Source organism: Pleurodeles waltl, chromosome 6 (assembly GCF_031143425.1).
Source record: "Pleurodeles waltl isolate 20211129_DDA chromosome 6, aPleWal1.hap1.20221129, whole genome shotgun sequence".
NCBI lineage: Eukaryota > Metazoa > Chordata > Amphibia > Caudata > Salamandridae > Pleurodeles > Pleurodeles waltl.
Genome location: NC_090445.1, coordinates 403,635,441 through 403,923,798, shown reverse-complemented (window position 1 = coordinate 403,923,798; position 288,358 = coordinate 403,635,441). Strand labels below are relative to the sequence as shown.

At 46.7% G+C, this 288,358-nt stretch overlaps 1 protein-coding gene across 1 annotated transcript; it reads left to right on the top strand.

Moving 5' to 3' along the window:
* The first annotated feature begins 51,948 nt into the window (after positions 1–51,948).
* On the top strand, positions 51,949–284,808 carry PROK1 (prokineticin 1). Its single transcript, XM_069238331.1, has 3 exons — positions 51,949–52,073; positions 150,135–150,260; positions 279,405–284,808. Exons 1-3 carry the CDS (start codon positions 52,002–52,004, stop codon positions 279,522–279,524), a joined length of 318 nt encoding a protein of 105 aa, XP_069094432.1. The 5' UTR covers positions 51,949–52,001; the 3' UTR covers positions 279,525–284,808.
* The last annotated feature ends 3,550 nt before the right edge of the window (positions 284,809–288,358 follow it).

The following is a 288,358-nucleotide window of genomic DNA, read 5'->3' as shown; positions in this document are numbered from 1 at the left end:
TGCACTTCAGAGTTCCACCCACCCACTGTCATTGCTGCTTTTGGCAAAGGATTTATACACCCTAAATCTGTGACAAACATTACCTGGATCAAGCCATGTCCACTTCATATGTCAGGACAGCTACATGCCAATGCCACACATCTGAAATGCCCACATGTGGATGGTATGGTGAAGAGACCTGAATAATACACAATGCAAGGAGTTTAGGCAGTTAAAATACATACATATGATCATAACCTCATATTAGACTTCAGTAGATCCTTTCACATTTCCATGAGATTGACACAAACAAAGAAGATAATGATCATGTTACCTTTTTTCTGTCTGAATTTGCAATCACACCTTGGCAGTACACTGCATGGCGTGAGCTCCCCTGTTCTTTGTGAAAAACATGCCACAATCAACACATCCTGTCAACTACGGTTTCCCATACAATCACAGGAATCACATATTCTCACACACTTATACTCAAGTAAAGTATTGATTGATGAGCACTGCCTGCAAGTACCTCCTCATCACTGCCATCCTCACTAGTCATTTGAGGATTCTTACCCGGTGGCACTGCCAGCTTCCCCTCATCTGGTATATTTGGAATGTTCCTCATCAGGGCTATGTTGTGGAGAATGCAGCAGGCCACGATGATCATACATATTTTTTAGGTGAGTAGAGGAGGGCGCCACCAGTCTTGTCTACGCTCCTAAATATGGCTTACAGAAGCCCAAAAGCCCAAAATCCCACTCCACGACACACAGTGTTCTTCCATGAGCATCGTTGAAGCAGACTTCCTCTGGCATAGTTGAGTTCCTCACCGGTGTCAACAACCATGGATGGTTTGGGTATGCACAGTCTCCTGCAATGGAATGAGACATATGTGCAACAATTAGTCTCTCTCATTGTTTCTTCTGCAGCATACATTTGATACAAACACACATGACATATGTGACTTACCAACCAGCTACACCCTCTTTGAGTACAGTTGTGACATTAGCTGTGGGATTGTGCTATTCTTCATGATGAAGGTGTCATGGACTGAACCCGGATAATGGATACAGTTCTGTGAAATGTTGAGGTCCTCCAAAGAAACAACTTGGACATTGATGGAATGGAAGTACTAGCTGCTCTGACTGACTTGTTCACTGCCATGCAGTGGAACCAAGGCAACATGTGTACCATCAATGGCTTCCACCACATGTCGGATGTATACCAAACCATAGAAGTCAGCCTTCACATGGACAAAATCCTCACGTTGAGAAAACCGGATATAGCTGTCCAAGTGTTTCAACATTGCTGAGAGTACATCCTTCAACAAAAGACTAAACATTGCCTGGGACATCCCAGCAGATAGGCCACTGTTTTTTGGGAGGACCCTGTGTCCAGGAAGAACAACACTGCCATAATTTTTACAATGGGTGATATGCTATTTGGATGAGAAATGACAGGCAGTAGATCTGGCTCCAACTGATGACCGAGATCTACTATTGTTTGTCTATTCAGACGGTACATCTGGATGATGTGTCTGTCTTCCATGACCTGAAGGTCTGGCAGTGGACGATGGGCAGGAGGATCTCTGATTCTTCCCCTCCCTGGGTTCCTGTGTGGGACAAGAAATTAGTATAGCCATCATCCAATTTATTTCTTGCAACATACATAATGCATGTTAGTGACATACTGTGACATGCATAGTATTGACATAATGTAACATGCCATGATTTGATGACATGATGCTCAGTAGACATTACCACTGTCAATTACACAGAAGTAACATGTTTCCCTATTGCTCTACCACAAATTTGTACACATCATCTATCTGGAGAGCAATAATTTTTCACATGAAACATGCTACTCGGAATGTGACATAAGTTCCCTAATTTAAAATCACTGGGGAGGGGTGTCTGTGGCCAAAATAAAAATGCCATATGTGCCTGGCAACGTACACAAATGCTGTGAAAGTAAAAGAACAAACATGACAGGACAGAACCAGAACTTATCAGTTGTTTAGTACATTTTTTGGAGTTGTGATGCATTTTTTATTAGCCAAATACAACAGAAAATACTTTTTAAATGGGGGGTGCCTAACCTACTCCACTGGACACTAGTAACCACCCACGTCTGCCGGTGGATGTCATCATGGTGGTAGGCGGTTGCAACTTCGGCGGACACAGCCATAGGCTAAGGTTGTTCCCAGTGGCAGTTTTGGGCCAATGGCTGTGTCCGCTGGCGGTGACGGCCACAAACGTAGCAGACGTGACAGCCATGTTCTGAAAAATCCCTCACTTGATTCCTGACACTGCTGCCAGCAAGACCTCCAAGACATGAGCTACTGTGTACCGCCTTTGGGAGTAAAGATGCCATGTCCAACAGGTGATAGGGCCCCTGCCTTCTCCCCAGAGAAGCTGAGGAAGCTGGTTTAGAAGGTCCTACCCCTGTATGAATAGCTCTATTGTGCACCAGAGGAGAAGTTAGATGCCTCATGTTCACTTTTTTCCCTGTACTTCACCATATATTTTCTCCTCACAGGCTAGATTGTGTCCATCTGTACCAAAATCTGTAGTAAAGGCCATGGAGCTGCGGTTGCTGTGGCAAACGGAAGCCACAGAGTTGTGTTGTGTCCCATAGTTTTTAAAACATAATGCCAGGGCATATCCCACAAGATGTCAGTTGACAAACCTAGTTAGTGAAGGGCCTGAGCAGGGTTGTGGTCTGGTCTGCAGATTGGGAAATGTTTGTAGTCTTGACCATGTACTCAATGACTAGCATGTGCCCCACTTGGGAATTTTGGGCAAAACAGATTGTTCATTGCAATGTGTACTGACATGTATGTGACTGGGGACATAATTTCCTGTCTTGTGTTTGTGCATCTATGCAGGTTAGCGCCCATCACACAAAAGGGATTTGGAGAGCCATTGCCTAGAAGGTACTGGCCCTGAGGGTCCACAGCAGGCAGAGTGCCCACTGCAGAAAAAGGTGGGATGATCTGAGATGCTGGGCCTTGAAAATTGCATAGGCCCAGCTGGGCTGTCTCCCCAACATGGCCAGGGTGCCCATCAGACCATGACCCCCTAATGACCTGCATTCTGGTGGTGGCCTACCCAGAACTAGATAGGTGTTTGAGGTCAGCACAGCAGCCACAAGAGTGTGATTACACAGAGAATTCCTGCTTGTCCCATTGCCAGGTGATTGTGTGGGGTACTGACTGCTCCCCCTGACAATCTGCGATAAGCCATGTGTCACACAGTATTTGGGAGATCATTTGTGTTGACACGTCATGTTTATCTTACTGGTGTACCTTGCCTTCTGTACCTGGGACCTAGTACAAACTATGGGGGAATTCACAAACCACTTACTCTGCAGGGTTCAAGAATGGTTGTGTCCACTCCTCATTCACATACTATGTGTTGTTGTAGTGGATGTTATTTGTGAGCCAAAAATCACTTCCCCTTAATGTCACAGACAGAAAGGCAATTGTTTTATGGATCACTGTCCTCTGCCATGTATCTGTGCATATGTCTATCTAGACATCTGACACCCAAAAGCAAGTTATCCTAAGGGGTGGGCAGTGAACTGTGCTCCGCTCGCAGAGTTTGCAGAGATTTTCCCACTCCGAGCTCCGCTTAGAGCACGGAGCTGAGAACAAATCTGCTATTGGAGTGTCTTCCTCATTTGCACTCGGTAACTTTAAGTTGGCGAGCACGAGTGAGGAAAATCACCACCTCCCAGCGATCTTTCTCAACGTGGTGGTCGGGGATTGTCGCTACCGCCCACATTAAGAAATCTTCCATTTGTGTTGAGGAAGTTGGTGCTTGAGTAGAAAATCTGCTTGAGTGGTACAAAAGTAGCAGCGCCGCCTTGCGCTGTGTGTGGTGCCAGTTGCGCTGATTTTTCAGCATGGGACAAACACCCAGCACTACAAATCAACCCAAACGGCGTGACCTAATGCACTCCTCTGCTAGCAGAGTTCTGCATAGTGGAACTTCGCAAACTCTGCCCAGGTCTATTTATCTTCAGTATATGATGGGTACTGGTGCCTCACTGCAGTCTGTGCTGTGTTGGTGCCGATCATATATGTGACATGGCTTACCTGGATAACTGTTTGCAGATGTAGCAAACCACTTTCCCTTTGTAAGTGGGGATGTCCATTGACCTGAATCATGTCCCATGACTGTTGCCAACATTCATTGTGCCGACATGTCAACATGTGTCCTTTTCCCTTTAGGAAACATTAACTATCTGAAATTTCAGGCATGTCCTAGTCATGTTGATGGTATGATGTCTCTATCCCCTCAAATATTTGAAAAATTGGAAAATTGTTAGTTCAATGGTGCATTTACAATGGTGGTTCATTCCATGTTGTGTCACAGACAGGAGTGTGTTGGCATTGTTTATTGTCTGACAAATACCTTCATGCGTCACAGTATGTCATTTGACAGGTAGAACTGTTGTAGCAATGAGGGATACGACAGTTGGCCCAAGACTGTGGGACCGATCTGTGTTTATCTATGCCCTTGATGTGTCATCATGTTGAAGAGTTTACTTGACATGTTTATTGATTCCCTGACTGTTGTCATGCATCATGGAGTGTCTTGCATTGATGTTGAGATCACATGTGTTTGGGTACATGCATTCATCCACAGATAGCTACCATGTTTGGCATGTCCAAGATATGGGTAGTGATGTTGCTTCTCATTGGACAATAGGTTGGAGTCCTTCTATTTGTGATTGTGAATTATGTGTCTCTACAACATTCAAGGGACAGATGTGTACTACTGACACACTCCGATGTTGTAATTGTCATTGGTGTTAGACATTAGTGGTGACTATCATGGAGCTTACTGATTCTTTGTTGTGTGCATCCTTCAGACATTACTCCATGACATATTGAAGCTGATGTCAATGGTGTTCCTTTCATTGACACATGTAAGGCCTCTCTGTGTGACACTGATAGTACCTCCTTGACTCTATTGTGACAGGTGTCACTTGTAGATCTGTACCTTGTTTACCTGTGTCCATTATGACATGGGTATTTCTATTTCCAATACTCTAGGATATTGTACTTTTGCATCAGAGTTAACTGGATGTCATTGACTTCATCCCAAATTGTTGGTACATCAGGAAAGTACAAAATGGATGTGTGCACAAACGTGTGTGTGAAATATGGCTGTGTACTTTACAACAGGATACTTTGGTGGCTATAAGTTAACTGGAGTCTGCTGAATGTGGCACAGCATCAGGGATGGAGAGGTCACCTATTTGTAGTATGGTTGTGGGGTTTGCCAGACTTCATCCATGCAAATGTAGTAGTCTGACATCCTGATGTTCTTGTGGGTGACTTTGGGAAATTCACATGGCATGCAAGCATATGTTATGGCACATGCATGTGCCGCTTAAGTGTAAGTTTTTGCTGATGTCTACTGAACCTGATGGTATTGTTTGTCACTCAGAGTTGTGATTGAAGAGTTATCAGGTACATGTTGTGATCCTATTTCTCTCTCTTTTTGCAGCATCAGCACCGGCAAGTGAAGGAGATGGGGCGCAGTCGAGTGGAGAAGCATCTGGCCCCGGGACCTCGGGTCATGGTACCACAACACAGATGGACCCAGTGGCCTGTAGGGCAAGGGGAGAGCCACAGGGGTGCTGGGATCTACATCCTAGATCCATGTAGGACCATTTCCTCTGCGCATGTTGTTTGAGGGGCCTGTTCAACGTGACATGTGTCCCAGTGCAAGCTCCTTCCATTTATACTCCTGATTCTCCCATCCCAACTGTGCAGGTATTGTTGGTATGGTGCTCTTTGACTATTTTGTCTATTTGTCTCTCTGTCTATTGTGTATGCCACTTTACATCCATTATGGTGTGATGTGATTGATGTGTGTGTCCATTGCAGGGTTGTTTCATAGTGTTGTTGTATGAATTCATTCCACATTGATAGATATGTGTGTTGTAAGTGTGGACAGTCAATGGCAAGTGTTGAATGTGAGTGTGTGATTTGTATTTGCATGTGTGCTGTGGGTGTGTTGTTGTTGCTGTGTATGACAGTGTTGTGTAGCCTTCAGCATCCCTGTGCCTGAGCTGAGTGGCCATGTGTATTTGTGTATTGTTGCAGTGCAGCGTGAGTGTGTTGGCCAAAGTGTGCATATTCTCAGTGTGCAGGTGTCTGTGTTGCTGTATTTCAATGAGTGTGTGTGGTTTGAGACATGTACCTGCTGCCTGTGGAGTACCCCCATGATGGGTTTGCCGGTGCTACAAGCTGTTTTCAAGGGTAATGATACAGGTAGGTATGTGTATTTACAGTTGCTGTTCTCCACGACGGCGTTGATTTTGTTGTCTTTTGGCGAGCATGAGAAGCAGCATGATGTTTGCAAAGGGCTCCATGATGGCTCCGGATGTGTGAAGCTGTTTGCAGGTCAGTGTCTCACTTTATACTGTCTGTTTCTGCCAGCTTCTCCCTGGTGGTTGGACCGCCATGGTCACATTCGCGGTGTGCAACCTCGTTATGAGTCTGGCGGAAACACAGGCTCTGCCATTCTGTTTGTGGTTCCAGTTGACTGTGGCGGCCTGTGCTGGCTGGCTGTGCTGGCAGTGCTGGCGGACCACTGGTGGGCTTCTGTTTCTGTGACCACCCAACTCATACCACTGCATAGTTGGAGGTCGGACCCTCAACATGGCGGTCATGGGACCACCAAATTAGTAAACAGGCCCTTAGTCTTTGAATGTCATTTGCAACTATTCCCTATCAAAAGTTAAAGATTAAAGTTTATAATCTCTACTTTGACATTTTCTTGGATTCTGCTGTAGCCCTAACATTGATAATAATGCTTGGGGTGTAGTCAATGGAGGATTATGCCTATTTTATTTAACACATGTTCCACTTTTACATATTAGGCACACTGCCTCCAGGGCTTCAAGGTGTACTTGTAGGTAACTTGATAATACTTAAAAACAGGTTTCTAGTCTGTCAAAAACGGTTGTTTGGATAGGTCTGTAGAGCAGATTTTAGGCTGCCACAGTCAGGCTACACGGGATAGACCTGAAGCAATGTTTTCTCTGTCACTGTAGTGGATGGCACAATTAGTGCTGCAATTCACAAGTTACATTTAACTTTCCATGCCATGGGTGTATTTCTGCCCCATACACTATGGCCTTATAAGAAAGTTAACTATGTTGATTAGGGCTGAGACAATTTTGACATGTTTGAAGGGGGACCACAGGTACTTTACGTCCCCTGCTCCCTCGCTATTTAGAGAGGTAAAGTCCGCAGAGTAATAAGTCCAGCAAAAATAGGGTCCAGACAAAGGGGAAAGTCTTGCAGGACCATGCAGAAACACCCTTTGAAAATATTAGGATGCCATAGGAGCAGGCTCATTAAGAAGAATGAATGTTTTCTCTTAATCCATATGGACTAAGTACATAGCACAGATTTGCAAGAAATGCAATCTCTCCCTACTTTAGACCTCTTTTTGAAGACCTTAAATTGAGAAATATGTAGTTTTAGGACACCCTTCTATATATAGTTAACATTGTGTAAACATTTAATGAACATGCTCATAAATATACTATGTTCTCTTCTTAGTGCATTATCTATTTCTGGGTCTGAACAGAACATGCTTTTATGTCCAGTAATTTCAAAATCACTGCACAAACGAGATGTGAGTGCTGGGTGCAATGTGCTGAAGAATCAACTTTTAAAATATTTCAGGGTGAGGTAATTTCAGAAAAAGAGAGGGTTCAAATTGTACAACTGAATCACTGTTGGAAGCTGTAGAGGACACATTTAACTGTCACCATCAGAAAAACTTGGAAAGATTAATCCTGATTGAAATGGTAAGTACCTTACTATAAATGATCTCATAGTTGCTCAGCTCTACTCTTGATTACACACACCGCTGAGAAAAGTGTGCTCATAAACATTTTGCTAGTTCATGTAAGAGAAATAAAAGGATAATTGTTCCCTAGTCACTCTGGCTGCCCCTGAAGGCTATTTTTATTGGAGCAAATTGCTCTACTCAGGTACTGCTGTTCATGCTTCAGACCTGCATTTCACTTCTAGTGTGATTTATAGTGTGGGTGCAGCATAAACAAGGCCAATCAACATATGAATGTTACATGGTGATTGACCTTTTTGCAGGTATAGCCGGGGGATAACAATCAGACCAGACTTTGGCGTCACAAGGCAGGTTGGGAGTGAACATAAGACGCAGTTAATTTAAAAAAAAATCTAGTGCACTCAGTAATATTCTGGGATGGATGGGTTTATATAAGTGTTAGTGAAAAATAGTGTGTGTGTGTTTTTGTGTGTGCTTTTGGATTTCAGTGTGGCTTGCAGTCTGCTTGTCAGTGGCCACTGTATCTTGGCCCTTAGTATCTTTGGCCAGCCATCGATAGGATCTCTTTCTTAGGGGGCCTGCTCCTTATATACCGATAGTATTTCATAACATATTCTGAGCATGATGTGGGCCCACTCGTGACAAAATAATAGCCATGGACTGATTAATGCCCATCAATGGAATATTGCAGGCCGTGATGTAATGGTAGCAATCCCTTGAATTGTGAATGTTGTTGACATGACGATGCTCACACGTTACCTATAGATGGTTACATTTCCTTGGCTTGAAAGGAATGGAAGAATTATTTTTAGCCATGAGAGACAGTGCGCATTCTGAGTGTGCTGACAGGGGTGCCCCTGCACTGCTCTTGACATAGTCGTGGGCAGTGAGGGGCCCACCTGTGGCCTGAACTGTGCCTTTCCGCCAGCCTTTTCATGGCAGGGACCCCGCCATGAAAAGGTTGGCGGAAAGGAAAGTAGTGATCAGCACAGTGGTGCCAAACTCTGCACCGCTGTTACTGACCACGACTTTGATCATCGCAAACCTGTCGGGATCAATGATCCTGGCTGTGGAGGCAGTGTGCTGGCAGTCCAACCACCAGCCTCGTAATGGGGAAGTAGGACCGCCAAGGTTGTGGCGGGCTGACCGCCAACCGCGGGTACGGCGGTCCATGGACCACCGTACTTGTAATCAGCCCATTAATCGCATCTAGGGGTAAGTCGGCAGCACTCAGGTTCATATTTTGGAGTTATAGAAAGCAGCTGGACCCAAAGAGGTCCATGTCCAAGTGATGATGAATGAGGTGGAGAATAGCTCTATTCTATACCCCTAAAGGCAGACAGCTGAGCAGCAGCCTACTGCTAAGTTCAAATATATGGACAATGAGTCTGGACAGGGTTGCCCTCCTGATAGAGGGGTCTGGGAAAGTCATCTTCCCACAGTGCTTGCTCTATGTATGCATGTGGCCAGAAAAATTAGCAGAGGAAGAATTGATTATTGTTTGTGAACATTTTCCATCATTCATCTTGCAAACACCATTCTTGCATAAAGATAAATATCGGTGTTTATTGATTTCTAATCCTACCAAGAGGTGCACTGCAGTCTTTGCAAAGCTATTTACCATAAGCACTCATTCTAAGTTTAATGAAGTGTATGGAACTGCAGCTGCATGTAATTTTTGCAAACATTATACCTGCCCATTGTGCCCCCCTCCCAAAAAAGACAAAGCGGCCTAATTAGACCCAAACCTGTGAACTTAATGTACAGAGGGAAGCTAGAAGGCAACCCCATAGTTCACTTGCACCACAAAAACTAAAATTAGTTGCCTCCAGCCTGAGCTAGCATCATGAGACTATAGTGTGCAGCGTGATTTAGTGCTCCCCTCCACACCCCCGGCTTCACTAAAACAGTGGCCCTGAGGAGCACCAGTGTAGAGTTTGAGGGTTCTCCAGGATAAGGGGGTCTCGCAAACAATTGGCAAAACGTGAAAAATACAAAAAAATGAAAAATAAAAAGAGATGGGAACTTTTAGGGACCAAAGAGTAAAATGGTGGTGATAGCACAGCTGCTCACTGTGTTGAGGACTTTAGTCCCTGAAGAAGGGTTCTGGACAACAGAGCTCTAACACTGATGCATGGTGTCAGAGAGAGCACATCTAAGGACTGCGCTGCTCTACTCTATCTCTGCAGGGATCTTGGGAACAAGTGGCGCGGTCTATGGAAGAGTGCATCCGAGTATATTCCATGACAGCACGGATCTTGGAAATGAAGCTCTTCTGATAATGATCTCCTCTGTGCACTCTTCGCAGCTCTGGTACCAAGGCTGAAGATATGGGAGCTAGTATGCTGTGCTTCAGCTGGTGCACAATGCATTCTGCCTGCCCAGGAATGGAAGCACTCTTTCTCAGAGCAAGGATATATGACGCTATCTCAAACTTTCTGCTGTATGCCTGTGAGAAAGGGGGAGGGTAAGAGGTCTAAGATTTGACACAGGACTTTGACAATGTATGGGAAGAAGAAGGCAGTTGTGACAACATTCGAGGGTCCAGAGAGAAAAACATCAAAACTAAATTGGTGTCTTTCTTCTCTAATGTTTTTTACACAGCAATCCTTAGGTCTGGAATGCCTGCAGCCCTTCAACACTTCTGCATTCAGTGTGATGCCAACTATCCTTGGCGTATACATTTCATTTGTATTAATTTATTTCAATAGCAATTTGACAAACTAATGATGTCATCGTGATGCACAGCATGGAAGGCTAACAAGCAGTGGCAAAGCCAATAGGTCTCGTCTATGGAAGAGCTATTGGCTTTGTCAGTGTGTTTTAGCCAAGTTGTTCACCAGCATGGCTGAAGGTTGGTGGCATAGCGGAGAGTGGTGTGGAGTGTCGTAGAGTGGAATCGTGTTTTGGAGTGGCATAGTGTGGAGTTGGGTAGAGTTGTATACGCTGGAGTGGCATAGAGTAGAGTGGACTGGTATAGAGTGCTTTGGCGTAGAGTGTTGCATAGTATAGTGGCATAGAGTGCAGTGACATTGATTGCAGTGTCATGGAATTCAGTGGTGTACAATGCAGCATCATAGAGTTCAGTGGCATAGATTAGAGTTGTGCATAGTAAAGGGCAGTGGTGAAGAGTGGTGTGGTGCAGAGTGGAGTGGTGCAGAGTGGAGTGGTGAAGAGTAGAGTGGCACAGAGTAGAGTGCAGCAGTGTAGAGTGCAGTGATGTAGAGTAAAGTAGCCTAGAGTGGGGCATAGAGTTGAGTAATGAAGAGGGCAGTGGTGCAGAGAAGAGTCGAGTGGCATAGACTGCAGTGATGTACAGTGCAGAGTAGAGTTGAGTGGCATAGAATGTAGTGGCTTAGAGTGGTGCAGATTAGAGAAGCATAGATTGGTGCAGAGCAGAGTATAGTGCCATAGAGTGTAGTGGCATAGAGTAGAGTCGTGCACAGTAGAGTGGTGTAGAGTTAATTAGCAGAGAGTGCATTGCTGCAGAGTAGAGTGTCAGAGTGCAGTGGTGTAGAGTGGATTAGAGTGGCATAGAGCGCAGTGGCATAGAGTACATTGTTTCAGATTAGAGTGAAGTGGCATAGAGTGGAGTGGTGCAGGGTAGAGTCCAGTTGCACAGTATAATGGCATGGAATAATGTGGTGTAGAGTGCAGTGACATAGAGTGCAGCGGTATAGAGTAGATTCAAGTGGTGTACACTAGATTGGCGCAGAGTGCAGGGACATAGAGTTGAGTATTACAGAGTAAAGTTCATTGGCATAGAGTGTATTGTCATAGACTGCAGTGGCATAGAGTGCAGTATTGCAGAGTGGCATAGAGTACAGTGGTGTAGAGTGGAGTTGTACTGAGTAGATTGGTGTGGCCTAGAATGGAGTTGTGTAGAGTGCAGTGGTGTAGAGCAAAGTGGGGAAGAGTGCATTGGCATAGAGTATAGTGGTGCAGGGTAGAGTGGAGAGACATAGCATGAAGTGACGTAGAGTGCAGTGGCATAGAGTGGAGTGATGCAGAGTGCAGTGGCCTGGAGTGGTGTAAAGTGTCGTGGTGCAGACTACAGTGCAGTGGTGTGGTGTGGAGTGGTGCAGAGTAGAGTGGAGTGCCGTAGAGTGGAGAATTTATGGTGTGGTAGCATACTGCCATTTCAGAAAAAACATTTTCAATTGAAATGACTATTTTATTTGCACGTTGTAGTAATAAAACTATACAATGCATAGACAAAAATGTGTGGAAATTGCATCACCTAGTTTAATGATTTGTTTTGATCACATTAAAGTGTTTGCTCCCAACACGCTGCAGAAATAACAAAAAAAATGTGCTCCATTTGTGCGTTCATGAATACCTTCTGAAATACTTACGTTTTATTTAAGTATTGTGTGCAAGAAAACCCCCACTCCCCCACCCCCAATATCCAACAACATTGTCACATAAATCCTCTCACTTTGAAGTCAGAGAAAGAAAAGTAAACAAGTGCCCTTGGAAGACAGCGCCTGACAGTTGACCTCGGTCTTTGAATGAACAGCAAATGTGACGAGATAAGAACAAGATTTAAAGGCCTGTTTACAGAAAACAAGTTTGTGCAAGGATACCTAAAACACGATTTGGGCAATGGGAGGGGCGGACTGAACCTGGAGAGCCTGAATCAAATAAAGCCAGCAAATCAAAAGCCGGAAAGTGTGAGTTACAAACCACAAAGCCAGTGAGAATGAACAAGCGGAGTGCATTCCTGGGTCAACTTTCTGAAGGTCCCTAAGATTTCTTTAGTAAACTAGACAGCTGCGCTTTCTGGTAGACTGTGACCTACAAATGTAACAAGTGACAGAGCATGCATGTCAGCAGTTCCAGTTGTGCTGTCTCTCATCATGCTGTATCTACTGTGTGGGGCTTCAGCAGGCCCCATCACTTGTGATTGGTTCCTTCATGTGCTTTGCCAAATTCCCTTGTTTTCATTGGTAAATAGGTTATACTTGTCCCTCCTTTTGCTGTTTTGGTCAAGCCCTGAAGACTGCCCCTATCTCATGGATTATCGTATGATGGTCCGTATATGTTAGTTTCTGCGAACTACTTTTTTTCTTTTGCCTTGGCTTCTGGTTTAGGATTGTTGTGTTTATTGGTGGCCTTGGCCCTGGGAGCTTACGTGCATGCATTTACGTTTGTTGTGTCTATTAGTGGCCTCGGCCCCAGGAGCCTACGTGCACGTGTTAAGTGTTTCTCTGTGTGGGTTTCCCCACACCTCAGTACATGACATGCGCCCCTTCAGTCTTGGCACCCTGTGTGTAGGTATTTTCTTCTCAAGACAATTCTCAAATTGTGAACAGCACTTCATGCAATTTTTGTTACAAGTTTATTTTTTGCGATCATCATTTTTTTTTTTTTTTATAGAGCTGACCTCAGACTCAAACCCAGTTCCCCAGTCTCAAAGTCGACAGCTGTTTATGTTCTGTTACATCGTTAACTTGTTATTTACAATGAGCACTTCTTAAAAAGTGCTGTTTTTCTGAATTTTAGTTTAATTATGCAAACCTATTAAGTATGTGTTTACTCGTATTTTGAACAAATTGTGAGAAATCTGCAGATTCCAGTTGAGACAAACTGTACATAATTTCTTTACAAATTGCCACTGCTTTGAGCTAGCGGCTGACAGGGAGAGCGTGCAAGAGCGAGAGACTAGGGAGTGGGGTATCAGGCAAGACTATTTACTCTATCAATTCCTAAACTATTAGGCTGGCAAGAGCAACAATCGTGTAGCTGCAGGCAAAAGTAAGCAATTTACCAAAAGCCTTTATGATTTTTTACCCCCATCCATACTCTGCCTTTCGAGTGCCAATGTTTAAGTTGCATTTTATTTGTTAGAAGTTTATTTTTAGGATGGGCATTTTTTTTAATAGAGCCGATCCCAGTCTCGAACCCAGTTCCCCAATCCCAGCAACTCTGTATGTTGCACCACCCCTCATCCTCTCCTGTGTTGCATTTTTTTAGAAATAGCACAAAATTAGTCAGACAACGTTCCAGCACTTATTTTTTTAAATCTATTTATAAGCACAAAGCTTCAAGCACACATACTTAAAAAAATAGGTACTGCAACTATTACTGTTACAAGAAATGTGACGGGTTGTTCTATATACTTTGTGACGTTTGTAAACTCGCAGCTTGCTACATAGCTAAACACTTATAAGGTCCCAAAGGCGAGATCTATTGGCTATGCCAAATGCTTGTTTCATTACACTAACCGATTTATAGCATGCTGAGGAGGGACAACGCGGGATCCTTTGATCCCTTACAGATGTGCCCTTCAGCTGCCAGTATCCTACCATCTTTCCAATTATACCACCTATTTTACTTTTAGGCTAACTCATACAATCCATTCTGAAACATAACACTGAACAACGACACTGCTACTAACCGCACACAACCAAACACCAGTAAAAGAAGAAAAGATTATTGAATGGTCTTCCCAAATCCTGATGAATGAGCTATGATGCAGTAAGAATAAGCGGTTGGTGCTATTTGAATGGGTCTAGAACACACCAGCCTATATTACAAATTAGTCCAATAAGAGCTATGGCAAACTGATTATTTTTTGAGTCGGGAGTAATATGGCCGCTCTCGGTTTTTCAAGGAGTTGTAGCCGTGAGCTTCCACGCCCAGCAGTTGGTCGCGGATATTAATGGCGCTAAGGATTTAAATCCACAGTTCGTCATTCCCCGTCAGTATCTTTCGGGGTGGGAATCGGAAAGGGCGGCGATGGCTGCTATTAATCAGACATGAAGTGCGCTCGTATTTACACAGCAGCTGCCGGTTCAAAGGCATCTCTGGGCTCCAACAGCGGCGACGAGGCTGATATTTTTGGAGGAACAAACAGACTAATTAAGCGACACCGGTGGAGGTTTCCCTTTGCTTTACTAATCCCCCTTACCGCTTCAAAACCACTTGGAGGTGTGAATTATCCAAATCTACGCACCGAGGCCTTCCGTGACAGTTTAGAAATTCCTTGAAATTCACTTATGCGTGGTTGATATGTTTGGAAGAGAAGGCTCTCGGACTCACTTGTAGACTCCAAGTCGATGTATTTTTCAGGAAACTGCAAAATACAGCTGCCTCAGCTTGGTACAAGTACATTACACGAACATATTCCAATTTAGGGCCCCCCTTCAAGCTTCTGAAATTAGGCGTGTTTTTCCTGTTATAAACGTCAACTCAGTTCGGAACTTTGTGAATGCAGTAACCTTTGTGTGTGTGGACGTGATAGTGCAGACGTCTGAGCCAAAATCAATACGTCCAAGCAATATGCGAGGTGCTGATAAGGACAGATTATTGCTAATATGTATATCATTTCTCTCTTCTGCTTTCTCCTTTCTCTAGTTCACTGTATTTTTCACATTTTCTTGCTCTTATTTCTAGGTCTCCACAGCTCTTAAGTGGCTATGGTGTTTGAAGTGCTATCTGTACACTTTTTTGTATGGAAAGATAAACTCCCACTCTAATTTTTCAGTACAAAAAATAAACGGCCCCTCTACTTGGAGGCATTCCACACTTCTCTTGATTTGCATGGGAGACACAGATAGAGTGAGCACAGTCTCTCTCCCAATCTTAATTCAACTGGGGAGTGGGGGCTGCGAGTCCAGGAGGACTGGAGCACCACTTAATTATGGCAGTGCTCCCACTGCAAAACACTGAATGTGATCAAAAGCATTTCTGAGATCTACAGAGCATTGATTTTACCTTAAAAAACAAAAGACGAGGTGTCTGGCAGAGCAGGAAACAGTTTAATCAAACATTATGGCGGGAGAGCAGTGACAGAATCAGGTCTGAGGACTGTCTCTCTAAATTCATCAGTTCAGAACACATTTTATACCATTCTCGGGGACAATAAAGTGGCAACGCCTGCCTGGGAGTCATGAACATCAATTCTAGAGAGCGACTGCAGGTGGGCCCCGATCTAGCGTGGACGCAAATGTGGCCCAGCGAGTTCTTGTCCAGATTTCTGGCCTGAGGGACCCGTGGTCACCTCGTGTGTTGTGTGTGTTGCTTCCTGATTGGTTGGGTGTACCTAAATACATGCAGTTTCTAACTTTATGGTGTTTTGGAATATACGTGTCCCTCTGGCCATATATGCTTTACTGGGGACAATCTTCTGGGTCTGTTGAGGTGTAGCTGCCTATCTGTGGGATCTTAATCTAAGATGTCCTGTGTATGTGTTTGGCTGTTGGCTAAATGTTTTCCCACTTTTGACCAGTTAGTTATTAACCTTCAGGCCTGGGTCGCAGGGTCTGCAGGATCAAATACCTTCGTGCTTGGGTCTATGGAGAGTTCACAATGGGGGAATCTAACAGCGGTGACGTGATTTCGTTTGAATATGAAAATGTATTGTTCATGTACAGAGATACCTTATTATCATGTGCATAAATGAGATCAAATATGGACTACCATTGTACCGTAATTCAAGTATTGATCACAACATTCTTCTAAATTTGGGGGTGACAGACAAAATATGGAGCCATTTCTTTTGATTAAAGTTCTCATACAAGGTGTACACGTCTAACATTTCTGACAAAAATGTATGGGGTAAATTATAATAGCCACATGCTATGAAATTGGAGGTCTTAATATTAGTTCAATGGGATACAAGTTTGATTTGGCCAACCATGGCTTGTCCAATCGAAGGGACTGATTTTCCCCTAACCTCAGTTTTTAATTTACCCAATAAGGAAGACAGGCCACCTGAACTGAAGCCAGAGATGCAATTGTCAAAGTTTCATACACTTATACTCGGTAGACAGAGACATCAGTGTCCAAGTTTCATACTTTTATACTCTACAGCCAGAGATACCAATGTCCAAGTTTCATACACTTATACTATGAAGCCAGATATGCCAGTGTACGAGTTTCTTACTTTTGTACCGGGTAGAGAAAATGACTGTAAATTGCAGGATAGTGAGAATTTGCCACATTGACATGTATTTAGTTTTGCCTGTATCATTCAGTCGTCTCTACAAAGAGAAACAAAGCTTCTACTCTGTAATGTGGTCTTACATGTTATTGAGGGTGGCACATTGATAATTTGATGGTACGTTGGTTTAAATCTTTCCTGCTGTGTCCAAACATCAATGTAAAATAATGTCTTAAATTTAACAATCAGGAATGTCTATCATAATGCCTCAAGTCAATTATTCTGTTTAATCTTCAAATGTGACAAAAGAAGAAAAATTACTTCTATAGAGGATGGCATTTTGATAAAGAATTTGGGTGCGTCCTCACTAGCTCTACAAGGCACATGTAGGAAATTTCTTGAAGGGCGAGACCTTAGCAGCTTTGAGTGGATTCTGACAGAGCCAATGGCTCTGTGACCTCTCATCACTTCAGCCTCTGTGGAGGTGACATATAAATTCAAAAGCTTTAGTCACACTTCCAACTTTCCAAATGACACTGTCTAGCCCAAAATGAATGGCAAAGCAAAAAAGTGGCTCGACGCGACCATCATCATAGGAGGTGCTTATCCATTATCTTATGTACAACATGTGCAAAGAATCAGGTCAATCCAAATCAGATGCATTTATCATGTACAGCTTGCCAAATACCAAATACCTTATGTGCACTATTCTGTATGAAGATAGTCATGCCCGCCATATCACCCCCAAGTTTTAATTTCAAATATCTCTATGAGTCACTTTAAAATGATTGGCAAAGCAAATAAATGACTCCACATGACCATCATCATAGAAGGTGCTTATCCCCTATCTTATCGAAAGTGCCGTTGGCCATCTGCTTGCTGAGCTGCAATCCTTGTGGTCTTATGGAGACTACCTCCTGTTGGAAAATTTCCAAATTTCTCTACAGACCAATACAATTCACCTCTAGTCTTATGCAGTATACTTCAGTGAGAGGTTTCCCAGATATTGTGGCCATAGTAAACAGGCTGTGCTATTTTGGATTATTTCATGAGTGCCCTTCAAAGCAGCATCAAAAGCATTCGACTTTTTGGTCAAATTCTTTAAAGACTGTGCTGTGAAATTTAAAAAATGGGGCTATTTGTAAAAATAATTCACCAGCAGGGAAGTTTCATCCACCCCAAGTACTCCCCAACAGGGTTCACCTTGGTCAGTTAGGGCTATTTAGCATATGGTACAAAGTCAACAGTAATTTATTCTTCCAGCTACTTCCATGACCTACTTCCTTGAGGTAGTTTACACAGAGGCTTATAAATGTTTGGTTACACTCATGCACAGTTTTTTGCTACTAAACTAGGGTTACTGGAGACTTCGGGTGAGTGTCCCTTTACCCTGGGGACCACTGCAAGCTGAAACATCTTGTTGGTGTGAACAGGGTCACTCGGTGTGGGACCATGTGGGGTCGCATTGCTCTTGTGTGAGCCTTGGCTGCATGCTCATTGTGTGCGGCACCCTGTTCATTGGCTGTGACCCTCAGAGGTGAGGGTGCAACTTGAGTTGTGCTGTACTTGGCCTCCTACGGCACGGCTGAACTTGCGTCAAAGACATGGTGTGCTCTCCTGCCCAGACAGGATACACCTTTGTATCCCAGCCCTGCCCTCCACCTACCACCAGCCCCACTGTCAGGACTCTCCAGGGAAGGTGTAAGGCAGCTCAGAGGTGGCCCGCATCAGTACTGCCACCCTGAACGTAGGCACACTAGCACACCTGCAGGCGTCTTCCATAGGCCTATGACATGGTTAATGGGGTCTTTTAGGTGATGGCAAACCCAGTGCACATCCCTCAGAAGCCAGGGCCATACCCTCCCCGGGTATGTGGTATACCTACTTCACAGGGCCCTCCTGGGTACAACACCTCAAACATGTCCCTACCTGCCCCTTCCTACCTTAGGTAGGGCGGGCATGCACACTTTCCCACTGCTAGACAGTTGGGAAGTGCCCAGAGTCCTAAGGGCATGCACAGAGAGTCAGCAAAGACTGGGAGAAAAAAGCTAAATGTTTCAGGAAAATTCCCTCAGCAGAGCCATGTCAATCAATCAATCAATAAACGCAATACTCATCCGTGAGGGTCTCAAAGCGCTGGGAGGGCTGCTACTGCTGGAACAGCCAAATCTTGAGGTGTCTCCTGAAGGTAAGTAGGTCCTGTGTCTGTTGCAGGTGGTTATGAAGAGTGTTCCATGTCTTGGGGGCGAGGTGGGAGAACGATCTGCCACCGGCGGTCGTTCTGTGGATGTGTGGGATGGTGGCGAGGGCAAGGTCAGTGGAGCGAAGCTGTCGGGTCAGGGTGTAGAAGGAGAGCCGTCTGTTGAGGTATTCTGGTCCGGTGTTGTGCAGTGCCTTGTGAGCGTCGATGAGGAGTATGAATGTGATTCTCTTGTTGACGGGGAGCCAGTGCAGGTCTCTCTGGTGGGCTGTGATGTGGCTGTGGCGGGGGATGTCCAGGATGAGGCATGCGGACGCGTTGTGTATGCGTTGCAGTCTTTTCTGGAGATTGGCCATGGTTCCTGCACAGATAGCGTTGCCATAGTCCAGTCTGCTGCATACGAGGGCTTGGGTGACCGTCCTTCTGGTTCCAATGGGGATCCATTTGTAGATCTTGCAAAGCATGTGGAGGGTGTTGAAGCAGGAGGAAGAGACAGCGTTGACTTGCTAGACATTGATAGCGATGAGTTCAGGATGAATCCCAGATTGCGTGCGTGGTCAGTGGGTGTCGGTGCTATTCCCAGTGTGGCAGGCCACCAGGAGTCATCCCAGGCGGAGGGGGTGGAGCCGAGGATGAGGACCTAATACTAAGATGAGCTGGGAATTAAATTTGAAGGATGCACAGAACCTGATCACATCTAAGCATCACAGTGTTCATCTTACTCCTGGATATGGTTGCTATAGGTTTCATTTGACAGCCTCTACCTCTAGATACGTTGGCAGATTCCTTCCCTACATTAACTGAAGGTTTGAGTAGCAAACTGTTTCAGACTATTCATGACACTCTTTTCATTAACTCTTTCCAATAAACACGGGACTAGGTCTGGAGATGCTGCAGTGTAAAGTTTGCTCTATGAAAACCCTTCATGTCATCTGAGCTCAACTGAACTGAACTAAGCTCAACCCCACCCAAACAAATCCAATTCAATTCAGCTCCACTCCTCTCCACTACACTCAATCTCAAATTGTAACTCCAAAACAAAAAAATAAAACACTTTCAAGTATAACTCGAAACATATATCTTTGCAATTTACCATGCTTCCAGACCAGACATGGTTTCCACCACCAAAACCATTGAATCCGTGCCCGCTCTAATGGCTGACCACAGCCTGCTCAGTCCACACCTGGAGACCTTTATTGTCCAACATAACTACTGGGTTCTTTGCTGAACATTTGGCTCTCAGATCTTGGGTAGGTGTGGCCTATGTGATGGCAGTGTGAGAGCAGTTTCTCCAGACTCTGCTCCTGATGGAAGGAAAGGTTGCCTCCTGTCCGCTTGCCGGAGACTCCAGCCAGAGGAAACAAAGAGCCAGGGGCCTAATACTAAGATGAGCTGGGAGTTAAGTTTGAAGGATGCACAGAACAGTGAGGAGACAAGGCTGCTGATACCGGCACACTGTGTTTGCAAAATGGTGGCTGCACCCAACTGAAGGGCAATGTGGTGGGACAGGCAACCTGCCCAGGCCTCTATGAGGCATGAGTTATCCTTTCAGTGGACAACAAGCATACACCATAGGATTCTGGGGACATTGGCACAGGACCCTCTGCTGAAGTGAAAGAGCAAGGCGCACACAAAATGAAGCTTAACAGCCATGGCCAGCTGAAGGTCAGTGCGACAGGACTGTGACTGAAACAAGTCCATTTAGGACTTGGGGGCAGCAGACCAGGGTCAAGTGGATAAAGTGAACTCAGCTATTGGTACAGGATGACTTCCCTATCAGTGGTGACCACACAGGACTGGCCTACAAAGTAGGAGCCTCCCCTAACTAATAACAAGCATCACCTTTTCTGTCAGCAAGAGACTGGCCAAAAATACTGGGGTGAGCCTAAACAGATAACCCTCCATGGGGCTGTAGCTGCGCAGGGTTCATTACCTTCCTGCGGAGGCTCCCTGTTGGCTTAGGAGACAGTGTTCATCTGTTGAGTTGGGACTAGCCTTGGAGGGTTTCAAGAGTGGGCATGGTGGGGATCTCATTGAAGATAGAGCCAAGGTGTCTAGGTGAAAGCTATGGTGATTCATAAAGTGAGACTGCACCTCAGAGATATGAGTCTTCATACTACTGTCTAGTCCACGTAAAAAGAGGGTTTTCACCAGCAGACAGTGAGCAGTACACTGATGGAGCTGGACAGGTGAGGATCACGTTCCCTGACACATTCTCCAGACAAGAACCCACCCTGTGGCACAGCTAAATCTACAATAGTGGTCCTTGGATGGGGTGCCCTTAAGTACAACAATGGTCTCACCATTAAACTCAGACATGGCTTCGAGTAAAAATTAAAAAGACACCACACTCAGAGACATGTTGTCTAAGAATGCCGCAGAGAATGCAGTCACATTGAGAAGGGGGTGAAGTTCAGGCCCTGCAGCAGCCAACACAGAAAGCCTCTGTTAGTTGCTTTTCCATGGAGGGCCTCTTTGAAAAACTCAGATATTATATATCTGTGCTGAGGGAAGAGGTAGCAAAAAAAGATGAAGAAGGTGATGTACTTCTTGACGAAGTTGGGGTAGCAGGTCTCTACAATGGAGGAGGAGGAGATAGAGGCTCTAGAGCAGCAGATTATAATGCTCAAGAAATAGAATGTAAACCTCCAACGACATCTGGAAGATCGTGAAAATAGATCCAAGAGAGCCAACATTAGAATTGACAGAGCTCAAAGAGATGCAGGGAAAGGCTACATTGAAGGATATGTGAAATGATTGTTCAGACAGATCTGTCTGAAAGTGCAAGAATCGGGGATTCACCTGGCTATAACTCATCGGTGTGTGCCTGACTTCTAGAGCCTGTGGGATGGGCCAAACCTAACATTTATGCACTATTACAGGCAGAAGAAGGATATATAGGCAGTGAAATGAAAGAAACTGGTGGTGACTTTAGGGGGCCCATGCCGTGACTCCACCAGGACTTATCTTTGGTCAATCTACAACAACACTGTTTCCCCCATCCAGCGGCTAACTACCTGAGGGAAAGGGGAGTGAAATATAAATCCAGACATCTATTTAAACGTATGTTTATTTCGGAGGGTCTGCCCCAACAAATTTGCTACCTGGAGGAGGAGAAATGAATCCTGGGGCTCAACGAGGTCCACGAGGGAAGAGAACCATCACATTCAGCTTCCAGTTTCAGCCCTCTCCAAAGCCACAAATCAGAATATAGCACTAAAGCAAGTTTGAAGAAAAGAACCCTGAAAGGCAACAGCAGAGGACAATTAGAGAAGAAAGAATTTATGTCATTAGAAAATTGAAAGTGAGTGGAGATAACTGGGAAAGATTAGACATTTATCTACTGCGGATACCTGGGTAGGACTTAGCTTTCAGACAGACATGGATCTAAGGTTCAGAGGGGCACACTCAAGTATTATACTGTTAAGCAGTGTAGCGGAGAGAGTCACATGTTTTTGGACAACAGTTAGAGGGGGAGAATGACTTGGTATGAAAGAAGTGGCCATGACCACTTGCCAGCTTAAGTTATTCCTAGTTGGGGAGTGAGTTGTAGGAAATTATCATAATTCTTTAACGTTTAAGCAAATGGCACCCCACACTTTAGTTTCCTTTATAATGAGGCAGTTATCACCAGTCACACTGTGTGCCTAGTGCCTGCAGTTGCTTATTGCTTCAGGCTCCATCATGACACCTAAGCCAGTCCTAAATTAGAATATGCTTAAAATAGTGAGCTTGAATGTCAAGGGTCCTAATGGCCGATGAAGAGACTAACCATATTTAATATGCTGAAGGCCTCAGAATGTGACATTTGCTTGCTCAAGGATACATACCTCCTGCAACAGGACTAGAGTTGACTCTGTTCAAAGTGGTTCCATAGACAACATCTTTTTTACGCCCCAGTAAGTCTGGAGGAGTGGGGTTGCTATTAAGCAAAGGGGAGTTCTATCGAGAAAAGGGGGAGTGTGGTAACGCTCTAGCGGGACATTGACGGATACATGTTCACAATTGCCACAATATATGCAATATATGCACCCAATTAAAGGCAAGAAAAGTTATTCAGAGATGCACTGGCGGAGGTATTAATTTCTCCAGACAGAGACATCTTTATAGGAGGTGACCTGAATATTGTCATTGATTCAACTGTACACAGATCGGTGCAGAGGCCAGGACAGATAGGGGCATAACATAAGAGAGGTCCACTTGGTTGAGGAATATTGGCATGACAGAAATCTGGCTTTCAAAACACCTGGTGCCCAGAGACTACATGTTTTTCTAAAATGTGCATCAGACGTATGCCAGGTTAGATTAGTTCTTAGACACTTCACCAATCATCACTAAGACTATGTTAGACCTGGCATCCTTGCAAAAGTTTCCCCTGAGTTTTTGCCTTGAGAATTCTTGTTTTGCTGAGCTTGTATTTTCTGGCTTTAGGATTCTTGGTAATTTACCTCTGCTAACCAGTGCTAAAGTGTATGACCTCTCTGCTTAAAACATGGTAACATTGGCTTATCCATTATTGGCATAATTAATTTACTTGTAAGTCCCTAGTGAAGTGCACTACCTGTTCCTAGGGCCTGTAAATGTAATGCTACCGGTGGACTTGCAGCATTGATTGTGCCACCCACATCAGTAGCCCTACAAACATGGCTCAGGACTGTCATTGCAGAGCTTGTGTGTGCAGCTTTAAGAAGGTTAACCGTCTTTCCAGGCCCACACCTTCCTTTTTTATACATATAAGCCACCCAATTCCTAGTAGTGAAAAACTTTTAAATGTGTTTTTCACTACTGCAAGGCCTGAGGCCTGTCTCTCCCAGAATATAACATTGGGATAACCCTATTACATTTTATAAGTGTAATTTCCATTTGTGAAGAAATTGGACCCCCGAGTGTGGTGTCTCCGGAATCACAATTTAAAATCACAGCTTATGGTGAAGGCAGATTTTAAATTGTATTTCTGAAAATGTAACTGGTGCCTTCTTTCTATCTCTGAAAACACATCTGGGGTGGGTGACAGCTGGGATTTGTGCATTCCCTCCAGATAGCCACACAGAAAGGCAGCTTAGGTGTGACAAAGAGCTGCATACCCTCCTGTAGTGATTATAGAGCAAGGCAGTGACTGTGCACTTCAAAGGCCTTTCTTTCAAGTCTCCCTCACTTCAAATGCACATCTGGGTATAAGTACTAAACCTCTGACACCACCAACTCAGTACCCTTCTGGACCCGTGGATATTCTGCCAGGAAGAAACACTGCTGTGCTGCTGAAAGGAATGTCACTCTACTTGATTCTGCTGGACTCCTGCTCTGCTGTGCTGACCTGCCGCCTTCTGCCCTCCTTGCTTCGGAGTTAGAAGGACTGGATCTACATCTCTTTAACCCAGAACCAAAATTACTCTAAAGGCTAGCTGGTTTGCCTTCTGTTCAAAGTCTCAGGGACATCAAAGACGTCCAACCTATCTGCCTACAACACCTGGACTATGCCATCTGAAAGTCTTGCCCTGCAAAGAGGTGCCAATCCAGTCCTGGGCCCTTGGAAGTGAGTATAAAGTGCTGCAACTGCCAAAATCCACTCAACGACATTGCACTGCTTGAAACTGCTGCATCTCCTTCGATGCCGACTGCTGCAAGGATCGATGACCCTGCATTGCCACTGATGTCGACACATTGCCATTCCTGCGAGGATCAAGCACATCTCATTGCTGTCAATGCTGCGCATTGCCTCTATTTCTGTCACATCCCTGAATTTGCGCAGCTCGGAACCGATGCATCACCTACATCCTCAGGGTCAACACTGGCGCATCATCTCCTTTGCTCCTCTCATCTTGTCCTTGACATCGATGTAATGGTGAACCAAAGTACTGTTTCAGCGGGCCAACACTGGTCCCTGTATCTGACCTGTGCTCCATTGTGATCGGCTTGAACTTTTGGAGTTGACCAGGTCTAGCGCGACCAGATAGCACCAGGTGGCGCTTTTCACTTTTAAGCAATACATTTCAGTTTAATCTTTAAAAATTCATAACTCTGGTGGGCACAAAGTTTAACCCTATTCTTGTAACTATGTTTGGTATTTTTTGGGGTGGTGTTTTCACCGTTTTGCCGCTGAAGTGTTGCACAAATACTTTACGCATTGCCTCTCTGGTTAAACCTGACTTCTCTGTGCCAAGCTTCCAGAGGATGAGCGCAGGTTATTTTAGGGTGTGTATCTGAATTTTCCTGACTAGGATTGTGGTTCTTGCTTGGACAGGGTGCATAAGTCTGCCAACCAGAAATCCAAGTTATAATAGACTGATTCGGTGGAAATAGAATCAACTGCCTTCTCGGACCACATGCCATTGTCCCATACATTATGCAAGCCCAGGGCACTGAGATCCACAAAAACTGGGGAGTCGACAATAATATATAACACAGTATCACAAAGCTATTATACTGCATACAAGAGAATGACCACGATGAAACTAACATAGCTTTGTTATAGGACACATTCAAGGGTATGGCATGGGGGGTCATCATAGCCATTGCTGTCAAGGTTACCAAAGAGAGAAAAGAGAAAAGGCTGGAATTGGAATCACAGGTAAAGAAATTAGGGGCACCGCTTAAGCAATCAGGTGCACGCCAAGTATGGCAGCTTACTGCCAGTGGCTGGAGTGCAACTTAAGTCAGGAGATATGGACAAAGCTGAATAGGCACTGCGTCATATGTGTTTGAAGTATCATAAAAGAGGCCCTATAGCTGGAAGGTTGCTAGCCTGTAGACATAAGGCAAAGCTAAACAAGAACAAAGTAACAGAAATCAGGGACTGTAATTGAGATATTATCAGGGGGTTGGGGAATTGCCGAGGCCTTCTGGAATTTTGCATAGACCTCTATACAACGAAGGAATCCCCAGGGTAAGTGCTAGACTTGTATCTATCAGAAGTCACAGTCCCAATGTTTCTGACTCACCATATAGATTTATTACTTAGAGACATAACCATAGAAGGGGTGATCTCTAGCATTGCAATCAACTAGTCAACAAGGTCCCCGGTCCAGGCAGTTTCAAACCCTTACTCTACAAAATATTCTGCCATGATATAGCACCTCTCCTCACCCATCTCTTCAACTATTTCACTGATTCAGAGATGTTAACAGATTCAATGGGTGACGTGGCATTAGCAGTGATTCATAAACCAGGGAAAAGCCCCACCAATTGAGTTTACTAACAGCTGTTTCGTTATTCAATGTAAATGTGTAGATTTTCACTGGACTGCTGGCTAAGAGACTGGGATGGCACATACAGGGACTAATTGAGCTTGATAAAACAAATTTATACCAGAGAGGGGATGTGGAGACAACACAAAACTGGTTTCACAAATCTTGGACAGATTAAACGCACCCAAGGTGCTTCCTTGTTGCTGCCCTGACTCAAAGAAAGCGTTTGACAGAGTGTAGTGGTAATTTCTGCCAGGAGTCTTAGACTTGGGCCCTAGATTTAAGCTTTGATGCTGAGTGGTTACAGTAGGCCTACGGCTAGGGAAAGAGTCAGTGGGAACCTCTAAGCCTTTCGTGGAGGGGAGGGGAACAAGATAGGGTTGTCCTCTATCCCCGTTCTTCTTTGCACTTAGAGATCGTGGCAGAGTATGTAAGGAACAAAGCAGCCATTCATGATTTGAAAACTCAATCCGAGGCCCATAAAATTGTTCTTTACCCTAACAATGCATTGGTAATGCTCACAGACTCCCTGCAATCTATTCCTGTCAGAGTTTAGATCTTTTGGTTCAGCCTTAGGCTATAAAATAAAGAAACAGAAATCACAGATCCTAAATAATTCCACACTGGCTGAGTAAAAAAAAGAGCTGCAGGAAAATAACTCATTGGCATGAACTGAGGACCACATACAATTCCTGAGTGTCAAAATTGCTTCCTCGTTCGATAAGACAGCAGTGATTAACTATATGGATCTATTATCCATGACTCATTTTGATCTACACTCTTTGAAGTGAATAGTGTATCTTTCTGTTTATCTACAATTAAAATTATCCTCCTCCCAAGGATATTATATGTGATGCAGACACTTCCAATGTAAACTCCAAGTGGGTGCAGGGTAAACTGTGGAGTATAATTGAAAACCTCATCTGGGGCAGCAAGAAACCCTGAATCGCAGAGAAATATTCTTGCCTACTGCCAGATGAGGATCTGGGGGATGTTACTAAACTGGTTAACTATTATCTGGTAGCCCAGTTGGGTTTTTATAGTAGAATACACTAAGAAATAGTCTGAAAAGCACTGGTGTTTATTTTACCAGACAATAGTCGGGACGTTTGTTTCGAAATTGGGATGGATACCATGAAAATATCAACGGTGGGGCTTATACTCCTGCCCAATCAACAGGGCCACTTTGGCTCTTGGGATGCATTAGTGATCACGAAGGGGCTCTCTTTCTTTTCCTCTTCATGAACGTCTGTCGTGGGCAACCTAGACTTCTCTCCAGCCACAACAGGAGATGCCTTTGATGCATGGTAGAAATCAGGTTGTAAAAGAATTTGGGATTTCTAAGATCACACAGATCTCTGCTCCTTCAAACAGATTAAGAAGGTCTTTGTGATCCATAAAGGAGAGAGACTGTAGTACCTCCAAGTTACACACTGGGTCACACACCACATCATCACCATGTACCATGAGGCCCCTGTTGACCCTCTAAGGTGGCTACTTAGAAAATGGGACGACAAACAACTGGTCTCAATTTCTCACCCTCATGACACACAGGCAAATCCCCAGAGCAGAAGAGATGGCAGGAGGAACTGGATCACTGACTTACAGACACACATTGGCTTCGTATCCTATATAGCTACAAGTACAAGCCACAAACACCATGGGCAGAGGAGCTATGCTGAAAATCACATTGTATTGGCACTATACTCCAGCAAGGGTACATGACATAAATAGTATGTTTCAAAGCTGGTGGAGTGATGGGTGGGGTGTGGAGAGCTGGTACTCTGTTGCACTTGTAATGGCACTGCACCAAATTAAAAAGATATAGACAGGACATTTTAACTGACATAAACTCTTTGTTTGAGACAGAGAGCTCTAGGTTCCTATCATACATGATATCGGGCCACCTGAATAAGCTAACATACCCACTATGCTCCCCTAAGGGAGAGGCGATGACACTCTCTCTGTGGACTGCTAGTCAGACTGTCATGGCATTGTGGGGCACTGACATAGTGAGAAAAACACCAAACCTGACTTTATAATATATGGGACCTCGTGGAAGTGAAAAAATTCTCTGTAGTACGTGATCAAATAGGGATACAGTTCGAGAAAACCAGGGTGCCCTTCATATCAGCACACAGATCCAAGGAGCTATTGTGTCATAGATATCTAAAAAAATATGTAATACAGGCGAATGGGGCACGATCAAACATTGGAACCCTGACAGTGATTAACACAATGAGCAAAGAGAATCTCCTAGGAGCCTCAATGGGGAGAGAGATAAAGTACAAAGTAGTTCTGATGCAGACTAAGCAAGTATAGCACACCACTGAATAGATGCTTCTGTAAGGCGGGAGGCATTGGGATGGGGGAATTGGAGCAGTGATGAGTGGTGGGTTGATGGTTGTTACAGATTGCTTCCCCACTGGCCTCCTGTTGTAAGTGGGTGTAAAAAATAATTGAACCATAAATATGGAACTGAACAAAACACACACAAAGTGTCTGCAGCTTTTAAATTAGTGCAGACGAAAGCCTCACCTATCCCCAAATCTGTGTTGTTCACAACCACATATCACTTCACTTCCAATACTGTAGGTGTGAGTGCCTGTGTTTTTTCTTTTTTCTTACTTTTATTTAACTTTTTAATGTTATTGATTAACAATGTCATTTCCAATTCACAAATAAGTCACCAGTGATTTTCTTTAACAGTAATTCTTCTTGGTGTGTGTTACAAATTGGGGTCTGTAGTTGGCAGGCTGTGCACCTTGTGCAAGTATGGACCACAATTCTAGTCAGGGTAAGTCAGTTGCACAATCAAAAATACCCTGTGCTCACCCTCTGGCAGCTTGGCACAGAAAGGCAAGCTTATCTTAAAAGACAATGTATAAGGTATTTGTACAATGCTTATTTACTGTAAAACAGTAAAAGACACCACAAAAAGACTCAACACCAGTTTAAAAAAAATAATACTATTTATCTGATAACTTCGGTTCAGTATGACACAAATCCAATATATTAGTAAGCAGTTAGGCCACAAATTAGGTTACATGAGGATTTAGTTATGAGTTTCTATGAAAAGTTACCATGAGTCCCCTTAGGGTGTCAGAGAGGTGCTAACGGTTTTGGGGTGCACAAATTATGAGATTGAGGCACGGACAAAGTGTTTTCTCCCGTATGATCTCCCCGAGATTCTCGAGTGACCGCGGAACCGGTGGTCGTAGGGAAGAAACTGGGGGTGCCCCACTATGAGAACTATGGTGCAAAATGTCAGCAGAAGAAAAAGTATATAGCGCTCCTTGAAGGGAGATTATGGTGCAGCCACGAAGGGTGTTGACCTGGCCCCCTCTGCTGTGACAATGTTGGAGGTGTGTGAGGGGCCGCGGACCCTAGACCTTGAAGTACTGGGTTTTTCAGAACCCAGTGGTGCCAGGGAACACACCCTAAGACTTCGAGTCCTTCCTGTTTCAGACTACAGAAACACAGAATCTTCTTGGTTAAGTCAAAGATCTTGTTTATTGGCTGCAGCCAGTAACAGGTATCCTAGAAGTACAACACAGTGTATATTCTCAGGAGACTGCTCCTCTTGCAAAGCTAACCTTCTCTTTTATACAAAATATTATGCTTTAGGCAAACATTCCTAATTTTACAGTTGACCATTCACATATTTTCACTACAAAGAAATAACAGGTTTATGATGACAAGCCCATATTCCAGTTTGTCCAGCCTCAGTCAATTACCTGGCAAGGCTTAGTACTTTCATCAGATATCGACGGACCCCCAATATAAACGGGCACCTCCTCCTTGTAAAGCAAGTCATAAAGAAAGAAACAGGGACAGGTGTGTGTAAGATTAGGCATGGTTTGTGTGTGATGAAAGGTTTATGATGTGTTGTGCCTTGATACTAATCTCATTCGACCACTGGGAAAGAAACTGGCCGAACAGGTTTGGCTTCAGGCAGTGGAGTCAGCTTGCCCAGGTCACAGAGGAGTCAGCGAAGATGTACGTGTCCTTCAGACTCGTTTTCAGCATTAGACATTGGCCTATGTGAGGGCAATCATAAAATGGATGTCGTTTAAATGGAACACGAGGGTTCAGGACGGAAACTCTGATATTCGGGTGATTTTGTAACCCGAATATGAATACAATGCTTGTGCATACTATTCTAATCATTCCCGGTCTGCTGATACCAAAATCGTTGTGATACGACGACGTTTATAACACGGGTCCAGAATTTTCAGTACCACAGACCATCCTTTTGCCCTTACATAGGCAATAACCTATACTCACGCTAATCTGAGTCCAGGTCTATATTCATAAAGTCGTTGAGATGTTGCTGTAGCATCATCCTATTACTTAGCTCGTCCCTTGATACAGGTTTCCTTACACACGATCTAGCACAGAGGCCACATATTGCAGGAGCACACTGTACACACAGACAGGACAGGAAAAGAATGGCTAAGATCATCCCAATGACTACCAGAGTCTTCCATCCCCAGGCGGATATCAGCTCCCAGAACCACCCCATCAATGACCAATCTCCTTTATCCACGTGAATAGATTCGGAGATCTTATGCAGTTTGGAAATGGCCTGGTAGACTGTCGGAGCGTTATCTGGGATGAAAACACAGCAACTTGATTGGATCACTTTACATACCCCACCTCGGTCTGCAAGTATGACGTCCAATGTGACCCTGTTCTGAAGAGTCATAAGGCGATCCGACTGGAGCTCAGCAGTCAAATTACTAAGGGCACCGGCGGTTTCAACTACCGTGGATTCAACCACCCTTGTCAATTGCCTTATGTTCCTGCTGTTAACCATAGGGCCCCAAAACGGCAGAAAACCCTTTACGAAATCTCCAAATTCTTGTCCTGTAGTGTCTTCTTTACTTATGACACCTCTAACTATCCTTGTCTTATGGTAATCTGCCGCGGCCGTGTAGGTGGGAGGTAACAGGAACGAAACAAAACATGTGCCTGAGAAGTCAGGAGGCAACCATGTATAGGCTCTATTATGGCAGATGAAATAGGTATCCTTGGCTGCTAAGAACGAAGGAGAAGTCTGAGACGCAAAAACATATGTTTCAGTGCAGATACTTTTCCCTAACTGAGCTCTGGCATTCTTGCCATTACCTTGCAGACATAGGTGACCCTGATGGGGTACAATCCAAATCGGGAGGATCTCTTTGCTCGCTGGTTCCCACTCAGAGTAACTCCATATCCTGTTATGTTCCATCCAATATATGCTAGTGTCTCATCTCTCGGGATAGTCTCATAGGAAATATCTTCCCTAATCATATCTACTATACCCTTAGCTAGAGCACTATTCTTAGGATTATCTTTCACAGAACCTAGGGGGTTGGCTTCATACGCGTATATGAACATCGTTCTATATGCCCATACAGAACCATTATGGCTGAAAGGCAGGACCAGATAAGGGATACCTTTATCAGTAGTATGAGGCATAAGACCACACACCCAACAGTTAGTTGTGTTCACTACTAATTGGTGTTGGTGTAGAAGCTGAATGAATGAATTGTTGACAAAATCTAATCTTCTGGCAGACTCGTGTTCAGGCAGGGGGTGAAAAGAATGCGAGGAAACAGTAGAAGGAGGTATGGGCTGTGTAATGGGTGCAAATGTCACTTGAAAAGAGAATAAAACATATCCTATTAAAAACGTCATTACACTAAGCAACATGAAAATATATAATATCAAAAATCATTTCTTTGTCATTATTATACCCATTCTTGCTTTAAAGTCCATCTGTCTGGCAGGTCTCTCATTCTTGAAAAACTCCATCCTCTCTAATTGCTGCTCGTGGTGGTAGGGTGTTCTATGCTAGGGAATGCTTCTGTCAGTCCAGGGCAACTCCCTTAGACTGACCAGAACTGTTGACCTAACGTCTTCAGCTGCACTCCAAAGACTTGGGCAACCACGACCCTACAGCTGAACCCGGATGGCGGTTCAAAAAGAAAAAAAAAAAAAAATAAGAACGTTTCTCAGATGAGAGAGCCGCACTTTCAAAAAATAGCAAAGGAACGGGAAAAAAAATTATTTGTCCTTAGTTCTTGGTCTCAAATTATAACGGCTTTTTTCCATGTACTGTCTGGTTCTGGAACAAGAGTTCAGGCTCTGTAGTGTTCAATCGAATTGACGGTGGCACAGCTTCTTGCAAATTATTGTCACTTTCTTGTTCAGAAATTGTTCCTTTTACACGTGCATCGCTAAATGGCAAAAAACGAGGCACAGTCTCAGTCTCAGAGTCAGCAATCCCCTCCTGGACCCACCGGTCGTACGGTAGAGGAAAAGGGACCTTCTTGCAGTGTACGCCGTGGATCCAGTTCTTTTTCCCTTCCACTCGAACAGCTGATCTTGTTGAGAGAAGGACGAGGTAGGGGCCGGTCCAACGGGGCTGCTCATTCTTTGTCCGCTGGAAGTTCTTGACCAGTACCCATGATCCAGGATCGATAAGATGTCCTGGAGCTTCAGAGACCTGAGGCAGAGTATCGTGAACCTGTTGGTGTAGAACACGCAATTTAGCCGTCAATTCATACAAATAATCAAGCAGTACAGGGTGTTCGATCTCACTGAATTTTGTTGGTCTTGGCACTCCCCATATGTTGGCCGGGCGGCCGAACACAATTTCATTGGGACTAAGTCCCACTCGCGAATGCACAGTCATTCTTGTTGATAGGAGTGCTAGAGGCAGAGCGTCAGGCCGTTTAAGACCAGAGCTCGCTTGTATCTTTGCCAACTTCAGTTTTAGCGTGCCATTATAGCACTCTACTAGTCCAGCTGATTGGGGGTGATTTCCAGCATGGAATTTTTGCTGTATACCTAGCCCTTCACATACTTTTTTCATCACTCGACCCACAAATTCACTCCCATTATTACTCCAGACCATTCTCGGCATTCCAAACCTAGGGAAGAATTCTTTGGCAAGGGCTTTAGCTGTGGATAAGGCAGTGTTGTCTTTTAAGGGATATGCTTCTACCCATCTTGAAAAGGCACAAACAACAACGAGTACGTATTTCAGATTGTTGCACCTTTCCATGTGGATGAAATCTAGCTGCAAAACCTCGAACGGATACGTTGGAGGTGCAAAAGGACCAGCTGGAGTTGGGGTTCCCCTACCAGGATTGTATTTCAGACACACCATGCAATTCTTGACCACATTCTCTGCACATTTAGGAATTCCAGCATTTTGCCATACTGGAGCCAACAACTTACAAATCCCTTTCACACTGATATGGGCCATTCCATGAGCCATTGTCACCACTGCAAGCACATACACACCGGGTAACAACCATCGCGGATGTTCTGACAAGTCAACCCAACAACCATTTTCATCCAATTTACCCGTACTTTCTTTCCACACACTCAACTCTTTCTCTTCAGCTTCAGCTTGAATAGACTTCACACCCTCTATCGTATCTTCACATATTCCAACGTCACCAACCCATCTTGCGGGGACTGCAACATACATTCGATTCATCACATCTTTTGCTGTTTCTTTTGCGATTTCGTCAGCAAATGCATTGCCACGACCGACATCATCAGTAACCTTCTTGTGTGCACTGCATTTCACAATCGCAACTTGTAATGGCAAGGTCAGTGACTCAAGAAGCTCATTCACCAACTGACCATGCTGAATTTTTGTTCCATGCGAAGTCAGGAACCCACGTTCTTTCCACAATCGTCCAAAACTATGGGCCACACCAAACGCATACTGGCTGTCGGTATATATGGTCACTTTCATTCCTTTCGATAACACACACGCTCTCGTAAGTGCAATCAGCTCTGCTGCTTGAGCTGAATTATGTGGTATACGTGCAGCTTCAACAATCGCATGCAAAGTTGTGACAGCATATGCTGCAGTCATATCACCATTCGGAAACTTGAAGCATGAACCATCCACCCATAAGGTACCATCACACTTTACAAGAGGAGTATCTTTAAGATCTACTCTCCCTTTCATTTCTTCTTCTGTCCTAAGAAAACAATCATGTTGTTCAACATCATCTGTTTCTACTGAAATTGGCAATAACGTGGCTGGATTCAACGTATTGCACCTCTTTATGTGCACATGACTCGCTAACAGTGTCAACTCGTAACCTGACAATCGAGCACTAGTTAAATGCTGTGTCTTGGTCCTGTTTAACAACGTGTCCACTGCATGTGGAACCATCACAATCAACATATTATTCATCACTAACCCAGCAGACTGTCGAATAGAAACAGCTGCTGACGCTGTGGGTCTCAAGCAACTCGGCAATGCTTTAGCTACCGGATCCAAAGTTGACGAAAAATATGCGCATGGGCGCTGATTGTCTCCAAAAGACTGTGGGGGTCATTCCAACCCTGGCGGTCGGTGATAAAGCGGCGGCCAATCCGCCAACAGGCAGGCGGTAAAAAAAATGGAATTCTGACCCTGGCGGGAACCGCCAACACAGGCCGCCACTTTAACACTCCGACCGCCACGGCGGGACACACAAAGAGCGCGGCGGTCACCGCCAACAGGCAGGCGGCAGACAATGTACCGCCCACAGTATCACAACTCACCAATCCGCCACCTTTTCCGGGGCGGGAGGCCCGCCGATAAAAACACGGCGGAAACAGAATACGAACGGGGAAACGCTCACCTCTATACACTCCACCAGGACGGAGGACAGCATGGAACCCGAATTAAACATCCTACCAGCTCTTGTCTATCTGCTCATCTACCACGAGTACGAACTCCGGCGCAGAAGACAACGGTGAGTACTGCACCTACGACACAGGGGAGGGGGGAGGACGAAAGGTTATGGGCACACACATACGCCCCCCCCCCCAACTATCAACATACCAATGCAGAGCAACAACTGAGTGACACCCCCCAAACACCCCTGAAAAATGCACAGACATAATAAAAATGTTAATTTAAATTTATGTATAAATTAGGTTCATTGAAGTCATGGAAAATTATCGTCATGAAATATCAAAGCAAAAATAATGAACAGTGCGAAAGCTATATACATAGTCAATAAGTCCTGCTCAGTGTGTCAAATATCCACAGTCCATGGGCCAATGTCTACCAAACACATGGGCACAGCCCACACAGGAGACCTGAGTCCGTTGGAGAGAACACTGCTGGGGCATCAGATGACAAAAATACAGGCACCTCAGGGGGAACGGAAGGGGGAGCACCTCAGCCACAGGAGTCCACGACGCCAGATCCACGAAGGGGCCACCATGCCCACTGTGCCATCCTGGGGAGTGCAAAGCCACAGTCTCTCAAGTCTCTACAGTGGGTGGATTGCCCACTGTGCCATCCTGGGGAGTGCAAAGCCACAGTCTCTCAAGTCTCTACAGTGGGTGGATTGCCCACTGTGCCATCCTGGGGAGTGCAAAGCCACAGTCTCTCAAGTCTCTACAGTGGGTGGGTTGCCCACTGCTTGATCCTGGGGAGTGCAAAGCCACAGTCTCTCAAATCTCTACAGTGGGTGGGTTGCCCACTGCTTGATCCTGGGGAGTGCAAAGCCACAGTCTCTCAAGTCTCTACAGTGGGTGGATTGCCCACTGTTCCATCCTGGGGAGTGCAAAGCCACAGTCCATCAAGTGGCTTACAGACTCCACTGGTCATGGAGGAGGCAGGGTGCCCAGAGTGCAGCGTGAACACTAGCTCGACACAGAACCGGCACTGTCAATGGTCCAGCGGACCTTGACAGGAAGGGCCCAGCGGAGCGGTGCTTGAGACGGCGGGGCCCAGCGGAGCGGTGCTTGACAGGAAGGGCCCAGCAGAGCGGTGCTTGAGACGGCGGGGCCCAGCGGAGCGGTGCTTGACAGGAAGGGCCCAGCGGAGCGGTGCTTGTGATGAGGGCCCAGCGGAGCGGTGCTTGACAGGAGGGCCCAGCGGAGCGGTGCTTGAGACGGCGGGGCCCAGCGGAACGGTGCTTGACAGGAAGGGCCCAGCGGAGCGGTGCTTGAGATGAGGGCCCAGCGGAGCAGTACTTGACAGGAGGGCCCAGCGGAGCGGTGCTTGAGACGGCGGGGCCCAGCCGAGCGGTGCTTGACAGGAAGGGCCCAGCGGAGCGGTGCTTGAGATGAGGGCCCAGCGGAGCGGTGCTTGACAGGAGGGCCCAGCGGAGCGGTGCTTGACAGGAAGGGCCCAGCGGAGCGGTGCTTGAGATGAGGGCCCAGCGGAGCGGTGCTTGACAGGAGAGCCCAGCGGAGCGGTGCTTGACAGGAGGGCCCAGCGGAGCGGTGCTTGAGACGGCGGGGCCCCGCGGAGCGGTGCCGGTCTTGGCGGGGCCCTGTTCAGCGGTGCCTGTCTTGGCGGGGCCCTGTTCAGCGGTGCCTGTCTTGGCGGGGCCCTGTTCAGCGGTGCTTCTCACAGCGGGCCCTGTTCAGCGGTGCCTGTCTTCACGGCGGGGCCCTGTTCAGCAGTGCCTGTCTTGGCGGGGCCCTGTTCAGCGGTGCTTCTCACGGCGGGGCCCTGTTCAGCGGTGCCTGTCTTCACGGCGGGGCCCTGTTCAGCGGTGCCTGTCTTGGCGGGGCCCTGTTCAGCGGTGCTTCTCACGGCGGGGCCCTGTTCAGCGGTGCCTGTCTTCACGGCGGGGCCCTGTTCAGCGGTGCCTGTCTTCACGGCGGGGCCCTGTTCAGCGGTGCCTTTCTTCACGACAGGGCCCTGTTCAGCGTTGCCTGTCTTCACGGCGGGCCCTGTTCAGCGGTGCCTGTCTGGGCGGGGCCCTGTTCAGCGGTGCTTCTCACGGCGGGCCCTGTTCAGCGGTGCCTGTCTTGGCGGGCCCTGTTCAGTGGTGCTTCTCACGGCGGGGCCCTGTTCAGCGGTGCCTGTCTTCTCTATCAAGGGAGCCAGACCTGGCCAGGACTCCCTGCTTAGTCGCCCTCCGACAGTGCAGTTGCTGGACCCTCCTGTGACGGAGTCCTGGGCCCGTGGGTGTCCTCCGTCACACCCGGGATGGGGCTTGTGGGGCCGTCCTGGTCCGCGCCCCTGCTGGCTGACTTCTCCACCATGCTGCCCTTGCCCTCCTTCGATGAGGCTCTCTGGCCCTTGCCTCCCCTTGATATTGTGGCAGGTGACGGGCCACGACTTTGCTCCTTGGGGGCAGCCGTGTCAGCCTTCTCACGGCGGGCCTTGGTCTTACGGGTTCTCTTTCCAGGGGGGAGCTGGCTGTCCCCTTGCTGCTGGCCGATGTATCGGTGCTGGGAAAGGGTGGACTCCAAAACCCGTGCACAATGGTCAGACTTGATGCTGGGCTGGTGGTGGCTGAGGTGCTCTTCGGACTCTTACCAGATGGTGGGGGTGGGTCAGGTGGTGCAAAGACGTCAAGTTTGGAGAGGAAAAGTTTTTTAGGAGCAATGGGAAGGGTAGGTGCAGTGGGTATGGGAGTGGAGGGAGAGGATGTGGTTGTGGGAGAGTCAGGTGTGCTGTCTATGGGTGCAGGTGCTTGTGACGTAGGCTGTCGTGTGGTGGTTGGCTGTTGTGTGGGTGGCTGCCTGCGTTTGTGTGTTTTGGAAGAGGGGATGACAGACACAGTGGGAGAGGACACAGGGGACGTGTAAATGGCAGTGGGGGTGGTGACTGCACGTGTGCGGACTGTACTGGAGGGTGTGCTGGTGATGGAAGTACTGGCTGATGGTGGTGTGCATGCAGGTGTGAGTGGAGACGTCACAGGGAGGGAGGAGGGAGACGAGGAGGAGGGGGACACAGAGGTGGTAGTGACTGTTGCCATGTCTGCATGTGGATGTTGTTTGTGTGAATGCTTGTGGGATCTGTGGTGCTAATGTCTGGATGAGCTGCCCTTGGGTGTTGAGGTGTGTGCAGGCTGGTCTGATGGTGTGGATGGGATAGGCTGAGGAACAGGAGACTGGGAGACGGTGGAGGCAGTTAGAAGAGGGAGGCTGGAAACAGGGACAATGGCTGCCGTCAGTGCTGAGGCCAGAGCATTGAACGATCGTTGATGGGCAGCCTGACCCGAATGAATGCCCTCCAGGTATGCATTGCTCCGATGCACCTCCCTCTCTACCCCCTGGATGGCATTCAAAAGGGTAGACTGCCCAACAATGATGGTCTGTAGGAGGTCAATGACCTCCTCACTGAGGGCAGCAGGGACAACTGGGGCAGGGCCTGAGGTGCCTGGGGCGAAGGAGATGGCCGCCTTCTTGGGCGAGCGGGCACGGAGCGAAGGCTGAAGGGCTGCAGGGAGGGCGGAGCTGGTGCGCTGGGTGGCGGCTGTACCTGTTGTGGCGGGGGGCACGGATGTTGCTGCCACCGCTAGGGAGCTCCCTGCCGAGGACGTGTCAGTGTCGCTGGTGTCACCACGGGTCCCCGTTGTGGAGCTCCCCTCGCCCTCCGTATCACTGGTGACCTCGGTGTCTGTAGCATGGCCCACCGGGGCCTTGTGAGTTGCAGCTCCCTCGTGCTCCGATGCCAATTCTCCTCCGCCTGATGTTGCTAATGCACACATGCACGAGAAGATAAAGAAAAAGGGTGGGGGGAAACATAAAGACAGGGTGAGTGCATGCATTGCCAACAGCGTTGTCGGAGAGGACAGACACAGGAGACTCCTGCACTACGCCGCGCAATCGGGGTACACTACTCAGTACTTGTGACTAGGCCTACAGGTCTATGGACAACAAATGCACACATGGGTGATGCTGGACCATGGTTTGCTGTACTTGCACCCTACAGAGGTGGGGGGCGGGGGCACAGGGCCATGCCTAAAGGAGGGGACTACACTACAGAAAGCGCCCTGGCCTAATGCCACCCACAGCCCTCCTCCCCTACCCAGACACCTCCACTGCGCGTAAAGATAGCAGAATGTGCTGGTACTCACCCCCTTGTGTCTGCTGTGATGTCCTCACGCGCCCATCCAAATCGGGGTAGGCCACCGCCAGGATCCGGGACATCAGGGGGGTCAATGTACGACTGGCACCCCTTTGGGAGGGCCATCCCCAGCAGTGACTCGGCGGTCGTCCTGGTCCCGCGGCAGATGTCCTCCCACCTCATTCGGCAGTGGGTGCCCCGTCTGTTGTGGACCCCCAGGGCCCGGACTTCCTTGGCGATGGCACGCCAAATGTCGACTTTCTGATGGGCGCTGACCTATTTGACATGTACAGGGTTGGAAAGGAAAAATCAACATTTTTCTGCATATTAGATGTGATTGCCCCCCCCTCCCCAACCTTGCCATGTGGCACATGCTCTCATCTGTCGTGCCTTGCACTCCTCATTCGCTCCCCACCCCACCATCTTACATCCCCCATACACAACCCAGGCATAGCACATTCAACGTGCACCCAGTGTACTTACCTGTTGGTCTGGAGGACCGTAGAGTAGCGCATACTGGGGCAGGACCCCATCCACAAGTTTCTCCAACTCTTCTGAAGTGAAGGCAGGGGCCCTTTCCCCAGTCGCAGCAGCCATTGTCTCTTCCAGACCGAGGTCACAGCAGCACTTGCAGTATAGGTCCTCTCCTGTGGATGATCAGGTCTCGAGTGATTAAGCAGATAGAAAATGGCGGTCACGCCCGCGGCGGTGCGTACCGCCGCGGTGCGTGCCGCGACTTCCGGCGCACATCGTCATTGGCTCCTGAGACCCATAGGGTTCAATGTTAACCAATGCGCCTTCGCCCTGCGGTCTTCCACCGCCTACCGCCACGGTGTGCCACGCCAGCGCGTTGACCTCACATCCCACTGTCACACTTCTCAGGTCAGGCAGCCGCCATTACAAGGGCCCACATGGCTTAATTACTACTGCGTCACACAGGCCTAGGCCTTGCATTGCCACTCATACAAGCCTTTCAATGCATAGCGATTCGTGTACTGTGCAAGCTGTGTGAACGTACCTGTGGGTTGCTTGACTCTGTACTCCATGTTGTCCTTCCTAGGCACCGTCCGCTGGGACTTGCGAGGAGAAGGATGAATCCTCCTGTGTACCGACCGCTGGTGGACCTGTCGACAATGGAAGAACAACATATTATTCTTCGATACCGACTTGACCGAGCCACTATACATGAACTGTGTGCCCATCTGGAGCCAGACCTGATGTCCCCCATCCGCCAACCCAAAGGAATTCCCCCTCTGGTGCAGGTTCTGTCAGTACTCCATTTTTTGGCAAGTGGGTCTTTTCAGACAACAGTGGCTATGTCATCAGGTGATGTCTCAGCCTATGTTTTCAAAGGTGTTGTCCAGAGTGTTGTCTGCCCTGATGAAATACATGCGGAGCTACATTGTTTTCCCTGAGGAGGGTGATTTGGCCACTGTGAAGGGTGATTTCTATGCCCTTGGACATATCCCCAACATAATTGGTGCCATTGATGGGACCCATGTGGCTTTAGTACCCCCAAAAGACAATGAGCAGGTGTACAGAAATAGAAAAAATTACCATTCTATGAATGTCCAGGTGGTCTGTTTGGCTGACCAGTACATCTCCCATCTAAATGCCAAGTTCCCTGGGTCAGTGCATGACGCGTATGTCATGTGAAATAGCAGCATCCCTTATTTGATGGAACAGCTACAGAGACACCGTGTGTGGCTAATAGGTGACTCTGGTTACCCTAACCTGCCTTGGCTATTGACCCCAGTGAGGAATCCCAGGACAAGGGCAGAGGAACGGTACAATGATGCCCATGGGCGAACTAGGAGGATTATAGAACGGACCTTCGGGCTCCTGAAGGCCAGGTTTAGGTGCCTGCATATGACAGGTGGATCCCTAATGTACTCACCAAAGAAGGTGTGTCATATCATCGTGGCCTGCTGCATGCTTCACAATCTTGCATTGCGACGCCAGGTGCCTTTCCTGCAGGAGGATGGTCCAGATGGTGGTGTTGTAGCAGCTGTGGAGCCTGTGGAGAGTGAAGAGGAGGAAGACGACGGGGACGACACAGACAACAGGGATACAGTTATACAACAGTATTTTCAGTAGCACACAGGTAAGAATCACCCACGCCATTTTACATTTACTTACAGTCCCTGCCTCTCTACTGTCTGTGTTTCCCCCCAGTTCCTTTTAACTGATTTTTGGCTTTCCCTTCCCTTTTCAGAGCTGTATGACCCACAGCGTGACTTCTGCTTTGTTTGCCCAAGGACTAATGCTTATTGACATTGGTATGTTGTCATCACAATGTAACTGAACATTATTGCACCGTTATGTGTAATACATTTGTTAAGAATACAAGCAGACTCCTGATTTTTGTAGTGCAATTGGTGATTTATTTTAAGTGCTGCATATAGGTCCATGATAGTTAAATGGTTATGGGTGGGGGTGGAGTAATGTCCATGGCAGAGTCCAGTTCTCAGTCTCACAGGTGCATTGTCCAAATGCCTGTGGAAGGATGGAGCAGGGGCTGTTTAAGGTTTGACAGGGTGACAATGTGGGACAGTGGGATGACATCAGGGGGTATCTCATGCTGGCGGTGGTCTTGGCATCCTACTCTGTCTTCTTGTGTGATCTCAGGTTCCGCTTGCGGGGTGGTTGATCTTCAGCAGGAGGTGGGGTTCTGGTGGCCTGTCGTTGTGTGGGGGCCTCCTGTCCACTAGCGCCGGCGGAGGTGGTAGGCTGTTCGTGGTCCGGGCTAGTGACAGGGGCCCTTTGGGGTGCCACATGGTCCCGCAATGTGGTGACTATCTGGTTGAGGGCCAGGACGATGGTCCCCATTGCGGAACCGATGTTCCTGAGTTCGTCTCTGAACCCTATGTACCGTTCCTCCTGCTGTGCCTGGATTTCCTGGAACCTGGCCAGTACCGTCGCCATCGTCTCCTGGGAGTGGTGGTATGCTCCCATGATGGTGGTGAGGGCCTCTTGGAGAGTGGGTTCCCTGGGCCGGTCCCCCCCCTCTCGCACAGCAGCCCTCCCAGTTCCCCTGTTTCCCCGGGCCTCTGTCCCCTGGACGGTGTGCCCACTACCACTGCCCCCAGGTCCCTGTTGTTGTTGGGGTGGTGGGTCAGCCTGGGTGCCCTGTAGTGGCGGACACACCGCTGATTGACGCGTCCTGGAGACAGAGGCATGGGCCCGCTGGGTGGGAGCTGTGCTGGTATTCCCAGAGGGGGTTGGGTCTGCTGTGGCCTGTGTCTGTGTGTAGGGAACCGACTGTCCAGAGGTCCCCGATGGTCCGGGCTGGTCATCAGGTTCTAGGTCGACAGAGCTGCTGTCATCACTGGGGGCCTGTTCTGGGGGTGGGATAGACAAATCTGGATCCCTCCTGGCCGGTGTGTTGGCGTTCGGGCCCTGCAGGGGTAAAAGAGTATGGTTATTGCTTCTGTGTGTGCCATGGCGTGCGATTTGTGGGTGCCCTTGTCCCCCAGTGCTGGCATTCCCTTGTGGGAGGAGTTATGAGGGTGGTTTGTGGGGGGGGATGGGTATGTGCAGTGGTCATGCTTAGGTGATGGGTGTCCATGGTTTGTGTTGGCATTCAGGGATTGGTGTTGTGTTGGGTGGGTTGTGCTGGTGAGACATTGGCAGGGAGGATGTGTGCTGGGGGGTTGAGGGCGGGGGTGTGGGTTGGCATGCTGGTGGGTGGGGGGGGTGAAGTAGTTGAGAATAGACTTACCAGAGTCCATTCCTACTCCAGCGAGGCCCTCAGGATGCAGGATGTTTAAGACCTCTTGCTCCCATGCTGTGAATTCGGGTGGAGTGGGTGGGGGTCCGCCGCCAGTCTTCTGCACAGCGATGTTGTGTCTTGACACCATCGACCGCACCTTCCCCCGTAGGTCGTTCCAGCGCTTTCGGATGTCTTCCCGATTTCTGGGATGCTGTCCCACAGCGTTGACCCTGTCGACGATCCTTTGCCATAGCTCCGCCTTCCTGTCTATTGTGGTGTGCTGCACCTGTGTGCCGAAGAGCTGGGGCTCTACCCTAATTATTTCCTCCACCATGACCCTGAGTTCTTGGTCCGAGAACCTGGGGTGTCTTTGGGGTGCCATGGGGTGGTGTGGATGAGGTGTGGGGTGGTGTTTGTGGTGATGTGAGTGGTGGTGTGTGGTGATGTGTGCGTAGATGTGGTGTGTGTGATGATGTTGGGTTCCTGTGTGTGTTGTGGTTTGCGTTCCCTGTGCTCTCTCTCTCTGTATTGCGCCTTGTCTCTGAATTTCGATTTGGGGGGGTTTGTGGGTAATGTGGGTTTGTGTTTTATAGGGTGATGGGTGTGTGGGAGTGTTGTGTGTATGTGTATCAGGTGTGTGTATTTTGAATTGTCCAATGTGGCTGTGTTTTGTATGGGTGCGTGTATTTTGACCGCAGCGGTGTGTACCGCCAATGGAATAGCGCGGTTGAAAGACCGCCGCGTGGATTCGTGGGTCGTAATGGCATGGGCGTGTTTGTGTTGGCGTGACGGTGGAGGTTTGGTCATCTCCAGTTTATCGCTGACCGCTGATGAGGCGGCCTTCCGTGGATGTCGGGTTTTCGGCGGTTTGGCAGTTGTGGGTCAGAATGACCGTGGCGGTTTACCGCGGCCGCGGCGGTAGAGTGGCGGTCTTCTGACCGGCGGTAAGAGCCTTTTACCGCCAAGGTCAGAATGACCCCCTGTGTCAGCACTGACAATGCACAACCCTCTTTCTCATGGACATACAGTGTAAAGTACTTACTGTAGTCGGGGGTACCCAACACAGGAGCCGAACACAATGCATTACGCAATTCGGAAAAACTTTTCTGACAATCTTCAGACCACGGAACGGGGTTTGGTGTATCTTTATAGGTCAATGCTACCAAAGGTTTGGCCAGCAAAGAAAAATTCGGTATCCATTGTCTGCAGTATGATGTAATACCCAAGAAAGCACGTACTTCTCTCTGTGTCTTTGGCACACTCAATTTTGCAATTGCCTGAATTCTTTCTGAGGTCAGTTTCCTTCCCTCCTTTGATAAGAGATGACCTAAGTAGGTCACTTCTTGTCGACAATATTGCAGTTTTGAAAGGGACACTTTGTGATGTAAATCAAATAAATGACGCAACAACGACAAGGTGGCTTCTTTACAAATCTCTTCAGTATCTGTAGCGACTAGCAAATCATCAATGTACTGAATAAGGGAAGCGCCGTCAGGTAAAACAATTGCATCAAGCTGTGTTTTTAAAGCCTGACTATATATTGATGGACTTTCACAGTAGCCTTGTGGAGCGCGTTTGATGCGGAAACTTCGGCCTCCTAAACTGAAGCCAAAAATATCCCTGCTCTCCTCGGCAATCGGGATGCTGAAGAAAGCATTCTTTAAGTCAATCACCGAGAAGCAGGTGGCGGAAGCTGGAATCATAGTTAATATGGCAGTGATATCAGGAACAACTGGAAACTGTGGCACAACTATTTTATTTACCTCTCTAAGATCAATCACGAGCCTGTAAACAGGTGGCTTAGAGGGGTCAGTACGTTTCAAAACAGGCAAAACAGGACTATTACAAACGTTGCCTCTTGTCTCTTCAATTATATCTTTTTCAATTAAATCATAAATGATCGCTAGCAACGCCTTTTCACCTTCACTAGAGATCTTGTATTGTTGAATGCGTGGTAATTTAACATTGGCTTTCAATGTCACAACATAAGGCGGTATTTCCAACAGACCCACATCATTAGGACCAGTAGCCCAAATGGTATCAGGAAGAAACGACAATTCGGTCGCAAGTTTATCCTTTGACAAATACATTGGAGAGACCATTTTCCTACCCAGTGTAAGTTGTACTCCCGAAGGAGAGCAATATAATGTTGCATACAATCTTTTCAACAAATCCAATCCTAACAAGTTTTCACCACAACCTGTCGTCAGAATAAGGGGTGCTTCCAATTCACAAGGTCCAACAGAAAGGGACATAGGACTAGAAATCGGGTTCCTAACCGGGGCGCCAGAAAAGCCTACTGAAACATTCATCTCGCCAGACAAAGGTGCACCAGGGAGTTTTGAGTGCATAATAGAACTCTTTGTAGCACCAGTATCCAACAGAAAAGGCTCCGACACACCTGAGGTAATCACCTTAACATAAGGTCCATTCTGATCTACTGGAACTAAAAAAACTCCCTCTCTTCGTCTATGGCTGTCCTAGCAATCATTACCTTCCAAGTTCTCATCTTCTCCATAGTAGTCGTCAGCATAGTACTGAGCCGTCCTACCAGACGCGTTATGTTGCTGGTCAAAACTATTCATTGAGTTTTGAGACGGAAAGGAATGCGTGTTCTGGGGGAAACTTCCACGTCCTCTACCTCTAGGAGCTTGTTGAACACCTCGACCTCTTGCGCCAGAAGCACCATTCGTACGCTGTAACAAAATAGGACAACTATACTTGAAATGACCCTCTTCTTTACAATATGAACACTGATTGGGACCTACAGGAACACGTGGTTGAGAAAACTCGAACCTTTGCGAGTTTCTCTGGAACTGTTGAGGTTGCTGATAGTTACTCTGACCACCACGTGGCGGATACGCCTGTTGTAAAAGAACCTTCGTCTTTAATTCTTTAGTTTTCTTGTCTGCTCTATCCTTCTCATCTTTATCCCTATTTTCGTAGTACTGTGCAGTAGCCTATATTTGTGCTGAAGAGGAAACGACCCAAGAACTCTCTGAATCCTTCAATTTCTTACACAGCTCGGCAAGCAAATTGTGCACAAACTTCTCGACGAACAACCGTTGACCACCTTCTGTACTCATATCTTGACCACTGTGGTCGATAAACGTTTCCTCAAACCTGGTGAAGAAATCAGACACTGTTTCATCTTTCTTCTGCTTACACGCAGACAATTTATCCCAATTCAGACGCATCGCAGGCATTAAAGTCTTCATGTAAGTAATGATCCTGGCAGGCAGTTCTGCTACCAAAGGCTCAGGCTTGGCACCACCAACTTGTCTATCATTTGCAGCACTAATATTAGCCCATGAGTCACCTAACTCTTGCGCATGATCTGTATGGCGAATCAATCCCCACAAAGGCTGTGGAACAACATTCCCAAATAACATGTCTATGTCGGCTAAATTCATAATGCATGAGTCTGCAGTCTGTGATAATTCCTTATAATACCCTGCAGGGTTTTTACGGGGATCAGGCAAAGTCTGCTTAAGGGCTAAAACTTCTGAAAATGAGCTGGGACAGCATCAATTTGATTAGCAACATCAGCCGCAACGGCGTCCTTCCATACCGGAGGGACTTCTCTCATTGGGTACTGTCGCACCTTTTTTTTAACAGAGGAGTCATGTTGGAACAATGACTGAGAAGGATCCTTATTCCTAAAGGACAACAACGTCGCAACTGCTGTCTCAACATCAGAACCCACAATCGTGCCCTTTGCAAACTCAAACCGTACACGGCACAAATCAGGCGGATTTGTTTCCAAATCATTATCCTCTAATTCCTCACAAAGGAATGCACACATTTTCTCAAAAACGTATCTTTGTTTCGGTGCTCCCCATTGACGGAAGACATCCATAACAGACTCTACATCATATCTTAAAGGGTAAACAACCCATTTACGCGCCATACGGTCAAACATTTCTCTCTCTTGAGAATTAGGCAGTTGACTACGCGACTGTTTACGCTCCGAATCTGGGGTCACACCAGACGACCCAAAGAGAGGAAATATAAGGCTGGCAACAGTATCTGTCATTCTCTGTCGGACAGAAGGAGAAGTTGATGAAAGAACAGGAGGAAAAACAGAGGGAGGCAAGGCAGATGCAGAAGCAGAGGCAGTATCAGGAAGAACACCAGAAAAGGCAGTCGATGTAGTACATAAAGTCGTAGGAGGTACAGATGGAGCAGGTAGCGAAGTTGGCGGACCTTGAAGGGGCTGCGCCATAGTAGTAGGAGCCAACTGAAGAGGAGCTGGCGACTGTGGAAGAACCTGAGGCACAATAACCGGAGGTTGCACAGCTAAAGGTTGCAGGGGTGCTGTAGCATTCTGCACATAAGGGGGTGGCGAACTCAACAAGTGTGACATTAAAGGATCTTTCTCAAGTTCTTTTGCTGCATCTTGCTGAAGAAGCAGAAAAACTGGATAACATTTATTGTCACCATTTTACGTGGCCTGTGCAACTGCTCATTCATCTGTTCTTCTTCATCATCTTCATGGCAGCTTGCATTATCGAGATACCCTCTTCCCTCTTATTTCTCTTTGCTAAATTAATTTCCTTCTGTTTGGCTTCCTTACGCCATAGGCGGAAAGAGTCAAACATCGCTGGCCGGGCTTTCTTCTTAAAAAGTTTAACCTCCAGATTATCCAGAATCTCTGTGTCAAAACTACCATATTGGGGCCATTTCAAAACTCCATCTTTCCTGGTGTATCGGATCCATACTTCATTGTATATGATGGGGCCTATGCCATGTTTCACATATAGTTCATAGGTTGGAGTTCCAATCGGAGGAACCGGACACGAGTCCTCCAATCGGGAATCCCTATTATAACCAAGACAAAACAAATTTCCATATCTGCTAAGACCAGGCATCTTCGCTCTCTAGTCTAGCTTCAAACTTCAAAGGATTATCGAATACGATAGCCTCATGAATACACGAATCCCTCGGCTTTGGTACTTGCAAGTTCCAAATCAAAGATCCCAAGGGGATACCAAACTAAGAACCAAACTAAGGACTGGGAGACGCTCCACTTATACTTAACTGAGGTATCGATGACGTCACCAGAAGACTCGTTTATCGTTTCGCTCTACCAAATCATCAAGGGTCCAAAACAGGGCGATAGTCAGGGCAGCAGTCCTTCGTAGCCGTCGGAAAGCGGGGAACCTCGCAGCAAAGACTTTCGGACCACGTCGACATACAGGGGTCGATGAAGTGGCGGCCTTCCTCCAGAATTTTCACACGAAGCTCCTCACAAACCTCTGGCTTGGACTGGTACCGCTGAAATCGCCCCACGTTGGGCGCCAACTGAAGTACTGGGTTTTTCAGAACCCAGTGGTGCCAGGGAACACACCCTAAGACTTCGAGTCCTTCCTGTTTCAGACTACAGAAACACAGAGTCTTCTTGGTTAAGTCAAAGATCTTGTATATTGGCTGCAGCCAGTAACAGGTATCCTAGAAGTACAACACGGTGTATATTCTCAGGAGACTGCTCCTCTTGCAAAGCTAACCTTCTCTTTTATACAAAATATTATGCTTTAGGCAAACATTCCTTATTTTACAGTTGACCATTCACATATTTTCACTACAAAGAAATAGCAGGTTTATGATGACAAGCCCATATTCCAGTTTGTCCAGCCCTCAATCAATTACCCGGCAAGGCTTAGTACTTTCATCAGATATCGACGGACCCCCAATATAAATGGGCACCTGCTCCTTGTAAAGCAAGTCATAAAGAAAGAAACAGGGACAGGTGTGTGTAAGATTAGGCATGGTTTGTGTGTGATGAAAGGTTTATGATGTGTTGTGCCTTGATACTAATCTCATTCGGCCACTGGGAAAGAAACTGGCCGAACAGGTTTGGCTTCAGGCAGTGGAGTCAGCTTGCCCAGGTCACAGAGGAGTCAGCAAAGATGTACGTGTCCTTCAGACTCGTTTTCAGCATTAGACATTGGCCTATGTGAGGGCAATCATAAAATGGCTGTTGTTTAAATGGAACACGAGGGTTCAGGACGGAAACTCTGATATTCGGGTGATTTTGTTACCCGAATATGAATACAATGCTTGTGCATACTATTCTAATCATTCCCGGTCTGCTGATACCAAAATCGTTGTGATACAACGACGTTTATAACACGGGTCCAGAATTTTCAGTACCACAACCTGGGGAGGAAGTACCCCGGGGGCACTAACGCCGGATCCCCACTGACCTGGAAGAGGAGGGTGGGGTGAAACATGGCAGGCATTAAAGTGACACTAGTACTTTAGCCTATGGGCCTCCCTGTTCTTTCCTGGACTAGCGCCAAAATGTTTGGTGCTAGTCCAGCAAAGTGCCACAAAAGCATCAAAAATTCTGATGCTATTGTCCTAATGTGCGCCACGTTGCGCTGTATTGTAATATACTATGTTGTCGTTAGGGGGGCACAGGGCGACGCAAGAAAACTGGCGCATCAGAGCTGATGCTCCAGTTCCTTGTAAAAATGCCCCTATGATTTGTGTTTCCAATGCCGTGTGTCCATTCTTGATGAGTGCAGATCCAGCCTATACTGATCACTTAAATAGGCAAACCATTGTTGTCTTCTGCTACCAGGTAATCCTGGAGGGGTTCCCAAATTTCCCTGGGTCTAGATGGGTATAGTAACAGTATTGCATAGGTCTCAGCTCTATTGCTACATGTAGCCATTTCGTCAGCCAATCATCTATTTTTGGAACCTGTGTCACTCATCAATGCATGGTAATTCCATGTTTAGATAATTGAAACACAATTGCTATGAAGCGTCATGACGCACTATGGATTAGTTTAACATAGCCCACTAAAGCACTTAGGGATTCAGCATCTATTAGAGTATCTTTCATTTGGGATATACTTTGGTATATTAGAAGAGATGGACATGCCCAGGCCAAGTGCCATGCCAAGTGCCATGCCCAGGACAAAAGGATAAACTTGGCACGTGTCATGCCACACACAGAATACGCTTTGTTGAAGCCTATTCTGTACTGAATGTCTGGCGTGATGTACGCTCTGTGTAAGGACTTAAAGTGTAGAGGTTTATGTTTATAATTCAAGGAGACTAATTCTATCGGCGGTGTACAACAGAATTTCCATTTCTTTTGGGATAGTTCCTCCCCCAGCTTGATCTCCGTGTCTATCTACTGCTGACACTGTGCTGTATGTAGTTGGGATGAAATGTTATATAGCCAGCATATTGATCTGGTGGAGTCTGACAATCTTATCAATGGAGTTAGGGGTTTTAATTCAGCTGGCTTTTCTGGGAAATCAGGGATTTTTCTCTAATCGTGTGCCTCAATTGTAGATTTGAAACCACATTCAAAAGATGGATTTGCATCTCTGTCTGAACTGTTCTAATGTGATAAATGTTCCCTCAACTTAGTGGTGTCCTAGATCGGACAACTCTACCTTATTAAAGTATGTAGCACTCTAGCTTTGGGGTGATTAGCAGGTGTGGGGTTCTCACCATCAGTAGTACAGAACAGCACAAAGTGGGCAGTCCAGTTTGCAAACCTAATGGCTTCTATGCCCTACAAATGGTAGCAACCATGACCACTTCCCCTCTTGGCCTTGACAGATGTACAGGCAGCATAGACGCCAGGGTATACCATTAGTGTGTTCTCTGTCAAGTACGAGATAAGGTATGCATCTGTCAGGGGTGATATAAAAATCTGACATAGTAGCATTGTGCCACTAGATAGTAATGTTCGAGATCAAGGACATCAAACTCTCCTTTATCAAAGGGTAACGTCATTGTGTCCCAAATTACTTGAGGCATTTTTCCCACCCATATCAGTCCGATGAAGTGTGCTCTGAGCATTCAGAAAAAGGGCTTATTCAGTGGGTGCGGGATATTCAGGAGGCGGTACAAGAATTTGGGAAGTGCCAACATTTTTCTAAGATCCACTTGACCTACAAGTGATAGTGGCAATTTGATCCATTTATTAACTTGGTGGGTGAGGTTGTCTATTGCCAGTTTAATAATATTATTTCTTCAGGTTCCCAATCCATTACTATTCCTAGGTATTTAACAGAATCAGCTACCCATCTGACTGGACATTCCAGTGCAGGCTTCACTGGGGCTTTTGTTTGGGGGAAGCAATTCATGTTTAGCTCAATTAGTAGCAGTGCCACAATTTCCTCTGAGTCTAATAACTTCTCTGATTATTGGGGTGATACTGTCACTTGGCCTATGGACAAATACTAGAAAGTTATCTGGATGCACAAATAGGGGTAACAGACCTGACTTGAAATGTAGCTTTATATGGTCATATCATTTGTAAATGTCTAGCCTGTGGGTCCATAGTCAGGACAATTAGAAGAAACACGAGGGGGCAGTCCTGCCTAGTGCCCCTATTCTACTAGAAAAAGTTTGCATATCAGACCATTTACTCAGGCCCTGGTCACTGGTTTAGAATATAAAAGCACAATTGTCTGTAACATTATCTCACCTATTCCAATTGTCTGAAGCACAGTCATCAGAAAAGGCCACTTGAGAGCAGTGGTTCCCAACCTTTTGACTTCTGTGGACCCCCACTTTATCACTAATGGAACCTGGGGACCCCAAATGAGTCATTATTGAAATCCGGGGACCCCCTACTGAGTCATTACTGAAAGCTGAGGCCCTAATTTGTTAATATTATTTAATTTTCTAAGCAGTCGTGGACCCCCTGAGGAGGCTTCACAGACCCCCAGGGGTCCCCAGACCACAGGTTGGAAACCACTGCTTTAGAGGATTAGAATCTTTCTCGCTCAGTAATACAGATGCCACCTCTAGTTCAAAGTCTAATTTGTGCAGTACCGCAAATAAAGTGCATAGGTTTACCTAATGGATCTGTGTGGCACAAAGCCCAGCCAAAGGGTTGGGTCATATTTTCCATTAAAAGGAATATAAATGTGCTTTGACTTTTGCTAAAATCTTTTTTTATCAAGAATAAGCATTGACAGGGGGCAGTGAGATGCGCAGATCAGAAGGTAAAAAACGAGTTTAATTTTCCATTTTTTGTAAACTGCAGCTTTAGCTTCGATTCTTTTTTGGCAACAGGCACGGTGACGTCAGAACTCAACTGTAATAAGTTATTACTGTTGAGTGGAAACGTCATTTCTTTATTGCAGGTGACTAGGGACGTCACAAGTCGACTGTAATTAGGTTTTTATACAGGGATTGCGAGTTCCCATGTGTAATAACCAGAGGAAGTACTCTGAACGGGGGCGAGGGAGGGATGTAAAGAGAGTCAGGGGTGGGTGACTGATATGCAATGACCTGGCGGCTCTCCAATGCAGGCAAAGCTCATAAGGAGGCTGGCTCCGGCGCCGAAGCTTCACTGGTCCTGAGCTCTGAAAGGAGCATCACCTCCTCGCGAGCCATGAGCAGCCCCCTGCAGGTCTGCACCCTGCTGCTGCTGCTGAGCGCCTCACAATGCGCCGTCATCACCGGGGTGAGTCCGGCTCTCACTGTTATTGTATGTTATTTCACACTTTGTGCTTTGGGTTAGTAGGAACGTGGAATCTCGCTCACTCTGTAAAACGCTTGGCGTAATTCAACTGTTTTTCATTATGTGTATCTGCATTTCATATGTTTTTACATTTTATGAGCCCTTTTAAGCGTCCAGGGGCCCTCAAAAGTTATCCAAGGGAAGTTTGGTGCTGCAAGAAAGACTGTAAACAGTATATAGAAAGAGATAGACGAACACATGCACACTCACACTCGTGTATGTATTTGATATATTAGTTATGTACAGATGTGTACCTGTATCTGTACACACACACAAAGCTATACATAGAAATATATTTGTTAGAAGAAGTGGGTGTGTGAGTATAAAGAGTTGGTCGTGGTTCATGTATCGATCTCAAGGGGAGCCTATTAAATTCCAAACGGTGCGCAAATAATGAAATACTGTCCCTGGGGGTTATATTTCACGTCGCCACGTGAAGACGATACATTCATTTATGCGCAGCCACGTTTTGTGTCAATAGTAGTTAGTGCAAGAAACGTCCCTGTTTGTACACAAAGTCGATTTCTTCACATTTTGTCTTGTTTATGTCCTGGACCTGGCTTAAATGCCCGGTTTCCCTGTGCTTCGCCTCGCACAGGTCTCAGGTGCGATCTTGATCAGGTTTTACATTCTGTGATTGATGTTACTTGCCTTGAGTAGCTGCATCACTCTACTAACAGTCCTCTCGCACCTTCACACTGCCATCAACACTCACACCCATCACGGACTGGCAATTTCACACTACTGACAACACTTGCCTGGCCTTATGGGGTAGCAGTCTTTTACAAGCAGCAACACTTGGACAACCTGCGAACTATCAGGCTCACCATACTTTCAACAGTCACTTACCCTCCCACTATCAACAGCCGCTCACAACTCTCACAGGCTAGCGGATCCACATACTGACAACAGTCATATCCCTGATCTTAACTATCAGCAACATTTGCGCACAGCTCATTGAGTAGCAGTCTCTCATTACCAAGAGCACACTCACACCTTCACAGCAACAACACTCGCACACCCCTCAGAATAAGTGTCACACTACCTCAGGCACTCACACACTTCACAGACATTACCTACACACGCCTCACAAACTGTCAGTCCCTCACTACCGAAAGCACTCTCACACCAGTAAAATCTTCTCAATCCCCTCACATAGTGGCAATCCGACACTGTCAGAAACACCGTCACATACCTCGCAGACTAGCAGCGTAGCCATCAGGTCGGGGAAAAGCTGTTTAAAAAAAAAAAAAAAAACATAATCAGGACAGTTTTCGTAATGTCTCGATATTTTAAAGCGCTGACACAAACTGTGCAGAACGCACATTGGTGCAGTTTATAAAGCAGAAATACTACCCACCAACCAGAATCAAAACTCACTCCCGCCTGACCCGTGGCCCCAGACGTGTGGTTGCTGCGAGGCTTCTTAATGTCTCTTGCACAGCACGGGGGTCTTGTATTATAATCACATGCTGGTTTGAGGTAGCACCATAATGTCCCAGAGCTTCCTGCGCTGCTTCATATTCACTGGCAGACTGTACGTCACTGTAGGCCAGCTCTGTAGAGGGTCCCTGATTCCGGGCGGGGCGCGGAGTAGGAACCGGGCTCACAATGGTCTGTATCTGAGCTGACCTTTGGTAGACAGCGATGACGCGTAGGAGTAAATCTTTTACAATTCTTAGCCTTCTAAGCTTTTTTTCATTTTTATTGTAAGAATGTACTCGTGTAGCGCTCATAGTGCTAGAGCCGTGCTGAAAGACAGCTATCTCATTAGAACTGGCAGTTGTGCGCTATATATATATTTATCATATGTTTATTCACACATTTCTGCAGCAGATGCCTCAGCCTATTGAACAGTCTGAGTGACATATGACATGGTAGTTCGTGGTCTGCAGGATAAACGTAGTTGTCTGCACTAACTGCAGTTCCGCAGTTTTCTGAGTTTTGTTAGAAGCAGTGACCTGAAAGCAACATGGATCTATACTGTTGGTTTATTAACCCACTTTACTATCTCATAAGGATTGGAACCAATAACATATAGATCACGCAAAGGACAGATACATTTTTCTCACGTGCTATTTTAGTAATATTTTAGCCTGCAGCGCACAGCGCTTAGTCATACTTCAAGTCGCTTTCTTTCTCTTTATTACCTTTTGAAACTTTGGTTCCTGTTCACTGCGGTCTCCATGTTCATTTCATTCACCCTTTTTAATTTCCACTGATTTTTACTCCTTTCCTTTTGCTCTCCTGTGTTCTGTCGCACTTGGCTAGATCTGCCCTTGTGCACTGCATTCTCTTTCTCCCCTTTCACTGAGCCTTGTCTGTTTTCTACTGCTTTCTTTCTCTTTGTGTTTTTATCTTAACGTTTCCCCTTTTGTGACCTCATATACCGCCCCTGTTCTTAATATCACTTTGTTTACACTTTTCTGATTTCAGCTGTTGCTTGCTTCTGCCCTTCATTGACACTTTGGCCCATATTTATACTTTTTGACGCAAAACTGCGCTAACGCAGTTTTGCGTCCAAAAAATTAGCGCCGGCTAACGCCATTCTGAAGCACCATGCGGGCGCCGTAGTTATTGAATGACGTTAGCCGGCGTTAGCCGCCGGCGCCGTCTGGTGTGTGTTAAAAAAAACGACGTACACCAGGCAGCGCCGGCGTAGGGGGATATGGGGCTTGGGCGTCAAGAAATGGGGCAAGTCAGGTTGAGGCAATTTTTTCGCCTCAACCCGATTTGCGCCATTTTTTTTCACTCCCAACCCCCATAGAAATGACTCCTGTCTTAGCAAAGACAGGAGTCATGCCCCCTTGCCCAATGGCCATGCCCAGGGGACTTATGTCCCCTGGGCATGGTCATTGGGCATAGTGGCATGTAGGGGGGCACCAATCAGGCCCCCCTATGCCACAAAAAAAAATAAAAAAAAACACTTACCTGAAATTACCTTAATGTCCCTGGGATGGGTCCCTCCAGCCTTGGGTGTCCTCCTGGGGTGGGCAAGGGTGACAGGGGGTGTCCCTGGGGGCATGGGAGGGCACCTCTGGGCTCCTTCAGAGCCCACAGGTCCCTTAACGCCTGCCTTTTGCAGGCGCTAAAAAACGGCGCAAAAGCGGCCGTACGTAATTTTTTTTGACCCGCCCACTCCCGGGCGTGAATTTTGCCCGGGAGTATAAATCCGACGCACATGCCTCGGAGTCGATTTTTTAGACGGGAACGCCTACCTTGCATATAATTAACGCAAAGTAGGTGTCCACGCTAAAAAATGACGCTAACTCCATGGACTTTGGCGCTAGACGCGTCTAACGCCAAAGTATAAATATGGAGTTAGTTTTGCGTCGAAATTGCGTAAAAAAAAACGACGCAATTCCGGCGCAAACGGAGTATAAATATGCCCCTTTATTCCTCAGTCCCTTTAAACCATTATTTGATTGTGTTCCTCTTCCCCTCCATTCTTCTCTTCTGTCCTTGCTTGGATGGATACAGGCGAAGTGCAGCAGAGCCGCAGACGTAGAGCTTGGAAGAGCAAATGCTTACCTTTCACACAAAGGTCTCCCTCCCCAGGTTTCACATCATATTACACGGAAGTGGTCGAACGAAAGGTTAAGCTTTGCCATTTCTTCCTCCTCCTCTGATGCCCCACATGGTCTACCCCCACTCACAGGAAGTAGGGGCTTTCAGGTGTGACAGCACCTGCTGAGTAAAGTTACAGCCTCTGATCTCTCGCGACTGGTCCATTGGACCAAGAAAGATTCAAGGGCGAAGGGTTTAAAAAACAAAATAAAACTGCTTATTGATATGTGTCATCGTAAGGGTGCTTTCTATCTTGGAGCATCAAACACAACCGCAGATAACCCGAGCTTTGCTCTCATTGTCTGTTATCTCTTGAGACTACTTTCTAGAAAACAGCTTTGTGGCTGGAACTTTGACATTTACATTATTTAATTATGTTTTCCTAGTGTTGCTAAAAAGGGTTCATTCGGGCAGATGTGCATTCTAATTAGTAAAGTCAACTCCAACCAGTGCTTTAAAACAAATTAAAAGTATGAGAGAGAAGGGCTATGGAGACACGAGGGACACTTGGAGGGTGGTGGAAAAGGAGGTCGTTGGTGGGAGGGAGAAAGGGGGCGCCCAAAACGATAGTCCCACCGGGCGCCACCAGCACTAAAGCCTGCCGTGCATTCAGTAGATTTGCCACAGGGGAGTAACACAGGTCCCTGCATCAAGAGGCCCCCAATCCAACCCACGTTCAATGAATATGTGTGAGATATGAGAGTCACAGGGGCCGCATTTCACATTCTGCAGGAGACCTTATCATTTTGCATTAACGTCACTGGGTTCTCAGTCAATGATATGAAGATTCAGCACATATTCACACAAATACAATCAAAGACACGTTTGCAAGGATAAATGCATTTCCACTCGGGGAGGAGAGGCGGGTGTGGAAAAGAGGGTTGGTCGTACACCACATAAAGCTGGGAGTGAGAATGAGCAAGGGGTTATTTGCAGCTCAGCGTTCCGAGTGACGTCATAAACAATTCAAGCGTCAGTCTCCTTGTCAATGATTTCACCAGGAACCAATCGAGGGATAACATACTAATTGTGAGATGCATACTTGTAATTTTTTTTTTATTTACCAGCATAAACAAGGGCGTCAGCGAACTCAATATAAAAAATGGACAAATAAAAGATTATTGGTATAATTGCTGCTTATCCGTTGCTTATGAATGCGGCTTGTGAATACTGAGCAGTCACCCAATCACTAGCAGCGGTGTACTTTTCACTCAAGTAGATCTGTATTAGGATGGTGACCCTCCACTTTCTCTCCCGCGTCTCTGAAATCCTTTGGGAATACAAACTTTATGAACTTCTTTTATCATTACTTTATTTCAACCTTTTATCAGTCCAAGTTGCACTTCGACAATGCAATGAATAGGTCATTTTATTTTTATGTTATTTATTTGCACATTCTGTAAAGCCCATTAACACAGAGATGGGATTTGGATTTGACAGATGAACAATGCAGGACATTATATATATTTATCACATTTACGGAGCCCTTTTTTGCTGAAATTGTGTCTCTTTGAAACTTGCTCTGTTGTGTGTAGGGGTTGGGGCAGACTCATGTTTTCCTTTTCATGCCAATGAGATCCCTTCCCTATTAGTCTTTTGGTTACTGGACCAACAGTGACTCTCGACCCTTGCCTTTTGAGCTCCTCCAGCATAGGCGTTGTCTAGGCCAGAATAATTGTTTGCTATTTTCTTGTATACGAACATTGTTTTTGTTAGAAATGGGGTCTTTGGTTGGCAGTCAGGATACCCTCTGTCCAAGCAAGGACCCTCACTCTAGTCAGGGTAAAGAAGAATCACCCTCAGCTAACCCCCGCTCACCCTCTTGGTAGCTTGGCACGAGCAGGCAGGCTTAACTTCAGAGTGCCAGGTGTAAAGTATTTGTACCAACACACCCATTAACTTAATGAAAACACTGCAAAATGACACAACACAGGGTTAGAAAAATATAAAATATTTATCTAAACAAAACAAGACCAAAACGACAAAAATCCAAAATACACAAGTCAAGTTATTAATTAAAAAGCAAAAAGAGTCTTAAATCCTTGAGAAATCACATAAAACAATGTTAGTGTTGAGAAGTACCTAGTAGCGTCAAAATAACACGCACGGGCAACTGTGCGTCAAAAAAGGTAAGCGGTGCGTCGATTTCTCACCCGCAAGCGAAACCGTGCGTCGTTTCTTCTTTTCTGGTTGGGTTGGTGTGTGTTGTTTTTCCTCAATGCAGGGGAGCGATGCTTTGATCCGTGCAGCACTCGGGTCCGGGCAGGCTTTGTATCGTTTTTCCGCACCCAGCAAGGCTTGCGTCGAAAATCCTACCGCACGGTATGAACAAAACCGCACAATGTGGGTTGCAACGTTAACAGCCTCTGTCAGCAGGAGATGCGCATCGTTCTTCTAGCTAACCGCAATGCCAGTGGAGCATCGATTTCTGCAGCGAAGCCAGAGGCGAGTAATTTTTCTTCCGCATCTCGGAAGGTGCTTTGATATTTTCCCTGCATGGCTGTCTGTGCGTGGATTTTCAGTCTTGGTCTGCCAGCTTCACCTTCCAAGGCCCCAGGAACTGGATAGGGCACCACTTGGCAGGACAGGAGTCTCAGCAGAGAGTCCAGGTGCTGGCACAAGAAGTCTTTGATGGCCCTGAGACTTCAACAACAGGAGGCAAGCTCAGGTCAAGCCCTTGGAGATTTCTTCACAAGCAGGAATGTACACAAAGTCCAGTCTTTGTCCTCTTGCAGAAGCAGCAACTGCAGGATAGCTCCACAAAGCACAGTCTCAAGCAGGGGAGCACCTCTCAGCTCTTCAGCTCTTCTCCAGGCAGAGGTACCTCTTGATGTCCAGAAGTGATCTAAAGTCTGTGGTTTTAGGAGCTCTTCTTATCCCCAATTTTGCCTTTGAAGTAGGCTTACTTCAAAGGAAAGTCTCTCTTGTTTGTGAAATCCTGCCTTGCCCAGGCCAGGCCCCAGACACACACCAGGGGGGTTGGAGACTGCATTGTGTGAGGGCACGCACAGCCCTTTCAGGTGTAAGTGACCACTCCTCCCCTCCCTCCTAGCACAGATGGCTCATCAGGATATGCAGGCTACACCCCAGCTCCCTTTGTGTCACTGAATAGAGAGAGGTGCAAACAGCCCAACTGTCAAACTGACCCAGACAGGGAATCCACAAACAGGCAGAGTCACAGAATGGTTTAAGCAAGAAAATGTCCACTTCCTAAAAGTGGCATTTTCAAACACACAATCTTAAAACCAACTTTACTAAAATATGTATTTTTAAATTGTGAGCTCAGAGACCCCAAATTCCACATGTCTATCTGCTCCTGATGGAATCTATGCTTTATTCATTTTTAAAGGTAGCCCCCATGTTAACCTATGAGAGAGATAGGCCTTGCAACAGTGAAAAACAAATTTGCCAGTATTTCATTGTCAGGACATATAAAACACATTAGTATATGTTCTACGTTGAACATACACTGCACCCTGCCAATGGGCTACGGAGGGCCTACCTTAGGGGTTTCTTACATGTAAGAATAGGGAAGGTTTAGGACTGGTGTTGGAAATTGGGTTATTGGAAAGGGCAGGTAAGTACCTACACTTAGCAATAGGCCATTAACCTCCACTTAGGTCCAGTTAGGTCTCAGTAAATTAAACCGAACTCAACCCTTGGTAGCTTGGCAACGAGCGACAAGGCTTAACTTAGGAGACAAAGCATTAAGCATTCAAATATCACAAAACAGTAATTAAATAAAACATAAGAAACAGTTTAAAAATCTAAAATCAATTTATAAAACAAGAAATATTTTTAACTTTAAAATGACACCAAAACAAATAAAATCAGATAAGGGGAACCGAAGATATGAATTTTTAAAGAATTAATGCTTTCTAACGCATAGAAACAAAAAGCGTCAATCTAGTCATCTGGTCGCACCTCAACCGGGGCAAAGTTTAAGGCCGACCGCGCTGGAGCCCGGCTCAGCTACAGCCCGCAGGAGGCCTCATTCAAAAGTTTACCTTAGGACTTAGTTGTTTTTCTGGAGACTTTCTTCAGCGGGACGAACTTGCCAGTCCAATCTGACCTCCTGGAACTCTTCCTCGGATACGCGTCGCGGGAGCCCTCAGGGCAAACCTGAATCTTGATCCAACGTCCTTGGAGCCCTCTTCGGAAACACTGCCTGGGAGGTCCCGGTGAACTTCCTACGTTCGGACTTTGTCACTTTTTTGGAGATTTTCTTCACCTGGACGAACCTGCAAATCAGGCTGGTCGTGGTTGAGGCAAGCCAGCTAGAGTTGCCGCGGCGGGTCAGTCCCTCTATGGAGCTTTTTTCTAAAAGTTCTCCAAAGTTCTCCAAACTTCTGGATCTTCTTCCAGATGTTTTTTTAAGGTTCTTTTGAGGTCCACAGTTCACACCAAGGTTCCAGAAGCTCTGAGATGCTCCTTGGGGGTGCGGACTACAACTCCCAGAATGCACCTGGTGCAAACTCCTTTTTGGCCACTGGACAATGGTCAGCTGGTTGGTTTCTTCAGGAGTTGGTGCAGAGGACTCTGGTTAGCAAACTTTCACCTGTAGCAAACAGGGAGTCCCTCCTCGAACCAGTTGAAGCCAGGCAAAGTCTTTCTTGTGGTGAAGCCCACGTGTGCAGCTGGTGCAGTCCTCCAGAGTGCAGTGTCCAGGTGCAGGCCAGGGGTCCAGCAGGGAAGTCATTCTTCTTCTGTAGTTCTTCCTTGTTGGAATCTGATGGGGATATGAGGTCTGGGTGCAGGTCTGCCAGTTTTATTCTTGCTCCTGGGTGTAAAACACAGGGGTCTTGGTTCTCCAATCAGGGGCAGGGTCCTTCCCCCTGTGATGACCACTTCCTGGGAAGTGTAGCAAAAATCAATCCCAAGGAGCAACATTCCTCAAAAATTCATCATGGCTGAAAATGATTTTTGGAGGTTACATCTGGCTGAGCCCACCCACTGGTTTGGCTAAAAATCCTAAACACACCCCTCTCCTGTCCTCTCCTAATCTAATCAAGGGGGCACCTAATTGTCTGGGTTTGCAATATGTGAGGGTGTTGCTGGGTTGCTCCAAATGTCCTTCCCTGCCTTTGAAGACCGGTTTGGCAGCCCTACCTCCTTCCTGCTACCCCATCTGCTGAGGGGAGATCTCCTCCCCCAGGCACATCCCTTTGTGTTGAGCCAGGTCACTTCACACCTCATCAAGGAAGCCTGGCCAGGCTGCCAGAGGCTGGCCAATCAGAGCAAAGCAGCAAAAACACTGCAGGGCTGAAGTTGGCAACTTTTCAGGTAAAGTTTAAAACTCCTTACCTGAAAAAGTTATATTAATCCAACAACTGGAAGTTGTAGGAATTATTATAACAATAAATCTGATACCAAAATTGTGGTATCTGCTACTTAAGGGAACTTTTAAAACTAAAATAAAGTCTCCCAATTCTAGCCTATGGAGGCCATTCACTTCAATGAGGGAAAAACAAATGTGGCTGTTTTATTTCACCAGGGCTTATAAAACTATTTGATAAGGTCCCTGCTTATGGTTACATGACACCCAGCCCTAGGGACACATTGGGCACACATTAGGGGTGACTTATATGTAAAAATAAGGTAGTTTAAACTTTGGAACTACTTTCAATTCCAAATTTGAATTTGCATGTAACTTTAATTTAAAAGCAGCCAGCAAGGCAGGCCTGCCTTTAAAATGACACTGGGCACCTCAGCAGTGCACCTATGGTGGCACCACCTTTGCTGGGGTCCCTAAACCTCCATGCCCTACCATATATTAGGACTTATAGGTAGTTAATTTTGCCAATTATAATTAGCCTACCTTGCATATCCACTTTACACAGAGCACTGGCCCTGGGACTGGTAAGCAGTACCCACGGCACAGCCAAGAGTCAGTAACCACCAGTACCTGTCCAAAAAGTTTGGGGGTGACCAGGGCAAAAAGGAGGACTCCTCCGCCCCCCCCAGATGAAAGGTGATGGGTACTATCCCACACCTTGGTAGTCCTCATCAGCTAAGTGGAAAAACCTGGAAAGGCCATCTGCATTGGCATGGGCAGCCAAAGGTCCATGCTCCACAGTGAAGTCCATCCCCTGTAGGGAAATGGACCACCTTAACAGTTTTGGGTTCTCCCCCCTCATTTGCATCAACAATCTGAGAGGTCAGTTTGTACACAGAAGTGAGTGCCAAACAGGTATGGCCTCAACTTCTTCAGGGACCAGACCACAGCAAAGGCCTCCCTCTCAATGACACTCCATCTTTTCTCTCTGGGGAGTAGTCGCCTGCTGATGAAGGCACCTGGTTGATCATGGCCCTCTTCATTAACTTGTGCTGAGACTGCCCCATTCCCTTCCTCTGAAGCATCTGTTTGCACTGTAAACTTGCTATAGTCAGGGGCCAGTAACACTGGTGCTGAACACATGGCCTGTTTTAGGGTGTAAAAAGATTTCTGACACTCTGGGGTCCAAATGACCTTCTTGGGCTGTTTCTTGGAGGTAAGCTCAGTCAGAGGGGCCACTATGGTCCCACAATTCTGAACAAACCTCCTGTAGTCCCCAGTCAGGCCAAGAAAGGCCCTGACCTGAGTCCGGGTTTTAGGAGCCTCCCAACCTAGGATAGTCTGGATCTTGGGCTGTGGAGGTTGTACATGGCCTCCACCAACAAGGTGGCCCAGGTACACAACTGAGCTCTGCCCTATCTGGCACTTGCTTGCTTTGATAGTCAGGCCTGCTTGGAGCAGGGCCTGAAGCACTTCCTTCAGGTGGACCAGGTGGTCCTCCCAGGTGGAACTAAATACAGCTATATCATCCAGATACGCTGCACTGAAAGATTCCAACCCAGACAGGACTCTATTCACCAACTGTTGGAAGGTGGCAGGAGCATTTTTCAGGCCAAGGGGCATCACCTTGAACTTAAAGTGGCGCTCTGGTGTGGAAAAGGTTGACCTCTCCTTAGCTCCTGGACTTAAGGCAATCTGCCAGTATCCTAAGGTCAGATCAAATGTGCTCAGGAATTTGGTAGCCCCTAACCTATCAATGAGCTCATCAGCTCTAGGTATGAGGTGAACATCAGTCCTAGTGACTGCATGTAGACCTCTGTAGTCCACACAGAATCTCAATTTCTTCTTCCCACCTTGGGGATTAGGTTTGGGCACCAGTACCACTGGACTGGACCAAGGACTGTCAGAGGGCTCAATTACCTTGAGCTCCAACATCTTAGCCACTTCAGCTTTGATGTTGGCCTTGACCTGTTCAGACAGCCTGTACAGCTTGTTTTTGACAGGTAAGCTGTCACCAGTGTCAATGTCATGGACACACCAATTGGTGAGTACAGGGGTCAGGGGGAACAGACTAGCAAACTGTTCCAAAACTTGTCTGCAGTCTTTTTGTTTGCTGGTCTGTCAACTTGGGAGAGAGTGCCACTCCCTCCACTGACTCATCTTGTTCATTTGAGGACAGGAGGTCTGGCAGAGGTTCACTCTCCTCCTCCTTCCCTTCATCAGTGACCATCAGCATAGTCATGTCTGCCCTGTTCTGGTGGGGTTTCAATGTGTTGACATGGAGGATCCTATGAGGATTCCTGGGGGTGCCAAGATCCACCAGGTAGGCGACCTCCCCTTTATGTCCACAATTAGATAGGGCCCAGTCCATTTGGCCTAAAGGGCCCTAGGAGCCATAGGCTCCAAAACCCACACCAGCTGTCCTGGGTGATACTCAGGCATGGTAGCCTTCTGGTCATGTCAGAGCTTCATGTGCTCTTGGCTGGCCTCCAGGTTCCTGCTTGCCTTCTTCATATACTCTGCCATGCGTGACCGCAGGCCCAGCACATAATCCAGCACATTCTCCTTGGATTCTTTAAGAGGCATCTCCCAAGACTCTCTCACCAAGCACAATGGGCCTCTTACAGGGTGCTCAAACAGTAATTCAAAGGGGCTGAATCCAACCCCTTTCTGTGGCACCTTTCTGTAGGCAAACAGCAGACATAGGGGGCGAACATCCCATCTTCTCCTGAGTTTGTCAGACAAACCCATGATCATGCCCTTCAGGGTCCTATTAAATCTTTCCACCAGACCATTGGTCTGTGGATGATTGGGGGTGGTGAACTTATAAGTAACACCACACTCATCCCACACGGCTTTCAGATAGGCAGACATAAAATTTGTGCCCCTATCTGAGACCACCTCCTTTGGGAATCCCACTCTGGTGAACACACCAAGTATGACCCTAGCCACTGTGGAAGCAGTGACTGTCTGGAGGGGTATTGCCTCGGGGTACCTGGTGGCATGGTCCACAACCACCAAAATATACCTTTTGCCTGAGGCAGTTGGTGGGTCTAGGGGACCAACAATGTCAATCCCCACCCTCTCAAAGGAAGTCCCAACCACTGGCAGTGGTATCAAGGGAGCCTTTGGCTTGCCCCCTGCCTTGCCACTGGCCTGGCAGGTAACACAGGAGCTGCAAAGCTCCCTGACATTTTCTGACAATTGGGGCCAATAAAAATGGTTGACCAGCCTGTTCCAGGTCTTGATCTGTCCCAAATGTCCAGCTAAGGGAATAGCATGGCTTAAAGTGAGGAGGAATTCTCTATACTTCTGGGGGACCACCACTCTCCTGGTTGCCCCTGGTTTGGTGTCCCTTCCCTCGGTGTAGAGAACTCCATCCTCCCAGTAAACCTTGTGGGTTCCACTAGTATCCCCTTGTTCTTGCCTGGCAGCAGTCTGCCTTAGGCCGTCAAGAGTGGGACACTCTCTTTATCCCTGGCACAATTCTTCTCTGGTGGGCCCACCTGCCCCTTGGAGTTCTACCAAGTCAGACAGAGCTTGCAGGGAAAGTGGCCCTCCCTCAGAGGTCAGATTCTCCCCCTCAGGTTTGGATTCCTCCTGACTCTCTGTACTTGTTGGGGTTGGCAAGCCAGACCCAGTGCCCTTTATCTTTTTCTTGGAGGCATGGCCCATTGTTCCAGGATCCAAGTGTCCAGCACTTCCCTGTTGTGCTGCCTGTGACCTGGTCACAGCACACACCCATTCAGGGAGGTCCAGCATCTGTGCATTGACCCTTCTTTCCACCTCTGACCAGTCAGATGCTTCCAGATCATTTCCCAGCAGACACTCTACTGGGAGGGCAGGAACTACAGCTACCTTCTTAGGGTCAGTCACAACTCCCCATTCCAGGCTCACCATGGCCATGGGATGGAGTTTGGTTCTGCTATCTGCATAAGTTACTTGGTGGAAGACACTAGGTAAGACCTGTTCTGGAGAAACCAGCTTCTCTGTGACCATTGTCACACTGGCTCCGTATCTCTCAGAGCTTCCACCTCAGTCCCATTGACTTTAGGTCTCTGCCTATACCTCTCCATGCTGGGAGGTAAGGTGGCCATAGTTGCAATGTCCACCCCACCCACGGATACTAAGGTGACCTCGATGTACCCTGAACCCAGCCCTGGGCCAACGTCTACCCCCATCCCTACACTAGCTTCCTTGGGATCACACCTACTCCCCATCAGGTCAGAGTTTACCCCCTGAACCTGATCATTCAACCCTGAGTCACCATCCTGCGGTTGAACCATTGCCTGGCGCACCAGGACTTCCTGGGGGGCACACCTACCCCCCCACAAGGGAAACACCTTCCCCAAGGGCCACACTAGAGTCTGGCTGTCGCAGGTCCCCTGACCCCTGCCCATCTGGCAGAATCTGAATTCCCCCAGCCCAGAAATTGTCTCACCAAGGTCATTCCTTGGGGGCTCTGACCTCAGAGCTAACCCCTGACCCTCAGGTTCTCCACTGGGGCCCTCAATCCCCTCTCAACCCTCTGCCTGGACTTCTGCACCCCCTCACTAGGAGTGGTACTGCCAGACACCAGAACTGGTGAGACACTGGCTACAGCCGCCCCCCAAGTTCTCATGACACTGTGGAGTCTCCGTCAGCACATGGCCCTATGGTACAGGCTAGGCTCTCCTCCTGGTGTTCCCTCATGGAACTCTCCAGGACCTGGGACTGGATCTCAGGCACCCTGGGCCTCAGCCCATACCCAATGCCTCTCCTCTGAGACTGGACATGGGATCCCTCACCCATCCCACTACACTGAGACCTACCTGGGACACTGCAATCCTTCCCTACCTCACCTGGTTGGGAAGTACCTAGACAACTCCCCTCAGGAACACCCCCAAATGCATCTTCAGACTCTCTGGTACTCACCCAGAGGTCTGCCTCCAGTGTAAGTTCCCTGGGCTAATGGAAAACCTCCCCACCTCCTTTCCAAACTCCTAGATACTTTGTTTAGTTTCCCTTTTTCTCAGCTAGTCAACATTTACAGCATATCATTCTGGTGTCCTCAGTATGTACATACGAGTGGGTATCACTACTTTCTATATATAGATTGTAAATGTTAAAACCGTAATGTCTGTTTACTCATTGTCTTCCTATGTATGATTGGACTCACTGGACTCACGTACATGGGATATGGTTCCCTTCTTTTCATGTTTCATGGGCTTCTTTTGATATATTTTTACAATTGTCATTTGATGTACAAACATTATACAAAACTTTATAGGCATGTCACCTCACATTGTTCTGAAATGCAATCAAAATATAATTGTACAAATTAATGCTCTCTGGTAGCACATAGCCATTTATGCACATTATAGAACTGCAAAAAAAAATACATTTATGTAATTTATTTATCAGATGCTATCTGGAACAAAAGTCACACAATCATTTACTCTGATCTGGTTGCTATGCTTGAGATGTCATTTCCTGTGTTGTCAGAATCTGGCAAAATGTGGTGTGATACAATTTTGATAATGTTGTCCTTATTCTAAATAGTAGTTTTGAATCTTGAAAAATCTGTTTTTGGTCACAGAAAGTTGACATGTATGCCTCATGGAGTCTCAAGTACATCATAATAGAGGGAAGTGCAGCCTTAAACATTTGGCCTGGTTCTCAAAGTTAAATACACAAGTGTGTGTTAGACCTGACAGCCTTAGGGTGGTCATCCCACAACCTTTTTGCCTGCCTCCCTCCACTTTTCTGACACTGTTTTTGCTGGTTTTAGGAATCTACACACTTTACCACTGATAACTAGTGCTAAAGTGCATATGCTCTCTTCCCTAAACATGATAACATTGGTTTATTCCCAATTGGCACATTTGATTTACTCGTAAATTCCTAGTAAAGTGCACTGGAGGCACCCACGGCCTGTAAATTGAATGCTACTAGCCGGCCTGCTGTACTGATTGTGCCACCCACATCAGTAGCCCTTTAACCATGTCTCAGGCCTGCCATTGCAAGGCATGTGTGTGCAATTTCACTGCCACTGCGACTTGGTATTGAAAAGTACTTGCCAAGTTTTGAACTCCCCTTTTTCTACAAATCAGTCACCCCTAAGGTAGGCCCTAGGTAACTCAAAGGGCAGGGTGCTATTTAGATAAAAGGCAGGATATGTACATGTGTGTTTTATATATCCTGATAGTGGAAAACTCCTAAACTCGTTTTCCACTACTGGGAGGTCTGCTCCTTTCATAGGCTATAATTAGGACTACTCTCATATAGTGGAGCAGAGTGGTAAATTCTGATCAGAAAGGGGTAACCAGGTCATATTTAGTATGGCTAGAATGGTAATAGAAAATCCTGCTTATTGGTGAGGTTGGAATTTATATTACTATTTTAGAAATGCCACTTTTAGAAAGTGAGTATTTCTCTGCACTTGAAATCCATCTGTGCCTTACAGCCTGTCTCCAATCAATGTCTGGGCTGGGCTGGTTGACAGCTTCCTTGCGCATTTCATCCAGACAACCACAAACACAGGACACTCAGTCACACTCCACTCATCTGCAAACTGAATGGGTTTTCCTGTGCTGGAAGGGTAGAGGGCCTGACACTTACATTTCAAAGTCTAGCAGCCTGGCATCACACAATGGACTGTCAAACCCCCTACTGGGATCCTGGCAGACAGACTTGTACTGAAAAGGGAACTTCAAAGGCATTTTGGGGTATATAAACTGTGTCTCTGACCCCACCAAATCAGAAAAGTCTGGAACTGAACCTGAACCTGCAAGAGAAACAGCCTGGCTGCCCATCTGGACTGCTTTGCTGCGAAGTACTGCTGCCCTTCTGCCCTCTGACTTTGCTGAGATGTGCTCCCCAAGAGCTTGGATTGAGCATGCCTCCTGTTTTCTGAAGTCTCAGGGTCGAAAAGACTTAGGGGGTCATTCCGACTCAGGGCCGGGGACCACGGAAGCACCGCCAACAGGCTGGCGGTGCTTCCCAGCCCATTCTGACCGCGGTGGTAAAGCCGCGGTCAGAAAAGGGGATCCGGCGGTTTCCCGCCGGATTTTCCCTGCATGGGCTGAATCTCCATGGCGGCGCTGCAAGCAGTGCCGCCATGGAGATTCCGACCCCCTTCTCGCCATCCTGTTTCTGGTGGTTTTTACCGCCAGGAACAGGATGGCGGGAACGGGTGTCGTGGGGCCCCTGGGGGCCCCTGCACTGCCCATGCCACTGGCATGGGCAGTGCAGGGGCCCCCTAACAGGGCCCCATAAAGATTTTCACTGTCTGCTTAGCAGACAGTGAAAATCCCGACGGGTGCAACTGCACCCGTCGCACCCCTGCAACTCCGCCGGCTCCATTCGGAGCCGGCTTCCTTGTTGCAGGGCCTTTCCCGCTGGGCCGGCGGGCGCTCTTTTGGCGGTCGCCCCCCGGCCCAGCGGGAAAGCCAGAATGGCATCCGCGGTCTTCTGACCTCGGAGCGGCCATTTGGCGGTTCCCGCGAGGTGGGCGGCTCCCGCCGCCTGCCAGGGTCAGAATGACCCTCTTAATCTCTTCTGAAAACTCCTTGTGTGCAGAAAAGCGTCGCACAGCCTTTCGGAACTGACATACAGCATTCTTAAAACCGAGAAATCGCTACACAGCCAAACCAGAACAACGCAGCCCGACTTCCTAAGTGAAGATTCAACTCAGCGCCTGCCTTGCAATAGCACAGGCCTACCACATTGACTCACAGTGGAACTGGAATGACGCAGCCAATTCCCGAATTGAAAATCAATGCAGCGTCTGCAATGTAACAGAAAATGCGATGCATCCCCCCACCGGATTGACGCAACAACTGTGACTTCTTCCAGCACGCCCAGGATTTCCCTGCATAGTCACTGGGCATCAAAAAGATCTCACCGCAGTGAAGAACCAAGACTGCGTTCTGAAAAACAATGCAAACCCCTTGCAGTGTGGAAAGAAATGGCGCATTGTCTGTGCCGCATCGGAAAATCTGACGCACACCATATTTTTCCACGCATGTCCTCCTCTGCAGTCTCCATGCGTGTTGTTTTCAATTCAAACCAGGTACTTTGTGTAATCAAGAAACAATTGTTGATTTTTAAGATTTAAGACTCTTTTTAATCTTGTACAAGTGATATCTCAACTTGTGCTTATTGAATCTTTATCGTTATGACCTTATTTTAACCAGATAAATATCCTATATTTTTCTAAACCTGTGTTGTGTGTTTTTGTGGTGTTCTCACTGTGTTACTGTATGATTTATTGCACAAATACTTTACACATTGCCTTTTAAATTAAGCCTGACTGCTCAGTGCCTAGCTACCAGAGGGTGGGCACAGGATAGGTTGGATTGTGTGTGACGTACCCTGACTAGGATTGTGGTCCCTACTAGGACAAGGGTGTATACCTCTGCCAACTAGAGACCCCATTTCTAACAGTGTGTATTTACTCACATATATATTTACTACTACGCCTAGGTGTAACTCTCCTTTTTGTTTGCTATGAACCACTTCCGAGTGGAGATTTACCCTTGGTGTGGACTTATATCTCTTCACCGCCTCCATTGAGGGTGTGGAGTCTACTACAATGGTTTTTATTACCAGAAAGGTAATACAAGTAAGTTTATGACTGTATTTTACATTGCTGCTAATTGGCAGACATTTCCACCACCGGGTCGGAGACCGGCACAGAGATAAATATCTCTCCATCAGAAAGTATAGGGATTTTCTTTTTAAAATGAAAATATTTTAATGTATAGTATACATGTAATCAATGTAAAATATATAAGATTAACCTGGAGATAATAGATACAATTTTACAGCATATTAAGTATGTATTAAAGAGTAAAATACAAAAAAAATTCTATTACATTTATATATATTAATTTTTAATCAATAATTAAAAATAGTTTAGTTAATCTTGTAATTTGTGTATAAAAGTTAGTAAGGTTGCTTAAAATTATACATTTAATTAATTTTAAAACATTTCATTTTTGTAAAAATGTTTAACAGTTTAGTGTATATTTTGAAAAAGTTATATAATACATTTTGAAAATAATTATAATAATTATATATAATTCTATAATAACTAAAAATATATAATTCTAAATGGTGAAGTAATTTAATTAATCTAACATGTGTTCCCTTCAGGTTGAATTCCTTGCCTGTATTAGTTTCTATTGGAGTGTCCGCAGTACTAGTAGTTGAGTTGCATCTCTACTTCTGAGCTACAGCATATTTGCATGTGTTTTGATAACTTTAGTCAGGGGCAGCACCTGCGCAACGGCGAAGAAGCATCACCCCCTGCCTAAGGCAGAGCTGAAAAATAAAATGATATATCATTATTGTTTTATTTTCCAGCTCCTAGCTCAGCCAGGAGCATGTGAAAGGAGAGGCAGCTGGGCCATCAGAGGGGGGGAAGGGGTGGGGGAATTAAGTCTGTGCACTTTTAAGAACAAGCTGCTCAGACCAACCTTGGTGCTGCCCTCATGCTAGGTTTAGCATGATAGCAGCACAAGGATTGCTGGGCAGCCTATGCTGGTGTCCTACATTGGACAAGACGGTTGAGGTCGCTAGACATATGGAAATACATATCAGTATGTCAAATAACTGAACAGCGCAGATTCTGGAAGTAAGGAACAGAATGCAGTGGGTGAAGTGCGATTCACCAAGAAGAATGTGAATAAATTTGAAGAAGGCTTCGGAAAAAAGAAAGAATACTTTAGGTGTGGCAGTAACAAACATTTAGCGGAAGCAAGAAATTGTCCAGCCGTGAATACTAGGTGTTTTAAATGTAGGAAAATTGTGCATTTTGCAAGGGTATGCAGAATGGCGGGTGACACTAAGTTCAAGAAGTCTGTAAATATAGCAAAGGGAAATGGAATGGAGAATAAAACAAAGGATGGTAGTACAAGTGAGGATGAATTGGAAGTTTTGGCTGTGGAAGAAGAAGGCACAGTAGTGTGTACTCAACATGGGGTGAAGAGTCAAGAGTACAACCCACCTAAGTGTGTCATTGAAATAAATGGGAAACAGACACATATGTGGGCATACTTGTGTTCACCATTTACCTTGATAGACGAAAGAGTATGGGCAAGTTTGAGGAATAACAAGCTTAATCCTACGGAAGTAGTGCCAGAGGGATATTGTGGTGGTAAACTTCCAATATTGGGTTATTTTGAAGTGGAACTTGTATTTAAGGGAAGAAGAACACAAGGGAAAGTATATGTAGTGGGACAAGGGCGATCATTGCTCAGATGGAAGGAGCAAAGAGATTGGACGTCGTGTTGAATCCTAATCATCCAGAACAGGTGTTGGCAACAGAAGGAAGTATGGAAGGAAAATGGGTGACAAAATTTCCCAAATTGTTTAGTGAGAAACTGGGTTGCCTTAAAAGCTTCAAACATCAAATTTAAAAAGGAGGCGGTGCCAAAAGTACACAAGGCACGGATGGTGACAATGGCGCTAAGAGAAAAATTGAAGGAGGAGCTTCAGAGGTTATGTGGAGAAGGCGTAATTGAACCAATAGAGTTTTCCGAATGGTTGAGTCCAGTAGTTGTAGCGAAGAAACCTGATGGAAGAATTAGTATGTACATTGATTTAAGGGATTTAAATGACAATATATTCATTGATCGGTACCCGCTGCCAAGGATAAACAAAATGTTAGCCAGTGTTCGGAAGGGAAAGTATTTCACCACACTGGATTTGTCGAATGCTTATCATCAGGTGCGGTTGTCAGAGATGTCCAGACATTTGACATCATCCATCACAACAGAGGGGGCGTTCCGATGTGTTAGGATGCCTTTTGGTTTAGCATCCATTTCTGCAGTGTTCCAGAGGATTATGCAAAAGATTCTGAGCAACGTGAATAACACATTAGTGCTCCAGGATGATGTGTTGGTTTGGGGGGAAAATGAGCAAGCACATGATGAGGTATTGGTAGAAGTATTGGGAAAATTGGAGAAAGCTGGACTTACCATCAGCAGGAACAAATGCAAATTCTGTGTTGGAGAGGTGGAGTACTCGGTGCACACGTTGAATCAAGATGGCGTAAAACCAAAGCTAAAATTAATAGATGCCATATCGAAGGCTCCCTCTCCTCAAAACAAAGATCAACTGAGATCATTCCTTGGCTTGGCTGAGTACTACACAAAACTTGTAGATCGCTTTGCAGATGAGGTGCATGTGCTGAGAGACTTAATGAAAAAAGGATGCCATTTTAAGTGGTCCAAGGAGTGTCAAGATGCATTTGATTTGATCAAGAATTCAATAGTGAAAGCTATCACGTTGAAGCCGTATGATCTGGAGGATGAGACCATAATTGTGGCGGATGCAAGTAATTATGGATTGGGGGCGGCATTGTTGCAAAGACATGAAGGCAGAGAAAGAGTGTTAGCTTTTGCGTCGCGCACGTTGAAGGGTGCTGAACCAACTTACTCAACTATCGAAAAGGAGGCTTTGGCATGCTGGTGGAGTGTGCAACATTTTCGTACATATGTATGGGGCACAGAATTTGAACTACGGACAGACCACAAACTGTTAATACACATTTATAAGGGGCCAGCAAGGCCACACCAAGAATTTCAAAGTGGATGTGTAAACTACAAGAGTACACAATAAAGATGGGAAATGTACCTGGCATAAAGAATATAAATGCTGATTATATGTCTAGATTACCAGTGGACGACAAAGAGAAGTTTGAAGAGGATGAGTGGATGGTGGCAGATATATCTGATACGTGGGGAGTTATAGACAGAGAGGAATGGGAAGCTGCTGTACGAGGAGATGTTGCATTGATTAAGATAATGAAAGAGTTATCGGTGGCAGAAAGGAAACATTTGGGTGCTGATATGGATGAATTCAAGAATGTATGGGAGGAATTGTCAGTTATGGACGGTGTACTGTGAAGAGGGGACAAATTGTTTGTACCGGAGAGCTTAAGAAAAAGAGTGTTGAGACTGATGCATGAAGGGCATGGCAACATGCCCGCCATGAAAAGGAAGGTTCGGGTGGATTTTTGGTGGCCAGGAATGGACAAACAGATTGAAAGGTATGTATTGCTGGAATCAACTATCAAATTGAGGGAATTTCCAGAGAAGGCATGAAAGAAGGTAGCCATTGATATATGTGGTCCCTTTGAGTGCTTGGGATGGTCAGACAGGTTTGCTATAGTCATGATGGACTATTATTCAAAATGACCGGAAGTGGCATTTATGAAAGAAGTGAGAACGGGTAATGTGATAGCATTCTGCAAGGAAATATTCAGAAGGGAAGGATGTCCTGGGGAGATTGTTAGTGACAATGGGCCACAATTTACTTCGGGTGAATTTGAAAGTTTCCTAATGAAATGGGGAATCAAAAATTGCAGAACACCTGTGTATCATCCACGGGGTAATGGCATGGTTGAACGATTTAATCGTGTGTTGGGGGAAAACATTCAGTTGGCTATATGCAACAACTCTTCATGAAAGACTCAGGTCAGGGACGTGCTATGGAGTTACAGAACAACACCACATGGTGTGACTGGTGAAACTCCATTTTTGTTACTAAAGGGGAGAGTACCATGTACAGTGGCTGTACCAGCATGGATGGTGAAAACCAGAAAATGTGCGGCCAATCCTGAGGAAATTGGTCAAAGGGTGAAGAAGTATCAGCAACAGTATGAGTCAAGACACAACAGCAGGGTTAAGAGAAAACAGGAGTTGTATGAAAGGGGTGAGTGGGTGAGAGTGAGTACGGGAAACTTGGCAAGGAAGGGTGAATCTAAATTGTCGGAACCTAGATGTGTGATAGAGGTGAAGGGAAATTGTGTCAAGTTATCGGATGGAATGTGAGGAGGACAGTGAGGTGCATGGATGTGGAAAAAAATGAATGGATGAGGAGGAAGGGAATGAGTGATATACGAAGGGAATGTGATAAAACTATGGCTAAAAGATCCAGAGAGAGGGTGAAGGAAAGGTCAAGGTCATTGAGAGACTATGGCCCTCATTACAATCCTGGTGGTCGGTTTCACAGCGGTGGTAATACCGCCAGCAGGCCGGCTTAAAAAAAAAGGAATCATGACCATGGCAGAACCTGCCAACACAGACAGCCACTTTAAGACTCCGACCTCCACAGTGGTAGAAACAAACACCGCAGCGGTAACCGCCAACAGACGGACGGAAGATAATGTACCACCCATACTATCACAACAGGCCTATCCGCCACCTTTTCTGGGGCGGAACCAATGCTATCAAAAGCACGGCGGAAATAGTACACAGAAGGGAAACCACTCACCTCTCGACACCCAGCGAGGAACCAGGACGCCATGGAGCCCGAATTACAGGTCCTGCTTATGCTGCTCTTCCTCCTGCTCTATCGGGAGCAGGACAGACGCCGTCGACGACCACGGTGAGTACTGCACCTACAACACAGGGGAGGGGGCTAGGGAAAAGAGAGTGACACACACGCAACACGCAATACCCCCACCCCCACCCTCACCCACAACAACATACACACAAACACATGTAGCAACATTAAATATATACCCCTCCCACCCCCTGGAAGAATGAAAGGACAAAATTAAATGATTGTAACGATTGTAATCATGAAAAATCTGATAGTCAAAGTTCAAAATTCAGTATATACAAATATGTACACCAACTACACAAGTCCGGATAGTGTACCAATCATTGTCCATGGACCACTGGTCCCAAAATGCATGGGCAAAGACCACACAAGATACCTGACTGGAAACTGAGAGAACACTGCTGGGGCATCAGATCGAAAATAAACAGGCACCTAAGGGGTAGGGGGAGGGGGCACCTCAGCCAGATGAATGCACAACACCACTGCTGCCCGAGTGGGCTCCATGCCCATTGCTGTATCCTGGGGAGTGCAAAACCACAGTCTCTCAAGTCTCTCCAGTGCTTTATCCTGGGGAGTGCAAAGCCACAGTCTCTCAAGTCTCTCCAGTGGGTGGTTTGCCCACTGCTTTATCCTGGGGAGTACAAAACCACTGTCTCTCAAGTCTCTCCAGTGGGTGGTTTGGCCACTGCTTTATCCTGGGGATTGCAAAGCCACAGTCTCTCAAGTGGATAACAATCTCCACTGGTTCTGGAGGGGGCCTGGTTCCCAGAGTGCTTCATCCTGCCAAGGACTGAGGTAGTGGATGTCATTCTCCACTGAGTCTGGAGGGGGCCTGGTGCCCAGAGTGCTTCATCCTGCCAAGGACTGAGGTAGTGGATATCATTCACTACTGGTTCTGCAGGGGGCCTGGTGCCCAGAGTGCTTCATCCTGCCAAGGACTGAGGTAGTGGATATCATTCTCCACTGGTTCTGGAGGGGTCCTGGTGCCCAGAGTGCTTCATCCTGCCAAGGTCTGAGGTAGTGGATGTCATTCTCCAATGGTTCTGCAGGGGGCATGGTGCCCAGAGTGCTTCATACTGCCAAGGACTGAGGTAGTGGATGTCATTCTCCACTGGTTCTGCAGGGGGCCTGGTGCCCAGAGTGCTTCATCCTGCCAAGGAGTGAGGTAGTGGATATCATTCGCCACTGTTTCTGGAGGGTGCATGGTGCCCAGAGTGCTTCATCCTGCTAGGGACTGAGGTAGTTGATGTCATTCTCCACTGGTTCTGCAGGGGGCCTGGTGCCCAGAGTGCTTCATCCTGCCAAGGAGTGAGTGCTCCACGTGCAGTGTGGCCGGTACATTCCCTCACCTGGGTATGTATGCCACGAGATTGGCGAGGAACAGGTAGCATGATACGCCATGGAGGCAGTGACATACCCCACACTGCTGCGGCTTCGCCTTCCACCTGCAGGCGCAAACAGTGATGGAAGTCATGCCTCATGGAAGCTGGCCAGGGTCCATGAAGTCTCATCCAGCCTCGGACGACTGACCACTGGGGATGGTAGCCATGTCAGCGGTGGTGCCACTGTTGCGTGGGGCTGGTGGCGGTGCATGCGGCGGTGCTTGCAGCAGTGTCTGTGGCGGCGGTGCTGGCAGTGGTGCATGGGTCAGCACCTGCTGAGGGACACAGCAGGATGTCTCCTTCAGCCTCGGACGGCTGCCCACTGGGGAAGGTGCTGGGGACTGTCGCTGAGGCTGCAGACGTGCTGGTGGCTGTGAAGGTGGCTTTGCAGGTGGCTGTGCAGGTGGCGGTGCAGGTGGCAGTGCAGGTGGCGGTGCTGGTGGTGGTGCAGCTTGCGGTGTTCACCGCCGTACAGGTTGGTGTTGTTGTGGACAAAAGGGGTGACACTGGTCCCTCAGTCGGTGCCACCGTACACTGTCCTGACCTGCTCTTCTGCTTTTGTCCCTTCCCCACCTTTGATGGTGCCGCAGGTGTCTTGCCACTATCCCCTTTTGTTTTTGCAGAGCCCTTGGTGGCTGGTAGGTGCAGCTTCTCCCTCTGGGATGTGGGCACCTTCTTCACCTTGGCAGGTGGCGGAATGTCCTTACCCTCGCTCTGTGGCACACTGGCAGCCCTGATGGGTGGCACACTCAATGACCCCGCAGTTGCTGGCACCACTGTGCCTGGGGATTTGGAGGCTGAGGTGCTGGGACCTGGAAAGCCTGGCTCTGGGGGAAGGACGGGGGGAGGTGAAGGGAAGAGGTCAAGGTTTGCCAGGAAAAGTTTTTTAGACATACTGGGACGGGAAGATGCAGTGGGTTTGGGAGTGGAGGAAGATGTAGTGGTCATAGGAGGTGTACGTTTGCTGAATTTGGGTGAAGGTGCATGGGCCAGAGGCTGTTGTCAGGTGGATGGCTGTTGGGTGGGTGTGTGCCTGTGTTTGTGTACTTTGGGAGGAGGGCTCACAGACCCACTGGGAGAGGACACTTGGGATGTGTGCATGGTAGTGGGGGTGGTCAGTGCACGTGAGCGGTGTGTGGTGATGGGCATGTTGGTGATGGAGGCAGTGGATGAAGATGTAGTGCATGCAGGTGTGAGTGGAGACGAGACAGGGAGGGCGGAGGAGGACGTTAAGGAGGGGGACACAGTAGAGGCAGTGGATGTTGCTGTGTCTGCATGGGATAGGTGCTTGTGTGAGTGCTTGTGGGATGTGTGGTGCTTATATTTGCCATGTCCACTCTTGTGTGTTGATGAGTGTGCATGCTGGTCTGATGGTGTGCTTGGGATAGACTGAGGTATAGGGGATTGGGTCTGGATAGTGGAAGTTGGAGGGGTTAGGCTGGACACAGGGACAATGGCTGCAATCAGTGCTTAGTCCAGAGCCAGAAATGCTCTCTGTTGGGCCGTCTGCCCAGAACGGATGCCCTCCAGGTATGCATTTGTTTGTTGCAAAGTCCTCTCATCACCCTGGATGGCATTCAGAATGGTAGATTGCCCAAAAGTAAGGCATCTCAGGAGGTCAATAGCCTCCTCACTGAGGGCAGCAGGGCTGACTGGGGCAGGGCCTGAGGTTCCTGGGGCGAAGGAGATGCCCACCCTTCTGGATGAGTAGGCATGGGAAACATGCTGAGGGGCTGCTGGGAAGGCGATGCTGGTAGGGGGGTGGCAGCTGTACCTGTTGATGCAGTGGGAGTGGACACTGGGGATGTGTGCATTGTAGTGGGGGTGGTGAGTGCACGTGAGCGGTGTGTGGTGATGGGCGTGTTGGTGATGGAGGCAGTGGATGAAGATGTAGTGCATGCAGGTGTGAGTGGAGACGAGACAGGGAGGGAGGAGGAGGACGTGGAGGAGGGGGACACAGTAGAGGCAGTGGATGTTGCTTTGTCTGCATGGGAATGGTGCTTGTGTGAGTGCTTGTGGGATGTGTGGTGCTTATGTTTGCCATGTCCACTCTTGTGTGTTGATGAGTGTGCATGCTGGTCTGATGGTGTGCCTGGGATAGGCTGAGGTATAGGGGATTGGGTCTGGATAGTGGAAGTTGGAGGGGTTAGGCTGGACACAGGGACAATGGCTGCCATCAGTGCTGAGTCCAGAGCCAGAAATGCTCTCTGTTGGGCCGTCCGCCCAGAACGGATGCCCTCCAGGTATGTATTTGTTTGTTGCAAATTCCTCTCATCACCCTGGATGGCATTCAGAATGGTAGATTGCCCAAAAGTAAGGCATCTCAGGAGGTCAATAGCCTCCTCACTGAGGGCAGCAGGGCTGACTGGGCCAGGGCCTGAGGTGCCTGGGGCAAAGGAGATGCCCACCCTCCTGGGTGAGCAGGCATGGGAAACATGCTGAGGGGCTGCTGGGAAGGCGGTGCTGGTAGGGGGGGTGGCGGCTGTACCTGTTGATGCGGTGGGAATGGACACTGGGGATGTGTGCATTGCGGTGGGGGTGGTGAGTGCACGTTAGCGGTGTGTGGTGATGGGCGTGTTGGTGATGGAGGCAGTGGATGAAGATATAGTGCATGCAGGTGTGAGTGGAGACGAGACAGGGAGGCAGGAGGAGGACGTGGAGGAGGGGGACACAGTAGAGGCAGTGGATGTTGCTGTGTCTGCATGGGAATGGTGCTTGTGTGAGTGCTTGTGGGATATGTGGTGCTTATGTTTGCCATGTTCACTCTTGTGCGTTGATGAGTGTGCATGCTGGTCTGATGGTGTGCTTGGGATAGGCTGAGGTATAGGGGATTGGGTATGGATAGTGGAAGTTGGAGGGGTTAGGCTGGACACAGGGACAATGGCTGCCATCAGTGCTGAGGCCAGAGCCAGAAATGCTCTCTGTTGGGCTGTATGCCCAGAATGGATGCCCTTCAGGTATGCATTTGTTTGTTGCAAATGCCTCTCAACACCCTGGGTGGCATTCAAAATGATAGATTGCCCAACAGTAAGGGATCTCAGGAGGTCAATAGCCTCCTCACTGAGGGCAGCAAGGCTGACTGGGGCAGGGCCTGAGGTGCCTGGGGCGAAGGAAATGCCCACCCTCTTGGATGAGCGGGCATGGGGAACATGCTGAGAGGCTGCTGGGAAGGCGGTGCTGGTAGGGGGGGGTGGCAGCTGTACCTGTTGATGCGGTGGGCACAGAGGTGCCCACGACTGCAAGGGAGCTCCCATCAGAGGAGGAGTTGCTGTCACTGGTGTATGCTCCTGTCCCTGTTGTGGAGCGCCACTCCCCCTCCGTCCAACTGGTGGCCTCAGACTCTGTTGCTTCACCCTCCAGTGCCAAATGGCTTGCAGCTCCCTCCTGCTCCGGTGCCACTGCTCCTCCGCCTGATGATGCTATTGCACACAAGAAAAGGGAGACAACAAAATGGGGGGAAAGACAGAAGAAAAACATGTTCAGTGCATGCAACACCACTTCCGTGGGCGGACACAACACACAGGGAGCAGCCCTCAGCACTACGCTATGCACTAACAGTTCCTGGAAAATTCACATGCCCATGGGGTACGAGGCCTAAGCCCCATTGCTGCACACCTGGAAGTCACAGGAGCCTTGGTATGCCACAGAGCCTGCCTCACAAGGGACCTTGCCTATCAAGTTCGCCCTGGCCTAGGGGAACCCACTGCCCACCTCCCCCACCCAGACACCTCGTAATGCACGCAGAGTCAGCTGAATGAGAGTGTACTCACCCCCTTGTGGCTGCTGTGATGCCCTCAAGCGCCCATCCAACTCCGGATAGGCCACTGCCAGGATCCGGTACATCAGGGGGCTCATGGTGCGACGGGCACCCCTTCCACGTTGGGATGCCATCCCCAGCTGGGCCTCCACCGTCTTCTTGCTCCAGCGGCGCAGGTCCTTCCATCTTTTACGGCAGTGGGTGCTCCAACTGTGGTAGACCCCCAGGGCCGGATGTCCTTGGTGATGGCACGCCAAATACCCTACTTCTGGTGGGCGCCAACCTAGAGGAATGGTACAGGAGGAAAGGAAACTACTCACCTGTCTGGACCGTCATAGTCATTGCCCACCAGTTACCACCCATGCCCTGACGCACATACACTCAACTTCCGCACATGCAGGCCTCAGCCCCCCCCATGTATCTTCCATCCACACCACTCAAAACAGGTATTGCCCAAGCAGCATGCTCACAGTGTACTCACCTGTTTGTCCGGAGGACCGTACAGTTGCGTGTACTGGGGGAGGACCCCATCCACTAGTTTCTCCAACTCCTCCTATGTGAAGGCAGGGGCCCTTTCCCCAGACACTGTAGCCATCGTCGCTTGCAGACAAAGGTCACAGCAGCACTTGCAGTGTAGGTCCTGTCCTGTTGAAGGTCAGGTATCAAGTGAGTGAACAGACAGAAAATGGTGGTCACGTCCGCGGCGGTGCGTACCATCACCGCTGGCGTACATTGTCATTGGCTCCTGGGACCCATAGGGCCCAACGTTAACCAATGCAGAATTGCGCCGCAGTCTTCGACCGCCCACTGCGACTGTGTACAATGGCAGCACAGTTACCTCATTTCCCCTTGTCCCACCTTACAGGTCAGGAAGCCGCCATTTCAGGGGGCCACATGGGATGGACAAAAACTGTGTCACACCTATCTAGGCCGGGAATACAGACAGATACCGGCACATTGCGAATTACAAACGTTTCTGCAAATAACACATTGTGAATGCTCAGTGTTGGATCACTCTCTGCTCGCTGTTCTCCTCCATAGGGCAAGTCTGCTGGGGCAGGTGATGAGATGGTGGCATCCTCCGGTGTACAGACCCCTGGTGGGCCTGTCAACAATGGAAGAGAGACACATCATAATCACATACAGACTTGATCGTGCAACAATCCTGGAACTGTGTGCCCGGTTGGAGCCAGACCTGATGTCAGCTATCCGCCATCCCACCGGAATCCCCCCTCTAGTGCAGGTCCTGTCTGTACTCCATTTCCTGGCCAGTGGGTCTTTTCAAACAACAGTGGCCATGGCATCAGGGATTACCCAGCCAATGTTCTCTAACGTGTTGTCCAGAGTGTTGTCTGCTCTGCTGAAACACATATGCAGCTACATCGTTTTCCCTCAGGTGAAGGATTTGCCCACAGTGAAAGGTGACTTCTATGCCCTGGGACAGATCCCTAACATCATTGGTGCCATTGATGGAACACATGTGGCATTTGTACCTCCCGCAGGAATGAACTGGTTTACAAAAACAGCAAAAGCTACCATTCAATGATTGTGCAGATGGTGTGTTTAGCAGACCAGTACCTCTCCCATGTCAATGCCAAGTATCCTGGCTCAGTGCATGACGCTTACATTTTGAGGAATAGCAGCATCCCTTATGTGATGGGCAACTCCAGCGGCACCGGGTGTGGCTAATAGGTGAGGCCAAGGTCCCAATACAGTTGACATAGGTGTCTGGGTATGGGGTTGTCCCTAAGGGTTGGTGTGTGTCTAACAGTTGTCCCTCGAGATTTGCAGGTGACTCTGGTTACCCCAACCTGTCATGGCTACTGACCCCAGTGAGGAATCCCAGGACAAGGGCAGAGGAACGCTACAATGAGGCACATGGGCGAACTAGGAGGATTATAGAACGCACCTTCGGCCTCCTGAAGGCCAGATTCCGGTGCCTTCATCTGACAGGTGGATCCTTATACTACTCACCGAAGAAGGTGTGCCAGATAATCGTGGCCTGCTGTATGCTGCACAACCTGGCTTTGAGATGGGTGACAGGTGCCTTTTCTGCAGGAGGATGGGCCAGATGGTGGTCTTGTGGCAGCTGTGGAGCCTGTGGACAGTGAAGAAGAGGAGGCAGAAGAAGAGGATGTCGACAACTGAAACAACATCATCATGCAATACTTCCAGTGAGACACAGGTAAGAAGATGTAACTGCTTCCCACATCTCATACTATTGTTGGAGCTAGCATAAGTCTGTCATTTTCACTCAGTGTATGGACACTGACTTGTCACTTTGACTTTCCATTTCACAGATCTGGGTCTCACTTTGTGCCCTCTGCTATGCTTACTGCTGGCCTACAGCTGTGTTACATTGGTATGTGAACAAGTACATTGACATTGCTATCTTCCATAGACATTGCAATTACACATTTGTGAAAGCACAGACTGACTCCAGATTGTTTTGTGATTGAAGTGTGTTTATTTCTGTGCAAATAAGTGGAGGGGGTTGTAAAATGGGCAGGGGGGATTGTGGAGGAATGTCCATTGCAGAGTCCAGTCTATTTGTTTCACAGGTGCATTGTCCAAAGGGGCATAGGAAGTGGAGCAATTGCAGTTTAAGGTGGACATGGTGACTAAGTGGGACAGAAGGGTGACATTCAGGGGGGTCTTATTTCCTGGCGGGGGTCTTGGCAATGTTCTCTGTCTTTTTCCTGAATCTCAGGGACCGTTTGCGGGGGGTTCTCCTTCTGCAGGGGGTGGGGTGCTGGTGTCATGTTGGTCCTGTGGTGGTGCCTCCTGTCCACTAGCACCGGCGGAGGTGGAGGGCTGTTCATTGTCCAGGCTAGTGTAAGGGGCCCGTTGGTGGGCCACTTTGTCCCTCCTGGTGTTGAGAAGGTCTTCCAGTACCCCTGCAATGTGACCTGGGAGGTGTTGATGGACTTCAAGTCCTCCCTGATCCCCAGTTAGTGTTCCTCCTGCAGCCGCTGAGTCTCCTGAAACTTGGCCACTACCATGCCCATGGTCTCCTGGGAATGGTGGCAAGCTCCCATGATGTTTGAGAGTGCCTCGTGGAGTGTCTGTTCCCAGGGCCTGTCCTCCCCCTGTCGCACAGCTTCCCTGTTGTCCTGTGCCTCTGTCCCCTGAACTGTGTGCCCACTGCCACTGCCCGCAGGTCCCTGATCGTCATGTGTTAGTGAGGTTGCCTGGGTTCCCTGTAGTGGTGGACACACTGCTGATTGATGTTTCCTGGGGACAGAGGGATGGGCCCGCTGGATGGGTGCTGTGGTGGTGTTTCCTGAGGTGGGAGGTTCAGTGGCAGTTTGTGACTGTGTCAGGGGAACCGACTGTCCCGAGGTCCCTGATGGGCCAGGCTGGTCATCTTGATCCTGGCGTGCAGAGCTGCTGTCCTCACTGTGGGCCTCTTCTGTGGAGGGACTGGATATGTCTGGCACCTCCTGTCTGGTGACGTTGGGTAGGGGTCCTGTTTGGGTGTAAATGCATAGTTATTGTATCTGTGTGTGCCATCTTGTGCAGTGGGTGAGTGACCCTCTACTCCTGTGCTTGCATTATTGCCGTGGCGCTTGTGTGATTGGTGATTTTGGGGCATGAGTGAGTCTCTCTACTGGACATGCTTTGGTGATGGGTGCCCATGCATTGTTGTTACATGCAGGGCTTGGTTTTGGGATGTGTGGGTTGTGTTAGTGGGGTATCTGTGGGTTGTTGGGGTGATGGGTGTGAGGGTAAGGGTGGCAGTATGTGTTTGGCATGCAGGTGGGTCGGGGGATAAAGTAGTTAATATATGACTTACCAGAGTCCACTCCTCCTGCTATTCCTGCAAGGCCCTCAGGATGCATGATAGCCAAGACTTGCTCCTCCCATGTTGTTAGTTGTGGGGGAGGAGGTGGGAGTCCACTGCCAGTCCTCTGTACAGCAATCTGGTGTCTGGATACCACGGGACGTATCTTCCCCCGTAGGTCATTCCACCTCTTCCTGATGTCATCCCGTGTTCTTGGATGCTGTCCCACTGTGTTTACCCTGTCGACAATTCTGTGCCATAGCTCCATCCTCCTTGCAATGTGTTACACCTGTGATATGAATAGCTGTGGCTTTACCCGGATGATTTCCTCCACCATGACCCTGAGCTCCTCCTCAGAGAACCTGAGGTGTCTTTGAGGTACCATGATGTGGTGTGGGTGATGTGTGAGGTGGTGTCAGTTGTGATGTGTGAGGGGATGTGTTGGTGTGTGTTGTTTGAGGTGCGTGGATGTTGTGTAAGTGATGGTGTTGTGTGTCTGTAGATGTTGGTGTTGGTTTAGGTATCTCTCTCTCTGGCCTCCTTTCAAATTTTTGGTTGTAAGGGTTTGTGGGTGATGTGGGTGTGTGATTTATATTGGATTGGGTGTGTGGGTGTGGTGTGTGTATGTGTATCAGGTGTGTGTATTTCGAATTGTCCAATGTGGTTGTGTTTTGTAAATGTGTGTGTATTTTGAGCGCGGTGGTGTGTACCGCCAATGGATTACCGCGGTTGAATGACCGCCGTGTTGATTTGTGGGTAGTGATAGTGTGGGTGTATTCCTGTTGGCATGACGGTGTAGGTTTTGGTATCGCCAGTTTATCACTGACCTTTGGTGTGGCAGACTTGTGGGTGTCTGTATTGTGACGGATTCCGAGATGTGGGTCGTAATACCTGTAGCGGAATTCCGCGGCCGCAGCAGTATGTTAGCAGTCTTCTGCACCGCGGAAAGAGGGATTTACCGCCAGGGTTGTAATGAGGGCCTATGTATGCTATTAGAGTCATATACGTATAGGTATGCGTAAAGAAAAAATTTTGTTTGAGTTTCAGGGTACGTTATATATATTTTGAATCATTATGTATATTACCAAGTTTGTTTTGAAAATGTGACATATTATTGATTGTTATGAATATTATTAATATTGTTGTTTTAATTATTTTAGGATAGGAGATGTGTTGTATTGTAGTGTTATTATAAGATGTTTCTTTAAGGTTTGGTGGAACCTGGCTGTCTCCCAGCAACAAGAGGAATTCTGAAATGGAAGGAACAGGAGGAGAGGAGGAGCGGTTGGTGTGGATGACAGCCGGGTCAGGGGTTGTGAATATAAATAAACCTACTTAGAAAAAGTGGAAAGATTCTCACCTTGTATTTTATTGGTGTACATTCAGATGGACTTATCAATGACCAGGACCAACCTGCCAAGCTGATCCACTGATTGTGCATCACTGGTGGGCCTGAATTTGCAGTAGCTACCTACATGTTCTCTTCTCGACATTGGAATTGATGCGAGGGTCGGTTTGACTCTATTAAGCAACTTTCTCAACACACTATCAACAAAAACTCAATTGATGCTGAAGTGTAGAAATCTGGATGTTACTGCTTTTGTGAATAGCTGCATCACAACTCCTTTCTCCTGCAACCTGTGAAGCTCGGCTTCGGCCTCTGTCTCCTGCCTTCAACACCGACAAGCCTGGTGACGACCCATTGATGCACAGATCTGTTTTGTTACTTCTAAATCATATATACACTTTCTTAAGTTAGGCCTGTCTGCTCTGTGCCATAGCTACCAGGGGTTGAGCTCATGTCTGAGTTACTAATACTTCTCCTGGACCTAACAAGCATAGCGCTTTCCCACACCCCGCATATGGTAGTAAGTTCCCCACCCTCCCCCCATTTTCCATCCAGTCCCACTTGCCCTCCCCACACTTTCTATCAAGAATATGACTACTTTTGCAAAGGTAGGCAAGGCTCCAGTATATGGTCATAGGTTTGTGAATTGCATTTTGTAGTATGTGAATAGTTCTACTGTTCCTACTTTATGTACTGCAAAATGCAGTTTGTGAATTGGGCCCTGTCTCCTATGTGTTGGCCTTGAGACTGGTGTCACCAATGTTCATGGCTTTTAGAACTGTCTGAAATGCTAGCAAATATCCTCTAGAGCTCAGATAGGAAGTGAGACAATATTCAAATAACAAGGCATTTATGTTTCTGCCTCCACAGTGTTTTTTGTTTGTCTCAAGTTTGCTATTGGATTGGTAAGCAGTCTTTCTAGCCCAGGCTTTGCTGAGGAGAACTCCCTTGTAAGACAGATCAGCAGTTTTTACATTGTGCACAAAGCATGAGAAGTGTGTAGGCACTTCTGTTCAATGAATAATCGGTTCTGTTGATGCCCTGCTAAAATATATCAGTCAGGGACTTGATGCCTAATATGTGTCATGTTGCTGTGCAATATGCATTTTTCCAACCTTAGGGAGTCCTTCTCACCAATATGCATGGTGAGTGGAAAGGATAGGACATGGGCTTGCATAGTGCTGTCTGTGAGTGTAAAAACAATTTTAGTTTTTTGAGAACATTAATTGACCCAGAATCCAGACTCATATATATTATATATAAGTTGCAAAGCTGCTTGGAGTTGAAGACACCCTGCTACACATGCTTTAAGTTGCATTTGAAAAAAATAAAACCAGAATCAATGCACTGTGCTTCTTCAACACCGGCGCACACTTAAAATCAAGGTGATCAATTCGAGGCCCTCATTTTAAGTTGCATCTTAATTCCGAGTTGGTAACAGCAGTTATTGAGTTTTGTTGTGCTCATTAAACACTGAAGCTGTACTGACAAATGTTGCAACATTTCCAGCCCACAGCAGCACATGATTTTAATGTATCAGTGACAGCCTACCAATCATGGCCTCTCAGACCCAGCTCCAGTGCCTTGAGGCTTCTGCCTCACTCCTCTATCTCTCACTCCCCCTCTGCTCAGGTTTGTTGAGGCTTTGTTTCATTTTCCTTGCTGTGGTCACTCAATTTGTTCCAGTTTCTCACTGTTTTTGACCTGTTTTGTTGTGTCTCTCCCCCTCTGTTTTTGGCCGGTTATGTTGTACCTGCCTCTCTCTGTTTAGATCTATTTGGTAGTGTCTTTCTCCTTTGTTTTGATCTGTTTTGTTGTAGCTTTCTCCGCCGTTTTTGATCAGTTTTGTTGTACCTATATTTTCTTCCACATCGCCTGCTACTTCTCCTGCACTCCTATGCCACACCTATGCCACCAACACCTATCATGACTGCCCCACGAGAACCCTGCACACCTCTTGCACAGGCACACCCACACCAACCTCCCTCACACCCCCACTTCACTCTCATGCATGCTTACTGTCTGAAATTGAGTCACTAGTTGGCAGATGTACACACCCTTGTGCAAGTGGGGACCACAATCCTAGTTAGGGTAAGTCACTACACAACCTAAATTATCCTGTGCTCACCCTCTGGTAGCTTGGCACAGAGCAGGTAGGCTTAACTTAGAAATGTTAGACCTGGCATCCGCGACGTAGTCTCTCCTGTCTTTTTTGCCTCTGCTTCCCATGTTTGGACTGTGTGCTGGACTCTGCTTTAACTGTTTTTGGTACTCTGGGCACTTTACCATTGCTGATCAGTGTTAAAGTGCAAGTGCTCTCTGTGTAAATTCCATGATTGACTTACTTGGTTCACTAGTAAGTCCCTAGCAAAGTGCATTAGAGGTGCCTAGAGCCTGTAAATCAAATGCCACTAGTGGGCCTGCAGCACTGGATGTGCCACCCAGATGAGCAGACCTATAAATATGGCTCAGACCTGCCACTACAGTGTCTGTGTGTGCAGTTTTAAACTGCCAATTCGACCTGGCAAGTGTACCCACTTGTCAGGCCCAAACCCTCCCTTTTTTACATGGAAGGCACCCCTAAGGTATGCCCTAGGTAGCCCCTTGGGCAGGGTGCAGTGCATGTTAAAGGTGGGACATGTACTGATGTGTTTTACATGTCCAACAGTGAAATACTGCCAAATTTGGTTTTCATTGTTGCAAGGCCTGTCTCTCTCATAGGTTAACTTGGGGGCTGACTCTAAAATATCCTTAAAGTACAGTTTCCCTTTGGGAGCCGATAGAGATGTGAAGTTTGAAGTCTCTGAACTCACACTTTAAAAATACATCTGTTGGTAAAGTTGGTTTTTAAATTGTCTGTTTGAAAATGCCACTTTTAGAAAGTGGGCATTTTCTTGCTTAAACCATTCTGTGACTCTGCCTGCTTGTGTATTCCCTGTCTGGGTCAGACTGACAGTTGGGCTGTTTGTGAATCTCCACTAGACAGTTACACATGGGGAGCTGGGATGTAGCCTGCATATTCTGACGAGCCATCTGGGCCAGATTGGAGGGAGGAGTGGGCACTTACACCTGAAGGGTCTGCGCCTGCCCTCACACAATGCAGTCTCCAACCCCCTGGTGTGTATCTGGGGCTAGGCTTCGGCAAGGCAGGCTCTTGTGAACAACAGATACTTTCCTTTGAGGTTTGCCTACTTCAAAGTCAGAAAGGGGTATAGGTAGTGGACCCAATACCCCAGATGTTCAGATTTGCTTCTGAAACCAAGAGCAACCTCTGCCAAGGAGAAAATCTGAGAAGCTAACGAGAAGTGCTACCCTGCTCTGTGCTCTGTGTGGGCTATCCTGGAGTTGCCGCTTCTGCCTGAGGAAGGGGACAAAGACTGGACTTTGTGGTAATGCTTGTGAAGGATCTCCAAGGGCTTAGAATGAGCTTGCCCCCTGTTTTGAAGTGTCAAAGCCATCAATGACTTCCTCTGCCAGCACTTGGACTCTCTGTTGAGACTTCTGTCCTGCCCTGCCAAGTGGTGTCCTATCTAGTCCCTTGGCCCTTGAAAGGTGAAGCTGGTAGAACAAGGAGAACATGGACGGAAATCTATGCACAGGGAGCCATGTGGGGAACATCTTGATGCACCACCTGTAACACAGCTGTAAAAACTCCACGCCACCCGCATCTTGGCTGATTTCAACACATCACCTGCATCACGGCTGGAGAAATGATGCAACACCTGCTTGCGGCTGCTGGAAACGATGCAGATCCCATGCAGCTCAGTTTTACATCACCTTGCGACCGGATTTCTCACGCATTGTCACAGCGCGTCAAAACCATCGTGAACCTGGGCGGATCCGAGGTGCCCTGTCTGTAAATTGATGCATCGGTCTCTTGTGGGAGGGGAAACGACGCAACGCTTACTCGACCGGAGAAGAAACAACGCACCGCCTCACTTGTGGGTAAGGAATCGATGCATCACTGACTTTTCTGATGCACGCTCGCCCATGTGGCTTTATTTTTTTTGCAAACCAGGTACTTTGTGTAAAAGCAACATTTCCATTGTTTTCTATGGAGTAAGACTCTTTTTACTGGGAAAATTCATAACTTGACTTGTGTATGTTGGATTTTTGTAATTTTAGTCTTGTTTGACTTAGATAAATATTGCCTATTGTTCTAAACTGGTGTGGTGTCCATTTTATAGTGTTTTCACTGGATTACTGTGTGCGTTGGTAGAAATACTTTACACATTGCCTTTGAGATAAGCCTGACTGCTTGCGCCAAGCTACAAAAGGGGTGAGCCCGGGTTATCTAAGTGTGTATCTCCATTGTCCTTACTAAAGTGAGGGTCAATGCTGGACAGAGTACAAACTGACTGCCAACCAGAGACCCCATTTCAAACAAGAAGGCAAAGTGTAAAGTAGTTGTGCAATAACTCATTCAGTTACACACTGATAACACCACAGAAAGATAATATTTATCTGAATAAAAGAAGGCAAAAATGGCAAGAATCCAAGGTACACAAGTAAAGTAATCAATGTTTCAAGATTAAATCCTATTATAGCGCTTATATACACACTAGCTCCAACTCGGGCTATTACGATGTTGTGATTGAGTTGTTCCCAACAGACCAACACCACTTGCAGGGGCCCGTCATGGAGTTGCACGGATCCCAGACACAGTACCTTTGGAATATGATTAACATTGGCGTTGTGCGGAGTCGGGGAGAAGCAGCGTCGCTGGAGCCGGTGTGGCATTGGTTCCTTACTGCAGCCGGGGAAGTGAGTTATCGAGTCCTTACTGCCAGGTGGGGGGTGATGCATCTGTTCTGTCTGGTTGGAGGGGAGGTGCTGCAGCATCGGTGGTGAGGCGTCAGTTCCTTACAACCCAGCGGGGTCGATGAGTCCAGCAGGACAAGACTCAATGTGTAAAATTTGCAGTGTCATGATCACATCATGGGACTTCAGTGACATTGCTGCAATGTCTGGCTTACGTTGCAGGCCGTGGTCATTGCGTTCAGCAAGGACCATGGAGCCATAGCAGACAGCGGTGCGGCATCGGACAGTGATGTTGGTTTTGCAGTTGCTGAAGTCAGTGGACTAGCTAGGAACTAGTAGATGAAGTCTTCATTGGCCCTAAGACTTCAGAACAGGAAGCAAGCTCAATTCAACCACTTGTGGAGGAAGGTAGAGTTCTTCCATCAGAGTCAGGGAGCAGCAGGGCAACAACCGAGAGAGCAGTTCTTCCAGAAAAGCTGTCCAGATGAGTCCTTTGGGCAACTCAGCAGTCCTTCTGACAGAGTCAAGTTGTAGATCAAGAAGTGGCTGATTTGGTGGGGTCACAGACCCAGTATATGAACCCAAAAGAACCTTTATAGTGGAGGAAACTTCAAAGAGTGATTTTGAAGTGCACAAATTCCCCTTTCAACCCAGCCCTGTCTGCCAGGAGCTCTGTTTGGGGTTATCAGTGCTCTGTGTGAGAGAGAGACCCACCACCTTTCCTGCCCAGAGAAACACATCTGTATGCTGATGAAAGCAGATGCAGCTGAGTGTCCTGTGTGTATGGCAGTCTGGGTGGAATGCACAAGGGGAGCTGTCAGAACAGACAAGAAGTGGATTGGAGACAGGCTGTAATACACAGATGGCAGTAAGTACAGAGAAAGGCCTACTTTCTGAAAGTAGCATTTCTGAAATAGTAATGTAAAATCCAATTTCATCAGTAAGTAAGATTTCTTCCTACCATTCCAACCATACTAAATTTGACAAGTCTATTCCTCTCAGATCAGAAATTACCACTGAAAAGCATATAAGGGGATCTCTAATGCTGGCCTATGAGAAGGACAGGCTTCACAGTAATAAAAAAGAACTTAGGAAGTTTTTCACTATCAGGACATGTAAAACTTTTAAGTACAATGTCCTGCCTTTTACTTAAATAGCACCCTGCCCTATGGGTCACATAGGGCCTACCTTATGAGTGACTTATATGGAAGAAAAATGGACTTTAAGGTTTGCCAAGTAGTTTCAAATGCCAAGTCGAAGTGGCAGTGAAACCTCACACATAGGCCTAGTAATGGCAGACCTGAGACATGGTTAAGGGGCTACTTATGTGGGTGGCACAATCAGTGCTGCAGGTCCACTAGTAGCAATTAATTTACAGGTCCAGGGCATATCTGGTACACTTTACTAGGGAATTATAGTTAAATTAACTATTCCATTTGGGTAGGAGCCAATGTTACCCTGGTTAGGGGAGAGAGAACAAACACTGGTCAGCAGTGACAAAGTGTGCAGTGTCCTAAAACCAGCAAAAATGAGGTTAGAAAAATGGAGGGAGGCAGGCAAAAAGTTGGGTGAAGACCACCCTACGGCAGTCAGGTCTTGCAGTTCTGAACACCAACACACTTAACAAATACACCACAGTGATCTGGGACCTGCTGGATGACAGTTTTCTGGATCACCTTTACCTCAAGAGAACATGACTTACCCAGATTTGGCAATAGACATCGTCACTTCCATCCCCGCCAGATATACGATCATCAGACAAGATTGCCAACACAGACCTGGAGGAGGAATCCCCATACACTGTAACCACACCATCAGAAACACGACCTCCCCCAACATTGAAACTAGCTACGTGGAGCATCACTTTTTCAAACTGTGAATCACAGTCAACTTCACTATGTGCTGCACTCTGAACTACAGACCTCCAAGACCCCGAATCAATTTTACCAACAATATCACAGACTTTGACCTGTCACTAGTCATCAACCCCCACACTTTCTTCCTTCTAGGAGACCTCAACTCTTATTTAGAGGACTTCAGCAACAGCAACTCAGTCACCCTCCTTAAAAGCCTTGGAAACCTCAGACTATCCCAACACATATTCTACCCTACCTACCCCGCCGAACACATTCTGGAGCCAGTCTTCATCACATTCAACATCATGAAAAACAAACCAGCACATACCACTTGGATTGACCAAACCTTCATCAGCGTGAACATCAATATCCCGCACTCCAGAAGACCATCTACTATAGGCCAGGCCTGGAGCTGCTGGAAGAAAGTAGCAGAGAAGGATTGGGCTTCTTCTTGCTCCAAAAGCCACCTCAAGCATACTGGCAACTTAGTAATAGATATCAAGAACTTCAAAGACTGGCTTACTATCTGCACCAACACCATGACCCCTCACAAACACAGCCAAATAATGAGTATACCAGCTCAGGGCAAATGGTGCAAGAAAGAACTCAGTATGACCAAGTGGCACTGCAAACAATTGGAACTCATGTGGAGAATGAGTCATGGAGCACAAGACAAAAATGTCTTCACATCTGCCTTAATACGCTACATCAAACAACTTTGGAACAAAAAGCGGATGGCCCTAGCAGCCTTTTTCAACAACAAAATCACACCAGTCTATGATAAATGTGACCCTCAATCTGACCCCAAAAACCTTGCAACCGGTCTACCAATCCCAAACAAAGAACACACCTTGTCCACATGGAACACCATCACCACAGATGAAACTGCCACAATCAGGAAGTCCTCATCTCAGCTTCATTTGACATGATATCTCACCCCATCTTAAACAGAACACTCCATGGGGCCAGCATTCGGAGACCTGCCCTCCAATAGATGTGCTCATTCTTAAGTGCAATTGTTAGACTTTTCATCCTTGGCGTAGTCTCCCTTAAACTTTTTGCCTCTGTTCCCCAGGTTGTTGATGTGTGCTGTACTCTAATTTTGCTATTTTTGTTACTCTGGGCACTTTACCACTGCTAACCAGTGCTAAAGTGCAAGTGTTCCTTTACAAAATGTGTATGTGATTGGTTTATCCATGATTGGCATATTTGATTTACTAGTAAGTGCCTAGTAAAGTGCACTAGAGGTGCCAGGGCCTGTAAATCAACTGCTACTAGTGGGTCTGCAACACTGGTTGTGCCACCCACATAAGTAGCTCTGTAATCATGACTCAGACCTGCCATTGTAGTGTCTGTGTGTGCAGTTTTACCTGTAAATTCGACTTGGCAAGTGTACCCCCTTGCCAGGCCTAAACCTTCCCTTTTCTTACATGTCAGACACCCCTAAGGTAGGCCCTAGGTAGCCCCAAGGGCAGGGGGCAGTGTATGGTTAAGGTAGGACATGTAGTAATGTGTTTTATATGTCCTGACAGTGAAATATTGCTAAATTCGTTTTTCGCTGTTGCAAGGCATGTCCCTCTCAAAGGTTAACATGGGGGCTACCTTTAAATCTGATTAAAGTGTAGATTCCCTTTGGGAGCGGATGGATATGTGGAGTTTGGGGTCTCTGAGCTCACAATTTAAAAATACATCTTTTAGTAAAGTTGATTTTAAGATTGTGCATTTGAAAATGCCACTTTTAGAAAGTGAGCATTTTCTTGCTTATACCATTTCTGTCACTCTGCCTGTTTGTGGATTCCCTGTCTGGGTCAGTTTGATAGTTGGGCTGGTTGCACCTCACACTAGACAGTGACACAAAGGGAGCTGGGGTGTAGCCTCCATATCCTGATGAGCCATCTGTGCTAGGAGGGAGGGGAGCAGTGGTCACTCGCGCCTGACATGGGTGTGGCTGTCCTCACACAATGCAGTCTCTGACCCCCTGGTGTGTGTCTGGGGCCTGGCCTGGGCAAGGCAGGATTTCACATTCCAAAGAGACTTTACTTTGAAGTAGGCCTACTTCAAAGGAGAAACTGGGTATAAGAAGGGCACCCAAAACCACAGACTTTAGAACACTTCTGGAAACAAGAAGGAACCTCTGCCTGGAGAAGAGCTGAGGAGAAGTGTTGCCCTGCCTGTGACTGTGCTTTGTGGAGCTATCCTGCAGTTGCTGCTTCTGCCAGAGTAAGAGGGCAAAGACTGGACTTTGTGTGCCGTCCATCTTGTGAAGAACTATCCAAGGGCTTGATTTAGAGATTGCCTCCTGTTGTTTGAAGTCTCAGGGACAACAAAGACTTCTCTCTGCCAGCACCTGGAGTCTCTGGAGAGACTCCTGCTCTGACAAGTGGTGCCCTATCCAGTCCCTGGGCCCTTGAAAGGAAAGCTGGTGGAAATCCAAGGAAATCGACTTCGGACGACTTCGGACCGACGCGCTGCTGAATCCGGTGACGCCGCCTGCACCCAACGCCGTGACCTTCGCTGGAACGCGACGCTCTTCGCAGGCCCGACGCCGCTGCAGCCCCGCTGAAGTCCCCGACTCCGTGGAAGTCGCCACACCACGTCGCGACCGACGCAGCTCGAAGTGCGCGGATTCAACGTTTCGCACAGACGCCGCGATCCCCGACTTCGCGCATCAGCTTGTTTTCACTCTTCACCAAAGGTACTGTACTTGGGGGTCTACACAACTCCGTGTCCGGCACCGCTGGTGTCGGCTTGTTGGGAACGACTCCGTCACAACGCCGTGTTAACATCTCATCAAAGCATTTTTGTTTCTAAGCGCTATTTTTGAGTTTAATCTTTAAAAATTCATAACTTGACTTGTGTATGTCAGATTTTTGTCGTTTTGGTCTTGTTTTGTTTAGATAAATATTTCCTATTTTTCTAAACTGGTGTTGTGTCATTTTGTAGTGTTTTACATTAAGTTACTGTGTGTGTTGTTACAAATACTTTACACCAAGCACTCTGAAGTTAAGCCTACTGCTCTGCCAAGCTACCAAGGGGGTAAGCCGTGGTTAGCTGAGGGTGATTCTCTTTTACCCTGACTAGAGTGAGGGTCCTTGCTTGAACAGGGGGTAACCTGACTGTCAACCAAAGAACCCATTTCTAACATTGGTGATCAGCGGTTGGGATTTGGACTTGTATTTGTACTTGACATACAGTGATTAAGTGTACACTACTGTTTGAGTTCAGACCACTACGTGACCACACAACTTCATTTGGGAACTTTTTTTTCTGCCTTTGGAACTTTGCACTTGTTTTTGAATCTTCATCATGTCCAATGCTGGAGATCCATCAGTTGGAGCTGACTTTGACCTTGAGAAATTGGAGAGTTATACCAAAGCTCAGTTGAAGCAGTTCTGTAAAAGTTTTGACTGTCCCATTAAGAGCTCATCCAGGAAGGAGGAGCTGCAAAAGGCACTGAGGGCCTGGGTGACAGTCAAGAGCACTGAAGGGCACACATAGGATGAGGGAGATGAGGAGGATGAGGAAGAGTGTTCAATTCACAATGGTATTGCAGGTGGGCCTGTCATGTCCAGGGAGAAGGTCTCCAGGGCAGGTAGCAGTGCCTCATCCAAGGGTCTGACACCTGAGGAGTTACAGGACAGACAGGCAGAAAGGGAGTACCAATTGGAGCAGAGGAGGCTAGCCCTTGAGGAGAGGAAGTTAGCGATGGCTCATGAGCTTAGCTTGAAAGAGATGGATCATAGAAGCCAGTCAAGTAGAGATGTTGGCAGCAACCCTACAGTGCAGCCTGAGAGGAGGGTGCACATTCCTAAAGACCTTGTGAAAGATTACAAGAAGGAGGATGACATATACTTGTGGTTCAAGGGGTATGAGTCTGCTCTCCACATGAATCTGGTCCCTGAAGCTCATTGGGGGGCAGGTCTGTGGAAGCCCCTTGCGGTAGAGGGGAGGGATACACTGACAGCCTTAGGGGATGCTCAGAATCTCACCTACTCTAACACGAAGGATGCCTTGCTTACAAGGTATGGTCTTACCCCTGAGCAGTACAAGGATAAGTTTAGGTCCTACAAGAAGAAGGAATCCCAAACATGGTTGGAATGTGTTGATTCTTATTGCAGGTCACTGGATGGTTGGGTGAAGGGCGCTAAGGTAACTACGTATGAGGGGCTTTACAATCTGATTGCTTGGGAGCACTTGTACAGTTTATGTTTTCCAGAGCTGCGCCAACACCTGATTGACAGCAAGCTGACTGACCCCAGGAAGCTTGCGCAGGAAGCGGACCGCTGGGAGAGCACCAGGGTCCAAAAGAGGTATGGGGGAGACCACACCAAGGGTGGGCAGGGTCCCTCTCAGAAGAAAGGGGGGTGTAGGGGCAAACAGGGGGAGTTCTCTAAAGGGCTCCAAACTGATTCCCAGGGTAAGGATTCCCAACCCCCCCAGTGAAAAGAAGCCATGGTTCTCCAAAGGGAAGCCAGTGGCAGGTGGTTCCCCACGTAAGTGCTATGCATGTGACCAGGTGGGTCATGTAAGGGGGGACCCCAAATGCCCCAAAAGTACACCGGCACCCACTTGTGCGACGTCCCAGGGTTTGGCCAGTGTAGCGCTTGGGGAGGAGTTGGTTTCAGGTGGGTGGGAACCAGCTGAGATGACCCTTGTCTCACTAGGGGACAGTGAGATGGTCCAGAGAACCCTAGTGCCTGAAAACACTAAGAAGTACAGGCAGTGGGTGACAATTAATGGACAGAGGGTGGAGGCTCTGAGAGACACAGGAGCCAGTGTGACTACAGTGATGAGTCACCTGGTGTCTGAAGAGCAGATTGATCCCCGGGTAATTCACCAAGTAGTTGCAGTGGACAACTCAGAGCGCCTGTACAGAGTGGCGCTGGTTCCCTTTGAATGGGGGGGGGGTCTCAGGTTCCTTGAAGGTAGCTGTGAGTCCAACCATGTCTGTTGATTGTTTGCTAGGCAATGACCTGGAGGATTCCCCTTGGAAGGAGGTGGAACACAGGTCTCACTTGGAGATGTTGGGTCTGCCTGGGTGGGTATGCCTATCCACCCGGTCAATGGTAGCCCGTCAGGGTAATCAAGAGCCCCTGGAGCCTGAAACAGTGGCCCAGGGAACCGCCAAGAAGAGGAAGGGCAGAGGGTGCGGGAAACCGACCCCAGACATTCCCACGGTCCAGGAGGAGGCGGAGGCTGAGGGTGACGCCCCGGAGCCTACAGGGGAACAGGTGGCTGAACTGGGGGAGGTCCCTGAACTGTCGCAGTGGCAGCAGGAAGGGGGGCTCACCAGGGAAGCATTCTGTGCAGCACAGAAGACATGCCCTACTTTGGATGGTTTGCGGCAGCAGGCTGCAGACCAGGCGGCTGGCAAGGAGCCAGGATCACACCTGATTTATTGGGAGGATGACCTCTTGTATAGCGAGCCTAAGGTTCCTGAGCCTGGGTCAGCCCGTGTGCTGGTGGTACCCCAGTGCTTCAGGGCCTTCCTATTGGGGTTGGCTCATGATGTGCCTTTAGCTGGAGATTTGGGGCAGGACAAGACCTTTGAGAGGCTTGTCACCCACTTTTACTGGCCCCTAATGTGCAGGCACTCAGATGCACATTGCAGGTCTTGTCAGACTTGTCAGGCAAGTGGCAAGAGTGGGAGGAAATGTAAAGCTCCCCTCCAGCCTTTGCCTGTTGTCAGTACTCCCTTTGAGAGGGTAGGCATTAACATTGTGGGGCCTCTGGATCCCAAGACAGCCATGGGCAACAGGTTTATCCTGGTCTTGGTGGACCACGCCACCCGTACCCAGAAGCCATTCCTTTGAGATCAATCACTTCCCCTGTGGTGGGTCGTGCATTGATGGGGGTTTTTACCCGCATGGGGTTCCCCAAGGAAGTGGTATCTGATAGGGATACCAACTTCATATCCACGTATATGAAGTCTCTGTGGAAGGAGTGTGGGGTAACCTACAAGTTCACCACCCCTTACCACCCCCAAAGTAATGGTCTGGTTGAGAGATTCAACCGCACCTTAAAAGGCATGATCATGGGCCTTTCAGAGCTCTTGAGGCAGAAGTGGGACGTCCTCTTACCATGCCTTCTGTTCGCCTACAGGGAGGTGCCTCAAAAGGGACTTGGATTTAGCCCCTTTGAGCTGATGTATGGCCACCCTGTGAGGGGACCTTTGAGTCTGGTTAAGGAAGCTTTGGAGAAAGCTCCTAGTAAACCCCCACAGGATGTATTCAGTTACATGCTGGCTTTGAGAAACCAGACTGCCCGTTTCAGGAGTCTCACTCAGAAGAACCTGGAAGCAAGCCAGGAGGATATGAAACGGTGGTATGACCAGAATGCCACTCTGGTCGAGTTTCAACCTGGTCAAAAAGTTTGGGTGATGGCACCAGTGGAGCCTAGGGCACTCCAGGATAAGTGGACTGGGCCATTTGAGGTGGTGGAGCGCAAGAGTGAAGTCACCTATCTGGTGGACTTGCGATCTCCAAGGAACCCTTTAAGGGTCCTGCATGTCAACCTCCTCAAACCTCACTTTGAGCGGACTGAACTGTCCATGCTCCTTGCGACAGATGATGGGGTAGAGGAGGAGAGTGAGCCTCTTCCTGACCACCTGTCTGCAGGAGAAAAAGATGGGTCAGTGGAGGGAGTGATCCTCTCCCCCTCCCTGACTGAGGAGCAGCAAGGTGACTGTCGCCACGTGTTGGGACAGTTTTCCTCACTGTTCTCCCTGATCCCAGGAGTCACACATTTGTGCACACATGATGTGGACACTGGGGACAGTGCACCTATTAAACAGAAGGTTTACAGGGTGACTGACAGGGTCAGGGAATGCATTAAGGATGAGGTATCCAAAATGCTTACCCTAGGGGTTATTGAGCACTCCAGCAGTCCTTGGGCCAGCCCAGTGGTATTGGTCCCAAAGGCTGCTGCACCTGGTGCCACCCCAGAACTCAGGTTCTGTGTGGACTACCGGGGACTCAATGCGGTCAGCAAGACTGACGCACACCCCATCCCCCGAGCTGATGAGCTCATTGACCGGTTGGGAGCTGCCAAGTACCTCAGTACGTTTGATTTAACATCTGGGTACTGGCAGATTGTCTTAACTGAGGGTGCCAAGGAGAGGTCAGCATTCTCTACACCAGATGGACACTTTCATTTTAAAGTGATGCCATTTGGGATGAAGAATGCCCCTGCCACCTTTCAGAGGTTGGTCAACCAGGTGTTGGCAGGACTGGATGAGTTCAGTGCCGCCTACCTGGATGACATCGCTGTGTTTAGTTCCACATGGGAGGAACACCTGCAGCACCTCTGGAGAGTGTTAAAGGCCCTGCAGAAGGCAGGCCTCACTATTAAGGCGAGCAAGTGCCAAATAGGGCAGGGTTCTGTGGTGTACTTAGGACACCAGGTGGAGAGTGGCCAGATGGCACCCCTACAGCCTAAGATTAACACAATTCTGGCTTGGGAGCCTCCCAAGACCCAGAGTGAAGTGAGGGCCTTTTTAGGTCTCACAGGATATTACAGGAGGTTTGTTAAGGGATATGGTACCATTGTTACCCCCTTAACTGAGTTGACTTCTAAGAAGCAACCCAGGAAAGTGATCTGGACAGAGGCTTGCCAGAACGCTTTTGATGCCCTGAAGGCTGCCATGTGCACAGCACCTGTGCTGAAGGCACCTGACTACTCCAAGGAGTTTGTTGTGCAAACAGACGCCTCAGAGTATGGTATTGGAGCAGTACTCTCACAGCTTAATGAAGAGGGCCTAGATCAACCCGCAGCCTTCATTAGCAGGAGGTTACTACCCAGGGAACATAGGTGGAGTGCCATAGAATGTGAAGCATTTGCTGTGGTCTGGGCACTGAAGAAGCTAAGACCCTACTTGTTTGGGACTCACTTCCGAGTTCAGACCGACCACAGGCCCCTCAGATGGTTAATGCAGATGAGGGGTGAGAATCCAAAACTGTTGAGGTGGTCCATTTCCCTACAGGGGATGGACTTTATGGTGGAACACCGTCCTGGTACAGAGCACGCCAATGCTGATGGTCTGTCCAGGTTCTTCCGCCTTCGTGATGAGAACTCCCATGAGGTTGGGTAGTTGCTCCCCACTTTCAGCTGGGGGTGACACGTGTTAGACTTTTCATCCTTGGCGTGGTCTCCCTTAAACTTTTTGCCTCTGTTTCCCAGGTTGTTGATGTGTGCTGTACTCTGATTTTGCTGTTTTTGTTACTAATAATTCACAGTCAGCCTATTGCCTCACTCCTCTGAAGATCAAGCATTGAACTGATGAGTACCTCAAAGATCCTCATTCATTCCCTACCTCTTCAACAAATACTTGACCTCACTGGTTAATGTCATCCAAGCCCACAACATCAACATCCTCTCCCATGCTCACATCACACCACTTATTCTGCCCCGCAAAGGCAAAGTTCCCCAACACAAGAAACCAATTCACCACCTGCTAGATCAAAGTGTCCACCTGGATGAAGTCTAAATGCCTTAAGCTGAACACAGGCAGTAAAGAATTGGTAATTTTCAGAAAGGATGCATCACTCCACCTGGTGGCCTATAGAGCTCAGACCAATCTTCATCCTACATGCAAGAAACATCAGGATTATCATCGATAACAAGCTAGATATGCCCACCAAGGTCAATGCCAAACAACACCAGAAACATTATCGTGCATGCCTTCATCACCCGGAAGCTGAATCATGGGAACTCTCTCTATGCAGGGATCACCAACTGTCTCACGAAGAGGCAACAGATCATCCACAATGCAGGAGGCAGACTCTCCTCAATCTCCCACGCTGATCTCACATCAACCACACCTGAGAGAACTCCACTGGCTCCTGATACACAAGCGTGCACAGTTCAAACTCTTCACCCACATATACAAAGCACTACACAACACAACCTCAGCCTAACTGAACAATCGCATTCAGTTCCATCAACCTTCCAGGTACCTCTTCTCAGCCAGACTCTTATCAACACATATCCCTTGGATTTACAAAAGCAGAACCGGAGGTCAAGCATTCTTTTAGACTGCGTCTAAAGCATGAAAAAACAAAGATTCAAGAATTGCCTATTTTCCCTCTAATCTTTGAAGTGTATTCTTTGTCTCAATAACAAAAGGCTTCAGGTTGTGCGTTTCTTCTATCAATTCTTCAAGAGTGGCTGACCAAATCAAAGCCAGCTCTAACCACAACAAAGAACTTTTCACCATCATCAGATAGTTCTCCATTCACTCAGCCACTGAAAACAAAATCATCCCTTCTCAGGAACTCTGCGAACCCCTGGCAGACTTCTTCCATGACAAAATCTCCATCATTTACAAAAACCTTGAACCTCAACCCATGCCCTCAGACACCTTCAGCCTCGTCACTCCCATTGTTGCAAACTCTAATCCTATCTCCAATCACCATCGGTGACCAGCTCACCATACAAATGACTGCAGCCATCATGAACTTTGCCACTCAGGAGCACCCATGACCCCTGTCCCCCCCACCTCCTGAAGAGACTAAGACCATACAGAATTCATCATCCAGGCTCATTCTTGACCTCCCTGAATGGACACACACCACCCTCACCTTAAGAAGTTCCACCGGCTCTGGAGAGAAGTTAATTTAGGAAGCTGATTCACACTTATAAAGCCCTTCACATTCAAAGACCATCATACATCAACCATCGCGTGAACTTCCTTCAAAGCTCCAGACATCTGTGCTCTGCTTCCCTCTCCCTTGCAACACACCCTGCATCCACCAAAGCGACAGTGGAGGACAGTCCTTCTCCTACCGCATGGCAAAATCGTGAAACGACCTGCCCTTCACCTACGGACCTCATCCTCTCTTCTGTAATTCAGGAAAGGACTCATGACCTGGCTGTTCAACTGAACCCCTTAACAGCTATGTTCACAGTGACTGGATACCTTAGTTGGCGAATAGCCATGTCTATAAATCCTGTTTGATTGATCGAGAGTCAAAGGGTAATGGTGATTTAAAAGGTAAAACAGAATGGTTCTCTAACCATTTGTTTCCACCACTTCAGGCTTCTTTACATGGTGTAGGCAAACTAGACTATGTGCCCTGTTTGGAGTCATCAAACTTTGCCCCTCATCTTAAATACTGAACATACAAAGCACCTTTCTACAGCAGGTTTCAAACTTTGGGTACACATTTTACTGACCCCAAAGAGTTTTTATTCTAATGCTTTAATGAATTCAGCCTTCTCATTAAAATGCAAAAAGCAGCTCATGACGTATCATGAAGTACGCTCATATCTCAATTTCAGCAAAGAAAAGGCCATGCATCATGGGAGACAGAAGACTTCCAAAATTAATGAAGACAGAACTGCATAAAGTGAGAAAAATCCAAGGAGATATGCAGCAGACTTGAAAGTAATTCCCAATTCATAAAAAGCCTTTTCCTGAACATAGATATTACAAGCAGGGAGCACCACTTCATCAAAAATGAAGTGTACATTCTGTAAAATAAAATAGGGGCAGAAGCACTGCAGAGCCATCATGACGAAGCTCTGTTTGTTCAAAAAAGAGAAAAAATATGCAACATTCTTAAAGGTATTGTACATCTATTAAAGAAACCTTACTTGAAAAAGCATAGTTCAAGCAGGGAGCACCATCATCTTCTGAAATAAAATGTGTGTCAGTGAATGAAAATAGTGGCCACAGACCGCTAAAAAATGAGCCAAGTCGGAATCTCATTATTATTACATGAAGATTGTCTCAAAGCACACCATTTAAGTCAAGAGTAGTATTGCTACCTTCTGCAATCTAAAATTATGGCTACATTTGGTGTGTGCAGCATGAGGTAGTTATTTGTTCAAGATGATAACAAGAGGAGTTGGTCACTGGAACAAGAACCTGTGATCTCTGCACCAGAGGTTCAACTGACTAAGTCGATTTAAAGCAATTCAAGTCTATACTTTGTTTGAACAAACAAAACCTGATGGGAAGAATGCTTGCAATGTGTCTAATGTCTGGCAATCACTAGAGATAGCATTCCATCCCATCATCATTTGCTCACCATGGTACCTCAGTTTGGACCCAACCAGCCCAGTAAATCAGTCTTGCTCTGGATCCAACAGGAACAGTCTAGCCCAAACTGCCAGGCCAAGTCCTCCATTAACAAAATCACATACAGCCAAGGGGCTCATCAGTTAGGTGTATCTTGGTTCAAGTGACATTGTGAGCAAAGGACCCACTTCTGTTTATACCCTTGGCCACTTAGGGTGTTATATCAAACATGTATCGAAGATTTATTGCAAGCATCCTCCTATCACCTTTTGTGTGTTCGATATACCATTGTTTCGACTAGCATATATAAAAGAGTGCAGAGGCCAAGGCCAGGACACTTTCAACAGGGTGCTGCTGCCGGAGCCAGCCCTTCTTTATGAGTCTGCCCGCTCCTCAGGGCAGATGCGTAATGCTGTGGCAGCTGTTGGGGCCGCCTGGGGGAGTGCAGTGGCACTCCCCCACCTCCTCTGGTGCCCTGGGATGGGGTCAGAGGCCTCTCCTCATCACTCCAGGGTGTACAACAGCACTCCTCGCCGTCAGCCTCTGGAATGGGGTCTGGGGCCCCTTTGGCGATTATTTCACAGGGATCACAACAGCGCTCCCGGCTTGATCTTTGGCAACCGGCACTCCCTCAGCAGCCATCTTTGCAGAGGTCGTGACGGTATCCCATGACTATTCTTCTTGCTGGGGCCCCGGGATGGGGTCCAGGGCCTGCTTCTGCCTTCCTTCACTGTCAGGCCCTGGGATGGGGTCCATGGCCCTCCTACCTCCTCTTCACGGGGTCGCGATGGAGGCCCCCGGTTACACTTTGCTTTGGGGCCATCCCCCAGGCCCTCACCCACCCTGTGGGCCTCAACCGGAGCAGCGGCAGAGCCTCACATGCTTTTCCGCTTGCTTGGGCATAGGTCAAAGGTCACAGATCTTCTCCTTGGGATATCTCGGGCCCACAAGGGCCGATTTTGATTACTCATGTGTCTTTTCGCTCCTGGTGGTGAGCCCATGCCACCAGGAGCACTCTTCGTAGGCCTCCTGGCCTACAAGGGTCCCCAATTATAAGGAGCCAATCCCACTAACTCCCTGAATCCACCTTCCTTCTGGGGGTCCTCATTTCCTTCTGGGCAACGCGCTCCCCTTGCGCTTGCCCAGCCTTTCCCCCAACTAGTCCTCAGAGGGAGTAAGGGGGGCAGCTAACCGGGCCATGGCCTGCACCTCGCTGGGCCTGACGTCCTTCAGGGGCAGAGTCCCTGCCCCAGGGGGCAGTCAGGGGGTTCTTCTTTCCAGTTGTCTATGATGCCCATCTGTAGTCTCAGTGTCCGGCAGTGAAGCACAGCCAAGAGAGAGAGCTCTCCCCTGTGCGGACCTTTTAAGTGAGGGCAGAAGTGCCCGTCCAGCAGGCCCGCACCTCTGGCCAATCCAGATGTGCCACATCACTTCCTTGCCCCTGTCCCCTCCTTCCTGCACAGTCTTCTGGGATAGCTCAAAATGGCATCGTCCAGAAGCTAGGGCAACATGTGCTCTGAAACTCAGCCCCTCCTTCCTATAATTCCTTTGAGGGCTTCTCCGCCCATTTTCTTGCAGGGGCTGACAGGTAACTGATTGATGCAAGGCCCTGCTCAGGCCGCTGGATAGAGCAGTAATTGACCTCAATCCTGAGCTGAGTCTGCGATGTATGACATTCCTGGATGACCCATAAGTTGTACAGCTATTCTTTTGTAACCTACTGCATCATTCTTTTCATACAGATTATGGTGTACATTGGGCCCTAGGTGACCTGAGTTATGCCCTAGGCCACCCTTTCCCATTGACATTGAATGGAGTGTCCTTACAGGTAAAAGACAGAAAGTACACTGATGTTGACAAGTACTGGAGTGTCCCTAAAGTAAAAAGACAGTAAGCACACTGACTATCCCTCCTCTGTGCACCCCCATCTCATGAGGCCTACTCCATGTCACCACCCATTCTGCATAGTTTCTTCTTGCCCAGGCTCCTTAAGTGCAGTTCTTGGGCTGTGCATGCCAGGAACCCTCCCAGCGCAGCCCATACATGGGTGCACAGATGTGTGCACATGTGTACACATGATCACATTTAACCAGCCCGGGGTCTCCCACTCTTGCTGCGCCATAGCAGCCTTTCCATAGCAAGGCGGCACCGGTAGTCACACGTGCAGTCCATTTTACCATGAGTTTACTGTTGAGGAGGCCCTGACTAGGAGGAAGCAGAGTAGTGCATTATTTGCACATGAAAGTGCTGTCAAAGGTGCATTATTTCTAAACAGGCCTTACATATTACTATATGTGCATTCTGAACTCTTTCAGACGTGAAGGGGTTCTTTGCTCGCTGTAACCCAGAGCTGAGAAATTAACAAGGTTTTAATATATAAGAAATTGGATTGTTGATTGGCTGGGGTGTGAGCCCTGGTCAAGCAACAGTCACAATCCCTGGCAGGGTGAACCACAAAAAGTCACTAAATTAACCTGTGCTTAGCCCTTGGTAGCTCGGCACAATTTGTAAACTATTTATGCAGCACATAAAAAATAATAAAGTGAAAACACAACACAAGAACAATCCCACACCAATTTAGAAATAGAGTAAATGTTATTACATTTTTTACACCAAAGCAACAAAAATTCAATCAGTATAACTGGAGTTAATAATTTCTAAAGTCACACGAGACTAGGTCAAAGTAAAAAAATATGGCCGACCATAATGGAATGAGGACATAGATTGAGTCCAATCAGTACTTACCTTTGGATTTAGAGGAAATTATGGAGAAACGGTTCTGAGAATGTAAAGTTCAGCAGGGCAAGGCTGCACACAGTGTCTGAGAAGGGAATGTTGTCATCAGGGAGATGCTGGATGAAGTCACAGTGATGATTTCTACCTTTGGACTTAGTTACCTTTTACGGTTTTAGAAGTTGAAAATCTCCAGCTGGAAAAGGCAGGACAAGAGTTCTAGGAGGCTGGATACCCCTTTGCTGAAGGACCGCTGAACAGGAATTTTTTCTGTGGTAAAGAAATTATCAGGACCTGCCACAGAATCAGGCCGACCGGCAATGCCTCTTAGGCGGATGGATGAGCAGGTTGGGTCTTCTCTCAGTTCTCAGGGCAGTTTAGCCAAACATGTTTTAAGCCCCAAGTTTTGGATTTTGGCATTGGAGGGGCACCACTTGGGAGGGTTAGGACTCACTCAGGCTGGATCCTGGTGCAAGGTACCGATGGTGGCAGCCTGTTATGTTCCTGTGTTTCTGAACAGGAGGCCAGAAAACTGGTAGACCTATGTTCAAGTGAAGAAGCAGGACTCAAGCAGCAGGGCAGGCCTCAGAGGGTTCAAGGCAGGCTCTAGCAGCACAAAGGTTCTTCCAGTTGCAGCAAAGCAGTCTTGTGGAGTACAGAGCAAGCCATAGCATCAGGCAGTCCTGTTGGAGTCCTTACACAGGTCCAGAAGTGAACTGAAGAGTTGGTCTGAGAGTCCCCCTTTTATACATGGTGCCTCCTTTGATGTAGAAGGCATTTTAGAGGTTTCTCTTTGAAGTGCTTAGAATTTCCTGACTCCCCTGCCCTCACTCTAAGCTGGCTCTAGGAACAATGGAGTGATGACAAGCCCTTTGTGTGAAGGTAGAGGACAGCCTATTAATTTGCAAGTGGGGCAGTGCCCAGCTCCACTGCCCCATCCTGCCAGCAGATGGCCCCTTCAGGCACACCTAATCCCTCTATTATGTGACTGTCTGGGAGGAATTCACAAAGTCTTAACTGCCAACTACACTCAGTCATGTGACCTAGGACAGGCTGCAGGCACCAAATGGCAGAGGGCAGAAAAATGTCAGCTTTCTAAAAGTGGCATTGTCAAAAGTGTGATTTGAAATCTGACTTTACCATTAAGGAATTTTTAATTACAATTTCTCAGACACCACACATGAAATGCTTACCTGTTCCCACTCAAAGGTTGGCACTTATAAAAATTTAATAAGGCAACTCACTACTACACAGCCTACCTCTCTTGTGAGAGAGGTAGCCTGCATTGTAGTGAAAAATAAATGTAGGAGGTTTTCGCTACCAGGCCATGTAAAACATGAAAGGACATGTCCAACCTTTTAATTACAATGCATTATGCCCCAAGGGCTTCCTTAGGTTTAGCTTAGGGGTAAATTACATGGAATAAAAGGGGGGGTTTAACGTTTGGAAAGGGGTTTTATTGCCAAGCCAAATTGGCAGTTTAAAACTGCACTCAGGCTGCAGTGGCAGGCCTGGGACATGTTTTAAGGGGCTTCTTAGGTGGGCGTCACAGTAAGTGCTGCAGGCCCACTTGTAGCATTTAGTTGACAGGCCCTGGCTCTTTGGTATATCACTCTACCAGGGACATGTAAATAACGTCATTGTGCCTTTTAGGTGCAAGCCAATTTTAGCATGTTTAGGGGAGCAGTATAAGCACTTTAGTACTGGTAAAATGCAAAGAAAAAAATCAGCAAAAATAGGAGGAGTCAGACAATAAGGTTGGGAAGACCCTGCAGAGAGGGCCAGATCCAACATAATGCATTTATCTCAACTTCTTTTTAGGGTCGAGTCTGAGCCATGTGCTAGTGCATGGGCTCTTGCTTGCGAGAAACTACTGTTTACAAAAAAGGTTTGGAAACTGCGCACTGCTTACAGCTCAGTGGCTTCAGTGTCACTTTTTCTTTGCTGCCTTCTTTGGACAGTGCAGCTCCTGCATCACTTCTGGTTTCTTCTCGGGGGCTTGGACCAAGCACAGATTAATGGAGGGTTCTGGGGGGAGCTAAGGCACAGCCTAATCTTTCCCACAATGTTTTGTGGGGGATCGGAAAGGCAGACAGGATGGAAAGGTTGTGGGGCAGGGTGGGATATTCATCTGAGTCAGGAGAGGATGTTACCTTCTTTTCCTGACTCTTCCACACCACCAGGGGGATCATTTGTTGCAGTGCAGCGTGACAGCAGGTGGCATAGGCCTTACTGCTTGAAGGATCATGCATGGAAGGCAAAGGGGAGGCGGATGTCATTCAAGAGGCTGTGCACACTCTTGGAGCGGCAGAGCATGCTGACCTGCTCAGGTCTGGCATTCTAGACAGTCCTGGGTCGAGATGAGCAGGCCACCATGGGCCGAGTCAGGAAATGTTGCGGCTATGATTAGGGTGTCTGAATTGCTAGGGGTAGGCTCTGAGGTGGGTGTGAGGCATGACGAAGAGCGTTTGGAACAAGGTTGTGTTGTCATTTGGCTGTGAAAATCCAAGTTGGACCAGGTTGGAAGGGGAAAGTGGATATGGCTGCAGGATGTCAGTAGCGACAAAGAGTGTCAGGTGCGTGAATGGCGCAGGTTTCAGTGATGGTCATGCCGCAGACAAGAAGCAAAGTTCTGTCATGAGGGAGGAAACAGGGTCACATCTTTTTAGCTCTTGGCAGTGTTGCACAGGACCATGAAGAAACTGGGTCTTAATCCTTCCAGTTTTGGGGCTCACTCTTTCTGGATTAGAGTAGCGACAGAGGCTGCGCATTTGAGATGGAGTTTCGCTTAGATTCACAGAATTGGTAGATGGAAGTCGAGATGTTGTGAGTGGTGTGTTTGAAAGTGAACACGGAGCACTGGTGTGGGAGATAAAATGTTTTTTGTTTGTTTGTAAGGAAGGACTCTAATTTCCTTTTTTTGGGTAGGGTATGTGAGTGGCCCAGGGAGACATAAGGAGGTGACGTGGAAGGTGGGCCATTTGTTTATTCACTAGGCAGCTAAATATGTGGAACAACAAATATATAGATGGAACCTGAGATTTCCTAGCAACAAGCATGAGGTGCTCTGGTGGGGGAAGAGTGATATGAGATGGGGTAATTTGTTGCTGTCTTTTGCTACCATGGTGCCAAAATGAGGTTGTTTGGACATGGTGGTTATACGCTTGGGTGAAAATGATCTGGTCTAATTATTTGGGTTGACACTACTTCAACTCATGCAAAGGGATTTGGATTTAATAAAACAGGGTTAGTGGGGACCTGCCTTGTATGGACAGAATTTGTGCCTCATAGGAAATGGAGAGGAGCGTTCAAGCATGCGGCCATTGTCAAGGCCAGGAGAAAGCTCAACCGGGTGATGAGTGTTTTTTGTCTTGCGAAGGACATAATGGTCGTGGCCCATGGGGGCATCAAAGAAGATGAAGTGGAGCTTTTTCGGTCAGATGGGGTGCATTTGACTAACCTAGGCAATGCCTATTGTATGCTGGAATTGAGGGATTTGCTTGGACAACTGTTAAATGAATGGGTTTGGTGCAGAAGGGGTGAATGCTGAGTTGAAATGTTGAGGGTGGGGCAGTAGAACACCCTCCTGACTTTTCCTGGGTGGCAGTAGTTGTGGGGTGTCTAGAGTCAGATGTGGGCGGATCCAGCCCTTGGGGTCGGAGGGGGTGAAAGAGCACAGGTGAAGGAAGATGTTCTTTGTGTGGGATGTCTGCGGCAGGAGAAGGTGGATGCATTGGAGGATATGAAGGGAGGAAGACTTTGGAAATGGAAGGTTATTGTAAGAAAGGTGGAAGGACCGAGAGACGTAATATGGCGTGAGAGTGGTTGGGTGGAGAAGGGGATCATGCTTAATATGTTTTGATGTTGCTGTAAGTGTTGAATTGGGTTTTATATGTTTTTGCAATCCTGTGCTAATAAATGGCATTTTACACGGCCATTGGAGTACGGAGTCTGATTGTTTCACAATGACTCTTTGTGTCTGTCGGCTGCCAACACTGTTGCGCTGTGGTTGGGGTATTTTTGCTACTTTTAGCCCTCCCCCCCTTGCAATGTGACTTAAAAAACGCTGTGATGCGGTCTATGCTGACCACATCATAGCGCTTTTTTTGTCTGTGTGAAATGAGAAAACTTACATTTACGGAGATCTTTTCCATTTTAATATTCATTTTTCATGGGACGCATTTTAGTTTCGCCTCATGATTAGCTGTTCCTAAAGTGCCACCCTGTGGTAGTTGGGAGTTTGTTTCAATTGCATGCCTCATTGTACTGACTGTAAGTCAATTGAATAAAATTGGCTGTTCTCTATAATAAGAAATTTAGGAAATCGCAGACTCCTCAAACTTTTTTTCTTCAAGACTGCTGTCTCTTTTGCCTGTGTCTTCGTTTGTCGGTGGTGATCAACACCCATTATTATATCTGCAGAGGTTGCTTGTAGCTCACACAAATTAACATGGTTGCTCTTCATTTACATGTGTGCAGGATTCACACATAGCCACTATCAAAATTTGAATTGAAACGTCCTAAACAGAGAAGATGAACATTGAAGTTGCATGTAGCCTCTAAACTGCCTTCTGTTACCCATCACAACCGATCGTAATCACAGCCAGCAGTGCCTTACTGCCGACGGAACCCGTTTAGAGGCAGTGGTGCCGGAACAATTTTCAGAGTGCGGTACTGCCATAAATGTTACGTTATAGAGGTCATAGGGTCTGTGAATAATCCAAGCATCACATAGAGAACAATTTATATCAAATGAGCCACTGCCATTCAGCTGATGACATCCTGGTTCTTGTCTAGCGCATTGGACCAAGCACAGATTGATATTTCTTATCTAATGTCTCTCCACTGCTCGCGCTGTGATCGAAGTACTTTTTTACGTTTTTGCCCTGACCACAGTCACCCCCTTAGAGTCGTTTGTGACTTAAAAAAACAAGCATTTACAATGCAACGGGTCTCGCGTTTGCTCATGTTAGAGCTGATCGCGTTGTAAACTCCTAACCCTACTTTTCACCTATCGGGCAAAAGTGCATTTATGTACATAACCCGAAAAAGTGAAATGAACTATGTAAAGCGCTCGACTTCTGCCAAGCGAGATCGCGCTCGTAAATTAGAGAAAAAGAAGTCCACGAGCCCGATGTAAAACAGCGAGCCTCGCATGTTTTCTGTACTTGGTCGCTGCGCTCGAAGAGGGCTAGCCACCGGAAAAGGCATGACGTATGTGTGCCTTCAACTAATGAAAGCAAGCAGATTTTATTAGGCAAGCCCACAAACCAATAAAAAACACTGACTTGAAGTTGACAGGGCTCCGAGCCCTTTTCTAATGAAAGCAAGCAGATTTTATTAGGCAAGCCCACGAACCAATAAAAAACACTGACTTGAAGTTGACAGGGCTCCGAGCCCTTTTCTAAATACAAAAGCGTCTCACTGCGATACGCATGCGCGAGCGCATGCAACGCAGGCTCGACCCTAAAAAAAAGTATAACCCAGTCAATGCTGAATGCATCACAGCACTTTTTATTTTACAGTAAGCCATGTTGAACAGCTGCGGTACCAGCTGGCAGCATATCTTAAAACACTGACAAAGCCAACAGATAGCGATACCTATTGGTTTTGCTAATACTGCTTTCTACTTATGCTACCAAGTTCTGTATGTAGTGTGTGTGTCTGTATGTTCTGGGCAGGCAACTGCGTACTTTAAAAACTCAGGATGAAATAGATGTCAGTGGTGCATGACATAAACACTCTCAGGTTACAGCCAGTTTAAAGAGGACAGGCGCACAGACAATGGAATGCCTTCCTCCAAGGAACGGCCCTCCACCAAATCATTTTGTCAATTCCTAGAATGGGTGCACATTTGCTGAGGGCAATGATAAGAGCTTTGTTAGACCCAAACAGAACACAGTTTTTAAAAACTTTTTAACAGAAAGCTGGAATGTAAGACCAGTTTGCAGACTTTCATCCACTTTTTTGGCCGATGAACATTTCGCTGGCTACACCTCTGGTTTTGGAGGTGGTGAAATGCCTAAGGACAAGGGTTGAGAGGGGAGCAGGAGTATGTTGGGGGCACCCAGTGAAAAAATTCAAATGGCAGCTGGACAAACACTGGTGTCAGGAGTGCATCGGTGTTTGCCCCATGGTGAAATGTCTGCAGACTGCAATGATGCCTAGTCATAAGTTACAAACAAAATATTTTCAGGAAGCAGAGTTAGAAATGTCTTAGAAAGTTGGGAGTGAGTTACAATTAGATTAAAAAAAAGACACTATATCAATAGCAAAATATGTTCTTTTTGATTTCACCATGAAAGAACCCTCCTTGGGCAACAGGGACCCCATCCCCCAGTGTCTATTGTATAAATAAACACGAGGGGATTTGAGGGCCCCCTCACTAAGCCTCCTTGGGCCCCAGGGACTTCGCCCCCTGAGACCTATCTTATAAATAGAAGGGAGGGTGCACATATCCCCGGACCCTCCTTGGTCCCCATGACCCATTTCCTGGGGCCCATCTTATAAATAAAGAAGAGGGGTGTGCAGCCATGCTGAGCCTTTATTGCCTACGACACCCCCGTGCCCCAAAACCAAAGGTGGGTTCCCTAGTGCCCACCGAGGGCTCCCACAAAGCAGTAGTTGGGGCTGTGGGGGAACCCCATGGTCCCCGCAATTGGTGTACTAGGCCAAGTACACCTTCTGAACTTGATTCTCACTTGTAGCTGTGATCAAGCAGTCAAGACTCCTGCGATAGGGATGTAGATATAGGTCAGAGAACACAACTCATAACTCAAAAGTCACACAGTATGTACAATAAATCAATGTCCAGCCAAGCACTTGGCTTTATATAAACAAAAAAAGTATTATGTTTCTAACTCTACACATGCAAAGGATACAACATTCAGAAGCAACAGAACAATCTCCCATGAGGTTGGATTCTTGTTCCACCTACCATTGTGTAAGGTGTTTGGGGTTATATCCCATTCACTGGTGGCTACTTCCAGGGAATGCCCGATACTATGCCATACTGAAAAGTTCCCTTTGACTCTTCAGTATTTTAGTCAAAAGTGTTTATGGTGCCGGAGCACAGTTAGCGGTGAGTCCCCTGGGGCCCAACTGGCCTAGTTCACATCTTACCTGCTCTCGCAGGACGGAGGAGCTTGGGAGAGCAGCGGGTACCCTTGGAGGGAGCACTTGTGAGTCCTGCTCAATTCAGAGAAGTCAGGCTGCTCATGGACCATGAGGCAACACCCAGCGATGCAGGCTTTCTTTCCTGAGTTGCACTGCCAGAATCCTCAGCCTTCAGAGCAGCTCCCAGCTCATGAAGACACAATAATCTGGCTTTAACCAGTGGGGGGGGAGGAGAAGAAATCCTTTCCTTGCTCCAGCTGGAGCCCGGTGAGGGTCCAACATTGTCCACGGTGTCTTCAGGAGCCCTCTGATCAGTCAGGTGCAGTTCCAAGTCGTGGCTTTCGATAACAAGAAGGGGTGGGGCGGCGCACCCACAAGGGGGGGGAGAGGGGGTGTAAATAAAAATTAAATTTAGAAAAATAAAAACACTTACCTTCTCTGCCGCGCACCGTTCCTCTGTCTGTCATCACTCAAGAACAGGCAGGCAGGCAGGCACAGGCCAATCCTGACGCCGCTCAAAGCCCACCACTTTAAAAGAAAAGGATAATAAATGAAATAAGGATACGTTTATTATCCTTTTCTTTCAAAGGCTTGCTGGCGGGAGGCGACGCTTCACCGCCCTAGTGGAGGAGCCATCCCTGGCAGTTCCTTTGCAGTGCAGGTCCAAGCCATGGAACACAGCTTCAGTCTCTCCTTCCTTTAATGACCTGAATCCTTTGCACATTGTTACCCATAGCCCCTCCTGGCAAACAAGGTTGCTGTGGTGCTTGGAAAACACAGGTTCCAACTTTCTTTGTGGGGGCGCACACAACCAGACAGTCCCAGGTCCCAGCGATTAAGCAGTAATAACATTACTGGTGGTCCCCTCATGCATGCAGGTTAACTGCAGTGATACAACACAAGTTCCTTGAGGCGTTGTTGGCACTTGAATCTCGGCTCAGTCTCCAGAGATTCTCTGATTACATATGGGAGTCAAAGAACTGACTCGGCACAAGAGCGGAGAACATCATGCAGAGGGATACTCTCACAGGCTCCCCACTGGGTCTCGCTTCTTCCCAAGCTCTCTTTTTCCTCACAGGGTACACTGGTCTTGGCAAGCAGGCAGGTGCCTGTGCTTCAGGCTCCATGACAGGTGATCTTGGTGGCCTGTGTAATGTGCCATCACCCAGCAGGAAGACTAGCAAGCCATTGCCCATAGATGAAAGTCTTGCCTTACTTTCCTTTCTCATACAGCCCATCTGGCTGCTAAGCAAATGACAAAGTTTAGGATCTCTACCTCTTCTTCTTATAGTTCAGTTTCCAGATGCCAAAATGTAATTTTGCGTCTGAGTCTTTGAAGATTTATGTTTTGAATTGGACACTTTTCTTTTTCTTCTTCCCTAATGAAAGTCCGTCTGTCTCAGGCAAAATTCCAAAGCTGATTGTTCCACCACAATTCATGAGAGCAGACAGAGTTCATACCTGGATGACAGTCACAGTTATATGTGCATCTAAGAGTTAATCTCAGACCCCCCCACCCTACTGTTTATGATTCCCTTATCAGCCTCATCTCTTTTCCTGAGATGTGTCCAAGCCCCTTCCTTGTAATCTATCACTGAATCAAAGAGCAGTCTTTTGAAATGTAAAGATAATCTCTTCCTTTTCCCTCCAGTGCGTGTCCCACCCAGCTCACAGGGATGTCTGGGGGGATTCCTCTCCTCCTCATGTCTTCACCAGGCAGGCCAGGGGTTCTCAAAATGGAACCCAGAGTCCTCCATGTAATATACCATTGCAGGACACTTACACAGAGAACGTTCACAGCATACTTTCTGTCCAGTGCTGTTACCTCCTTGCACTGTACTCTTACATGTATCCCTGCATTCAGCACAAACACTCAGGACCTCATTACAAGATTGGCAATCGTTTGACAAGACCTCTGCGGTTGCAGGTGCCAAAAGACTGCCAGTGTTAGTGGTATTCCGCCCACCGTATTAAGAGTCCACAATGAAGTCTGCCAAACTACAACCACAAATCCAACACCGCCCGGATACCCTACGGTGGGATAGAGGTGGTCCCACTGACAGCACTGCCACGGCGAACACAATCAGCTCTCCAGATTGCAACCCACAAATCAGCACAGCGGTCATTGCATGTCAGAAAACCATTGGCGGTGGGAACCATTGCGGTCAAAAACATACCTCCACCAGAACACAGCACCACATTGGACAAATCGAATACGCCACACCTGACACACATCAGACGCACCAACACACACCACTATAAAACACACACCCACACAACCCTTTGCAACCAAAACGACATACACTGACAGTGAGGAGCACACAAACTAAAGACACTGCACTCCTACACCATACGCACTATCACACACAAAACTCAGCATACACCACACAACTGCACCATTGACACAATACAGGCATTGTTAAAGCTCACAAACACCACAAACAACCAGCACACACAATCAAGCACCCCCACTCCACCAAGCACCCTGCACTGCGCCTTTGTACACTACACCCCCACCACTCACAACACATTCGCCATGTCCCATCAAAAACACCCACGCTTCACAGATGATGAGTTGAGGGTCATGGGCAATGAAATCAGCAGGGTAGAGCCACATCTGTTTGGAGCACATGTCCAGCAAACATCCAGAGCCAGGAAAATTGAGTTATGTCAGAGAATCGTCTGTAGGGTTAACTCAGTGGGCAACCATCCACGCACAAGGGAGGACATATGGAACAGATGGAACAACCTATGGGGGAAGGTGCATTCCATGGCATCCAGGCACCAAATTGCCACGATGAAGACTGGCAGTGGGCTCCCACCTCCTTCCCCAGAGTTTGCATCATAGAAGGAGAAGGTCCTGGAAATTCTGCATCCTTAGGGCTTGACTGTAATACCCGGAGGACAGGACTCTGGTAAGTCACTATCACTCACCTAGGACTAATTTGTCCGGTCCAGCATGCTACCCCACCACCCTATCACTCCCCAAGTCACCCTATCTTCCACTACACCTCCCCACAATCACCTAAAGCCCCTCCCCTGCATGCCACATAACCACCCAGCCACAATGCCCAGACAGTCCCTGCCCAGTGCATGGAAAGCACTTCCAATAACCATCACTACAACTCCCACAATAGACCTGCACATCCACATGAAAAGTTGATACTTCCACGTCACAGTGCAACACCTACATTGTACAACTATTGTACCTGCAACACCAACAGGATACTATGACTGAGGAACTATACAAGGCAATGACAGCAATGCAATCCTCATTCATCAATTCTCAAGGGAACATGGTACCCATTTCACTGTCCATCACCCACAAACAATGTCTGCAGTGCTGCATCAGTTATTGCGATAACTGGGAATCAAGTTAAGCAACTGTATGCATCAGACATAGAGATCAAATTCACACCTCTACCATGTGATACTCTCCCACTTTATTCACAGGTTCCCCTGCCACTGCCACCATGGAGCGGATGCCAGAGACAGCCTGCCCTCCCCAGGATGAAGGCCCCTGTTAGGACAATGCCTTAGGATGTCTGGACATTGACGACTTAACTGGCCCACCTGGGACACCTGGTCAGTCCACCACTCCAGCCACACCCTGCCCACATCCAACCCTCCAACCTGTGGCATCAACATCACAGCCAAACCCTTGTACCCAAACCTGTGTCGAAAGGACTGGTCAATCTGTAGTGTGCTCCACAGTACATGGACCTTAGTCAACCCCTCACACCTAAGACAATGAAGGTCCTGGGGTAACTGGGAGTGGGCACACCAAGCCAGGGACACAGGCACAGGGGGTCAGGGGCCATGGGAGGGCACCTGTGGGCCAGGGGTTGGGGCCCCCAAGGGACTCGACTGACCAGGAAACCATCTCCCAAGTCCTGGGAGCATACCAGCAAACCCAGGGCAAGATGGGCCAAATACTCACCATTCTGGGGGAAAACCAGAGGCTGCAGAGGGAATACCACCAGGAGGCCATGCAGCAGAGGCAGGCACAAAATGCCACCATGTCCTCCATTGCAGTGGTGCTCAAGGAGCTCACCACCGTCCTGCATGCTTCCTCCACCTACTAGCAGGCCCCTTCCATTAGTCAGATACCAACTGAGCCATCAACATCAACCTCAGCTAGTGGAATGGAGGGCCTGCCAGAGGAACCACAGGCCACTGGCACCCAACCCTTTGTAGCTGAGGAACCCCCCGCAAAGTGGTCATTCATCCAGACATCCTGCAGGAGCAGATGCCAAGACTAAACCAACTGCCAGGAAGTGACCCTCTTCTGAACATTTTCCCTTGTGTGCCACTGAGACACCCTGTTGGCAGTTCAATTTCATGTCTCCATTTCCACATGGCCCTTGTTTACTGGGCTTGTACTACCTACAGCTAGGTCACCTACTCTGATGATCACTCCAACCATGACCCCACTCATCAACTGTTTGTCACATTGAACACAATAAACAGCATAGAACACAGGAACTGCCTTTGTGTCTTTATTGTAAAATGTACAAATGTAAATCCTACCAAAATGTAATGTGTGTTTATTCCCTTTCAACAAAAGTCTGTTACATGGAAAGCAGAGGGAGGCTTTTCCTGCAGGTGACACAGTACATCAGACATGTTCCAAAATCCAGTTGCAAGGGAGTCACTAGTCCAGCCAGTACTGATGTACCTGACCAGGAGGAGCACTGTCAGAAGGCAATTTGGAAATAAGACACCTGACAAAACACACATAACATTCCTCTATGTTACTGGAAGTAATGATTGATCAGCTGAGTCCTAGAATCAGCTGCACCTTCCTCATCAGCCTCTTCAGCACGTTCCATGTCACCATCATCAGCCACTGGTTTAGCTGCCTCCTCCTAATCAGCCAGTAATGGAATCTGACTTCTCAGGGCCAGATTGTGTAGCATGCACCAGGCAACTATGATCTAGCATACCTTTATTGAAGTGTAGAGGAGGGCACCTCCAGAAACATGAAGGCAGCTGAATCTGGCCTTCAGGAGGCCAAACGTTCTTTCAATAACATGCCTCGTTGTGCCGTGGACCTCATTGAAATGGTGTTCCCCATCCATGGAAGGGTACCTCACTGGTGCCAGTCACCTGTGTGCACAAAGGTAGGAGCAGTCACAGTACCGGTAGAGGCACAGGGCAGAATGGGATGATAGTTGACATTACAGTGACACACATCCTACTGCATCCATACCAATGAGCCAAGCTCTCTCTGTAGTTGTGCCATCATGTGTGGGACATTGCTGTTCCTCAGAATGAAGGAGTCATGCACAGATCCTGGATACTTTGCCATCGCTTGGGAGATGTACTGGTCCATGAGACACACCACCTGTGAATTGATGGAGTATTAGTTTTTCCTGTTCCTATAGACTTGTTCATTGGCCCTGGGAGGGACCAAAGCAATGTGGGTACCATCTATGGTTCCTATCACATGAGGAATGCATCCAATATGATAGAAGTCAGCCTTAACAGTAGGCAAATGCACACTTTGAGGGAAACGATGTAGCTGTCAAGGTGTTTCAGTAAAGCAGACAGGACATATGTCAACACAACACTGAACATGGGCTGTGACATCCCTGCTGGCAAACCCACTGTAATCTTGAATGAGCCAGAAGCAAGAAAGTGTAGCACAGACAAAACCTATACTGTGGGAGGGATGGCATAGGGATTACGTATGGCAGGCAATAGATATGGCTCCAAATGGATACATAGATCCATTATGGTCAGACAATTCTAACGATAGGTCTACATGATGTGCCTCTCCTCCAGGGTAGCAAGGTCTACTAGGAGGCTGTACACTTGTGCATGTCTCATTCTCCCTAATACAGTGTATCTAGGATAGAGAGGAGAGAATGTTCAGTTTGGTGAAAATTCTATACATCCTAGCTGATAAGATCCTTGTTGCACACAACAAACACTGTAGACATGCCCCAATGGTTGCCACATACAATATTGGCCTTTTAGACGGGTCATGTAAACCAACCTAGCTGCCGATTCCAGGCCCTGACCAACAGCATGTCACACACACAACATGTGTTATGTTCCATGTAAAAGCTGCATATTGCCCCAGCACGGTCCACGTATGCACTAATGCCAGTGCCTCATATGGTTACACTGCCTATGAGGCACCGAGCCACTGGACATGCACTGGAATTGACATCCGCTCATCGTACACCACTGTGGCATGAATATCACATGTATGGGCCCAGCCATGATGGCAGAACATAGGCCTACACAGTATTTTAAATATATGTCTAGCATGACACACTTATTTTTCCTTTAAAAAAATGTGCCTAAAATGACAGATGGGAGCGACCTAATTCCACCAGCGTATGTCGTCATGGCAATCACAACTGCTGTGCAACTCCTCAGTGGATACCATTGCTGCCTATGGGATACTGGGGCCAATGATGATCACTGCTGGCAGTGACGGTCATGTACGCGGCCACCGTAACTGCCATTTTCTGGCACCAAGCACACTTGAGTTCTGAAACTCCTGCAAGCAAGACCTTCATGATGTGAGCTGCTGTGTACTGTCTCTGGAAGCCCCATGCCATGTCCTGCAGGTGATAGGGCCTCAGCCTTCGCCCAGGAGGAGCTGGAGAAGCTTGTGGACGGGGTCCTACCCCTATATGAACAACTGTATGGGGCACCAGAGAAGTAGATCACCCCAGTGCCATTATCCTGTGTGATAGGGGTGTGTATGAGGGTGAAAGGCATTGCCACGCCGGACAGGGAGTGGATGCCTGCAGGGTGCATGGAGTATATGCATCTGTACCTTGACAATAGTTTTTTTTGCGCATGTGGTGTGTTTGATGTGTGTAGTCCACTGCTGTTGCTGTGGTGTCACTCTATATCTACTTCTCCTTCTGTCTGTGTCACCCGTGCAGGTCAGCACCCATCAGAAGAAGGGGATTTGGCATGCCATCGGCAAGCAAATGTTGACCCTGGGGGTCCATGCCCGGTGGAGCATCCACTGCAAAAAGCGGTGGGAGGACCTGAGATTCTGGTCCCGGAAAACCGCAGAGGCCCAGCTGGGGAAATCCTCCCAATGAGGGACGGGTATCCGTCGGACCCAGGCCCCCCTAATGCCCTGCATTTTGGTGGTGGCCTACCCTGACATGGATGGGCGCTTGAGGGCAGCACAACAGCCACAAGGGGGTAAGTACTGAGTATTACTTCGCACATGACAGGCCTTGGTTGGGATTGGGTGGCTTACTAGTGGCAAGATGTGCATGTGGTCAATGGTACAGCCAAATCGACAATGGGTATCAGTCACCCTGGCAGGCTCACTATCGTTGATGTGTGACAATACTATGCTGTCAGTGGATGTGCCATTCAGGTTTCCTATGGTTGGGTGGGTAAGGACGTCCTAAGCATTGTGTGTGACCAGCTCCATCCATCTGCATCAGTGTATCAGAGGTGTTAGTGCAATCCCATCTGTAGTTGTCTTCTGCAATAACTGAGACAATCTGGATATTGTACTATGGCTGCCATTGACTGATTGTGGGGCTGGTTTCACAGTTCCACCACATGAGGGGCCTCAATGGGACAGGAGTATTACCATGATAGCTGACTATGCAGTCATCTGTTAACTTCAGAGTATAGGAAATGTGCAGGGAAACAACAACGGGATACTGCTATAGGTGATTCAATGAGAGCAGATTGCCTAGCAAAATCGGTTTTGGAACCAATCATTTTCTGGACTTGCCATTTCAACAATGGGATGGTATTAGCTGTGGTAATTTCCCTGGGGTGTCCCTGATGTTTCACCATTGTTTTTACATGTCATGTATGACATGGCCCTGGCAATTAGAATGCTGCTATGCAGAGTCACACCCTTCATCATGTCACTATGTAAACTTGTGTGCACATCTGTTGTTCAGTTACCATTACAGTTTGCTTTGGCCAATAGGTAGTAACAGACTTGGAGTGCAACTGGAATGTCATGCCCTGCCATGATATGTTATGTTAGAGATGTACATGTCGATATGAGTCTATGAGAGGTTTGTATTGAGCCCTATCCACCCTATCTTTCTCTCTCTCCCTCCCTCTCTTTGTCTCTCTTTGTGTGCCTCAGCATTATCAGGTGGAGGAGTAGGTGCACAGGCGAGTGGGAAAGCAGCAGCCCATGGGACCCAGGGGGCTGATACCAGTGAGGCTGAGGGACCCAGTGGGACGGAGGGTGAGGGAAGTGCCACAGGAGAGACCGGATCGACCACATCATCTTCAGATTCCTCCTCCGACGGACACTCCCTGGTGGTGGCAGACCCATTTGGGACCATCCCAGTAACATCATTGTCCTCCATCCCCCTTACTTTCACCACCCTCCCTGTAACTTCCCACCCAGTTGCCCGTGCCCACTCACCCAAGCAGGTGGGCGTCTTCTTCTCTGCAGGCACCTCTGCCCCTACCCCAGTCAGGCTATTGGCCTCCTTAGGTCCATCTCTGTGGGTCAGTCCAGCATTGTGAATACCTTCCAGGGACTAGCAGCTCAAGTCCAACAGAGCAATGCATTCCTGGAAGGCATTCACAGTGCCCTGGCTGACCTGAAAAGATCCTTTCAGGTTCTGGCTACCTCACTGATGGCAGCCAGTATCCCTTTGCCTCCCATCCTCCCTCCACCCACCCCTTCTCAACCCAAGACCCCAGACCCCTTCCCCCCACACCCATCCAGAGCACACATTCACACAGGCATTCATCCACCTCAACAGACACGGTTCGCAGTGACAAACCCAGCCACCACAAGACCCACCACCGGCATGCACACAGACAACACCCACCTGCACACACAACAACATCCACTCCCTACACTGACGCCCCCACCACCCCCTCCTTCACAGACACTACACCACTCACACCTGCTGGCACAACACCAACACTCCCTGTTCCAGCCACTTGTACCATCATACCCACAGTCAGCACAATAAAAGACCCGCATACATCCGCCCCATTCATGTGCACTCACACAACCACCAACACACCCACAAGCAGCACATTGTCCATACCTTCAGCTGCCACCCAACAGAGTCGCCCATCCAGCATGGCATCTCCCAGCACCCCCTCCCTCCTCCTCCCAAGACATCTACACACCTGCATTCACCCACCCAACAGACACCCAGCACACACATTCAATCCATGCACACACCTGCACCCAAAATACCAACAAGAACATATCTTACAAGCAACCCCACTCCCTTCACTCCCAAGCGCTTTTCCCATGACTGCCTTTGGGTCCCTAAGAAATGTTTCCTTTATGAGTTTTTCCTTCTCCCTAACCCTCCCCATCCCATGGGTCCCCAAAGTGCACTGTGTTCCTCCCCTAGTCCAGTACGTCCACCTCCCAGTTCTCCCCTGTCATTCCTTGGGTTTCCCTGGTGTTGACCATGCCCCTCCCCTTAAAAAGAAGCACACACCCCCACCCAAGATGCCCCCTCCCAGGGCAAAAACTAAGGTGGCTCCTACCCAAGCCCAACTCCCCCCACCACTACCCCTCCAAACATCCCTGAGGTGCCTGCCTGCCCCCTTGATGCCCATACACTGTGGAGGTCACTTTGCAGTCAGGAGTCAAGTTGGGACACTGTGTTGTGCCATATGTGCCATGGGCACAATTGACAATGGACTGGCCAATGGCCTTATTTTGTATATAGTTTTGTGCCACAATTGTGTTTATTTATTACATCTGGACCAACCTGCAGTTGGTATTGATGGTGACATACTTGTGTGAGTTGGTTGTGCTAGCTGTTGTGCCTGGGCTGCATGTGTGTCTGTGTGAGCCTGCCATTGATCCTGCTGCTACTGGTGTGGTTTGTATCTGTGATATGATTGTGTAGCTCCATGCATGTGTGTTGCTGAGTTTTGCATTGTACGTAGTGTGATGTGTTGCGGTGGTGTTGTGTGCCATTGTGTGGTTGTTGTGTGTGTGTCCGTGTGTGTAGTGATGGCTTTGTAATTTGCCTTGTATGTTGTGTGGGCGTGGTGTGACAATTTGTATGTTGTATGGGTGTGTGTTGTTGATTGGTTGTGAGTAGTCTTTGCGTGTTGTTGTCAGTACGTGTTTAATGTGTTGGTCAATGGGTTGGCAACATGTTTGTGTAGTTGTGATTATGATGTTGTGTGAGTCAGTGGTGCTGTGTACATGTGTTTTAACCTGTGGCGGTGATGTGTGTGCGGGGTGGGGTGTGTATGTCATGTGGGTGTTGGCCCTTGTGTGTGTGTGTTTTGTGTGTGCGTGTGTGTGTGTAGGTGTGTGTGCCTTGGCACCTCTAAACTTGTAATGAGGGCCTCAGTCTGCAAGCACTGTTTAGCACTGAAGCTCTTCTATATTTAATCATGGTGTGGTATTTACAAACACACACATTGCCATCACACACACTCACCTTGCGCATGCTGCACAACACTTCACCCTTCATATATTGTACTTCACACAAGCACACATACAGCTACCACATGCTTTCATTGCAAAAATACTGCACGGCCCTACATCTTTCATGGAATGTATTCTTCACAGGCATACATACACCCAGTACATGCACTAACCACACATTCACTGCATTGTAACTGCTCTATCCCTGTACTGTACCCTTCCCAGACACACATGCGACCATTACAGAGTCATGACTCTCGAGCTGCGCAGCACTCCACATCTACCTTGTAAAAGTCAGTGTGAGTAAAGCACACAGCAGCAAAATGTTTAAAAAAGCAAGAGAACCTGTGGGCCTCACACCAGTGAGAGGGTGAAAAGGACCTGCTAACTACTACTGATCATTGCACAGTATTCTGCCACCACTGCGCTCATGCTGCTTAATTCTTGGAGAAGGTGGTAGTGTTCCACCACTATAAGGAAAGAGCTTTGGATGCCCCTCCAAGTCCAGCAAGATGGCAATCCGTGAGACTGTCCTATGTCATGACACACACACATTATCTGTGTTTGCCTATGACAAAAAATCAGCATTAGGGATCCAGACAACATTAGAGTTGGACACTCAGGGCAGGGGTATACATCTCACCTTCCATACAGAGACCTTTTCCATCCTGATATAATTGTCACAAAAGCACACACTGTCATTGTAGCTTCTAATCATAAAAGGTACTACTTGGCGTGCAGATGTGCTCCTTTGGGAAAGGGCAGAATGCCGTTCTTTACAGTGAAGTTAACCAATGACTGAGGCAGGCTCACCAATTGGCTCCTGGTGTAGGGAGAGAACGAAAAATATGAATGACACAACAACAGACTGATGGATGAAGAGGGCTTTTTGGTAGCTAGTAAAGCAATCAGGATGTGATACAAAAACTTTGAACTCATTGTACCGGAGTTTGTTTTGTGAGAGGGTTGTTTATGGATGTAATTGTTACCCAGCTGTGCAGTAAAAATATAGTGGGGCCAAAGTAGACTGGAAAAAGTTGCATCAAAATGTCTACTGAAAAAAGCAGAATGAAAACAGTTGCTGCCACAGGAAGAATTAAAATAGTAATGTGTCAAAGGGCATAGAAAAATGTATTCAGAATTAGGGTAAGAGGGTATCCACCTGCTAAAGCAGAGAGGTGCATTTACAGTTAGGTGGGGAAGGGGGTGGGGATTAGTAGGGGATTCTGAGGATTTAGGGAATGGCAGTGATTAGGGACACTAAGAGGCTTTTAGAGTTCAGGGAAGAGTTCAGGGAAGAGTAGGATTAAGGGGAAATTTGGGGTTTTTACGATTTATGGATGAGTAGCATAAGTGAGTGGTAGGAGGTTTTAGGGTTCAGAGTAGAGTAGCATTAAAGCTTGGTTAGGGAGTTTTAGAATAGGGAAGGATAGCATTAAGGTAGTAAGGAGTGATAGGAATCAATCAAGGGTACATCGTAGTCTCTAGATTCACTATCCTCTACTGTATCCGACCAGACCATTAAAGGAGTCAAAAGGCATGAGGTGGGCGAATCTCCTCTATGCTAGGCAACGTGTAAGAGTTCTTACAGCACAGTCTTACCAGTCATCACAGTTACTATGAACTGATTGAATGTACTAAATGCGACCATGGTTGACCTAGAACTAACTGTAAAACATGAGAGTTTTGTGCAAATCTCAAATCTGGAAGGGGCATTTTCACATTAAGAATGGGCACAGAGTGAATCCTCCCTTAAATATTTGACTGAAACAGGCACGAAAGAGCTGTGAGATGCTGCCCATTCTCATAAGGGCTCCAAAGGGTTAGAATTTCATTTGCTTTATCTGACCTATAACAAGATTTTAAAATAAAAAAGTTAAAATTAGTGAACTTAGACCATCCAGTGGATTCTTCCAGTGTCTGAATAAATTATCTTAATTGGTTGTTTTATATTTTCTGTTTTCACCTTGCTTCTTTCTGGCCGAAACCCTTTAGGGTATATCCTCTCCACCTTCCAGCACAGTCTTACCAGTCATCACAGTTATTATGAACTGATTGAATGTACTAAATGCGACCATGGTTGACCTAGAACTAACAGTAAAACATGAGAGTTTTGTGCAAATCTCAAATCTGGAAGGGGCATTTTCACATTAAGAATGGGCACAGAGTGAATCCTCCCTTAAATATTTGACTGAAACAGGCACGAAAGAGCTGTGAGATGCTGCCCATTCTCATAAGGGCTCAAAAGGGTTAGAATTTAATTTGCTTTATCTGACCTATAACAAGATTTTAAAATAAAAAAGTTAAAATTAGTGAACTTAGACCATCCAGTGGATTCTTCCAGTGTCTGAATAAATTATCTTAATTGGTTGTTTTATATTTTCTGTTTTCACCTTGCTTCTTTCTGGCCCAAACCCTTTAGGGTATATCCTCTCCTCCTTCCATAGATGTGTGATTTGTGTTTGAATTCTATTTGCAGATGAAGCGCAACTCTAGGCTACCAACTCCCTACCTGCAAATGTGATTGGTCCATATAAATATGTAAAATGAATCTGAGGACTCAATCTGATTTTGTGTTCTTGTGCGTTGCTTATATGGGATATTCAGGAAATAATTTCTTGTACCTCAAAGGACCAACTGTGGTGGCCGGAAATCTCAAGGAGGGGGGATGACTGGGACAAAGGAAAGAAGGAAGCAAAATAAAAAATAAAACACTTACCTTCCCGTTCACCCCACCTTCGCCTTCTGCTGCCTTGCATGTTGCTCCTCTTCTGGTGTTCCAGCATTCACAGGCTCTGCAGCAATCCTGGCACTGCTTTCATGCTAAAAAAGCTAGCATTAAAGCAGCACCAGGATTGGTCTGAGCAGCTTGGACTGCTGCTCAGACACAGCCATGGGGCCTGTACAGTTTTTCCAGCCTGTCTGTTAAAAACAGCCAGGCTGGAGAAACCTAAGTGTGCATGTGTGTTTGGCCGGCCTGAGATGGCTGGCCAAACACACATGCGCACTCCAGCTAAACACACATGCGCACTTAGTGCACTCTCCTCTTACCCCCTCCCAACTCCTGTGGCACAGCCCTACCCCTCACTATACTGCTGGCTTAGCCACCTGATGAAAAATAAAATGATGGTGAAACTATCATTTCATTTTGCATCTCCTGGCTCTTAGCCAGGGGGATGATGCTCCTCTGCCATTGTGGAAGAGCTGCCCCTGCAAAGGACAATCTAGGGATTGGTGAAACTGATAGATTAGTCCCATCTCCATCTGTCTATCTCTTTTTCTCTCTCTCTCATCTCTCTAGCTCTGTTTAGTTCTGTCAGATCCTTTAAGTTCTCTATGGTCAAAGCCTAGAAGATGTGCCAAAAAAACGCAAGAAAGAAACACCACTTGCTAGTGCCTCAATGATTGTGGAAAAATAATTGCAGAATTCTCTTAATAGAAATGCAATAGTTCTCAGTCCACACTATCCTGGTTTGTGCATATACAAATCTCTCAAATCTGGAAAACAATGGAACATATGATGACTTTAACAAATCATTAAATACTTTTCAATTTTAACAATGTCCTAGCTCCATTACTACTTTGTAGTTAGAATAATAGTTATATTTCCGTTAGAAATGTATAAGGCCTCCTTTGCAAAGATTGGTGCATGAGCAGGTGTGACTTACTCTTGCAGTACTTTTGGTATAATCATGAAAGTCAACATTACTACAAAAGTAAGTCAAAGCAGAATCTTTATGATTGTGGCCCTTTTTGTCCAGTTTATGTACTTTTAGATGTACACAGCAGATATTCTGTCAGGAGAAATGGTAGACAGCAAGAATATTTTGCTATAGTAATGTAAAGAATACATACGCGCTGATTGGCCAGGAGTCCGGGGGAAGTGACGAGAGGCAGGGCAGGAGCCCTTTAAATTGGAAGAGCGCTCCCGCCGTCGCGGGACGCGCTGATTGGCCAGGAGTCCGGGGGAAGTGACGAGAGGCAGGGCAGGAGCCCTTTAAATTGGAAGAGCGCTCCCGCCGTCGCGGGACGCGCTGATTGGCCAGGAGTCCGGGGGAAGTGACGAGAGGCAGGGCAGGAGCCCTTTAAATTGGAAGAGCGCTCCCGCCGTCGCGGGACGCGCTGATTGGCCAGGAGTCCGGGGGAAGTGACGAGAGGCAGGGCAGGAGCCCTTTAAATTGGAAGAGCGCTCCCGCCGTCGCGGGACGCGCTGATTGGCCAGGAAGGAGCCTTGTCAACCCACATCGTGTGGCCAAAGGAGGTCGGCCTGAATTATATCATTCTTATCCCGACTCCCAAGGCCCCTGGGCAGTGGTTGATAACTATCTACCCACCCGGACACCTTCTCAAACATAGGGCCCGTCTACGCCTGTCTTTGATCGTCTGAGGCCGGGCTGGGCTCCGTCTCTCTATTCTGTTACTCAGATTCTGGGACCTGATTTGACACAAACCACAACATACCTGCTAGAAGGATCGTTTTGCTGCCAAGAGTCCGGTAACAACCTCAGCTCTAATTATTTGTATCTGCTGTTTTTATTTAGAATTATGGGGAAAAGGAAGGCTGTTGGCCCGCCGGCTCCACTGGAAGGTATAAAAAAGCAGAAAAAACGACCTAGGAAAACAACTATTAAACCTGCCCAAGGGGAATCGAAATCACTCGATGAGATTGATCAACTTTTCGAGGAGGTAGAGGCTATACTTAACAGCGAACTAGGCACTCATGGCCTTTTGCCCTTGAAGAAGCCTCCACTCCAACCTAAAACGATTCAGGAGTTTTTTATCAAGAATAGGGAAGCTCGACCAGTAAATACTGGGGGTTCAACAGATTGTGCAGGGAATTCATCCGCTGTTAATGCCACTGCTCCCTCTTTCCTGCAGGGTATCGTGACTGGTAGCAGTATCTCCAATCACTTTCAAACCCAGGAGATTTTGCACATGGAGGAAATGGAACGCACACCCCTACCATTGAGTCCGGAGATAAGGCTGGTCCCTAATATTCCATGCAAAAATCGTTTCGAGCTTCTGTCTGAGGGAAGCGCTGTGATTGAGGTCCACGACCCTCTTACAGCTGCTAGGGCTATTGAAGCTGCCTCTTCCCTGCCTATTACTACTGACATGTGTTCTGATGTATCTGACAATGCAGCTAAATTGCCCTTAATTCTCCAGAGAGTAGACGAAATTAAGAATCTAGTCTTGCAGCTAACTAAACTGCTACAAGGGAATATGGCCAAACTATCGGGATGCATTTGCCAGAAGACAGAGGCAGAAGGGGCAGGTGGGACTTTGGCAGCTGATTCTGCTACATTTAATACTAAAGCACGTGAGGGGCTAATTAATCACGCCCAGAGAGCTGGATCCCATAGGAGGGTCGCTGAAGGTAGTATACCTTCCTATATTATGAACCCTAGAAATATACTCACTGGGTGCAATAGTATCCCCCTCGGCGGAGACAAGACAAGGAACGGGGAAGATCCTATTGGAAGCCTCTTTGCCCCATTGAATCGTCAGTCTGCTTCAAGGCAAAATCCTACTTCCAATTTACCGATAAATAGGGATAGCCCTCTGTCAACCAATAGGAAGTTATTTGACAACCATCAAATTAAGGATCCAGCTTGCATTTTTCCTTCTCGAAGAACAAATAGTGCTTTAGGCGGGACTCCTAATAGTATTGGTCCCAGACACAGAGCCAACACTCTTTTCCTAAGCAATGTCCCAAAGTTGCCACCCAGGTCTGTTGAGGACCAAGAGTCTAGACTTAATAAGGTTATTTACTGGATACGCAATCGACAGGGTTGCCTTTCAATTATACGTTCGGACATTCAAAAAACAGAAAGATGGAGTCCCCCTGGGTCAAACCTCGATGTAATCATGATTGTGTTCCACGATAAATTCTTGGCAGACCAACTTATTGACTCTGTTGAACGCAAGGGACAACACAAAGAGCTAAAAGGAGGAGGCATCAGGCTGGCCGCTAATTTAATTGACCCAAAACAGACTCCTGTGTTTGTCCCAATTGCTAATACCAATGAGAGAGGCTCTAGGGAAGAAGGCGTCTTTCTGCATCCGGGGCATGTATGACTGTCTGCCCAGGAAGCCGCCTATCAGGATAATCTAGTGGCACCTTCAATAGACAAATTAGAGAAGTACCTTGCTATCGAGTCGAACTATAAGGATGTTCCATCCCCTAAACATGGGGCTGCATTGGGAACTAATGGGTTATCCATTATGACTTGGAATCTTGCGGGCCTTGCTAGGAAATTGGATGATGTGGACTGGGTTGCCTATATAAAGTCACAAGATGTGTGTCTCTTTCAAGAAACTTGGGCCGAGGGCCAACCAAGCATGGATGGGTTTCTTTCATTTAATATCCCTGCACTGCCTTCAGAGAAAGCAACTGGTCGCGCAAAAGGGGGTCTTTTAATCCTTTTAAATTCAAAGCTCCAATGCGACTATAAGGTTTTAGAATTTGATTGTCCCGACTTGATGGGTTTACAAATTTCTTTTAATCAAAATTTTAACATAATCTTAATTAATGTTTACGCCCGTTCTGTTGCACGTGGTACAGAATCACACATTTTAACTTTACTCTTTGACTTTTTAGACACGCTACAAACTAATTCCTATTTAATTATTGCAGGGGATGTAAATTGCACTTTCGAACCCTCAGCGTTTCTTAGTGATTTAACTGCGGATGAGGACGAATTATGGGGTATTGCACAATTGGATGGTGATAGTTATCCTCCACGCTCTCGTGTAGCAACTCAGCTTGCTACACTATGCTTAAAGTTTGGCCTAAGGGCCTGTAATGGTCGAACTCCTTCTGATTTAAACTTGGCACCGACATTCCTACGAGGTTCTGTGGCCAGCGTAATTGATTATTTTCTGGTGGATGTGCGTCTTTGGCCATTGCTGCTAGATATGAGGGTAGATTCAAGATGCGAGAGTGATCACTTTCCATTGTTGCTCACCCTTGCTGGGAATATCTTTGGTAGAACCTTGAATATGCAAACATCAATGGCCCCTCCCCCTATTTTAAACAATGCTTATACAAAGGTGAGGTGGCCAAAAGTCATGTCAAACCCCTATTTGCTATGTAAGATCTACCAAGTGTTCTTAGATAATCTGTCAGCCTATGAAGACTTCGAACCAGAAGCCATTCCACTTCTTGATATTCACGAAGATATGATGGTTAAACTTCAAAGTGTCTTTTATAAAAAGGTAGCCACGGCAAACCGGCAATATGGGGGTTCACCTAACAGCAGTTGGTTTAATGATGCATGCATGAGGGCTAAGACTGAGTTAAGGAAGGCTATACTGGCCGGGTATACGGGGGCAATTAAACAAGCAAGATTCACGTATAAAAAGATAATCCTACAATCAAAGAAAGCTTGGGAAGATGCTATTTGGCAGGACTTGCTAGATGCTACTAAAACAAACAACAATACGCTTTTTTGGGAACTGCTGACTAAGCACGAGAGAGGGGGTAGGTTTATACAAAGGAACCATATTCAACCTGGTACCTGGGTGGATCATTTCTCTCTCTTGTACGAAGGAACTGCCTCCACTGGGACTGTCGATTGTGAGAAAGTGGGATTATACCCCCCAATTTCACCCAATGCTAACTTTGCCACTTCTCCGTCCAGTGGGAATCTATTTAACTCTGAAAGCTATATTTGCTTTTCTCTAGAAGAAACTGCAGACGCCATTAAATCTCTAAAGACAGGTAAAGCCCCAGGCCCTGATAAAATTCCAGGTGACCTTTATAAATCAGAGTTACCCATCTGGACCTGGTATATTAATATGCTGTCAAACAAAATCGCAAAAGGAGGACAGATCCCTGAGACGTGGAAGGGTGCAGAAATTATTCCAATATATAAAAAGGGCAACGTAAATCTTCCAATTAACTACAGACCGGTCAGTTTAATTGACAACCTACAAAATATTTTTGCAAAACAATTGTTAGTTAGACTGACGAGTTGGGTGACGGAGCAGCAGATCCTATCACCACTTCAGGCAGGGTTACGCTCTAGAGTTAGCACGGTTGACCAGGTATTTAGGTTGACCGTGCTACACTGGAAATATGTAGTCTTGGCAAAGCAAACACTATATGTCACTTTTGTAGACCTGCGCTCTGCCTTTGACCTGGTCCCTAGAGACAAGCTTTGGGGAGTGCTACACAAAAGAGGGGCACCATCTGATATCATTCATTTATTAACACGTATGCATGAAGGCACATACGCTCAAGTAAGATGGGGTAACCAAGGCGAACTGACTAACAAGTTTCCCATTAAAAGAGGTGTTCGTCAGGGATGTGTCCTAGCGCCACTTTTGTTTTCTTTATTCATTAACGAGGTGGTCCAAGAACTCATGACATGCCAGAATGATGCTCCCAGCTTAGGCAATCAGAAAATCCCAATTCTTCTTTTTGCGGATGACTCTCTATTGATCTCAAAGACCCCTATGGGGCTGCAAATTCTTGTGGATAGATTTAAATCATTCTGCTGGAATTTTGGTTTAGAGCTGAACTCGAAGAAAACAAAATTGATGGTGCTTCGCTCTGGCTCTCGTAAGAAGTGTACGATCAGGTTAGATGGAGCTATTTTGGACCAGGTTAGCTCTATCGACTACTTGGGTGTGAGGCTTACAGACTCACTCCTCTGGGACGAACAAGTCGGTAAGAGTGGTGGGCTTTTGCAACATCGGGCAGCATCCATATTACGCCTTTACAGGAATACGATCGCTAAAGTTGTGTCTCCAGCAGTAAAGATCTATGTGGCCAAGGCACAGGGTGCTGCTGTTTATGGTGCAGAGATTTGGGGCATGACAGATAGCAGTAGGATAACTAAAATTGAGAATAGCTTTGCTCGGGCTCTATGTGCTTGTCCCACTAGCACCCCATTAACCCCCCTTTTTTTAGATCTAGGGCTTAAACGTATAGCCGATTTGATTATCTTACGGCCCCTACTATATTGGGTGAGGCTTTGGGTAGTTCCTGAACTGGCTATATATAAGTCTTCCCTATTAGAATTGTTAAAAACCTCTAACTCCATGTCCATACCATGGATCAAACACGTATCTAGTTGGTTTTGCATGCTAGGACTGAGGAACTTCTGGGAGAATCCCCAGCAACTTGTGAAGCCCCATGTAAAAGTATTGAAGAGAGCTTACTGGTCCCACATATGTAATAATTACATTTCTCAGAAATCGAATGGTCATTTAACTAACTCGTTTATTGATTTTAAATGGTACCCTGAGTTTGAACCATACTTAGATACAATACCTGATTTGTTAGGCAAAAGTTTGTATGCCAGATTTCGATTTGGAACATTACCCCTGAAGGCCTTAACGAGCAGATGGGGACCTAAGTCAAGCTCTGATACCTGACCTGTATGTGGCATTCCTTCCGAAACAGTAGAACATTTTATGTTTTTTTGTCCCGCCTATTCAATCCCAAGGTTTAAATGGATATATAAAATCTGTAGGGAATTGAATTTAAGGAAATGTTTTTTAGCTTTGCGGATCTTAAAAAGCCACAATTCAAATGTGACAATTTACGCAGTAAGTAAGTTTTTAGCAACAGCATGGCGCATACGCACTTTTTATTTACAATGAGTTGAAATTGTTTTAAGACGGGCAAACATGGATCATTCTTTTTTTAAATTTTTCTATGACATTATGGTTTATATTATTATATTATATTGTATTGTATTGTATTGCTTTGATGGTCTGTTGGCCGAATAAAGCTTATGTGAAACACACAAAGAATACATAAGAAAGCCCATTGCACCAGGCAAATGTTGCCATCAGAGGTACTTCCTGTTCAGTAAAAAGTATCTAAAGTATGTACTAATCTGCAAATGAACAGTAAACTGTGCAATGAATTTATCCTTTTTGGAATATTGGATATTGGACCAAGGCTACGCATATTTATTTTATGTGTATCTGTAAAGCACACTTTCACCCGTGACCATATCCTTGTGTGTAAGTGTTCATGCATAACCCTGCCTAAAATAGGTTGGTTGTTTGAAAAGCCAGGTCTTGAGATTTTGGTGGAATTTAAGAAGAGAGGATGAGACTCTGATAAGGTGCCGGATGCCATTCCAGGCTTTAGGATTGATGCAAGAGAATTCATCTCTGCTTGATCTGGTTCTATGTATGTGTGGGATGTGTGCGAGTAAGAGACTGTGGAGTAGAGGCGTCTGAGTGGATGATGGAAGGAGATGAAGCTGTTCAGGTATGTGCGGGCTAAGTTATGTAGTGCCTTAAATGTGTGTGAGGAGTTTGAAATGAGCACGTTTGTGTATCAGGAGCCAGTAGAACTTCGTGAGCTGGGGTGTGGTGTGAGTACTTTATGTGATGTTAAGGATAAGTATGGCTTCCGATTTCTGGATGGTTTGTAGTCTTCTAGTGAGCTACTTGGTGATCTTGGCATAGAGGGTGTTCCTGTAGTCCATTGCTGGTGACTAGGGTGTGAGTGACAGTTATTATAGTGTTGTGCAGACAGGCAGAGTTCCTTGTCGTGCCCGTTTGCATTGCGTTTTACATCAAACACAATGCTAAGTACGTACTCACGTTCAAAATCGAGCACAAGTGACACAAAGCGGTTCCCTTGGCACAGCCATCTTGTTTTTCACTCTGTTTATGCTGCCAGGCCAGGTTTTTCATCTCTTGATAATCTTTTCAGTCCTCCATCCTCCTAATTGATCTCCCTCTCATTTTTATTTATTGTATTAATGTGTCTTTTTGTGTCTGTGTATTTTTACATTAGTTAATTTTTTTTGTGCTTTTGTGAGTTATTGTATTTTACTTCCTTAGTTATTTCTTCCTTCCTTCCTTTTCCTCCAGTTTGTTTTGCTCACCTCACCACCCAGCACCAGAGCAGGGCAGAGCCAGCGAACATGGGAGCGGTAGCGCCAGGCCCCCCCCAGACAGCCAACAGCAGCCAACAGCAGCCACCTACCTTGTGGGCAGCGGCACGGCCAAGGGGTGCAGCTCTGGCCAACCTTTTGTGAGGAGGAGGTGGCAGCACTGTTTTTTGATGTGCAGTGCCACCTCCCCTCCATGCTGGCAGCAGGGGGCGGGCCTGGGAGGAGTTACCCCCCCGCAGGAGCATTGGTTGCATTGGGCTAGGTTGTGCAGGTATGTCCGGGGCACCACCCCGGTCCAGCGCACCACTCAGCAGTTGACTCACTACTGGGCAGATATCATTGACTGCGAGCAGAATCTCCTTGACCTACTAGGCATGGAGATTCCTGTGCTTGGTGAGTATTAACTATATTATTGTGTTTGTGTTCTACAATGCTAACTTTTTTTCCAAAAAGCATGCTGCGCACACTCAGAGGTAAGTAATGTTTACTTTACATTAAGAATATTATTTATTATGTGATCCAGTTAGAGCTAGACAGGTGCTCAGTGCTACATCATTGTACTGGTGGGCATTCACTTTGGCTGATTATTTAAGTAGCCATTGCAATGCAGACTCCTCTGTCCTCCTGACACCATAGTGAATTAATGATGGAGATTAACTGTACCACTAATCAATTATTTTAGCTTCCTTATTTCTTAGATCAGCACCCAAGGGCAAGAAGAGGGATAACACAGAGATGGGTCATCAGGAGCTGGGGAGGTGCTGACCGCCAGCACTAATGCTGATGGCTCTGCTCATACCAGTAAGACCTATTATTTAATATTAGTATTATTTCCCTAACTTTTATCTTCCTACTATTATGCTACTTTAAAATTGGCATTGTTACTGTCTCCTTTTTTCCAACTCCTATCCAAGTTTTGTTTAATTCCTGTTGTACTTGCATTATCTTTTTTTCTGTCTTTCTTTGACCATTTATATTCCTCCCCTCCATTGCCCTTCAATGGTTCAGAGTCATCATCATCTTAGGCTATAGCTCTGCCCCTCCATTTCCATTGTTTTTGGTTGACCTGACTAGCTGGCTTTTCTAACATTGAGACCCAACAAAATGCCTTGAGTGAAATATTTGATACTGCAGTTCTAACAGAACTGTAACAATGTATTGGGGTTCAATTTCTTTTATTAAAAAAATGAGGGGAGGTGTTCCTGGCATCTAAAAACTGTATAATATTTTTTCTAGCCACATCGACTACTAGTGGAGCCAGTTCAAGTTCTGCTGCAGGGGAAGATGGAGCAGGGGGAGAAGCGGCAGCATGGATGGCTGGTGGTAAGTCACATTGCTTGCTTAATGACAATTACTATTACTCACTACCTGCAAGGGCATCGTGGGGATCATGACGGAACCCCCACGTTACAGCTGCAGCGGTGGTTGGATTACCTATGGCCTCTTCTATCTGCAACTCAGCAAAAACACACATGTAGACTAAAAATAAATTATGGCTTTATGAAACAGGAAAGAATGGAAGGTTAAAAGAAAGAATGGGTGAAATAAGTGAAAGGAAAGGATGCATGGGTGGGTGAAAGGAGGCATGGGTGAGTATTTGGTAAATGGATGGATGGGTGAAAGGATGATTGAAAGAAGGGATGGATAGTAGATGTTGAATGGATAGGTAATGGATTGTGAATTTTGGTGAAAGACTGGATGAGAGAAAATAAAGCTTAAATCGTGGTGGCTATGGGTCAAAAAAGTAAGAAGAATGAAAGGATGGCTGAGTAACTGTTTGGATGAATAAAGTTTCCTTTCCTTACTGCTCAGCAAATTAATTTGTTGAATAGAATTTGCGAGGTCAGTGAGTAAAGTGTAACTAGTAAGTGCCTGATTTGCTTTCAAGTTTGGTGTAAAGAGTACTCTGTGAGGAACGTGCCAATTATAATCTATATAGCCTGTTCCTTTCCCTATAGTGCAGTGCATCATTTTCCCCACCGTCTATTTGTGGCAGACAGGATAAATAAATCCGCATTTTATACATGACATGTGACGTTTCCTATTTATTCATCTGCCTCTTTGGAGTCAGGTTAGGAACTAAGTGACAAGGAAAAGCAGGGCCATTGGAATTAAACATAGATAATTGTTAACTACAGCTGCCCCAGCTGCAGACAGTAGCAAGGTACTTGGAGCCAGATTTACTCAAAATTGGCAGCAACGCACTGTGCCACTTTAGAAATGCAGGGATGCACCATATTCATTAAAAACGGCGCACCCCTGTGTTTCCCTCTGGGCTGGTGCTAAACTGAGATGCCTAGCGCCAACCCAGGCATCCTTGCACCATTGTGTAAGGATGTCTGCATTGAGGGGTTTGATTGTTTATGTGTGAGAAGGTGTTCATTCCTGCACATAAACAATCACTAATGGCAATTTGGCACTTCTGCGTGTGCTGCAAAATGCAGCACACACAGAAGTGCTAAAGCTTCAATTTGAAATGATTGTTTATGCTTTACTCGTAACTGAGAAGTAATTCATTTTTATTTTTCCATGAAAAGTGTCTGTTTAGTTGCTAGGAAAGGTTTTAAAAGAATAAAAATAAAATCACCGTTTTTTTAATCTGGTGTTATTCTGCCTTAATTATTTTCTAGCAGTCAGTGCTTTTTATGTGAAGCCTGTGTGGGTAAACAAATAAAATTGGCCCTGTGACTCTCCTAATCAAAATCACATTAAATTCCAATGTCCCTAGGGGGCCAGTAATGTAGTGCTACTGTGCCACCCACTACTTACTTTTGAATATTTGTTTGTACAGAGCATTGTTTACAGTTTGTCTCTTTTTTGTTTTTCTTGATATAGGTACTCCTGCTGGATGCAACCAACCAGACAGGAGATAGCAGCCCGTCTAAGGCAGCAGAAGTTGGAGAACATCCAGGCCAAATATTAGCGGGTGGTTCTCCTGAAGGAGAAAGAGGCTGAAATAAGTGCCTCTGACTCAGGACCCAGCTCAGCAACATGCCAGCCCCAGCCTCCAGCCCTCCGGCCACTACATTGCTGGTGCCACCAGCTGTTAGGGTCCCTGACTGCACCTGCTGCCGCCCCTCCCTCTCTGAAAGGGCATTGGTCCACTGTATCTTGCAGTGGATGGACCTGATGGAGCCGCCTCTCTAGGATCGAGCAGAGACTGGACCAGCTCCAGACCCATATAGACAGTGCCCTCTGCTGAGCCCTTTTTAAAAAAAAATGTTTTGGTGGGAGGGACTTATTGTGGATGGAGAGGGCGTGGAGGGAGTTGGGACAGTGTTTTCAAAAAATTTGTACATTGGACTTTTCTTTGGACTTTTTGGGAATGGGGTTATTTGTTTGGGGGAGAGGGTTGGGCCTGTTGGTGGAAAGGGTGGGTTTGTATTTGTTAAAAATAAAAAGGGGATCAATTATTTTACTTGATTTATGCCTCCATTTTTTTGGTGTTTTAGTTTGACTGCTGTCTTTTAGTGTAGCCTGTTTTTTAAATGTGCAAAAAAAAGTGTATGTCAATTACTTATACCCTTGCTCAACTGCCCTCTGAAACTATATTGACCACTAGGGGATATTGCCATTGCCAATTTTGCCTACAAACACCTAGATACAGACAGACAACATCTTCTTCAGTAGGAGTTAACTTCAATCCACAGTTCTTCTCTGACCTAAATAGATCAAGCAAGGGAGTCTTCATACTGCAGGGTTTTTCCTTAGGTGGCATCTTAAGGGGGTGGTAGGTAGCAGTAGTACCAGGCTAGCGCCCTTACAGGGAGGAAAAAAGGTGCCACTCCCACCCAGGCAAACGACAAATGCAGGATTAATCAAAAGGTTATCCATAACTGTCATCTAGATTGAAAGAAAACAGAGAGCTAGCTTTATAGTCATATTGTATCATAGCTTAGGAAATTAAATCATGGCGTTAGGAGAAGTTGGTTCAGAGTCAAGAGTGATTGGACAAGGTTAAACACAACAGGCCTTAATGATGATGTTGATGGGGCCGGTATGGAATATTGCTCAGGTAACAGAAGGCCATGCAGTGAGTTGATGTCGCTTTCACCACATCCGCCCCAGAAAGTGTGTGATTCATTTTTAGCGTAAAATTAAGTCACACCTCAATAAATCACACAGACCCAGGGGCTTGATGAATTGACAAACACTGCACAAAAGAAATCACAACATTATTCATTGGGGCGCTGAGCAGCACACCTTCAACAATATGTTGTGAAAGGAAACAAAGGGATAAGTATGACACCGTTCATTTAAATGCATTGCAAACAGTCCTTCTGCCCCAGAGGGACCCAAGATAGTATGTCTAAATGTCTTCTCTTTTTGAAAATAAAACTATGTATGTTTGAAGTTAACCCATCTAGTACTAAAAATTGTGATTGTTAAAAGGAAAATTATTCTGTATTGCCAAATTGGGTGGTGCATCTCCAGTTATCTTGGAATGTCCGGCTCTCTTGGGAGCCTGGCTGAACCTGTCCGGTTGATAAGCCGGAGTCTTGAGCTTTCACCAAGTTTTGTTCATGTAGGAGAGGACTAAGAGAAGGCCTGTGTATTGAAAAAACAGTAACTGTATTGTAGAGTAAAGAAGAAGGACAAAAGGAAACATGTTAAGCTTCATGAGGAGTCAGGAGTGTACCAGGATGACTGAGACAGAGCAAGAACATAAAGAGGAGTTTCATGTGTGAGCCAGCAGTGCAGCAAACACATACTCAGCAGCATTTCCCAAATCAACGCACCTCTCTCCAGTCCACAGAAGTACTAGGCCTCAGAGCCTTTGCCATCATCATTGTTTCTCTTTGAAGTCAATAACTTTCTCCTTCTAGCTGTTGAGGTAGTCCTTCCATCTTCTTCCACCTGATTCTGAGATACGCCGCCCCAGTCCCAAACCAAGCAAGGTACAAGTGCCATGCTGTTGAAGAACACATAGAGAAATAGAACTGAGTATTTTGTGTATATTTGTATTTGGTCTAAAGTGACTGGTCTGGTGTGAGAAATCAGAAAAAAGGAGTGGACCCTGCAGGTAAATTTCACTGAGTTTAAAAGACCAATCACTTTCAGAAACAAATATCACCCATCAGCCCCCAAACATTTCAAATCATCAGAATCAAGTTTACAATTTTGTTAAACTCATTCCCTCACTGTCAGCCACCACATACATCATCAATAATCCCTCACAATCACTCAATATATCACCACTCATCAGTTCAATAGTTAATAGTTACTAGTTACCTCTTCCAATCCAAGCATGTGGTTGAACAAAATATTATATCCTCCATTGGTAGCAAGCAGCAACACATTGGAACTTGGCATTGGCACTAACAGTCTTTTAATCAAGGATCTTCCTGCACAGCCATCCTAGGTGGATAGGCATTGGCATGTGAGAGAGGCAGGCATTGTCTCCAAAGTCCTGAAGGGAATGTGGGGGCTTCTTCGATGCACACAGGTCCAACTCCAATCCGGTCATATAATAATATGTGACAAAAACATGATAGGGTAACATAAATCTGACAGTATTGCTCTGTGTGGAATGAAAGAAAGAAAGAAAGAAAGAAAGAAAGAAAGAAAGAAAGAAAGAAAGAAAGAAAGAAAGAAAGAAAGAGAACAGTTCAACAAGAAATAATTAAAATTTTCTATGGTGGCACTGGTATACTCAGTCAAGGAAGTACAGATCATCCTCAAACTCAGGTGGTTCACCCAGAAGTTGGTCAGCAGCACACTTGATTTTGGCCAATCATCTTCCTCCTCCTCCTGTGGTGTTTCGGGAACAGTGTAATCAGGTAGCGTAAAATGCTGGTTCGTTTACATCATGGTTTATCTCTCCACACTTTGAGGTGAGAGACTGATCCTTCTCACTGTAACAACTGCACCAGCTGTAATAAATACATGTTCAGCAGATACACTGGCTACAGGACAAGTCAGATACTTTATTGACAGCCTGCTGAGCTAGGGCCATTGGCTGATCTTCCTATACCAATACACCAATGGGTTTTGATCAACATACACCTCTTTTGTGCCATCCAGATACTCCTGGAACACCCTCTGAAGTGTTTTTGGTGCTGCCACTTGCTCGTCCTCTTTTGCCTTCACCTCTGCACTGGACTTAAGACCTGCCACTGGAAACCAAGCCAATACAGAGGTTGGGTATGATTCTTCCGATGCTGCTGTTGCCGATGTTCTTGTTGCTGGTTTTGGCTGCTCTGAGACAAGACTGCCCTCTCTGGAAGTTGAAGGTGGCACCCCAGAACTACGGAGTGGGACTCTAAGTTCCAGCCTTTCTTCTTCCAGTTCTCCACCTCTTATATTTTGAAACATTCCCTTAAAAAAAAGGAATGAAAGAGGAAAGAATTATTTTGTAGTGCGGATCAAGTAGGGTGGTACCGATGTACTCTTTGGACGAGATAATGTCATCTTGCAGTCTGGCATTGCAAGTCAAGTGATAGCTTAAGCTTTCAACCAAGGCATGTGCTTCTGGGTTTTTGTTCACACCTCCGAGTGCAAACCTTTCAGACACCTTCTTTAGCTGGTCCTGTAGCAGATGCAACAACGGGATAGCTTGGCCCCTCGTACCGTCCTCATTGCTAACTTCCCAGATGAAACCTCAAAAGGGAGCAACATCCTTGCCAGTCTTTTGACTAGGCCCCATTTTTCCTCATCCATGGTCATACCTTTCCTAATTGCATCCCCTCCTCTTAGAACGACATTGTCATAGATCTGTCTGTACTGCTCAAACAGACGCTGCGACATATAATAGGTTGTCTTCCAAAGTGTTGGCACCTCTTGTATCAGAGCTTTAACTGGTACCCTGTTACCACATTGAATAATCTGCAACTTTAAACAGGCTTTAAAAGAATGGCTGAAATGAATGCAGATTTGCCTGCAGGTGGTCAATATGTTGCTGACTATGTCTTGTTTTTTTAAGAAAGTCTTGCACAACCAGGTTGACGCAGTGCGCCAAGCACAGGACCCTGAAATAGCCACCATCTGCCATGGCCTTGACTATGTTAGTGCCATTGTCTGTGGCAACAAATCCAAATTGGAGATCTCTGTGTCACAGCCATTCAGACACCTTGCTATTACATTTTTTCAAGATGTTTGTAGCTGTGTGTGATTCCTCCATGATGAACATGGCTACTGTTGCATGCGGCTGAACACTCTTAAAACTTTCTGCAGGGCCAAGACCTGTAGATAGCTTTTGCTTTAACCCCACAAGAGAGATCCAGTGTGCAGTGATGCACATGTAATCCATTGCGTCGTCAGGTGGATAGTGTGGACAACTCTTTGCTGCAGAGCTTGTCCAACCAGTTGCAGCACATCGTGATGCAGAGCTGGAACAGCAACTGTAACAAAATAGGTCTGACTTGGAATCTTCCATTTCGGGCAGATGGCTGGCACAAACTCTAAGAATCCCACTCCTTCCACAAAAGAATAAGGGTTGATGTTCAGCACTAACATACTTGCCAGCTCCGCAATGTACAAACGTGCCATTGGGAGGTTGCAGTCATAGGGCTGCTCCTGCCTAAACATGCCTGTAATTGTAGCCTGGAGTTTCTTCATTGGTAGGGCCACTGAGGAGGTTACTTTTAAGATGTAGGTGGCGACAGACTCAATGTGCGCCATGGTGCAGTCACCAGATGCTGTGGGGTCTCCATCTGATTCTGAGTCTTCCTGTGTTATTGTGAGGTCACTGAGGCAGGTGATTCTGGTGCACTGCTGGGGACAGGGCTGTTTTGTGTGAGGATGTCACCCTCTCATTCTTCCTCACCTTCCACCGTGACTTGACCAGTTGTAGCTGATGTTTCCTGTCTCTCCTCATCTTCACCACCGCGACCACGTTCAGCAATTTTGTTAAGGTGCTCCTCCCACTGGATTGTGTGATGTTTTTTCCAAACGGGTCATCTGACCTCCAGTACCATAATGTGAAGCAGGCTTACCCCAACAAACACTTGCATGGCAAATGGAACATATTGCAATGTTCTCCTCCTGTTTGCTAATTGTAAAAAAATCCCAAACTGGGGAGAAATAGTATCTTATTGGGCCACTACTAATGGCTGAAGAAGAACTGGAGGTAGGTGGTTGTGTTGAATGCCTCTCTCCAGTGCATACTTCTACTGAGTGTAGGTCCCTAGGGGCTGGTGTAGGTCCCTGCTGGGGCATTACAAATATGGGAGCTGGCGGTGCTGTCTGTACCACATCCCTTGGAGCAGGTAGGATAGTGATGTCGGACTCCTCTGTGCTAGCTTCCACAATGACTGGCTCGATGTCATCATGCTCTTCATCATCATCAGCTTCCATGATTCTAAGGCTTTCTGGAATTTTTCTTTTCTCTTGCCTCTCCTGGTGTCTCCCAGTGTTTTCCAGCGTCCAGTCCATATCACTATCATCATCATCAGAAGTGGTGCTTGGAAAAGATGGTTGAGTAGTACCCTTCCTTTTTCTTGCTGGCGATCTGGAAGCCATTGATTCTAAAAGAGGAGAGTATTGTTCTGCAGGAATCTTGACCTCCTTTTCTGCTCCAGCTTCAGGAAGATCAACTATTGCTGGATGCCGCTGCTCTCCACTTTGCTCTTTTTCCTGAAACAATTGGGTTCTAATATGCAAAAGGGACAAATCCAATTCAAAACCACTGCTCATCGGCATTGTTATGATTGCAGTGGCTGCCTCACTGACAGACCTGGTCTTGGGCTTTGGATGGGTGGTGCATTTGATGCAGGAGCGCTGCTCCCAGGTTCCTCCCCAGAGGCCATTGTGGCAAGCACACGTCTCCCGAAAAAGGTTCTGATTGGCATCCCACTGGTGAAAAGCTGCGTCTTCTCACTGCCCACTTTTTTGGAGCAACCTTCTCTGGGGCCATCTTAAGCTCTAAATTGGCAATGGCACTAAGATGCACAAGTGGACGGGTTTGGAGGGCCAAAATAACTGTCAGGCCTTCTCTTTGGCAGTACTGAAGGTGAAGTGAGTGCACCTAAAAGCAACAAAGCAAGAAAAACGTGTAGTCAGTGAAACATGGCGTTGTTGCAGGTTGAAATAGTATAAACAAATACAGTCTGAGTGTGATTGGTTACTTATGTAATAAATACCAATTTAATCAAACATTGTAAAGTCAAACCACACCACCACATCATAAAATGTATTTTCAAATCAGTCAGCACAACATGCAGATATAACTTCTTGCTTTATCTCCATTTTTAAGGAGACACCTAGGGTACTCAGAGAGACGTACATGGGAAAATGGCACAGGGGAAATGCAATAATCATTAAAAAAAAAGATGAATTATGCGGCTGATTTGTCTGCAGTTCTCTGCAGCCAGTGTGTCCAGGAGGAAATTGAATTATTATACACCTAAAGAAACAGTAGTGCTGTAGTACGGCTGTGCGTCTTTGGTGGGTGGATGGAGGAATGGATATGGATAGATGAATCAAGGCAAAATGCAGAATTAAATACAATTAAAATTTAAAAATATTTAAAAAACTAAAAACTTTAAAAAAATGAAAACAGGAAAAACAAGAAATTAAACAATAAAATAAAAATAAAATATGGTAAAAATTGAGCTAAAAATTTAAAATTAAAATTAAAATTTAAATATCAACTTAAAATAATCAAACAATGAATAATTAACTATGTTTGTGTGTAAGCCGATGGCAAAGACACACTAGCTGGATGCACAAAATGGGTGCCAGCCACATGGTAAAGCAACACAACAACAAGGAGCAAGGAGGCATGCAAACAAGGATCACAAGCAAGCCCATGACAAAGAGACACTGGTTGGATGAGCAAAATGGCCACCAGCCACATGGTCAAACAACAACAACAAGGAGCAATGAGGCATGGGAAACAAAGAAAGAACACACGCAAGCCTATGACAAAAGAACACTGACTGCATACACAAAATAGCTGCCAGCCACATGGTCAAACAACAACAAAAAAGAGCAAGAAGGCATGTGGAACATAGAAAGAAAAATGCAAGCCTATCACAAAGGAAAACTGGCTGCAAACACAAAATGGCTGTCAGCCACATGGTCAAACAACAACAAGAAGCAAGGAGGCATGGCAAACAAAAAACACATGCAAACCTATGGCAAAGGGGCACTGGCTGGATTGACAAAATGGTTGCCAACCACATGGTCAAACAACAATAAGGAAGGAGGCATGGGGAACAAAGAAAGAACACATGCATGCATATTGCAAAGAAACACTGGCTGTATGCACAAAATGGCTTCCAGCCACATGACCAAACAACGACAACAAGGAGCAAAGAAAACAAAGAAGAACACATGCAAGCCTATGGCAAAGGGCACAGACTCACCAGCTGGAATCAGAAAATGGCTGCATGGAGAACAAAGAACACATGCAAGCCTATGTAAATACATTCCCCAAGTGGCCCCTGGCCACATAGAATGGAGAAAAAGGCAAATGGTGAATGATGACTAGCAAACACACACACACACACACTGGCCATAAGGAGCCATGGTGGTAATATTGAAGAAAACACTAACATTAATTCAGCAATAGAAAACATGAAAATTAACTGAGCTAATCAAATTTTCACAACAACAGTACACACATCCTCCTATGCCATAAGATATTACCACACAACATATACATTGTTTGCAAAGAAAATGAAATACAGAAAATAGCATACATTTCTAATTTAATCTAAAGCCATCTCTGCCCTAAATGAAGCTTTAAATACATATACAATTGAAATAAGTATTTCATGCACTGATGACTACTAGTACTGGGCGTACTGGCTAGATGACCCTTTGGGAATCTAGACCACATAGTAAAATAATTTTGTAAATGTTACAAACACGTAGAAAATTGCAGGTATTGAGCTGCGCAACAATTTTTCTTTACAAAAGATGAAAAATCAATTAATGCAAAACAAATCATAAATAGGCCCATACTTAAGCTACAGCCTATCACCACTATGATACTTTGAAAATAAAGTGAAAGTACAAAGAAATACTGGTGCATGCCCAAGCAAACAAACAACACCCTTATTTGATCGTTTTTTTAACTTAATTGTGTGATTTCACAAAACAAAGTCCTTAAAACCAAAGGAATTTCTAGGAGATAAGGAGAGTGGTCCTTTCACCTCAAAATCCAAGTAAAAAGTGACCAGGAGATGGATAAAGCAATAGGAGGAACCTGCTGGTCAGGAACAGGACGTTGGAGTGTCTGGGGCACTTCCTTCCTGTTTGGAGAAAAAGAAAATGCTTCTTAATCTAAAATACAACTTGAAGGGTCAATTGAAGAAGAAAATCCACTCAAAAACACTTTTTGACTGGAGTTAGATGTATCTGGAGTAGAGAATCGACTCCAGGAGCATTTGCGCTAATCAACGGGACTCATTTGGCTGCTGTTGTGGCCGAAAGCAGCACAAGTAAGTGCAAAGTCTCATGCGTGAGGCCAGAAAGAGCAAGATTGAATGCAAAGTCTTGTGAGAGAGCACCAACACCCAACGTTGTGCATGCAAATGAACTCCGGTCAATGCTGGATTGCAGAATTTGGATTCTTTGCTTTACTCCATGTAGTGCAAAGTGCCAGAATTCTGCAAACTCTGCTGGCAGAGGAGATTTCTACACCTGGGCCTAGAAGCAGGATGCATTGACAGTATTGACTTGTGCGATCACGTCCAGTTTACTGTTGTGTGGGTCCTGGGTTTGGGTCCCAAATCGGCCGGCCACCATTTGGAGTCCCATGGTGAGGTGTTCTTGGTGAAGTGCACATTTGCGGTCTTGGTAGTTGTTGGACCTGGCCCTTGCTGCAGTGTCATCTCCAAACATTTTTCCTTCCTCCTCCTCTTTTTGCCGAATACGGTTTTGTTGGCTTTAGGGCTCTGGGCACCTTACCACTGGTAACCAGTGCTAAACTGCATGTGATCACTGCTAAAAACATGGTAACATTGGCTTATCCACAATTAGCATATTTAATTCATTTATAAATCCCTAGTAAAGTAAACTACATGTGTCCAGGGCCTGTAAATTAAATGCTACTGGTGGGCCTGTGGCACTGAGTGTGCCTCCCACGTTGGTAGCCCTTCAAACATGGCTACGGCCTGCCATTGTGGAGCCTGTGTGTACAGTTTTAAATGGCCATGTTGACATGGTGATTTTACTCTTTTGCCGGGCCCAAAACCTTCCTTTTTACTACATATAGGTCACCCCTAAGGTAGGCCATGGACAGCCCCAAGAGCAGGATGAAGTGTATTTGAAAAGCTGGGCATGTGCTTTTAAGTTTTACATGTCCAAGTAGAGAAAAACCCTTACATTCATTTTTTAATACTGCAAAGCCTATATCGTCCATAGGTAAACACTGGGATTTCCTTATTGCTTTTTATAAATGTAATTTCCAATTGGGACCAGATAGGTATTTTGAGTTAGGTGTCTCTGAACTCACAAATGGGTTATTGTGCATTCCCTCTAGACAGTCACACAAAAACATAGCTGAGGTGTGCCATTCACATCCTGATGCCCTATCATCAGGCTAATGGGTCTTCCTCGGCTGGGCTGGAGAGGAGCTGACACTTGCACCTGTGCCTGTCCCCACACAAAGAGCTGCATAACCTCCTATGAAATGTCTGGAGCCATGCACAGGGACACTTCAAATGCCTCTCTTTGAACTTTGCCCCACTTCAAAGGCACAACTGGGTATAAGTACTGGACCCCAAGCCCAACCAAATCAGTACACTTCTGGACCTGAAGACATTCTACCAGAAAGAGGGACTGTTGATCTGCTGAAAGGACTGCCACTCTACTGGACCCTGCTGGACTTTGCTTGAATCCTGCTTTTGTTGTGCATGCCCTACTGCCTGCTGCCTATGTGCCTGGGAGTGAGAAGGACTGGACCAGCATCTCTACATCCCCAGAACCAAAGTGACTCCGAGCACTTGCTGGCTTGCCTCCTGTTCTGCAGTCTCAGGGACATCAAAGACTGTTTGCATCTCTCCTACAGCTTCTGGACTCTGCCAACTGTGAGTTCTACCCAGAACAGTGGTGCCAATCCAGTCCTGGGCCCCTGGACGTGGGTTCTACAGCTGTGTTCGGGGAAAACTCACACATCGCAGTCACTGTGTCCATTGGAACTGCCACATCTCTCATTCATGCCAACGTATCGCCAGTGCCACAGAGGATGAGGACTTCACATCGCTGATTGATTGGCTCAGGATTGATGCGTCACCATCAGCCCCATTGCATCGCCTTCGCATTGCCAGTTGCATTGCTCAACTATGATGCATCACCTTCAGCACAAATGGTTCCATGCTGCCCTTCGAGGACACCGCATCAATGACTGCTTGGCGCAACAACAAAGCATCCCTGACAGCGCAGGTCAGAAGTGACACACCACCTTCATATCCTCTTCTCGGCTCCTCAAATCAGATCTTCAATGTCGACACAAGCCTCCATCCAAGATACTGTTTTAGCAGGACAAAGTTGATCCCTGTAGCCGGCCCGCGCTTCATGGCGGTCAGCCTGAACTTTGGATTTACCACAGTCAAGTGCAACCAGATAGCACCGGTTGGTGGTTTAGGCTTCTAATCTCTACAATTGAAGATATTCTTTCAAAATTCATATCTTGACTTCTGCTTGTTGGATTTCTGTTGCTTTGATATTCTTTTGTTCTTTAAAGAGATTTATTTTTCTAACTTTGTGTGGATTATTTTCACACTGTTTTACTGTTTTAAGTGTTGTACAGATACTTTACACATTCCCTCTTTAAGCCTGACTTCTCTGTGCCAAGCTACCAGAGGGTGAGCACAGGTTAATTTAGGCTGTGTATCTGACTTACCTTGACTAGGATTGTGGCCCCTACTTGGACAGAGTGCTTACCTCTGTCAACTAGAGACCCAATTTCTAACATCAGTGTTCAGTTTGAGGCAGTTGGCTTTCATCCAGTTAGGGATTACAGTCATAGAGTTGGTAAAATTGTTTCTTGTTTTGGGGGGTCTTGTCTGAGAGGGAGAGTATGAGTTGTGTATCGTCGACATGGGAGAGGTTGTTGATGTCATTGACCAGAGGGATCATGTATGATTTGAGCAGGGTTGGTCTGAGCGATGAAGCTTGAGGCACTTTGAAGATCGGTTTGCGGGCTTCTGAAGAGTAAGGTGCCAGGCTGGCAACTTGTATTCTATCTGTAAAAAAGGAGCAGATCCAATGGAGACCAGGCCCTTGGATGCCAATCTTACGCCTGTGTTAGTCTGACTGGCTGTATTTTTAGAAACATCCCACAGAGTGCACTGTGTTGTTAAATTAATGTATGGAACTGCAAACATGATGATTTGTCAACATGAAATGCTGTGGCACTCTATTTCTAAAGCTTCCAAATATGAGGCGATCTGTAGCAGGGCAGGACCCTTGCAGCACAGCACCAGTGATGATCAGGACAATCATTAAATTGCCCCCACTACTGATAAACCATAGATGCCACCCACAAATGTCAGTGTAAGGATAAATATCATGGTCCAGACCACTGTACTGCTAAAGGAAGTTACATTTAACCTCCTTCTTACCAACTTACTGATAATTTTTGGTAATAAAAATGGGGCCTGAGTCATGATAACACATTGATCACATAGTATTAAACATGTTTACCTTAACTGTTTCCACAATGATTTGGAGGTGATAATGTCAGTAATGTACTGTACATACTTGTTATCTCTAAAAAACACAAAATGTTTGGGTTTGCAATTAAGTTCAATTCAAAACTTAAATAAGACATGTTTAATATAGATTATTTTATACTGCAGCAATTACAATCTGGTGCTTATTACAAAAAATACATGTAACCATTTTTTGTTTGTTTTAACCCTGCTAAATTGTTTGTTAACATAAAGCTTCAGTGATCAATGTTTAGCAAACTGAAGATTTAGAAACACTTGCTAAGTTTTATTTGTAAACCAAAGGAATGTTTGTATAAACGTGTGCATATAAAATTCATGTTGTTCGGAAACGTTTTCCTTTCACCAGTCATAGTGTCAATAGGCTCGATTTACAAAATGCCTTCACTTCGCAGTCAGAGCAATTAAAAGAAAACAGAGATCACTGTTGTGTCCTCCCCAGCCAAGCAGCATGAACAAGAACAAGCCACACATGGAGTTTGCAGCTAATGTCTTTATTCATCACAGTACAAAGTTCCAACTAAATTCTCATCATCTCATACCCTTTAATAACCACACTTTAACACCTCGTAAATGATTACATAATTTTTCATTGAGTCCTCTCAGCCTTACTGGTGAGTCTGGGCAGGCTTTTCCAATGGCACTCCTCTGCTAGCCCTTCAACTTCTCCACAAGGCTTCTTAGGGGCTGGAGTGAAGCTTGCACTCCACATAAGCCAACTGCATGCTTATTTGCATGTGGCACACACAAGCAGTTTGCTATATCCGTGCAAACTCTCAGGGAGACCAGTTTTGTTTCTTCTGGGCACATGTCCCCTACTTGTCACCAGCTGTTGCGTCCTCCCCAATCCGGGAGCCTGCACAAGTACATGCTTCACATGGAGTGCCTGGTTAACGTCTTTATTCATCAGCGTACAACATTCATACTAACTCCTTATTCGCTCTTAACCGTTAATAACCATACTTCACCACTTCTTAAATGATTGCTTAATTCCTTCATTCAGTCTGCCCTAGTGCTTACAGTTCAAAGACACGTCAATCACCTTTTTAAGATAATCATCAGCTGTTTCAACAGACATTGCCCTAAAAAACATCAAAAACTAGCAGAAAAACTCCACATAGGGACCATTACACAGGGCCACTTTGTATCTAATTGTCACCTAAAAATCTTCACATTTTGTAGGGGTTTTGCTGTACCTCTAGTTTCTCCACCATTGGTGGGGAGGTTGGGGAGCAGGTTGGATGAAGGAGGGAAGGGGCTATGTTCTTCCTTCACCAAAGTTTAACTAGCAGCGAATATCTACTCCATCTGTGCTCTTACGTTTTTCAGGTTGAAAACGTCTCTGGTTCACAGACAGCAAGACAATATAAAATATTTGTATGACTTTCCCTCAGAGTCCTCTGTAGCTTGGACAAAAGATGCCCTTTGTTTTAAAAGCCTCTGCCTAAGAATAGATTTATGCTTCCAATCAATGTATGCAATCTTGCCGAGGCAGGCTTATTTATTGGCACTTGCTGAAACAATTTTCACCAGCCTTTGATTTAAGGTGTGTGTTCTGTTTGCAAACAGGATTTTAAAATTCTAATTTTAACTGGTATTTCTCCTCTCTGGCTCCGTACGCCCTCACAGCGTTCCGCTCTGTGTGTCTTCATGAAGTCCCTGGATGTGTGCCTGTTAAGTCCCACTAATGGGTCAATAGTACTTCCGAATGTGACTGCCGAATGTGAATAGATGCAGTGTATTCTCATGGATCTTAGAATATAGTTACGAGCTAAATTGGAATTAAGTGGCTACTCTTAACGAGAGCTCTTTTGAGCTAATTTCGTTTTCTTTCATGTTTCTTCCAAGTGAAGTACGAGAAACTCCACAGTTTAATTATTTTTGCAACTGATATACCTTGGCTACTTGTATAAGCGTGACCAATTAATCTGTTTGACTTTTCATCCCTGCATGACTTGACTAATATTTTACTGTTTTCAGCCATTTAAGTACTATGACACGTTTTAAATTAGAGATGTCTATTACTCCTCTGATGCTATTGTAATAATTGCAGTTTGTTTGCTGAGTTTTCCTATTTCATAATTATAATTGTACCAATTATGCATTGTACTTGCTATATAAAACTACAAAATAAATATAAATGAATATAAATCTTCCCATGACGATAACTATGATGTCCTATTCAACTTTGTCCTAGGCTTGTGAGAGAGATTTGCAGTGTGGGGCTGGAACTTGCTGTGCCATCAGCCTGTGGCTGCGAGGACTCCGGATGTGTACCCCGTTAGGGCAGGAAGGAGAAGACTGTCACCCGTTTAGTCACAAGGTATTGGAATATGTTTTCCTGCTGTTACTTTGAATAGGACCAGGTACTACATGAAACCTTAGGGAACGTTCGTAAGTTCAACAATGAAGTCAAGTGCCTTGAATTCAACCCATTATGCACGTCTGCACAGGCACCGACAATTTTAGTGAAATTGAGCTGTCTAAAAATATACATATACACAAACGGTGCAATTTTATAAGTTTATTGTGTGACCTGCAGAATGCACATCTCTGTATGCAGTGTCTACCCTTGTTCACAGAAGTATGTGCCCAATAAATCCTGATTTGTCTAGAAACCGGATTAACCGGCCAAATAAGGATTAATATACAGATCCTTAGCACACATTGAAAAACAACTATACAAATGCCATACACTTCCGCTCTTGCTAAAAAACATAGATAGAAAATCATAAAAACTAATTTACATTAACTAGTGAACAACATAACCAAGAAAAAAGATGAAATTATGGACATTTCCCAAATTACCTTTGAGCAAAACCACAGGGTTAAGATTTCATATTCTCCCATCATCAAGTTTGGCAACATTACAAAACAACTTTAATACTTTTCAAGGATTAAAACATTTGGGTACTCACCGTGTAAATACTGCTAACCTAGTAATATCAACATCACCAACTTTAATATTTTGTCTTGAAACAGGTTTACGAAGATCACAATTCTTATTTTGATCCATTCACTGTTTTTGTCCTTGATCTTCCCATTGTTAATCTCCAATGGAATACCACTCTGCTTCCCCAACTCCTCTAATCTGTAGAGACTTCTGTGTTCCCCTTTCTTCCTCTGAACAACTCAGAAAGGCTTTTTCTTTGTTTTGATATGTGCCGTAAATCTGTAAGAATAAAGACTTTTCATTAATTCATCCTTTCAATGCCTACCTGTACTTCTCTCCATTTGTATACATTACTTTGCAACTCTGTTAAATCTCTCTACAGTACCTTCTCCCAATAGATGATATAAAGTACACGTTCTATGCCTTATTCTTCCGGAGTCTCAAAATTCCGCCATTTCTCTAAAAGTAAGCTGAGAAACGCTATCACTCAGAATACAGCAAACCTTACTTAGAACATCTGTGACTCTTTTCGTCTCAGTGCTATACACAAATGCTAATTCCCCCCAATGGGAAAACTGATCAACCAACACAAGAAGATAGGTATATTGTCTTTTGCCTTGAAGTGGGCTGACAATACCCAATAAAATATCTTCCAGTGGTTTATTAGGTAACTTTTTAATCTACTTTAGTAATGTCCTAACTTTGTAGATCTTCTCAGTGGTGGCTCCTCCGCTATGGCCAAGGAGCATCACCCCCACCAGCTGCAGCAGTTGCAAAACTTGAAAAATAAGATGATAATGAGCCATGCAGCATATTTAAGAGCCCCTAGCCCCACCGGAGCGTCACTTTTCTTGATGCTCCAGTGGCACAATGCCCTGCGCCGTACTTATAAGGTAGCGTGAAGCCACGTTTTGTGGCTTAACACCACCTTGTAAATACGGCCTATTTACATGCAGCTCTTTGCATGGAAGGGGCGTGCACTGGGTGTTGCTGTGGGTGTGCCACAGAAACACCCATTTTTATTTTGATGCTGCCTCAGATTTGAGAGTTTTCACAAACCTGAGGCAGTGCCAAAATATAACGCCAGACCAGGGGGTGGCGTTAGCAAGGCGCAACGAGAAGGAATACTTTATTCCTTCTTGTTTTTTGATTTTTCTATGTTTACTGCATTCTGCAGCATGCATAGAAAGAGCAAAATGCCAGAAATTATTGTTTATGTGCAGGAAGGTGTCTCTTCCTACACATAAACAATCATTTCAAAATGACACTTTGGCACTTCGGTGTGTGCTGAATTCACAGAAGTGCCAAATCGCCATTAGTGATTTCTTATGTCCAGGAAGGGACACCTTCCCGCACGTAAGCAATCAAACCCCTCAACGCAGACATCCTGGCACGACAGTGCAATGATGCCTGCATTGGTGCTAGGGAGCTCAAATTAGTGCCAACGCAGGGGGAAGCACAGGGGTGCACCGTATTCTAGTAAATACGACACATCCCTGCATTTCTAAAGTGACGCAGTGCGACCCTGACAATTTTGCCACACTCTTTAGTAAACCTGGCCCTATGTTTTTTATTGTTTTGTTTTTCAAGGGGGTGGGGTCATGGGGGTGACAGGCAGGGAGGGGGAGTGTTGTGCACTCCCCTCAATGTGCATGTGGGTTTGGCCGGTCGTCTGAGGACAGCCAAATCCACGTGTGCACTGAGCCTTCTCCAAACCGAGCTGTGTTGTTGGGTTGGAGACAGCAGAAGCAGGTTCCCTGTCTGCCTGGAAGCACAAAGCCAAGGTGCTTAGGCCAATCCTGATGCTGCTTCTATGCTGCCAGCAGCATGAGAGCAGCATTAGGAAGGGCCGCTGGGCAGGCTGGGAGCCTGTGCCTGCATTGAGTGGAGCCAGAAGAGCAGTGTTAGACCTTGCATCCATGGCGTGGTCTCCCCTAACATTTTGCCTCTACTTCACAGATTGTTGCTGTGTGCTGGACTCTGTTTTTACTGTTTTTGTTACTCTGGGCACTTTACCACTGCTGATCAGTGCCAAAGTGCATGTGTTCCCTAAGTGAAATTGTACGTGTAATTGACTTTTCCATAATTGGCATATTTTATTTACTACTAACCTCCTAGTAAAGTGCATTAGGGGTGCCCCAGACCTGTAAATCAAATGCTACTAGTGGGCCTGCAGCACTGATTGTGCCACCCACATAAGTAGCCCTGTGAACATGGCTCTAACCTTCCACTGCAGAGTCTCTGTGTGCAGTTTTTAAACTGCCAAATCGACTTGGCAAGTGTACTCACTTGCCAAGCCTAAACCTTCTCTTTTCTACATTTAAGGCACCCCTTCAGGAAGGCCTAGGTACCCCCATGGGCAGGGTGCAGTGTATGTTAAAGGGAGGACATGTACTTGTATGATATTACATGTCCTAAACAGTGAAATACTGCCAAATTCGGTTTTCACTGTTGCAAGGCCTATCTCTCTCATGGGGGCTGCCTTTAAATATCCTTAAAGTGCAGTTTCCATTTGAAAGCAGATGGAAATGGGGATTTTGGGGTCTCTGAACTCAGAATTGAAAAATACATCTTTTAGTGAAGGTGGGTTTTCGATTGTTAGTTTGAAAATGCCACTTTTAGAAAGTGGGCATATTCTTGCTTAAACCATTCTGTGACTCTGCCTGTTTGTGTATTCCTTGTCTGGGTCAGACTGACTGCTGGGCTGTTTGTGCATCTCCACTAGAAAGTGACACAGTGGGAGCTGGGGTGTAGCCTGCATATCTTGATGGACCATTTGGGCTAGAGTGGAGGGAGGAGTGGTCACTTACGCCTGAAAGGGCTGTGCCTGCCCTCACACAATGCAGTCTCCAACCCCCTGGTGTGCATCTGGAGCAAAGCCTGGGCAATGCTGGATCCTGTAAACAACAGAGATTTTTCTTTGAAGTTGGGGAACTTCAGAGGCAGAAAGGGATATGAGTATTAGACCCAAAACCTCAGACTTTAGATCATTTTAAGGATTCAAGAGGAACCTCTGTTAGGAGAAGAGCTGAAGAGCTGAAGAGCTGAAGAGCTGAAGGAGAAGTGCTGCCCCTCCCTGTGACTGTGCTTTGTTGGGCTATCCTGCAGTTGCTGCTTTTGCCTGAGAAAGGGGACAAAGACTTTGTGGTATATTCCTGCTTGATAGGTATCTCCAAGTCTTGGACTGAGCTTGCCCCTTGTTCTGAAGTCTCAGACCATCAAATACTTCCTCTACCAGCACCTGGACTCTCTGCTGAGACTCCTGCCCTGCCAAGTGGTGCCCTATCAAGTCCCTGGGCCCTTGAAAAGAGAAACTGGTGAACAATGAAGAAGAACCAAGAGCACCGACTTCTGACGACCCTGGGCTGACGCCGCTGGCGGATTCTGCGACACTGAAGCCGTGGTCCTTGCTGGAGTGCAAAGACCCCACAGGCTGATGTCACAGAAACCTCACTGAAGTCTGCGACTCCGTGAGTCCCGAAGTGTTGTGTCACTGATGTCCATGACACCCGACTTTGCTGCACCATGCCATGACTGCCGGATATTGACTCCACCGGAAGTGCTCGGATCTAACGCTTCTCACTAATGGCCCCTCACCTCTACTGCTCAGCAGCAGGGACCAGACAGCTCTTTGCTGCCCCTCCTCTCCTTCACCCCACAGCACCGGAACCAATGGCGTACCGGATCCTGTGACAACTGGATCCCGACTCCGTGCACCAGCTTGTTTCCTAATTTTCACAAGGTACGGGTCGGTGTGACTCAGTGACCGGCCCATTAGCATCGGATTGTTGGGAATGACTCCGTCACGACGCCGTGATATCATCAGCTCAAAGCTTTTGTGTTTCTAAGCGCTATAGTGAAGTTTAATCGTTTAAAAATTCATACCTTTGCTAATGTATATTGGATTTTTGTCATTTCAGTCTTGTTTTGTTCAGATAAATATTGGCTATTTTTCTAACCTGGTGTTGAGACATCTTGTAGTGTTTTCACTGTATTACTGTGTGTGTTGGTACAAATACTTTACACATTGTCTCTGGGTTCAGCCTTTCTGCTCGTGCCAAGCTACCAAGCGGGTGAGAGGGGTTTAACCGGGTGTGTTTCTCTTTTGCCCTGACTAGAGTAAGGGTCTTGCTTGAACAGGGGGTAACCTGACTGCCAACCAAAGACCCCATTTCTAACAAGTGGCAATGCTGCAGGCATAAGGTAAGTTTTTTATTTTATTTCAATTTTTCTTGTCTTTTTGTTTTGTGCCCACGCCCGCCACTTTGCTTCGACAGCAGCCACCCCTGGATCTTGTCACTATTCATGTAATCACAACAATCTTGGATTAGTTTCTCTACTTGGATATCCCTGTCAGACCACCAGTAACTTAACCTGATTCTTTCTTTGGTCTTCCTCATACCTTGATGACCTACATGCCACATTGCCTTCCTGTTGGAAGGTGGATTATTAGTAAGGGTAAGTAGGCACCTACCACTAGCAATATGTCCTCCAATGCAATATAAGGTCCAGTCAAGGTGTCAGTACATTAGCCCCTGGTTCAACCCTTGGTTACTGGCTGGAAGCAGACAGGCTTAACTCAGGAGACAGGTATGTGAAGCATTTAATAATACCAATAGAGTAAATAAGTAGACACAAGACACAATAAAAATCCCACACCAATTTACAAAATTAGGAAATGTTTTTATCTTTAATATGACACCACAATGACCAAAATGCACTATAGGGAACCAGGGATATGAGCACTTTATAGTGCTTAAAAACCTAGAGCGCCAACTTGGGACATCCTGTCATGCTTGACCGGGACAAAGTCAAAGTTTGAGGCTGACGGCGATGGAGTCCTGGTCGGATACAATAAGTGGGATACCCCGGTCAAAATGTTACCTTCGGACTCAGAAGCTTTTCTGGAGGATTTTCTTTGAACGATGTGCAGTCCCCTCAAGCAGGCCACTTTCAGTGCAACGTTGTTGCATTGCTTCTCCACGTAGCCCCGGTCAAATCCTGGAAGTCTGGAGCTCCGGAGCTCTCAGTGGGATGAACCTGAAATCCAGGCCGGGTTGCAGTTGCAGGTAGTTGTCTTGACTCTTGACATCTGGTCAGTCCACTTATGGAGCTTTTTCCAAACGTTGCTCCACACTTCTGTATCTTCATCCTGAATTCCTCTTGAGGGTTCAAAGTGTCCAAAACAGAAATATAAGTGTCTAGAGCAGTGGTCTTTAAACCTTTTAATTCTGTGCACTCCTGTGGGAAAAAATAATAATCAGGGCTCTCATCAAATTTTTTTCACAAGTATTCTATTAAGTTGGAAATGTTTAAATAATTCTAGAACATATTTAAACATTGCAGTTAAGTTGTTACTGTTTTAAAAATGCAATCAAATTCATGATTTATATACAAATTATTCTGGACGGGAAGGCCTTACTAACATGTAAAGGTATCCACAGTGTGTTTATTACAAATAGGGGTGGGGTTTTGAAGACTATTTAGAACCTTTTCCTTTTTGACACCTTCTCCCAGCCAGGATCTAAATATATAAATGGCAAAATATTTGAGTAATCGCCCAATACGGAGTGGCTCACTGCTGCTAATTTGTTTCTGCCTAAAACAAAGCACTGCTATCAGTATAATGCTTCTTTTGGCCAGAGCCTGGCATTCCCACACCCACTCTCCCCCCTCCCCTCCCCCCGGGAGCACTTAGGGCTCCCAGAGGGAGGCCTGCCCCCCAGTTTAAAGCCTCCTGGTCTAGAGGCTCTGAGATGGTCCTTGGAAGCTTGAAACTACAGTTCCCACAATTCACCTGGCCAAATCCTTAAAAGTCTACTGGATGCTTTGCAGGCTGCAGACTACTTAAGGGAGATGGTGCAGGGAAGCTGTTCTTCTGGAAGCAAGGCAAAGTCCTCGGGGATGCAGTTCCCAGTGTGCAGCAGGAGCAGTCCTTATGAATGCAATCATTTGAGGTGCTAACTAGGGTTCCAGCAGGGCAGTCCTTCTTCTCCTTGTAGTTTTAGGCATCAGATCTGTGTTGCTATGCAGCTCTCACATATTTATTCAATGATCTTGGGTGACGTGCAGGGGAGCACCCCTGTCCAGTACAGGGTGCCATCCAAACGTATAACAGCTTCCTTCAAAGTGTAATATATTAATGTCCCACAAAGCACTGCACTTTAAAATTCAAGATGGTGGATTCCTCTCCAAGAGAGAAAGACCTGGCTAAACCAACCTACTGGTGTGGCTCATTGCCATTAACACTCCTCCTCTAGACGTTCTGCAAATTTAATTACTGGGCTTGCCACCTGGCTGAGGGGAGGGGGTACAGGAAGAAGGGGTAGGCCTGGCTGGCATTCCTTAGTGCCCTGCTCTTTTTGAAGCCCAGTTTGATTGACCTTTCTAGTGTGTTCTCTGCAGCTGCAGAGCTCACTCCACAAGATAACCTCTGCTTTATGCAGGCCGCTTATCACCTCATCAAAGCAGCTTGGCTTAGCCTGTTAAGGCTGCCCAATCAGGAGAGGCTGCTAGAAGGATGGATTTTGGCTGACAGAAAATAAAGTCTTATAACTTATTTTTTGTATTATTTATGATAAATTCAACAGTGGCAAATTGTTGGCTCTATCATTACCAATCTTTTAAGTCATTGAATGACTAGCAATATTTATATCCTTCAACCTTAGCTCTTGCCTGAATTTATCCAGTATGCATTTAAGTATAAATTGGTCTCTTAGGTGTCCTCCCAAAGTACACCCATATGTCCAAGACAATGACAATTTTCTCAATGTGGTAACTGACTCCCCTACATTCTCACTATATCTCTGTTACCTCATACAAAAAATGTGTCTTTCCAGTGCAGTATTTATTAGATATAAATAATGTAGATCTAATGTTTAGGCAAATTTCAAATTACCGCAAATCCTTCACCTCTTCATCTTGCAAGTCTGGTAACCTTTCAAATCTGTCTTGGCCTTTGACTCCTAAAAAGTGCATTAGCAATTGAGAATTCTTTTAATCTGTTAGCTTAGTGCCACAGTGTCCATGTTTGCTTCAATTTTGACCACGTCATAAGCGATTCTCCTCAAGACATAAGAAAAAGTGGTTGTGCCCCAACATTTTGTATGGGCCCCATAAAAGTAAAAGAGTATTATTTTATTTAATACTGCTTTCCAATTGAAACACTGAGATTCTTTCCTTACTGCCTTCTACGTTTTTTCTCCTTTATTTCCTTTGTACCTCCAAAATGATGTACATTATATTTTCTTTCATGCAGCACAGAGATTAAAAAACATCGGTAAAAGCAATACAGATACTCACTGTACATCAAAGTTAGCGCTTTAGATAGTTTCCCTCAGGATACAACAGAATAAAGCACACAACGTACAACTCACTAGTGCCTTTCCTCAAACAGCCTCAAAGTGGTTGCTAGTGGTGTATTTCTGAGGTTGTAAGTGCACCAGTGCTCGTGGAGGCATGGTTACATGGCAGAATATTCTGTCAAGGTGCACCTCCAAAATTCATCTGGAGCGTGCACACTTCTCTGCACACGCTACCTGTTACACCTGGCATCCTTGGTGTGGTTTCCCCTGTCTTTTTGCCTCTGCTTCATGTATTTTTGACTGTATGCTGGATTTAGTTTTTGCTTGTTTTGGTACTCTGGACACTTTACCACTGCTGACCACTGCTAAATTGCAAGTGCTCTCTATCTAAATTGTGATTATGATTTGTTATCCCTGATTGGCATATTTGATTTACTAGTAAGTCCCTACTAAAGAGCACCAGAGGTCACCAGGGTCTATAAATCAAATGCTACTGGATGGGCTGCAGCACTGATTGTGTCACCCACATAAGCTGCCCTGTAAACATGTCCCAGCCCTGCCACTGCAGTGTGTGAGTGGACAGTTTGGAACTGCCAATTTGACCTGGCAAGTGCACCCACTTGCCAGGCCTAAACCTTCCCTTTTACTATAAATACGTTACCCGTAAGGTAGGCCCAAGGCAGCCCTACGGGCAGGGTGCAGTGTATTTAAAAGGTAGGACACGTACTGGTGTGTTTTACATGTCCTGATAATGAAATAGTGCCAAATTTATTTTTTTACTATTGCAAGGCCCATCTCTCCCAATTGTTAACATGGGGATTGCCTTGAAGTATCTTTTAAGTACAGTTTCCCACGGGGAGCAGATTGAGATGAGGAGTTTGGGGTCTCTGAACTCACAATTTAAAAATATAGCTTTTGGTGAAGTTGGATTTTAGATTGTAAGTTTGAAAATGCCACTTTTAGAAAGTGGGCATTTTCTTGCTTGGCTGCTAAATTGACATCTGGGTCAGGTTGTTTGTGAATTAACTCTAGACAGTAACATAAAGAGAGCTGAGGTGTGTCCTCCATTTCCTGATGGGTCTTCCTGGGCTAAAGTTGGAGGGAGGAGCTGACACCTGCACTTGAATGGGCTGTACCTGACCTCACACAATACAGTCTCCAACCCCCTGGAGTGTGGCTGTGGCTGTCACTGGGGCAGGGCAAGGAAGAGACAGGGTACTGTGCACTACAAAGACTTTCAATTGAAGTTTGCCTACTTCAAAGGCAGAAATGTGTATAAGTATTGGACTGCTGACCCCACAATTTTAGAACACTTCTGGATCAAGAGGAACTTCTGCCAAAGAGAAGAGCTGAAGAGCTGTGAGGAGAAGTACTGCCCCTTTGCTGTGTGTGTTTGCTGGGTTGGCCTGCTGCTTCTGCCTTGGAGAGGACAAAGAATGGAATTTGTTGTGTATCCTGCTTGTGAAGTTTCTCCAAAGACTTAGACTGAGCTTGCCTTCTATTAAGAAGTGTCAGGGCCATCAAAGACTTCACCTGCCAGCACCTGGGCTCTGTCGCTAAGACCCCAGGCTTGCCAAGTGGTGCTACATCTAGTCCCTAGGCCCTGGCAAGAAGAATCTGGTAAACCTGAGTGAAAATCCACGCACTGGAGCCAAGTGGCAGAATAATCGATGCAGCTCCCACCTTGTGGCTGTAAACTCAATGCAGCACCTGCCTCGCGGCTACAGAAATCAACGTATCATCAGCTCACCGCGTCTTCATCGTTATCGTGCATCTGGATTTTCCACTCATCGTCCTTGGGCACCAAAACTTCAACATCACTGCACAGACTCAAGGCTGCCTGTCCGGAAATAGACACATCCATTCCCTGAGAAGAAAGAATCCACGCATCGTTTACCTGGTGGGGAAAATAATTGATGCACGACCTCAATTACAAGTAAGGAATCAATGCATTGCTTGCTTTTTTGATGCAGCCTCGCCCCTGCGGCTTTATTTTCTAAACATATCTGGTACTTTGTGCTAAAAGAACGTATCCATTGATTTTTATGGATTAAGACTCTTTAAGCTTTAAAACGTGATATCTCTACTTGTGTAGGTTGGAATTTTGGCGTTTTGGTCTTGTTTGACTTGGATAAATATTGGCGAATTCTCTAAACTGTTGTTGAGTCCTTTTGTGGTGTTTTAACTGTGTTACTGTATGTATTTGTGCAAATACTTTACACATTGCCTCTCAGATAAGCCTAACTGCTTTTGCAAGGCTACCAAAGGGGGGAGTAGGGGTTATCTTAGGCATGTGACTCACTTACCCCGACTAGAGTGAGAGTCCCTACTTAGATAGGGTGTAAACTGACTACCAGCTAGAGACCCCATTTCTAACACTACCTCTGTCCAATACTAAAATACGCATTCATACCTAATGATTTATTGTGCCAGCATAGTGTGAGCTAATATTTTTAAAAGTTTTAAATGTCACTTGCTTGAATTCAGGTTTTTACACTGATAGTGAATATATAATTTTAAATAATACCCTTTTAAAATTGATTTTTCAATGTCTCACAGTTTAAATGGATTACCACAGTCATAAACGTCTACATGGACTGTACTCATTGCTTTAATGGCTAACATAATCTTGAATATAGTGTTGAGGTTGCTGGTTGCCTCCTTGTCATCACTGTGGAAGTAACACTAGAGTGGTGCAGATGTACAGAGTTGGAAGTCTTTATTCACAGCACCTTGGCCATAGCCTGACAGGTATGCTCATCCATTGACAAATGACTCAGATGGAATGTAGAGGCAGGTGGGAAGAGAAGAGAATACAGTGGAGAGAAGGTTCCATTAAAAAACAGATCCTTAATAGAACCTGAAGAACAACTATACAAATACCACAGAAGAAAAACTTACACCTTCAAGTTTTTTTTTTAATAGAAATGGCCAGTATAATTAAACTTAAGCCAAAATTATCTGAGGAAAAGTGTCCAGACTGAAGTAAAAACATGTAGAAAACTCAAAGTGTTTCCTTGATTAGTATAAGAAATCCATGCACCTGTCTTGCTAGTTTTTCAAAATCACTCTAAATCTTAAATTGGTACTTGCATTGCTTGCTTTATGTGATATGGCCCCAAATGTACAAAAACTTTAGACAGTTGGATAGCTACTTTCAGAGCCCCCAGTGAAGTCAGATAGATCTATCTTAGGAAGAAATTAATTACCACTCATATTAAAGTAAGCATTGAGATTGACATATATCAGGGAGAAGAACAATCATGTAAGTCAGGTTCACAAAATTTCTGCTGGGGCCCAGACCAAATGATCCAATTTCGAACATATCTTATGGAGAACTGCACTTAACCACTTGTGAAATATATGTAATTTTAACTTTTTATGATGGGACAATGCCTTTAATTTTATTTCATTATCTCTGCTCCTCCCGCACACCCTCTGAGTCCCCTGCCTGTACTGTTCACAAAATAACCCCTCTGCTCCCTGCTCTCTCTGACCACTCATTGTCCTCTCTGCTCCCCGCCCCTTCTGCTCACACATTACAGATTCTGCTTGCCTTGAACACAGAATGCCCAAACCATTCTGTGCTCTGTCTGTTCAGACACTGCTCTTTGTACTCGCTGTCACTTCTGCTCCTTTACTGATCCTCTGCTCCCTGCACCTCTTATTACTCATTGCCTTCTCTGCCACTTATCACACAACACCCCCTCGGGATCATGCCTCATCTAATCCCTCATTGCTCGCTCTGCTCCCTGTACCTTCTGCTCACACACTGCTCATCTGCCCCCTTCAGTTGCAGCTGCCACCAGTAATGCTTGATGGGACAATGCGCAGAGGGGAGAAGGGGAGGAAGGGGGCGGTTTAATAATTAAAAAATAAACACTTACCTGCTGCCTCAGTGTACCTCTGCTCCTGCCGCTCCCCCCGCCTCAGTGCTTCTGTGCTTGCTTATCTTCCCACTCAATCCAGATGCTTCTCTCATGCTGTTTTCCAGCAGGAGAGAAGCACCAGGATTGCTCTGAGTGTGCTGTAATGCCGCTCAGTTTGGGACCCGGAGTCTACACTGGTTCTCCACCTGGCTGTGCAACAAAGCCCGAGTGGAGAGTTCTAAGTGCCCATGTCAGTTTGGCCGGCCTAAGACGGCTGGCCAAATCGACATGCGCACATAGAGTGCACTGATTACTCCTCATCCCTCTGCCAATGCAGAAGATGGCTTCACCCTACACTTAGCACAAAGACTGACAGAGGAAGCGAAACATTAAATAATAATAAAATCGTTTTATTATCAATTCATTTTTTTGCTTTCAGCAGTGGGGCGACGCTCCTCCACCATAGCAGAGGGGCTACCCCTTGCCCCCTCTGAACATTCATTCTCTTATCTACTTTTTTCGCTCTCTGCTTTCTTTTCTCTGGCTACACCTTGAAAATGAAGCTGCACTAGAAAGTGGCGCTCGGATATGCAAAAAGAGTAATTTTGGAGCAGTATACCTGATCATATGTCAAAGAACCAGGACTTGTCGAATGTTCTGATGGTGAAGGTCACATAGTTGGAAATTCAGCCAGGATGAGAGATTTTCCAGCACTTTAAATTTATCTTGTAGAAAAGACTTGGGCAATTTTAGCATGGGCTACATAGCATAAGTCGATCACTCATCACAAATACACACTTGTGGATATCCACATATGTATTTCTGGTAGCCTTCCACCCAAGAAATGCTGACAGTTTTACTCCACTGATAGGTAGGGGTAGGTGACTTTCTAGGGTGATAATTAAACACTCTCATATATATATATATATATATATATATCTATATATATATATATATATATATATATATCATTTAATTAATAGATGCATATGGGAAAAAATGGAGAAATATGAATTGTCAGATTGACAATTTTACATCACGTACTCGATATGGATTTTTCACTAAATGGAAAGTCTGCATGAATTACTTTTGCAAGTTGGAGTACTGAAGGAAATCTAGCATATATTTTAAAGAGTGCAACTGAGATTCTATTTTTAGGCTGACAAACAATTTGACAAACTGCTAAATGTGTAGAAGCTTCTCATTGTTCCGTTCCCCTTGCAGAGCTAAACTGGGATAAGCCCCAATTTTCTTTTACAATATATGTTAGCCTAATAGAGGCACGACGGTGTTGCAATAGTAATTATTCTGGTGGGTATTCTGTATCCAAAGATCAGTTTGGTGAAATAACAATCTGTGATACTGCTTATACGAAGTTTGTCCTTTCAGAATCTTTTAGTCTTTAATGAATTCCACAGCTTTTTTTTAAATTTGGCTTCATTAGTTGTGCTCATCGGGGTCAATAATTGCTCAAGGGATATTATGGTAGCAGTATAGTTGTCCCATTCGTTAACCTTTAGATTTGCTTCTCATAGAACCTAAACTATGGTATTAATTGCTTTGTCTGAAAATAGAAGTGAAATCAAATTTTGCAAAATAGTGCCCAATGATTCGGTTGATGCAATTAACTAATCTAAATCAACTTTTTACGATTGATCTGATGTTGCAACTATGGGGTGTCTTCTTGGTATGTGTGGGGCACTGGAATGCCTCCTTCTCTCCGCGAAGGAGTTCTTAAATCAAAAGTAAAGTTTAGTCAATGGGTATGTTTTGAGGAAGAACATTCAGCTGTAGATAATTAATCCATGGCCTTAGGTCAGTTCTATCACTTACCTAAACAAAATAAACGGGCATTTCATCTTGGTATGTTACTAGTTGAAAGAGCTCTTTAACTGGGTTATTTTTCAAATACTTTCTAGATGGTTTGTTGCCAAACAAAGCATATATACACATATTCTCACGAGGAATCAGTTTGCCTGGCTGAAGATCGTTTTACAGTTTTACATTAGAATTCTAATATACCCCGACCTTCCGCTTGGTATGGGCAGTGCGGGGGCCCCCATGGACAGCCCCGTTGTGCTTTTCACTGCCTGAATTACAAGTAGTGAAAAGCGTGATGGGTGCTCTTGCACCCGACGCACTGCAACATTGCCGCTGGCTCAATTACAAGCCGGCTTCAATGTTGTTTTCTGTTTCCTGCTGGCCCAGCAGGAAACTCGTAATAGGGCCAGTGGGTGGAATACCGAAGTGGCGGTTTTCCGACCCAAAGAGGTTGGTGGGCAGATTCCACAGTGCCCTCAGTGTCTGTTCCATATCACTTGGCTTAAATACATAAATATTTTTGTAATCCCTTAAGTCAGACCAGCTCATTTTCTTTTGAATGTTATGGACACATTCAATCTGAACAGGCACTGGCAAAGCCAACAGGTTTGGGTTCAAGGTGCTTACAATGTATTCTAAAACAGCCAATATCATTAGGTAAGGAGGGATTCTCCTCTGGACTGAGCTAAGACATGATTGAAAAAGTCTCAAGCCTGAAAAAGGCTGGTCGTAAAAAGTCGGTTTTTGAAAAGGGTGAACCAAAATGCCACTCTTTGTATATTGTTACCAGCAGGTGTGTGTGAAAGCTATGCTGTCAAAACGTTGACATAAAACACTAGTAGTGGAATGGTTTGAGCAGTCCTGCACAAGGAGATGCCAAAAAGAGGGTGGTGCTGCAATATTCGAATAGGAAAGGAGAGGACCAAATTATAACAAGGTTAACAAAAGTCCTTTGCTTAAAGACACACAAATAACAAATAGAATGTGAGGCTGGTCAAGATGTCAGTTCTGGGTCAGGCACTCATACCGGAAGAGAAAAGAAATTAGAAGTAAAGAAGTTACATTCCTTCTACAGTTTAACTGAGAAGTTTAATAATGTTGTGAAGGCTCTGACAGGTTCCCTTTTGAACTGTTTGCTTGATGTCCTCTGTGAGAAAGTGGATTATTAGTTAGGGTTGATGGTAGTACACCACAGGTAACAATGGCACTGTTCTTGTTAGGCCCAGTCAAGGTTTTCGTAATTTAAAACTGAGCTTAACCCATCCTAGCTATGGGACAGAGTAGACAGCCTTAACCTAGGAAAATAGGTGAAACATTTTGAAGTACCAAAACAGTCAAAGTTGAAAAAATAACACAAAACAAACTCCTCCTCCAATTTAAATAGAGAATATCTTAATGAACAAGATGACACCGAAATGACAAATATCCAATAAGGAGAACAGGAGACATGAACATTTAAAGTTTTAAATAAAATATCACCAAAAAGTGTTATGCACTAGAAACGGTCATCTGATTGGTACCTAGGTGTGGTTTAAAGCTGATCATGATGGATACACAGACCAAGTTTGTCCTGATCAAAGTTTTACCTCCTCTGAAATGGAAGTCAAAATTCCTAAGAGGCCGAGATGTGTTCTGTTAGACCTATCAGCCTCAGGGTTGTCTTCCCCTCAACCTTTTCCTCCACTTTTTCTGACCTCGTTTTTTTGGTATTAGGACTCTGCATAATTTACTCATGAGTCCATAGTAAAGTGACACTACATGACGCAGGGCTTATAAGTTAAATGCTACCAGTGAGCCTGCATCATTAGTTGTGCCACCCAATTGAGTAGGCCTTTAAACATGTCTCAGGCCGGCCATGGTAGAGCCTGTGTGTTCAGTTTAAACTGCCATTTTGACCCGGCAAAGTAAACCTTTTGCCAAGCCCAAACTTTCCCTTTTGATACATATGCGTCACCCATAGGGTAGGCCGTGGATAGCCCAGAAGGCAAAGTTCAATGTATTTAAAAAGTATGACAGGCCGTTTTAAGTTTTACATGTCCTGGTAATGAAACAAAACTCGTAAATATGTTTTTCACTGCTGCAAGGCCAATCTCACACATATGATAACTTTGGAGTTGCTGCATTACATTTTATAAGCATAATTTCTAAATGGGAAGTGATCACTCTTTCAGGTTTGGTGCCTCTGGGATCACAGTTTAAAATCCTAACTTATGGTAAAGTCAGATTTTAAATTCCAATTCTGAAAATGCCACTTTTAGAAAGTTGGTATTTTCTTGCCTTGCCATTGGTGTCTGTAGCCTGTTTCTGGTGATAAGACTAGGTGTAGTTGGCAGTTCGGCTTTGTCTACCCCTCCTAGACAGAAACACACAATGGGAGCTTTGGCGTGATTTGATGGGCCATTACTGGCTGGATGGGAGGGAGAAAGTGGACTCAGCCTTACTTACACCTGAATAGGCTGTGTCTCGCCCACATACAAAGGGGCATAACAACCCTGCATTGTCACTCCAGTCAGCTTTGAGCCAGGGAAGAGAAGGCAGGGAATTCCTTGCACTTCAAAGATACTGTCTAGAAGCTTCTCCCACCTTCCAGAACCAGGGCACCAGGGTATAAAAGATGGATCTCAAGCATCACTACTTCTGTGCACTTCTGGACCTGTGGATGCTCTGCCAGGAAGAAGGGCTGCTGTGCTGCTGAAAACTGCCACTCTTCTGGACCACCCTCTGCTGGACTCCTGCCTTGCTCTGCTGGCCTATTGCTTGCTGCCTTCTTGCCTTGGTGACAAGGACTGGACCTGCATCTCTTGATCCTATAGTGACTCAAAGAACTAGTTGGCTGGCCTTCTGATCTGAAGTTTTCAGCGCATAACAGGCTTTTAACAATCTTGCACTTACACTTGGACTCTGCTATCTGTGAGTCTGCCCTGCCATGTGGTGCCATTCCAGTCCTGGATGCTTGGAAGTGGGCCTAAGGTGCTCTGCAGGTCTGTGGATCGAGTAGAACCGATGCATCTCCTCCACTGCATGGCACCAACCTGGGCAGAACTATTTCTTCACCGACACTGAGTGAATTGGATCAGTCGAAAAGACTTGTATCACCGCCGGAATCCGCATTGCCCTTGGAACTGCCACTGTGCAACACACCATCAGCACAAGCCCTTGCATTTTTTGTCGATGACAGCCTCGATGGCGATGCTGCATTCCACATCCCAGCCCTGCAGCTCTTTAGAACCGACGCATCACTGCGTCTGTGCATCACATCCCCGAAACGGACTACACATCGCAGCTCCGTCGACGGGATCCTCGATGATGCAACCAGGTCTCATACTGCAGCCTCTCCACATTGTGGAACCCAAGCATTGCCTTGGCTTTGAGACATGTCTTTGATGCCGATCCACACAACTATCTATATGCCAGGATTGAAGGTACTCTTGTTCAGCTGGCCTAAATGGTTCTCTGTAGCTGGCCCTCATGCAATCACAGTCAGCCTGAACTAGACTTTGTCCAAGTCTGGTGCAACCAGGTAGCCACAGTTGCCGCTTTACATCTTTTGGCACTATTTTTACCTAAAACTTAAAAATTCAATATCTCTTGTTCTATTAATTGGATTTTTGTTTCTCTGGTCTTGTTTTATTTATCAAATTGTACTCTAGTTCCCTAACTCAGTTGTGGGCTCTGCCTACTCTTTGCCACGCTACCAGGGGGTTGAGCACAGGTTGATTTGAGGTTGTTTTGCCTTACCCTGAAATGGATTGTGGTTGCTGCTTGACCAGGGCTCACAATTTCTTACAATGGTGTTCAGCAGGGGGTTTGGACTTTTTTTTTTTCAGTGACATACAGGAATTTAGTGTTGCTCAATGAGTTCTGTAAAGAGAGGGGACCTCCAGCCAAGAGCACCACAGGGAAGGTAGAATTTCAAAAGGTGCTGAGGGCCTGGGTGGAAGTTCACCAGTCACTTGCTACAGTAACTGAAGGACATGGACAGCCAAAGACAGAATTTGGAATGAAATTCAGTTCTGAGAGCTAACATCCTCCAGAAGTGATGACTTGACCCCTAATTTGGACCTTCCTGCCAGGGCAGGGAGCAGTGTCCCCCCTCATTTCTTGTCCTCAGAGGAGCTTGTTGGAGAGGAGGGAAGAGAGATAGTTCAAGCTGGAAATGGCCAGGCCCAGGATAGAAAATAAGAAACTACCATAGATGTGGGACAAAAGAAGGATGAGGCTGAGAGGGCCTTGGAGGTGAAAAAGTACTATTGGCTTGAGAAAGGAAGAGAGAGGGATCAAGCTGGAAATGGCTTGGGCTTCATACTTCTTACTTTAGAGGTTGGGGACCAAACCAGCTACTCCCATGAAGGCCATATTGATAGCTCACTTTGGGCTTTCCCCTGAAAAGTACTGCCAAAAGTTCAGAAACAGCCAGAAGATCCCCAAACTATCCTGAGTAGAATATGTCAATTGCTTCAGTAAGGCACTGAATAGTTGGGTGCAGGACAGCAAAGTTAATGTTTACAATGGGCTGCACAATCTAATCTTGAGAGAGCACATGCTCAGTATTTGTTTTCGAGAGATGCACCACCACCTAGTTGACAGCAAGCTGATTGACCGCGGAAGCCTGCTGAAGAGGCAGACCTCTGGACCCAGAGTGTCCAAAAAGGTTTGTGGGGGAACTCCCACAAGGGTGGTCAGGGGTCCTACCAGAAGAAAGAGGGGGAGAAAAACTTTAAAATAAGGAGTTCTCTATAGGCCTCTAAAATAATTCCCAAAGGAATAGTGGTATTTAGTTCAAGACTGAGCCTGAAAAGAAGGGATTCTTTGACAAACAGATAGGGATGCTTGTACCCCAATGCACTGAGTTCTATAGGTATGGACACTCCAATGGCAACTCCAAATGTACCACGAGGGTGCAGTCCTCCAATGGTGGGAAGACGCCTGGGTTGGCGAGTGTAACACTCACAGAGGAGGTAATTGCAGTTAGCTTTGGGGAGCAGACCGAGGTAATCCTAGTTTTCCTGGGGGATAAGGAGATTGTGCCAAAATCCCATATGCCTGTCAATACTCTAAGCACAAGCAGAAGGCCACCATAAAAGGGGAACAGGTCGAGGCCCTGGAAGACACAGAAGCCATCATAACTACTGTGAAGTGTCAGCTGATGGCCTCAGAGCAGGTCCTCCCAAACACATTCAACCAAGTCATAGTCACTGACAATCGTGAGAGCCATCTACTGGTGACGTTGGTTCACTTTGAGTGGGAGGAGGATCTCAGGTTCTCTGAAAATAGCTGTGAGACCTGCTATGCCTGTAGATTGTCTGTTGGGCAAAGACATTGCGCACACTATCTGGAGGGAGGTAGAGCTCTGGTCACACTTGGAGATGTCGGAACAACCTGGATGGGTCTGTATGACTACAAGGTCCAAGGCTGCCCGAGAAGGGAGTCAAGGGGGTCTGGTGCCTGGTACAATGGCCCAAACAAGTGCAAAGAAGGGGTGGGGTCAGTGGTGTGAGACACCAGCCCTTGAAGTTCCCACAGTGGAGGTTGACGAGGTCCTGGAGGAGGATGCCCTGAGCCAATTGGGGAGGACATTGCCACCCTGGGTGACCTGCCTGACCTTGCTAGGTGGCAAGTTGAGGGTGGGCCCACCAAGGGGGAATTCTCCCAAAATGGGAAGAGTGCCTCACTCTAGACATTTTGAGGTGGCAAGTTGATTAATTCAGTGATTAATTCACGGAGCACGCAGATGTGAACACCCATTTACTATGTGAGTAATTGGAGCTTATTTAGTTCAGTATAGACAAATCTATTACATGGTATCACATTCTTACTTTCTTTTCTATTTACACACATTCAGTTCTCTGTACAATCAGGGACTTTGATATTCATTGAGCTGCACACCTTAAGATTATTCCATTGCTTAGGCGTGTTCTTTTCCACGCTTCAACATCCATATTACTTTTTGGATGTATTCTTCTATAACACATCTCTCCATTTACACCCTCTTATCAAGACACACAGATTAAGCCTGCATGTATTGGTGACACTGTTCCTGGTTAGACTATAGGAACTTATATTTCTTTAAATGCTGTTTCGGGATTCAGTCTGTTTTGAACTTTGTTTATTTTCTTGCAGCATGATATGAGCAGTCCCTGAAGTTTTTCCATGAGACAGTGATTGCTACATCTTCTTATGTGGATCTCTTCGCCCCAAATTCTATTCTTGACATGCAAACTTGTGTTCTTTCAGTACAACCATGCTTGAGGTTATGGTACAATGTACTTGACACAGAAACTGACACATGACTATTTTAGGTGTCTCCTGTTTTGTTCTGATGATGACCCTGTTCTAAATAATAGTGTAAAGGAGTTGAAGCATCCACATTAACATATGTGGACTGGTCAAAAGATTTGACTGTGGCTCTCAATGCTCATATTATGAGTTCAGTTTATAACAGCATATTGTCCCAATCAGTCTCATGTATATATTTCTGTATATAGCACAAGTGTACTTTTGTTCACTTTATGTCACTTCCACAGTACTGTCACTCGTTAGGAGCACCTTGTCCTTGAAGAAATATGATGGTGCATCATTTTGTTGTTAATAAATGCATTTATAGCATAACGTTAACTAACTCATAGAGTAGTTTTTTCATGACACTATACTCTGTGGAAGTCCAAGTCTACACTTTTCCCATTGGGAACACTTTTTTGATAATTTTTTAGGCCCAGGCAGAAGGTGACATCTCTGGGGATCACCTGATGTATTGGGAGAATGTCCTCCTATACAGTGAGCCTAAGGCTCCTCGATCTGGGGAAGCCCCTGTGCTGGTGGTCCTCCAGTGCTTCAAGACCTTCCTACTGGGTTTGACACATGACGCACCCCAGGCAGTATATCTGGGACAAGACAAGGCCTCCTTTGTGAGGCTAGTTTCCCACTTCTATTGGTCCCAGATTAAGACAGTCTCAGATGCATTCTGCAGGTCCTGTTCTACCTGCCAGGCCAGTGTGAAGTCAGGGAAAAAGCTCAATGCTTCAAAGACCCAATTGCCTGTCGTTGGCACTCATTTTGAGAGGGTAGGCATCAACATTATTGGACACAACAACTTTAGGCAACAAGTTCATCCTAGTCTTGGTGGATCACACCAGTCGCTACCTAGAGGCCATTCTTCTGAGTTCAGTGACTGCACCTTCAGTGGCGAGGGCACTGATGTTTTTTTTTACTTGTGCGGGGTTCCCCAATGAGTTAGTGTCTGACAGAGGAACTAACTTCATATCAACATACATGAAATTGATGAGGGATGAGTGTGAGGTAACTTATTAGTTCTCCATACCCTCTCACCCTTAAATAAATCGTCTTGTGGAGAGGTTCAACAATACCTTGAAAAGCATGGTAACGGGCCTACCAGAGCCCATGAGGCGTAAATCGGAAGTCCTTCTTCCATGTCTTCTCTTTGCCTACAAATCGGAGCCACAGAATGAAGGAACATTTAGCCCCTTCAAACTCATCTATGGCTACCCTGTAAGGGGACCTATTTGCCTTGCAAAAGAGGAGTGGGAGCAAGCTCCTAGGAAACCACCTACATGCTGGCTCTCCGCAACCAGATACACTGCTTCTGGAAAAAGGCAAAAAGTAATCTTGAGGCCAATCAAGAGGTTATGAAGCTCTGGTATGACCAGACAGGCCAATCTGGTAGAGCTTCAACCTGGACAGAACGTGTTGGCTATGAGGCCTCTGGAGTCCAAAGTTCTCCAGGATCACTGGGCAAACCCATACGAGGTGAAGGAGTGTGAGGGGGAAACCACCTCCCTGGTGTGGATCTCCAGAATCCCACAAAATCCCTTAAGGATGCTCCATGTGAACCTCCTCAAACCATACTTTGAAAGGTCTGAAGTAAACATACTTTTGGTGATAGATGAGGGAGTGGAAGAGGAGAGCGAGCCTCTCCATGACCTCCTGTCTGCCCAGGCACACCATGGGCCAGAGAAAGATGTCAACCACTCCCCTACTCTTCCCCAGAACAGCAGAGTGACTGTCGCCAGTTACTGCAGCAGTTCCTTTCTCATTCTCCCTCACCCCTGGAGTTACACACCTGTGTATCAATGACCTTGATGCTGAAGACCTGTAAAAAAAATATAATTCACAGGTAATCAGACAAGGTGAGAGCCAGTATCAAGGAAAAGGTCTTCAAGATGCTGGTGTTAGGGGTGATTGAGCCCCCCAACAATCCTTGGTCCAGCACTGTGGTGCTATTACCCAAGTCTCCACATCGGGCACCAGTCCAGGACTTAGGTTCTTCATGAACTACCGGGGTCTCAATTCGGCCACAAAGACTGATGCACACCACATCCTTGAGATGATGAGCTCTTTGACAGGCATGGCAATTTAACATTTTTCAGTACTTCTGATTTAACATCAAGGTACTGGCAGATCACCCTAACACAGGAGGCAAAAGAAAGGTCTACATTCTCAACCCCAAACAGCCACTTCCAGTTTAGGATGATGCCCTTTTGTTTGAAGAATGCCCCTCCCACTTTTCAGAGGTTGGCCAACAGGGTCCTGACTGGGAAGGAGGCATTCTGTGCCACCTATCTGGAGAATATAACTATCTACAGCTAGGAGGAACACCTGTACCACTTTCAGGAGGTGCTTTAGGCTCTGCAGCAGATGGACAGATGGGCCTGACTATCAAGGCCAGTAAGTGCTAGATATTGCAGGGTTGTGTACTGGTTCACATGATGGTTGGGGGCAAGGTGCAGCCCCTCCAGGCCAAGATTGAGACTATCCTGGCCTGACACTCCCATAAAACACATTCAGAGGTAAGGGCCTTCCTGGGCCTCACAGGGTCCTATAGGAGGTAATATGGTGCCATTGTTGTCCCCCCTAACTGAGCTGACTTCTGAGAACCAGTCCAGGCAGATGATCTGTACAGCAGCCTGCCAGATATCCTTTGATACCCTCAAGGCAGCCATGTGTACAGTACCCATACTCAAGGATTCGGAGGTCTCTAAGGAGTTCATAGTGTAGACAGATGCGTCAGAGCATGGCATAGGGGCAGTCTTAGCACAGTTGAATGAGGAGGGCATAGACCAACCAGTGGCCTTTATTAGCAGTGGGTTACTACCACAGGAACAAAGGTGAAGTGCCATTGAAAGGGTGTCCTTTCCTGTGGCCTGGACACTGAAGAAGCTGAGACAAAACCTGTTTAGGACTCACTTCTGGGTTCAGACAGACCACCAACCGGTCAAATAGCTCATGCAAATGAGGGATGAAAATCCCAAATTGTTAAAGTGGTCCATCTCACTACAGGGAATGGACTTTCTGGTGGAACACCATCCTGGGTCAGACCACACCAATGCTGATGGTCTATCCAGGTTCTTCTATCTTAGTGAAGACAACTCCCAAGGGGTTAGGTAGTTCTCCCCACTTTGAGCTAGAAGGGATACATGTTTGACTAGTCAGCGGTAGGGTGATCTTCCCCACCAAGTTTTTGCCTTTCTCCTCCACTTTTCCTGACCTTGTTTTTGCTGGTACTAGGACTCTGTGCACTTTACCACTGTTAACCAGTGCTTGTGCTCTCTCTCCACTAAACATGACAATATTGGCTTATCATCAATTGGCATATTTAGTTTACTTATAAGTCCCTAGTAAAGTTGCACTACATGTGCCCAAGGCCTGTAAGTTAAATGCTACTAGTGGGCCTGCAGCACCGGTTATGCCGCCCACGCAAGAATCCCTTTAAATTAAATATGTCTCAAGCCTACTATTGCAGAGCCTATGTGTACAGTTTAAACTCCCATTTTGACCCGGCAAATTAAAACTTTTGCCTGGCCCAAACTTTCATTTTAATACATATGATTCACCCCTAGGGTAGGCCCTGGCGAGCCTAGAGGGCAGGGTGCAATGAATTTAAAAAGAAGGACTTGTATTTTCAAGTTTTCCCTGTCCAGGTAGTGAAAAACTCTTAATTTTTTGTCCCTGCTGCAAGGCCTATTCCTCCCATTTCCAAATCGGAAGAGATAACTCTTCAAGTTTGGTGTCTCTGGAGTCACAATTTAAACTCCTAATTTGTGGTGAAGTCACATTTTAAATTGTAATTCTGAAAATGTCACTTTTAGAAACTTGGCATTTTCTTGCCTTAGCCATTTGGTGCCTACAGCCTGTCTTGTCGACGGAACCTAGACAATAACACAAAACTCCACAGTGCAGTTCCACAGGTCTTCGGAACTGAAGCATCTCCTCAACTGCGAATCACATCCCCAACACCAGACTTCTCGTCGTATGCTCTGTTGACAGGATCCTTAATGTCAACACAACAGGACTTCACACTTCAGCCTTGCTGCATCTCGGAACCGATGCATCACCTTGGCTTCGCAATGCGTCTTCCACGCAGAACCACACAATTCATCGCAAACCAGGATTGAAGATACTCTCATTCATCTGGCCTAACTGGGTCCACATAGCTCGCCCGTGCTCCATTGTGGTTGACCTGAAAGTATGACTTTGTCTTAGTCTGAAGCAACCAGATATCTACAGGTGCTATATGGTATCCTTTGGTGCTATTTTTATCTAAAACGTTAAAATTCAAGATATCTATTACTTAGATTTTTGTTCTTCTAGTCTTGTTTAACTTATTAAATTCTACTCTAATTTCCTGACTGAGTTGTGGTCTTCTTTTGTGGTGTGTCTTCACGGTGTTACTGTTTGAAGTGTTGCACAAATACTTAACACATTGCTCCTACGTTGAGCCTGACTGCTGTGTGCCAAGCTACCAGGGAGTTGAGCACAGCTTAATTTGGGGTTGCTTGTGTCCTTCACTGACAAGCATTCTGGATGCTGCTTAACCAGGGCTCACACCCCAGTCAACCAACAACCCACTTTCTTATAGTTTCCACAAAGCTGCATAGTTCTGGGACAAACTTCCGCTAAAGATGTTAACTGAGGGTAGAAATTCAACATTTGCACCCAAGGAAGGTCCCTCGCATGTCAGAAAATTTGATACATTCGTCCCATGAAAATTTCTACCTTTGGACTTTTTGGAACTCTCAGTCCTCTAGCGGAGTGAGGCTGAAAGCCAGACCTAAAGAGGACTCAACAAGTCTTGATAACTTCTCTGTGGCATGATGCTGCATTATAATTGAACTTGCAGCACAATATCGGTTTAAATATGTCTTTTCACTTTACAATTTTACTACCATATTTTAAAAGAGAATTCAATGATTCTTGATCCAGTGTTTATACTCACAAGATTAATGAAAAATAACGTACAAAGAATGACATATTTATTAACAAATAAAATATTTGAGAATTTCTGATAAGGTACTGTTTTAGTCACCCTAGAGGATTTGACTTTTGGTTTAACTATTCATCTTAGTAGTGATTGTCTGTACATAATAGCGATTAGGTCTTTCTTTTGCAGTTAGATGTTCATTTTGTGGGTTCTTATTTGGGTCCTATTACTCACACCAGGGTGTTTATCCGCACTTTTAGGCACTAGGTATTTTCATTTACTGTCAGGTGATTTTATAGTGGTCCTATCCAGTGGTGGCTGGTGACATTTGAAAGTGGTGGGGCGTAAAAGTTGGGTATGACTTTTATGTAGCGAGCAAAGCAAGCAAGCTTATTAGACAAACGTGGGGTCCAGGTTAGGTCCTCCTCCCAAGAAAAATTGAAAGAAGATTGTCAGTAGCTGTTTAGCTGCTGCTTTTAGGCAGTAGTGAAAGCTCGACTTAGCTAATGACCACCATGCTCCACCTCCCTAAAGTGTAGCTTAGGCAGTATTAGTGCCCTACACTGGGGTAGTAAGTGCTATATAAATGTCACAGTACAGTACTTCTACAACAGCACTGTTTGCCTATGGCTGCTTGTATGGGCTCCAAATAGAAATGTATGATAATAACCCACATACACTCTTTCTTTCTCTCTCTCTTTCATAAAAGGTTCCCAGTCACTCCCTCAGGTATCTTTTTGTCCACTCACGCAGTAACTTATCAATCCAGTCACTCATCTACTTAGCCACTCACTGATAACTCACTCACTTTCCACCATACTCACCCTTTCACTGACTCATTCACTCGATTGAAGATTAATTTGCACGATCACTCTTTTATTTCCTCACTCATAACTGAAGTAGTCAATCTCCTGCCTAAGGATTAACTCTGTTGATCACTCATACTTGTCACCCATCTAATCACTCTTTGAAGGGTGGATGCCAACAACAAGCAATAGTTCTGTCAGATGTGAAACTGACGTTTCTATGTGTGCATCAATACACATTGTTTGAGGTTTTTTTTAATTCCGAATCCATATACAGAATAAAATTATTTGAAAATAGCATGTTACAGGTCGCTTGGTTTAGAAATACAAAGGTGACCAGATCTTTTACCCTAGGGTAGGTCGCTTCCCCCGCCGCTGCAGCTCCACCTGCCCAGGCTTCTGCCACCTCCTAGCAAACCGTAAGTACTCCCTGCGTTCCCCCCTGTCCAGCCCCTCGTTACTCACCTCTGTCTTCGGAGCTCTCTGTCTTCCTAATTTCCTTCGTACCTCTGCTGTCCTCTCTCGTCCATTTCCCTTCGTTTTCTGCCCTTCCTCTGGTGTCCATTTTCCTTCGTTTTCTGCTCCTCCTCTGTAGTCCATTTCCTTCGTGCTCTGCTCATCTTCTGTAGTCCATTTTCCTTCGTATTTTGCTCTTCTTCTGTAGCCCATTTTCCTTCGTGTTTTTGCTCTTCTTCTGTAGTCCATTTCCTTCGTGTTCTGATCTTCTTCTGTAGTCCATTTTCCTTCGTTTTCTGCTCCTCCTCTGTAGTCCATTTCCTTTGTGTTCTGCTCTTCTTCTGTAGTCCATTTTCCTTCGTTTTCTGCTCCTCCTCTGTAGTCCATTTCCTTCGTGTTCTGCTCTTCTTCTGTAGTCCATTTTCCTTCGTGTTTTTTCTCTTCTTCTGTAGTCCATTTCCTTTGTGTTCTGCTCTTCTTCTGTAGTCCATTTTCCTTTGTTTTCTGCTCCTCCTCTGTCGTCCATTTCCTTCGTGTTTTGCTCTTCTTCTGTAGTCCATTTTCCTTCATGTTTTGCTCTTCTTCTGTAGTCCATTTTCCTTTGTTTTCTGCTCCTCCTCTGTAGTCCATTTCCTTCGTGTTTTGCTCTTCTTCTGTAGTCCATTTCCTTCGTGTTCTGCTCTTCCTCTGTTGTCCATTTTTCCTCTTCCATCTCCGCTCTCTCCCTCGTCTATTTTTCCTCTTCCATCTCCGCTCTCTCCCTCGTCCATTTTTCCTCTTCCTTCTCCGCTCTCTCCCTCGTCCATTTTTCCTCTTCCTTCTCCGCTCTCTCCCTCGTCCATTCTTCTTCGCTTCTCCTCTGCTCTCCTCCTGCCCTTGCTCCTTGTCTTTCGCCTCCTTCTCCTGTGGTTTTTCCTCTTTTTTCACACTTTCGCTTTTTTCTCTTCTTTCCCTTCTATCTGACCCCCCCACTCCTGTCCTATGCTTTCCCGCCGCCACCACCCGTGCGGCCCCGCCCCCCCTGCTCCCATTCGTCGCCCCCCCTCCCACCCCCAGCTGACCCCTCCTCCCCCCCTCCTCCCTCGTATGGCGGCCGCGTGCAGCAGACGCGCCGCTGGCGCGCCAAAGGCAAGCCCGTCTGCGCCCGTCCGCACCTGGACAACGTCCAGCACCACGACCCCTGGACCCCAGCACTCCCAAACCCCGCAGAGCTGTTTCCTCTTCCTTCTCCGCTCTCTCCCTCGTCCATTTTTCCTCTTCCTTCTCCGCTCTCTCCCTCGTCCATTCTTCTTCGCTTCTTCTCTGCTCTCTGCTCTCCTCCTGCCCTTGCTCCTCGTTTTTCGCCTCCTTCTCCTGTGGTTTTTCCTCTTTTTTCACACTTTCGCTTCTTTCTCTTCTTTCCCTTCTATCTGACCCCCCCGCCCCTGCCCTATGCTTTCCCGCCACCACCACCCGTGCGGCCCCGCCCCCCCTGCTCCCATTCGTCGCCCCCCCTCCCGCCCCCAGTTGACCCCTCCTCCCCTCCCTTCCTCTTATGGCGGCCGCGTGCAGCGGCCGCGCCGCTAGCATGCTGCTGGCACGCCAAAGGCAAGCCCGTCTGTGCCCGTCCGCACCTGGACCGTGCCCAGCGCCACGACCCCTGGCCCCCAGCACTCCCAAACCCCGCAGAGCCGCTACGACCCCGCCTCCCTCCACGCACTCAACCTAGGACGTTCTGCAACCTGCTTCCAAGCCAACCCAAAACTCATTCATTGACCCTTCGCATGTCTTACCTGCAAGCATACCTTCCACCGCGACTGCACCCCGCCCGCCAGCCCACGCGCCAATAACCATCTCAAATGCATCCTCATCAACGCACGCTCCGTCCACAAGCACGCCATTGAACTATGGGATCTCCTGGACTCTACCGCACCGGACGTCGCCTTCATCACTGAGACCTGGATGAACGCCTCCTCGGCCCCCGACATCGCCAAAGCCATCCCCGATGGCTACAAGATCGCCAGGAGAGACCGCACCAACCAAGTCGGAGGAGGAATCGCCATCATATTCAAGAACTCCATCAACGTCACCACCTCCACCGAAGACACCCCCCTCGCCGCCGAACACATTCACTTCCAGATCCACACCGACCCCAGGACCACCCTCAGAGGAACTCTCATCTACAGACCCCCTGGACCATGCAAATCCATCACAGACTTCATCTCCCCGCACGCCCTAGCCTCGCCGGACTACATCCTCCTCGGAGACCTCAACTTCCACCTGGAGCAGAACAACGACACCCACACCACCCACCCCCACCCACATCGCCGGACACACGCTCAACCCCATCTTCTCCGCCAGCAACCACGTATCCTTCAGCCACTCCTCCATAATACACTGGACTGACCACAGATGTGTCCACTTCACCTTCAGACGTAAGACTCTCCACCTTCGCAAACAACCAATCACTCGCAGACATTGCAACAAAATCTCCACTGAACAGCTACTCTCCACTCTCAGCCACAACCAACCTACCATCACCACCGACGCCAACAACGCAGCCCTCAGCCTCACACAATGGATCACCAACTGCGCTGACAACCTCGCACCCCTCAGACGCCTCCCAAGACAGACCAACACCAGGAAACCTCAATGGTTCACAGACGCCCTCAAGGAATCTAAAAAAAACTGCCGTACCCTCGAGAAAACCTGGCGCAAAGACCACACCGTAGAAAACATGTCTGCCCTCAAAATCGCCACCCGCGAACACCATCAGCTGATCCGCGCCACCAAAAGAACATCCTTCAAAGACAGACTGGACAAGAACACTCACAACAGCAAAGACCTCTTCAACATCGTCAAAGAGCTCTCCCATCCCAACGCCAGCTCCAACTCCATCACGCCCTCACAAGAACTCTGCAACTCCCTCGCTACCTTCTTCCATCGAAATATCACCGACCTACACGACAGCTTTGGTCCACAGACCCAGCCAACCACCACAGAACCCACAGCCCCAGCCATCACCCTCAACTCCTGGACACACATCAGCGCGGAAGAGACCAAAACTACCATGAACACCATCCACTCCGGTGCCCCCTCGGACCCTTACCCCCATTTCATCTTCAACAAAGCCGCCAACATCATCGCCCCCCACCTCCAGACCACCATCAACAGCTCGTTTGCTTCTGCCACCTTCCCCGAGAGCTGGAAACACGCAGAAGTCAACGCTCTCCTGAAGAAACCTACGGAGGACCCCAGCGACCTGAAGAACTTCCGCCCAATCTCGCTCCTCCCCTTCCCGGCCAAAGTCATTGAGAAGACCGTCAACAAGCAACTGACCAAATTCCTCGAAGACAACAACCTGCTCGACCCCTCCCAGTCCGGATTCCGAGCCAACCACAGCACGGAAACCGCCCTCATCGCAGTCACTGATGACATCAGAACTCTGCTGGACAACGGAGAAACAGCCGCCCTCATCCTCCTCGACCTCTCGGCTGCCTTCGACACTGTCTGCCACCGCACCCTAATATCCCGTCTGTGCTCCACCGGCATCCAAGGACAGGCCCTGGACTGGATCGCCTCTTTTCTCTCTAACCGCTCCCAAAGAGTCTACCTCCCACCGTTCCGCTCAGATCCCACCGAGATCATCTGCGGCGTCCCACAGGGCTCCTCGCTCAGCCCGACTCTCTTCAATGTCTACATGAGCCCCCTCGCCGACATCGCATGCAAACACAACATCAACATCATCTCCTACGCCGATGACACCCAACTGATACTTTCCCTCACCAAGGACCCTACCACCGCCAAGACCAACCTGCAGGACGGAATGAAAGACGTCGCAGAATGGATGAAACTCAGCCGCCTGAAGCTGAACTCAGACAAAACGGAAGTCCTCATCTTCAGAAACACCCCGTCCGCCTGGGACAATTCTTGGTGTCCCACGGCCCTGGGCACCGCACCAACTCCCTCAGACCACGCACGCAACCTCGGATTCATCCTGGACCCGCTTCTCACCATGACCAAACAAGTCAACGCCGTCTCGTCTTCCTGCTTCCTCACTCTCCGCATGCTCAAAGATCTTCTGCTGGATCCCCGCCGACACCAGAAAAACTGTGACCCACGCCCTCGTCACAAGCCGCCTGGACTACGGAAACACCCTATACGCAGGAACCACCGCAAAACTCCAGAAACGTCTTCAGCGAATACAAAACGCCTCCGCACGCCTCATCCTCGACATACCCCGCCACAGCCACATCTCCACCCACCTGAGACACCTGCACTGGCTACCCGTCAACAAAAGGATCACCTTCAGGCTCCTCACCCACGCACACAAAGCCCTCCACAACAAGGGACCAGAATACCTCAACCTTCGCCTCAGTTTCTACACGCCCACCCTCAAATTCGCTCCACCAGCCTCGCACTCGCTGCCGTCGCTCCCATCCGCCGCACCACGGCAGGTGGGAAATCCTTCTCCTACCTGGCGGCCAAGACATGGAACTCCTTCCCCGCCACCCTCAGGACCACCTCGCCTTCTGGAGGCATCTCAAGACCTGGCTCTTCGAGCAGCAGTAACCCCCACCCCCTAGCGCCTTGAGACCCTCACGGGTGAGTAGGGCGCTTTATAAATATTATTGATTGATTGATTGATTTTATGAGAGCTGATGTCATTAAACATAATCTGGCATTAACAAGAGAAATATTAGCATAACATCAGCTGCATATTTGCCTCTATAATTAGCTGACTGTTATTAAATGCTCATAAGTGGCTAGAAATATCACATGCACATTCCCTTTTATAGCCGTGATGTTTTCAGCTCTGCGCCCACACATCAGTCGGATGCAATGCGGAATCTCAGCCCACAGCGCCTCTGATTAATGGCCCTGGGCCGGCTGCGCGTAATTTGCTGTTGATTCCTCCAGTGAGAATGAGCTGTGTGGTCGTTATTGATGCTCCGGCACTGCAGTAGGCATGGACGCATTTCACTTGTTTGAAGCTTGCCAACATTGAGGTAAAGTCTTGAGTACATTAAGCAAATAAGAAAACAAGTACAGTAAATGGTGCCGCTGGGCTGAGAAGGCTGAGAAGGCAAAGCACTTTGTAGAATAATTATGACTGATGTCTTTGTGAAATAGACACATTAAATACCAGGGAATCAAATTTACTATTTATAAATACCCATAAAACGGATCATTGCTTTGTCATCTATGGCCAATGTAAGTTTTAATATTCGTGCTGTTCTCTCTTGCGATTTCCAATAATATGTATATCGGTGTGCCCACTTTCCATTCCACTTGCATTCAGGTATTGTTAATGACAAGGTACTGCTCACAGGGAAGCAACTACTTACATTGTAGCAACTTGTTTTTTCAAGCTGGTGGCTATTGCCAACTCTGTGCTGTACAGTCAAGGATCTGCCATCGGGTGCTTTCCAGTGCTTAATTTGTGCTTGTTGTTTCCGGTGCTGAGCACCGTCACTTATTTTTGAGGGCCGGCGTTTATTCTTCCGCCTCAAGCATTTGCTGCGAGCAAAAGCTAAGTTTGGGAAAGACGGATGAAGAGAAAAACGAAAAAGCGGCACAATGAGGGAAAGCAGAAAGCTGCAGGTGTGAGCTGAAGGGGCACGGAGTGGCTTTAAATGGATTGAAGAGGTCCGAGATGGCTTCAGGTTTACCTGCCTCAGTATTCCCTGTTCGCACATTTAATTGCAGCAGCCGCATGTTTAAGAGGAGGCCTTTCGGCACCGGCACCGTTTTATTTACAAATTAAGAACTGGTGCTTTCTGGTACAAAGATCGCTGTGCAAAACATGTTGCCAACAATGCCAAGGAGGAAAATGCAAGATGGTGACAGGAGTACTTGATAACATGCTTCATAAAGCATGTTATAAACACCTTCTTTTTAGAGTAGTGCTATATATCAAACTTCTTTCTATTCTAGGTGCTGTAAACTGCAGATAATATCACTTCCAAATTTTTATGACTCAGTGTAACAATATACGGAAACCTGAATCTGCCTCACCGGGGTTTGAACTCTTGACTGGAGATAAATAATATTGTGATAGACTCAATGGATCAGCTCGTGAGCTATATTGCTAGCTTTGGGTTAAAGCAAAGTGGCTCCCAGGATGCAGAGTGGTGAACATTCATAAAAGTACCTGCCTTGGTGCAGTATTTGCTGCTGTGTTGTTGGTTGCACCCCAGACTATGGGGTCAGTACAGTGTGAGTTATCACTCTATGTTGCATGACTGATAGCAGATCAGGTCTGAGGTTACATAGCGTCAGTCACTGCAGCAGTGCAGAGGACACAGTGACACTGTTAGTCTCTCACCAACCCTCGCTGTTACTTCATGTTGCCACCTATAACTGTGCAGGGCAGGATAGCAGAGCGAGGTATGCACAGGCCTCGCTGCTTGTTCAAGAGATTTTCGTGAGATTAACATACTTTTAAGGTTTGGACTTTGAATGTTGTAAACCCGCAGTTCCCGTGTCACACTGGGTAACCGTGCAGCAAGCACCATAACAACAGTGGAACCTCTGTCCCTTGCACCCTGTGGGCAGAGTACTTCTTGTAATGTTAAGGCGCCACGGCTAGGCCTTGGCACTGCCCTGGGAGAGATCTCCCATGGCTTGGGGACAGCAGCAGTGACTGGAACTGAGCCCTGTCCTTCTATGGCTTACTGGAGTTGTTCCATGTCATTTTATATCACCCGTGCCACAACACTTTATTGTGTGCGATATGCATTTATATACCTTGATGAAAGCTGTGCACGCCGTGCCATATCACTGTTTTCTGTGTGTGATATACTGCACTTTACTCACCCAGCACTTGCCGTAGCTGGTCCACGCATTCAAGACACGTGGTGCGAATTTACAACTATTGCGGTATTTAACAATAACTGAGGAGGATTAATGCTGATCGCGGGAAGGGTGGCTCTGTGCCATGAATGCTCTATGCTCACAAAAATAGTGAACACATATCACGAGCTCGGATCGTGCAAAGGCTGACTCTACTTTCAATCCTTTCGAGGTCGGTAAATTGAGTACCCTACATTGATGTAGAGTTAATGGTGCCATTTACTTACACCGCATGGAACTGATGCAAGTAGTGCATGATAACCACTTACAATGGTGATGGATTGGTAAATGAGCCGTCTTGCTTCCTGAGTGCGCCTTCTTAGGGGGACATCTGTTGATAACCTTGCTGCTTGCTAAGACTTATTGAGAGTGATAGCAGAACATGACCGCTGAGACCATTGAGTCTGTATGTTCCCCTAATGGATATGCACCTGCATTACCTCCCGTCCCTCCCTCGCCTTACTTTAAACCAATGAGGCTTCCTGCCTCCCTCTAGACCCTCCCTTCCCCTTTTAAACCCCCCCTACCACCTCCTGTTTTTTCTGTCTAGCCCACGCTAGACTTACCTTTTCTCCTTTCCTCCATGGAGGGGCCTGGGGGGCATTGATTCCTGCACTCCTCGGGGCTCCTCGAGGTGTGCTCTGGCCGGTCGCGTCTTCGACGAGCAGGCGGGGCTGCTTGTGGGACGCGTCCTGGGAGTCGGCTGATGAGGTCAGTCGGCTCATTGCGGCTGGGGCGTCTATTTCTGGTTCCTTGGCCCGTGGAGCCGCGCGTAGGTGCCGGTTGGCGTTTTTGGACTTCTGGAACTGGTAGGACGGGCGTTCTGCCCGCATTTTTAACTGTTTGGGTTCATTTTTGATTGGTTACAGGATTTTTTATCGGAGGTCCTGTATCCTATATATTTGGTGGTCGAGCTCAGTGAGATGGTAGTTATATTTGGGTTTACCATGGTGAAGATTCCTGCTAAACGACACAGGATTGTTTCTTCCTCCTCCTCAGGGGAGGAGGGTACTGCTACCATGTCGACCCCTGGGGGTCACCAGGTTCTGAGGGGTGCTGCGTCACTCATGTCCAGGGAGGAGGTGCAGGACTTGATAGAGGTGGCTGTTTCTAGGGCTCTCCAGGCAGGGATGGCCAGGCCTACTCGGTCTAAAGCATCACATCCTCCTACTACGGCGGAAAGGTCCTCTTCGGATGATGAGGAGGGGGATGCTCCATCTACTTCCTCTGGGGGGAAATATGTCTCCAGGGAAGAGATGTGGGAGGTGATGGCACATGTACGGGACAATTTAGGTTTTCCAGTGTTTTAGCCTACGAGCTCTGACTCCCACTTGTTCCCGCAGTATCAGACGCCTTCTAAGTTTGCCATGCCTTTTCAGGGACCTGTGAAGGATATGGTGTTTCGGGAGTGGAAGGATGTGGATAAAGCTCAAGTTCCACGATTCCTTCAGAAACTTTATTTGCAAGAGGGGGAGGATGTATTGCCTTCCTCTGTTCGCCTGGATTCAATTTTGGCTACCCTGATTGGCAAGACGGCGGTCAATCTGGAGGATTGTGTGCCTACTGATGCCACGGACCGTAAGGTGGATTCTGGGCTCAAGAGGGCTTTTGCGGCTGAGAATCTTGCCCTGCGAGCAGGTATATATTCTGCTTATGCGGCCCAGTCGTTGGTACAGGACTTTGATAAACTGGCGGTTGCTGTTCAGGAAGGTGCGGAGTGCTCTGAACTTCTGGCTGGTATGGAGCAACAAGGCCAGGTTTCTGGCGGACGTATCATTGGATGTGGTCCGTACTTCGGCTCTGGCATCTGGGGCTTTGATTGGGGCCCGTAGATCCCTCTGGTTGCGGTCATGGAAGGCGGATCCTGGGGAGAAGTCTGCTCTCCTGAGACTGCCCTTTGAGGGTCATAGCTTGTTTGGAGATCAATTGCCTTCAATGCTTTCCAAGGCGTTTAAGGAAAGGAAGCATGCCTTACCCTATAAAGGGGGATCTGCTTCTGGCAAAGGGTGGAAGAAGCATTCTCGTTCTTCTCCCAAGATGGATGCAAAATCTTTTTCTTTCAGGAAACGTCATTTTCAGCCCCGTTTTTCCCCTAAGAAAGCTGCTCCTTCGAACCGGGGTGGGTTCAAGAAGGGGTCCTGACAATCACTGTGGGCCTGGCATAGGGCAGGTTGGGGGAAGGCTGAGACACTTTCTTTCCGCTTGGCAGGAGAGTGTCAGCGATCATTGGGTGCTGGACATTGTGACCAATGGTTACGTCATAGATTTCGATGTGGTGCCTCCAGATTCGGGGTTGCGTCCCACTCCTCTGCCTGTGGTCGGGGCACGGAGAGAGGCATTGTTGGACGGAGTCCGGGACTTACTTTTGAAAGGGGCCATTTCCCTCGTTCCTCTAGAAGAAAGGGGTCTGGGCACTTATTCTGTCTTGTTTCTGGTTCAGAAGGTGTCAGGGGGATTTCGGCCTGTGCTCAATCTGAAAGGAGTGAATGCTTGGATCAAGACGGTGCATTTCCGCATGCTGTCAATTCAGACTATTTTTCCGATGGTCAGTCAGGGGGATTTTCTGGTGTCCTACAATTGCCTGTGGCAAAGACTTCTCAGCGGTTCCTACGGTTTGCTGTGGGTCTGGAACATTATCAGTTTTGTGTACTGCCTTTCGGCCTCGAATCTTCTCCCCGGATTTTTACAAAGGTGCTGGCCCCCCTGGTGGCTTTGCTGCATTCAGAGGGGGTGTTTATTCATCCGTATCTGGACGACATCCTAATACATGCACCCTCGCAGGGCCTGTTGCGGAGGCAGGTGGCTCGGGTTCTGGTGGTCCTGCAAAACCACAGGTTTTTGATCAACTGGGGGAAGTCAGATTTGGTCCCGTCCCAAGATCTGGTTTTTCTAGGGGCTCGGTTTCGGACACTTCTCGGTTTGTTGACGGTGTCAGAAAAGAGGTTAGGTGTACTCCAGTCCATGGTGAGGGAGGTCGTGTTGCAGTCTGCCCCCCGGGCACTTCTATGGTTACGTCTGCAAGGTCATTTGGCGTCTGTAATATTTCTGGTTCCTTGGGCGCAATTCCATCTTCTTTGCTTGATGAACTGGTTCCTGAGAAGGTGGGCGCCAGGGTCTGGTTCTCTGATGACCTGGATTTCGGGGTCAGAGTTGATTCGCAGGGAGTTGAGATGGTGGTTGGGGTCCAATTATCTTCGGGTAGGGGTGTCGTTGTCTCCTCTGAGCCCAGTGGTGGTAACAACGGATGCCAGCCTCTCAGGATGGGGTGCTTGGATGGGGTCGGCACAGATTCAGGGATTTTGGTCCCAGCTGGAGGCCAATCGATCGTCGAATTGGTGCGAGTTGAAGGCAGTGTTGTTGGCTCTGATTCATTTCCAGGGGTCCCTGAAGGGTGTTGCGGTTCTTATTCGGACAGACAACTTAGTAGCCAAGGCTTATGTCAACCGACAGGGGGGGACCAGGCCGAGGGCTTTGTTCATTCAGGCCAGGAAGATTTTTGTGTGGGCTCAGGAATGGGTTCCTTCTCTCCGGGCTAGCTACATTAGGGGGGTAGTCAATGTTCGGGCGGATCTGCTCAGCAGGGTGATTCCTTCCTCACAACTTTTCTCCCTCCGGAGGTCGCTGTTTCTTCATCTTCTTCATCTCTGGGGTCTTCCGGTGTTGGATGTGTTTGCATCCCCAGAGAATGCGAAACTCAGTTGCTTCTGCTCCCGGTTTCGGTGTCCTCAGGCTTGGGAGGTGGACGGGATGTCGTGTCCTTGGCCTCGGGGCCTTTTGTACACTTTCCCGCCGTTTCAGCTGATCCGGTCCTTTCTGTTGAGAGTGAGGCATCTGGGAACCAGGGTTATCTTGGTTGCGCCCCATTGGCTGAGGGCGAATTGGTTTCCATTGTTGCCGCTGATGGCATCCGGTCGGATGTGGCCTCTTCCTCTTTGTCCGTCTCCCCTGGAGTATCCTTGCCTCTCGATGGGGTCGCTGAGGAGGTTACACTTGACGGCCTGGAAGTTGAACGGCGGGGTTTGACGGGTCTGGGGGTAGCAGTGGCTTTGAGTTCTACTTTTGCTGGCTTCAAGGCGGCGTTCCACTTTGATTTCGTATGGTAGACAGTGGAAAAAAAAATCTTCTTGGTGTGTCCGGCATAAATTGGATCCTACCTTCACTTCTATATTTGATGTGATGCAATTTGTACAGGATGGTGCACACTTGGGGTTGTCGGTGGCTTCTCTGCGGGTGCAGTGGGAGGCTATACAGGCGTTTAGGGGTCCTTGGCGTAATCTGTCGGATGAGGGTCATTTGATGCCTAGATTTTTTCAGGGGCTTCTTAATTTGTTTCCTCGCCCTGTACGCTGTTTTCCTTCTTGGGATCTTTCTTTAGTTTTGGATGCGTTGACTGCTGCCCCTTTTGAACCTCTGGGGGACTGTGACTTGCGCCATCTTTCTTTGAAGACGTTCTTTTTGGTGGCCATTACTTCGGCCCACCTTTTAGGGGAATTGGGGTCCTTGGCCTGTTCTTTTCCTTTTTGTAAAGTTTTTCCGGATTGTGTGGTGCTTGTTCCGGTTCCTTCTTTTGTTCCGAAAGTTAATTCTTCTTTCCATGCTCGCCAGGAGGTCATCCTTCCTTAGTTTTGTACGAATCCCTCCTCGGATGAGGAGGTGCGGTTACATTCTTTGGATGTGCGCAGGGCATTGTTGGAGTATCTGCGTGTGGTGGCTCCTTTCCGTAAAGGTGATTAGCTTTTTGTGAATTTTGGTCCGGCCCGGCAGGGTGAGAAGCCTTCCACGACTTTGTTGAGTCGGTGGGTGCGATCTCTGATTCTGTTGGCGCATTCATTAAAAGGGGTGGTTCCTCCCCAGGGGATTCAGGGCCGTTCTACCAGGGGTATGGTGGCTACAGTGGCTGAGCTTCAGGGGGCTTCAGTGGTGGATATTTGCAGGGCCGCCACTTGGGCCTCTCCCTCAACATTTGTTCGGCATTATAGGCTGACGGACTTGGGTAGTTTGGAGTCGGTGTTAGGTCACCGGGTCTTATCCTCTATGCGGTAATGGGGGTTGGGTCTCTGTGGTCTGTGTGCATTATAATAAACTTCTTGCAACTCAGTGCCCGTCTCCTGTGTTTTTCTTGCTATGTATCATTGGTTTAAAGGAAGGCGAGGGAGGGACGGGAGGTAATGCGTCCATTTCTTACGATAATGGCATTACTCCAAGTCCTACTCCCTCGCCTTCCTTTCCGTTCCCTCCCGCCCCCCCAGTACGGACTGTCTGAGTTGCTGCTTGGGCTTGGTTTTTGTACAGGAGGTGGTAGGGGTGGGGGGAGGTTAAAAGGGGAAGGGAGGGTCTAGAGGGAGGCAGGAAGCCTCATTGGTTTAAAGGAAGGCGAGGGAGTATGACTAGGAGTAATGCCATTATCGTAAGAAATGGACGCATCATGCAAACATCACATGCATTTGGTGACTTAATGGTTTGTTCTTGTTTACTAGATATGGGTGGTGTTAAGGGACATTAACCTGGGTACGTCCATCATAGCACGATAAGGCAGAATTAAGAAAGCTATTTTCTGGTGCGTTACACAGTAAGCCACTTTAAAAATACACAAGAACAACAAATCCGCTTTTTAAAGATCAAAGACCAGGGACTAAAGTTTAAATACAATCACCTTCAGGTCCCAGCGCTTTCAGCACCGAACACGCTGCACCTCAGGATCCATCCCAGCCGTGACTCGTGTGCGCTGGTAGTTAGTAGTTATCAATGTGACCTGTCAACTCACTTCCCTCAGGCCTGGGCTGGTCCCACCCTAGGGACTCCAGCAGCACCAGTATTGGCTGTGTCAGGGGCTGCCAACGCTCACTTGGAGCCTTCGGGCTTGTAGTAACAATCCCCCAGGCTTCTACATTGCAGAGCCTGGCGAGCGATACAGTGCGCATGTCTGGCTGGTTGGAGCAAAACATCCATCCCTACAGATATGTGCACTTCACCCCAAGGAGGCCTGGCACCTGCCAATCAATAAGCAGGCTCTGTCCTCGGCTCCGAGCGAGCGTAGGCTCTGCCTCCCCCACTAATGTAACTTCTTTGCCCGGGCAAGCCACGCACTGCAGAAAATAAATAAATAAAAACAAGTTGAATGTATCAACAGTTTTATGAAACTTTTTAATGTGGCAAACAAAGAGGGGGGCGATGACCCCGTGCCCTCGTAAAGAAATCGCCGCTGGTCCTATCTTTTCTTTTCCTTGTGGATCTCTGACATCTATTTTGTTGTAAGAAATACAGATTATCATGAATAACTCACCCTCTTGAGTGTATTAAATATATGTAAATGTATTCAGAATATGGCTTATTAATGTGGTATTTGTCATTTGTTCAATTTTTGTGACTTCTTTTTATTTTCTGTAATTCTTGTCCTCCAAATTGATTTGCTCTGGTTATGGCATTGTCGGCCTACCACTTTTGTTAGTATAGGGCCTGATGAAGCAACAAACTTGTTTGAATTTTGGTCATGAAACATTTGCTTGATTGTGTTAGTTCTGCTCAAAAGAATTTGGAACCAGCAGAGCAAGAAAATACATATTAAAATAATTAAGTAATAAACTTTGCACAGTTTGAATGAATTATGCCATTTTTGAAAGAATTTTAGACCTTGTAGGAACCTATCTCTTAAATGTCTCTGTGACGTCCCACTGAAACAGATTTGCTGCTGTGGAAAAACTCAGAGCAGAAGCGATCTAATGATTTGGCTCAGTGGCGAAGCAGTCTTGGCAGGTTTGTCCCAGTCTTTTTTTTTCAGTTCTTCAGGCAGAAAGCCTTCAAAGAGTTTCTAAGTCCCCGGTATTAGCATCAGGCAGGTAGCGTACACCCTGACAAAAGCCAAGGGTTCAGGAACCTTAGGAACAGCACTTGGGGGCCAGGACTCATGCCAACAGAAGCCATCAGCAGAGCAGGTCCAGTAGAAACTAGTCAGGGGTACATTATGCCTGGCATTAGCCTGTGGATGGGTGTGTCTTCTGACCCTTTCCTGACCAATAGGAAAAAGATTTCCAGAGATAACCCTACCCATGTTTGCTGCTGTGCCTGTGTGCCGTACTGCAAACAAACCCACAGTGCCCCTCTCTACCTAATCCAGCATGGCAGAACTTTTCTTTCCTGTACAGGCTCCTGTGACGCCCTAGCTGTGTTGCAAGGAAAATGAGCAACCTCTCCCCTGTGGCCACACATACACGGTTTGGGGAGCAGCTCCTCTCACATTGGAATTGGTGTCTTGCTTGCTAATAGGACTTAAAGAGGGCAGGCTAGGTGTTAGCTACTTCTGCCAGAGGCAGGCCTGGCATCCTTTGAAGTTTATTATGTTTCAGGGAACCACCCAGATGCTCATTCTGACAGAGGAACAACACACCTACCCACACCCAATGCCCTTGACTCTGATCTGAGAACCACTTCATATCTCATCAAGGAGCTATTCAGCTCCTGAGTGACAGTTGGAAGTTCAGGCAAATGGGTTTCTTGAAGCTTTATACAGACTAAACGTACATTTTTTGACAGAATCTTATGTTAAATAATTGTAAGAAATCCAACTTTATCAATTAATTTTTTTTAGTAAATATTCTAAAAAACGTTATTAACTTTAACAATGATTCCCAATGCTTTGCTATGGAAATGCTAAACCTTTTGGGCAGTGCCACTACAAGTACATATTTAAGATTACTTTTACATTTCCTTCTTTTAAGTATTATACCCAGCCTTATTGACACTTAAGGCATACTTAGGGGTTACTTACTAATATTTAAGAGGAGGGTATAGACCTGTCGAAAGGGGTTATTTTGACAAGTCAGATTTGTAGTTTTAAACCCACACCGGTAGGTTACAGGTGGCAGGCCTGAAGTCATGTTTTGCATTGTCACTTTAGTGGTGGTACTAGTGACATTTAACTTCAGGCCCTCTGCACACTTTGTACCATATATAGGGGAGTTATAAATAGATAAGCTAATGAACAGAAAAACTAATTTCAACATGTTTTAGTGATCAGAGCACATGCACTTGACCCTGTCACAGTGTGCATAGTCAAAAAATAGCAATAAAATCTAGCAAAAAGTGGGGTGGGGATGACCACAGAAAAAGGGCATTTTCCTACAAACACTCTTTTGGGTAACCCACATCCCATAAAGTGACCTTTCCTCCCATCTTGGATGGGTATTTGTTTGTTGCCATTCATTCATCCACCATATGTACTGTAATAGTGTACTGTAAATATTGTTTTACACACAACTCAAGTTTAATGGCTTTTCAAAGCACTTTGTGGTGACTGCAAGTCCCGATTTATCCTCAGGTGTCAGAGTCACCAGATCCTCGGGGTCTGTGCATGTTCCCAACACGTCCACCACTGAACAGCTCCAAGACTCTGATAGATAAATCACAGAGACTAAGAGAGTTCAAGAGGGGAAGAGGGGATTAGGAAGGGAACAGCTGGGAAGGAGACCTGTAGTAAGAAAAAAGTTAGAACACACAATATGAAAATTATATCTCCTGAAATCAATACTAGACTATGATTCTAAGCCTAGTCACTCTGAAAACATGAACAATCTAAGAGTTAAGTTTAAAATGATTAAGTTTCAAGATGGCCAGATACCTGTAGGGGAATCAAGATGAATTAAATGAAAACTTTCTTATTCAAGTACTTTCCTTTACATGAGAATCAGAAAAACATTCTGACTAAATTTTAAACCAGTCATATAAATCCTGTTTTGAGAATGTATACTAGGACCATACAATATTGCATCTAGAAACTCTGGCCTTCTGTGTACTCTTAAAATGTTTCAACACAAATTGCGCATATTGCAGATATATATGTATATATAGTAAACACCATAAAAGGATTGTGCACCATGAATAACACAATATGGATTCAGGAAACAAATCACATAACTTGTCAACTCGAATATTACATAATAAATATCTTAGAATAGTGGCATACAATAAACAACATGAAATAAACTCGAGGAGAGAATCGAGCGTCTTGCCGATTCGAGTGTCACCATGCAAAATACCAAGAAATGGTAAAACGCAATGAATATCAAGGTCAAATCATCATTAATCGAATCGAGCATCTTGCCGATTCGTAAAACACGATGTAAATGTCAAGAAATAACAGCTCAAATAAATAACAAGATCAAAGTACAATGAAACGAATCGCGCTTCTTGTGCCGATTCTTAAGCTGCCATGTAAATGTCAAGAAATGGTAGCGCGCAATGAACAACAAAGTTAAGTCCTCATGAAACGAGTTGCGCGTCTTGTCAATTCGTAAAACATCATGTAAATGTCAAGAAATAGTAGCGCGCAATGGACAACAATGTTTAAACACCATAAAACGAATCGCGCGTCTTGCCGATTCTTAAGCCACCATGCCAATGTCAAGAAATGGTAGCACGCAATGAATAACAAAGTCAAACCTTTATGAAACCAATCGCACATCTTGCCCTGTTTGTAAACTACCATATAAATGTCAAGAAATGGTAGCGCGCAAATAATCTGTTACTCATTTAAGAATTAAACCAAGAATATGAAAATTCTCAATAACGGTGTCAGGATAGTCCAACCACCGTCTTACCGCCTGGAACAATGATCACCAATGAAGGATGAAGGGCAGAAGACTGGAAAATCCAAATAGGCTGCCGGAACAGGAGCTCAGGAAGAAGCTGCTGCTCTGCACCGGGACCTCTGAATAGTGAGCACTGGGAGTTGGGCTGACTCTCTTTTATAGAGTCTTGGCCCAGCCCAGAACCACGCCCAGGCATGTTGCAGGGAAAGTCTCTGGAAGGCCCTGGAAAGGGGCCACACCCTAACACACTCTGAAAACCTGCAGCAATACATTGCAAAGGAACAGTATTTGTAAGCATATTAAAAATACGTTTTCAGTATTGAACTCTGCAATACAAAAGGTTAAACCACAACATATCAGCACAATGCATAAATTACTTTGTTTTGAGAGTGCTGGGTTTTTGCATTTATGTCACCAACAGAGCGCATACTGCTCTGGTGTTGACATTAGGTACTTTTCACTGAGAATTCACTCTCAGGCTGACCCTACAACCCTAGTGCAGTATCAATGTGGCCCTCAGCCCTTCATGTGAACCAAGTGAGAATCTAGTGGGCCTAATCTAAGTGGCTTCTCACTATATCTGTCTGTCTCTTTCTGTTTCTCTCCCCCCATGCTCTTTGTCTGTCCCTTACACATGCACAAACACACACACACACACAGAGTACTGACTGTCATAGTGTCTGTGTGTAGGGTATGTTTGAGTGATGCCAAGACGTTCTGTTGATCTGTCTCACGCTGGGGCTTTGGTGTAAGGTTGTGCTCTAATATTTCACATAATTTTTATAAATGGTTTAGCACAAACTTTGGTCTATGGCCTATAGCAATGATTCTTTACAACAAAACGTGGGAAAGATGTAGTTTAACACTGCTACATTTTGGACTGCTGTCTGTCAAGGGCCACTAAACAGCACAGTTAGTGCGCATTTACCAGGGCCACTCATTTATGTGTGCCTTAAAGGTGTATTCCTTCAATCTGGTTTGAGAGACATTATTACAGTTGGATTCCTATCTGCAGCAACTACAAACATCAGTACAACCACCCATGTCACCATATGTATAGCAATGACAGCGCATGACTGTCAAATAAATCCCTCTGCTTCACGCAGAGGCATTCACATAGGACCTTCGGGAGGAATTGCCAAGATACTTTTCGACCCACTATTGGCATCATAATATAGTCGTCCAACATAATATGACCTACTGTGTGGTTACTACCAGATTCTGGCATGCAAAGTAGGAATAGTAACACTACTGCAGACAGGCCCTGCATTAGTTTAAGAGCTTCTTGAAACTCTTGATGTAGTATTGCTTCATGTAGCATCTGTGTTCAGTGCCATTGTTCTGTACAAGTCCTGAGTGTAGTACAGATCCATAGAGCCACAGTACCTTGTCCATTCATGAAATGGGCATGGATCACTCGATGCAGCTGAGGGTGCAGTGCCACAGGTCCTGAGTATAAGTACCATTTCTCCATGCAGCTTCTCACTGTAGTACAGGAGCTGCTGGATGTCGATACCATAGCTAAGTGCAGCTCCTTGATGAGGTACAGACGCCCCTGAATTAATTTACAATTGTTCCATGCAGGTCTTGTGTGTAGTACTGCAGCTCTGAGTGCAAATACCATTACTTCAAGCAGCTCCTGTCTGTTGTACTGTAGGTCCACAAAGTACTTGATTGTTTGTAGCATTGCTAGTTGCAGCTTCTGTGTGAAGTATCACAGCTCCTGACTGGAAGTAACCTTTCTCCACATACCCTTTGTGTACACTACAGTTGCTCCATGTGGTTGTCGAGTACATGTGCCATCGCTCCTTGCGACTCCTATTTGTATCATGCCGTTGCTGAGTACATGTACATTGGAACTATGCAGCTCCGGGCTGTATTACCACAGATACTGATTGTAAGTACAATTGCACCATGTAGCTCTTATTTGTAGTTCCATCACCCCAGACTATGGTTCTATAATTTAAATTGTAGAGTGAGCCATTACCAACTTTCTTGTAGCATCTGTGATCAGACCAGTAACCACTAATCGTCTTCATTGACAGCACCAGTAACACACGTTGCACCTGTTCAAGGTGCAGAGCTGTTTCATACGCTTCTCATAAACCATTCCAACCTCTTGGCCGAGGCTGGGAATGAGGGGCTGCTTTAATTGTTCTCAGAAGTAAGATCTGTTACAATGACCTTTCATTTTTAGAGTAGTGGTAATGCATTAGCAGTGGGATGCTTCCATCTGCATTTGAATGGCCATCTCCTTCCCTCTCCTTATTGGGCTGTTTATCACTTGATTGACTATAAAACAAAAGTGCAGAAAATAGCATAATGAATTCTATTTTGAACTCACAATTTTGCCAAGTGGATCTACGAAATAGAAAACTATTAACCACTCCTTGCTCTTCAGCCAACAGCTTATTGCAGCTTGAGGCTTGTACCTTGTTTTTCAAATATTATGTTTTCAGAAAGCCCAGCATCAAAGTGTTGCTAGTTAGAACTAGGCCTGGGAGAAATTTTAATTACGCCGGAGTAATCAGAGTAATATAAGTAATTACGCCTTGCTCTTGCAATGTGAAATGACCGAAATTACATAATTACATAAGCTTGAGTAAGTAAATGTAACTGGGGCAAAAATACTACTACTGGAGCACATAGCACAAAATGCATCCCGGTGTTCCATTTTGGATGTGCTCTGGCCCATTTTGAAAGAGAGAGTGCAAGAAAATAGCACTAAATGTTGAATTACGGTTCTCAGGTAATTATGAGTAATTGTGTGGTAATTATGAGTAATTTCATTAGAGAGAATTAAGACAGTTGTGACCATCCATATTAAAAATCATAAATTGGCAAAATTTGTTCTACTGGATATAGTACGATTTGCGTCTATGTTTTAATTGTACAAATTGTGTAACCACATCAAAAAAGTATGCTTTTTTATATATGTACTTGAAATATCGACTTTTTAAAGTTTATTATATAAAGTGTTTAAGTGACATCACAAAATGGTAGCATACCCTCCTGCAATTGTATTACTTGGTTAAGTGATGATGTTTCTGGATGGCACAACTAAAAGACTTGTTAAAAAACCATCACTAGTAAAGCAGCTGACTCAATGGGGGTTTTCTTTTAAGTTTAAACTTTTTATTACAAACATATAGTGGCTATGTTTAAGTGGCGGCTTATTTTCCTCCTTTATATTTTTATTTTTATTGCAAGTAGTTGAAATGGAAACAAAATAACAATGGCACAGTCTGCCATGGTCAGACCTATTAGATGTGCCAGGGCTTGTTAATCTTGTATCTCTGATTACTTTCCGCATTTTCCGCCATATTTCCACAAACTCTGATATTATCGAGAAACCCCCTGCTGTTCTAAAATAATCTTCTTGAACCCTGCGATGTTAATTAATTCTGGTTCTGCTTACGTTTTTTTCCATCTGCTTATAGCTTTCGGTGTTTTCAGTCTGTGTGTTCCCATACCAAAGCTTCACATTCTGCACAAAGCCAAAGAAAGCAATATGAGATTATCTCACAGAGGTCAATTTGAGCAGGGACCACTTTGACTTCATGGGTTCCTGTGAATGGGATTTAATCTCTGGTGCTCTATCACACAGACATAAGTTAATGCTCATTCTTATCGACAGTTCGTGCTCCAACTCCAAACTTGATACGTTTCAGGGAAATTGATCTGATACCCTTCAACACTGTTTCTTTTTAAAAGGGAAAAATAACTTATCAACATCTTCAACACGTTCACATATCTTGCCGTTACTCCGTTTGGACCAACAATTAATAAGACGAATAACTATTTGTGACATTGTTAATCTCTGCACGTAACATATGTTACACATCATGAATTGACCATTGACATTGTTCCTTCGCAGTGGGTACTCATAAATCTTCAATGTCTTTTGAAGTTTGCTTCTGAGTCATTGCCTTTGCCATGTTTTTGTGAGTGCCACTGCCAACACTCACTGGGCACACTGTGTGTTACTGATCATAGGATTATAGTGGGTTATGTTCACTGCAGAGTGACCAAAATGAACTCCTCTGTGGAAGTTTCAGCAAGGCTGTTGACTAAACTCACTGGCAGAAAGTGATCGGCTCATTACACTTCTCTGAGTGCCATCAAATTAAGCTCACCGTGTGCTATAGGTTTTAGAAGTCACACAACACCAGGCTATACTCATTGGCAGATGATCATATTTGCCCACTCTCTGTGGGTGAAGTCAATCACAATTGGTGGTACCAAATCCCTTTCCGATTCTTCTTCATGAGTGCAGTGACATAGAAGGGTGCGGTAAGTTGGGGGCCAAAACGGACGCAAAGTAATGAGATCTCTGGTGTCCTCTTGCCCACCGGTATTCCTGCACATGGTTGGGATCCCCCCTCGGGCTGTGAGGGCTGGGTTCACTCTCCAGGATCCCTGCTGCAGAACAGCCCCAAATAACCTGCCACTGAGGAAGAACACAGAGGGACGCACTGCAGCCACAGACATGAGGGTGTGCTTGGGAGATCCAGTGGCCCCCAGTGGCCTTGGAAAGTGTGGACAGCACCTGTGGCCTCTTCCCGCTTGGGGGGGGGGGGGGATCTGGACCCATAGAGCGGTAACGAGAAACCTCCTGCCCCCAAGGGTGAAGTGCTAGCACTGTCAGAGAGTGGGCCCTGGAATTCGGCCCGATGGGTGGGATCTCATTCCAGAGCTCCTGTGACTAACAACAGTAGGCAACCCTTAGAGGAGGTGAATAGAGGGCTCTGCCAGGCCTACACACCTAGCCACAATACACGTTTACCATGCATTTCAGTGGCGGGGCATGAACATACACTGCTTGAATTGACTGCAGATGGCTGGATTCCTCTGATTTGGTGACTGAGGTCTTAGCGCCATTGACTGCCCCAGCATCCAGGCTATGGGGCAGAAGAAAAAACACCCACCCACCGAGGGGTTATTCAAGTGCCTCACCCACTCCCTAAGACTCCTTGGACAAGGCTTACTGGTTCTGACAAGGGGGGGATGGGCTGGGAGAATTTCCAGAGCGCTTCCTCTCCGGCTGCGTTTCCCCAGCCAAGCTATCCCTGACTATGGGTGAATAGCACAATAAACAAGCATTTATAATGCAACGGGTCTCGCGTTTGCTCATGTTAGAGCTGATCGCGTTGTAAACTCCTAACCCGACTTTTCACCTATCGGGCAAAAGTGCATTTATGTACATAACCCAAAAAAATGAAATTAACTATGTAAAGCGCTCGACTTCTGCCAAGCGAGATCGCGCTCGTAAATTAGAGAAAAAGAAGTCCACGAGCCCGATGGAAAACAGCGAGCCTCGCCTGTTTTCTGTACTTGGTCGATGCGCTCGAGGAGGGCTAGCCACCGGAAAAGGCATGACGTCTGCGTGCCTTCGACTAATGAAAGCAAGCAGATTTTATCAGGCAAGCCCACGAACCAATAAAAAACACTGACGTGAAGTTGACAGGGCTCCGAGCCCTTTTCTAAATACTAAAGTTTCTTGCTGCGATACGCATGCGCGAGCGCATGCAATGCAGGCTCGACTCTAAAAAGGGGGCACTGACACTAGATCTGACCCTCATTTGCCGCCTCCGATTGAAACTACTGGACGCTGGGGCATGAAGGGCTCCCTATAGAGGTTGCATAATTAAGAATGCCAAAACGTCCTTGGTGCCCACAATTGATGCATTTACAAGAGAGCTGAGATATCTGAGGGTGGGCCAGGTGTGTGTGAGAGAGAGAGAGAGAGAGAGAGAGAGAGAGAGAGAGAGAGAGAGAGAGAGAGAGAGAGAGAGAGAGAGAGAGAGAGAGAGAGAGAGAGAGAGAGAGAGAGAGAGAGAGAGAGAATTCTACTGAATAGTCCACTGTGAACCCCACAGAGAGCGAAATGCAGGGGCACAAGTGTGAGCTCTTCAGGAAGAGGGAAGGGCAGAATATGTGGTCCATTTTTTCATCTTCCCTGCAGTGCCTATGATGATCTACCAAAGTCAAGGAGGACCTGAGGATCGATATGTTGATAATGAAGACAGACTGGATGGCTCATTCCAAGATTTACAAGTCATTATAAACTTAGGAATGTGTCAAAATCCTATGCTTCCCCAGGAGAGTTGCAACAATGAGAAATATCTTTCTTTCTCCTCGTTTTTTCCTTTTTCTCTGCATGCTGCAGCACACATAGAAAGATGAAAATGCCTCCATGGATTCTTTTTGTGTAGGAAGGTGTCCCTTTCTGCACAGAAACAATCCTGTCTGTGATGCAGGCATCCTTGCACCATGGTACAAGGGTGCCTGCGTCTGTGCTAGGCAGCCTATTGTGCACCTGCCTCTGTCCCCAGCTCTGCCCACAGCACCACCGTGCTCCCCCACTGTTACCCTACTGGTACCAGGTCCCCAGCACCTTGCCTCCTGCTCCCCTCCGCCCCCCATTCCTGCCAGTGTGGCCGATCCAGGCACACCTACGTTCTCTATTGTGTGTGGCTTTCTTGGAGGAAAACACAACATGCAACTGTCAGCTACACAGAGTCATGTGACTGAGAGACAGGCTACAGGCACTAAATGGCTAAGACAGGACAATTCCATCTTTCTAAAATTGGCATTTTCAAAATTGTAATTTAAAATCTGACTTTACCATAAGAGAAGATTTTTTCATTACAATTCCAAAGAAACCAAACATGAACCGACTACCTGCTCCCATTTGAAAATTACAGCTTATGAAATCTAAAAAGGTATCTCCAATGTTATTCTATGTCAGGGGTAGGCCTTGAGGTAGTGAAAAACAAATATAAGAGTGTTTCACTACCAGGACTTGTATATGTCCTACTTTTTAAATACATTTCACTCTGTACTGTGGGTTACGTGTTCAGGGCCTACCCTAAGGGTAACATACTTATTTAGAAAGAAAGGTTGGGCCTGGCAAAGGTCTATTTTGTCAGATTTAAATGGCAGTTTTGAACTGCATACACACAAGCTGCAACAGCAGGCCTGAAACATGTTTAAAGGGCTACTTAAGTGAGTGGCACAATGAGTGCTGAAGGCCCACTAGTAGCCTTTAATTTACAGGTCTGGGTACATGTAGAAACATGTTGGCAGGGGCTTACAAGTAAGCTAAATATACCAATTGGGGTTAAGCCAAAGTTACCTTGTTTTAAAGATGGAGCACAAGCACTGGCCAGCAGTGAGTGACAAAAAAAACACCAATGGTTGAATAGAGTTGGCTGAAATTCTCTTTAAGTAAGCATTTTTTATAAATAATCTTAGTAAAATAAAAAGGTCTTGGCCAACACAAGACCTATCAATGGATATGCTGGAGTGGATCTCCTCTGTTCGTTATACTCTAGTATCCTCGGAACGAAGGGGCAGTCATGTTAGTTTTAACATACGTTTGCAGGATCACTAGTTTTTGTAAGGTATTGCAGCCTGTTAGGACTACGATTTGAGAGTGGCTCAAAGAGAACATCATGGCACTGGATGTAGATGTGGCAGGTGCTGCATTCTCGCCAGGTGACCTGGAGAGATGTTAGCAGGAGAAAGTAATAAAGATGCCCTGCAGACTGTTTTCTCTTGCAACCTTTGGTATATTAGTTCAAAGGTGGACATAGGTTAGGCATCTTGTTTTTTTTTACATTTTATTAATTTCATTACACAGAGTTTACGAAAAAGAAAGTCTTCATTTGCATTTATGTTTATGAAGAAAAGAACAGTTTTAAGCACTTACACATCCAAACAATCGCGGGTAGACTTAGTACACGTAATATGATCTGTGTTGTTGGCCGTTCTGTCCGTTAATAGGACATGCCACTATACAGTATTTTGCAGTATATGTACTAATTTTAAGGAATATTCCACTCAACGTTAATAAGTAACACAGAACGTTTCCCCTAATCTGGCTACTATCAGAAGCCTTCCTCCTCCCACATGCCACCCACACCATGTAAAACATCTCGTGGGTGTCCCAGCTCCCCCTGCCAATAGTTTACAGTATATGCATGTTATATTTGCTTGGAGTCGACATCTGATGCAACAAATGGTCATATTTTGGGTGGTACAAGGTGTACATGTGTTAGATGAAACAAGTATTCGATCTTCGGAGCTCACATTTAATCACATTTCTTGTTTGTTCTATGAAGCGTATGCATTAGGGTTTCAGTTACAATAATTTGCCACAGATTCTGCATTCATAAGACCTCTGTCGGGCTCTCTTTTTTTTTCTTCAAAAAAGCATAAATAGGAGTTTAGCAGCACTCATTAGGTAGTTTCTCAGTATCATGCTGGTTGCCCTTTTCCATTGTATGTGTTCATCTCCCATGTTGAGTACATTTTTTGTTGGGTACCTTGGTAACACCACACGCAAGATTGCATCTATGTGATGAACCTCCTTCCTGAAGCTCTTAATCTCCTCACAATCCCACCATATGGCCGTCAAGGCACCTCTACCAGTACCACATCTCAAATAAATATCCTCTAACGTGGGATATGTTCATTTTAATTTGCTAGCTTTCAAATATCACTCAATCAGCAGTTTATACACCTTCACTGTTTGAATGCTTCTGAAGTCTGTCTGTCTGTTGCCTCACACCTGTCCCCATTCTTCTTTCAAAGCCTTTCCCAACTTCAATTCCCATTGTGCCTGATGGCTCCTTTTTTTTTACCAGCAGTCCGTCAAGAATGAAGTTACATAATTTCATGATCAGACTCTTTGTATTATCATATCACGCAAAACATTTCTCAAATGGAGGTAAAATTATAGTAGCCACTTGTTTAATTTGTGGTTGCATAACCTAGTTTCCACCTGTGCATACTGCATTGTGTTTCTTTAAGATGTGTGAAAATCTCCCCTCAAATTAAGAAAAACCTCCACTATTCTGTATCAAACATATCCCTGGTCATCAGGCATTACTCTCTTCTCTTCCATCTGTCAAATCTCTAGCTATGCAACCTTGGGGGGAAATTTGGGTTAGAGTGAATTAGAGTGTATGGTACTATTGCGGCTGTCAGCCTCGCTCCATATTACTGTCTCATAACCCATATCACGAGGAGCGTTCTGGTCACCTCTGAGATGTATAACTGTGGTCTTGCTTCGTTTGTTTGTTAGCCATGGGATGTCCACAGTGAACATCCTTCCATAGCCCATTCCATAAATAGCCAACACTTCTCCGACTCCCACTCAGATGCCACTCCACCAATACTCTAATCTGTGCTGCATTATAGTACTGGAGTATGTTAGGGCAAGCCAGGCCTCCCTTTTGTATTGGGCCAACTCAATTGTTCTGTTTATCCGTGATCCAACCATAAATCTGAATATTTTATTTTGCATGGCTTGTAGTTCTAATGGTGGAGTTAGGGTGGGCAGATCTCGGAATAAATAGGTCATCCTGGGGAGAAAAATAATTTTGAATACATTAATTCACACGAGCCAAGAAATATATGGGCATTTCTATTTGGAAAGATCTTCCATGATCTGGGATTACAGACGAGGTCAGTTCATTTTAGTCTATGTCTCCACTGTCCCAGGAATGTATATCACAAAGTATTTTATAGAAGACTTCACCCCGTTAATGAGTTAAGTGATTTTACAAGATACTGCTTGTTTTTTTCACATCTATGTTTAGATGTGTTTAGGTACAAAATGACATGGTTTCATATAATTACATTTAGTGTTATAGAGGAATCCAAGGTATGGTGAAAATAAAACAGCATGAATGTAAAAAGTACATGGCAACACTTTTGTAAACACTTCAGGATGAAAACTAATTTAGTAGCACGTTTCCAAACATTTGGAATATTTTTGATTGTATTAACATTGGCAGAATAAACAAGGCACCTTTTCTTACTTTATGTGATGCACACCAGACTGATACCACTCATTCCTTTTCAGTCTTATTTTTTAGTTATGTACCTTTCAGCAGCCCCAGAAATCCATGTATTTAATGGCAATATATGCAAGCCCGAGTAATATAGGCAAGTACCACGTGCATCTGTGGCGTTCATCGTCTTGAAATGTATTTTGGCCTGCATTGTAGAGACCTGAACCCACTAATCTAAAATGCTTCTGATTGTCAGGCACGGTTTATGAGAAGTCTGTTCCTGGTGCTCTCATAAAGCACATTTTGGTACTACCAAAACAGGTTTCTTTATGTTGTTTCGACTGCCCAAATCAGTGTGTCAGATATTTAGGGCCTGGACTGACAATTACTTTTAGTATGAATGTCATGAGAAATAAATGTCATACGCTGAGAGAAATTCCCTTGTCAAACTGTACATCAGGTGCGTTTTCCAACATGTGTTAGGGAAGATGTCCTTGTACATATGAGGAATACGTACAACGTCATAATGGTGTAAGTATAAACTAATATATTAATTATCTTACACACACTAATCTGGACTTCTAAACATACACCTTCATTATCCAGGGGAATGTGATGCTGTAAGTATGGGAATACAAATTCTACATTTCACAGAAGATATTGGGGAAGGAACACCTTTTCATGGAAAACCATGTCCTCATATGAAAAAGGGAACTAAAACAATGTTTTCGTGAATTCCTCACCCCTTGCTTCAAATTTAGTATATGTGAAAATGTATCTCTTTTTCCCCCTCTCATAAAGTGATGTTCTTTGACACCTTCTAATTCCCAAATGCCACTATATACCCTGTTCACAATGGAGAATGGTATTACTCTTTCCCACAGTGACTACACCAACTACACACGTATCAGTCAGGAGCTAAGGGCCATATGTATGAACACTTTTTCCCATAGACACAGAATGGGTAAAAACCTTTGCTACATCTGGCCCTAAGTTCAGTGAAGGGAAACGTTAACATAAATACATTGTTATCATGTGAAGAAATAAAAATGAAACAAAATATTTCAAACATACTCCAATGCTTCAAATGTAGCATTTGCACAATGCCGACAAGCCACATTGACAGGGCAAGTGACAAAGGCATAGTCAAGAAAAAATTGTAAAATCATAATTATAAATGAAGTGCCTTTGAAGCTTTAGTGAAATAGCCTTGGGGTAATTCTTAGCATTAGAAGGCAGTAGCCTACTCATGCTTACTGAGATCTCTTACCGAGCCCCTCAGTCCTAAGAAATTCATCATATTTTTATAAAGTACAAAAAATGAAAGAGTTAAGAATGTCAATTCTAACATTTGGTTGCAGAATGTATTGAAAGTTTTATTGGGTGTTTGCATCAGACACATGCACCACTGAGTTGAAGTACCATTAATTGACTAACAGTTGCTGGTTTCGAGTCATTGCTCCTGTGACAGACGTCCAAGGGACATTTTCTTTTTTAAGGTACTAAACGAGTTTAATTTGCCAGGAGCGAGGCATTTGTACTAGCATTATTTTAAGTAGCACACTGGTGTTTATTGTGTTCTAAACTGTAGTGCACTATGCCAGTTAGCCAACATTTCTCCTGGCATTTCATTTGTGAAGATAATTATTTACATTCTGCCTCGATGTTTCAATACGCCTGCTACAAAATCATATTTATATTGAGCATTCGTAGTTCAAACTGTGTACAGACTGGATACAACATGTAGGTGATGGTATATCAGCTCTATTGAAGCTGACGAGTGCAACTACATCTGGCCACTTTTGAAAATTGCAAAATACTAGATGCATTCACGTTGTCATAATCAGAGCATCTTGAGTTAAGATCAGTTAGGTTTGACATCGAACCGGGCATACAACGATTATTTCTTTCGATTTATCAGCATCCAAGTGTAATTTCCATTGGGAATGTGATCACTATGTATTACCAGGGAGAGGCATACCACGTTACTTATATATGAAGGATTACGCTTGCTGAGTTCCACCTCTTGAGTCATTTTTTTTTTTTACATACATAACTGTGGGAGATAAATGTACTACCCAGCTGGAAGACGATGGAGAATTGTCTTCTTGAATGCACAGGATTGTTCTGTAACGCTGGAAGTTTTGAAATCATTTTGATTTTCGTGGGCTGACACCATTTGCCAGCATCCCCCACCTCTGAAAATTGTTCTAACACCACTAATAGTACCTTTTTGTGGTACTGCACTTTGGTGAAAGCATTTAAAAGAACTTGTACCTGACTCAAATTCAACTTTAAATACTTAACATTAGCGTGAAAATCTTCACGTATTAAGGCCCATATTTATACTTTTTTGGCGCCGCCTTTGCACCGCTTTTTGACGCAAAAGCGGCACAAAGGCGGCACTAAAAAAGTATAAATATGGGCCTAAATTCTGCATAGATGACTGGCTAACATTGCTATTGCGAGCTTCCATTTGCTTCAAGCAGATACAGGACTGCCCGATATACAGATTAGAGACACTTATTAAGCACTGTTATTGGCCAACACAATAAATATTAAGGTACTTTCTCCTGCTTTGTCCAGAACATTCAGGAGGTGTACTGAAAGCTGCAGTAATGATTATCACCATCATACCCCAGCATTGCAAATTTATGAAGCCAGTACAGCAGCAAATTTACATCTAGATGTTGAGCTGGACTGGGACATGAGAGCTTTTCTGGACTTTATGACCTGCTTCGGCTGGAACCAAGGGGTTAACGCTGCAACGTATATAGTTGGCCATAGATTAAACAGGATTTTCTCTAGAAAGGGGGAGCTGATCTTTACCTGTTGTCAGCAGCTAGGCTGGACTGATCATAGTATGGTTTCCTTTGTGGTACTTGAGGGGGGAATGGCAGAACAAAGGTGTAGGGGGCTGGCCTGGATTATAGTGGGTACCTAAGGTACTTACGTCTTCTACCAGGTCCTGTTATCCCTTATTAGTGAAATGTAGTCAGTGTCTAGAAGCCAGGCTGTCTAGGGGTAGCTGTAGCTGAGCAGCCAAGGCGTATCTAGGAGACATGCAAAGCTCCTGCAATTCCACTGTAGTCACACAGTACTCACACACATGAAAGAAAATACTCAGTGTTACAAAAATAAAGGTATTTTATTTTGGTGACACAAATGCCAAAAATACCATAGAAGCTATACTCCCTTAGGAGGTAAGTAATACTCAAAATATATACACTAGTATGCAGGATAAGCTGAAAAAACTGTATGCAAACATTGCAAATAGTGCAAATTACAATAGTTAGAAATGGGCCTAGGGGGAACACAAACCATATACTAAGAAAGTGGAAAGCGAAAGTTGTTTTCCCACCTAGGCAAGTGTAGTGTGTGGAGGGGCACTGTGAGTATTTGGATTCTGCCAAAAAGCCTTGGCATACACAACGATTGCGGTTAGTGGAAAATGGCGGTGCCCAGGACCAGGAGGGACCCGGTGGCCTCTATCCAGCAGAGGGGACAGAGCAGCCTCTCAGCAACTCAGTGAGCCCTCAGAAGACCAGGCAGCGCACACAGGAGGCCCACATCACAGGGACAAGGAAGGTGCAAAAGGAGGTCTATGCAGCACTAGAACAAAGGGTCCCACGCCACCGGAGAACAATGCAGGAAGCTGTACATTGCAGGAAGGAGTGCTGGGGGCTGGAGCTGCACCGTGCACAAAGAACTTCGTGGAAGGTTTCCAACAAGCCTTGGCAACTTCAAAACACAGGGTGTACGGGGGCACTGTCTTGCGTGGGGAGGCAAGCTCTTACCTCCACCAAAGTTGGACAGTTAGACGTCAGGACCATCAGGACTCCACCACACATGATGCGGGATCCAAGCAGCTCATCAGGAAAGGGGGTCCCACACAATCGGTCATTGTTGCAGAGAGGTGCCTGATGAAGCAGGGGAGTGACTCCTTCACTCCAAGGGAGATTCCTTTGTTTATCTTGTGCAGGCTGAAGACAGGCTGTCCTCTGAGGATGCACAACTGGGAAACAGTTGCAGTTGCTGGCAGGAGCTGAAGATACTATGTTGCAGAATTCATCTTTGCTTCTTTGTTGCAGTTTATAGAGTTCCTGGAGGGTCCGGATACAGTTTCTTCAATGAGAAGGTAAAGTAAAGGATGCAGAGGATTCCTGCTGGAGTCTTGCAATCTGAATCTGAAGACACACCCAAGAGAGAGAGACCCTAAATAGCCCCGAAAGGGCGATTGGTGAGCTAAACAGGCAAGCTCCTATCAGGGGAGGGCTCTGATGTCACCCGCTGGCCACTCAGATGTTCCCAGAGTGCCCTGCCAACTTAGAATCCAAGATGACAAAGCCCATGGATCCTCTAGAGGAGCTCTGAGCACCACCCAGGGGGTGGTGATGGACAGGGGAGTGGTCTCTCCCCCTTCCTTTGTCCAGTTTCGCGCCAGAGCAGTGACTGGGGTCCCTGAACTGGTGTAGACTGGATTATGCAAGGAGGGCACCATCTGTGCCCTTTAAATTATACCCAGAGGCCTGGGGAGGCTACCCCTCCCAAGCCTGCACCACCTATTTCCAAAGGGAGAGGGTGTAGCACCCCTCTCCCAAAGAAAATCCTTTGCTCTGCCTTTTGCACTCAGGAAGTCGAGGATAATGGTCCTGGAGGTCATGGGAGCACCTCTGCCTGTGCAGGGGTGCCCTCACACACAGGTACTCTGCACCCTGCATTCAGGGCTGGATGGCCTGTTATAGGGGTGGCTTATAAGTGACCTGGTGCAGTGTAAATGGCAGTGAAAGGGTGCATGCACCTTTTCACGCAGGCTGCAATGGCAGTCCTGCAGAAGCCTTTGCATGGGCTCCCTATGGTTGGCACAAGAAATGCTGCAGGCCATAGGAATCCTCAGGAACCCCAATGCCCTGGGTACCTAAGTATGATATACTAGGGGCTTATAAGGTGGCACCAGTATGCCAATTGTGGGTGAAATACTGGATTACTAGTATGCAAAAACCATAATTTAAGGGAGAGAGCATAACTACTGGGGTCCTGATTAACAGGATCTTAGTAGACACAGTCAAACACACTGACAAACAGGCCAAAAGTGGGGGTAAACATGCTAGAAAGAGGCCACTTTCCTACAATAGGCAGAATGCCTTTAAGAGCAGAAGAAATTGGGGCAAAATTGAAGGGAGGGAGTTTGCATATGCTCTTGACAAATATATGAAGATGGGCTTAAGGGGCCAAGGCTCACAAGTGGAGAATTTTAACGATTGGATCAGGGCAGCTGTAGAAGAAGTGGCTCCACTGAGGAGTGAAAGGTCGAAAACCAGGGAGAAACCATCTGCCCCATGGTTTACTGAGGAGCTCAAGGAGCTTCAAAGGAAGTGTAGGTGGCAGGAATGGAAATGGAAACTGGATGAGGAACTTGGTGAGAAAACAAAGCTCAGAGAATTATTGTTGCAATATAAGAAAGCAAACAAGGGAGCTAACGTAGGATTCTTCTCACAGAGGATTTGGTCGGCCATTAATGTTTATAAAGAACTTTTGAAGACTGTACGTACTCTGGCTTCACCCCCCGACTCAGACAGTCGAGAACTCACACAGTTTTTGCAATAAGGTAGATGAGTTCTTTAAAGAAAAAATCCTGAAGATTTTTACAGATTGTTCCTTCCTTACTGGTGAGTCTGCCAACTGTGACATTCAGTCAGGTGAAAGGGAAGATAGTGGACTGGCTTTTACCAGGTTCTCCCCCTTGCTTGCAGTCAAGCTCACGACCCTCCTAGTGGGGATCATTTCGGGTCCCTCTGATGACCCCTGTTGCTGAGGGTGTTGCTGCTGGTCCGGGACATCAAGGCCAGAGCTTTAGAGAAGATCTTTGCAGAGGTCCTGGAGTCTGGGACATTCTCTAAGGGCTGGAAAGAGGCAATTGTCATTCCTCTGAAAAAGAAATCGGAGGGGGAATCCAACAATTTGGAAAACGTATGTCCTATCTCCTTCCTGCCTGCTCCTGTGAAGATTCTTGAGAAGCACATAAATCAGGAATTAGCCAGCTACCTCCTTGCCTATGATCTCCTGGACCCTTTGCAGAATGGGTTCAGGAAGAATCACAGCACCAAATCTGTGCTCATAGCCACTTCAGATTTCATCCACAGGCAGGTGGATCGGGGGTGGCTATATTGGTCTTGCTTGACTTATCACCATATCTCCGCACTTGATGTTGCAAAGGCTGTGTCAGGCGGGGCTGCGGAATGTTACTCTGAGGCTTCTGGAGTTCTTTCTGTGTGATACATCAATCACAGTTAGCTGTGGAGATTTCGGAGCAGCCCCTTCGAGCTACCTTGTGGAGTTTCCCAGGAGTCATTCCACAATCCAACCCTTTTTAACCTTTATGTCGCCCCCTGGCTCACCCTTTTGGGTTACAGGTTTCATCTTATGCAGATGACAGCCAGATCATTGTTTCCTTCCCAGTTGATTGGGAAGAGGTGGTAGACAGGTTCCAATGTTGCATGAGGGAAGTCAGCAACTGGATGAGTAAGAACTGGCTGAAAATTAAACGGGAATAAAACTGAGATCATGGTATTTGGTACAGACAGGCCCATTTGGACAGATCACTGGTGGGCAGAGACTTGTGGCATTTCACCTACTGCAATAGCTGCAGCCAAATACCTGGTTTTGGTGTTTGAAAATGTACTGACCTTTGACACCCAGGTTAAAAGAATGGCTAGTGCTTGCTTCTGGATGGTCAGGATTTTGAAAAAAATCCTACCGTTTGTCCCTAAAGAGCTTAGGGTACAGGTGGTCCTAGCCCTCATTATTTCGAGACTTGATTACCGTAATGCAAATATTTAAACATCAATCTTCCTTGAATACGCTCCAGCCCATCCAGAACACAGCTGCATGCCTAGTTCTATGATAACCAAAGCACTCCTCGGTCAGGGAGAGTCTGAAACAACTTCATTGGTTACTGATAAGGAAACAAGTATTTTTTAAAGACCTCTGCCTGACGTATAAAGCCCTGCATTCTCAGGGATCTGGGTATCTACAGTCTGCCATGAATTGGTATACCCTGAGCCGACCCTTAAGATCTGCAGGTCACTTCAAAGTAGTTGTGCCTCACTGTAAGAAAGCCAGGTGGGGTGACCGGGCTTTCACAGTTGCTGCTGCTAGGTTGTGGAATTCCCTCTCGGACCTCATTAGGAGTCTGAACTCGTGTTTACGGCTCTGCAAGCAACTGAAAATCTGTCTCTTTGCACCTAAGTCGTTTGGTGGCTCTTTGCCTGGCTCTTCCTGGTCTCGAGCACTTTGATTACCTTTTTAACGTGCTTAAGAAATGCCAAAAATTAAATGAAATTAAAAAAAAATACTGGACTAGAAAAATTTGAACCTGCAAATGCATGTGTGAAAACCCCACCCTTTAAATGACCTGTTGTGATCAAAAGCACATGCAGGTTACTGGTTATATTTTACTATTATTCCATTTCTCTTTCAACTAAAATATCCACTTCCCCTGCAAGCTTTGCCTGACATGGCAGAACTGCAAGAGGAAGGTGGGCGCACCAGAGAAGAATTGTGCCACGGACAAAGAGAGTGTCTCACTCTTGAGGGCCTAAGGCAGACTGCTGCCAGGCAAGAACAAGGGGATACCAGTGGAACCCACAAGGTTTAATGGAAGGATGGAGTTCTCTACACTGAGGAAATGGACCCCAAACCAGGGACAACCAGGAGAGTGGTGGTCCCCCAGAGGTATAGAGAATTCCTCTTCACTTTAAGCCATGATATTCCCTTAGCTGGACATTTGGGGCGGATCAAGATCTGGGACAGGCTGGTCAACCATTTGTATTAGCCCCAAATGTCAGCTCCTGTGTCATCTGCCAGGCCAGTGGCTAGGCAGGGGGCAAGCCAAAGGCTCCCTTGATACCACTGCTAGTGGTTGGGACTCCTTTTGAGAGGGTGGGGATTGACATTGTCAGTCCCCTAGACCCACCAACTGCCTCAGGCAATAGGTACATTTTGGTGGTTGTGGACCAAGCCACAAGGTACCCTGAGCCAATACCCCTCAGGACAGTAACTGCTCCCACAGTGGCTAGGTCCCTACTTGGTGTGCTTGCCAGAGTGGGATTCCCAAAGGAGGTGGTCTCAGGTAGGGGCACACATTTTATGTCTGACTATCGGAAAGCAATGTGGGATGAGTGTGGTGTTACTTATAAGTCCACCACCCCTTATCATCGACAGACCAATGGTCTGGTGGAAAGATTTAATAAGACCCTGAAGGGCATGATCATGGGTTTGTCTGACAAACTCAGGAGGAGATGGGATGTTCTCATCCCATGCCTGCTGCTTGCCTATAGAGAGGTGCCACAGAAAGGGGTGGGATTTAGCTCCTTTGAGTTACTGTTTGGGCACCCTGTAGAAGGCCCATTATGCCCGGTTAGAGAGTCTTGGGAGATGCCTCTCAAAGAAGCCAAGGAGAATGTGCTGGATTTTGTGCTGGTCCTGCAGTCACGCATGGCTGATTATATGAAGAAGGCAAGCAGCAACCTGGAGGCCAGCCAAAAGCTCATGAAGCTCTGGCATGACACAAAGGCTACCAGGCCTAAGTATCACCCAGGTCAGCGGTGTGGGTTTTGCAGCCTAAAGCTCCTAGGGCACTTCAGGCCAAATGGACTGGGCCCCATCCAATTGTGGAGAAAAAGGTGAGGTCACCTACCTGGTGGACCTTGGCACTCCCAGGAATCCTCATAAGATCCTGTATGTCAACAGATTGAAACCCCACCAGGACAGGGCAGACATGACCATGCTGATGGCCACTGATGAAGGGAAGGAGGAGGAGAGTGAACCTCTGCCAGACCTCCTGTCCTCAAATGCACACGATGGGTCAGTGGAAGAAGTGGTACTCACTCCCAAGTTGACAGACCAGCAGCAAAAAGACTGCAGAAAAGTTTTGGAGCAGTTTGCTAGTCTGTTTTCCTTGACCCCTGTACTCACCAATTGGTGTGTCCATGACATTGACACTGGTGACAGCTTACCTGCCAAAAACAAACTGTACAGGCTGTCTGACAAGCTCAAGGCTAACATCAAAGCTGAAGTGGCTAAGATGTTGGAGCTCAAGGTAATTGAGCTCTCTGACAGTCTTTGGTTCTGTCCAGTGGTACTGCTACCCAAACCTAATCCCAAGGTGGGAAGAAGGAATTGAGATTCTGTGTGGACTACAGAGGTCTATATGCAGTCACCAGGACTGATGCTCACCCCATACCTAGAGCAGATGAGCTCATTGATAGGTTAGGGGTTGCCACATTCCTGAGCACATTTGATCTGACCTCAGGGTACTGGCAGATTGCCTTACGTCCAGGAGCTAAGGAGAGGTCAGCATTTTCCACACCAGAGGCCCACTTTCAGTTCAAATTGATGCCCTTTGGCATGGAAATGCTCCTGACACCTTCCAAAAGTTGGTGAATAGAGTCCTGTCTGGGCTGGAATCTTTCAGTGCAGCTTATCTGGACAATATAGCTGTATTCAGTTCCACCTGGAAGGACCACTGGGTCCACCTGAAGGAAATGCTTCAGGCCCTGCTTCAAGCATGCCTGACTATCAAGACAAGCAAGTTCCAGATAGGGAAAAGTTCAGTTGTGTACCTGGGCCACCTTGTTGGTGGAGGCCATGTACAACCTCTCCAGCCCAAGATCCAGACTATCCTGGATTGGGAGTCTCCTAAAACCCAGACTCAGGTCAGGGCCTTTCTTGGCCTGACAAGGTGCTACAGGAGGTTTGTCAGCCTAAGAAGTTCATTTGGACCCCAGAGTGTCAGAAAGCTTTTGCCACTCTGAAGCAGGCTATGTGTTCAGCACCAATGTTACTAGCCCTTAACTATAGCAAGGAGATTATAGTGCAAACAGATGCTTCAGGGGAAGGGATTGGGGCAGTGTTAGCACAAGTTAATGAAGAGGGCCAAGATTAGCCAGTTCCCTTCATCAGCAGGCGACTACTCCCCAGAGAGAAAAGATGGAGTGCCATTGAGAGGGAAGCCTTTGCTGTGGTCTGGTCCCTGAAGAAGTTGAGGCCATACCTGTTTGCCACTCACGTCTGTGTACAAGCTGACCACAGACCTCTCAGATGGTTGATGCAAATGAGGAGAGAGAACCCAAAACTGTTAAGATGGTCCATTTCCCTACAGGGAATGGACTTCACAGTGGAGCACAGACCAACGCAGATGGCCTTTTCAGGTTTTTCCACTTAGCTGATGAGGATTACCAGGGTGTAGGTTAGTAACCATCACCTTTCATCTGGGGGGAGGGGGCAGTGTAGGAAAGTCCTACTTTTTGCCATAGGCACTGCCAACCCTTTTGGACAGATACTGGTGGTTACTGACTCTTGGCTGTGCCCTGGGTACTGCTTACCAGTCCCAGGGCCAGTGCTCTGTTTAAAGTGGATCTGCAAATTAGGCTAATTATAATTGGCAACATTAACCTACCTATAAGTCCCTAGTATATGGTAGGGCATGTAGGTTTAGGGACCCCAGCATAGGTAGTGCACCCATAGGTGCACTGCTGAGGTGCCCAGTGTCATTCTAAAGGCAGGCCTGCCTGGCTGGATGCTTTTAAAGTTACATGCAAATTAGACTTTGGAATTAAAAGTACTTTCAAAGTCTTTAACTACCTTATTTTTACATAAAAGTCACCCCTAAGGTGTGCCCTATGTGCCTCTAGGGTTGGGTGCCATGTAACTATAAGAAATGACCTTATAAAATAGTTTTATAGGCCCTGGTGAGATAAAAAAGCCAAATTTGTTTTTCCCTCATTGTAGTGAATGGCCTCCGTAGGCTAGACTGGGGGGACTTTATTTTAGTTTCTAAAGTCCCCTTAAGTGACAGATACTTCAAGTTTGGTATCAAATTAATTATAATAAATCCCACAACTTACAATTGTTGGATTTAATATAACTTGTTCAGGTAAAGAGTTTTAAACTTTACCTAGAAAGTTGCCAACTTCAGCCCTGTAGTGTTTTGCTGCTTTGATCTGATTTGCCAGCCTCTGGCAGCCTGGCCAGGCTGCCTTGATGAGGTGTGACATAGCCTGGGCTCAACACATAGAGATGTGCCTGGGGGAGGAGATCTTCCCTTCAGCAGATGGAGAAGCAGGAAGGGCGGCCAAATTGGTCTTCAAAGGCCGAGAAGGACATTTGGACCAACCCAGCACCTCCTTCACATCCTGTGGAGAGGGCAGGAGAGGGGGGTGTTTAGGATTTGTAGCCACACCAGTGGGTGTGCTCAGCCAGATGTAACCTCCAAAAATCATTTTCAGCCATGATGGATTTTTGAGGAATTTTGCTCCCTGGGACTGATTTTTGCCACGCTTCCCAGGAAGTGGTCATCACAGGGGAAAGGACCCTGCACCTGATTGGAGAACCAGAAACCCCCTGTTTTTCACCCAGGAGGAAGGATAAAACAGGCAGACCCACACCTCATATTCCTACCAGATCCCTACAAGGAAGAACTACAGGAGAAGAAGGGCTGCCCTGCTGGACTCCTGACCTGCACCTTGACACTGCACTATGAAGGACTGCACCAGCTGCACACTTGGGCTTCACCACAAGAAGGACTTTGCTTAGCTTCAACTGGTTCAAAGAGGGACTCCCTGTTTGCTACAGGTGAAAGATTGCTAACCAGAGTTCCCTTCTCCAACTCCTGAAGAAACTGACCAGCTGACCACTGTTAAGTGGCCAAATTGGAGCTTGCTCCAGGTGTGTTCTAGGAGTTGTAGTTCACACCCTCAAGGAGCATCTCAGAGCTTCTGGAACCTTGGGGTGAGCTGTGGACCACAAAAGACTCTTAAAAGAACATCTAGAAGATCCTGAAGTTTGGAGAACTTTTTGAAAAAGCTCCATAAAGGGACCGACCCGCCGCAGCACTCTAGCCGGCTTGCCTCAACCACGACCCGACCTGACTTGCAGGTTAATCTCAGTGAAGAAAATCTCAGAAAAAGAGACTAAGGGGGTTATTACAACTTTGGAGGAGGTGTTAATCCGTCCCAAAAGTGACGGTAAAGTGACGGATATACCACGAGCCGTATTACGAGTTCCATAGGATATAATGGACTCGTAATACGGCTGGTGGTATAGACGGATTAACACCCCCTCCAAAGTTGTAATAACCCCCTAAATCCGAATGTAGAAAGTTGACCAAGACCTCCCAGGCAGTGTATCCGAAGAGAGCTCCAAGGACATCCGATCAATATTCAGGTTTGCCCCAGTCAAGGGATTTTCATCTAAAAAAATCATCCAAGTCCGAAGGTAAAAATCTCCACAGAGGGCTCCTGCGAAGTGTCTCCAAGGAAGAGTTCCAGGAGGTCGGATTGGACTGACAACTTGGTCCCACTGCAGAAAATCTCCAGAAAGACGATGAAATCCTAAATTAAACTTTTGACCGAGGCCTCCCGCGGGCTGTAGCGGAGCAGGGCTCCATCGCGGTCGGCCTTAAACTTTGACTTTGCCACGGTGTGACCAGATGACCAGATTGGCGCTAAAAAGCATTAAGGGGGTCATTCTGACCTCGGCGGTAAAAGGCGCTTACCGCCGGTCAGAAGACTGCCATAACACCGCCGCGGCCGCGGTAAACCGCCACGGTCATTCTGACCCGCAACTGGCAAACCGCCAAAAACCCGACATCCACAAAAGTCCGCCACACCAAAGGTCAGCGAAAAAATGGCGATGAACAAACCTCCACCGTCACGCCAACAGAAATACGCCCATACCATTCCGACCCACAAATCCACGCGGCGGTCTTTCAAACGCGGTATTCCATTGGCGGTACACACCGCCGCGGTCAAAATACACACACACATAGAAAACTCAGCCACATTGGTCAGTTTGAAACACGCACACCTGATACACATACTAACACCACTCCCACACACCCAACACAATATAAAACACACACCCACATCACCCACAAGCCCCTACGACCCAAAATTATTGACGAAGGCTAGAGAGAGAGCACAGAATAGACAATCCCACAACACAGAGGCACACAACACCATCACCCACACAGAATCCACGCACCAAACACCACACACCACCACATGCACCACACTCATCACCACAAACGCCACCCCACACCTCATCCACACCACCCCATGGCACCCCAAAGACACCCCAGGTTCAGTGACGCCGAACTCAGGGTCATGGTGGAGGAAATAGTCCGTGTAGAGCCCCAGCTCTTCGGGGCACAGGTGCAGCACACCACAATTGCCAGGAAGATGGAGCTATGGCAAAGGATAGTGGACAGGGTCAACGCGGTGGGACAGCATCCACGCAATCGGGATGACATAAGGAAGAGATGGAACGACCTACGGGGGAAGGTGCGTTCCATGGTATCAAGGCACAACATTGCGGTGCAGAAGACTGGCGGCGGACCCCCACCTACTCCCCCAGAATTTACCGCATGGGAGGAGGAAGTCTTGCACATCCTGCATCCTGAGGGCCTCGCAGGAGTAGGCGGAGGAATGGACTCTGGTAAGTCAAATCTTCACTACTGCTTCCCACCCCCACCCCACCTGCATGCCAAATCATACCCCCACCCTCACCCCCACCCCCATCACACCAACACCTATTAAAAGGCTCACCATCACAACCCACCCATCCCAACACCAAGCCCTGCATGCGACCACAAAGCATGGACACCCATCACCAAAGCATGCCCACTGCACACACACATCACCCCCACAAGCCACCCTCACAAAAGCCCCCACAAGGGAATGCCTGCACTTGGGTACACGGACACCCACCCATCACACGAAATGCCACACACAGAAGCAATAACCATACCTTTATACCCCTGCAGGACCCGAACGCCACCACAGCGCCACGGAGGGTCCAGAGATGTCCATCCCACCCCCAGAAGAGGCCCCCAGCGATGACAGCAGCTCTGTCTCCCTGGACCCAGATGACCAGCCCGGCCCATCGGGGACCTCTGGACAGTCGGTTCCCCACAGACAGCCACAGGCTACACCAGACCCAACCCCCTCTGGGAACACCAGCACAGCACCCACCCAGCGGGCCCATGCCTCTGTCTCCAGGACACGTAAATCAGCGGTGTGTCCACCACTACAGGGCACCCAGGTTGACCCACCACCCCAACAACAACAGGGACCTGGGGGCAGTGGTAGTGGGCACACCGTTCAGGGGACAGAGGCCCAGGAACACAGGGGAACTGGGAGGGCTGCTGTGCGACAGGGGGGGGAACAGGCCCAGGGAACTGACTCTCCAAGAGGCCCTCTCCTCCATCATGGGAGCATACCACCGCTCCCAGGAGACGATGGCGACGGTACTGGCCCGGTTCCAGGAGATCCAGGAACTGCAGGAGGAACGGTACATGGGGTTCAGGGAGGAACTGAGGAACATCGGTTCCGCAATGGGGACCATCGTCGTGGCCCTTACCCAGATCGTCACCACATTGTGGTACCATGTGGCACCCCAAAGGGCCCCTGTCACTAGCCCAGGCCAGGAACAGCCTACCACCTCCGCCGGCGCTAGTGGACAGGAGGCCCCCACACAATGACAGGCCACCAGAACCCCACCTCCTGCAGAAGAAGAACCACCGCGCAAGCGGAACCTGAGATCTCACAAGAAGACAGAGTAGGATTGCAAGACCCCCGCCAACCTAAGATACCCCCTGATGTCATCCCACTGTCCCACATTGTCACCCTGTCCAACCTTGAACTGCCCCTGCTCCATCCTTCCCCAGGCATATGGACAATGCAACTGTGCGACTGAGAACTGGACTCTGCCATGGACATTACTCCACCCCCACCCATCATCGTTTTCCAATCATGTACCTATATGTAGCACTTAAAATAAATCACTTATTGCACTTAAAATAACAGGAGTCTGCTTGTATTCTTAACAAATGTATTACACATAACGGTGCAATAATGTCCAGTTACTTTGTGATGACAACATACCAATTTCAATAAGCTTTAGTCCATGGGCGAACAAAGCTGAAGTCAGGCAGTGGGTCATACAGCTCTGAAAAGGGAAGGGAAAGTCACAAATCAGTTTACAGGAACTGGGGGGAAACACAGACAGTGGAGACGCATGAGGCCTTAAGTAAATGTTAAATGGCGTTGGTGATTCTTACCTGTGTGCTACTGAAAATATTGTTGTATGACTGAATCCCTGTTGTCCGTGTCGTCTCCGTCGTCTTCCTCCTCTTCACTCTCCACAGGCTCCACAGCTGCTACAACACCACCATCTGGACCATCCTCCTGCAGAAAAGGCACCTGGCGTCGCAAAGCAAGATTGTGAAGCATACAGCAGGCCACGATGATATGGCACACCTTCTTTGGTGAGTACATTAGGGATCCCCCTGTCATATGCAGGCACCTAAACCTGGCCTTCAGGACCCCGAAGGTCCTTTCTATGATCCTCCTAGTTCGCCCATGGGCCTCATTGTACCGTTCCTCTGCCCTGGTCCGGGGATTCCTCACTGGGGTCAGTAGCCACGACAGTTTGGGGTAACCAGAGTCACCAATTAGCCACACACGGTGTCTCTGTAGCTGTTCCATCACATAAGGATGCTGCTATTTCGCATGACATACGCGTCATGCACTGACCCAGGGAACATGGCATTTACATGGGAGATGTACTGGTCAGCCAAACAGACCACCTGGACATTCATTGAATGATAACTTTTTCTCTTTCTGTACATCTGCTCACTTTCTTTGGGGGGAACCAAAGCCACATGGGTCCCATCAATGGCACCAATGATGTTGGGGATATGTCCAAGGGCATAGAAATCACCCTTCACTGTAGCCAATTCGGCCACCTCAGAGAAAATAATGTAGCTCCGCATGTATTTCATCAGGGCAGACAACACTCTGGACAAAACCTTAGAAAACATAGGCTGAGACATCCCAGATGATATGGCCACTGTTGTCTGAAAAGACACACTTGCCAAAAAATGGAGTACTGACAGAACCTGCACCAGAGGGGGAATCCCTGTGGGTTGGCGGATGGGGGACATCAGGTATGGCTCCAGCCGGGCACATAGTTCATGTATAGTTGCTCTGTCAAGCCTGTATGTAAGTATGATATGTCGTTCTTCCATTGTCGACAGGTCCACCAGCGGTCGGTACACAGGAGGATTCATCCTTCTCCTCGCAAGTCCCAGCGGACGGTGCCTAGGAAGGACAACATGGAGCACAGAGTCAAGCAACCCACAGGTTCGTTCACACAGCTTGCACAGTACACGAATCGCTATGCATTGAAAGGCTTGTATGAGTGGCAATGCAAGGCCTAGGCCTGTGTGACGCAGTAGAAATTATGCCATGTGGGCCCTTGAAATGGCGGCTGCCTGACCTGTGAAGTGTGACAGTGGGATGTGAGGTCACTGTGCTGGCGTGGCACACCGTGGCGGTAGGCGGTCGAAGACCGCGGCGCAAAGTAGCATTGGTTAACATTGAACCCTATGGGTCTCAGGAGCCAATGACGATGTGCGCCGGCAGTCGTGGTACGCACCGCCGCGGTACGCACCGCTGCAGGCGTGACCGCCATTTTCTATCTGATTAATCACTCGAGACCTGATCATCCACAGGAGAGGACCTATACTGCAAGTGCTGCTGTGACCTCGGTCTGGGAGATACAATGGCTGCTGCGACTGGGGAAAGGGCCCCTGCCTTCACTTCCGAAGAATTGGAGAAACTTGTTGATGGGGTCCTCCCCCAGTATGCGCTACTCTACGGTCCTCCAGACCAACAGGTTAGTACACAGGGTGCACGTTGAATGGGCTATCCCTGTGTTGAGTGGGGTGTATGTAAGATGGTGGGGAGGGGAGCGAATGAGGAGTGCAACGCACAAAAGATGAGAGCATGTGCCACATGGCAAGGTTGGGGAGGGGGGGGCCACTCACATTGACCAGGCAGAAAACTGATTTGATTTCCTTTACCACCCTGTACATGTCACATAGGTCAGCGCCCATCAGAAGATTGATATTTGGCGTGCCATCGCCAAGGACGTCCGGGCCCTGGGGGTCCACAACGGACGGGGCACCCACTGCCGAAAGAGGTGGGAGGACATCCGCTGCTGGACCAGAAAGACCGCCGAGTCTCTGCTGGGGATGGCCTCCCAACGTAGGAGGGGTGCCAGCCGCCAATTGACCCCCCTGATGTCCCGGATCCTGTCGGTGGCCTACCCCGATTTGGATGGGCGCGTGAGGACATCACAGCAGACACAAGGGGGTGAGTATCAGCACATTCTGCTATCTTTGCGCGCAGTGAAGGTGTCTGGGTGGGGGAGGAGGGCTGTGGCTATCTCCAGGCCAGGGCGCATTCTGTAGGCTAGGCCCCTCCGTTAGACACGGCCCTGTGCCCCCGCCCCCCACCTCTGTAGGGTGCCAAGTACAGCTATCCATGGTCCGGCCTCACCCATGTGTGCATTTGTCATCCATAGACCCGTAGGCCTAGTCACAATAACTGAGTAGTGTACCCCGATTGCGCGGCCTAGTGCAGGGGGCTTCTGTGTCTGTCCTCTCCGACAACGGTGTTGCCAATGCATGCACTCAACCTGTCTTCATTTCTCCCCCCCCCCATTTTCTTTGTCTTCCTGTTCATGTGTGCATTAGCATCATCAGGCGGAGGAGAAGTGGCATCGGCGCACGAAGGAGCTGCATCTCACATGGCCCCGGAGGGCCATACAACAGACTCCGAGTACACCAGTGAGACGGAGGGCGAGTGGAGCTCCACAACGGGGTCCCGTGGAGACGTCAGCGACACCGACACGTCCTCGGAAGGGAGCTCCCTAGCGGTAGCGGCAACATCCGTGCCCACCGCCACAACAGGTACAGCCGCCACCCAGCGCACCAGCCCCACCCTCCCACCAGCCCCTCAGCCTTCGCTCCGTCCCCGCTCGCCCAGGAAGGCGGGCATCTCCTTCGCCCCAGGCACCTCAGGCCCTGCCCCAGTTACCCCTGCTGCCCTCAGTGAGGAGGTCATTGACCTCCTCAGGACACTCATTGTTGGGCAGTCTACCCTTTTGAATGCCATCCAGGGTGTAGAAAGGGAGGTGCATCGGAGCAATGCATACCTGGAGGGCATTCATTCGGGTCAGGCTGCCCATCAGCGATCGTTCAACGCTCTGGCCTCAGCACTGACGGCAGCCATTGTCCCTGTCTCCAGCCTCCTTCTTCTGACTCCCTCCACCCAGTCCCAGTCTCCTGTTCCTCTGCCTATCCCATCCACACCATCAGACCAGCCTGCACACACCTCTACACCCAAGATCAGCTCATCCAGACATAAGCACCACAGATCCCACAAGCATTCACCCAAGCAACATCCAGATGCAGACATGCCAACAGTCACTACCACCTCTGTGTCCCCCACCTCCTCATCTCTCTCCTCCCTCCCTGTGACGTCTCCACTCACACCTGCATGCACACCACCATCAGCCAGTACTTCCATCACCAGCACACCCTCCATTACAGTCTGCACACGTGCAGTCACCACCCCCACTGCCATTTACACGTCCCCTGTGTCCTCTCCCAGTGTGTCTGTCGCCCCCTCTTCCAAAGCACACAAACGCAGGCAGCCACCCACCCAACAGCCATCCACCTCACGACAGCCTCCGTCACAAGCACCTGCACCCAAAGACAGCACACTTGACTCTCCTACAACCACATCCTCTTCCTCCACTCCCATACCCACTACACCTACCCATCCCTGTCCTTCCCAAGTCGTTTTCCTTTCCAACCTTGAGCTCGTTCCAATCACTGACCCACCCACTCCATCTGGTAACAGTAAAAAAAGCACCTCAGCCACCACCAGCCCTGCATCTACTGTGACCATAGTGCAGGGCTATTGGAGTCCACCAGCTCCTAGGGCAGGAACATCGGCCAGCAGCAAGGGGACAGCCAGCCCACCCCCTGGGAAGAGGAAAAAAAAAAAAATGGCCCGGCGCGACAAGACTGAGACGGCTGCCACCAAGGACAGTAGCCTTGCCCCGTCACCTGCCACATCATCCAAGGGAGGCAAGGGCCACAGAGCTTCAGCGAAGGAGGGCAAGGGCAGCAGGGCGGAGAAGTCAGGCAGCAGGCGAGCTGCCCAGGAGGGCCCCACCAGCCCCATTCCGGTTGTGACGGACGACACCCACGGGCCCAGGACTCCATCACAGGAGGGCCCCGCGACCGCAAGGTCGGATGGCGACTGAGCGGGAAGTCTTGCCCAGGTCTGGCTCCCTAGACACACAGGACAAGCACCGCTGAACAGGGCCCCGCCGGGAGGAGCACCGCTGAACAGGGCCCCGCCGGGAGGAGCACCGCTGAACAGGGCCCCGCCGGGAGAAGCACCGCTGAACAGGGCCCCGCCGGGAGGAGCACCGCTGAACAGGGCCCCGCCGGGAGGAGCACCGCTGAACAGGGGCCCGCCGGGACAAGAACCGCTGAACAGGGCCCCGCCGGGAGGAGCACCGCTGAACAGGGGCCCGCCGGGACAAGAACCGCTGAACAGGGGCCCGCCGGGACAAGAACCGCTGAACAGGGCCCCGCCGGGAGGAGCACCGCTGAACAGGGGCCCGCCGGGACAAGAACCACTGAACAGGGGCCCGCCGGGACAAGAACCGCTCCGCTGGGCCCTTCCTGTCAAGCACCGCTCCGCTGGGCCCTTCATCTCAAGCACCGCTCCGCTGGGCCCTTCCTGTCAAGCACCGCTCTGCTGGGCCCTTCATCTCAAGCACCGCTCCGCTAGGCCCTTCATCTCAAGCACCGCTCCGCTGGGCCCTTCCTGTCAAGCACCGCTCAGCAGGGCCCTTCATCTCAAGCACCGCTCCGCTGGGCCCTTCCTGTAAAGCACCGCTCCGCTGGGCCCTTCATCTCAATCACCGCTCCGCTGGGCCCTTCATCTCAAGCACCGCTCAGCTGGGCCCTTCCTGTCAAGCACCGCTCCGCTGGGCCCTTCATCTCAAGCACCGCTCCGCTGGGCCCTTCATCTCAAGCACCGCTCCGCTGGGCCCTTCATCTCAAGCACCGCTCCGCTGGGCCCTTCCTGTCATGCACCGCTCCGCTGGGCCCTTCATCTCAAGCACTGCTCCGCTGGGCCCTTCATCTCAAGCACCGCTCCGCTGGGCCCTTCCTGTCAAGCACCGCTCCGCTGGGCCCTTCATCTCAAGCACCGCTCCGCTGGGCCCTTCCTGTCATGCACCGCTCCGCTGGGCCCTTCCTGTCATGCACCGCTCCGCTGGGCCCTTCATCTCAAGCACCGCTCCGCTGGGCCCTCCATCTCAATCACCGCTCCGCTGGGCCCTTCCTGTCTAGCACTGCTGCGCTGGGCCCTTCATCTCAAGCACCGCTCCGCTGGGCCCTTCATCTCAAGCACCGCTCCGCTGGGCCCTTCCTGTCAAGCACCGCTGGGCCCTTCATCTCAAGCACCGCTCCGCTGGGCCCTTCCTGTCATGCACCGCTCCGCTGAGCCCTTCATCTCAAGCACCGCTCCGCTGGGCCCTTCCTGTCAAGCACCGCTCCACTGGGCCCCACCGTCTCAAGCACCGCTCCGCTGGGCCCTTCCTGTCATGCACCGCTCCGCTGGGCCCCGCCGTCTCAAGCACCGCTCCGCTGGGCCCTTCCTGTCATGCACCGCTCCGCTGGGCCCCGCCGTCTCAAGCACTGCTCCGCTGGGCCCGTCCTGTCAAGCACCGCTCCGCTGGGCCCCGCTGTCTCAGGCACCGCTCCGCTGGGCCCTTCCTGTCAAGCACCGCTCCGCTGGGCCCTTCATCTCAAGCACCGCTCCGCTGGGCCCTTCCTGTCAAGCACCGCTCCACTGGGCCCCGCCGTCTCTGCACCGCTCCGCTGGGCCCTTCATCTCAAGCACCGCTGGCCCATTGACAGTGCCGGTTCTGTGTCGAGCAGGGCTTCACAAAGCACTCTGGGCACCATGCCTCCTCCATTAACAGTGGAGTCGGTAATCCATCTGATGGACTGTGGCTTGGCACTTCCCAGGATGGAACAGTGGGCAAGCCACCCACTGTAGAGACTTGAGAGACTGTGGCTTTGCACTCCCCAGGATGGCACAGTGGGCAAGCCACCCACTGTAGAGACTTGTGAGACTGTGGCTTTGCACTCCCCAGGATGGGACAGTGGGCATGGAGGCCCCTCGTGGATCTGGCGTCGTGGACTCATGTGGCTGAGGTGCCCCCCCTTCCCTTCCCCCTGAGGTGCCTGTAGTTTTATCATCTCATGCCCCAGCAGTGTTCTCTCCAATGGTATCTGGTCTCCTGTGTGGGCTTTGCCCATGTGTTTGTGCACATTGGCCCACGGACTATGGAACTTTGACGGAATGTGCAGGACTTATTGCCTATGTATATATTTTTGACTATGTTCATTCCTTATTTTGTATCTTTCATATAGCATATTTCCCATACCTTCAATGGAGCTATTTATACATATATTTTATAGATCATTTTAATTGTGTCTTTGCATTACTCCGGTGGGTTTGGGGGGTGTCACTCTGACTTGTTGCTCGGCATTGGGGTGTAGGTATTTGTGGTGGGGGGGTGGGTGTATGGCGCATGTGTGTGCCCGTAAGCTTTCCTCCTCCCCCTCCCCTGTGTCGTAGGTGCAGTACTCACCGTTGTCGTCTGCGCCAGCGTTCGTAATCCTGGTAGATGAGCAGGTAGACAATAGCTGGTAGGATGTTTAATTCGGGTTCCATGCTGTCCTCCTTCCTCGTGGAGTGTGTATAGGTGAGCGTTTTCCCGTTCGTAGTCTGTTTCCGCCGTGTTTTTATCGGCGGGGCTCCCGCCCCGGAAAAGGGGGCGGATTGGTGAGTTGTGATAGGGTGGGCGGTACATTGTCTGCCGCCTGCCTGTTGGCGGTGACCGCCGCGCTGTTTGTCTGTCCCGCCGTGGCGGTCGGAGTGTTAAAGTGGCGGGCTGTGTTGGCGGTTTCCGCCAGGGTCAGAATTCCTTTTTTTGGACCGCCTGCCTGTTGGCGGGTTGGCCGCCGCTTTATCACTGACCGCCAGGGTTGGAATGACCCCCTAAATCTTTAAAAACTCATATCTCTGGTTCCCTCTATCAGATTTTATTTGTTTTGGTGTCATTTTAAAGCTAACATTATTTCCTATTGTTATAAATTGGTTTAGGAGTTTTAAATTCTTTCCTGTGTTTTATTTAACTACTGTTTTGTGATATTTGAATGCTTTATGCTTTGTCTCCTAAGTTAAGCCTTGTTGCTCGTTGCCAAGGTACCAAGGGTTGAGCTAGGTTTAATTAACTGACACCTAACAGGACCCAAGTGGAGGTTAGTGGCCTATTGCTAAGTGTAGGTACTTACCAATAACCCATTTTCCAACAACTAGGGTGTGTCAAAGTCATTAATAGTTAAAAATAGATAAATACCATAAACCAAAGTGCATAAGACATTTTATGACATAGGTAATATAATATGGTGTGCCAATGAGCCTAGTTAAAGTACATTATGCTGGAAATTGCAGGTTAATTAAAGTGCATTTTTAACTTCAAAAATAGCACAGTTAAAAGTGATTTCGCAACAGTGAGCTATTAACAATTAGGCACAACTAGAATTCAGGCATTCTGCTGACTAGCACAAGGCTGCATGACTGACCATGCTGCTTAAATGTAAGAAGCCTCTGGGTTAATATCAGTTCTTTAACATAAATCCTGGGCAAAGGAAAGGAACATAGGCCCTCATTCTGACCCTGGCGGTTTGTAACCGCCAGGGCAGAGGGCAGAGGAAGCACCGCCAACAGGCTGGCGGTGCTTCTGGGGCAATTCTGACCGCGGCGGTAAAGCCGCGGTCAGAAAAGGAGAACCAGCGATTTCCCGCCGGTTTTCCCCTGCCCCAGGGAATCCTCCATGGCGGCGCTGCCATGGGGATTCCGACCCCCTTCCCGCCAGCCTGTTCCTGACGGTTTACATCGCCAGGAAGAGGCTGGCGGGAACGGGTGTCGTGGGGCCCCTGGGGGCCCCTGCAGTGCCCATGCCACTGGCATGGGCACTGCAGGGGCCCCCTAACAGGGCCCCATTAAGATTTTCAGTGTCTGCAAAGCAGACACTGAAAATCGCGACGGGTGCCACTGCACCCGTCGCACCCCAGCAAATCCGCCGGCTTCATCTTTGCTGGGGCTTTCCCGCTGGGCTGGCGGGCGATCTGCTTGAGATCGCCCGCCGGCCCAGCGGGAAAGTTGTGATCACCGCCGTGGTCATTTGACCGCGGTGCGGTGTTTGGGCGGTTTCCGCCCGGCGGGAGGTGCCCGCCGCCCGCCGGGGTCGGAATGACCCCATAGTAGCATAAAATTCCACAGATGGAATCACCAATAGAGCTGGACCAGCTGTGTGGGGAGGACTTTACAGGAAGACACACTAGCCTTCATTTTATAAACAATGCTCTGTTTATTGATGGAAATAACTTGTCGATGTTATTCCCAAAACTAAATACGGGTTTAATTTTCCATAAAGTGAGCAGCAATTTACCATGGAGCCGGCCAGAGTACCACAAACAATAATTTCTTTTTAGTCTTTCTAGACTTGAGAGACCTATAGCTTCCTGGTTGGTCCACTATTCATAGCCACTAATGCTAGTGAAAGTGCTTGCAAAGGGCTTGAGCCATGGTAGCTTATAAGAGTTGCTGCTCTCTCAATGTTCATGAATTGGCTTGAGGCAAGCTGATAAGTTTGATTTGGTCCAAATTCGATTTCAGAACAAAAGTGTCTTTAATGCTGCTTTGATGTGATTAAAGCCCAACTCGTGTCTAAGTGCTGCCATTGGGGTCCCTGTTCTGAGTTGTAAAAAGTGATATAAAAATAGTTTTTAGATTTTCTGGAGACCTGATGCCTTGCTGATGCCCCAGATCTCAGCGCCATACATGCTGGCATTTTGCTCTTCTGCTCTTTGCCCAAGTTTGAGTGGGCCTCAAATCTTATCCTTGGAAAATCGTAGGAGTCAATCTAATCTAATGGCTGATTGTATATTCTAAATTAGTTTTTCAAACTGTGCCATGAATTGACTATCATATTTTTTGTTTTGGATATATCTATTTTAAGGTCCTTATTGGAACAATAAGATTCAAAACATTTAAGAAGTTTATGCATGGAAAGTTCAGTGCAGGCCAATTGTATTGTATTGTATAACATTTATAAAGTGCAACTGTAAACTGGTATCCTGGCGCTGTGACAATTGTTTGAAACAGAGAGGAGCTGGAAAAATCCAGGAATAGGACAGAAATTTCCTACATTTCAGCAGCTCAGTGGGCGCTTGAGTCAAAGGAACCTAGGGGAATTCAGAATGGGGTGACTTGCGGGGCTCTCACCAGGTTTTGTTACCCAGAATCCTTTGCAACCTCAAAAAAACACTTTCTCCTCACATTTCGGTGATGGAAAGTTCTCGAAACTGAGAGGAGCCACAAATTTCCTTCCACCCAGCATTCCCCCACGTCTCCCAATAAAAATGGTTCCTCACTTGTGTGGGTAAGCCTACTGCCCCGACAGGAAACGCCCCAAAACGCAACATGGACACATCAGATTTTTACATTGAAAACTGATGTGTTTTTTGGAAACTGCCTAGCTGTGGATTTTGGTCTTTAGCTCAGCCGGTACCTAGGGAAACCTACCAAACCTGTGCATTTTAAAAAAAATAGACACATAGGGGAACCCAGGATGGGGTAACTTGTGGCGCTATAACCAGGTTCTGTTATCCAGAATCCTTTGCAAACCTCTATATTTGGCAAATAAAGCATTTTCCTCACATTGCGGTGCTAGAAAGTTCTGGAATCTGAGAGGAGTCACACATTTTCTTCCACCCAGCACTCCCCCAAGTCTCCTGACAAAAATGGTACCTCACTTGTGTGGGTAGGCCTAGTGCCTGCGACAGGAATAGATCACACAACGGTCAATGTTAGTTCTTACATGAGGGCAACTGTTGACCCTGACCCCTGGGTGAACCATTCCTGACTCAGGCACTAGGTACAGGCACTCAAGTGGAGTAGCTTTTTTATCAGGACAGGTGGGGGAACACTGGGCGGTAGGAATTTTGTGGATCCCAGCATATTCCTGTAGTTTGTGTGACAGAAATACAAGAAAAAATGTTTTTTTTTATTCAACATTTCACCTTTGCAGGATATTCTGGGTAAGAAAACTTTGGAGAATCCACACAAGTCACACCTCTGTGGACTCCCCCGGATGTCTAGTTTCCAGAAATGTCTGGGTTTGGTAGGTTTCCCTGTATGTCCGCCAAGACCAGGACCAAAAAACGCAGGTGCCTGCCTTACAAAACCAGGTTGTTTTGTGATAGATAATGTTGATGTCTCCACAATATGATTTGGGCAGTGGAATTTGGGGATGAACTATATTGGGGAGCTCCCAAGAGAGCACTCTCTCTGTGCTTGTCTCTGCATGCACCTGCTCTCTGGTTTGGCTAACCTGCTATTGGCCCGCTGCACAGACTGTGCTTGCAAAGGGACAGAAGGACTGTCCTCATCACCTCCCTCATAATCAATGCAAGAGGAGTTATCGAATGGGATTCCTCTGACTGAAAAATCACTCCCAGAGTCTGCGCCATTGTCCTATCCCTCAGATGCTGTCTCAGTATCTGCTGTCTCAGTCTCTGATCCTACGTCAGAGCTACCCTCTATAACCCGAGTGAGGGCTTGAGTAGCAGTCATCCAACGAGATGCCATCTCTGCTGCTGGCTAAACTGTTGCTCTTAAACACTAGCCTACGTAGACAGCAACAAGATTGCTGGTGTGTGTGTTTGATACGTGCAACAGTAGAGGTCACCTTACCTACGCTTCTTCCCTCAATCAGCACATTCTTTCAAGACACTCCAAAAAGGCACACTATTACTTCTCCTTTTTCACATGCCAATCGTCGCAGTCTTAAGCGCTTCTAGCGCCCAGTTCAACAATCATTATTGGTTCCCCCACTCCCATGACCTCCTCCTCGCTATCACCCAGCAAACATGCCCTTCATCTCTCCATATCCACCCTCACATACATTGCATTTGTATTATAGCGCAGGTAATGGCTGACTTTACTTATTTACATAAAATACAGATTTGATCTTTGCAGTAGGCATATAAACCTTCTGCGTTACTTTATGGCATCAAAGCTGCCACTAGACAAAATCTGATCCTTTTGTAGCAGAAATATAATCACTAGACTTACTTGACTTTTTTATTGCTGCCTAAAAGCTACAGTTGAAATGCGTCAGTTGAAGTATGTGCTTTGTTTTGAAGATGCAAGCTGCAACTGCAAGACAACTTGTGGCGAATATATATCTATCTATATATCTATCTATATAGATATATATATATATATATATCTATATAGATATATATATAGATATATCACTTTTATGTGTGGGTGTGGTTTTCCTGGGGGCTGATCGCAGGTCTTGTTGACAAAAGTTATCGATATATATATATAAATATATAGACATCTGATGCCAGATCAGGATGCGCACCACCGCATCTAAATTATTCACATGCCTCCAAGAACTTCAAGAAGGGGATCGGCACTTCGAGAGCACTGTCAAATGGATTTTATTGACGAACTACGAAGTTCTTGGAGGCATGTGAATATATATATATATATCTATATATATTTTATTTTTTTATTTTTTTAATAGCTGTATGATTTCCTTGGGGGCCATAGGGGCCCCCAGGGAATCCTTACAACTATTTAAAAAAATTATTGCCCTCACAGGGAGTCGCCCTGCTCACGAGTGACCCCTGTCAATTAATTTTTGTATTTGTTTAAAAAAAAAAAATTAAACTCCTGGGGGGTGCGAATATGCATGATCACGCCCCCCAGGTGTAAACCTACCTTTTGAAAAAGAAATATGCCCCCAGTTGCCGTTTGCCAAGGGGGATGACCCCCCCAAGTGAAATTCCTCGTGTCTAGTGGGGGTTTCCTGGCCCTCGATCGCGGGTCAGGAAACCAGTTCAGGAAGGCCTTGTTTGAAAGGGGAGAGTCTCCACTTTCAAACGAGGCATTCCCGAACGTGGGGAAGGCCGTTTGGGGCTGTTTTTTCCACTGGAGCAAAGAGATAGTGGCGTCATAAAGGGGCTGGTGGAGGTTCAGGGGGAGACACGGAAGATCTTCTGTGTCTCCCGGCGTATTTTTAAATAAAAAGAAATCCTCAGGTATGTCCCACCCGAGGATTTTTTAACCACCTCACTGGTTTCAGCCACTGGTCGTGACCCGCACCAGGGAGGTAGTGTGGCGGTTGCCCAGTGGCCGACACCCTCACTGTAGGGGTTAAAAATATGTTGTTAAGGGGAGTGCTAGGGACCTTTGCTGATTGAAGGAGATGTCTGGGTCTTGCTTTGTAATTCCTAGGCTGGTTTGGGGGATTTGTGCTATAAGATGTTTCAAATATCGAGGGGTACGGTTCTGGAGCCCCTTTCCCTCCCAGAATGCCCCAGCATTCCGGCATGGCACTGTATGACAGTACCTCCTCTGCAAAGATGTACTAGACCACCAAGTTATCTTTGTCTTGCCTGTCAACTGCCTCAAGCCTGGGGACAAAGCCAACCCTATAGATGTAATAGAAGTTTATTTCTCAGAAGCATGGGAGTGAGTTAATGAGTTTTATTGTATTTCCTCTTTTCAGGATATCTTGTCGGTCCCTAGGTAAGTAGGAGTGAATAAAATAACTTTTCTGTGTGATAAGGGAATCACCTATTTTTCGTGCAAGGGAGGAATTTGACTATCATGCCATGGTAGGTTAATCTCATCGACGCCATGACAGTTACTAGATTGTTACGTGTTTTGGTCTATACCCTCCTGCCTTCCTGAACTATAGGCCTGAGGTTGCCAATAACAGCCCAGACCCGGGCCCCTAAAAGGCCTTATGGGCAGGCGAGGTGGTGATGTCTGGAAGTTCCTAGCTACTGTGCCAAATAAGACTGGTTCAGGTTGAAGACCAAAGGTTTGCGTGAGATTGGTAATTCTTGGGCTGTATGGACACCCATTAAATGCAGTCATATCAACTCCCTGAGTTGGATTAAGGAGGGCTGCTGATGGAGTAGCATTCACAGTTGGAGTCAATAGGACGTTGATACATACATAAGCTACAGAATTAAATGCCCAATTAGAACTGTAATTCTCAAATGTTGGAGATTAACTATAATATGCCTAGTTGGACTCAGATGTGCACGCATGCCCATTTATTGTCATATGCCAGTATACAGCCATCATACTTTGGCCTGCATTATACAGCATTGAGACATCCACTGAGCTCTTATAATGCACAGATATTTTAACCTTTCTTACCACTGAGACATCAAGAGAGTTCCTGACATACAAGACACAGTAGTTCACCAGTGCCAAGACATCAGCTCAACTGTTGAAATGCACCCGTTAAGGTTTGTACTGTGCCCAGGATTCCAAATATTCACAACTAACATCTATACATCCACATGTATATCACAGTATGTATCTGTAGTAAACTACTTAGATCGTATTAGAGCTCTCAAAGTATAGCTGCAATGGAATTGCAGTATCAAAACATGCAGACAGACCTTTGAAAACATCTCAATCATGATTTGCATCATACACAGATATGTCAGTACAGAAAGTTCCACAGAGCTCGTATGACACAAATCTGTACTGACTTGCAGTACACCCCGGTATTCTAATACTGAAAAATCCACAGAGCCTTCATAAAGCACTTCAAGCTCAACTTTCAAGTTGCCCAATATGCCCATACTAACATATTCATAGAGATGTCCCACAGAACTTAGCTTCATGTGCAGCACAGAGGCTATAATAACTGTGAGACTGCTTCAAGAGTTAATTCATTTGTGGCTCACAATTATTTGTGTGTATGCTTGCATGCTCAGGACACACACATCTCAGCTGTAGGCATTACATTATGGGCTGTTTTTCTTTTTTATTGCAGATTCTGACATGGAGGTTTCACATAGATTGTTTTTTTCAGAAACTCACTCCCCTGAAATACTGTATTGGGATTTAATTTTTCTGACCATTTTGCTATTACTGAATTATTTAAAGCTCTCACTACTGACATGTCAATGCTTGGTCCAGATCAATATAGAGATTGTTGAAAACGGCCCTCTCTGCATGGTTACCCCTAATTTATTTGTCTTCCTCTCCCTCCTCTTTTTCTGACCTCGTTTTTGTGGGCCTCCGGACACTTTACTACTGCTAACCAGCGCCAAAGTGCGTGTGCTAACTCCCCTATAACAGAGTAACATTGGTGTATCCACAATTGGCATATTTAATTTACTTATAGGTGTACATGTTCAGGGCCTGTAAATTAAATGCTACTAGTGGGCCTGCAGCACTGATTGTGCCACCCACTTAGGTAGCCCTTCAAGCATGTCTCAGGCCTATCACTGCAGAGCCTGTATGCACAGTTTCTCTGCCATGTCGACTTAACATTTAAAACTTCTTACCAAACCTAACACCCCTTTTATTACACATATGACACCCCTACGGCAGGCTCTCAAAAGCCCATAGGGCATGGTGCAGTGTACATAAAAGGCAGGACATATGCATCTTAGTTTTACATGTCCTGATAGTAAAAAAACTCCCAAAGTCGTTTTTCACTACTGTGAGGCCCAACCCTCTCATAAGGCCTACCCCTTTCATACAATAGCTTTGAGGATTTCTTATTACCTTTATTAAGTGTAATTCCTTATTGAGAAGGAGTAGGCCAGAAATGTTCGGTATCCATACACTCATATTAATACCTTCTCTTTAATGGTAAAGCTGGATTTATGATTACTACTCTAGTAATGCCACTTTTAGAAAGTTGACATTTTTCTGCTCTTAAGCCATGTGTGCCTGCTGCCTGCCTCCAATACACATCTGGGTTGGGTGTCTGCTGGGCTTTGTGCATTCCCTTTAGATGGTCACTGTTAGAAATGGGGTTTCTGGTTGGCTAGGGTATGCACCTCAGCCAGGCAGAACTTACCCACTCTAGTCAGGGCAAGGGAGTTACACGTCCAAGATAACCCCTGCTCACCCCCTTGGTAGCTTGGCACGAGCAGTCAGGCTTAACCCGGAGGCAATGCGTAAAGCGTTTGCACAACACACACATACATGTGACGCAATATCCCCAACACAAAGGAAACACAACACCAGATTATATGAAAATACACTGTATTGTACACAACGTAATTATTAGACCAACATCACATAACAGTACTATCCTGCTACCTTAGCAGTTGTCAGAACGTTACACATTAGTTACTCTGCAAACTAGCAGTAGTCACACATAACACACAGGTTACTCAATATTCTGCAACATAAGCAGTAGTCAGGAAACACGTTATCACATTAGCACACTTGTCATAAGAATATCATAAAACGCCCTTAGTAGGAACATTAGAAAACCTATGGCAAGTTAAGCAAACATATTAGCAAGTCATGCCCATAAAAGGAACATGTGCACACATATGTAAAACAAAACATCATAGGACAGGCAGGCAATATAACATAATTACAAAGTCTGTAAAAAGAACTTTAAATCAACGTTACATTAGTCCGTTTTAAAGTACCTGAAAAATGATGCAAAGGCACCTCCAGTGCCTAAAACGAATAATGGGGCGGCACTTCCAGTGCCTAAACAACCAATGGGGCCCCCGGCGCTCCTCTGCGCAAAACGGGGGCCTCCTGTGCATATTTGGGCCAAAGAGGGGCGGCACACACCCTCTCAGCGTTCCTGACGGGCCCCTCCTGGGACCCGTAATCACTGGGGGCCCCCCGGGCCTCCACCGGCCCTCCTGTGGGGGGCCAAGGTCAGGGAAATCCTGAGGATCTGGAGGGGGGCGCCACGCACCCCCTCCACTCTGCGAACGGGCCCCTCTGGGGGCCCGCAAACTCCTGGGGTCTCCCGGGGCCTCCGCTGGCCCTTTCAGAGGGGAGACCCCTTCACAATTGCCCTGGGCCCACGAGGGGGCCCACCAGAAAGCCGGCGGCACGGGCGAGCCTCCGATGAGGCTGCTGCCCCGCCCGCACGCGCCGAGAGAGCCCTCCGGGGCTGGAGCAGGTGAGGGAGAGGCGTCCTCCTCTCCCTCCTGCTCGCACACAACGCCGGCACCCGGTCGGGCCGGCCGGTGCCCCGGGGGCGCTCCTCGGAGCGATCCCTACCCCGGGGGCACCGCTAGGAGCAGGCTTGCTCCTTGTCACGTCCCAGGTGGATTTCTTGTGCCCCGGGGGCACGGAACGGAGCGCGATCCTCGCGCTTTACAGAATTAAGTTCCCCGGGCTGCGGCGGTGATTTCCTCTCAGCAGAAACGCGCTCCAGGAAGCGCAAGGGCACAATTTAAAAGCCCGGGCTGCGGCGGTGATTTCTTTTTAGGAAAAGAAAAGCGCTTTCCAAGCGCTATAGTGCATCAGCAGCCCAGCACTTAAACGAATGCCTGTTTCTCCTCCAGCATCCTGTCAAAGATGTAGAAGATCGTTGCAGGGGTCAGGGGCCACAGCACCCTGCCCCTGGGAACAACTTAACAAGAGGGAGCACAGGGCTGGTGGGCTCAGCTACAGGCCAGCACAAAGGGTGCAGATGGTGGCAGTTCCTCCTAGTGACCAGGCAGGTCACAGGTCAGCACAGCAGCAGCAGTCCATGGCGGTTTCCTGGTGAGTCCATTCATCAGCGTTCTGTGTCCAGTTCCAAGTTCCAAGAATGTTCAAATTGTGGGGAAAATTCCCCTGTACTTATAGTCAGTTCTTACAGTGTTTTACAGTGGTAGGGAGAGGAGGTTCCAGCCAGTTACAACTGGTTCTGGGAGTGCCCCCTCTCTCCTTTCAGCACAGGCTCCAAACATCAGTGGGGGGTTAACGACCCTATTGTGTGAGGCCAGGGCACAGCCTTTACAAATGTAGGTGTGCCCCGCCTCTCCCTTCTCTCAGCCCAGGAAGACTATTCAGTATGTAGATGCACCTCAGTGACACCTCCACCCTCCCTGTGTACAGGCTGTCTGAAAAGTAAGCACAAAGCCCCAACTGTCACTCTGCCCAGACGTGGATTGGAGTCAAGCTGCAAAACACCAGAATCATAAGCACAGATAAATGCGCACTTTCTAGAAGTGGCATTTCGGTGATAGTAATAAAAAATACACCCACACCAGTAAGCAGTATTTATTATCACCATCACAACCATACCAAACACGCCTACGCTAGCCCTCATAAATCAGACAATACCCCTACACATAAGGCAGGGCATTTCTAATGCAATCCTATGAGAAGGCAGCACTCACAGCAGTGAGACACCAAGTTAGGCTGTTTGTCACTACCAGGACAGGCCATGCAATATGGCACATGTCCTGCCTTTCTACATACATGGCACCCTGCCCACAGGGCGTACTTTAGGGGTGACTTACATGTAGTAAAAGGGGAGTCCTGGGCCTGGCAAGTAAATTTAGATGCTAGGTCCCTGTGGCAGAAAACTGCGCACACAGGCCCTGCGCTAGCAGGCCTGAGACAGGTTTGAAAGTCTACTTCAGTGGGTGGCGCAAGCAGCGCTGCAGGCCCACTAGTAGTATTTAATTTACAGGCCCTGGGTATAGAGATACCACTGTACAAGGGACTTATAGGTAAATTAAATATGCCAATCAGGTATAAGCCAATCATACCAACTTTAGATGGGAGAGCACCTGCACTTTAACACTGGTCAGCAGTGATAAAGTGCTCAGAGTCCTAGAGCCAACAGCGAAAGGTCAGAAAAACCAGGAGGAAGGAGGCAAAAAGACTAGGGATGACCATGCGTATGGCCAAAAGTCCAACAGTCACACATAAAGGGAGCTGAGGTGTGTCATTTACATCCTGATGCCCATCACCAGGCTGATGGGCCTTTCTGAACTAGATGGGAAGGAGGAGCTGACACTTGCACTTGAGGAGAATTGTGGCTCTCCCCACACAAAGAGATGCCTAACCCCGGTAGTGTGTCTTTAGCCAGGGCAGGGCTGGGAGGACTTGTGTGCACTTCAAAGCTCCTCTTTGAAGTCACCCCCACTTCAAAGGCACCACTGGGTATAAGAACTGAAGTTCTGACCCTACCAAATCAGAACACTTCTGGACCTCAGGATACCCTGCCAGGACAAAGGGTTGCTGTGCTACTGAAAGGACTGCCAGTCTGCTGGTACTCTTCTGGAACTTTGCCTTAATCCTGCTTTGCTGTGTCTGCCTTGCTGCCCTCCTTCCCTGGGAATGAAAAGGACTAGATATGCATCTCCACTCCCAGAACCAAGTGACTCCAAAAGCTTCCAGCTTGCCTCCTCTTCTGGAAGTCTCAGGGCCATCAAAGACTTCCCTCAACTCTGCTTAAGCTGCTGGACACTGCCCACTGTGCGACATGCTCAGCCAAGAGGTGTCAATCTAGTCCTGGGCCTTGAGAGTGGACTCTGCAGCTGTTTGTCTTAAAAACTCAAAGCATTGAGGAGGTTGCATCGGTCGGAACTGATGCAGTGCCCTTTGATTCCAACACAGTGCAGATTCAACTACGATGCAGTGTCGATCCAAGGATATCACTGCGCGGCTTGACAATGACGCATCACTGAATTAAAAGGGATTCGATGCTGATGCGGAACCCGACTGTGAGGCTCGAAGATGATGAATCTACCCGAGTGTTTGAATAGGAACTGATGCTTGATCCATCCAAGATAGTTTTTCAGCAGACTCTGGGTGGGTCATGCTGCCCGTTGCCCCATCATGGTCGGCCTGAACTTTGGATTTATACCAGTCTAGCATGACCTGAAGTGACCTTTTAGCGCTATTGACTTTTAAGCACTGCATTGCAGTTTATTCTTTAAAAATTCATATCTCGAGTTCTACTTATTGTTTTTTGTCATTTTGGTCTTGTTCTACTCAGATAAATAGTCTCTATTTTTCTAAGCTGGTGTGGAGTTTTTTGTGGTGTTTTTGACTGTGTTACTATAATTTAAGTGTAGCACAAACCGTGTACACATTGACTCTTGTGTTAAGCCTGACTGCACAATGCCAAGATACCAGAGGGTGAGTACAGGTTAATTTAGAGAGTGTAACTGACTTACCTGGCTAGTGTTGTAGTTCCTACTTAGGCAGGGTGCCCACCTCTGCCAACCAGAGACCCACATTCTAACAGAAATGCTTTGCAAGAGTTTTGTAACCATTTAAAAACTGGGATATTAATATAGGGTTCAAGGAAAGCCTTGCGAATGGTTTCGTACAGAAACACAGGTGCAATACCACAGTCTAAATAATGATATCACACCCACTCTCTCGATTTCTTCTCCTTCTCTTTGGCTGTCACCTTAATATCTCCTTGTTTGACTCAGCGCTACATTTCAGTTTTCTTCAACATTCGTAAGCTTCTGTTTCCTCTATCACTTAACTTCCTTTTTAATCACATGCATCTCTGCCTTTCCCTTTAGCATCTGACTTTCTCCATTCACCATGTTATGTATCTGTCTCCCGTAACTGCCTCCCTTACACACCTAACTCTGAATACCTCTCCCTCCACCTTTGTCTGCTCTCTCTTGTTTGCTCCTCTTGGATTCTTTCTACAATTCCTCTTTCTCTTACATATTGTCTAGTTACTTCTATTCTCTTTCCATTTCCTTTGCTCCTTCTGTTACTTTCTTTCTATTTATGTATTTCTCTGTCCTATCCTTTTTTATTTCTTTTCTTTTCATGTCTTTAATTTCTTTACTCTCTTTTTGACCACCTTTTTACAGTTTTTACTCTTTTACACATTTCTCTCCTGTATGAGATTCACCCTGATTTTATTTCTAATTTGCTTTACATCACCGTGTTCTTTCTCCTGCTATTTCTGTTTGTTTCTTATGCTCGTTCTTCTACTCCCTTTCATTCTTTCAAATGCTCACTTTCATTCTTTCACTCTACCCTTCTTTTTTCGTTCACTTCTGTTTTTCCTTTGTCTCATTCTTTTCCACCGCCTTTAATTTTGTCCACATGTTTTTGTTCCTTATCCTGTCCTCTTTTTCTCCCTTTGCCAGTCTTTCTTTCTCTCATGTCTATTATTTGTCATTCACTTCCATTTTGGTGAGGACTTTGCTGGCCTTCATTCCCTGGTCCCTCAGCCTTGCCACTGAAGTCCGTCTCCAAGGTTGATTATGACCCTCAAACCGGGAGAAGATGTACCTGCAAAAGGGCCTTAAAAACTCACTTGTCCACTTGCAAAACAACACAAAAGTGAAGTTAATAACAGCAGGCTTCCCTTTTTTGAGAATAAATATGGTACAGGCAATAGCAGCCCAGGCATCACTCTTGCGCACAACAGTCACGTTTCATATTTCATTCTGTTCAGGATTACCTCAAAAAGACAGCAGATCATCCATATACATCAGTAGTGCAAACTTCTCCTATAGGCACAGTACAGGTCCAGCACAGGCTGTGACAATGTAAGAGTTCCCCACACACAGCAGGTGCAGGTGCAGGAGCATACGTGCAGATTTCCATCACAAGCTGGCTTCGCAAGCTTTGAAGATACAAGAAGGCCAGGTACAGGCTGCTCCTGTGCATGTTTCCTCCACAAACAGAAACGCCATGGGACAGGATTCACCAGTACCCTTGTTTCTGATGTAGGAAAGATACTGCTGGTCTTAAAAATGTGAAAGACTTTTTCCATAAAACTGGTGCGATGCGTCTTTCTAAAAAAACAGGTATAACGTGGACAACGGAAGTAAAAGCCTCCCTCACATACTATAGGCACATCTCTCTTTAGTAAAGCATATCTGTTTTGTAAAGCACTTGTCTCCAGTAAGCACCTCTCTCCTGTATTGCATTTCGGTCCTGAAAAGTACACCTGCTGGAAAGCATGCACCCTGTGAAGCACTTTCCTTTAAACAATTCCTCTTGTGAAGGGCAGCCTCTCTTGTAAAGCTCCACTGTTTTGGTAAAAAGCAGCTCTATTTTGTAAAGCAATCTTATCCTGTGAAGCACACTCTAGAAGACTCCAATCCTGTAGTGGGCTTTTACACAGCAGAACACATTTTCTGAAAGTCAACTCTCCCCAGTAAAGGGCATTAACACTTCTTTCTTGTTGAGAGCCTATTCTCTAAAGTGCCTGCACCCTCTACTGCAAAGCACATCTCCTGTAATGCACCTCTCTCCTTTAATGTGTCTCCCACTGTAAAGTACCTCTAATTAGGGGCATAGGTTCAAGGGGTAGTGTTGTTTGGTGTGTGACAACCCCAAAATAAATTCGTTCTCTTCTTGTTAGTTGAGTCTTGATACCCTGAGTTGGGTTTGCCTTCTCTAGGTTGGTTTCTCCCGTCCGGGGCCAAGATTGAACGGCAAAACAGTGACCTTTGAACTTGGATGTACATGTTGACGAGAGAGACCCATCTGGTACCGCAGTTTCATGTGAAACCAGATAAACTATAATCAATACCAGATTTCGCTGCTTGTCCAAACTGTGTGATCCTAGGCAAATATTTTATTTCACAGCCCTTCCTTTTTCTTTATTATCAAACAAGCGTACTTGTAAATATTTGCATTCATGATGTGTGCTGTACAAGCAGTGCTTATGTTTCATTTAATAGACTATAATGTTGCTTCATCTATAATAAGAGTCTAGGCCCGTTTAATGTTCATATGACAGCTGAATTGACTATTATTTCACCAAGGGAATAGTTATTGGAGGGGGCATGCAATGAAGGTTCCTAAAAATTATCACTTTTAATAAATGTCGGTCTACGCAGTGATATATTCTGAGTTACATAATTAAATATGTCTTCATGTTAAAGATATACACTTTTTGAACTTTTAACACATTGTATTGTATTTCTACATTATGTTTATTGCACAATATTGATGCCAATCATTTTCATTGCTCTGCTTGTGCATGGACTCCTAGAGACAGGCCAAACCCATGGCTCTGCTCTTGCTTTGCTCACCCTTTTAATTTGCCTGTACACTCTCCTCAGTTTGTAACTCAAGTTTACTACACAGAGCATTCAGCCACTTGATAAAATAATTTGCAAAAAGGAAGGACTAGTAACATGGAGTCCAGCCCACATGGACCAATATGACAAGTCTACCTGTGACCTAGGCTTCTTATAGCAGAGATGAAGAAGAGTGCATGCAGTGAAAACACATTTAAATAAATGATCCCAGGGCAGAGACTCCAGGTCGTTGCGCTGTACATGACCATAATCAAGAGTTCCCAGGGAAACTAAAAAGCCCAGGTCGGACAGAAGGGCCTTAGCTTCAGCAGATGTGTTAGAAGTGTGACACCACTTGTATGCATGCTGGTTTGGTAGGTGGGACTCGTGGACCTGAGTTGGATCTGCTATGTCTGTGTTTTCTCCTCATTCTCCTTTAACTAAGTGCTTTTATTTTTGTGATCTGGACCTTAAACATATATAGTGACCAGTTTATCAAAAAAGTAGTAAATCTACACTCGTAGAAGTACTACTTGAATGGGTGCAGATTTACTACATTTTAAAAATAACAAAGTTTGGCAATGGTAGACTTAGAAAGCCTTGCCAGTCTCAAGTTTCCAGGCATGCTACTGTCAATCAAACGCCCAAAAGATGATGGGATGAATGCTTGAAAAGTGATAAACGCTCGGAGTAGCATTACAACTGATTGTTTTTTGCCCACTGTGCCACTCCAGACAGAGGCCCACCTAAAGAAAATCAGTACTGACTCTGTTCCTCGTGGAAATAGATCATCCCAAACTTTGTTCATCTCACCTCTCCATCCCGCAGCTCACTGCTTGAAATTTGAGGTCCCCTCCTCCACCTCCCCAAATCTCATGGACTCAGCTATTCCATGATGTCCTCTCTCCTGTATTTTTTTTCTGTGTTTCTTGCAGGCTCAAAAGGATGGGACTGAATTTATTAGAACAACAAAAACACCAATCATGCTCCCTCCTGTGGTTAAAATTCGTCATTGAGCTTTAGAAGCTCAAGAAAGAAATTATAGGACTGTGGTTGTGAACAGAAAAAAAATACTGTTCGTAAATGTGATTGCATTTCTGTGATTGTTAGTTCGACAGTGACAATAAAAGGAGCTTAAAGAAATTTAAAAATGAAGACACTTGCTTTCTCTGACCTGGGTCTAGTACATACATGTAATCGAGGTCATACAAGATAAAACTACGAAGGTTCTAAGCCAAACACTGTTATCAAAATCCAGTGTTTTGTTGACCTGAGAGTGCCCCTTCCAACATGTCCCTTGACACCAGCTCTGGTCAAAGATGATGATCACTCTCCCACTGTGCATAATAAAATAAAATATATGCCTAGGATCCCACAATTTGGACAGCAGTCGGTACACTGATGTGGCATTGGTCAGGCTGGAGGACACTGCTTTCCTATTGTCCGTCTCTTGTGTGACAGTCTCTGACTAGGATACACAGAGGTCTGGGTGGGTATTCCTTCAATATGCAAAGTTACACATTCACTGTCAGACAGCATCAGGTGGCCACTGATAGAGCTGTTTCAGGATGTTGCAGTTGTGTAACAAATGCACCAGTGCCACGTGGTGAACTGAAGTAGCAGCATTCTTGCAAAGGAGACTGCAAACAATATCCTCTTCCTTTCAGCTTTCTGTACATGGCTTTGCAAAGTTTATTTACTGTGTCAGAATTAGGATGTTATTTTAATTTAAGCAGTGATCTTAAATGTAGGTAAAATAAAAAAGCTGAATTACTTTAGTTCCCCACCTTCTATTTCACTGATAGTTGTCCTGCTGAATTTTATTTTGTGCTGCGACACAGAACATTTACTGGAGGAATCGCTTGATGAGCATTATAAGAGCTGTGCTTATGTGAAACGCATTTTAGAGCAGACCACCCCATGTCCCAATGGGATTCCTCACCCCTTCTAAGAAGAAAGAGACAGTTGGTGCTCTGCCATTTACTTAAGCAGCAAAGGTGAGTGATATGTGTTTCATGGGACTCCCAGCAGCAGAGGCCAGTCAGTTCAATTTTGGTGCCAACCGAGGTCCCCAATTGAGACTTTACACAGGTGTTTAGATGGCGCTGGCAACATTCTTGTTGTAAATGTTTGCCACAAACTTTACCACATAAAGACCCCTCCTAAGTGCCTAAGTAAGACTCTCTCATGACCAGTACTACACCTGATAATTTGGTTGTTTCATCTAAGCGTACTGATTACAACTGTAAGATCTTTTTGGTTGATTTGGCATTGGTATTAGAACTAACATTGGCAAACACAAGAGGAGTTTCACCCCCATTTTAAATAGGATAAAGTGATCTTACTACAAGCAGACATGTTGGAAGCTGATTTGGATCTGTCCCCAGGATTAAGTTCCTCAGAAGTGGGTGGGAGCAGAATGTTACTTAATTCTCCAAAAAGGAATTAGTGGTGGCAGCAATTGATGATGAATTCACTGCTGAAGTCCTGGGTGCAGATGGAGATGCAGGGCTAACCCCTGAAGGCTCAAAGCAGGCTCCAGGCATAAAAGCAGTCCTTTGAGATACAGCAGCAGTATGGCAGAGCGCACAGCAGATCACAGCAGCAGGCGGTCCTCTGAGAGTCCTTCCACAGGTCCAGAAGGGAACTGAGGAGTTGGTCTGAGAACCCTATTTTTACTCAACTGTCAGTTCCACCCAGTCATGTGACCTAAGGCAGGCTGCAGGAAAATGGCAACTTTTCCAAAGTGGCATTTTCAAAATGTAATAATAAATTTGACTTTACCATTAAGGAGGGTTTATCATTACAAGTTCATAGATATCAAACAAGAAATATCTACCACTTCTGGTTTAGGAATTACAGCTTTTTAATTATAATAAGGAATTCCTGATATTATAGTAGGTGTGGGGTAGGCCTCATAGTGGTGAAAATATGAATTTGGGAATTTGTCACTACTAGGACATGTAAAACTAAAAGGTATATATCCTACCTTTTAATTACAACACGCCATGCCCTATGGGCTAGCTAGAGCCTATCTTAGAGGTGACGTATATGTAATAAAAGGGGAGTTTAAGGCTGGGCGAGGGATTTTGAAGGCCATGTCGACATGGCAGTGGGACCCTGCCTTTAGATTGCAATGGCAAGCCTGAGAGATGTTTTAAGGGACTACTTAAGTTGGTGGCACAATAGGTGCTGCAGGCCCACTGATAGCATTTATTTACAGGCTCTGGTTATATGGCATACCACTCTACAAGGGACTTACATACAAATTAAATATGCCAAACAGGTAAATGCCAGTCAAAACATGTTATAGAGAGAGAGCAAAAGCACTTTAGCAGTGAAAAAGTATACAGAATTCTAAGGCCAACAAGCAAAAATCCAGCAAAAAGTAGGAGGAGGAAGGCAATAAGTCTAGTAGTGACCCTGTAGAGAGGGATATTTCCAACAGACCTTGATTTAGGGACTTCCTTATTATGACCATCATTTGCATTGATCAAGTCAGCATGATGTAGCTGGACTAATGCCTTCTGCAAACAGGTAAAATTGCTTGTTGATGCATGCCCCGGTGGCTGACAATGATCCGCAAACTGTGTCAAAGCTGAGTGTTGGTTTTAGCAGGAGGTGCTAGCTTGCCTTTTGGCAAGTGGTCATCATTGCCTTCCTCAAAGGCCTAATGATAACTGGAATATTGACTGAATAGTTGCTGAATCGATAGTAGCATGTCCACCCACAGATTGAGCACACTCTAGAACTAATAATGGGGCAATCTTCCCTGGGGATAGCAGTGAGTCCTTGCTTACCCTTGCTGCAACCACAGACACACCTCCTGACTTCATAGTTAAAAAAACAGCCAATGTAGGTAGGGGCTCGAACTCACACTGCTGCAGATCCCAGGGGCATGAGCACACCTAGACCCAAACTCTCCTGTTGTTGGAAACTTTGGTAACATTCTGTTTTATGTTGTTGTAAGCTACTTATCAGCTGCAAGGCAATTTGCAGATGTGGATGGTGTAACAGAAACCTCAACAGGAACTGCCCCTTCACACAAGAGCAGGCTAAAAATGGATTATAGGAATGTACCTTAACATTTATAAGCTTACTGGTCTTAGATGATACTTTTTTATTGGCCTTGAATCTGCGTTAGACAGGTTGCTCTGGAAGACAGTAGTAAGCTGACCACTGAGAGCAGATGGGGGTGAGGATGCAGTCATAACACGAATAGAACCACACAATAGCGCTGTTAAGGGAGCTGAAGAATTACTATGGCACTGCTGTGCATTGATGAAGGTAGTGGTTGGAGATTGAAAATAGGAGCAGGGTTAGAAACAAAACAGAGGAAGGGTAAGACAATGGAGGCAGAGCAGCTGCAGGCTACACTGGTAGCTATGCTGGACACTTCTGCATCCTGACTCAGCACTCATCCATGACCCAGGACATAGCACTGGTTAATGTCTGCCCACCTGCGCACTTCTGCCCCCCTGGTTTTAAATTTTGGCTCTCTGTTCATCCCCACTGTTCACGCTGCTCTCTCCCTCCACACTACCAGCTGCCTCAGTCTCCATATGCCCCGACCTCCATGCACCGCCCTGGGGGCCGTAAGGCTGTGGCAGTATGGGCAGTATGAGTGTGATGTTAATGGAAGCTAGTGGTAGTAGCTGGAGGTAGCAGTGGGTAGAGGTGAGTAGTGGCGTGGGGCAGCAAGGAGCAGACGCAGTATAACAATGGCATCAGAGGACCGCGACTTCTGCTGCACTGCAATGCTTTGGCTCTGTGGCCCCTCGTCCTTCCTCCTCCTTTCCAGCAGTCAGTAAATGGCAACTGCAGGCAAGTGCTAGGCTGCCAGAAACATTCCAACCTTGTTAGTAATGTTAATATTATTATTGCTGTTAATGACATGCATTAGTGCTGTTCTAGTTATATTCTTTGTGGTTATAACTCATGTAATAAGCAACACGATGAGGCCTTTGAAATTAACACTTTTAAATATATAGGGGGTGATTCTAAGTCTGGCGGGCGGCGGAGGCCGCCCGCCAGACTTCCCCCCTCCAGAATACCGCACCGCGGTCGGAAGACCGCTGCGGCTATTCTGTGTTTTACACTGGGCTGGCGGGCGACCGCCAAAAGGCCGCCCGCCAGCCCAGTGTAAAACTACCTTCCCACGAGGATGCCGGCTCAGAATTGAGCCGGCGGAGTGGGAAGGTGCGACAGGTGCAGTTGCACCCGTCGCGAATTTCAGTGTCTGCAAAGCAGACACTGAAATTCTTTTTGGGGCCCTCTTACGGGGGCCCCTGCAGTGCCCATGCCATTAGCATGGGCACTGCAGGGGCCCCCAGGGGCCCCGCAACACCCCATACCGCCATCCTGTTCCTGGCGGGAGAACCGCCAGGAACAGGATGGCGGTATGGGGTGTCAGAATCCTCCATGGCAGCGCAGCTTGCTGCGCCGCCATGGAGGATTCATTTGGGCAGCGGAAAACCGGCGGGAGACCGCCGGTTTTCCACTTCTGACCGCGGCCGAACCGACGAGGTCAGAATGCCCAGCGGGGCACCGCCAGCCTGTTGGCGGTGTCCCCGTCATTTTAGCCCTGGCGGTCTTGGACCGCCAGGGTTAGAATGACCCCCATAGTGTTTTTTCTTAGTGCAGTACTTGTGTGCGCTATTCTGAAGAACAAAATTTGGTTTTATTTACCATTGCATCTCTGACCCCTTTACAGGACTGTTAGTAACCCTGAAAGCATGTTATGTCAAGTGGGGTTGTGTAGGGCTACAATGACCATAACTTTCATGTTCAAGTGGGAGAGCCAAACCTTGTAGAACTAGGCCAAAGTCCTAGTTTACACAAAAGACCCCTTGTGGTACGACCTTCTAGCATTGTTTCTGGCCCTTGCAGAGTGGTAACATTTCAAAGTATGTTTTGGTCATCCATTACATGAGAGTAGCCACCCTTTTGCTGGGCATCGCATAACAATTGTTGGACCTGGCTCTCTTTGCAGGGTCATTCCCAAACTTTTTGCCTCCTTCTTCCTATTTCTTCTAACCTGTTTTTATTTGCTTTGGGACTCTAGGCACGTTACTACTGCTAACAGTGCTAAAGTGCATATGCTCTCTGTCTAAATTGTATTTGTGTTTGGTGTATCCATGATTGGCATATTTGATTTACTTGTAAGTCCCTAGTAAAGTGCATTAGAGGTCCTCAGGGCCTGTAAGTCAAATGCTACCAGTGGGCCTGCAGCACTGATTAAGCCACCCACATGAATAGCCCTGTAAACATCTCAGACCTGCCACTGCATTGTCTGTGTATGCCGTTTAAAACTGCCAGTTTGACCCGGCAAGTGAACCCACTTGCCAGGCCCAAACCTTCCCTTTTTCTACATGTATGTCACCCCTAAAGTAGGCCCAAGGCAGCCCCATGGGCAGGGTACAGTGTATTTAAAAGTTAGAACATGTACTGATTTGTTTTACATGTCCTAATAGTGAAATAGTGCTAAATTCGTTTTTCACTATTGTCAATCTCTCCCAAATGATAACATGGGATTGCCTTGAAATATCTTTTAAGAGAAGTTTCCCATTGGGAGCAGATGGATTTGTGGAGCTTGGGGTCTCTGAACTCTCAATTTAAAAATACATATTTTGGTAAAGTTGGTTTTTAGACTGCAAGTTTGAAAATGCCACTTTTAGAAAGTGAACATGTTCTTGCTTAACTAGTCTGTGCCTCTCCCTGGCAGTGAAATAGACATTATGGTCAGACTGACAGTTGGGCTGTTTGTGGATTCACTCTAGAGGGTCACACAAAGGGAGCTGAGATGTGTATCCTGGTGAGTCTCCCTTGGCTAGAGTGGAGGGAGTAGCTAACACATGTACCTGAACAGGGCTGTGCCTGTCCTTACACAAAGCGGTCTCCAACCCCGTAGAGTGTGTCTTGGGCCAGAACAGGGAGAGGCAGTGTCTTGTGCACTACAAAGACTTTCCTTTGAAGGTTGCCTACTTCAAACACAGAAATGAGTATAAGTATTGGACTGCTGACCTCACAATATTAGATTACTTCTGAATCAAGAGGCACCTCTGGGAAGGAGAAGAGCTTCATGCTTGAGAAGGACCTGCACTCTGCCTGTTGCTTTGCTGTGCTGACTTGCCCCCTATTCTGAAGTCTCATGGTCATCAAAGACTTCATCTGCAAGTACCTGGGCTCTCTTGCTTATACCCCTACCCTGCCAAGTTGTGCCACATCCAGTCCCTGGGCCTCTGAAAGGAGAAGCTGGTGTCCCAAGGTGAAAATCCACGCAATTAAGCTGAGAGGCAGAAAAATCCATGCAGTGCCTGCGCCGTAGATGAAACATCTACGCAAAGCTACAGAAATCAGTGCATCACCAGTTCAGCGCGGATTTATCGCTGGCATGCGTCCAGATTTTCCATGCATCGTCAGTGGGTATCAAATCTTCAACATCACTGCACGGACCAAGGCTGCTTGTCTGGAAATTGACACATATCTTACCCGGTGGAGAAAGAATCAACGCACGGCCTCACTTGCGAGTGAGGAATCAATGCATTGCTTGTTTTTCCGACACACTCCCGCCCCTGCGGCTTTATTTTTGGGGCATACCAGGTACTTTGTGCTAAAACAATGCATCCATTGATTCTTATAGATTAAGACCCTTTTTACTTTAAAACTTGATATCCTTGTTTATGCATGTTGATTTTTTGTTGTTTTCGTCTTGTTTGATTTAGATAAATATTGGCTATTTTTAACTGGTGTGGAGTCCTTTTGTGGTGTTTTCACTATGATACTATTTGTGTTTGTGCAAATACTATACACATTGCCTCTGAAATAAGCCTGACTGCTTGTGCCAAGCTACAAAGGGGGTAAGTAGGGGTTATCTTAGATGTGTGACTCCCTTACCCTGACAAGAGTGAGGGCCCCTACTTGGACAGGGTGTAAACTGACCTCCAACTAGAGACCCCATTTCTAACATTGGTGAGCAGCGGTGAGGATAGGACTTGTATTTGAACTTGAGATACAGTGATTGGTGTACACTACTTCCAGTACAGACTTTTACGTGACCACATGCTGTTTTTTTCCTGTTATGTTCTCTGGTGTCCTCCTGGAAGTATTGTTGATATTTAGGACTCTGGTTTGTAGTTGCACCTGTGAAGCCTTTGCAGAATTGAAATCAATTTCTGGCACCTGGAAATCTATTCAATGAGGAAGCTAAAGGTTTTCTGCAGGGAAAGGGGGCTGGCTGTGAAGAGAAGGCGCCAAAGGTGGGTTCTTGAGGCAGCCCTGTTGCAGTATGAGATGAAACGCTGGGAAGCAACCGTATCAGATGATTCTGAGGAAGAGGACTACTCTGAAAGCAAGGACGGTGGCCCTGCGAGAGAAACAGAGAGAGAGGGATGGCTTCTAGATTGTGAGCAGAGACTGAGAGGGCTGGATGAAGAGCTTGAGAGAACTGTAACTGCGAGAGGAAAAATAAATGTTTGTAGCTCATGACTTGCGCTTCAGAGAGCTTGGGGCCACATGTACGAAGATCCGGTTTTGTGACTCGCAAACTGCGAGTCTTAGCGACTCGCAATTTGTAAGTCACAAAACTGGATGTACAACAGTGTCAATGGCACTGTCTGCGATTCACAAATGACATACCTTATGAATATTCATGAGGTAGGTTTGCAATTTGCGACCCCATTGGGAATGGCGGCACTCACAGGGATGGTGGCCTGCTGTTGTCAGCAGACCACCATGTCTGTGACTGTTTTTAAATACAGCAGTATTTGTTTTAAATGTAGCCCCTTTTCTTTAAAGGAAAAAAGGTTTTCTTTTCATTTTTTCAGAGCAGGCAGTGGTCCTAGGGACCACTACCTGCTCTGAAAAAGTGTTTTCGCATGCGTTTACAAAAGGGAAGGGGTCGGGACCCCTTCCCTTTTGTGAATGGGTTAGCACCAATTTGAAATTGGTGCAAACTGCGATTGTTTTGCAACCGCATTAGCAGTCACAAAACAACCATACATAACATTTAGATTGGTATTAGGAAGGGATGCCCTTGACATGCCCTTTCCTAATACCGAATCACAAAATCCGAACTGTGATTCGCTAACAAGTTACCGAATCGCAGTTTGGGCTTTGTACATCCCAAAACGCATGCGAATCGTCCCCTTTTCAACTAGAAAAATGCTTTGTACATCTGGCCCTTGGTTCCCAACTTGAAGGAAATGGATGACATACACCAGGAGATTCAGGTTTATGAGGCAGCTCCAGTGGGGCACAGGGTCCTTGAGGTGGATTGGGGAAATTGCACGGGAGCCATATTCCTAGTGGTGGAAGGGATGTTCTACTGACTCTGGGTGAGAGTGACAGGGAGAGGAGTTCACCCTGGTGGAAATCCTGGTAGTGATGTATAGAGACACCCAAGAAGAGAGTGGGTTGTGTGTCAGGGACAGTCAGATACTGTCTCACCGGTCTCAAGATGGTGATTTGGGGTAGGCAAGGCAGTGGATGGTGAGGAGGTGGGTAACTTGGTTAACACATGTGAAGGGCTGTGTGATGTGATTGCTGGAGAGCATATGTTCAGTCTCTGTTTTCCAGAGCTATGCCAACACCAGGTGGAGTGTGAGTTCTCTGATCCCAGGGAACTTGCACTGTAGACAGACCTCTGGGTGAGCACCAGAGAGTCTGTAGAGGCATTTGGAGATGCTCCTGGATGGAATGGCCTAGGTATTCCCCAACCAGGTGCGGTGGGAGAGGCTTGCAGTGTCCCAGGTAGATCCCAGTGTAGTGGGATGAGTGAGGGATCCCATGTCCGGTAGAGTTGGGGTGGGCTGAGTCCCAGGATGCCCGAGACCCAGCCCCAGTGCCTGGAGGGTTCCATGAGGGAACACCAGGGAGGTAGCTTAGCCTGTACTATAAAGCCGTCTGCTGAGAGGGACCCCATAGTGTCAGGAGAACCTGGGGGATGGGGCAGCTGTCACAAGCATTCTACCAGGTATGGTGCCTGGCAGTATCACTTCTGGTAGGTGGGTGCAGAAGTCCAGATGGAGGGGAGAGAGGGGGAGACAGTTCCCAGTGGAGAACCTGGAAGGTCAGCTCTAAGGTCAGAGCTCCCCACGAATGACCCTGGTGATACTACTTCTGTTCTCAAGGGACTTTGTGCTCTAGCAGATGGGCAGAGGTCAGAAGACCAGCAGCAGACAGACTCTTGCCCTACACTTGAGGTAGGTGTTTCCATTGGGGGGATGAGAATACTCCCCTGGAGGTCTTGGCTTGCCAGGCACAGGTCCAGTCTAAGGGTACAGACCCCAGGCTGGATGGTAAGGTGCAAGGGGAATTCTCTGGCCTGGGTGGGGTGGTTTCTCCAATCATCGCTCTCGGTGTAACTTCTGGGGTACTCTCTTTTGTAGGGGAGTGCAGAACTCTGGAAGGAGGGGCAGTGGAGGGAGAGACTCACCTCTGACCCTGGGTCAATCCGAGGGTACAGCCTTGGGGTTGGGAGACCAGCTACACAGTAAGGGCCCTGTACTGGTGGGAGAACTGTGCAGGTCAGCTAACACCAATGCTGTGACAGTTCTGGAGTCTGGGGGTACCGCTCCCAAAAAGAGGGTACAGAGCCCTTGGTAGGTGGGCAGGGGAAGGAAGGGCTCACCCCTGGCCTCTGTCCAGTCCAAAGGTACAGACCCTGGGCTGGTGCGCCAGTCTCAGGATACCACCCCTGAACTGATGGGAGGGAGAGTGGACAAAGGGTGCCAGTCACCTGGGGCTACTGCCTCCCACTCTGAGAAACCAAAGAGGATAGATAGCCCTGGAAGGGTTGATGCCTGGCTCTCATCACTGACAGCTGTCAGAGGCCGCTGTGGGGTGCTGACTGCCAACTAGCAAACCCATTTGTAACAATAATGGTAGAGTTTGATATAGTATGGATATTGATGGCACCCTTTTGTAACAATAATGGTAGAGTTTGATATAGTTTGGATATCGATGGCAGGACGGTAGATAATCCTGCCTAATGGATAATGCTGACAATAAATGCACGGTTAGCTGAATGGGCGAGTTAGTGCATGGATTAATGATTGTATAAATGGGGCATTTTCAAAATGTTTATGAAGCTTGAGGTGTTCCATGTATAAAGTATGATGATAAAAGTGTCCTCTCTTCCTCAGATTATCAAATATTATCAACCATCATCCATAACTTTAAATACACAAAACTGTTCTGGATGCTGGCAACATGGCACATCCGCATGTCAGAAATGGACATCATCCTGACAGGCATGGACACCACCATCCCAAGTATGCATACATTATGCCAATGAAAAAAACATTGTTGCAAAATTCATGCACCTATCACTCATCCATCCCTGCCTTCTGTCGTTCATGACTTAATCCATGGATTAACACATTTTCAGATTTACTCACTCAACCATCAGAGACCCACATACAAAAACTCACACATCAGTGGGAAAGCACTTTCATTTATAAATAAAATTAATTGATTGGCTGTGCCAATGCTTGTTTCTGTCTTGCTGGTAAGTGTCAAGATCATTTAACTAAATTAAAATGATAAAATAAATTGTCATAACCATCAACTTGTAAGTTTATTGCAGTAACAAAAACAAAAAACGCCTGCTACGTTTTCTTTACTATAAATGTTTGGCTGCAGACTTCATCTGTCTGCTGCCATTAAAACCATTCGTTAGCTAGAAAGGACACCGACATCATGGATTACAAGTTTACACCCTGTGCCATTTCCATAATATTGAGCCTTTCACGTGGCCTAAAGTGTCTACAATTTAATACGTGGTCTAATAGGGCCACCGTGTGGTTACATATATGTATTACAGGCATATGTTGGAAATGCGTTACATTAGGTAATACGTGTTTATCTTGCGAAAAAACTTTTGATTTGCTTGATAGTAGAAATAGGAAGGTAAGAAAACATTTTGCAAGCTTTCGTCATGTCTGCTAGGCACCATGCGTTTTGTCCTTAGCTTTCATTAAAACAATGGTATATTACTGCGCTTAGTCTTTGTTTTTTTAACTTTGTTTTTAAAAAATGTGTTCGCATTTGGATTTTGCCAACTATTGTCCGTTATGGAAGTCACATGTACAGTTGCTTGATGATTGGTTGAGTTCACGTATTCAAGGTTCAGAGATCAGATCAGCAGAGACGGCTCCTCCGGTATGGCCGAGAAGCGTTGCCCCCCTGGCTTTTGGGCGGTGCGAGCGGTGCGACTGCACCGGGAGCCGACCTCAGGGGTACCCGGTGTTTATCAATAACTTCCGAAACTTGCGATTTAAAAGCACCTGCTAAAAAGTTCCTTGTGCGTTTAGCCTTCAACAAACAATTAAAATGTCAAGATATATCTTGTGATTAATGTTCCTGCTTGAGGGAGAGATGGGAGTTTTGTCTTTTGGCAGCTTTGGCTCAATATAAAGTAGCACAGATGGGTTAATATGCCTGCTGCAAAAAACAGAACTATGGGGCATATTTTAAAAAAGTGGTGCTGCGCACAGTGCAGCGCCGCTTTTCTTGTGCCCTTTAGCACCCCTCCTAAACGCCACCATGTGTGCGTCATATTTAAAATACGGTGCACCATGGTGGTAAATTCCTGCTGTGAGCAGGCATTAAAAGTGCTAAAAAAAAATGAAGCAAAGAAATCTGTCAGATTTCTTTGGGCCATTTTTTTGCCCCCCTCCCCTCCCAACGGTGGGATGCCCCCTTTGCATACATTATGCCTGGCACAGGCATAATGTAGCAGAAAAGTTTACAAAGCGGCACAATGCATGCATTGCACCACTTTGTAAATATGGCGCAGCATTTTTGGCCATCTAAGGCCACTTTAGCTTAAAAAAAAGTCCACTAATGTGGCTTTGGAATGGCACCAGGGGTTCTTAAAAATGCCCCTATGGGGCATATTTGAAAAAAGTGCATACAGAGCTGCACCACTTTTCTTGCACCCCTTAGCGCTCCCCTAATGCCACCATGTGTGCGCTGTATTTAAAATATGGCGCAACATGGGCATAGTTAGGGGACTAGTGTCAGGAGTAGCGTAGAAAATGTTGATGCTAATCCTGCAAAGCACCCAAAGGCCCATTGTAACCAACAGACACCTCCTTTTAATGCCTGCTCTGAGCAGGCGTTAAAAGTGCCGGAAAAAACGGCACAAAGAAATATGTCAGATTTCTGTGCACCATTTTTTTGTGGCCCTCCCTAACAGGGGAATGCCACCTTTGCATACACTATGCCTGGCGCAGACATAATGTAGCACAAAGGGATACAAAGTGGCACAATGCGTGCATTGCGCCACTTTGTAAATATGGCATAGCATTTTTGGCCTTCTAACGCAACATTAGCGTAAAAAAATGATGCAAATGTGGCGATAGAATGGCGCTAGGGGCTCTTACATATATCAGTTTATTTTATGTGGCTAGCTGAGTGGATTAGTAAAGCCAGCCTTTACAAGTGCTTTAAAACACTGTGATGAGATGAAGGGGGGGTGCACAGCACTCCCCCTAAGTGCGCATGTAAGTTTGTCCGGCCGTCTCGGGCGACCAAACACACATGCGTACTGGGCTCTCTCCAACCCAGCAACGCAGGCACTGTAGCATGAAAGCAGCGTTAGGATTGGATGCAGGGCAGGCCGGGAGCCTGTGCCTGCAGTCAACAAGCGGATCTGAGCCCAAAGGTATGTTTTAAAAAAAATTATGAATTGTTTTTGCTGCTGTGCCCCCCCACTCCCGCTGCCACGCGCTGCGCCGCCCCTCCACTTTTCCCTCCCGCGAGCCACTACTGCAGATCAGATTATTTTTTTCACATACTAATACAACACTTGCTGTTTTCTTTGGAGGCCCTCTGGTAGAAATTTATTGTGATACCTATGGGATTGAAATCACTGCTTGCATTGTGATTTCACACTTCCTTTCATTATTTTCCGCAAAAACGACAAATACATTCATATAACTAAGCATGGTAAAAGAATGTAAAGGTTTGTGGTTGCATTTTTTATATAGTTTTAGCTGTCTCATAAAGATTACACCATCAACGCATAGAGAAGGGGCCATAGGTCAGCCTCTCTCAGTCACTTATCATTCACATGTTCTTCAGAGGGGCAGCTCCTCCGCCGTGGCAGTGGGTCGATGCCTCCCTGGCTGAGCCAGCAGATGAAAAATAAAACATTAGCTTGCTATCATTTTATTTTTCATCATTTTTCATCTGCTGGCTTAGCCAGCAGCGTGTACAGGGAAGAGCGGGGCTGGGCCACGGGAGGTGGGAGGGGAGAGTGCACTAAGTGCACATTTGCGTTTGGCCGACTGTCTGAGGCTTGCCAAACACACATGCACACTTAGGTTTCTCAAACCTGAATGTATACACAGCTAGGCTGGAGAAACAGCACACACCCCAGGCTTGTGTATGAGCAGCAGTCCACACCACTCAGACCAATCCTGGTGCTGCTTTAATGCTATCTTTAGCATGAAAGCAGTGCCAGGATTGCTGGGGAGCCTGTGCTGGTGTCCCAGTGAATTCTGGGACACCAGACGAAGAGGAGCTATGAGCGAGGCAGCATGATGCAGTGTGAGGCAATGACGAAGAGGAGAACTGGTAGGTGGGTTTTCTATTTTTCTGTTTACCCCATCCACGTTGTCACCAGGCCCCCATTCATTTATGACACATAGGGGGTCATTCTGACCCTGGCGGCAGGTGACCGCCAGGGTCACCGACCACGGGAGCACCGCCAACAGGCTGGCGGTGCTCCCAAGGGCATTCTGACCGCGGCGGTTCAGCCGCGGTCAGAAAGGGTAAACCGGCGGTCTCCCGCCGGTTTACCGCTGCCCCATTGAATCCTCCATGGCGGCGGAGCGCGCTCCGCCGCCATGGGGATTCAGACACCCCCTACCGCCATCCTGTTCATGGCGGGAAACCCGCCATGAACAGGATGGCGGTAGGGGGTGCCGCGGGGCCCCTGGGGGCCCCTGCAGTGCCCATGCCAATGGCATGGGCACTGCAGGGGCCCCCGTAAGAGGGCCCCACAAAGTATTTCAGTGTCTGCTTTGCAGACACTGAAATACGCGACGGGTGCAACTGCACCCGTCGCACCCCTGCAACTACGCCGGCTCAATTCTGAGCCGGTGTCCTCGTTGCAGGGGCATTTCCGCTGGGCCGGCGGGCGCTCTTTTGGAGAGCGCCCGCCGGCCCAGCGGAAATGTTTGAATGGCCGCCGCGGTCTTTTGACCGCGGTGCAGTCATTTGTCGGCGGTACCTTGGCGGACGGCCTCCGCCGTCCGCCAAGGTCTGAATGACCCCCATAGAGTTTTTGTCTTTGCTGATATTTGACCATTTGCTCTGTTGAGCTGTTGTTCGAATCCACGTATGAGGCGAGAGGAAGAGTGTTGTCTTAAGGATCATCAGGCCATGGGCAAGATATATTTTGGTGCCCTTTGTTCGTAACAACTGTGCATTTCATTACTAGTTTTCTGCTAAACAGACCAAATGAAGTCAAATGAATTCAGACACGGGCTGCACTAAAACTGTTGAAATATGTCTTCTCGGAACACGCCTAAAACTCTTAAGATGACACTGGACAAAGAGACACACGACAGAGTTAGCGGTAGGCAGAGACGATCGAGGTTGAAATATAGAAACAGAGATGAGAAATAGAGAGAAAGTTCACTTTCACAGGGACCCAATGGAAAGTGGGGGTGTAGGAGGCTGGCCTGGCTTGTAGTGGGTCATAGAGGTACTTACACCTTGTGCCAGGTCCAGTTATCCCTTATTAGTGTAGAAGAGGTGTTTCTAGCAGCTTAGACTGATAGAAGGTAGCTATGGCAAAGCAGCTTAGGCTGAACTAGGAGACATGTAAAGCTCCTACTATACCACTGGTGTCATATGCACAATATCATAAAAAAACACAATACACAGATCTACTAAAAATAAAGGTACTTTATTTTTATGGCAATATGCCAAAAGTATCTCAGTGAGTACCCTCAGTATGAGGATGAGAAATATACACAAGATATATGTACACAAACCAAAATGATGCAGGTAATAGCGAGAAAAGTAATGCAAGCAGTGTAAAGTTACAATAGACTGCAATAGGAGAACATAGGTATAGGTGGCCCTATAGGTATAGGTATATACACAAACCATATACTCCAAGAGTGGAATGCGAACCATGAATGGACCCCAAACCTATGTGAGCTTGTAGAGGGACGCTGGGACTGAAAGAAAACAGTGAGGGTTAGGAAAATAGCCCACCCCAAGACCCTGAAAGGTAGGTGTAAAGTGCACCTACTACCCCAGAGAGCACAGAAGTCGTGATAGGGGGATTCTGCAGGGAGAACAAACACCAGCAATGCAACAACAGTGGATTTCCAGACCTGAGTACCTGTAAGACAAGGGGACCAAGTCCAATAGTCGCGACAGTGTCGAGAGTGGGCAGGAAACCAGGAAATGCCAGCTGAGGGTGCAAGGAAGCTGCCACTGGATGGAAGAAGCTTGGAGTTCTGCAAGAAAGAAGAGTACTAGGAACTTCCCCTTTGGAGGATGGATGTCCCACGTCGAGAAGAAGCTTGGAGAGGTGTTCCCATGCAGAAAGACCGCAAACAAGCCTTGCTAGCTGCAAGGATCGCGGTTAGGGTTTTTGGATGCTGCTGTGGCCCAGGAGGGACCAGGATGTCGCCACTTGAATGAGGAGACAGAGAGGGCGCCCAGCAATGTAGGGAGCCCTCACAGAAGCAGGCAGCACCCGCAGAAGTACCTGAACAGGCATTTAGAAGAAAAGTGAACCGGAGTCCACCCGAAGTCACAAAAGGGAGTCCCACGACGCCGGAGGACAACTCAGAAGGTTGTGCACTGCAGGTTAGAGTGTCGGGGACCCAGGCTTGGCTGTGCACGAAGGAAATCCTGGAAGAGTGCACAGGAGCCGGAGCAGATGCAAATCACTCGGTACCCAGAAATGTAGTCTTGCGTGGGGAGGCAAGGACTTACCTCCACCAAACTTGGACTGAAGAGTCACTGGACTGTGGGAGTCACTTGGACAGAGTTGCTGAGTTCCAGGGACCACGCTCGTCGTGCTTGTAGGAAAGTACCATCTTGCCTGGCATGTTACCCCCATATTTCACTGTATATATGTTGTTTTAGAGTATGTGTCACTGGGACCCTGCCAGCCTGGGCCCCAGTGCTCATAAGTGCGCCCTGTATGTGTTCCCTGTGTGATGACTAACTGTCTCACTGAGGCTCTGCTAACCAGAACCTCAGTGGTTATGCTCTCTCTGCTTTCCAAATGTGTCACTAACAGGCTAGTGACCAATTTCACCAATTCACATTGGCATACTGGAACACCCTCATAATTCCCTAGTATATGGTACTGAAGTACCCAGGGTATTGGGGTTCCAGGAGATCCCTATGGGCTGCAGCATTTCTTTTGCCACCCATAGGGAGCTCTGACAATTCTTACACAGGCCTGCCACTGCAGCCTGAGTGAAATAACGTCCATGTTATTTCACAGCCATTTACCACTGCATTTAAGTAACTTATAAGTCACCTATATGTCTAACCTTCACCTGGTGAAGGTTGGGTGCTAAGTTACTTAGTGTGTGGGCACCCTGGCACTAGCCAAGGTGCCCCCACATCGTTCAGAGCAAATTCCCCGGACTTTGTGAGTGCGGGGACACCATTTCACGCGTGCACTACTCATAGGTCACTACCTATGTATAGCGTCACAATGGTAACTCCGAAGATGGCCATGTAACATGTTTAAGATCATGGAATTGTCACCCCAATGCCATTCTGGCATTGGGGAGACAACACCATAATCCCCCGAGTCTCTAGCACAGACCCGGGTACTGCCAAACTACCTTTCCCAGGGTTTCACTGCAGCTGCTGCTGCTGCCAACCCCTCAGACAGGTTTCTGCCCTCCTGGGGTCCAGCCAGGCTTGGCCCAGGAAGGCAGAACAAAGGACTTCCTCAGAGAGAGGGTGTTACACCCTCTCCCTTTGGAAAAAGGTGTCAGGGCTGGGGAGGAGTAGCCTCCCCCAGCCTCTGGAAATGCTATGATGGGCACAGATGGTGCCCATCTCTGCATAAACCAGTCTACACCGGTTCAGGGATCCCCCAGCCCTGCTCTGGCGCGAAACTGGACAAAGGAAAGGGGAGTGACCACTCCCCTGACCTGCACCTCCCAGGGGAGGTGCCCAGAGCTCCTCCAGTGTGCTCCAAACCTTTGCCATCTTGGAAACAGAGGTGCTGCTGGCACACTGGACTGCTCTGAGTGGCCAGTGCCAGCAGGTGACGTCAGAGACTCCTTCTGATAGGCTCTTACCTGTGTTACTAGCCTATCCTCCTTCCTAGGTAGCCAAACCTCCTTTTCTGGCTATTTAGGGTCTCTGCTTTGGGGAATTCTTTAGATAACGAATGCAAGAGCTCATCAGAGTTCCTCTGCATCTCTCTCTTCACCTTCTGCCAAAGGATCGACTGCTGACTGCTCAGGACGCCTGCAAAACCGCAACAAAGTAGCAAAGACGACTACTGCAACCTTGTATCGCTGATCCTGACGCTTTCTCGCCTGTTTCCTGGTGGTGCATGCTCTGGGGGTAGCCTGCCTCCTTCTTGCACCAGGAGCTCTGAAGAAATCTCCTGTGGGTCGACAGAATCTTCCCCCTGCAACCGCAGGCAACAAAAGACTGCATCACCGGTCCTCTGGGTCTCCTCTCAGCACGACGAGCGTGGTCCCTGGAACTCAGCAACTCTGTCCAAGTGACTCCCACAGTCCAGTGACTCTTCAGTCCAAGTTTGGTGGAGGTAAGTCCTTGCCTCCCCACGCTAGACTGCATTGCTGGGTACCGCGTGATTTGCAGCTGCTCCGGCTCCTGTGCACTCTTCCAGGATTTCCTTTGTGCACAGCCAAGCCTGGGTCCCGACACTCTAACCTGCAGTGCACAACCTCCTGGTTGTCCTCCGGCATCGTGGGACTCCCTTTTGTGTCTTCGGGTGAGCTCCGGTTCACTCCTCTTCCAAGTGCCTGTTCCAGTACTTCTGCGGGTGCTGCCTGCTTCTGTGAGGGCTCCCTGACTTGCTGGGCACTCCCTCTGTCTCCTCATCCAAGTGGCGACATCCTGGTCCCTCCTGGGCCACAGCAGCATCCAAAAACCCTAACCGCGACCCTTGGAGCTAGCAAGGCTTATTTGCGGTCTTTCTGCGTGGGAACACCTCTGCAAGCTTCTACACAACGTGGGACGTCCATCCTCCAAAGGGGAAGTTTGTAGCCCTCTTCGTTCTTGCAGAATCCACAGCTTCTACCATCCGGTGGCAGCTTCTTTGAACCCTCAGCTGGCATTTCCTGGGCATCTGCCCACTCTCGACTTTGTCGCGACTCTTGGACTTGGTCCCCTTGTTCCACAGATACTCTCGTCCGGAAATCCACTTTGGTTGCATTGCTTGTGTTGGTCTTCCTTGCAGAATTCCCCTATCACGACTTCTGTGCTCTTTGGGGAATATAGGTGCACTTTTCACCTACTTTTCAGGGTCTTGGGGTGGGCTATTTTTCTAACCCTCACTATTTTCTTACAGTCCCAGCGACCCTCTACAAGCTCACATAGGTTTGGGGTCCATTCGTGATTCCCATTCCACTTTTGGAGTATATGGTTTGTGTTGCCCCTATACCTATGTGCTCCTATTGCAATCTACTGTAACTTTACATTGCTTGCATTACTTCCTTTTGCTATTACTGCATATTTTTGGTATTGTGTACATATATCTTGTGTATATTTGGCATCCTCATACTGAGGGTACTCACTGAGATACTTTTGGCATATTGTCATAAAAATAAAGTACCTTTATTTTTAGTATATATGTGTATTGTGTTTTTTTATGATATTGTGCATAGGACACCAGTGGTATAGTAGGAGCTTTGCATGTCTCCTAGTTCAGCCTAAGCTGCTCTGCTATAGCTATCTTCTATCAGCCTAAGCTGCTAGAAACACCTCTTCTACACTAATACGGGATAACTGGACCTGGTACAGAGTGTAAGTACCCCTTGGTACCCACTACAAGCCAGGCCAGCCTCCTACAGTGCTGAGAGGGGACCCAGAGGACCGGTGATGCAGTCTTTTGTTGCCTGTGGTTGCAGGGGGAAGATTCCGTCGACCCACGGGAGATTTCTTCAGAGCTCCTGGTGCAGAGAGGAGGCAGACTACCCACAGAGCATGCACCACCTGGAAACAGTCGAGAAAGCCGGCAGGATGAGGCGATAGAAGGTTGCTAGTAGTCGTCTTGCTACTTTGTTGCGGTTTTGCAGGTGTCCTGAGCAGTCAGCGGTCGATCCTTTGGCAGAAGGTGAAGAGGGAGACTGGCCACTCAGAGCAGTCCAGTGTGCCACAAACACCTCTGTTTCCAAGATGGCAGAGGTCTGGGACACACTGGAGGAGCTCTGGGCACCTCCCCTGGGAGGTGCAGGTCAGGGGAGTGGTCACTCCCCTTTCCTTTGTCCAGTTTTGCGGCAGAGTAGGGCTGGGGGATCCCTAAACCGGAGTAGACTGGCTTATGCAGAGATGGGCACCATCTGTGCCCATCATAGCATTTCCAGAGGCTGGGGAAGGCTACTCCTCCCCAGCCTTCACACCTATTTCCAAAGGGAGAGGGTGTAACACCCTCTCTCAGAGGAAATCCTTTGTTCTGTTTTCCTGGGCCATGGCTGCCTGGACCCCAGGGGGGCAGAAACCTGTCTGAGGGGTTGGCAGCAGCTGCAGTGCAAACCCTGAAAAGGCAGTTTGGCAGTACCCGGGTATTGTGCTAGAGACCCGGGGGATCATGGAATTGTCCCCTCAATGTCAGAATGGCATCGGGTGACAATTCCATGATCTTAGACATGTTACATGGCCATGTTCGGAGTTACCATTGTGACGCTGTACATAGGTAGTGACCTATGTACAGTGCACGTGTGTAATGGTGTTCCTGCACTCACAAAGTCCGTGGAATTTGCCCTGAACGATGTGGGAGCACCTTGGCTAGTGCCAGGGTGCCCACACACTAAGTAACTTTGCACCCAAACTTCACCAGGTGAAGGTTAGACATATAGGTGACTTATAAGTTACTTAAGTGCAGTGGTAAATGGCTGTGAAATAACGTGGATGTTATTTCACGCAGGCTGCAGTGGCAGGCTTGTGTAAGAATTGTCAGAGCTCCCTATGGGTGGCAAAAGAAATGCTGCAGCCCATAGGAATCTCCTGGAACCCCAATACCCTGGGTACCTCAGTACCATATACTAGGGGATTATATGGGTGTACCAGTATGACAATGTGAATTGGTAAATTTAGTCACTAGCCTGTGAGTGACAAATTTGGAAAGCAGAGAGAGCATAACCACTGAGTTTCTGGTTAGCAGAGCCTCAGTGATATAGTTAGGCATCACACAGGGAACACATACATATAGGCCACACACTTATGAGCACTGGGCCCTGGCTAGCAGGATCCCAGTGAAACAGTGAAAATACCCTGACATATACTCACAAACAGGCCAAAAGTGGGGGTAACAAAGCTAGAGAGAGGCTACTTTCTCACAGGGGGCAATGGACTATTGGTCACTTTGCCCATGACCAAAAACGCCTCTGGAGAGGAATGAATATGTCAAAGGAGTCTGGCTCTGTAGACTCCAACATGGTCCTCCACACACAAGACCCTACATGCACGTCAATTGCACTCCATAGCAGTATCTGTGGCACTGTTCTGAACTGAGAGTGACCAGCCTCTACTCATATCATGGTTAAGTGCAGTGCATCAACTATCTCCTGGGCTCTTTGATATCCAGCTTACAGTGGCTTGTTGTCTACAAGAGAACTTCAATGGATGTTCCAATCTTCGAATAGTGGGAGTTGTGAGGGAAGTGAAGGCCCCAAGTCAGGGAATGGGCAGAATCTTTTTTGAAACAGGCGATTCCTGAGTTGTCTGGGGATCTGACTATTACAAGGGTGCACAGAGCCCTCCTCTGACTCCCAGGGCCTTAATATCCAGTCACAATTTTGCTAAATTTCGCCAATTATTGCATAAAGTATCATAGTTTGTCAAAAGCTATAGGAAGGAAAACTCTTTCAACTCCAAAGGTGTTCCTCTTCAGAATTTTCTCGGATATATCAGCTGCTACTGTATGGAAATGAGACTTTGTTAACCTGATTGATAACTTAAAAGCCAACGGAGTGCAAGCAACTATAATGCAACAAGCTAAACTTAAGGTCCTAGCTAAGGGCCAATTGTTTTGTCCAGTGAAGTTAGTGAGGCACAGGAGCTCCTTCAGAGCTTGATGAACAAAGCTGGGTGACAGATAATGTTGTTAGGCTCTGTATTAGGGTGCTACGTGATCAGGGCACTGCATTTTTGATATGGAGGAGCAGGGTTGAGAAGTCCCCAGTCACAGGCCCGGGTAGTTTTATAAGCGCATGAGAGTGCAGTACAATGGCACTCAAGGAATTAAAAGGTGAATGGGGGAAACGTGGGGGATTCTTCCCTTGGGGGGCTTGTAGTGTGGGAGAGGGTAGGTAGGGATGGAGGGTTATGGCAGGATAAAAAAGGGAGAGTTTTCTGTCAATCCACAAAGGATGGGAATGTCTGATGGGTTTAGGTCTCAATATTTTGAAGCGACATAGGCACAATAGAAGGGAAAAACGATTTTGGCCCAGGTATTCAAAATGCTAAATAACATCAAACAAGGATAGTATAAGGATAACCACACTGAATGTGAACAGCCTTAATAATAAACAGAAGGCTCGAGCTATTGATATTTGGATCAGGGGTCATTGCCCTGATGTTGTGGTTCTACAAGAAATGCACTTTAAGAATAAGAATAATGATGTTATAAAATGTTTAGGCAATGGGCAGATAATAGTTTCAAATCTAGCTCAAATGCGTGCATAGGGTAGTGCACTTTTATTTGATAAGCATTGTCCCTTTTAGGTTACATTCTCCCAGGCCGACAGGAATGGCAGATGGTTAGTAGTAAGTGGCTTGCTCGCCAAAACTAGGCTTACTTTTGCTACGACATATGCGCCAGTGGTGAATAACCCAGCACCCAGTGACGGCCGGCAGCTTTGGGAGGGGGGCGCGCGGGGCACACACACACACACACAAACACACACACACACACACACACACACAGACTCATTCTTTCACACACAGACACGCACGCACGCTCATCCATTAAGAACACTCATTCCATTCAAACATGCACGCACGCACCAAACATTCATTTTACACGATCACACACATTCATTCTTTCACACACACACGCACGAGCACTCACATCCATTAACAACACTCATAACACTCAAACATGCACGCGCGCACCAAACATTCAATGTAAAACATAACACACATACATACACACACACACACACTTACCTTTAGCCTCCAGGTCCCAGGAGGGTTGGGACTGCTGCCTTCCCTCATTGGCTGACCATAGGTCAGCCAATGAGGGAAGGCAGCAGTCCCAGCCTCGTCACAGAGTGGGATGGGGTCAGTGAGACTGCTGACCCCACCCCACTCTGTGACGAAGTGTCACTGATTGACACTCGCCCTGGGCACTTCAGGGCTTAAACCTGAAGCGCCCAGGGAGAGTGTCAATGGATGACGCTTTCCTCGTCACCCAGGGGAGGGCCACGAGGCACCTTTGCTGGGCCGAGGAGGTCACGCCCATAGGGGTTGTGATCTCCTCAGCCCAGCAAAGTTCAGCTCAGGCAGCCAGGAGTCTGCGCAAATCACACATGGCTCACTCCTGGCTGCCTGACCTGAACATGAAGAGTGTCTGTCAGGCTGACCTTTGTTCAGCCTGACAGACACTCTTCATGGGGTGGGGGGGCGTGGCCCCTCCGCCCTAAAGGACGGGCCGCCACTGCCAGCACCCTTGAAGGAATAGTGGCAGACTGTGCTAGGTTTAGTTATTTTGGGGGGTCATTTGAAGTTTGTTCCAAATCCTGAGTGGGATTCTTCGTCAGGCACATGTAGGCAAAAAAAAGCCACGCACGGCTAATTGTTGGTGAGAGAAGTATCCAGATGTATCCAGATGCTCGCAAATGCTCTTATTATTGAGCTAAATATAACTCTGCGTCTGGACAGGATTATTTTCTTTCCTCACGAAATCTGCAACTAAAAAGCTATGGGCATATCCGAAATGGGTTTTCAGATCATGCTTTAGTAAGATGGAAGTTATTAAAGTAGAAAGGGCAGGTGGTGGTCTTTTAGCAGTGTCAACCTGGAAAAGGAGGAGAGGTGTAAGGATATCTCCTCTGCAATTACTAACTATATCGAGATTATTACTAATTCTGCATGGGTGGGGAGAATGTTTGGGAGGCCTTAAAAGCCACTTAGGGAGTCTAATCACTAATAAAGAAATTGTGCAGCACAGAGAGCTAGCCGCGCAGAGGACAGAACTCGAGGCTGCTTTTCGTGCTTACATTTTTCGCGAAGTAAATGCTCTTATTAATAGAGAGGCTCTGAGACAGGCCAGGAGCCGTATGCGAGAGTATTATTATACACAGGTACACACTGATCATACAACGTACCTTCAACAGGTCTATGAGGAAAGTGAATGTGTGGGCAGATTTCTCGCTCGGCAGGTACGAGAGCACTCATTGCATAATACAATGAAATCTCTCTGGGATAGTGAAAAGCATAGCTCAATTACTGAACTTCCTGAGATACAAACCGCTTTTCTTAAACACCATACCCAGGTTTATAAAAAGCAGCAGCAGGTTGATAAGGCGCATCTTTCTCTGTAAACTCCCAGTTCCTAAATTGCAATCAGAGCAGGCTCACACAATGATCACTAAATTCACTCGGGAAGAAGTTGAAAACGCCGTGAAGTCATTGGCCAATGGGAAATCATCCAGAGAAGACGGCCTTCCGGCCGAATTTGTAAAGAAATTTGCTCCTGTATTAAACTTGGAAATTGTAAAGCTGGCCAATCAAATTTTGGAGGGGGAGAGGTCCCCCCTTTCTTTCGAACTGTGGTGGTTTTCAGTTTCTTAAAAAAAAGGCAAGGATAAGGAAAATATTAATTCTTATAGGCCCATAAATTTGTTAAAACATAAATTATCAAATTTCCGCCAAATTGCTGGCCAACTGCATGCCTAGGGTGAGGTGCTCTATAGTAAATCCTGATCAAGGCAGCTATGTGCTAGGTCAGCAATTATTCACCAACATAAACTTCCTAACTGAAGCCCTAGATTATTTCACACAAAATAAAATAAAAGCACATGTATGTTTTAGACGCCCAGAAGGCTTTTGGTTTGGTCTGCTGGGAAACCTTGTTCATTATTCTTGGGGTATTAGGCCTCCCACTAGGTTTATACACACGGCAATGCACTTATAGGAGGGCGCAAGGCACAAATAATTGTCTATTCCCAAATACTGGTGTATGCCGCGTAGACAGGAGTACACAACAGGGTTCCCCCGTTGCCTCTATTGTTTGCTTTGTTTATCCAGTGACTAGCAATAGCCATTTGCAATAACACAGGGGTGGCCGTGCGAATAAGGGGTATGCCTACCATTAAACTATATGCTTAAGATATAGCTCTGTTTTTAATACCAAAGTTAGAAATCCAGCAGAAGGTCTGTGGGATTTTTCTAACTTATTAGGAACTTGGAGGTTACTAAATTAATGAAGTTAAAACAGATTTTATTGTGTAATTGCGCGGTGGATACCTTACTTACTGCGTTCCACACAATAATTAATACTAAACCAAAACGCGATTTAGGGTTTTATGTTTCCGAAAATATCAATGATCTGTATGCACTAAACTATGGCCCCCTAACAACTAAAATCAAGAATCTGTTTAATAACTGGGTTAATCTGCCCTTGTCTATTTCAGGCTGCTTAGCCCTGATTTGTATGTCCGTTCTCCCCTTATGCAATTTCCTTTTTGCTGCTCTCCCCTGGGCATTACAGATTAAGGTTTTTAAGGAGCTTGAGGGGATGTTTTCGGCTTTCCTATGGGCTGATAAAGTTCCCAGGTTCTCTATGGATGCACTGTGTCGTCCAGTAAAAGAAGGGGGTCTCGGTCTCCCAGACTTAAGGGAATATTATTTCACAAATCTTGGACATATCACGAACAGATTTCTTGGTTTAGCGTGTGTAAATTTAAGTGACAATTATTTTTCTTGATTTGATCCTTCAAGAATATGAGATTTTTTTATTTTTTATTTTTTAGGCTTTCTAGATCTCCCACGAAAGTTAGGTATAGGACCATATAGCAGCTGCTAAAGAGTAAAACATAGATGTTCAAGCATTATTGCACACTGGTTATTAATGGTGCTACTGATGTGGCATATATATACAAAGGAGATACACCCCTTTGGCTAAAAACATCATTTCAGTATGGACGAGCAATGGCTATCGAATTATTAAAGATTTTCTACAAGCAGACTCTTGGACAGTTTGAGAGGAAGTGGAGGTTAGTGTTAGGTTTTTTAAAGATATTATGCACTGGCCATCCCAATTTTATAACCTCCAGCTTGGATCTGGTAAAATAACTGGTGAAAATGATAACCGTAGGTCTATCAGTTGTTGGGCAGCCCTTTTTAGACAACAGAAGGCAAATAATCTATTTGTTAAGGCCTGCAATAAATGGCATGCCAAAGAGGGCCTTACGATAACATCTGTAGTCTGGAATAAAATAAATGAGTTTAATTTGTACTTGCTGAAGGAGGTGAATCTTAGACGAATTCAATTTTTACCAAGATCTATCCCCAAATTCCCAATAGATATTTTAGTTCTCAAATAGAAGGGGTAGGGGACTGGTCCCATATAGGAGGTGCGCTAAAAAAAAGGCGGCTTTTGGGCACACATTGCAAAGTACTGTTCTGACGCATTGGGGTTGCAGAATCTTTTTGATGTACAAGTAACCAGGCATGGATATTAAGTTGAAATCAATGCCAGTTTTCTGCAAGAAAAACGTATTTTTAGTATCGCTCTGATTACCAGGTCATTAATTCTTCAAACCAGGCGCTCTGAAATAGTTCTGACAATCCAGCAGTGACTGTCCAAAATAGGGGAAATTATAGCACTTGAAAGGAAATATGCTCTACGTTCGGGATCTTATGGTAAAATTTTTAAGCTATAAGAACGGATCCTATGAGGAAATAAAAGGACACATACAGGGGGATTATTCTTATGATGCATGAATTAGAGTGGATCGCGTTATATGGAGCAGTAATTTGATGAATATGATGTAAGGGCAGTTTTCTTTCCAATTGTAAGTGGTCTGTATGTGTAATGGTGATGAATAGTCTGATTTGTGTTATTGCGTTTATGATGAAAACTCTCAATAAAAATGTTTAAATAAAAAAAAAATAGTGTTGTTAACAATATTGTTCACAAAAATATGTTAAAAATATCATTTACCACAATATTGTGCTCTTATGCTTATAATTGCTTATAAATGCTTATATTATTCACCACAATATTGTGCTCCTATGCTTATAACTGTAAGTGCAAAACGTTTGGAAAAAAATATTAACACTAATTTCATATATAACTATACAAACATATACATTTTTAAATATAAGGTTTAAAGTAGTAAATATGAAATACTTTAATATGTGAATTTAATAAAAGGTATATTGAAAAAATTCCACTAATATTTGATACTATATATAAATATATACTGATATAAACACACAAACACATACATGTATGCTGTAATTAGCAGTGCATAGCCATGTCGTGCGGCTAACCCCTGCATGCAGCCAACCTCACGCTGTGCTTGGTCTCTGGCCATGCTCAGTGGAAGGTTGCCCACAGGGACTGGACTGCAGCCCCCAAAATAGTTCTCAAGAGAAAGGGTCCCCATCCCAATCTGGCCACCAAAAGAAAGACTTCTCTGACAAGAATCATAACAAATCCAAGCCAAGGTGCTATGAGTGTCATGGCTATGGGTGCAACAAATGTGATCCCAAGTGCTCCAAGAGGGCACAGCCTCCCGCTGGAGGTGAACCCCAAGGGTTGGTGATTGTAGTGTGTGGGGAAGAGATGGCCCCTGTTAGTAGGGATAAGTCAGTGAGTTTACCCTAGTGTCCCTCGGTGAGGAAGAGATGGTGCTCAAAACTCACATGCTTTCCAATACTGCAACAGTGTAGGCAGTTGGTCACCATCAGTGTGCAGATGGTGGAAGCTCTGAGGGACACAGGAGTCAGTATAGCTATGGTAAGGTGTCACCTGGTGTCCTCAGAGCAAAAAATTCCCAATACATTCCACCAGGTTGTTGTAGCAGACAACCAGGCGAGTCACTCTCCTGTGGCTCTAGTTCCCTTTGAGTGGATGGGGGGTCCCAGGTCTTCTGAAAGTTGCTGTGAGCCCTGCCATGCCTGTAGACCGTCTACTATGATATAATCTGGAGCACGCTACCTAGAAAGAAGTGGAACACAGGTCACACCTGGGAATGTTGGGACTGACTGAGTGGGTCTTTGATGCCCAGAAAGAGAGTCAAGAGGGTCTGGAGCCTGGGAAAATGGCACATGCAGCTGCCAAGAGAGGGAAGGGCAGGGGGCATGGGAAACCAGCCACGTTTGTCTCTCAGAGGAGGTTGAAGGGTGCCGAAGGAGGCAGCCCCAGGATACACTGAGGAGGACATTGCCTCCCTTGGTTAACTGCCTGAGCTTGCTGGATGGCAAGCAGAAGAGGGACCCACCAGGGAGGACTTCTGTAAGGCACAGAAAGAGTTCCCAACCATGGATGGCAAGAGGTGGCAAGCTAAATCCCAGGCACCTCTGCAGATCACTTTATCTCTTAGTAGAATTGCCTCCTGTACTGTGAACCCAAGGCACATCTGCATGGGCAACAAAAGCCCTGGGTGTTCCCCAATGCTGAAGGTCTTTTCTACTAAAGTTGACCCATAAGATTCCCCTGGCAGGACTTCTGGGTGGACAAGACCTTTGCTAGGCTTGCTCCCCACTTTTATTGGCCCAGAATAAGAGTGTCCTTAGATGCATTCTGCAGGTCTTGATTGACCTGCCAGACCAGTAGGAAGACAGGGAAAGAGCTAAAAGCTCCACTGCAACCCTTCCCTGTCATTGGCACCCCCTTGAAAGGGAGTAAATCGACATTATTGGGTCGCTGGTCCCTAAGACAGCCGTTAGCATCAGGTTTATCCTCGTCTTGGTGGACCATGCTACAAGATATTCAGAGGTCATACCTCTGAGAACTGCAACTGAACCTGCACTAGCTAAGGCCCAAATGGGGATTTTTACCAGAGTAAGCTCCCCCAAATAAGAGGGGTCTGACAGAGGGAACCAACTTCAGTCTGAATATTTGCAGTTCAGGTGGAAGGATTGTGGGGTTACCTATAAGTTCTCCACACCCTAACACCCACAAACCAATGGGCTTGTTGAAAGGTTCAACAAACCCTGAAGTGCATGATCATGGGTCTGCCTACGCCCATTAGGTGGAACTGGGATGTCCTCTTACCATGCCTTCTTTTTGCTTAGAGGGAAGTACTCAAAAGGATGTTGGATTCAGCCCCGTTGAGCTTCTGTATGGTCACCCTGTGAGGGGACCTCTCAGTCTGGTTAAGGAAGGTTGGGAGCAATCTCCCAAGATGCCTCCCCAGGATGTGGTTAGCTACATGCTAACCCTCTGGAACCAGATGGTCAAGTTCTGGAGGAAGACTTCTGAGAACTTAGAGGCAAGCCAGGAGATTATGAAGCAGTGGTATGACCAGAAGGTTACCCCTATGAAATTGCAGCCTGGGCAAAAAGTGTGAGTGATGGAGCAAGTGGAGCCCACGGCCCTCCAAGACTGCTGCAATGGGTTGTGTAAGAGAAGAAGGGGGACACCATCTACTTGGTCAACCACAAGACCCCCTGCACCCCTTAAGGGTCCTCTACATCTAACATCTCAAACCACACTATGAGAGGTCTCAGGTAACCATGCTGTTTGTGTCAAATGATGAGTAACAGTAGGAGATTGAACCTCTCCCTGACCTCCTGTCATCAAAAGAGCAAGATGCACCAGTGGAGGACTAGAATCTCTCCCCTACCCTGACCCTAGAACAGCGGGGGGACTGTCGCAGTTGTTGAAACAATTTGCCTCTATACTTTCTTCACTCCTGGGCTTACACATCTGTGTACCCATGAAATTGATACGGGAGACAGGCTCCTATTCCAAAACAACATTTACAGGCTGTCAAACAAAATGAGGTCCAGCATCAAAGAGGAAGTCTCTAAGATGTTGGAATTGGAAGTGATTCAGCCCTCCAATAGCCCCTGATCCAGCCCTGTAATGCTGGTACCAAAAGCTTCCCCACAAGGTGCTGCCTTAGAACTCCAGTTCTGTGTGGACTATAGGGGGCTCAACTCAGTCACTAAGATTGATGCTCACCCCATAACGAGAGTTGATTAGCTCATTGATAGATTAGGGACCATCCAAGTTCCTGAGCACTTTTTATCTGACCTTAGACTACTAGCAGATTGTCCTAGCTGAAGGGGCTAATGAGAGGTCAGCCTTCTCCACTCATATGGGCCACTTTCAGTTTAACATGATGCCCTTTGGGTTAAACAATGCTCCTGCCACCTTTCAAAGGCTGCCAAACAGGGTAGTGTTTGGTATGGAGACCTTCAGTGCTGCCTATTTAGATGATACAGCTGTCTTCAGTAGCAGCTGGAAGGACCACTTCTTGCACCTCAAGGAAGTGTTGCTGGCTATGTAGAATTCAGGCCCGACAATCAAGGCCACTATCTGCCAGATAGGGCAGGGATCGGTGGTGTACTTGGGACACCTGGTGGGCAGGGATAAAGTGCAGCCCCTCCAGGTAAAAATAAAGATCATTCTGGCCTGGAAGCCTCAACAACTCAAAATGAGGTGAGGGCCTTTCTGGGCATCACAGAGAATTATAGGAGGGGTATAAAACTATTGTTGCCACTTTGACTGTGTTAATTTCCAAGAAGCAGCCAAAAAAGGTGATCCTGAATGGAGGCTTGCCTGAAAGCCTTCGACTCCCTAAAACAGTCCCTGTGCTCAAGGCCCTTGACATTTCCAAAGAGTTCATACTACAAACACATGCTTCAGAGAACATAAAAGGCAGCACTTTCACAGTTTAATGATGAGTACCTAGACCAACCTGTAGCCTTCATCTCTAGGAGGGTACTTCCTAGGGGAAAGAGGTGAAGTCTAATGAGAGAGAGGACTTTGCTGTGGTCTAAAGAAGCGTAGACCATATCTTTTTGGGACTTACTTCTAGAATCAGGCAGACTCAGGTAGCTAGTGCAAATGAGGGATGAGGATCCAAAATTGTTGAGGTGGTCCATCTTCCTACAGGTACTGGAATTTACATAGACCTGAGTCAGACCACGCCAGTGCTTATGGTCTATCCTGGTTCTTCTACCTTAGTGATGAGAACTCCCAGGAGATTAGGTAGTTCTCCCCACTTTCACCTGGGTGGACACATGTAAGACCTGTCAGCCTTAGGGTGGTCTTTCTCCAAACTTTTTACTTGCTTGCCTCCATACTGTCTGGAGTTTTGCTACTTGGTGGTAAACTGATTGTGCTCACTCCCCTAAACATGGTTTGATTGGTATACACCTCATTGGCATATTTAATTTACAAGTAAGTCCCTTGTAGAGTGTCATAGCATATACCCAGGGGCTGTAAATGTAATGTTACTAGTGGACCTGCAGCATGTATTATGCCTCCCACCTAAGTAGCACTTTAAAACATGTCCCAGGGCTGCCATTGCAGAGATGGCATTTAAAACCCTTTGCCGAGACCTAAACTTGCCCTTTTATTACATATATCACCCCTAAGGTAGGCCACAGGTAGCCCATAGGGCAGTGTGCTTTGTGAGTTATTTTGTAGTGTTGCTCTGTCTAATGATTGGGCTATTGGCCATGAATTGATGGTATGTGTTGTTCTGAAGAAGGTGGTATAACGTCACTGTCAAAACCACCGAAACATATGCCAAAAGGCTTTTACCTTGAGTTTACTGGATGAGAAGCTAGCACTGGATAAATAGACTCATCACTAGAGAATTTAGGGTCAGATTTACAATGCACTAGCGCCAATGGAGCGTCACTTTTAGTGATGCTCCGGTGGCTCTATTCACTGCACCATATTTGCAAGGAGGCATTAAGCCACTTTTTGTGGCCTATGCCTCCTTGATAATATGGGCCCCTCCGGGGGCATGGCTAAGCTGGCCAGCATGGTGGCCGCATTCTAGCAGAGCTCTCCAGCCCGCCAGCCATCCAACAAGAGCCTACCTGACCGTGCAGCCCCCTGGGGGCCCTGTGGGCCGCAGACGTAGCACAAGAGACTGGCGGGCGTAAAAGAGCCTGCCAAAGTGGAGGGGAAGGCAGGCAGAACCTGCACGAAGCGCCTGTTGCAGGCCCGCCTGACCCCAAGATGGCAGGCACCGCATAGGGAGTGCCTGGGCCTCGGTGGCCCCCAAACAATAATCCGGGCAGGGAGCTGTGATGTCTTGGTCCCTCCCCTGCACTGAGATGGCAGGGCAGATGGCAGCGGCTGGAAGCAGAGGCTAAACCCAGCCGCTGCAGAAACACAGCAGTGATGTGGTGCTGTGCCTGCCTAGCTTTGTGATGGCAGGCACTGCATGAAGCATTCTGGGCCCGGCAGATTCCGGGCCTTAGGGGCATGGAGAAGGGCCTGGGGCAGGCTTGGGAAGTGACAAGGAATACACCTACGGTGAGGAGGGCTGGGTTAGGCCATAGTGGCAGCTGTACCTGGAGGTGAGGTGGGGGGGTGTCTGGTGGGGATGCGCAGGAGGTGGTGGCCCCCCTGTGACCATGAAGGAGAAGACATTGGGGGAGCCCAGCAATTCGGCCCGCTACGGCTCTTGAGGCCTGGTTTTCCACCTGGATGCCTGCAGAGAAATCGTCCTCCACCTTCATTATAGAACCGGTGCACCAGTTGCTGGCACTGCATCCACCAGTAGGTGTGCCGCCCTGACCAATAATCCTGAGGATTCTGAACTTTAGCAATCACGATGCAATTCTACACAAAGCCAGGAGTCAGACAGTCCTCCAGTACCAGAACTCCAAAATCCTGTTTTTTCTGGACTACTCCAGGGTGGTGCAGCAAAAGCACATGTCCTTCGAGGCGGTCAAACAGAAACTACATGCATTGAACTTGCGCTAAATGCTGCTCTTTACCGCTCACTTAAAAGTTATTCTCCAATCCACTGTGTTTTTCTTCAACTCTCCAGAGCAGGCTTGGGAGTGGGCTGCTGAGAGACACATCCTGAGGCTTCTAGTGTGGGCGGGGAACAGGGGAAGGAACTGAAACCCAGGGTGGAACTCTCCTCCCGGCCAACATAGAGAGGAAACACTCCCACTACAGGAGGTCGTGAGCGGTGGCTGGGGTGGGGGAGCGGACTTGGGGCCTCACCGGTGCCCGAGCTGCTGGCAGACGTGGCATTGGATGCTGCCCTAATGGCCACCCCGGCCCTGTTTTCGTCAGCAGAGGATATGCCGACTCCCTCGGAGTGATCGGGCTGAAGGGGAAGAGGCCCAGACTCTGAGACTTAGCTCGGAATTCCAGGCAGCTGGTGGCTACCGGGCCGGGGATGGGCAGTAGCTTGAGTGACTAGAATGGTAATACTTTGTCTTCATACTTATAGTCTGGTTGCACATCTATGAACATGGCACTGCTAAATCTTGAGGACCCCCCAAAATGTCTTTGTTGTACTTTGCTAGGTTGCAAAGGTGTTGGTTAGGGGCGACAGATGCTTCAGGGGTAGAAGTATGGGATGGGGGTTTTGGGGGGGTTGTGGGGAATTGTATTGTGTTGTTGCCTTTGTACTAACTTCGTTTTTTCCAGATTAGACCAGTACACAGTGAGTCACGTGCAGACTGACCCTTTGCCCCATGTTGTCCACAGTAGCCCTGGTGCTTGGCAGCTCGGGCCCGCCAATGGACCAGAGTTGCATTCAATGCCATTACCTCCACATGTAGTATGTCCATGGTACTCTCCTGGAATCTGAATTGCCCGTTAGACCACATTAAGAGAGCCACAGCTCTACGTTACATTAGGAGATATCACCCGGAGGTAGTTCTCTTACATGAGACCCACTTGGTGGGAACCCAATGTTTGTTTCTCGGTCATTTTGGTTACGACCAGGTATACCACTCTGGTTTCTCCAGGGGCTCCATGGATCATGGGTGTGGCCCTCATGTTCCATAAGATGTTACCCATGCTGATGGACAAGATCCACACCGACCCCCAGGAGAGGTATGTAGGAATGGAGGGCCAACTGTCAGGGCAACAGGTCAACTTTGTTTCATGCTATCTCCCTCCGCTGATTCTTCTACCCACCCTGGCATGGCTGCGTGCTCTGCTTCTTTCCCTACTGCAGGGACCTACTATTCTGGGAGGGGACTTCATCACAGTCCTGGACCTGTTTCAAGACACTTCCACTGTCCCATGTTCGGGGCGTCGCACGGATTCTCTGTGCCTATCGAACTGGGCGGACTCCTTGGGCCTGTGCAACGCTTGGCGGGCTTGGCACCCGCCGGCAACAGCGTTCAACCTTCGGTCAGCGGCCCATCACACAGAGACGTGGATAGATTTAATATGGCTTCTTGCGGCGGATCCTGGCCTGTGGTATCTTGGACCACGCGCTGGTCCTCTAGAGTTGGGGTGCTGTGGCGCAGAATGTGCTACCCACTTGGTGCTTCAGCGCCTGGTATTTGAAAGACCCCGATTGTGTTGAATTCATTGTCCAGGAATTAGCACACTACTTTAGAGAGAACCAGGGTTCTGTAGCCTCAGTGGGGACCATCTTGGCTGCAAGTAAACCTACCTTGAAAGACATCATTAAGGGGTACGTCAGGCAGCGGGGGAGGCTCAGTGGGCATGGCGGATAACTGAACTGGAGGCTGATAAGGTGGAGCTGGAGCGTTGCGCCTGACAGCCCTGGGGCAGGGGAAGGGAGGTTTTGCAGTTAGAGCTTCGGCGGGCGGAGTTCCTACAGGTGTCCCTTGCAGAGGTTTGACAGCATTGGCAGGCCTTTATTGGCTGGCGATGTCTCGGCCCGAGTGGTGCCTCTTGTCAGGTATAAGACGGACACAGTGCAGGAGGACCTGCTGGCAATCGCCCACACCTTCGCCTCCTATTATGAGAACCTTTACACCTGAGTCCCCCAGCCCACGCCGAAGCAAGAAAACCCTATTCTGGGTGACATTCGGCTACCCTATCTTCTTTCCTCATCCTTGGCGGCAGAACTGGACCTACCTCTGTCAGAAGAGGAGGTGGGGAAGCCATCTCCACACTTCAATATGGGAAAACGGCAGGGCCTGACGGATACCTGGTCGAATGCTACAAGCAATTTCGAGTGCACCTGGTATCCCCCCAGTCAATGTTTATGAGGAGGCGCTTCGCTGCGGCTCCTTTGCTCCGGGTCAGGACGGCGCCACAATCATGGTCATACCTAAGGATGACCTGCCCCGGGATTAATGTTCGTTCTACCGGCCGATCTTGCTGATCAATGTGGACATCAAGCTATACACAAATGTCCTGGCAGCCCGGCTGGTGCCTTACCAGGTGCATCCAGACCAGTGTGGCTTAATGCCTGGAAGAAGTACGTGGCATTGTCTCAGACAGGTACAGGTGGCATTTTCGCAAGTGAATCAGTTGGGAGATGAGCTGGCACTCCTCCTGGTAGAATTTTGCAAGGCCTTCGACACCCTGGCTTGGAACTTCTTGGAGGGGGTCCTAGTGCGGATGGGCTTCGGCTCGAAATTCAGGTTCATGGTCCATCTATTGTATCACAGCCCTTCGGCGCAAGTGAGGAGGAATGGCATTCTTTCAGATCCCTTTCCGATCAGACACGGTACACAACCAGGGTGTCGCCTCCCCTCCTTACTGTTCGCCCTAGCCATCGAGCCACTGGCCTGTCTCCTCTGTGGGGACCCGCTGATCGACGGTTGGAGGTGGGGGACTAGCCATGAAGACAGGGTGTCTTTATACGCAGATGATGTCTTGGGTGTTCCTGCAGTGGCCCCAACACTCAGGCCCTCGTTGCCTTGAGCTCCTGAAGCAGAATGGTGAAACCTCTGGGTGCTGTTGGTGGAAGTCTGTGGTACTGCAGGGGAGTGAGCTGGTTCCCAGACATCCTCGTAGGGCGCGACACCTTCAAAAAATAGGGTGTACACCTCTCCCAGCTCCCAGATTTGGCATGGCTTTTGAATTTCCAGCCCTTATCTCGCACACTGAGGGGTGATTTGGCCCACTGTAGTCAGTTGCCTCTGAACCCACTGGGTCACAATGCCCTTTTTAAAATAAACTGCCTCCTCCGCTACTTGTACCTCCTGACAAACTTACCCTACTCGGTGCCCCGTGCCTGGTTCCGATCCCTCACCTCCAAGCTCACCTCCTTTATGTGGGGGGGAGGGTGCCACCGAGTGGCCTTTTGCTCTGCATGGAAATCTTCCTATGACGGTGGATTGGGCGTGCTGGACCTCTACGTCTACTACTTGGTGGCTCAGGTGATTCTGAGCAACAAGTGGTTTACTGGGGGATGGGACGACCCAGCCTACCGCTTGGAACCTTGTTACCTTGGCTTTGAGGGCCTACTGGGATTGTTGTATGGTGACCTGGTCCCCCAGGGGGCCCCAGACGTCACGTGGGTGGCGGTGTGGTGTGGCGGGCAGAAGTGCAGTTGATGGGTTGGGACTGACTCCTCACCAAGCTGACATCCCTGTGGCATGGAACATGGTTACAGGAGGTGTCCTGATTGCAGGGTTTTAGGCAATGGGACACCATTGGAATCACATTCCTAGGTGATGTCTGCACTGGTGAAACTTTGTTGTCATTTCAGCAGCTGATGGAGCAATAGGCCCTATCCAACTCCCAGTTTTTTTGCTTCCTGCAGCTGCGCCTTGCCTTGCAGACCCACCTGTCCTCCAGCCTCTCTCTCCCTGATTACAGCCCACTTGAGGCAAACTGTTCTCTGGGTGCTTGGGTAAAGGGGCCATTACCTAGATCTACTGATCCTTTCTTACTAACGTGCCTAATGGCCTCACCAGGCTGTGGGACAGGTGGGCGGCCTGGGTGGGGGAACTGGACAAGGACGATTGGTGGGAGGCCTACCTACCACCAAGGGAGCGGGCCATTTCTGCCAGGTTAAGAATGATTTCGCTAAACTACTTTTATATGACATATGTGTCCCCACGACGACTCTGACATATTCGCCCCCGGACCGCCCCTGCTTGTATGAGATGTGGTCATCTTGGGCCCATCTGTTGCACCTGGAATGGGAGTGTCTGGAGATGCGTCCATTTTGGGTGGGGGTAGAATGGGAGATCTCGGCGGTCCGTGGGTGTCCCATTGAATTGAATGTGAGGGTGGTGCTGCTGGGCCTTCTGGAAGAGCTAGGGGGGCTGAGAGCTGGCCGAATATTCATAGGGGTCACCTGCCTGGTGGCAAAGAGAGACATTGCACAGCTCTGGAGAAGCCCGACGGTGCCGTCACTCTCGTAGAGGCGATCTGGAGTGGACTTGTGCTCTCAACTAGAAAAGCCAATCTACGAAGCGCGGGGGTGTCCCCAAAAATATGAGAAAATCTGGCAGAAGTGGCGGGCTCACAGCTGGCTGCCTGTGTGAAATATGTTATCATGTTCTGTTGGGGAAATGGGGAGGGTCGTTGACTGCGGGAACATATTGCCCTGCCTTATTCAATAGGGCTATCATGAACTCACTGGCATGTCTTTTTTTTTTTTTTCTGTTGTGTTCTCACGCTTACAAAATAATAAAATTGGTTACAAAAAAAAGTATATATATGGGCCCCTCCGATGCACTTTTCTGCAGCAGAGGGGCATGCAGTGGGTGTTGCTGTGGGTGTTCCACTGCAACACCCATCGCTTTTGATGCTGCCCAGATTTATGAGAAATTGTAACTACTTGGCAGCGCCAAAAAGTAACGCCACTCAGGGACGGCATTAGCAAGGCACAACAAGGAGAAATACTTTTATTTTTCCTCGTTTTTGCTTATTCTATGTGTGCTGCATTTTGTAGAACACATGGAAAGAGGAAAAGGCCATGAATGATTGTTTATGTGCAGGAAGGTGTTTCTTCCTGCTCATAAATAATCATTCAAAAATTAAGATTTTGTACTTCTATGTGTGCTGCATTCTGCAGCTCGCATAGAAGTGCCAAATCGCCTTTGTAGATTGTTTATGTGCAGGAAGGGGCATCCTCCTGCACATTAACAATCTATCCCCTCAACACAGACACCCTTGCACCATGGTGCAAGGATGCCTACATTGGTGCTGGCAGTTAAATTTAGCATTGGCACAGGGGGAAACATCGGGGGTGAGACAGATTTTTGTAAATACGGTACATCCCTGCGTTTCAAAACTGGAGCAGCATGGTGCTGAAACTTTTATCACAGCGCTGCGCTGCACCACTTTTTTGTTAATATGGCCTTAGTGTTTTGGATGATTTTAAAAACAAATAGATTTACATCTATGTGTTGGAGTAGATCTGAGTGAGTGATGGAAGAGGGTGGAATTTATATTCACAATTTAGCATCTTTTAAGTGTTCTCTTTTTTTTTTGTTGAGTTTTGTGCTATGAACAATGTATCTATATGCTTGAAATAAATGCTAATAAATGCATCAATTTGGATGTCGTTTTTCGTTAAATGGGAAGCTCCCTTAAGAATAATCCATAATTACAGTATCAAATTGGGGTACCGTTCTTTTAAACCATATTTTTGGCCCACTTTTGTTTTTAATTAAAAAGCTCCTCAAAAGCAGACATTTTATTTGTCTAAAACCAAAAAAAGCAATGGAACTGAAATACCCAGAGTTTCTCCCTGCACGTGGAGTTCTTTGTATATGTTCATTGCCCAGCTCCGAAAGAGGAAAGTGAGTGATAGATGCATCTTCCTAAACATAGCGGGGCGAACACCATTGTTTCCAGGTGACTTAGGGCCTGATTTTGACCCTGGCGGACGGCGGAGGCCGTCCGCCAAGGTACCGCCGCTGAATGACCGCACCGCGGTCAAAAGACCGCGGCGGCCATTTAGACATTTCCTCTGGGCCGGCGGGCGCTTTCCAAAAGAGCGCCCGCCGGCCCAGAGGAAATGCCCCTGCAACGAGGACGCCGGCTCAGAATTGAGCCGGCGTAGTTGCAGGGGTGCGACGGGTGCAGTTTGCACCCGTCGCGTATTTCAGTGTCTGCTTAGCAGACACTGAAATACTTTGCGGGGCCCTCTTACGGGGGCCCCTGCTGTGCCCATGCCATTGGCATGGGCACGGCAGGGGCCCCCAGGGGCCCTGCGGCACCCCCTACCGCCATCCTGTTCCTGGCGGGCGAACCGCCAGGAACAGGATGGCGGTAGGGGGTGTCAGAATCCCCCATGGCGGCGCAGCAAGCTGCGCCACCATGGGGGATTCTAAGGGCAGCGGTAAACCGGCGGGAGACCGCCGGTTTGCCTCTTCTGACCGCGGCTGAACCGCCGCGGTCAGAATGCCCTGCAGGGCACCGCCGGCCTGTCGGCGGTGCTCCCGCCGACCCTGGCCCCGGCGGTCTTAGACCGCCGGGGTCAGAATGACCCCCTTAGTGTTTGGCGGCCCCTCAGTGTGAGGGTTTTCCAACAGTGAAGGCACCTAAAGTATCATCATTGTAAACCCTGTGGTATCCCCACCTCCAAACTGGGTGAAGGAAAGGCAAGTTTGTCAGTGGTGTTCAGTTGTACCCATTGTTGCAGTGTTGTCATGTTGTGGATCTAAGTTCAGTGCTGTTTATCTTATTACTTCAAAGGTAGTACCAGTGTTACACTGTTTATCTCAGTGATGCAGTATCGATCTCAGTGCTGCGGTGTTGATTTCAGTGTTGTGATGTTGTTGTCATTGTGACCCTGTTGATCTCAATACCGTATTGCTAACCTCAATGTTGCACTGTTGATATCAGTCAGTGCTATCCTGCTGATCTCGGTGCTGCATTATATTTACCTGTGGGTTCCATTAATGTTGGTACTCTGAAGCAGCCTGCATGAGCCATGCGGTATCTAGATAAATGCCATTCAGCAAACATATGAATAAATGTCTTTCTCTTTCTCTTTCTTTTGGAAGGTTCCTTTCTATGGTAAGCGTCTACATCACACCTGCCCGTGTTTGCCCAACCTGATGTGCTCCAAGTTTCCAGATGGCAGATACCGGTGCAGTGTCAACTTCAAAAACATGGACTTTTAATTCTCGCCACCAGAGTTGAGTGCAGAGACTCCGTCCACACCTTGAAGTATGGCCACCAAGTCGGCAACAACCCAACTCACGCCACCACATCATTTCAACTTAGAACACTTTTTCCTGGAACCACGGTGGTGTTTGGTTTATGTGTAAATCCATTGTACACCGTTCTTGCATGGATTATGTCCAGTTCACATGTCTGCACTTCTGCAAATGCTCCTCCGTCTCTTTGACCAATCCAGTCAAACATAAAATTCTGAGTGAGAAAAATGGACAAGGAGATGCACTGGTCTGTCAGTCGGTCTGTGCAACTGTAGTTCATTTCTGTGAAGAAATATTGAGATGAGTCTCCACAGATGATATTATCTTTGGAGAAACAATACAATGAAATGATGAAATAATGTCAAAGGATGACAGTACAATATGATCTCTGCATGTTCAGATAACAAACAGCCACATGGTGTATGCCATCTTTACTGTTGGGTATTGTCTGATCATGGAGTATACCCTCTGGAAAGTCATGGAAGTTCCTTGATACCTCTGCACAGCGGTTTATTGCCTGGTTACAGAGTAGATGCCCTCTGCACAGATTTGTACTGCTTGTTTACAGAGTACATCCTGGACAGACAGCCAGCACATCCAGTTATTGGGTGGCATAAAGTATACACTCTGCAAATTATAGTACTGAATGATAACTGAGCATTCGTGTTGTTGATCCAGGCAGTGTCTGCTACCAGCCCATCATGTCTTCCCGAGATATTCCTGCTTTAGTGATAAAGACAACCTTTAAAGCACATTTCAAATACAATACATTAACGCATAGTATCATCATATAACAAGATACCTTCCAAAGATAAAAGCCAAAAACAATTAAATGAATAAATGAATAAATCCTGACCAATAGGAAAGAAGACCCCCCCCCTTCACGTAACTAGCAGTGTAACGAGGGGAGACTGCTGAGCCGTACCTCTTCCTTGAAACCAGAGAACGACGGAAAAAGTGAATCACTGCAACTCAAGAGTGTAAAGAAAGTGTTTCGTTTTTACAAATAAACTACAGCTGCTTTATGTTGTTGAATGTTTGCAGCACGCAATCCTGGGACGAAAAAAATGCCTCCCATGCGAGATACACAATGTGCGAAACAACATAAAGTGCCTTGTGCTTTGCTTGGAGACATTTTCACGAGAGCAGTTGGGGATATTAAGAAACCAGATTCCCTGCACCAGGAGCGCCACTAAAAATGTCTCATGTTAAAACATAACCCAGTAAAATAAAATCTCTGCTCAGTATTTCGAATGGTGGACAAATAAAACACCAGCCCTACTGATGGTACATTTGTAATTAGAAGCTATCTGCAAGCTACAAAATTTCCCCGCATGACTCTCATCTCGTCATTTAAGAATTTATTTTCTTACCAAACCTTTGGTACCATTTTTTACGCTACCTGGGTTGGAGAAGACCTCAGGGATTCCCAGAATGCTAAAAACTGGTTTAACATACCTTAACCAGGGAATGGCTAGAGCATTTTCAAGGGAAAGGCAGTCTCGAATTACCTCCCTTGAAAAACTAGCTTCAGGTGCCCTTCAAATCCTTCTCCAGAGTAACAGAGGACTATGGGCCTGATTACGATATTGGCAGACAAGTCGGCCACAACAGTCACAGATTTTCTGTTCACGGAAATCTAAATCCCGTTATATTCTATGGGATTTAGGTTTTGGTGACAGGATACCTGTCACTGTTGTGATGAAGTAACTTGTCCGCAATTATCTAAATCAGGCCCTAAGTATACTTTTGTCTTCCAGAAAGTTCAAGCCTACATCAGAGAGACTAATAATAAAGGGGAATTACTGGGGCAGAGTCAGCAATCTATGCAGGAATATATTTTCGATCTTTTGATGTAGTTCTACATCCGTATACTCCTATATCCCAGCTACATAGCATGCTATTGAGGCACACTTACTATTGTAAATAGTAAGAACTTACCTTACTGGTTTATGACCTAGTCTTCTTGCAGAACTAAAAACAGATTCAATAGATCTCTGAAACTGATGGACTCTTAATCTGTATACAAATTCCCAGCTCAAATTAGAATCAAACGGAATCCCTAGATGTGAACAACTTTCCAACTTGGCTGTTTCTACATCTCCTATTTGACATTTCTTCCTTTTAGTATTTTTAGACCCCAATTTTATTGTAAAGGACTTACTGAGGTTTAATGTAAGACCTAAGCCATTCATAAAGTATTACCAGCTCCCAGAAGTATTTCAAGGCCATTTGCAGCTCTGGGGATTAGGACTGCTTTGTCTGCATATAACAATATGGACTCGACATGTTCCTTACCTGAGGCAAATCTTTCCCTATCAAACACAAGTAATTTTCTTGACCAATAATATATATTAAACAAAGCAAAGGGGTCATCTCACAACCTTGGTGTACTCCCAAGGTGGATCTACTTTCCATGGAGAGTTCCCCATTTACCCCATAACGGATTTTGTCCACAGTGTTCCAATGATCCTATGTAGCAAATGGATCAGGGCTTGATAAAACCCTGGTCCCTCCATGATGCGTAGCAGACAACGTAGTTAATCGTTGACATGTCTGCAGGTGGTGCTGTCCCATGTGGTGTTGGGTGCAGGCTCTGACGGTCATTCCTCGGCCATCTGGGTTAAAAAGATGCGAGTAATGGTGATTTATGGCCACTCACTGAAGGACAGTTGTCTCATTTCAAAGTGGCAACACTTTTTTCCCATTAGCCCAATTAAGAGAATCAGTACACGTATGAACGAGGCACTTCCCGAAACACACGTGGGAATTTGCAAGTGCTAGCTGAAGTGAGTTGGCTGATTCCTATGGAGACTTGTTTGCAGATGCTGATATGTAGAGCTTATCAACCATAAAGGGACCTAGGGGTGCATGCTTAGCAGTTTTGTTGTTTTTTTTTGTAATTATTTTTTTTCCTTCCGTAAAATATTCATAGGAGATTTTTCCTAATTTAACAGAGCCAGAGAAGATGCAGGTTTACCACAGGTGAAGACTTATATCTTCTGCTAGCCCTGAGTTGTGCCACCACGGCGTGAAACGCCCAACAACCCCCAAGCCTCCCACAACCGCAATGCTTTGTAGAGTATGGTGGCAGTTTGTTCAAAGACCAACTTTATTTCTAAAGCTAATGAACAGAGTTTTCCGGCTGCAGTGTTCATTCTGTTATGTCGTCTTTAATGGCTCGCAGATGGAGGAAGAGTGCTTAATCTCATGCTGAATACTCATAAAGCTGTTGTTTCATCTGAGTGTTTTTGATTAAAGTGACAGGCGTGTTTGCCTTTGGGCAGGGATTTTCTGTCCTTCCGTATATGCCAGGACTCTAAAAGTAAGAGAAGCATTTAGTTGTTTTTTCAACTTGGTGTCTCTGTGTGACGTATTTCATTGCAGTCGGGCTCAGCCATCAAAGGTGGTTTGTTTTGCAATATTTCTTTTACAGGAATACCGCATTTCGCATTTCGTAGGCCTCTAGGATTCTTTTTGAGGCTATAATATGTGATTTCAACGTTGAGATGATGTTCTCCTTATACCTGATAAACGTATGCATACGTGCTTTTCTATCAACCTTTTTTCCTTTTGGTCCGGATTGCAGTATTACAGGAATTTATTACTTCCTGATTCTCCTCTCCTAAATCTTCCTCAGGTTGATTCAATCCAAGGGAAGCAATAAACGGACTATGACTGCTGATACAACTAGCAACCACATAAAAATCCTGCAGCAAAGGAATTAGATAAACATAGAGGATTATAAACCTAACATTACTTGAGTGGATATTTCCCATAAATGTAGTAGGAAGGGGTGTATTTGAGATCCTGTAATCTCGCACAAAGGCCAAATTTCTAGATATTACAATCCTAGCAACTGACTCCTCATAAGGAAAGTGTTTAAAATGTGTCATTTCCTGCCTGCAAGTCCCTTTGACCACAGGACGATATGTTTCTAGGATTACACAAACGAAGATTAAAATCTCCAACCCATACGATTAAAACCTCCTTTTGTGCCTACCTTGTACATCAGCAATTTCAGCATCAAGATCATCTATGAACTTAGTAGAATTTACATAAAAAAATTCAAATTAAAATAAATCATCATTAGATAAAATTATTCATGCAACACAAATAATAAAATTTGGTAGTAACAGTGGAATTATTTTCCCAAAAGTTAGACAATTTGACTGAAATTAATGTGTCAAGGCCCCTTTTGCCCTACTTTAGGGTGAGAGAATTTCTAGGCAACTGATGCAATAATAACCATTAAACAAGGACCCACGTTTCTTGAACGCAGATTATATCATAGTCATTTAATAATGGAACACAATCTGGGTTAGAAATTTTTGACCGGATACCTGTGATATTCCATGAAAGAATCTCGACATAACCGCTTTGCACAGAATTACTAGCATGAGGACTGGCTCAGTTTGTTCATGGAGAGCAGTGAAAATTGCCCTCATTAGAAGGTCCTTGGGCACACAAAGCTTGCCATGATTTCAGAGCACTGATATGATAAACTCAGCCCTGGGCATCCAGGGAGGATAAGGTCTCAAAGCTATTCCTTAGAGCAACATTATAAAGTGGCTTGGAGGGAGCTTGTTGTATCACCTGGTGCAGGAGGAGATTCAATTAATGACATAGTTGGTCTACAGAACCAGCCTAAAGGCAAGGCTTTGATTGCACTTTGGACAAAGAGCATCTGGTGTACACGTTGTAGGGGGCTCTTACAACATGTAGGTTTTTAAAGTTGATCATCACACAGTCCCCTAAAGATTCATTTCAGGGCATACCTATCCAATGGGTTCTTCTAACAGAGAGGTCATGAAACCACACCTAATTACGTTTAAGCCAATAAACTGTCTTATTTTTTAGTGCTGAGTGATCCTCCCTCCTAAATGGTGGTAAAACTGTGATGTCGTTGTGACAATCGTACAAGGTGTTCATTCTGGGGGTAATTGAGGATAATCGCCTTGCTAAATGCATTTTTGTTTTAGCAAGATGCAGATAATTGAACTGAAGTGGAACTGGTTCCTTTCATAGTTGGTGCATTGTTCATTTGAGTAAGAGATTTGGGGCTTTTTGTCATAGGTTGTATTAAAAGCAGTTGAGATACATGAGGGAGGGACGGACTAAAAGAAGATGCTTGTACATTAACCGCATATTATGGGGTCCTCTAAAGTCTTGTATTTTATCATTAATTGCTGCAAGCTTCTTAAACTAAGGTTTGGAAGTCAATAAACATACCCTTGAACTGATCAAAGCGCTTGGGGCAGTGATTGAGTGTTCTCCTTTACAGCTCTAATATGTCCTTATAGACTGGTTTCCCTGAATTGCTGTTTAATTTCTTCAAAGAGCATCTATCATCTCTCTTCCTTTTAACTTGGACTTGGTTCACTGACCCCTCTTCCAATGTAATTACAGCATGGGCCTCTGTCTTCCTTCTTTGAATAAGACGAGAAAGTATATTGCTGTATTCATAATTGAAATATGAACTCATGCGTCTTAAAACAGCATGCAGAGAATGACATATGCCATTCTGGCGTAGATACACCTAAAGCTGGGTACCACTATCCTAAATCGTCTTGGGCAAGCGGTATTTCATGAGTCCTTGCAATACTTAACCAGCTACCAACTAGCTCGTGCAGGGGACTGGAGTACGGTGATGGCTACTCTGGAGGGAGCAACCCTCCCTTTGGGCGACTTGAAGAGGGCACAGGCCTCATGGCCTCCCTCCCATACCCCGCAGTCTCCCCTCCTCTGAATCAAAATGCATCACCTCTTCCCTTAAGATTTCTACTGCTCTTCCTCCTCTCCAACCTTGCCTCATCCACACTGCCCTTTCTCTCCCAGCTTCAGCTGGACGCTACCTCGCGCAGGGGGCACCGGCCATGGAATCGACTTTTCAGTGGCCGATGATTTGCCAAGAAAAAGACCAGTTGAAGACTAAAGACTTTTTGCTTTGTTGGGTAACAATCAGGATTTGGCTAATCCTAGAAGTTTCCTGCCAAATGGAGTTATGAGTAGTGCTGTAACCACACTCCAGATGTTTATGCCCACGGAAAATTCACCAGATTAAGCCACTGAAATGTAAAATACACAGAAATGAGGAAACAATTGTAGCAGGTGAGGAGCATAGAGTCACAGGTTTATTTTTCATTCCTATTGGACAAATGTGGACGCTCTGTCTCGGAATTACCACTCCCAGTAGTATGGTAAAGCCAAGTTCGAAAATGTCGAATCTGTGTTTTTTTAATCAACATGAAGGCCTAACTAGATCATGCTCGTGTTTAAATATCTGAATCATGAACTGGCAATGGTAAGTACTTTGGCTATTGTGTATTGAAACACACAGAAGAAGCAGGCCATGGCAGCATGCTTATTTTGCACGCACATGGAATCTTGCACTGCTGCTGCACGCTTTGCCTGCTCTATGTGCTTGGGGAGGCGTACACTGCTCATACCATTCCTGTGACTGTTATTTGAGTTAGGGAACAGTGCACTGTTGGTAAATCCATGTTGCATGTTAGTTTAGCCTGGGGCACACCCTTTTAAAGCACATGAGCCAAAGCAATTGCACTTTCAGACGGAGGGAAGTGCAGTCTTAAGGAGAAGGTGACAAAAGGTGCAAGGAGGGGGAGCGCATGGCGAAAAGTGCAAAAGGGAGCAGAGGGTGAATTCGTATGTGCATAGTCATAGATGAGTGCAGGATGAAAGTGAAAATGCATAATGAAATGTGGCAGCAGGAGGCTCAAGAGGTGATGACAGCTGCAAGGTGCAACTCAAGGTGCAATGGGTAGAGAGGATGCAAGGGGGCAGAAGGTGCAGTTTAGACCACCAGGTGCTGGATAGGAAACAAAGTTCGAGAGAATATAGTAGTGTGCAGGCAAAAGTGCTGGGTGTGTCCTTAGCTGGAAGGTTACTGGGACAGGAGGTAGACTAGCCAGGCTGGAGCTGTGAATATTGCACTAGGCTCCTGTAATGGAGAAGCGGTGCAGTGTTGTCAGGTTTAAAGTCCCCAAGAAGCACAACCCAGCTTTGAAATAATATCAAAATAAGAAGTCAAAGTAAAAAACTGTGCAAAATAGGTACAGTTCTCCCATAAATAACAAAATAGCTAATGAGTATGAAAAAAAGGACATATGCAAATACAACTAAAGCTATTCGCTTCAAATAAATGCACTCAATTATTTGCAGTTTTCACGTGAAGCTTCAAACCGAAGGGGAAAGGTGAAAGCAATGGAAGGCAGAAATAAGCTGTATTTTGCTTGTAATAAACATGTTTGGCAACAGTGGAGGGGTATTAAAGGAGATGATGCTGTTCCAACGTAGGTACAGGCTGAGTGGCTCGCAGCACCAGATGGTGCCATAGATGCAGCTGCGGAGTCAAGCCGAGGCTGAACGCGCACTAGGAAAGATGTACTCACTAGCACTGACCCGCCCCCACTAAATGAGACAGAGAAAGAAGAGATAATGGGCAGTCAGCCAGCAGAGAACCTGCACTTCTGCGTTCATGTCTTGGAACCCATTCAGTAACACATAGGGCCAGATTTAAACTTTGCCCAAGAGTACTTCGTCTGCTGAAGGACCTCATTTCCACCACTCCGATGGACTACTTTCTGCCATTTAGAGACCACCGATAACCCACCGGTGATTTCTGACTGTAACCACCATAATGGTGGTTCTTGTAAAGGTACAAAACGTTTGTTGGACTGCCACAATTGGTTTTGATGGCTCTTTAAACCTATTTCCCAATGTGGGAGTTTGTTATTGAAAAACCAAAAAACTCATGACACCCACACTGTGAGTTTATTCCCTGGGCGTGGGGATTATTACATGTATTTTTCTGCCCGTCACTGCGAGATTCTACTTACAGTGACTGACAGGAAAAAAAGTAATTACATTGTCCACTATACAGAGGGGAGAGGTGTAATGCTCTTCCGCCAATGGCCTCTACTCTGAGGCGATTGGAGGAGGCTTTCTTTCGACTGAACCAATAGTAGTTCAATTGACAGAAAGCTGATGGTCCTCTCGACCCTAATAGGCAGAGCAGACCCTTAATATGGTGGACAGGTGACTCTCGCATTTGGGGAGAACTAAAAAGTCAACATCCCTCTCAAAAACTCACAGCTAATAAACCATAGAGAAGAATTTCCACAGAAAATCCAAGGCCAGCATACTTTTCAAAGGAGAACAAAATATATCAGAATATATTTGCACCTAAGTGGTTGCTTATGAGTACCTTTGAGCCACAAGGTCTTCCTCCGCTCTTTGTTACTGTGGGAAAAAGATGTTTGTAGATGGATTTATTTACCATCTTAATTTCAGCCTCTTCTAGTGGATTTACAATTTAATAATAATAATAATAATAATTATAATAATAATAACAACAATGAAATCCTGTAACTATATATTAAACATTTATGTCAGCTAATACTAGAAATATCACTATAACAATCACTGTTTATTACAACTATTGAACGCCTACACTGTCTGTCACTGTTTGCAAGAGTGTTTCAATATCTTCATACAGAAAACATATTTGAAAAAAGTATGAAAAACAGAAAAGGCAATCAAATTATCAGCAGTGAACAAGCTAATTATAGGAAGAAAACATCAGCCTTCATTCAAGAATGTCACTGCAGGATGTTTGCACACGCTAGGAAGACAGCATTGTGCATTCAGTGAAAATATGGACTAATAGCAAATCATCGTCTTCGCTGTGAACCGTGTACTGCTTTATTATATTTCAATGTTTATGAAGCACTTACTGATTTGGTGTTTTAACGTATTGGGTGAGGAACTGCTGGTTA

Excerpts from the sequence above, each read along its gene's own strand:
- PROK1 (XM_069238331.1), top strand. The coding sequence starts at position 52,002 with ATGAGCAGCCCCCTGCAGGTCTGCACCCTGCTGCTGCTGCTGAGCGCC. Across the intron at positions 52,074-150,134 it reads AATGCGCCGTCATCACCGGG|GCTTGTGAGAGAGATTTGCA; the intron begins GTGAGTCCGGCT and ends ACTTTGTCCTAG. Across the intron at positions 150,261-279,404 it reads GTCACCCGTTTAGTCACAAG|GTTCCTTTCTATGGTAAGCG; the intron begins GTATTGGAATAT and ends TTCTTTTGGAAG.